The 288358-nt window shown below is 42.2% G+C and overlaps 4 protein-coding genes, 1 long non-coding RNA gene and 2 other non-coding genes across 11 annotated transcripts; 5 read left to right on the top strand and 2 right to left on the bottom strand.

Annotated features, from left to right (window-relative positions):
* The first annotated feature begins 111706 nt into the window (after window positions 1-111706).
* On the top strand, window positions 111707-166720 carry RAB3GAP2 (RAB3 GTPase activating non-catalytic protein subunit 2). Its single transcript, XM_066380355.1, has 35 exons — window positions 111707-111949; window positions 123435-123499; window positions 127909-128032; window positions 129562-129643; window positions 131924-131971; window positions 132049-132124; window positions 132434-132535; window positions 132802-132901; window positions 135958-136056; window positions 137790-137938; window positions 138776-138855; window positions 138935-139024; window positions 140544-140683; window positions 141713-141929; window positions 142420-142563; window positions 142777-142859; window positions 143180-143244; window positions 146201-146291; window positions 147892-148019; window positions 149842-150055; window positions 150437-150534; window positions 151072-151177; window positions 151778-151938; window positions 153299-153563; window positions 154358-154531; window positions 154629-154735; window positions 157186-157252; window positions 157895-157965; window positions 158652-158687; window positions 159798-159872; window positions 160339-160557; window positions 161431-161520; window positions 161748-161969; window positions 163016-163174; window positions 163663-166720. The coding sequence occupies exons 1-35, from the start codon at window positions 111835-111837 to the stop codon at window positions 163816-163818; spliced, it is 4218 nt and encodes a 1405-aa protein (XP_066236452.1). The 5' UTR covers window positions 111707-111834; the 3' UTR covers window positions 163819-166720.
* LOC136389810 (small nucleolar RNA SNORA36 family) lies at window positions 137047-137178 on the top strand. Its single transcript, XR_010748380.1, has one exon. It is a non-coding gene; the product is annotated as a small nucleolar RNA SNORA36 family (small nucleolar RNA).
* Window positions 166721-166949: 229 nt separating the features above from the next.
* Window positions 166950-210032, bottom strand: IARS2 (isoleucyl-tRNA synthetase 2, mitochondrial). The gene is made up of 23 exons (XM_066380367.1): window positions 209635-210032; window positions 207782-207904; window positions 198477-198636; window positions 197150-197298; window positions 197015-197064; window positions 196825-196934; window positions 196652-196742; window positions 196175-196290; window positions 194732-194901; window positions 193593-193683; window positions 191679-191830; window positions 188309-188469; window positions 179922-180024; window positions 179220-179313; window positions 176339-176447; window positions 174741-174843; window positions 173757-173882; window positions 172607-172738; window positions 171793-171899; window positions 170687-170832; window positions 169836-170026; window positions 168818-168962; window positions 166950-167479 (listed from the first exon to the last, which is right to left on the bottom strand). Exons 1-23 carry the CDS (start codon window positions 209899-209901, stop codon window positions 167337-167339), a joined length of 3039 nt encoding a protein of 1012 aa, XP_066236464.1. The 5' UTR covers window positions 209902-210032; the 3' UTR covers window positions 166950-167336.
* TRNAA-CGC (transfer RNA alanine (anticodon CGC)) lies at window positions 177164-177239 on the bottom strand. Its single transcript has one exon. It is a non-coding gene; the product is annotated as a tRNA-Ala (tRNA).
* On the top strand, window positions 184563-193738 carry LOC136402708 (uncharacterized). Of its 2 annotated transcripts, none has more exons than XR_010751027.1 (4): window positions 184563-184715; window positions 191131-191193; window positions 192112-192269; window positions 193615-193738. It is a non-coding gene; the product is annotated as an uncharacterized lncRNA (long non-coding RNA). The 2 variants fall into 2 exon arrangements; XR_010751028.1 differs by having other exon boundaries at window positions 191117-191193.
* A 4800-nt stretch (window positions 210033-214832) lies between the features above and the next one.
* BPNT1 (3'(2'), 5'-bisphosphate nucleotidase 1) lies at window positions 214833-236385 on the top strand. Of its 4 annotated transcripts, XM_066380311.1 has the most exons (11): window positions 214834-214984; window positions 215075-215172; window positions 218766-218893; window positions 220631-220735; window positions 222005-222112; window positions 223185-223233; window positions 225251-225342; window positions 227070-227114; window positions 231643-231840; window positions 233593-233698; window positions 235464-236385. In XM_066380311.1, exons 2-11 carry the CDS (start codon window positions 215148-215150, stop codon window positions 235610-235612), a joined length of 1005 nt encoding a protein of 334 aa, XP_066236408.1. In that variant the 5' UTR covers window positions 214834-214984; window positions 215075-215147; the 3' UTR covers window positions 235613-236385. The 4 variants fall into 4 exon arrangements, with proteins under 4 accessions (XP_066236437.1, XP_066236408.1, XP_066236418.1 ...); XM_066380321.1 differs by lacking the exon at window positions 215075-215172 and having other exon boundaries at window positions 214835-214984; XM_066380330.1 differs by lacking the exon at window positions 227070-227114 and having other exon boundaries at window positions 214835-214984.
* Window positions 236386-239206: 2821 nt separating this feature from the next.
* EPRS1 (glutamyl-prolyl-tRNA synthetase 1) lies at window positions 239207-287184 on the top strand. Its single transcript, XM_066380298.1, has 32 exons — window positions 239207-239379; window positions 242367-242451; window positions 243171-243270; window positions 244143-244299; window positions 245787-245926; window positions 246373-246467; window positions 249808-249934; window positions 250648-250840; window positions 252232-252403; window positions 254176-254409; window positions 255030-255114; window positions 255523-255582; window positions 259785-259895; window positions 262921-263057; window positions 264311-264518; window positions 265068-265180; window positions 267090-267207; window positions 269270-269629; window positions 271631-271864; window positions 272870-273132; window positions 274783-274834; window positions 275316-275525; window positions 275903-275975; window positions 278006-278085; window positions 278300-278401; window positions 279036-279191; window positions 279676-279873; window positions 280258-280431; window positions 280987-281147; window positions 282319-282397; window positions 286669-286733; window positions 286833-287184. Exons 1-32 carry the CDS (start codon window positions 239334-239336, stop codon window positions 286981-286983), a joined length of 4539 nt encoding a protein of 1512 aa, XP_066236395.1. The 5' UTR covers window positions 239207-239333; the 3' UTR covers window positions 286984-287184.
* Window positions 287185-288358: the final 1174 nt, after the last annotated feature.

The raw sequence follows: 288358 nt of genomic DNA, 5'->3' as shown, positions 1-288358 counted from the left end.
AAGGAATATTTTTCCATCTCTTTATGAATTTGACTCCAAAGGCAAGGGAAGTGAAGGCAAAGATAAATGAATGGGATTACATCAGAATAAAAAGTTTTTGCTCAGCAAGAGAAACTGACAACAAAATAAACAGACAGCCAACTAAATGGGAAATGACATTTTCAAACAACAGCTCAGATAAGGGCCTAATATCCAAAATATACAAAGAACTCATAAAACTCAACAACAAACAAACAAACAATCCAATAAAAAAATGGGAAGAGGACATGAACAGACACTTCTCCCAGGAAGAAATACAAATGGCCAACAGATATATGAAAAGATGCTCATCTTCATTAGTTATTAGAGATATGCAAATCAAAACTGCCATGAGATACCACCTCACACCTGTTAGATTAGCTATTATTAATAAGACAGGTAATAGCAAATGTTGGAGAGGCTGTGGAGAAAAAGGAACCCTCATTCACTGTTGGTGGGAATGTAAAGTAGTACAACCATTATGGAAGAAAATATGGTGGTTCCTCAAAAAACTGAAAATAGAACTAACTTATGACTCAGCAATCCCTCTACTGGGTATATACCCCCAAAACTCAGAAACATTGATACGTAAAGACACATGCAGCCCCATGTTCATTGCAGCATTGTTCACAGTGGCCAGGACATGGAAACAACCAAAAAGCCCTTCAATAGATGACTGGATAAAGAAGATGTGGCACATATACACTATGGAACACTACTCAGCCATAAGAAATTATGACATCGGATCATTTACAACAAAATGGATGGATCTTGATTACATTATACGGAGTGAAATAAGTAAATAAGAAAAAACCAAGAACTACATGATCCCATACATTGGTGGGACATAAAAATGAGACTAAGAGACATGGACAAGAGTGTGGTGGTTACCATGGGTGGGGGGAGGAAGGACGCGGGAGGGAAGGAGGGAGAGTGGAAGGGGGAGGGGGAGGGGCACTGTTGGGCAGATAAAGTATATTATGCTCACTTTGTTAAATATGACGCTGCCCATGAGGAGGCCGTTGCCCAGGTGATATTAATGTGTGTTGGGGGCAGGTGGTGGGCAGGCAGGATCCTTGTAGCCTGGGGCTTGGTTTTGGGATTAAGCCTTTCCCACCCTTTTTGATGTGGGGCGGTACAATCCAATCATGCCTCAGAGAAGTGACTTTGTAGTAGAGACTTCCCTGTTTTGTATACTGGATTAAAGGTTTGGATTTCTACACTATAAAATGGGGACAGAACGGGAGCTTGCGCTCTTGGTTCCTGGAATGATTAGCATGAGAGAGCAGAGGGAGCAGAGCAGAGAGCAGAAAGAGGCCATGTGGCCAGGAGAAGCAGCCAAGATGGCGGAGTGCTGAGTGAGATGCCAGTTTGTGTAGAAAGAAGGAAGGAGATGAGGAACTGAGGAGAATAAGGCTGGTGAGCTAGAAACCTTTGATTCTAGGAAACTCGGATAAGTCAGTGGCTTTGTGAGCACTGAATGTGAGTGGGTTTTGGAGCCCAGTGTGTATTTTTACTTGCCTGCCGGGTGCAAGCTAGAATTAAAGACTATGGCCCATCAGTTTTTGGCTCCATTGTTTCTTTACCGACTGTCCGAATCCAATGCGAACCTGCATGAGCTGGGCTGCTCTGATGGTGGCCCTGGCTGCTAGCTTTACAGGCACAAAGAAAACTAGATAGAAGGTGATGGAGGACAATCTGACTTTGGGGGATGGGTTTGCAACATAGTTGATTTACAAGATAACCTGGACATGTTTTCTTTGAACATGTGTTTCCTGATTTACTGATGTCACCCCATTAAAATTAATAAAAATTAAAAAAAAACAACACATCTAGAGATGGTAAACTATTGATATAAAGTACAAAAGAGCATCTATTTGACCTTGAAGCTAGGAATATTTTAATTAGCCCATGGATCTTATCACTAGACTCCCAGAAAGGTATGTAAGCCTAGTCTTCAGCATAGCATAGAACAATAATGTGAAGCATACATTGATTTTTTTAAAGTGGTTAACCCATTTTATTATTTTTCTTTAATTTATCTATTGATTTTAGAGACTGAAGAAGAGAGACAGAAACATTGATCTGTTCTGTATGTGCTCTGACTGGGGATTGAACTGGCAACTTCTGCTCATTGGGACAATCCTCTAACTGGGCTATCTGCCAAGGGCAAGCACATATATTGATTTATAACTTTTAGAGTCTACTACAGACTCAACACAGAAGACCTGGCTGTTGTTGCAGAACCAAAGTTAAAATTTTGACACAATGTAATAGTAGAAAGATTTGGCTAGAAGGCAAGATGGAATGAGGAGAGGAAAAAATAACAGAAAAGATACGAAAATATCTTCATTTTACGAAATGAAGAGTCAAGCGATTCTGCAAAAAGCTGACATAACAAGAAATAGATATTTTAGTACTGTATATAAAGGATCAACTCTGAAGGTAACCAACAGAAGAACTAAAAACAATCAAACATTGGTAGGAAGACAGGAAAGAAAATAGAGTAACGTTAGTGAGTTAAACAATCAGCTTCCAGATCGAGGAGTAAATGGAGATGTGTGGACAACTCAAGAAAAGAGTATAATCACAGAATTTAGATGTTTGGATGCACCCCGAAAAATAAAAAAGAAATAATTAAAAGCTTGCTTCTGGAAAACAGAAATGTGGGTGGGGAAAAGTAGAGAAAGAGATTATTACTTTTCACTAGAAATTGGTTTTTCGGATGTAAAACAGTAGTTCCGATCCAAAAGTGACTTTTCTTCTGAGGGCTTTGACCCCTTATCCCAGACATCTCTGGCTGCCCTGCTTCCCAAGAATTACCTGAGACCTTTAGTACTCCAAATTAGCTCACCTGTCCAATGCAGGCGAGAAATGCTACCCTTCACAGAGTCCACAAAAGGGAGGGATACATCCGTCTAAACAAAACACTGACCATCTCATCTCAAGAATCCAATTCCATTTCTTCCAAACCAACCCACACCCTGGCTTTTCTTTTGATTCAGGCTCTAACGCCATTCTTCTTGGTTTGGTATCTTTTAAAATGCTATTTTCCCAAGCATTGGATCCTGACCCATTTTCCTGGAAGTTGCCCCACCCAAATTACTTGGGTCCATGAACTTGGTCACCTAAGAGCAAACGATCCTGCTCACTCCCCTTCATCTTCAACAAATATACACATCAGCATCTTCCTCAATACCACTGAAAATGTCCCAAAATGTTTAGGTTTCTTTGTTAGGGTGTTTTACCTACAAATCCTCCTCCCTCCCCCTTGATGTCACTTTGCAGCTGGGTCATTTATCTATGAAGTTACCCTGCAACCTCCTGGTGCCTGCCAGCCTTTGCTGCACCTCCCGTACACCATGTGAGCTCTCTTACTCCCTGCTTCCTCCCATCGTCTGCATCCTAAGATGCAGCTGAGTACAACTCCAACTCGACTTTCACACAGGCAGATAGTCTGTCTCCTCATAATTAGCCTTTTCCTGCTCCCTTTTGCGCCTGGATCTCCCCTCCACTTTCTCCCATTGGCTGCCCGCCTGCTGGCCTCAAACCCTGCCTGGTTCTTAAGCATAAATGCAAATATGTAAACAGCATTCAGGCAGAGAGAAGATGTGGCAAAAGGCAAGACATGATTAATTGCCAGTTGTATTGTGCAGCCAGTAATCGCCATTGTTTAGAGGGAGCACCATGTTAGCACGCTAATGAATCCTTTCTTTTCCTCCTCAATAATTCCCTCGCTTGACAGTTGCCTCTTTAATCATTGCAGTGGTTCTCAAGACCAGTAGCATCAGCATCTCCTCATTGGAAATTGTTAGAAATGCAAATCCTTAGGTCCCACCCCAGACCTGCTGAAGTAGAAACTCTTGGAGAGGAGTCCAACAGTCTGTGGGTTTAACAAGCTCTCTGGGTGATTCTAGTAAGTGCTGAAGTTGGAAAACCACAGGCCTGAACTTGAAAAGTCCAAACTCTGATGGCAAAGAGGGATTTGAGTTAAAAAAAAAAAAAAAAAAGTAGCAATGATTTTCATGAACTAAAACAGGCAATAAATTATTTGCTACCTCACAGCTTTGGGATCTGTATTTTACAGCAACCACAAGCTTGTCTTATCACTCAAAACCTACCACTTCCCCAAGGCCCAAAGATATTCACTATTCTTCCTCTTGATACTTGCTACAAGGAATTCCTTTCCCCTAACTAAACGTTTGAGAACAAATTGAAACCCCATGTCAGACAGAGATCTTTATAAACATCAAGATAGAGTGTCTGTCTTGTTCGCTATTGTTTCCTCATTGTCCTGTAGGGTCCGTAGCTCATAACCAATGAGAAATAAATATCAGCTAAATGAATGAAATAAATGAGCCCCAAATTAATGAAAGCTTCCTGACATCAAACAGAGAGAGATGTGAGAAGCATTAAAAAAAAAAAAAGCTTTTCCTTGAATCAGACATTGTTTGAAGAACAATTCCTCTCTGGACCTGAATTTTACTCATACCTCTGTAAGCCCTAGTGAGACCTGGAGGAGTTAATGGGAAAAAAGTCCAAGTGGTTGGTTTTACATTGCTCTTTGCACAATGGAGACAAGAAACTTTCCTACTTTCCTACCCTCCTGTTCCTCTGTGACCAGTCAGGTGCCATGATCCACAACTGGCCTTCAATTCCAAAAAAAAATGCTGATCCCATGATCCCATCATAACATGCACAGCAATGCATTCTCCTACTGGAGAACTCTATCAGCTTTTGAGAGGTATTGCTAGATTGTTAGATTGACTAATTCCTCCTCCTGGGTCAAGTTACAACAATATTTGATAACCAATTAGTCTTCAAACCACAGGAAGCTGATTTCAAGAGCCCCATTGTTTAAAGAAGCTCATCTCAAAAATGCGGCACAAGAACCACTTGGGAAATCTGGTAAAAACCACAGACTTTTTGGACCTACCACCAGAGATTCAGTTAATCTGGGCTGAATCTGCATTTTTACCAAGTAGTCCCAAGAAATACTAATATAAGAGGTAAAAGGGACATGCGTGCAGGGACACACACACACACACACACACACACACCTGACTTCTTACATAAATGAGAACACTAGCTAACTTCTTTAAGAATCAACTTAATTCACAAAGAAAATGTTCCCCTATCTTGGGAAATCTGTTTTTACTACCTGATACTATATATATTTTTGTTAACATTGTTAACACCTATACCATTTTCATCTCAATAACTATTACTATTATGCAACACTGCTATTTACATATTATTTTGTTTGATCCACCCTTTACCCTTAATGAAGTAGGCACAGAGATGTAGATCCCTCTGAGGTTGATGAGATACTAAGACTTAAGAGAGATTAAGGTGGTCCCAGCCTGCTCAGCCAGTAAGTGGTGGAAGGTTGACAAATTATTTGAAAACACCACAAGTGTGTTTGTGTGGTCCCAAGAGTGAATATGAGTTAAACTCTGCTGCTTCCCTTTCACACTCAAGTGGGAGGTCATTTGTACGTTGTAGGTGCTACTGGTTCCTAGAGTCTTCAAAAGGAGAGTCTGGAACACAATCTTCCTGGAAGAATTTGTCAGAACCATTCCTCCGCCACACCAGTCTGGAGGTTGGCTCTACACTTTGCCTCTTTCATAGCTTCCATTGGATTTGATCAGAATTGTTCCCACCATTTTCTACCGCCTGTATTTACTCTTCAAGTTTTCAGTGGCTCCTGGGTCTGTGGGAGCTGTTGTAGGTACCCTGGTGTCATTCCTCGAACTTCACAAGACACTTGAGTTTTGTTATTCCAATTATCCAGAATTGCCTCTTAGGACTCTCACCCAGAATTCAGCTTTGCCCTTGGTTTGAAGGCCACCTTTGTCCCACACAGATGGAAGATAGTGCTCTCTAGAAACATTGAGAATTTTCTTTTTTTTTAAAATTTTTAAAAAAATTTTATTTATTCATTTTTTAGAGAGGAGACAGAGTGAGAGAGAGAGAGAGAGAGAAAGGGAGGAGGAGCAGGAAGCATCAACTCCCATATGTGCCTTGACCAGGCAAGCCCAGGGTTTTGAACCAGCAACCTCAGTGTTCCAGGTCAACGCTTTATCCACTGTGCCACCACAGGTCAGGCAAAAATTGAGAATTTTCTTAATGGGAAAGAGAATTTTTATTAGCAGCGAGCACAGCTGTCCTGTCTTTTGCTCTCATGTGTCAGGGCCCTTCTGGGTCAATTTCCCTGGGAAAGTCGTGTTTTATGCCTGGTTTCCCAGTATAATTATTAATAGCTCCCCCTTTCACTCTTGGAAGTGTCCTGGATTGGACAATAAATTAGATGGCCATCCTACTCATCTGACATCTCTCTGCAGGAATTCAGACTATATATTTTATAAAAACTGCTAGTATTTGGTGCTTCTCAGCATCGGTTGAAAAACATTATCCAGGGAGCTTGTAAAAATTGATTTACAGCCTCTCAACTCCCCCTCCCCACCCAAACCTACAGAAACAGCATTTTTGGACTACAGCTGAAGAAGCTGTATTTTAAGAAAGTTCCCAAGTGATTCTGATCATATTATTCTACAGAACCAAGTTTGGAGCTTGCCCCTCAATGGTATTTCTACTCTAGCCCTTGGTAGCTAGGGAGTCATCATGGCCTCTCCATTCAGTCCAGATGTGGCCCTTTTTAGTCTAGAGACCTGTGACTTTAAATTAAAAATACAACATATACTCCTCCCTCCCCAATACGCAGTGATAGCTTAGGGGGAGGAAGTTACCATATTCCCCATGTATAAGAAGACACACCCTTTTGTGAAAAATCTGGGGTCTAAAAACTGGATGCATCTTATACAGTGGCTATAGATTTTTTTACTTGCATTTCCTGCTTTTTTTTTTTTTGTGTGGCAGAGACAGAGAGAGTCAGAGAGGGACAGACAGACAGGAAGGGAAAGAGACGAGAAGCATCAATTATTCATTGTAGAACCTTAGTTATTCATTGATTGCTTTTTTTTTTTTTTTACAGAGACAGAGAGAGAGTCAGAGAGAGGGATAGATAGGGACAGACAGACAGGAACAGAGAGATGAGAAGCATCAGTAATCAGTTTTTCATTGCAACACCTTAGTTGTTCATTGATTGCTTTCTCGTATGTGCCTTGACCGTGGGACTACAGCAGACCGAGTAACCCCTTGCTCAAGCCAGCCATCTTGGGTCCAAGCTGGTGAGTTTTGCTCAAACCAGATGAGCCCACGCTCAAGCTGGTGACCTTAGGGTCTCAAACCTGGGTCCTCAGCATCCCAGTACGATGCTCTATCCACTGCGCCACTGCTTGGTCAGGCAAAATACGGTACATTTCAAAAGAAGTAGATAGAAGCGGCATCCATAGTGACATTTGCCCACAACTAGACAGGCACTAAGAAGGTTCCTTTCCCTGAGGCCTGACTCTGGGAAGCACGCCTTTGTCCCCCTTTCCCTGTGGCTGCTGACTCCACCTTTGGTGGTGTTTTCTCCCATCAATCATCCCTGTGTCCGTGTCTGATGGAAGCGCTGGGGTACATGTCTTCCTGAGAGGTTTCACAGGAGTCCACCACCTGTTGAAGCACGTTCGGAAGCCCAGAGATGGTTTCACATCTTGGAAAGGTGCACTGTAGAACTCAGGTCTATCAAGGCTGTTTCCAACTACTAAATCTCTTTTCTCAGACATGTTATGAGTCCTTACTACGAAGAAACATGTGACTGTTCTACAGAGTGCCTTTTCCCAGATTGCTGACCCTCACTAGTGTAAACGTCTACACAACCTGGCAATAGGACTCTTAAACATAGGTTATACACACTAAATAAAAACGTAATACATTAACGAAAGCTACAATGCTAGGAGCATCCAAAATCAAGGTCACGTGCACATTTTCCTCTCTCCACCCTCCCTTTCCTCCCCTGCAACACCTGCAAAAGAATCTGAACCACTTATTTAACATCTTCTTTCTTGCCTATAATCTCCATAGATTTGCAACATTGCCAATTCTACTTAATCACTACAAGGTTACTGTACTATAATAATATTTCTCTTAAATAACTGCCAAAAAGTGTATTATGGTCGTCTCTGTCAAAGGGGTGGGGATTGTGTTTCCAATCTGTTTCTAGCCATGCTTCATTTTGTCTGCCTTCCAGGCTCTAGGAACAAATCTTGAGAAATAAATAAACAAGCATCGGAGCACACTGGGAAGAAGTAATGAGGAAAATATGTTGACAAAAATGAGAATGCCCCTTAGACCTTGAAGCTATATTTAAATATAACTTGCTAACTAAGGTTTCAGGTTTTTTAAGGGTTTTTCCTGAGCAGTTTGGATGGACATCTACTGGTAACAGAGATGTGTCAAAAGGCCTCCCAAGTAAATACTGACTACGGTTGCCAAAGCCTGACATTCCCCCGACTTCCTGGACACTAGGAAGACACTTGCTTCATTGTACGTGTGTGAAGGTGGAGAGGTAAGCAGGCAGGAAGTTGGCGCAGGGCAGCATTTAGAAGAGACACACAGATTCCTGGTCAAGTCTAGACTCAGAAAGTTTAGGGAATGCCCAGGAATCTGTATATTTTCAGGAATCTGCATATTTTAAGTGTCCCTTCTCCCTCCATGATTTTGGTATACAAGCAAGTTTGAGAATTACATTTCTAAACGCTCCTAACTACTGGCTCAGCCCTCGTGTCAGCAGAGTTCCTGGGAGCCAAGATAGACTAAGATGTGAAGGACACAGTAACCTTGTGTTCTACAGGAGAGGTCCTTCAAGGTGAAGGTTGAAGCAGATGGTCACTGTATCCATTTCTTGCAGGAACAGCAGAATTTATCCTGCAGGCTGCCAACTTGGCCCCCATTTGAAACATTCAATTGATTTAGCAAAACAGAAAGGGAAACTTTTTAAAAAACACCATCTCAATTAGGGTAAACTCAGAATGCCCATAGTCTCTTTATTACAGACAGCTGCGGTTGTTCAAACGTAACAGCACACAACTACACCTTGTATTTTCAGAATGAGGGATCTAAAGGTTCTTTGGAAAATCAGCCAATTTGCTATACTTAGGAAGTGCCAACTATAGTTAGAGTAATAGGAAAACTACTGGAGTTGGTCAGACGTGGGTTTGAACACCGTTTCTACATCTTACTGGTTATGACCATGGACCAGCCACTTAGTCCTGGTTCCTCAGTGCCCTGCTCTATGCAATGGAGGGAACAATAGTACTTACAATATAAGGTTATCATGAAGTTATAATAAAATACAGGTAAAGCCTCTATGTTCTTGTCTAGCAGTCATAAGTGTCAGCTATTAGAGTTTGTGTTGTTATTATTGTTATTATTATCATTATTATTTCTGACATATAGCCAATATTCAACAGATGATGATCATGACTGTGATGGAGTCAACAGAGATTATTCCTCCAACCCACCATCTCTATCACCACCTCCAATTCTGAGGATTCCAATGAAAGTAATTAGACATGTGGCTCTCTGGTGTCAAGTTTATATAAGATGGGTTGTGAAATAACTCAGGGAAGGGATGAAGCCATCAATTCTCCCCAGCAAACTAAAGGTCATGAAAGTCTTTCGCAGAAAAGAGAGTCGAAGTTACATCAATGAGAAGAATAACAATTTTTCCTGCAGACCGAAGAAAAGAAAGTCAATCTTCGTGGTGGTGTGTGATTTTCAATACATTCAAGGCAACTAGCATAGACAGAAGAAGGAGCTTTGGGGGTGTCACCTCCCCATACGCGGCACAAGGTCCTGAGAGACAAGCGAATGCTGGGATTGTCCCCTACACCACAACCATCCCCACTATTGACATTGAATGATCAAGGCTGTGGAATTTACAAGACCCGAAAGAGAACTTAGAACTTGTTATTTTCCATAGGAGGGCAAGGTGAGGGTGCAGATTCAAACTCCAGTCCCTCTCCCCATCCCCAATGTCAGAGGATGGGACTGGAAGGTCCAACTCTTCGATCACAGGATTGGTTCTTCAAGCAACCAGCCCCAACTTTAGGTACAGTCCAACAGCCACCTTGTTAACATAACAAAAGACATAAGATTTCTTTATGGCTGTCACCACTTAGGAAATCCCAAGGGTTTTAGGAGTCTGTGCCAGCAAAGGAGACAAAGACCAAATATATATATATATATTTCTTATTAAACATCACTATATCACAATCCTTTCCCCAACTCTGTGCAACCCTAGAATGATCACCTAACATACTTCATTGAAAATATCTCGTCTTACTCAGACCAATGGAACAGAATAGAAAGTCCAGAAATAAAACCACATATATATAGTCAAGTAATTTTTGATAAAGGGGCCAACAACAAACAATGGAGAAAAGAAAGCCTCTTCAATAAATGGTGCTGGGAAAACTGGAAAGCCACATGCAAAAGAATGAAACTGGACTACAGTCTGTCCCCCTGTACTAAAATTAACTCAAAATGGATCAAAGATCTAAACATAAGACCTGAAACAATTAAGTACATAGAAGAAGACATAGGTACTCAACTCATGGACCTGGGTTTTAAAGAGCATTTTATGAATTTGACTCCAAAGGCAAGAGAAGTGAAGGCAAAAATTAATGAATGGGACTACATCAGAATAAAAAGTTTTTGCTCAGCAAGAGAAACTGACAACAAAATAAACAGACAGCCAACTAAATGGGAAATGATATTTTCAAACAACAGCTCAGATAAGGGCCTAATATCCAAAATATACAAAGAACTCATAAAACTCAACAACAAACAAACAAACAAATAATCCAATAAAAAATTGGGAAGAAGACATGAACAGACACTTCTCCCAGGAAGAAATACAAATGGCCAACAGATATATGAAAAGATGCTCATCTTCATTAGTTATTAGAGATATGCAAATCAAAACTGCCATGAGATACCACCTCACACCTATTAGATTAGCTATTATTAACAAGACAGGTAATAGCAAATGTTGGAGAGGCTGTGGAGAAAAAGGAACCCTCATTCACTGTTGGTGGGAATGTAAAGTAGTACAACCATTATGGAAGAAAGTATAGTCGTTCCTCAAAAAACTGCAAATAGAACTACCTTATGACCCAGCAATCCCTCTACTGGGTATATACCCCCAAAACTCAGAAACATTGATACGTAAAGACACATGCAGCCCCATGTTCATTGCAGCATTGTTCACAGTGGCCAGGACATGGAAACAACCAAAAAGCCCTTCAATAGATGACTGGATAAAGAAGATGTGGCACATATACACTATGGAATACTACTCAGCCATAAGAAATGATGACATCAGATCATTTACAACAAAATGGTGGGATCTTGATAACATTATACGGAGTGAAATAAGTAAATCAGAAAAAACCAGGAACTGCATTATTCCATACATAGGTGGGACATAAAAGTGAAACTAAGAGACATGGATAAGAGTGTGGTGGTTATGGGGGGAGGGGGGAGAGGGAGAGGGAAAGGGGGAGGGGGAGGGGCACAAAGAAAACTAAATGGAAGGTGACAGAGGACAATCTGACTTTGGGTGATGGGTATGCAACATAATTGAACGACAAGATAACCTGGACTTGTTATCTTTGAATATATGTATCCTGATTTATTGATGTCGCCCATTAAAAAAATAAAATTATTGAAAAAAAGAAAAGAATATATCTCGTCTTATTGAAGTCTAGTGTGGGGTTACTTCAGGGAAAGTCAAGAGGGATGATTTTATTTTGTTTTCGTCACTGTTCCAAGGGCACAACCCCCACTGTGGACCACAGGGCATCAAGAAGTAAGCATTTAGCCCTGGCTGGTTGGCTCAGTGGTAGAGCGTCGGCCTGGCGTACAGAAGTCCTGGGTTCGATTCCCAGCCAGGGCACACAGGAGAAGTGCCCATCTGCTTCTCCACCCCTCCCCCTCTCCTTCCTCTCTGTCTCTCTCTTCCCCTCCCACAGCGAGGCTCCATTGGAGCAAAGATGGCCTGGGCGCTGGGGATGGCTCCTTGGCCTCTGCCCCAGGCGCTAGAGTGGCTCTGGTCGCAACAGAGCTACGCCCCGGAGGGGCAGAGCATCGCACCCTGGTGGGCAGAGCATGACCTTGGTGGGCGTGCCGGGTGGATCCCGGTCGGGCGCATGTGGGAGTCTGTCTGACTGTCTCTCCCCATTTCCGGCTCCAGAAAAATACAAAAAAAAAAAAAAAAGTAAAAAAAAAAAAAGGAAGTAAGCATTTATCGCCATAATCCCTCACAGGCCTGACCTCTCAGAAAGGAAACCTGGAGGCACACCCTGTGGACAGAAAAGAGGGGTTTATTTATATCAGAAGTTCATTGCTAATTGTTTTATTTTTTTTATTTTTTTTTTATTTTTTATTTTATTTTTTTTTTTCATTTCTGAAGCTGGAAACGGGGAGAGACAGTCAGACAGACTCCCGCATGCGCCCGACCGGGATCCACCCGGCACGCCCAACAGGGGCGACGCTCTGCCCACCAGGGGGCGATACTCTGCCCATCCTGGGCATCGCCATATTGCGACCAGAACCACTCTAGCACCTGAGGCAGAGGCCAAGGAGCCATCCCCAGCGCCCGGGCCATCTTTGCTCCAATGGAGCCTTGGCTGCGGGAGGGGAAGAGAGAGACAGAGAGGAAAGCGCGGCGGAGGGGTGGAGAAGCAAATGGGCGCTTCTCCTGTGTGCCCTGGCCGGGAATCGAACCCGGGTCCTCCGCACGCTAGGCCGACGCTCTACCGCTGAGCCAACCGGCCAGGGCTCATTGCTAATTGTTTTAGAATATATGTTTATAGATATAGATATTCTATAGGACCTAAAGGCCACACAAACAATGTTATATATGAAGCATTTCCAAGATTCAAGTGAAAAACTAAATTCCATGGAGTACCTTTGAAGATCTAATTGGCTTTATTTAGGGATCCCTCTAGAATCTAGAAGAATGCTCACTCGTGAGGGTTGTACTGAGGGAGGTTTTTATAGGCAGAAGGAGGGTAGGGCAAAGAACAGGGAAGGATTGTTTCAGACAGGTCATCTTTGGGGGAAGGGGACACAGAAGGAAGGCAGGGGGTTTATTACTCAGCTTGCCTCACTATGGCTCATCAGGAAACTTCAGACTGCCTCTTTAGAAGATTACATTCCTGAGAAAAATGGAAGCTGTAATAAAGTCTTGGTTTACTGTCTTAGGGGCAAAGGACTCCATGTTGGGCTCGTCATTTCTTTTTTTGAACACTTTGAACATATGACCAAATCTGTTTGTAAGGATTTCATTTCCAGAAACATTTGCAACACATATGTTATTTCTCAGTGTAAAGCCAGAAGCCAGGGCCACTATCACAGCAGCCTCCTGGCCCATGCAGGTTCGCATTGGATTCGGACAGTCGGTAAAGAAACAACGGAGCCAAAAACTGGTGGGCCATCATTTTTTATTCTAGCTTGCACCCGGCGGGCAAGTAAAAACATACACTGAGCTCCAAAACCCACTCACATTCAGTGCTCACAAAGCCACTGACTTATCCGAGTTTCCTAGAATCAAAGGTTTCTAGCTCACCAGCCTTATTCTCCTCAGTTCCCCATCTCCTTCCTTATCCCAGATACAAACTCTGCACAAATTGGCATCTCACTCAGCACTCCGCCATCTTGGCTGCTTCCCCTGGCCACATGGCCTCTTTCTGCTCTCTGCTCTGCTCCCTCTGCTCTCTCATGCTAATCATCCCAGGAACCAAGAGAGCAAGCTCCCGTTCTGCCCCCATTTTATAGTGTAGAAATCCAAACCTTTAATCCAATATACAAAACAGGGAAGTCTCTAATACAAAGACACTTCTCTGAGGCATGATTGGATTGTACTGCCCTACATCAAAAAGGGTGGGAAAGGCTTAATCCCAAAACCAAGCCCCAGGCTACAAGGATCCTGCCTGCCCCCAACACACATTAATATCACCTGGGTACCTCCACGTGGGCAGCGTTATCTTTTAAAAAGTGAGCATAATACATTTTATCTGCCCAACACTCAGTGTCGACGTTAACCTTGACATAAGAAGCTATACCATTGACCCCTCAGATCGCCACAGGTTAAGTTCTTTGTGCTTACATTACCAGCAGCAAAAATAAATAAATAAGTAAGTAAGTAAAGGGAGTTACAAAATAGTTAGTAGATGAAGGAATTCAACTGGTATTTGAGTGGGGGAAAAATGTGTAAAAAATTATTTGTGTTTTGCGCGGTAAAGAAAATTTCTCTACCTTTCAACGTTCTTTCAGCTGGTCTAATAATTAAACCCTACATAAGACAGATTAACAAGAAAAAATAACCAAATTTAATTACATATGTACGTTTGGGAGCCCCACATACATGAGAGGTTTGGGACAGTGTAAAGCCAGGAGCCACGGACTGGGCCACTATCAAAGCAGCCGCCTGGCCCATGCAGGTTCGCATTGGATTCTGACAGTCGGTAAAGAAACAAAGGAGTCACAAACTGGTGGGCCATTTTCTTTAATTCTAGCTTGCACCCGGTGGGCAAGTAAAAACATACACTGGGCTCCAAAACCCAGTCACATTCAGTGCTCACAAAGCCACTGACTTATCCGAGTTTCCTAGAATCAAAGGTGTAAAGCCAGTATCCAGGGCCACTGTCACAGCAGCCCGGCCCATGCAGGTTCGCATTGGATTCGGACAGTCGGTAAAGAAACCATGGAGCCAAAAACTGGTGGGCCATAGCCTTTAATCCTACCTTGCACCCGGCGGGCAAGTAAAAATACACACTGGGCTCCAAAACCCAGTCACACTCAGTGCTCACAAAGCCACTGACTTATCCGAGTTTCCTAGAATCAAAGGTTTCTAGCTCACCAGACTTATTCTCCTCAGTTCCCCATCTCCTTCCTTATCCCAGATACAAACTCTACACAAACTGCCATCTCACTCAGCACTCCGCCATCTTGGCTGCTTCTCCTGGCCTCCTCCACGTGGCCTCCTTTAGCTGCTGGCTCTACTCTCTCCACTCTCTCATGCTAACCTCAGGAACCAAGAGCCAAACTCCCACTCCGTTCCCATTTTATAGTGTAGAAATCCAAACCCTTAATCCAATATACATAATAGGGAAGTCTCTTAATACAAAGTCACTTCTCTGAGGCATGATAGGATTGTACCACCTTACACCAAAAAGGGTAGGAAAGGCTTAATCCCAAAACCAAGCCCCAAGCTACAATGATCCTGCCTGCCTCCAACGCACATTAATATCACCTGGGCGACGGCATCTTTAACAAAGTGAGCATAATACATTTTATCCGCCCAACAAAAGGTTTCTAGCTCACCAGCCTTATTCTCCTCAGTTCCCCATCTCCTTCCTTATCCCAGATACAAACTCTGTACAAACTGGCATCTCACTCAGCACTCCGCCATCTTGGCTGCTTTTCCTGGCCTTCTCCACGTGGCCTCCTCCCGCTGCTGGCTCTATTCTCTCTGCTCTCTCATGCTAACCTCAGGAACCAAGAGAGACCAAACTCCCGTTTTGCCCCCACTTTATACTGTAGCTTCACAACCTCTAATCCAATATACAAAGTAGGGAAGTCTCTAATACAAACTCACTTCTCTGAGGCATGATTGGATTGTACCGCCCTACTTCAAAAAGGGTGGGAAAGGCTTAATCCCAAAACCAAGCCCCAGGCTACAAGGATTCTCAACACACATTAATATCACCTGGGCGATGGCCTCACGTGGGCAACGTCATCTTTAACAAAGTGAGCATAATATATTTTATCTGCCCAACAGACAGAAAGTTAAAATGAGGTATAGATGGCATTCTGAGCTAAGGATGAGTCAAGGTGCCTTGGGGCTTCTGAGGAAGGAGGGTCGTTGCTGGATGTTCAATAATTAGAAGTTTGCCCTGCCCTGTAGACAGATAGATATCAGTTTATCTCTGATAACCTAAGATGGGCAAGGCTCTTCATTTAAATTCTTCTAGGTTATAATTAAGTTTCCCTTGAGCCCTCAGGGTCTTGGTTACCTTTAGCTCAAAAACAATTCACATACCACAGAGGCACATCTCGTGGTGACTTGTTTTGAACCCTTCCAGTATGATAAGCTTAACTTTTATGTTTGAATTCAGACATGTTCAAACCACACAGACCAGTTGGCATCCTGCACTCCTTTCTTCCACAAGGATCTCGAGGAGATAAAGCAGCTTTTGGCCATGTCTGACTCCTCCCCAACAGAGGGTCCACATTGCAAAGTGAACGGGTATGAGATCAGGGTCAGGAGCTTTGGGTGTGAGACAAACTTCGTTTGTGACCTGGGTCAATTTACACTCTGTGAACCCCAAGTTTCTCTATTTGCTTGTGATGATGAGGTTTTGAGGATTATTAAATGAGATATTCATGTGAACTTACTTTGGACATTGTCACTTTTTATGTGGCTTTTACTTCTGTGCAGAGCACTGTGCTGAAAGCTGTGACACAGGCACAGGAAGCCCACTGCCCAGAATGGATGTTTGGCTTCTGAACAAGAGCATAAGGGTTAAGACTGTAAAATTTCCTTGCTCCTGGTCAGAGACAAAAGTGAGGTTGGACAAATAGGATTAGTCTGCATTATGGTTAAAGATGAAACTCAAGCTTTGATAGTCATGATAGCTTGAAAGGCAGAGAAGTGCTATATGGGTGTTGGGCAGATAAAATATATTATGCTCACTTTGTTAAAGATGACGTTGCCCACGTGAGGCCATCGCCCAGGTAATATTAATGTGTGTTGAGAATCCTTGTAGCCTGGGGCTTGGTTTTGGGATTAAGCCTTTCCCACCCTTTTTGATGTAGGGTGGTGCAATCCAATCATGCCTCAGAGAAGTGACTTTGTATTAGAGACTTCCCTACTTTGTATATTGGATTAAAGGTTGTGAAGCTACACTATAAAATGGGGGCAGACAAGAGCTTGCGCTCTTGGTTCCTGAGATTAACATTAGAGGAGAGAGCAAAGAGCAGAAAGAGGCCATGTGGCCAGGAGAAGCAGCCAAGATGGCGGAGTGCTGAGTGAGATTCCAGTTTGTGTAGAGTTTGTATCTGGGATAAGGAAGGAGATGGGGAACTGAGGAGAATAAAGCTGGTGAGCTAGAAACCTTTGATTCTAGGAAACTCGGATAAGTCAGTGGCTTTGTGAGCACTGAATGTGACTGGGTTTTGGAGCCCAGTGTGTGTTTTTACTTGCCCGCCGGGTGCAAGCTAGGATTAAAGATGACAGCCCATCAGTTTTTGGCTCCGTTGTTCCTTTTCCAACTGTCTGAATTGTTGGGCAGATAAAATGTATTATGCTCACTTTGCTAAAGATAACACGAGGAGGCCGTCGCCCAGGTGATATTAATGTGTGCTGGGGTGGGCTAAAGGCAGGCAGAATCCTTGTAGCCTGGGGCTTGGTTTTGGGATTAAGCCTTTCCTACCCTTTTTGATATGGGGTGGTACAATCCAATCATGCCTCAGAAAGTGACTTTGTATTAGAGACTTCCCTATTTTGTATATTGGATTAAGTGTTTGGATTTCTACACTATAAAATAGGGACAGAGCGGGAGTTTGGGCTCTTGGTTCCTGGGAGATTATCATTAGAAGAGAGAGCAGAGGAGAGCAGAGAAAGGCCACGTGGAGGAGGCCAGGAGAAGCAGCCAAGATGGTGGAGTGCTGAGTGAGATGCCAGTTTGTGTAGAGTTTGTATTTGGGATAAGGAAGGAGATGGGGAACTGAGGAGAATAAGTCTGGTGAGCTAGAAACCTTTGATTCTAGGAAACTCGGATAAGTCAGTGGCTTTGTGAGCACTGAATGTGACTGGGTTTTGGAGCCCAGTGTATATTTTTACTTGCCCGCCGGGTGCAAGCTAGAATTAAAGGCTATGGTCCACCAGTTTTTGGCTCCGTTGTTTCTTTACCGACTGTCCGAATCCGATGCGAACCTGCATGGGCTGGGCTGCTGTGATAGTGGCCCTGGCCGTGGCTTCTGGCTTTACACGAATCCAATACGAACCTGCATAGGCCAGGAGGCTGCTGTGCTAGTGGCCATGGCTTCTGGCCTTACAATGGGTCCCAAGTTGAAGACTAGACAGACCAGATTTGGTCAGCAAAGCAGGCATTAGCCACTGAGGAAGACTGAGCCCGTGTTGCTCTGACCTGCACATAAGACTCAAGCCAGTGGTTCCTGATCTACCTGGTTAAATGTCTTTTAACACAGGGCCTGTTCACTCAGCATCAAGCTGGGTTCGTTCTTCCCTTACTGGGGGTACTGCCATGTCCTACAGTGCATGTGTATGGTGAGGGTTAGGGGGGCGGAGGAAAAGAAAAGATGACTTTCCACTGGGAGCCCCAATCTCTGTAGTTCTTTCAACCCCAGAGCCTGAGAGCCACAGAGAGCCCTAAAGTTCAATCCTGGACCCCATGGTCCTCATGAATGTCTTGTGCACTTGGCAATGCTTATTCATTTAGTTTGTAACAAACAGAAATAAAAGAATTATGTAGGAGGCAAATGAGAAAGATTGGAAAGATAAAGTTTGGGCCAAATTTAGAGAATCCAGAACAGACAGAGCAAGGGAAGGTTTTGGGAAACATTGATTTGTTTTCTTTTTTCTTTTAGAAACACATTTTTCCCTTATAAACCAAAGATATATGTAGCTGACTACTTTTCAGCCAAAGATTTTGATAGCATTTAAACACTGTCTTTGTACATTTGCCACAATTTATGCAAAGAATGCATTCCCGAAGGTTGTGTTCAAGTCATATGTTGTAATTCAAATATTTTAAATGTACTCAGGGACCTTGCTATTTAAAGAGCCCTTTATAAGCATTTTATCTACTGAACACACAGACACACACACCTCTGTGTGTGGTGAGTATGTGAGTGTACATATATAGTAAATTTATTTTAACTTAGAAGGTGAATAAAACTGTGGTTTTACCCATCCACTAAATTTACCATTTATTAAACTCTTCATTTGCTGCCTTTTCCAAGGACTGAATGGCCTGAGAGAGTTAAAACTACTGCCCTAAGTATCTGCCTAATTTTCAGACACGAAGACACTAATTCATTGTCATTTACTTCATGCCCGAAATAAGCTCTGTGCGGCATAAGGGTATCTAATGAAAGCATGTTTTATTTTTAAGTGTATAAGAGGAGGAGAGAAAGAACTTCCTGGAATCTCCCCCAGATGTCTGTGTGGAATCTTGTTTGTCCATTTTGAAGGACTCGGTGAGCTGGTGAAATGGAGTGTGAGGGTGGGGTTGGGGACGCAACATAGGCTGTTGGAGGCAATGACCTGCTGGAGGGAGAAAGAGATTGCAACAACCCACCTGGAGAAACACCCCCCATCAAAGACCTGTTTTGCTGAAGTCCGGCTCCCAGACCTTTCTGAATTACAGTACTCAGCTCAGCCAGACAAAAAAAAAAGCCTGCTCTTTGGACTCACAGAGAGAGAAAATAGACTGACAGCTGTCAGAGGGGAGGGGACGGGGCAAGAACGGTGAAGGAATTAAACTAACAAGCAAACAAAAACAACTCATAGACAACAGCTTGGTGATTACAAGAGGGAAAGGGGGTCGGGGGAGGTAGAAGTGTGGTCGACAGACAGGCATGAGCCGAGCAAGGACAATGGGCCAGGTACAGAAGGTCACCAGAACAAGGACAATAGTCCAGCTCCAGGCTCAGAAAAGCAGCAAAACCAGACAAGTGACCGATAGCTGACATCAGGACTAGCTGCACTGATCAAGGACCGCCTGCCCTGGCGCCAACCAATCAGTAGAGACCATGACCCTGAAAGGACACACTGAAAAAGCTGATGAGTATTCTATTGGGATCCTCCCCTGGGGCCTCCGCTAAAATCTCCACCTTTAAAAGCCCTTAGGTTGGAGGACCCAGGGCGCTCCTCCTCCCAGGGGCACGCCTACATCTCTCCCTCCCCTGCCCCCTCTTTCATGCATATTACCTTTTCTCTCTCTTAAGCTCCAGGGCCCCTTCTTTTGTCTCTGTAAGTTATTTCCTAAAGCCCATTTCTTCTCCCTCTGTGACTCGAAATGAACTTTCTCTTGCAGTCTAAGTCTTGGCTCTGAATTCTTTCCTAGCAGAACTCAAGTACCAAAGTTACCAAACCAAGGTTCAGTCTGACCCCACCAGTCTAACCCCTGGTGCCATTTTCATTCCCGCCACCCCTAACAGAGGAGGGTAAAGGGGGAAGAAATGGTGATGGAAGGAGGCGTAACTTGGGGTGGTGAATGCACAGTATACACTGCTCACAAAAATTAGGGGATCCGGTACTTTCAGCCTTTTGTATGGTGCATTTTCACCAATGAAATAAAAGTTGGTTTTGCATCTCATTGGCATGATCAACTTTTCTTTGACTTGTCATTTGCTTTTCTGATGTCCTTGTTTAATTTTAAAAAATCAAATGCTTTTTTTGTATTGCTCCATATTCATTTTGAAATATCCCCTAATTTTTGTGAGCAGTATAATAGAGGCTGGATTATAGAATTGTACCCCTGAAACCTATATAATTTTATTAACCAATATCACCCCAATACATTGACTAAAAGTAAAAATAAAACGTATAAAAATGTTGAGCCTGTTGCTTGCTTCAGCCCGCTCATTGGCCCAGCTCCCCTCTTGGCTGGGCCAGCAGGAACCCCGCCCACACAGGTAGAAGCCGTGTTCTCATTTGCATGCAAGAGCCATCTGTTTCTTTTTCAGCGGGCACAGGCTGACTGGGACCTTCGCAGAATATGTTCCTGGTCGTCTTGAACTTGAACAAGCCCTTCTAGTGATCCATTCTCAAGGCTCTTTCTCACAAGACTTTCTGTTCTGGGATAACACGTCCCAGGGCAGAGATTAGCGCTGTACCAGGGAGATTAAAACATCACCAAGAGCAGAGGTGGGGCCAGCCAGGCACATCCCACCTTCCCAGACTTCGTGTTCACAAGCTCCAGCTGGGCCACACCGCGTCCCTCTCCATGCCATGATTGACGACAGGACGTGGGTCACTTAGCCAGTTATAGCTGTGCAACCAGAAAATGTTTGTCAACCCTGGAATAAATAAATGCCAAATCTGATGTTATATTGATGTGATGTCCAAATATGCGTTTAATTCAGCCCACTGACTAAAAAAACCCCACTAATTATCTAAAATTCTGTCTATGGCGGTTTGACTGCTTTTGTTTTTCAACAAAATTGGCTGGCTGGTTAGTTCTGAGTTGACACTGCCTATGAGTAGTTTTATCCTCTAAGGTAGGATTTTCCCCTCCTTTCCAAAGTTGGCATGCCCTTGGAAAGTTCAGAGAAACCAAGAAAAAAAACCTCAAGATCTATGAAAAGAGCAAATGGGGAGAGGGTGACTTAATGAATGATTTTTTTTTTTTTTTGTATTTTTCCAAAGTTAGAAGCAGGGAGACAGACAGACTCCGGCATGCACCCAAATTGGATCCACCCGGCATGCCCACCAGGGGGTGATGCTCTGCCTATCTGGGACGTTACTCCCCTGCTGCTGGAAGCCATTCTAACGCCTGAGGCAGAGGCCATGGAACTGTCCTCAGTGAAAGGTGGAGAAGCAGATGGGCATTTCTCCTGTGTGCCCTGACCAGGAATCGAACCTGAGACTTCCACACACCAGGCTGATGCTCTACCGCTGAGGCAACTGGCCAGGGCTGATTTATTTATTTTTATTTTTTGAAAACTTGTACTTAGAACCACCAAGTTTAAGAATAATGAAATATGGGAGTGGGACTCCATGCCCAAAGCAGGGATAAAAAGTAACCAAAATTTCCCATTTCCTTTAAAATATTTATTCATCATTGGCATTTAGTTCAATAGACCCCTCTATGAGATTTCCATGCTTAAAGCCCCACCTACCAATATTATATAAGAAAGAATGGGAGACTGACTTTTGAATAATCTCCATATGAGCTCATATAATTCATAATAACAATGGCTACCATTACTGAACACTTACCAAGTACCAGGTCTTGTATTAAGAACTTTGCAAATATTATCTTGTTTAATTAATTTTCAGAAGAGTCTTATGGGATCTGTACTTTTATTCTTGTTTTCCAGATAAGGTCATTGAAGCTTAATGTAGTAGACATGACCTGTTTTTACCTGCCCATCTCTCCTTCCTTTGAGGACCAGCCTGTCCTTTATTCTGTAGGCTACTAGAGTTTCAAATCCCATCAGTGGCCTTTACCGGGTAGCTGAGTTAGTTAGAGTGTTGACCTGATATGCCAAGGTTATGGGTTCGATCCCTGGTCAGGGCACATACAAGAATCAACTAATGGAGATGCCCAAGATGGCAGCGGAGTAGGTGGATGCACAGACGCCCAGTTCTCACCACCTAACTGGAATACAAATCAATTTAGGAAAAATTAGCATGAAAAACCAACTCTAAACTGCAAGAACAGCTCTCAGAAACCAAGGAGCAAAGAAGAAACCACAACAATCCTGGTAAGGAGTGCCTGAACCTCCTCTGCTTACTGGAATGGAGGGGGGGGGGGGTGAGGCTGAGAGCCCAGAGAGGATCTCAGAGGGAAAAGAGCAGAAACTACTGCTCACAGCCACTTGCCTGGCGAACAGGGAGCGAGGTGTGTTGAAAAGACCAGCTTATCTCCCAAGTGGAAAGGACAGGGAGAGGGACAGACTGTGAGGGGCTAAGGAATGCAGGAAACGAACTAAAAAAGCTGACTCATCCATGCTGGAGGCGGCCATAGCTGGGGGAGGGACTGAACCTTTCACAAAACAGAGCTGAAGTGCTTCCGGATCAGAGATCTCTGGACATCTATCCAGCTCCAATCAGTGCAACAAGACACAGCTGAAAACAAGAAGTGGGGAGGAGGGGCAGTAACTCAGGTCTCCATGGAGATCTGAGATATACCTCCCCCTACTGAAGCTGAGAAAACACCCTGCCCCCAGTGAGATTAGCTGGCTAAAGAGGCCTTCAGAGTCTCAGGTTACACCCATCGCATTCCTGGATACAGTTTCAAGGAAGCCCCCTGCTGAGATCAGAAAACAAGACTATCACCTGTTAAGAAAACAAACAAATCAAGACTTCAAAGCTGCCCAAATCCGAAAGTGGATTATAGATAACAGCTGATACCAACCCAAGAAGACCTAGAAATAACACAACTGAAAACTGGAGGCAGACAACACCAAACCTAGACTCAACCAACTCTACAAATAAAACACCATGATGAGAAGACAAAGAAGTGCAATCCAAATGAAACCACAAGAGACACCTTCAAGAGATGAACTGAGTGATATGGAAATAATCAAACTTCCAGATGCGGAGTTCAAAATAATGATTGTAAGGATGCTTAGGAATCTTAGAACAACAATGGATGGTCATTATGAAAACCTAAATAAAGAAATAGCAAGTATAAAAAAGAACCAGTCGGAGATGACAAATACAATATCAGAAATAAAGACCACAATGGAAGGAATTAAAAACAGGATAGATAGAGCAGAGGATAGAATCAGCAAGTTAGAGGACAACTGGAATGAAGGCATGAAAGCAGAGAAGAAAAGAGAAAAGAGACTCAAAAAGTCAGAGGAAACTCTTAGAGAGCTCTGTGACAACATGAAGAGAAATAACATCCGCATCATAGGGGTTCCTGAAGAAGAAGAAAAAGAACAAGGGATAGAGACTTTGTTCAATCATATCATAGCTGAAAACTTCCCTAAATTAATGCAAGAGAAACTCTCACAAATCCAAGAAACACAGAGGACTCCATTAAAGAGAAACCCAAAGAAACCTACACCAAGACACATCATAATTAAAATACCAAAGCTAAGCGATAAAGAGAAAATATTAAAAGCTGCAAGAGAAAAAAAGTTATCACCTACAAAGGAGCCCCCATAAGGATGACATCTGACTTCTCAACAGAAACACTTGAGGACAGAAGGGAATGGCAAGAAATATTCAAAGTAATGCAGAACAAGAACCTACAACCAAGACTACTTTATCCAGCAAGGCTATCGTTTAAAATCGAAGGAGAAATAAAAAGCTTCCCAGACAAAAAACAACTCAAGGAATTCATTACAACCAAACCAATGCTGCAAGAAATGTTAAGGGGCCTGTTGTAAACAGATCAAAGTGGGAAAAGAATATAGCAAAAAAAGGAATACACCTTTAAAGAAGAAAATGGCAATAAACAACTACATATCAATAATAACCTTAAATGTAAATGGATTAAATGATCCAATCAAAAGACATAGGGTAGCTGCGTGGATAAGAAAACAGGACCCATATATATGTTGTCTACAAGAGACACACCTTAGAACAAAAGACACACATAGATTGAAGGTAAAAGGATGGAAAAAAACGTTTCATGCAAACGGGAATGAAAAAAAAGCTGGGGTAGCAATACTTATATCAGACAAATTGGACTTTAAAACAAAGGATATAGTAAGAGATAAAGAAGGCCACTACATAATGATAAAGGGAGTAATCCAACAGGACAATATAACTATTATAAATATCTATGCACCTAATATAGGAGCACCCAACTATATAAAGCAGACTTTGATGGATTTAAAGGGCGAGATCAACAGCAATACTATAATAGTAGGGGATTTCAATACCCCACTAACATCACTAGATAGATCCTCAAGAAAGAAAATTAACAAAGAAACAGCAGGCTTATTGGACACACTAGATCAACTCGATTTAGTAGATATCTTCAGAACCTTTCACCCTAAAGCAGCAGAATATACATTCTTTTCAAGTGCTCATGGTACATTCTCTAGGATAGACCACATGTTAGGGCACAAAAATGGTCTCAACAAATTTAAGAAGGCTGAAATCATATCAAACACTTTCTCTGATCACAACGGCATGAAACTAGAAGTGAACCACAACAGAAAAGCTCAAAAATTCTCAAACACATGGAAACTAAATAGCAGGTTGTTAAATAATGAATGGATTAAGAATGAGATCAAAGAAGAAATAAAAAAATTCCTAGAAACGAATGATAATGAGCATACAACAACTCAAAATTTATGGGACACAGCGAAAGCAGTGCTGAGAGGGAAGTTCATAGCACTACAGGCACACTTTAAGAAGCTAGAAAAAGCTCAAATAAACAACTTAACCCTGCATCTAAAAGAATTAGAAAAAGAACAGCAAGTAAAGCCCAAATGTAGTAGAAGGAAGGAAATAATAAAGGTCAGAGCAGAAATAAATGACATAGAGGCTAAAGAAACAATACAGAGGATCAATGAAACTAGGAGCTGGTTCTTTGAAAAGGTAAACAAGATTGATGAACCTTTAACTAGACTCACCAAGAAAAAGAGAGAGAGGACTCAAATAAATAAAATTAGAAACGAGAGAGGAGAAATAACAACTGACACAACAGAAATACAAAATATTGTAAGAAAATACTATGAAGAACTGTATGCCAAAAAACTAGACAAACTAGATGAAATGGACAAATTCCTTGAAACATACAATCTTCCAAAAATCAATCTGGAAGAATCAGAAAACCTAAACAGACCGATTACACCAAATGAGATCGAAATAATTATCAAAAAACTCCCAACAAATAAAAGTCTGGGGCCAGATGGCTTCACAAGTGAATTCTACCAAATATTCAAAGAAGAACTAACTCCTATCCTTCTCAAACTATTTCAAAAAATTCAAGAGGAAGGAAGACTTCCAAGCTCCTTTAATGTGGCGAGCATAATTCTGATTCCAAAACCAGGCAAAGACAACACAAAGAAAAAAAATTATAGGCCAATATCTCTGATGAATATAGATGCTAAAATCCTCAACAAAATATTAGCAAACCGGATCCAACAATATATGGAAAAAATCATACACCATGATCAAGTGGGATTTATTCTGGGGAGGCAAGGCTGGTACAATATTTGTAAATCAATCAATGTGATTCATCACATAAACAAAAAGAAGGAGAAAAACCATATGATAATTTCAATAGATGCAGAAAAAGCATTTGATAAAATCCAGCACCCATTCATGATCAAAACTCTCAGCAAAGTGGGAATACAGGGAACATACCTCAACATGATAAAAGCCATCTATGACAAACCCACAGCCAACATCATACTCAATGGGCAAAAATTAAAAGCAATACCCTTAAGATCAGGAACAAGGCAGGGGTGCCCCCTTTCACCACTCTTATTTAACATAGTCCTGGAAGTCCTAGCCACAGCAATCAGACAAGAAGAAGAAATAAAAGGCATTCAAGTTGGAAAAGAAGAAGTAAAACTATCATTATTTGCAGATGATATGATATTGTATATAGAAAACCCTAAAGTCTCAGTCAAAAAGCTACGGGACCTGATAAATGAATTCAGCAAAGTGGCAAGATATAAAATCAATACTCAGAAATCAGAGGCATTTTTATACACCAACAATGAACAGTCAGAAAGAGAAATTAAGGAAACAATCCCCTTCACAATTACAAGCAAAAAATTTAAGTACCTAGGAGTAAACTTAACCAAGGAGACTAAAGACTTATACTTGGAAAATTACAAAGCATTGATAAAAGAAATCAAGGAAGATACAAACAAGTGGAAGCATATACCGTGCTCATGGTTAGGAAGAATAAACATCATTATAATGTCTATATTACCCAAAGCAATCTATAAATTCAATGCAATACCAATTAAAATACCAATGGCATACTTCAAAGATATAGAACACATATTCCAAAAATTTATATGGAACCAAAAGAGAACACGAATAGCCTCAGCAATCTTAAAAAAGAAGAATAAAGTGGGAGGTATCACACTTTTTGATATCAAGTTATACTACAAGGCCATTGTACTCAAAACAGCCTGGTACTGGCATAAGAACAGGCATATAGATCAATGGAACAGAACAGAGAACCCAGAAATAAACCCACAGTTCTATGGACAACTGATATTTGACAAAGAAGGTAAGGAAATACAATGGAGTAAAGACAGCCTCTTTAACAAATGGTGTTGGGAAAATTGGACAACTACCTGCAGAAAAATGAAACTAGATCACCAGCTTACACCACTCAGAAAAATAAACTCAAAATGGATAAAAGACTTAAATGTAGGCCGTGAAACCATAAGCATCTTAGAAGAAAACATAGGCAGTAAGCTCTCCGACTTCTCTCGCAGCAATATATTTGCTGATTCATCTCCATGGGGAAGTGAAATAAAAGACAGGATAAACAAATGGGACTATATCAAACTAAAAAGCTTTTGCACAGCTAAAGACAACAAGAACAGAATAAAAAGACAAACTACACAATGGGAGAACATATTTGACAATACGTCGGATAAGGGGTTAATAACCAAAATTTATAAAGAACTCGTAAATCTAAACACCAGGAAGACAAACAATCCAATCCAAAAATGGGCAAAAGAGATGAATAGACACTTCTCAAAAGAGGACATACAGATGGCCAATAGGCATATGAAAAAATGCTCAACATCACTAATCATTAGAGAAATGCAAATTAAAACCACAATGAGATATCACCTCACACCAGCCAGAATGATGCTCATCAACAAAACAACACAGAATAAGTGCTGGAGAGGATGTGGAGAAAAGGGAACCCTCCTGCACTGCTGGTGGGAATGCAGACTGGTGCAGCCTCTGTGGAAAACAGTATGGAGATTCCTCAAAAAACTGAAAATCAAACTGCCTTTTGACCCAGCTATCCCACTTTTAGGAATATACCCCAAGGACACCATAGAATGGCTCGAAAAGGAGAAATGCACCCCCATGTTTGTGGCAGCATTGTTCACAATAGCGAAGATCTGGAAACAGCCCAAGTGTCCGTCAGAGGACAAGTGGATTAAAAAGCTTTGGTACATATATACTATGGAATACTACTCAGCCATAAGAAATGATGACATCGGATCATTTACAGTAACATGGATGGACCTTGATAACATTATACAGAGTGAAATAAGTAAATCAGAAAAAAAACTAAGAACTATATGAATCCATACATAGAAGGGACATAAAAATGAGACTCAGAGACATGAACAAGATTGTGATGGCAACAGGGGTGGGGGGTAGGGGGAGGCGGGATGGGGTGAAGAAGGAGAGAGGGGTTGGGGAAGGGGAGGGGCACAAAGAGAACCAGATAGAAGGTGACAGAAGACAATTTAACTTTGGGGGAGTGGTATACAGCGCAATCAAATGTCAAAATAATCTAGAGATGTTTTCTCTCAACATATGTACCCTGATTTATCAATGTCACTGCATTAAATTTAATAAAAATAAATAAATAAATAATTAACTAATGAATGCTTAAATGAATGGAACAACAAATCAATGTTTTTATCTCTCTTTCTCTCCCCTTCTTGTCTCTCTCTAAAATCAATAAATTTTTAAAAAAATGTTTAAGCCCTGGCCGGTTGGCTCAGCGGTAGAGCATCAGCCTAGCGTGCGGAGGACCCGGGTTCGATTCCCGGCCAGGGCACACAGGAGAAGCGCCCATTTGCTTCTCCACCCCTCCGCCGCGCTTTCCTCTCTGTCTCTCTCTTCCCCTCCCGCAGCCAAGGCTCCATTGGAGCAAAGATGGCCCGGGCGCTGGGGATGGCTCCTTGGCCTCTGCCCCAGGCGCTAGAGTGGCTCTGGTCGCAATATGGCGACGCCCAGGATGGGCAGAGCATCGCCCCCTGGTGGGCAGAGCGCCACCCCATGGTGGGCGTGCCGGGTGGATCCCGGCCGGGTGCATGCGGGAGTCTGTCTGACTGTCTCTCCCTGTTTCCAGCTTAAGAAAAATGAAAAAAAAAAAAAAAAAATGTTTAAAATTCCAGCTCTGTCCAATCACAGAACAACAGAGATAGACACAGGACTGAGATAGACCACTTAGAATCTATTCTGGAAATGTGAATTCTGAGCAGCCAATTAGAATCTATCCTGAGAATGTAAATTCTGAGCAGACATAGCCAGAAATTAAAAGCTTTAAAGTAGAGTTGTCAGAAGTGAGGACCTTAAAGATCCAAGAAGTTTAACATCCTTGCCAAGATCCTTGTAACTGCCCTAGATCCTTCTCAAAGCCTGGGCTTTAGCTATTTCTTTGATTCTGAGAATGACCCATTTTTTTCCAAGAAATTCCTTTTAAGAGTGCTAATGTTAGCCAGAGTTAGTTTCTGTTCCTTGCAACCCAAGAACGGCAACAGATATACTTAAAAGGGGTTCAGCAATAGCTTCGATCACATAGATTATAAGTGGCAAAGTTGAGATTTTTAACCCAGGTTTGTATGACTACAAAATTCCACATGTAGCCATTAGTTATGCTGATTCATCTACCCTATTTTATTCAGCTCAGGGTTTTATAGCTCTTGTAGCAATAGGTTTTGTGACTTTTGCTCTTTTTCTTAAGATTTTGTCCAGTTTCTTATTGGTACAACACTTCAGTCAATATCAGGGGTGTTTTGTTTTGTTTTTGAATTTCTGCCATGTGATTAGGACATTACTAATCCTAATTTGAATCCTATAATTTTGGACAAGTTCCTTCACCTCTCTGGGTGTCTACCTCCTCATCTGTTTGTGACATAAAAGGGGGGAAATCACATAACTAAAGGTAGCTATTTTTAAGTGAGAGGAGGGGAGGTAGAGAGACAGATTCTCTCAGGCACACAACCAGGATCTACTTGGCAACCCCTGTCCAGGGCTCATGCTCTGCCCATCTGGGGCCAATGCTCACAATGGAGCTCTTTTTAGCACCTGAGTCAGAGGCTCCATGAAACTATCCTCAGTGCCCGAGGCCAACATGCTCAAATCAATGACCCATGGCTTCAGGAAAGGAAGAGAGAGAGAAGGAGGAGAGAAGGAGAAGCAGATGGTCACTTTTCCTGTGTGCCTTGACCAGAAATTGCACCCATGACCTCCATATGCTGAGTTGACTCTCTATCACTGAGCCAAATAGCCAGGGCCACAGGCAGCTTTCAAAGGTTGAAGGATGCAGGTAATTAGAGAGTCCTCTCTTAGCTGAGTAGAGGCAATGGAAGACAGTCACGGGAGCTTAGAGTGGCTAAGACAGAGCCAAACTGCCCCAAAGCCTGAGGAAGACACCCAGGGCCTTGGAGATGAGGGACAACTGAGCCTAAGAACTTTCAAGCTTGTTCATATTCTCATGTCAAAATTTTTTGAGCACACATGTCCTCCTCAATGTATACATTATTTTTGTAAATGATATACATTTACTACTAAACCACTTTATCATATTATAAAATAGAAGCAAATCTATTTTAAAGGGTACATTAAAAGATATAAACATAAGTTATAATATTTTATTTCTGCATCTGCATGATTATTTCCTGTATTGGTGATCCCAGGATTGAACTGGCGACCATGGAGTTTGGGATGACGATGCTGTATCCACTGTGCCACAGGCCAGGGCAAACTGTGACATTCTCAAAGGCAGGGGCTGTGTCATATATATCTTCCCATTCTCAGTGTGTAGCTCTAATGAAGCATGAGGCACAGAGTGGTGTCTAACAAACAGTTGTTTTATTTCACAGAGCCCTGCTCCCTCTGTGACCCTCTGTCCAGAGTCGCCAGGCCAGACATCCATGCTCCTAGATTGGTTAGTCAGTACTGGGCCACCACTATCGCTGAGGCCATCTGAGCAGTTGGCTAGGGTCCCAAACCCAGCAGCTCGGATGAACAGCAAATTATCAACACATTTTAAACACAGATACAAAACTATCAAGAACTTAGCCTTAGGCCTCCAAGATGGAAATCTATCAAAATAGCATTATCTTAAAAGCTATCTTTGTCTTTAGATACAATCTCTGTTGTAGGGATGGACAGTTTCCAATATGGACTTTCTGAGTTTACTGTGTATGTCTCCAAGTTCTGCCCCAGAGGTATTATGAAAGAACCCCGTGAGGCGTTAGGACCCCTCAGTGGTGAATTACATTTCTGTAGTTCTCTGGTCTGGAGGCACTTAGGTTTTGCAATCAAGGTCTTTAATTGTGCTCAGGTCAGGAAATCGTGCATATGTTTCTCGGTTTCTGTAATCCCTTGACTCTATATTATGAGAGTTTATGGAGGCGTAGGTTACATCTCGCATTTTTGTGAGATTGTGCAATTCTGTCTTCCTTGGCGTCCCAGAAGAAGCCTGGGAAAACTCAGTTTCAAGCTTTTCTTTTTCCCAGTGGAGAAAATGGAATTCCATTCCTCCATCCTGCTGTTTTGCCCCACAGAGGGACCGAGCTGTGTTGCAGTAAAGTACTGCATTCACACTCTCGGGGAGGGGAATCAGATTTCCAGGGCTGTCCAACTTCAGGGACTGTTCCCCTGCACCACCAATTTTCAAATGATGGAACAAAGGCCTATCAGACCATGCCCCCTGTCTGATGAACAAGGTGGAACCACCCACAGCAGGAAGGAAGAGAAAGACAAAGCAAACAGAGAGATTTGAGGAACTAAAAATGTCCATCCTGTCATCTACTGAGCAGGTCATCCAACCGGAAATAGGGGCTGTTTTCTTTTGAGACTTCGGTGCTAAATCCAGAAAGCTCTTGCATGAAGGTCAGAGCTGTATGAGGCTTGCCTCGGAGTCCTTGGACAAGGCAGACCCCACCCCACAATAGGTTCATTCGAGCCTTCTCTCCTCCAACATGAAAGTCGCCTCAGCTCTTGGCACTGGGCATTTTTTGAGGCCAAGGCAATGCAGGTCACTCCATGCTCATCTCAGTTCTAATCTCTCGCTCCCCCTTCCAGGAGAAGCAGCTGGAACACCAATACTACCCCGTGACAGGCAGTGTCCTGTCCCTGTGCCTACCACACTCTAAAAAAAAAAAAAAAAAAAAAAAGAAATCAAAAAAAAAGGAAAAAGTCCTGATAACGTTTCCCCCTCCAACAGAGCCAATTAGTCATGGGCTTTCTTGTGTTTCATTGCTATTCAGTGAAAACCAGCCACATGGAACCCTGAGCGCCCCCCTCGCTGTAGTTCTCTAAGAAGTTCACAATGGACAAACCAAGGGAGTGTCTTTCCTGGGCTGGGTGTTTCTCTCTGAATCTGTGGACGAAAATATTCCTGTAGCATTTGTCCTCCTGAGCCAGGAAGGGAGGGAAATGTTCACCCTAGAACGTTTTTGAAAGTCTCTCCTCAGGTGCTCATTGTGGCCAGATTTGCAATGTGGCATTGAGTGGTCTTTGGAGCTGTCAGTGAAAGAGGGTCACCCCTTTGTGGAGGGGTGACAGGCGCTACAAAGAGTACAGCCTATTTTATCTGCTCATGCTGGCTGCCAATGTTGTAAATAAATAAATAAATAAATAAATAAATAAATAAATAAATAACATTTAAGTGTTTGCCCACAGAATATATGCTAATTGAAGAAAATGCATGTAACACAAGAAGCCAAATAATTCCATCACTTAAAGGGAACCACTATTCACACTCAATGTGTTCATCTTACTTGTCTTTTTTCTATACATACATTTTCTTTTTAACCAAAAAAACAAGTTGACTATATTAAGTATTGCTTTCTTTACTAAATAAAATATACTGTGTATTTTTTATATCAGATATTCTGGAAATTCACTTAGAAAGGGTTTTATATATGTACATATGTGTGTGTACGTGTATATATATATTTTCCTTACCTTACGAGTACAATGTAATTTACTTAATCAATCTCCTAATGTGGGAGACACTTGAAATTTTTTCTATTAAAAAAGTTCTTCGGACAAAATCTGTACTTTGGACACATTTATGATCATTTACTAAACATCAATTACTAGCAGAAAAATTATGATCCTAAAGGTAAACAAATGATAAGTCTGTGGACACATCACCAAATGGCTTTCCAAAGATTATGTACCAATTATCCAGTTATATATAAAATTATTTTTTATCTCTGATATTTCGATAGGCACCCACCAAAATGTGCTCTGTTATTGTTTTAGTTTTCATTTATTTAAACAGATATTGCACTGAGTATCTTTTAAAAATGTGTTGCTCATGTGTAGTCTCTTTTGTGAATACTCTATTCATGATTTTTACCCAGTTCTCCTTTGTGGACTGAGTATTTTTCATATCGATGTATAAGAAATCTTGATATATTGCATGCTAGAAGGCAATCTTATCTATACAATGCAACTTTCTTTCCTCAGTTTGGTGTTTGACTTCAATATTATTTATTGTGTAGGGCACGTAATATAATTTTTTCCTTTCTGTCTATTTACTACAAATTTAAAAACTAAAGAGAAGCAATCAGATAAAAATATAATCACCTAAATATCACTAACCAGAGATAACCAAGACATGTAGGAAATTTTACTTTTAGTATCATTCAAACCATTTAAATATTTTCTTTTATGGTTTCTATCTTCCTTGTTACTCTTAGAAACAGCTTTCTTACTTGACAATCACCTGCATTTTCTTCTATTCTTTAATTAACATGTAAATCTTTCATTCATCTGGAATGCTTTTGGTCTAAGGTAAGGCTGTAACTTTACATCTTTCCAAATTCTCTTTCTTCTGCCCAGTAGATCTCTGTCTATAAAGAATAGAGATCCAAGCCCTCTCTTTCTGCATAAGCATGGAACCATGAACATTGAAAACTGGCAGTAAGTCCAATAGTTCTGGCAAAGCAAAGAATTATACCAATAACAATAAAAGCAATCGATGAGAGTGGTCACATACAATGGCCAAATCTAAAGGAGGTCCCACAACACGTGGTGATATGACAGGCTACCCACAGAGACAAGAGGTGTGCTGGCTGGTGACACTCAACTTCTAGCCTTCCGTTTTTTCCTCAACTACCACTTGCTGCCACCTCCTGGAAGCTAAAACACAAGGCTACTCATGAGGATGAGATAACATTAAGGCATAATGAAACACGTGGAAAATCAAGTGACCTGGACTTAACGGCCATGAGGTTAGGTAGTTGAGACGTGAAGGGGGTGTCAGACTTCACTCAGTGCCATTTCTAAAGGACAGTGAAAAACTACAGCTCTTCACATATGGTACATGGGAGATGCTTAGTGTCTTCAACATTAAGTAACTTGGCTACTACTAATGATAGGAGAGTCACACAGTGGTATCATTTAGTTTAGACTATGCTCCGCCCTTACTCATCTTAATTTTCTGTTACTGACAGTGAGATTTCCAAGGCAGTTAAAATAAAACTTTGAGTTTCTTTTCATTGCTACAGAAATTGACAATCTTTTTGTTTATTTGTTTCGTTCCCAAAATGCTTGGTGAACTCAAGTTTTTTCTCCTGAGTCTTTTGGCTGATTTTTTTGTTTTGTTTTGTTTCAAATGTGTTCATAATTGCTCATGGAAGCATTTTTATATTAGCTGCTTTAAAATCTTTGTCAGAAAATTCTAACATCTGTCAGCTCGCTGATGGCATCACCAATTGTTTTTTTTTTTAATTCCATTTTAGATCTTCCTCATTCTTGCTGTGACAACTGATTTTCGATTGAAAATTGGACATTTGGGGTACTGTGTTTCAAATCTCTGCCCCTTGATGTTTGGGGATTCCAGGTTCTTAAGACCTGAGTCTGGAAATCGTGAAGCAAAACAAAACTCATCCCGTGTCACTTCTCAGGTGCTGATGTCCTTAGCCAGTCAGCCACTTGCTCTCTCCTTTCCAGAATTATCTTATGTTGATATATATATACATTGTCCAGGGTTTTTCTTTGAGAGAGAAATACCAAAAACTATGCCTATTCCCTCTGTTTTGTTTCTTTCTTTAATCTTAAAAATAGGAATGAAAGCAGTAATATAGATCTATGAAAATACCTACATCTATATACATGAAACATATCTTTATAACACAAACACACACATATATATTGGGCCCTATCATGGGAACACCAAATCCCATGCTTCTTTGAGCCACCAATGAAATAAAAGTTGGTTTTGCATCTCATTTGCATAATCAAACAACATTCTTTGACTTGATGTTTGCTTTTCTGATGTTTTTGTTTAATAAAAAAAATAATCAAATGCTTTTTTATTGCTTCATATTCATTTTGAAATATCACCTCATTTTTGTGAGCAGTACATATAGTTTAACTTGTTTCACTATTTGAGTAAATAGGAATAGTTTATGTTCGGAAGGATTCTTGTCAAGAAGAGTCGGCATCAGCTAAATGTGGATCATCAGTCTCTTTCAGCATCTAATTAGACTTGTCAGTGTCAATCCTTTATTGGTTACAAGTCACCGGGAGTTCTTATAATTATGTCTCTGTAAGGAAAGGCGGGGCAGTTTCCCCTGACACCAGCAGTTCTGAGAAACAGAAAAGCAAGTCTAAGTTTCGTGTGGCATTGACAGGGAATATCCAAATGTGAGTGTGTGTGTGATACACATACACATCTATATCTATACATTCTTACTGATGGCAAGGGCTTAAAGTCATGGCAAGAAAACCTTGAGCACCATTTAAGAAAGAAGCATAATCGGTGTCTTTACGGAAACAGAATTGAGGAATAAAATTGGTGTTTCCCACTGAAACACTTTTGATCATCATAGCGCTCACCTAGAAAAGCAGAGTGAAGAGTGAAATAAGTACCCATTGGCGGTCAGGGGCCCGGATTTGCTGTTAGAAACATAGTTTAAGCAATCTGATTCAACCAGATGTCAGTCTGAGTTGCTTAGCTTTGTTCAGTATCCTTGGTCTGGCTTTTATGTCTCCCAGGACAGGGGGGCGGGCCAGGGTAGGCCAATACACAGTGACAGCTACAACACAGAAAATACAAGAAAAGACAAAGAACCTCAGAGACTGACACTGGGTCTCTCTAAGACTGAATCACCAGACCTGCTTTAGAAGAATTGTCTGCCTTCGACATGCAGAGGGCTTCTGCCCATCCACCCACATTCATCTGGGGACCCAGCTATAAGAGGGAGCGGGCAAGCAGTCAACACAAGTAGTTAAGAATTGGTGGGAAGCCCCTACAGGTAGACCAGCTGACCAAACAGACTAAAGGGTGAAGAAGTGGCAGCTGAGATCCCTTCTAAACTATTAGACTTGTCAGTGTCAATCCTTTATTGTCATAGCCAACGCTCCCTGAGTGCTGGTCGTGTGCCTGACGCTGTGCTAAGTGCTTCATGTGTTTTGGCTCACATAATTCTCATAACAGCCCATGGCAGTTTCTACACAATATTCTGCATTTCTGATGTCATATCTCCTGGCATTTTCTTGCCCTGGGTGTATGATTTTGAGCTTAAGTGATGCCTCATTTTTAAAATTAAGACAAATCATTTTGAATTTTTTCAGTATGGCCCTTAACAGTGTGGACTCTGATGAGGCCAGCATTGCATGCCTGGGTTTGAATCACGACTCTACTACTTTCTACTATACAACTTGAGGGTAATATAAATATTTATCAGGAAAGTTATTAGGAGATGAGGAAACTTAAGTAAGTTGCCCAAAGGTCGAGAACTAGTGATCAAGCTGGAACTTGAACCTTAGGGGCGTTGTCTTTACATCTGTTTTATAAAAGGATTATTGGTGTTGGCGTGGTCTTTGCAGTCAAGTCTATATCCAGCTGGAATTCCCTCCCTGGAAAACCTTTTTCCTCCTGATCTAATACCAAAGACACACAAGGCTTTTAGCAACCTGCCAGTGGAAGCCCTTCGTATTTCTATTGCATTGATTAAAATAGACTCAATAAATATTGACCAGAGAGACTCCAATATGCTGAGCACTATTCTAGGGACTGGGGATACCGAGATGAGTTAACACATAACCGCTTTCTGAAAGTCACTAGGAGTCTATTAAGGGAGACAAACAAATCAGCTAAATATAGAGAACGGAGTGAGCGGCAGTCTAACATTTCTGAGATTTTTAACTGATCTCTGCTTTGAACACTGTGTTTGCTCTCCTTTGCCTTATTCCTGCTCCAGCAGCGAGGCTAATCTGTACCCATTGCCATAGAGGAGGGTGTGACCCAGCAGAAATCAGAAACCACGGAGTCTTCCCAGCTTGAGTGTATTAAAGCCCAATCCTCCAGGAAATCAAGGCTTAACTCGAATATTTGAGAACCAAGGAGAGAGGCGGGAGACCTGTACCAAGCCATTGGCAGTATAATTGGGGACCTGTTCCTGATCTGTAGAAGTACTTGTTCATTTATTTGCTCACCATCTATCCACTTACTCATTTGAGCAACGCATGTTTATTAAGTATCGTATTCTTCTCGTGTATAAGATGCTCCCCATGTATAAAAAGCACCTTAATTTGGGGGCCCAAAATTTGAAAAAAATAATGTATTACATAAAGTTATTGAACTCAAGTTTTATACATTATAAAATTCATACAAGTCCTCATCACTGTCAAAACTCCCATCTACCGGGTTCGATTCCTGGCCAGGGCACACAGGAGAAGCGCCTATCTGTATCTTCACCCCTCCTCCTCTCCTTCCTCTCTCTCTCTTCCCCTCCCGCAGCCAGGGCTCCATTGGAGCAAAGTTTGCCCTGGGCGCTGAGGATGGCTCTGTGGCCTCTGCCTCAGCACTAGAATGGCTCTGGTTGCGGCAGAGCGACGCCCCAAGATGGGCAGAACATCGCCTCCTGGTGGGCATGCCGGGTGGATCCTGGTCGGGCGCATGCGGGAGTCTGTCTGACTGCCTCCCCGTTTCCAACTTCAGAAAAAACAACAACAACAACAAAAAAAACTCCCATCCATTAGCTTGTCCTCATCTGTGTCTGATGATGAATCACTTTCTTCAACAATGAGCGCAAAAACAAGCGCAAAAAAGCGGGAAACGCAAGTAAAACAATCTACAACCACTGTATGAGACACACCCAGTTTTCAGACCCCAAATTTTTCAAAAAAGGGTGTGTGTTATACATGGGGAAATGCAGTAAGTGCTCAGAGACAGGGACTATTTTTAGCCTAGGGTTGCAGCACTAAGCATAAAAAAGTACCTGGGCCTCAAGATGCTTATATTCTCATGTGCAAGAGACTGAAAATCAGAAGAGAGACAAACACATGAGATGTCAGATGGTAATAGGTGCTGTAGAGAAAAACAGAGCAGGGGAGGGGAGGAGAGGGGACGCAGCGCTGGAGGTAGCAAGGGGAGGAGGTTGCTGTGTGATACAGGAGAACCCAAGGACAGTTTCTCTGTCTCTGGTTCAGTAATTGAAAGGGGTAAGGAAACAAAACATGTGGTTGTCCAGGGAAGGAAGGAGCATCTCACACAGGGGAGATGGCAATTTAAAGGCCCTGAAGCATTGCTTCTCAGCCTTTTGGCTGAGAGCAAGTGCAAAGGCCCTGAGGTAGGAATGTACTTCATGTATCCAGTGTGGCTGGAGTGACTGAAGGGTGAGCGCAGATGAGGTCAGAGAGAAACTGAAGTCAAAGCACGTAAGACTTTAGAAGCCAGTCAAAGGAGTTTGGCTTTTCCAGCAAGTGAGACGGGAAGCCATTAGAGTGTTTTGTTTGGAGAAGTAAAGTGACCTGACTTTTGTTTAAAAGGACATTTTGGTTCCTGTATTGGGAATTGGGAGGATGGAAAGAGAGAAACAAGGGAAAGAGTTTGGAGACTGTTTCAAGAATCAAAGGATGAATGATGGTGGCTGGGACCAAGGCATGAGAAGTGATCAGGTTCAGGTCAAGATCACAGGCTGTGTTGATGGACCAGATGTAAGGTGGGTGAAAAAAACAGCTGTCAACCATGGCACCAAGATTTTTAGCCTGAGCAAATGGAAGCCAAGAACTTTAGCCTGGGCGAGACCTAAGCACTTATGCATTGGACCAACCCATTTACGGTTTTGTGAGCAAACTGAGAGGTGGGGTCTAAATGGCTGTCCTAGTGACATAGAAAGTAGAGACAAGAGTGCAGGTCTGGGCCCTGGCCAGTTGGCCAGTTGGCCAGTTGGCTCAGCAGTAGAGCATCGGCCCAGTGTGTGGAAGTCCCAGGTTTGATTCCTGGCCAAGGCACACAGGAGAAGTGCCTATCTGCTTCTCCACCCTTCCCCTTCTTCTTTCTCTCTGTCTCTCTCTTCCCCTCCCTCAGCCAAGGCTCCACTGGAGCAAAGTTGGCCCAGGCACTGAGGATGGCTCTGTGGCCTCTGCCTCAGGTGCTAAAATGGCTTCTGGCAGCAGCAGAGCAATGCCCCAGATGGGCAGAGCATCGCCCCTGGTGGGCATGCCGGGTGGATCCTGGTCGGGTACATGCAGGAGTCTGTCTGACTGTCTCCCTGCTTCTAACTTTGAAAAAAAATACAAAAAAAAAAAAAAAAAGAGTGCAGTTCTGGAGTCCTAGTCACTGCCTGAATCTGGTTTCATTTCTGTTTTACTCAGGTGACAATAGACTTTCACCTTTCTTGAGTTCATAAAGAGACACACACAGGGGAGAGAAATGGGCAGGCCATTTTCTAAATGGAGAGTCATTGAGGGATAAAATGGACTGCAAATAATCACCAGAAAGGAAGAGTGTTATATGACTATAACAGTTGAACACACACCACTCCACACACTGGATGGCCCTTAAACTCAGCTGACTCTCTTTCCTTCCCCTGTCTCCCTTCATTAGCTTGATGACCATCTCAGTGACGAATAAATGACTCTGCACTGCTCAGACGGAGGCTCAATAAAATCGTTTATTCAAACATTAAATGAAGCCAGATAGACATAAGGGGAGAAATACAGCTGTAAGCATCTGAACTTGAACTTTCTGGCAAATTCTGACTAGCAGACTGAGAACACTCTCAGTGAGAAGAAATTAGCTCATCACTTGTCTGTGGCGTTGGTCCAGGGCAATCATTCTTTCCAAGTTCCATCTGCAGCCCTGCCACCCCTGTGAAATCGGGTTGGCATGCTCCCAGAGATGGGGTTTCAAAGAAGGCTCTGTTTCTCACAACCTGGTACTCTGCTCTTTCCTCAAGGTGGACTCATTGAAAACCAAAGAGCTTTCTGCATCAGGGGTCAAAAACAGCTCTGGTGACTGAGCCAGCAAGTAGGTGACAGAGGTGTGCATGGGAAACACGTCCCGTCTAATAAAACCGAACACCACAGAGACAGGAGGAGAGAGGAGAAGCTGGGTCCCATGTCCACATGCAGGGCTGATACATGTCAAAGAGGAGAAGGACATCTTCCAGGACAGACAGAGAGTTTTGTTAGTTGCTGAAAAGATTGGACTAGCTTTTGGGGGCTGGCAGTTCATTCCATGCCGGACTGTCCATTCTGGCCTTTGGTGGCAGGTGGGGGGAGTTTACAGGAAGATGGGTGAGGAGGAGCTAGGAGAGGATTAGTCCAGACCTGCCTCTCCCAGTGACCTGAACCAATAGTTTTGACGAATGTCTGCAGAGTTAGCTCTCCACTCTCTTCTCTTCCCAACCTATGGGGCCATTCAAACTTTCTAGGTCAGTCTTTATTTCCAATACTTTTCCCCCAGGCCCCATAAACAATCAAAATTGCTGAAAATTCTAACTTGTTATCACCCATGCTACATCTCTTAGACTATTTCCTGCATCTAGAAAGGAATCACAAGCCATTGTCTGTATTTGCACCATATACCTCTGCTTGGAGGACCAAGCAATAGGAGGGAAGCACCTGAGGGAGATTCCCTCCCTAGGAATCAAGGAATCTACCATCTTGCTGAGCAGAGACCATTGGGTCATTGATGGAAGTGGGAGGTGGGATAAAAAAAGCAACTGTTAAACTCAAAATATTCTAGCGTTAGGGGGTCATCATTGCCTATAAAAAATTCAATAAAAAATATAAATCACAGGAAAAATTCTGGAATGACCTTTTCCCTGTCACTTGCCACACTCTAAATTGCTTGGCCACGATTCTTAGAAAAACTCCCAGGGGAAATTTTTGCTTAAACTCACCCCTCCTGTTCTCTTCCCTTAAGCCCAATACTTGGCACCATTCGTTTCATTAAATGGCACTTTCTAGGAGCTTGGCAGATATTTCTGTTCACTCACCCTAGGAAATCCATCTGCTAGGTGCGGTGGCCTGACCAACACAATATTTTATTAGAGAACTTGTCATTAGCATGGAAAACATAAGTTTAAGAGACAAAATAAATATCCGACAGGGCTACAGAATCCCCAGTTTCCTTTTTGGTCAGCAAAGGGGTTAATTCACCACTTCCTTTTCTCTCCTCTTTTGTGGAAAAGTTATCTAAATTCCTTAGCAGGTATTCAGTGCCGCCAGGACTGTCCCCTTCTGACATATCCAGCCTTTCCTACATCTCTCCCTAATGGCAAGAGCCGTGGCTAAGCTGGGTGACTCAGCCTTTTCTCAGCATGCTCACTACTTGCTCACCACGTGTCTCTGGAGGCAGTTTCCTCCGCCCATCAGAAATGTCTTCTACGCAAATCCCACCTGTTGAGACCCTACCTATCCCTCAAAATGCAACTCAACTAACTGCCACTCTATCCATGAAGTCTTCCCTCACCTACATTCCCCAACTCCCCCTAGTAAAATGAATCTCTTCCCCCGTTGCCATGTTAGGATGCATGATTATCAAGTTTTGCCTGAATGGTATCAACTCTTGATTACCACTAAGTATCTCCCTCATTCAAAACATACATTTTAAGGAACTCAACTTGAGTGTTTTTATAATGATCATGGTACCTAGAAAGTCACCTTACTTAAAATACCTAGCAAATGTATGTGATAAACTGACAGTAAGTAGGACTGGATCTCCAAATTTTATGAGCATTGAATGAGAAGGGATGAAAAATAATTTGCATAAAATAACTGCTTTTCTTTCAGACCAACTGATGTTGGCTCTAAAAATAGTAGTGATGTTGTACTTTTCTTGTGGTGGTCTTGTTGGGGGTCATAGGCTTAGAACACTCTCTGGTGTGCAGAATTGAAGGACTCTTCAAAAAAAAGAATATCTAACTTGCTTAATATTAGGTAAAGAGAACAATTCTGGGTCAGAGAATGAATTATCAGAAGGTAAGTTTTAGTCTGGCAGGAGGCAAAAACTTTCTCTTTCAGAACCGGAAGTAAGTAGGGCTCAGACTTGGAGACATGGCAATGTCCATAGCAACTCCAGATGTAGGGGTTGACCTCTCCAGATGTAGGGGTTGACCTCCCTATAGCCACACAGATATTAGCTGCCTGTGAGGCACACAGTAGGACCCCAGACATTCTGGCCTCATGCAATGTAGGTATTTCCTTTCCATTATCTCAAGCTTTGATAAATTCTTATTACCTGTAGCAATCTGCTATAACATGTCGAATCAGAGGGAAAGCCATTCTCACTCTTGAGATGAAGAAACAAGAGGGGAGACAATGCCTGGGTCTCTATAGTCAGAGGTATTGTCACAGTGGCAGGCACTCAGCATAGAGGTGATCCCACAGGAGACATGGGAGCTGGAGGTGGTGAAACAGTGCACATGGACAATCCGATACTGAAAAGAATGTGATATTAAATACTTTATGTGATTAATCACTTCTTTTTTTAAAATAAATTTTTATTAATTTTAATGGGATGACAATAAATCAGGGTACATATGTTCAAAGAAAACTTCTCCAGGTTAATAACTTCTTAATTAATAAGTGTGCTGGGCTTTTAATATCAGGTGTTCTCAAAATGGTTGATGAGTGTAATTTATTCAAGCCATTGAAAACATAAGTCAGAAGTCTGCACAAGTCACGGAGGTGCCATTAAACATAAGAGAAGTATCCAGGATGGTTACAGCATTTTTTATTAGGGAATATGCTACTTGAGATAAAGACATCTCAGAAGTCAGTAAAAAATTAGGTTAAAGATAATTAATTGCAGAGTATGGATAAAAGAACAACTCATATACTAATTCCTGAAAATTATATGCCAAAAGTTAATTTTTTTGGAAATAAAGTCCAGATTATTCCACAGTTTAGGCTCTATTAGTGCTGCCCTCAGCCTTGGGCCATCTTTAAGAGTATCTACAACATTCAATAATTTTGAGCAGGATTATTGAAACATTCCTTATTTTGAGGAACTCATAGTTTAGTGGAGAATCCAGACTCCTTAACAGATGATTGGAAAACAATTAGTGATTGCACTGGTTGAAATATGAAAGGGTATGGAAGTTCCTGAGGGAGGCTAGTTATTGAACACTTTTTTTTTTTTTTTCTTTCTGAAGCTGGAAACGGGGAGAGACAGTCAGACAGACCCCCGCATGCGCCCGACCGGGATCCACCCGGCACGCCCACCAGGGGCGATGCTCTGCCCACCAGGGGGCGATGCTCTGCCCCTCCGGGGTGTCGCTCTGCCACTACCAGAGCCACTTTAGCGCCTGGGGCAGAGGCCAAGGAGCCATCCCCAGCGCCCGGGCCATCCTTGCTCCAATGGAGCCTTGGCTGCGGGAGGGGAAGAGAGAGACAGAGAGGAAGGGGCGGGTGGAGAAGCAAATGGGCGCTTCTCCTATGTGCCCTGGCCGGGAATCGAACCCAGGTCCCCCGCACGCCAGGCCGACGCTCTACCACTGAACCAACCGGCCAGGGCTTGAACACTTTTTGATGACAAATCCACAAAACCTGTTTGCATATGTTTCATACTGAATCAATTTGTTTTTAAATTATGTGTATATATTTTTAATTGCTTGCAATTATTTCACTACCACCATTTCAACTAGTAACATACCTGGTTTTGTGGCTGAAATTTTTTTAAAATATAATTAATTATAGTTCCAAGGGTCACACAGAATTGCTGAGATAGCTGGGCACTTTCATAATGGTGAACTGAGGGGCTTGGCAAATCTCCCCTTAGAAATCACGAATAAAACCAGAAAATTTGTGTAGGGCAATGATTTCAGAACTCCAGAAATTAATCAAAGGCATATAACAAAGTGAAAAGCATTTATTCAAGAAATACAGCTGATCCTCAGTAAAAATCAGTGGGGTCTGTAGAATTTTAATTTGGAGTTGTTCCCCCGCAACCAGTCCATAGGTCAGTAATCATGAAGACCAGAGAGGAAGAAAGAGAGAATACATAACTAAATAAAGTTGAAAACTCAAATTTGATTTTAAAAATATTTATCTATACAGCCAAAAAGTTCAACAAATATCAAGTAGGATAAACTCAGAGATTCATACCTAGACACATCATGGTCAAACTGTCAAAAGACATAGAGAAAATGTTGAAAGCAGCAAGAGAAAAATTATTCATTACACACAAGGACAGAGCAATAAAATTAACAGCTGACTTCTCATGAGAAACATGGAGACCAAAAGTCAGTGGGATAACATTCAAAGTGCTACAAGAACAAACAACTGTCAACCAAGAATCTTATATCCAGCAAAACCATACTTCAAAAAATAAAGGCCAAATGAAGATGAGCAAATTCCCAGATGAGCAAAAGCTAAGAGAATTCCTTGATAGCAGGCTTGCCTTACAAGAAATACCAAGGGATGTTCTTTGGGTTAAAAAGAAACAGTAACTTGAATCCACATAAATTAGAAGCACCAGTAGAAGTTAATTATGTAGAACAATTTAAAGCAATATATTTTTATTGTTCTCTTAATTGTTTTAAAGCACAACAGCATGAAATAATAGACATAAAACTTAAAAAAGATGAGTCCAACACCTCTCTTTTCTAGTTCCCAGTGAATATCATGGCTTTGTGCTGAGACTGAGGCCTGTGAGGTGAGGTCATTCGAAGTAGCAGACAATAATGAGCAAAGAACCCTTGCTGTAGGATTAGAGCTTACCTACACTGCTCTCCACCTATGGTGTCCTCTCTAAGCCCATGGGACACACCTGCTTCACTTTCCCCAGCAGACTTCTTTGGTCTAAAGCACATAAATACTTTTCAGAATCTACCCTGTCAGACCCTACTAAGCAGCTGGACCCTGATCTTAGTCATTCTTGGTCACTTTGATGTCCCTGTCTTGATTTGGTAGGGATTATTTTAATTCCTAATTAACCAGTTAAAGAGAAAAAGTTAAGATACCCATAGAATTTTAATGAGAACCTGTCTGTTCTATTTTTCTCTGCATATCTGGCACATAAAGTTTGAATAAATATTGATTGAATAAATAAATAAAACTCAGACAGTAAAAAGATCATGGCGATCTACAGTTCAGGATTTCTCAAAGAGCTAAGTCATAAGCTTTAAGAGGCAGCACTAAATGGTAGTCTAAAAACCATCTTTTTTCCCATTATCTTTTCTTAAACATTATCTATTACCTTGCATATCTTTCTTCAGCCAGTCATCACTTAATGTCATTTAGATTTGTGGAGGTGACAAGAAAGAAAAAAGAAAGCAGGTTGAGAAGTTGACAATATTGGAGGAAGAAAATCCTGAAGATTGCTCTATAAAAAATAAAGTCAAGCCTGACCAGGCACTGGTGCAGTGTATAGAGCATTGGCCTGGGACACAGAGGACCCAGGTTCAAAATTCGAGGTTGCCAGCCTGAGCACGGGCTCACCAGCTTGAGCATGGGCTCGCTGACTTGAGCATGGGATCATAGACATGACCCCATGGTCGCTGGCTTGAACGCAAGGTCACTGGTTTGAGCAAGGGGTCACTTACTCTGCTGTAGCCCCCCAGTCAAGGCACATATGCCAAAGCAATCTATAAAAACTGATGTTCTCATCTCTCTCCCTTCCTGTCTTTCTGTTCCTATCTGCTTACCTATCCCTCTCTCTGTCTCTCTCATAAAAAAAAAAGTATCAAGGTAAAAGAATGAAAAAGTAAGCCATAGATTGGGAATAAATATTTGCAAACAACACAGCTGATGAAGTACTGTTATCTGAAATGTACAAAGAACTCTTAAAGTGCAACAATAATAAAATAAATAACTTGATTTTAAATCAGTCATAGTCCTTAAGAGACACCACACCAAAGAAGATGAACAGATGGCAAATAAGCATATGAAGCAATGCTCCACATCATAGGTGTTGAGGGAAATACAAATTAAAACAACAATGAGATACCACTACATATTTACGAGAATGGCCACACTCCAGAACACTGACAACACTGAATGCTGATGAGGATGTGGAGCAACAGGAACTCTCAGTCATTGCTGGTGGAATGCAAAATGGTGCAATCACTTGGGAAGACAGTTTGGTAGTTTCTTGCAAAACTAAACATACTCGTACCATACAATCCAGAAATTGTGCTTCTTGGTTTTTACCCAAAGGAGTTGAAAACTTATATCCATACAAAAAGCCTGCACATAGATGTTTATAGCAACCAAGTATTGCCTCACAGTGGGTAAATGGATAAATAAACAGTGGTACATTCAAACAATGGAATATATTTAGAGTTAAAAAAATGAATTATCAAGCCATCGAGACATGGAAGAGACTTAAGTGCATATTGGTAAGTGGAAGAAGCCAAGCTGAAAAGGCTACATTCTGAATGATTATAACTACATAGCATCTGGGAAAAGGCAAATATATGGAGACAACAAAAAGTTCAGTGGTCGCTAGGGATTCGTGAGGAGGTAGGGATGGACAGGCAGAGCGTAGAAGAGTTTAGGGGAGTGAATTACTCTGTATGATACTCCAATGGTGGGTTCAGGTCATTATACATTTGTCTAAACCCACAAAATGTACAACAAGAGTAAACCCTAATGTAAACTATGGGTTTACACTCAGGGTAATAATGATGTATCACTGGAGGTTCACCAAATGTAACACATGTACCACTCTAGTGGGGGTTGTTGATAATCAAAGAAAGGAAGGGAAGGAGGGAAAGGAAAAAGGAAGGAAGAAAGAAGGAAAGGCAGCCAGCCAGGAGCCCGGAGGGGGCCTGTGAGGGAGAGGGTGGGTGGCATTTATGAAGTCTTGAGCAATGCAGGCTGGGCTCTGTGTGCCTGCTGGTCTCTTTCACAACTGCTGACAAATGCCCTCTCTCAGTCCCATCCTGGAAATGTGATCCCTTTCCTTTGCACTCAGTGAGTGCACTAGATATGACCCCTTGATTGGAAGTGCCAATACCTCCGAAAACAACCTTGGGAGAGATGGATACCGCCGCCTGGGATAAAGCTGCTTTCTTGTGCTGGCCATCAGCTCAGCCTAAACCGATGCACTGGTGGAAGACTTGGCTCTCCTGCTCTAGAGAAAGCGCCTCCAGTCTTGCTCCCAGTTGCTGGGCCCAGTCCGAACATTTGGTTTGAATTACCCACACGTTGCACAGATCTGCCTGGGAGAATGACGACCTCTTTTTTAGGGTGGCCTCCCTGAGAAGGCAGAGGGAGTCAAGAGAGGAATTGCTATTTGAACTCAAAGGTGACATGACAGATAATACCTTAGGACCTGGTGATGAGGCCATCTTGGAGTGTGTGAACCAAGGAAGGCAATGCTGGGAACCTTCAGGCATGGATATCGAAAGTCAGACCCCCAGAGACACCCTGTGATCTCACCTCCACTGCTTTCCCTCCACACACACCCCCTTCTGGCATCTTTGAAGCCGCAAAGCTAGTTCCTGCCTCCAGGCCTTCACACCTGCCATTCCTTCCTTGTGCAATTCTCCTCCCCAGCCCTCAGCTTGTTTCACATTCTCACTGCCTTTAGGCCTTTGCTTACACATCACCTCCTCCTGGGATTCTTCTCTGATTGCTCCAAATAGCCACCAAGCCTTCACTACCAACCCCCTTCCCTGCTTGCGGATTTTGTCACTACCTGAGATTTCCAGTCCAATTCCAATCAGTTCATATGGGGATCGTCACTGCTGGGGGTCCTCCCAGGGTTGGGGCCCAGGGAAACTGAACCCCGACTTCAGCCCCATCCTGCTCTGGCTCAGCAGAGCTCTGTGTGGGGCGAGCTGCGTCCCTCCCATAAAGGGGGAAACCCAGATTCTTTGCCTTTGGCTTCTTTCCATCCATCCTATTGCCGTTCCACTGGGACAGAGGCACAGAATGGAAGCTCCTGTCTTGCTCACCACTGTTTTCCCGTAGCATAAACAGTGCAGAGTATGTACTCCGCAAATGTTTTTTCTGTAGCTAAATAAAAAAGCGATGGAAAATCCTCTAAGAGCAAGAGGGAGAAAATGATAAGAACAGCAGGGAGGAGCTGGGGGTCAGCCTTGCCCTCCAGAGGGGAACAACTCAGAGGTACCCCTCACTCTGTGACAACGGATCATGACTGACCCAACAGCCACTCACTAGGATATGTGGGGTCAGTGGGTCCCTTAAGGCGTGGCCTCTGCTGCCTCTGCTGGGATTCTTTAGTGATAATAAAACCCTGTGAAATTTATAAAATTAGAAGACATACCCTTGTTGCTCAGTATAATCTTAAAACCCTCTTTTCTTCTTTTTTTTAATTTAAAATTTTAATTTATTGTGTTGAATGGTTTCAAGTGTCCCACTCAATATAACTCCCTCTCACAGCACATCATGCCCCTCCCTGCTCTACGCAAAGTCTCTTTCCACCCCGTTTCACCTCTTTTGCCCCCTCCCCCTACTTCCACTCTGTTTCTTCATGGATTTTCTGTCTAGAGAATCTATCCATTGATGCTAGTGGGGTGTTAAAATCTCCTACTACTACTGTGTTGCTGTTAACTCTCCCTTTATGTCCACTAAAATCTGCTTTATATATTTAGCTGCTCCTATATAGAATGCGTAAATATTTACAATGGCTACATCGTCTTGTTAGATTGCTCCCTTTATCACATCTGTTTCCTGGTCCAGCTTTGCTCCTGGGGCTTAACTGCAGTTTCTCTCCTGGGTTCTTCCTTGTCCCCCACCAATGGGACCTGAAAATGTGCCCCCAAGACAAAGAGAACTCCCAGGGACCAAATCAACACTGTGTTGAAAATGAGGAAGAACTCCTGCAGATGTCAGTGATAATACAGGAGCAGACTGATCACGGTGCAACGACAGTTCGAAAGAAATACTTGCGAATCAAAGGGGAAGGCAAGGAAGGTAAACTCCAAAAGCTGTCCGTTACAACCCCTCAATCGATCAGTGAGCTTCTTTTTTCAAAGAGCCATTTAAAACAACATTCCATTAAAAACAGTGTGTGTAGACGGCTTCCTCTGAGAAAATAGGTGCTTCTCACGGCACCTTCGAGGAAGGGTAATGAAGCCAATGGAACAGTCAGCCTGACTGTTCAGGAAGAAGTTAGCAGAGAAGGGTGTCTAAACCCAAGTGGATTGAAAAATAGAGCCGGAAGAGCTGTAAAATGTTGCAGAGCAAAGAACTGCACTTCCCAGGCTGCCCCCACTGTCCTTGGATGTGAATGGAGTTCCTCAGTACCCAAGAGAGCCAAATAAAGGTCTGTCCTAGTCTATTAGGAGCCTGCGGTGTGTGTGCTAGGTCCAGAGGGACAACAGAGTCACTTGGTTCTGATCTGCCTTATGGGACCAAAGTCACTGGGCCTTAGAGTGGGACGGTGCCATGTGTCACCCTGCAGGCGCACGTGCAAGTACACGCAGGCACACACACACACACACACACACACACACTGCAACAAGCCAGTAATTCTTTCAAGGGAGAAGACTGTATTAAAATCTCAAGAGAGGAGATAGAATCTGGTTTTTAAAAGCATGTTCAATGTGCTTCGGGCTTGCTAACAGAAATTACAGGGAGTCGAGCACCACAGAAATCTTTGCATCACTTTGCATTAGCAGACAACTGAGTGAGGAGAAACGCTTTGCAGGGAGCTACTGGGCTTTAAATCGCCGAGAACCACAGCTTGAATTTGACCCTGTCGTTGGTAAGGACGGTGCTTCTCCATCAGCAAATAGCACATAAGCCTCTGTGTGTTGAGAGAAAAGAATAATCTGACCTCCAAGCAATTGAGGCCACAGGAAAATCTGCTTGCATTAACCAGCTGGGTGCTGGAAACGTTCGCCTCTGCCTCATAGAAATTATTGCATCAACAGATGTCTGATCTCTACCTGGAAGGATTACTGAGCAAAGAGCAGATTTGCCTCAAACAACAGCTTAGTGAGTCATCAGTGATGTCAGGCAAGGCACTAGCTGAAACATTTGGGGAAATGTAGGGTTTTTTGGCCGGGGGGGGGGGGGGGGGGGTCTGAGAATTCTGGGAATGTAGCACCTTGACGGGAAGACAAAGCACTGGAATCTATGCAATGGGGAGGTTAATACATTGAGATTTTCTGCAAGGATTTTAGAATGCCAAGGCTCATTAACTGCAAAACAGAGCATTGATTTCAGAGCCAAAGAGTTCTTCCACTTAAAAAATTAAGGCACCGTAATAGCCTGACAGTCTTTACTTGGTGGCAACATTAAGTTCTAAAATAAAGTTAAGCTCTCAGGATTGAAAGGGACCTCAGAGGTGATTCATTCATCTAATCAATCAAGAGGTCAAATTCTACATACAGCCCCCAAAGAACCTGAATTGAAATAAAAGAGGTTGGAGTGCTACTCTGTTTCAACATAAGGAAAAAGACATTCTGAACATATTCCAAGGCTTCCTAAAAGGTGTACATGTGTCTGTGTCTATATGCACACATACATGTGTGCTCGCACACTTTACACATACATACACGTACTTGGACTCTTTGAACGTTCTGTCTACAACAGCCTTGCTGTTTATTGGAATTATCCAGGGAGCTTCCAAAAATCTAACACTTAGTCCATACTCTGGACTAATTAAGATAAACATCTCTGAAGGTGGGACCCACATATTAATTAATACATTTTAAAACTCCTCCAAGTGTGACTCCAGTGTGCAACCGAAGTGTAGAACTGCTGCTCCAGAGAGAGTGGGTTCATCATTCATTCATTCAACAAATATTTATTGAACATTTACTATGTACCAGGCACTGTACTAGATTCTAGGGAGAAAATGGTGACTAAAAAAATTTATGATCTTTAATCTTATGGAATTTTCAATCTAATGACGAAAAACTAGCTAATAATGAATACGTCATTTAAAACTTACTAAATGTTCTGGAGGAAAGATTATAGTTCTCATGGAGTGCCTAATCTCCACAAGAAGTCAGGGAGTTCCTCCCTGATGATGTGGCATTTGTAACAAGAGCATAAGATGAAGTGGAGTTAACTGGCAGGGAATGGCAGAGCTCTTTTCCTAGTTCTAAAAAGAGAAGCAGCATGTGCAAAAGTCCTGTGGCAGGAGACAGAGACTAACACATTTGAGGAAATGGAAGGAAAAAGTCAATATGGAAGGTGTATATACAAAGCGATCAGCAAGAGGGATCTGGAATGCCACTGGAAAGGTCAGTGAGATCCACCTTACCACAGACTTGTAGGCCACTGTTAGGGTCTATACAGGAAAACAGAAACCACTATGGGCATTCAGAGAAAAACTAATGCAGAAATTGGTTTCATGGGTGAAGGAAGAGGATGACAGGTGACCCGAAAATTAGCAACGGTAGAAGCTACTCTGACCCCACTCTTGGGGGGTAACACAAGGCACTAACCGTTACAAGAATTAAGCCACTTCCATCTCTCCCCAACAGGCGGACCATAAAGTCCCATCAGTCTCCACATCCATCTCAGGGCTCCAGGCATATGAAGTCCCTGTCCCTCAGATCCTGCTGTGGCTCCCGCTGAGAGCAATGAATGAATGGGTGGTGAAAGAAGGAAGTCTTCCATGGCTGTGGTCCAGAGATGGGGGTGGGGAGAGAGAGAAAGAACCATCAACTTGTCCTACTTATTTGTCCCATTTACTTTTGCTTTCCTTCCTCGGTAGCTTCTTCCATGTGCCCTGACCCAGGCTGGAACCAGCACGCCCCACGGACCAGGTCCACGTTCTATCCACGAAGCCACCAACCAATCAAACAAGTCTTTTCCTTTTCTAAGCGTCTCCACGCTGCACACACTCCCACACGTAAGTCACGTGGTGGCCGTCTCCCTCATCAGACCGATTTACGCGGGACCGCAGTGCTTGTGCGCAAGTCACTCTTATTTTAATTACTAATGGCCCAGGAGCTCAATGCTGGCCGTCCAGATGTGCCCAGCAGAAGCCGTCAAAGGCTTCCTTGATGTGAGAAAACGAAAATTCTCAACTTAATAAGGCGTTTTATCATCTCCTATCATCACAACAAGAAGGGTGAGAACAGTACATAAGCTATTGAGAGAGGACATCCACATGACTTTTATTACAGTATATTATCATAACTGTTCGAATTTTTTTAATTTTTCATTTATTTTTATTTATTTATTCATTTTTTTAGAGAGGAGAGGGAGAGACAGAGAGAGAGAAGGGGGGAGGAGCTGGAAGCATCAACTCCCATATGTGCCTTGACCAGGCAAGCCCAGGGTTCCGAACTGGCGACCTCAGCATTTCCAGGTCAACGCTTTATCCACTGCGCCACCACAGGTCAGGCTGTTTGATTTTATTGTTATTGTACTTCATCTCTTACTGTGCCTAATTTCTAACTTAAACTTTATCGGTTATGTATGTATAAAAAAAAACATAGTAGAAATAAGGTCTGTTACTACCCACAATTTCAGGCATCCACTGAGCATCCTGTCTTGCCACACAAGCCCGTGGGGCAAGGGGGACTGTGTCCCTCTTTGCAAGTCACTATGTAAATTAACGTATGGCAGATCCCAAGAAGTCTTGGAGTAAGTGAACCATCTCCCTTAGCATTTTCCACATTGTTTACAGCCCAGCATACTGTCTCCACACACACTTATTAACAACTAGTGGCTTAGCGTTTTCCCTGGTTTGGGCAATGTGTTTTAGGTAAAACCTAAGTAAGTGTCTAAATTGTGATTGGCTAGGAGTTTGGGGAGAAACGGAGAGAAGGGAGGGCAAGTGGACAGGGTTGCAAAAAGAATAGTGTGTGGTGTGTAAATCAGATTGGTTGACCTAAGAGTCACCTAGATAAGCTTCATTGTAGTAAACAAAGTATTGATGTTAAAAGAATTGGATAAAGCTGAAATTTAGCAATAGTGAATATAACACCTTCTTCTTTAAACTCTGATCCTTTTATGTATTAAAAGTAACTCCAAATTCTGTTTTCTAGCTCTTTTAAGAACCAGGGTTTCAGACTACTTTCTGCTTGTTTTGAAAGATGATACTATAGCCTGCCCAAAATTGAGTATGAAATCGTTAAACAGTAAAACCCAGGATCTCTGCAGACACAGTTCTTTTTAATAGTGTCGTTCCTGGCATCCGTGAATTCTTCCCAATAGCCAAGGCCTTTTCCCTTCAGATTGGAACAACACACTTCTTCCCACTGAACATCCAGAGGCTATAAAACCAGTCTCCTTAACTCCCATCACTCAGCCTTCCCCTCTTCCCACTTGGCAGCCTGTGGGGGGGGGGGGGGGGAAAGAAAGAAAAACTTGCAGGCAGCAGCTGAAAAGCATTTTAGAAACAAAATGTTGGTGATGACACAAAGACAGAAAGAACCCCCTCTGAGTAATATGTAACTAGGAACAGGCACTTTTCAAATACACTGCTCACTAAAATTAGGGGATATTTCAAAATAAATATAAAGCAATAAAAAAAGAAGCATTTGATTTTCTTTTTTTATTAAACAAGAACATCAGAAAAGCAAACGACAAGTCAAAGGAAATTGTTCAACTATGCAAATGAGATGCAAAGCCGACTTTTATTTCATGGGTGAAAATACACCATACAAAAAGCTGAAAGTACTGGAGTATATGCACGTCCCCTGATCCCCTAATTTTTGTGAGCGGTGTATATTGGAAGACAGCAATTTCTCTAAACTGCAATTGATAAATGGTCAGTTCTTAAAATTCAAACTTTGAGGCACCACCGGTAACAGAGACTGAAAATTCTGTCTTCTAATATAAGGTCCTTCATATAAAAACAGTATAAGCTCCAAACAAGAGCATCTGGCTCAGAATGAGCTAACTTTATCAGAGCAAAGTCAAGACACACAAGGAGTTCGATCATTCTTACTATGAAGAAATTTTCATTTAATCATTTGAACCACAATAGATAGTAATACGGTTCATTGTAGATACTATGCTTGATTGAGTTTATTATAAGGCAAACTATACATAGCTAATGCATGTGTAAATTTGGTCATTCAGAATTAATGCTGTCTCCTGTGTTTATAAAATCTATAGTTACATAAGCTCTTTGATTACTTGTATTGACGCATATATCTATAGTAAATACACTTTTCCTGACAACTGCAGACAAAATTTTGGTTTTTAGAATGAAAAACCAGATAAGCAGCATGGTGTGCAAAAAGCCACCTTAGCTAGACTTACTCTTGTCTAATATGCCACGGCTTTCCTGCTACTTATTGGTGGTTTGGTTTTCTCCAAATTCCTCTGGTTGTATATTAGTTTTAGAAACTTCACAACTGAGTGTTGGTGTGCTTTGCTGAAATGGAACCCTAAAGTCAACATCATGGCTTTCTTAGATGCATTAATGGTCTGATTCAGAGAGCATTAAGACCTTACCATTTTCCTTCTGTTATCTGGAAGTTTATATTACATCACTCTGAAAAATGGCCTCATTTTGAATGCCCTCTCTCTCCTTCTTCCTCTCCTCTCCTCTCCTCTGCTCTCCTCTCCTCTCCTCTCCTCTCTCTCTGTCTCTCTCTCTCTCTGAAAAGTGCAGCTATTGATACAAAATAACTTTTCCACCTACCCCTCAGAGTTGACGGCAACATGAATAAAACAATCAGTATTTTTTAATACATGAAGTATTAAAAAATAATACTGTCCAAGGAGGAAACATGACTCAGGGGCCTCACAGGGCTGACGGCCACGGGATGCAGATTTCATTTAGGGAAGAAAGGTCAGAAATAATAAGGGAATTTGCCAGTGACACCAGACAATTCAGGAACATGGGTGGCAAGAAGAAAGCTCTCCCTTCCCCTCCCCTGTTCCTTCCCACCTCACTGTCTCACCCTTATGGCCAGACTTTCTCACATAGCAGTTTCTCCCCCCGCCCCCCACCTCCCGATATGAATGAATCGACCATTCATTCATATTGCTCAGTGAATTCATGGGAAATACATTCACCATCATTCGAAGCAGCATTTGTGAGGAGCGCGAGTGCCCATTCCTGCTCTCAATGGCTGCTACTCACTGAGGACAGAGAGGAAAAAAACCAAAAAACAAAAGGCTGACCTAGACCCACACAGTCTGAATGTCCTAAGCCGAATGGAGGGAAACTCCAGATAAGCTCTAGCTCTACTCTATAGATTCTTGGTTTCTTCCTTTCTGGCTACTGTGGGGGGGAGGGAGCACGTGCATTGCTGGCCAGCTCCCTTGAAAGTAATCTCTCCTTTAGCCTTTACATAGCAGTAATGCCTGAAGGAGGACCAGGTGTTAGATAGAAGGCTTGCTACCCTTGGGTACATCAGAAGCATCCAGCAAAGGAGGGTTTTTGTTTCTTTGTCTTATTTTTACTATAAGACTTTCCTCCAATGCTGGGAGAACTTGAATACCCTCGCGAGGGCTTAGTCATCCTTCTCCTTGGTCTACTCCCATTGAGGAGACACTCTTGCTGATGAGATTGCTCATATCCCCCGGTTGTGTTGAGTTGACAGAAACAGAACCAGAACCGCTGCTGTAGAGGCTCTTCACTCAACCTCCAATAAGCTAAACTTCTGCCAATGAAGAAAGCTAAAACGCTGCAGGGAGGCAGGGCTGCATCTAATAAAAAATCCGAGGACTCCCCAAGGTCAGGACCGTTTGGCCCAGACCATGGAGGAGTCTGAAGGATCACTCAGCATCCTTAAGATCATTTTACTTAAGGAAAGGAAAGTACACTCTCCTATCGTTTGCCTTTGGTCTTCTACCTGAAACAAGTGCAGAATGTGTCCTGTTAAGGGCCAATGTCAACATTTCCCTACGTTGGCGTTCAGCCCACATTTAGAGCACTCTGGTGTGTTGGAGTGGAAATTGAGTTTGTGTCCTCAGTCCCACATTAGCATCTTCCTGTGGGCCCAAGGCAAAAGGCTGAGGTGCCACGCCTCCTCTTCCTGTCCCCTAACCCTACAAAGCTCACACCTTACCTGTTCTGTGGCTTTGCGCTGACATAACTAGTAGCCAGACGGAATGCCTGCCTAACAAGCACCTCCAGACTTGTGAGACAGCTGCCACAAATGACAGGTGGCCAGAAGGTGGTTAGTTGTGATGCGTTTAAAGGATGGTAGGGTTCAAGAAGGCATGCTTTGGCTCATGTTTTACAATGTTGCCATTACAAGAACAACTGCAGTGTTATGCAATGTGTCTCGGTTTCAATTTATATTTCACTTTATATAGAAGGCAGACGTAAGACACAGAGCCTCTTGATGTCTTATCAGGTCTCTACATTTGGGCCCTTGCTTCTAGGATTCCATTCATATCTTTGAACATACTTTATCAAATGAACTAAGTCTAGATCTAAGTCTCTCTAACAGGAGAAAGTAAGATTTATTTAACTTTCAAATCCTCATGGGTCAAAGCTTTGGTCAGAGAAGACGGAGGAAAAAGTATGTAAGATTGGAGCAAGCAGGGTGGGGTGTTCCCATGAGATTTCTGCCATGTATCTTTGGCCTTTGTCTTGAGATGTAGCAATAAGCACCCTTAGTGTTCTTAATGACAACATTTATAAGTTAGTGAATTCCTACCAACATGAAGAAACCAGCCTTCTCACTTTCTTCTCTGAACAAAATGTGCTTCATCACATGCTCAAGATGTCATTTAAGTTCAGTGTTAACTATAATTTATTTACTATAAAGTAACTTGGGACATACAATTATTCCTTATTCTTACTATATCTGTTATCAAAATGAAATGCAGTAAGTGTACTATATCACCTCTCCACAGAAAGATGTCATTTATTTTCTACTGAGTTTATCAATTTTTCAAATAATTGAAAAAGGATAAAATGTGTACAAAAATTCTGTTGAATGGAAGCTGTCCTTTTTGATTATGTAAAACGTAGTTTAGAATTGTTGTTATAAATTTTCACTGAACTGGAGTTGAGTTAAAATGCCAGCTGAAAAGTGTTCTTGATTTCAAGTTGCTTTAATGCTACAAATTAGAATACAAGTTAAACCTCTAGAAATAAAATATATTAATTTGGTTTACAATGGCACCTAAGTTACCACCCCCACACAGACTCTCAAACACTTCTAAATGCCTTAAAAATATTTTAAAAAGACAAAATCTCACATCACCACCTAAAACTAAGATTCACGATCATGCTGTTGCAAAAGTCATAGAAGTATTTTCATTAATACTAAAGCTGATGAAATGAAACAGAAACAGTCAGGGGCCTATGTTTACTTTCCCACTAAAACCATAGCAAAAGTTATTCATCTAAAAGAAAGTAAGAAGATGTTTTATGATTTTTCTGACTGCCACCCCTAGTTTGAAATGGCATATTCTGGAATAATAAGAAAATGTGGCAGCAAAATCCAGGGGTAGAAGGAGGGAGTGTTGGTGAAGTCAGGATAGCTGCTGATTAGTTATAATCTACACAACAGTTACATAATATTCTTTACATACAGTCAAGATTTGTTAGCAGTCTCAAGATTTTTAGATTGAACATACTGAGGACAGGAATTTTGTTTCTTGTTCACTGTAACACCCCCAGCATTTAGGTACACAGAACATGCTCAAAAAATGCAAGGGAGGGAAGGAGGGGAAGAGGGGTATAGACCTGCTTACATCTAACAGTAAGATTCTAACACCTCTTGGGAAGACATTTGTCCTAAAAATTTTCTCACGATTAGAAATAACTTTGAAGTCAAACGTCATTCCTGGGAAATTATTTTGAGACAAGCCTCTATTATATTTACACAATGGCATATCTAGTCAGTGGTGTGATCCTAGGTACACACTCACACTACATATTATACTTGTCTATATTTGAAAAACATGCTGGGGTACTTTTTATGGCCCCTGTCCTATGCCATATTATCCTTCTGAGATTCTTGAATCTAATCAAAATAAAATCAGTAGGAAGGGTCATTCCAACCTGATTCTTCCAAACCTATCTCTTCTTTTCAAGGACAGTCTTATTAGGAATAAACTGAAACTTCCCTGTTCCTCCCCACCTCACTCCATCTGCAACACACAAAAAATTTTTTTGATTGATTTTTTATTTTTTTAGATAGAGAGGGGGGTGAAGGGGAGGTGGGAAGCATCAACTCGTAATATGTAGTTGCTTCCCATATCATATGTTCCTTGACCAGGCAAACTCATGGCCCCAAACCAGCAACTCAGCATTCCAGGTCAATGCTCTATCCACTGCACCACCACAGGTCAGGCTGCAACCCAATTTTAAGAGGAGAAATTTACGACTCCCGAGAGATACCATACAGAGCCTTGTACTCAAGAGAGACCAAACAGAGGCATTTACAGTTCCATGTGAGAGCTCTGTAATGAAAACAAGGTAAATGAACCAGGGCTGTTATTTCATAAGAGGTAGGGTGAAAATCACATTATGGAGGTCAGTAAAAAAGCAGATGTGTTTCTTTCCATGATGGGGTATGACTGCTCATGGGTCTGATCAGTAGGGATGGAAAATCATAATGGAAGTGAGGCTATAGAAGCTGAGCGTTTATTAGGGGTGGTTGGATAATTTATCTTGTGTCTGTGACTCTCTGAAATAATCTCATCTTTTAAAAATTTTTTTTTATACAGAGACAGAGAGAGAGTCAGAGAGAGGGATAGATAGGGACAGACAGACAGGTACAGAGAGAGATGAGAAGCATCAATCATTAGTTTTTCATTGTGACACCTTAGTTGTTCATTGATTGCTTTCTCATACGTGCCTTGACTGGGGGGCCTTCAGCAGACTGAGTAACCCCTTGCTTGAGCCAGCGACCTTGGGTCCAAGCTGGTGAGCTTTGCTCAAACCAGATGAGCCCGCGCTCAAGCTGGAAACCTTGGGGTCTCAAACCTGGGTCCTCCGCATCCCAGTCTGACGCTCTATACACTGCACCACTGACTGGTCAGGCAAATCTCATCCTCTTGCTGTGAGATGTTACCACAGATTTGCTACTCATTTGTCAAGCAAAGCAGTGTCAGAGAGCTATGCACAAAATAACTATTCATTGCTATTGGTAGCCAAGACTTGGAGAAAAATGAACTCTAGGACTCTCTGCCCCTTTTTGATTTTCAGATGGCTGAAACCTTTAGAAAAAGTCTGGGTTTATTTTTGGTTTTTAAGGTTCAGAGACTTCTCAGAAGGTCAGTTGATCTTGGGAAGCTTCGGATCCCATATTTAGATTGTTAAGGATATGTTTTAAATAAGAATATTTGGAACTGATCCAAAAATTTAACTTAAAAGATTAAAAAGGATTGTAAGATAAATAAGATTTCAACTGCCACCCCAACCACTTGTATTTCTTCATTTACAATGAGGCATCATCACAGATCCTCTCCCATTGAGGCAGCCATTGCTCAGATTCTAGATTTTTCCATTGTTCTCTCACAATTTGATTTTTTTTTTTCTCTTAGCCTTCACCTTGTGCTCATTCTTTGGACTTGATGACTGAATTTGGCTAACCCAATATATACATCAGGATTTCTGTAGTTGTAAGTAATACAAGTATTAAACCCAAACTGGCTTAAACCACACAAGTAATGTATTGGCTTATGTATTGAAAATGTCAGGAGTTCAGACACATCCTAGTGCAAGGGCTCCAGTGATAACTTCAGGATTCCTTTTTTCTGTGCTGTGACTCAATTTTGACTGTGTTAATTCCATTCTCAGATAGACCTTCCCCATCGGGCCCCCAGATGATTATCATCTGCTCTGAGAACAACTTCCTCTTAGGTTAAACTCTGATAGAAAAAAGTGGGTGTCTTTAACTCAGAATTCTAAAAAAAAAAATTAGTCCAGAGATTCACCCTGATTAGACCAGTCTAGATCTCATTTCTATCCTTGTTCCAAGAGAATATGGTATGTCACTTGACTTAGGTCTCAATTCAATTTCCAACCCCAGACCCACCAGGAATGAAATGGAGAAGGAATGGGTTTCAAAATAAGCAAGAAATATCTATTATATCCAGCTTTGACCATTAGCTCTTCCTAAGCTGAGATTATACTCAACACTCTGGCCATATGGAGCTCCCCACACCCCTGATTTGTCGTGTTGTATTTCTTCATGCCATCCTGCATGCTGCGCTACATGGAATGGAGTCTGGCCAGTCATCTGCTTATCACAAAAGAGAGTAAATGAACTTACTCCAGGATGTCGATACATAGGACTCCCTCCAATGAGGCACACTAGCAACACTGAGGTTGCCATGGAGCTATAAAAATGAGTGTTGTTGCTTCCTTGGTATATGGATCATATACACTAAAGCACATATAATTAAAAAACCTATCCCAATGTAGGAAGAATGATGATAAAATGTCTGCGTCAGACGTATAGTACCCAGAGACACTCAAGGTGGTGGCCAATAAAATTTGGGAATGTTTTCATTTCTGTTGTCTTAATAATACTTAAAGACTTATCCTCCAAGCAATTAATTCCTTTGAAATTACTAGGCACCTGATGTGACCATTCAATCTAGAGAGAAGAAGGCCAACTTCAACTATATGCAGAACTGGGAAGCTAAGTAGTAAAGGGAAAGAAGTAGACTTATTAGACTTATTTTGTGATTTCCTTTTTTGTTTTTGAGCATATGAATAGAGCTAAAAGGAGAAGTTCAAACAGATCCCATCCCATTCATCATACATTTATCAAGAACCTGCTAAGTGCCAGAGCTTGGCATATTACATTGAAATGAAATGAGTAAGACCCTCAAGTATAAATAGCTTAGCAGGAAATGGGTGTTTTGAACAATACACACATGAACACACACATTAACAGATGCCCCTAAAGGTGGCAGTAACCCTGACTAAACCATGGCACCCTTCCCACTTCCAGCCTTCCCACCTGGAGCAGAAGAGAGTGGCCTTGGACTTTCCAACATGCTCTGCCCTCCTTGGCATCTTCCACGTGATGTTTCCTCCTTCCCTTTTTTCCTTCCCGTTAAATCCCACTGTGTCAAGACCATCACGGCACTTCGCGCTGCTTTCCCAACTGTTATGAAAGGCCCGTGGACTGAAAGATGGCTCGCTGAATAATTTAAAGGCAGCTTCTCACTTCCAGAAGCAGTGCTCCAGTTACCTAAGATAGCCCTGGGCCACCGAGCCTTTCCGCTGATGCCCGAGACAGGTACACGCTGGTGGTGGCTTTGGTGAAAATAGCCGGTGAATCAACAGTGCCAAAAACTATCCCCGAATTCTCAAAAGTTACGGACTTCACCTAAAACTGAGGGGTGGTGGTGTTTGTGGAAGGAGAACTGGTTAGATTAGTTGGTCAGGAGAGTGAGTGAAGATGATCACCTGTGCTGTAACAACACATTCAGGATTATTTGTAATTTTTTAAAGCAAGCAAGGAAGTGTTATCTACTTCCTCCTTACTGTGGGCAGCCCTTCAGTTATTTCAATAAGCATCTTCGGCAAGGAATGCAGAGAGACACAAATCAATACGTTTGTGCCTAAATACAGACAACAGTGAGACTCTTCATGTGAGCAAAACGATGTACAGAAAGCTCTCGAACTCCCTGACAAGATTTGTTCATTCAAATCCCTGACATTTTGTTCGAACAATTCCTCCGAGGATCAGACTCGCTCGATTTCTAGGTATGACTACTCAACTAGGCTGATTTCATCAGGGCTGTGTAACGAATGCAAGCTAACAGAGGAAGAATGGAAACTAATCCAGGAAACAGGCTCCTCTTTATATCCACCATGTGAAGGTTGCATTTATTAGTTTAATTAAGCTCCTGGATTAATTTAGGTAAGCCCTCCTGATTCATTCCTTACTCAGCATGAGCCCAAGCTGGGTTCACTCTAGGACTCGGGCAAGTCAAGACACGTTGAAAGATGGAGAGTTGTGGGGGAGGGGGGACACTGTTCAACAGGAGTTTCCTTATGTAAGGGAAATAACAGGAGAAAATTGAATGATTGTTATAGTGTACTCAGTTCCTCCCTAAGGCTGATATACCCAGTACACATAACTTATTGATTTGTACTTTCCAGAAGCATCCTTTGGACATTTCACATGCACCAGGCACATAGAAGGAGAGGTCCCCCCCTTTAAGCAGTTCATAATTCTAGTTGGGTAGGCAGAGCTGGGTGAAGTAACCAGAATTCAATATGACTAATGATTTATTAACAACGTGAACTAGTTACTACAGCAACCTAGAGGAGGTGACAGTTAATTCTGCCTGTCAAGAGAGTTGGGAAAGTTTTAAAAAGCTGAGGACCAAAATAAAACAGCAGCTAAAGCCCCTGTCACCAATATGGAAAAGAAAGAAATGTTCAGGACATTGAACAAAAGTATCTTTCAGTTCTTCTTGAAGCCAGAAATTGGAACAGACCTCAGTTCAAAGGAACTGGTGATCCATTCATTCAATACTCATTGAAGAGGGGGGAACCTCGCCCTGGCCGGTTGGCTCAGCGGTAGAGCGTCGGCCTAGCGTGCGGAGGACCCGGGTTCGATTCCCGGCCAGGGCACACAGGAGAAGCGCACATTTGCTTCTCCACCCCTCCGCCGCGCTTTCCTCTCTGTCTCTCTCTTCCCCTCCCGTAGCCAAGGCTCCATTGGAGCAAAGATGGCCCGGGCGCTGGGGATGGCTCTGTGGCCTCTGCCCCAGGCACTAGAGTGGCTCTGGTGGCAACATGGCGACGCCCAGGATGGGCAGAGCATCGCCCCCTGGTGGGCAGAGCGTTGCCCCTGGTGGGCGTGCCGGGTGGATCCCGGTGGGGCGCATGCGGGAGTCTGTCTGACTGTCTCTCCCTGTTTCCAGCTTCAGAAAAATGAAGAGGGGGGACCTCTCTTTCTGTGTGCCTGGTGCATGTGAAATGTCCAAAAGATGCTTCTGGAAAGTACAAATCAATAAGTTATGTGTACTGGGTATATCAGCCTTAGGGAGGAATTGAGTACACTATAACAATCATTCCATTTTCTCCTGTTATTTCCCTTACATAAGGAAACTCCTGTTGAACAGTGCCCCCCTCCCCCACAACTCCCCATCTTTCAATGTGTCTTGACTTGCCCGAGTCCTAGAGTGAACCCAGCTGAAGGACTATGTATAAAGAACTACCCTGAGCCCCTTGTGGATGCAAGTATGACCAAAAAAAGGACCAAGACACCTGGAGCTCCATGTGCAAGGGAAACATTGACCTTCTCTGGCTGCTGTTATGGCAGAGACTGGCTAGGTGCTCACTGACCACTCAGAAGACTACATCTTCTAGACCCTTTGCAATAGCCAGAGGAACATGACCGAACATGATGCAACACCTTTCAGGTCTGGGTTCTAAAATCTCCATGATATCCTCTTCTTGATCTCTCCTTTTCTGCTGGTCAGCTAGTTAACATGCTATACAGAGGACTCCAAGAGGGCTATGGAGGACAGAACACCCTAAAAAATGGAAGGAGCCTGGATCCCTGAGTCATCACTTAGCGGTGAGCTGTCAGACCTGTTTTGAGTTGTGACGTGAACAAAGAATAAACATTTATTGTGTTAAACCACTAGATTTTAAGGCTGCTTTGCTAGTGCAGCTAATATTAATTACTCTGACTAATGCAACACAAAGAGATGTCTGAAGTCTGGTTGTTACACAGACAAGCTTCCCTCGAATCGTCAGAAATTCAGGTTACAGTAATATATATCAGAGAGAATTTGCAATCCACTAAGAGGCTAGAGAAAAAGTGAATAAATAGGGACCCAAAAATGAGTTTGTTTTTCTTATTGTAGCCCTTAGTGATGAGTCACAAAGCCACAAGGAAATGTTTAAGGAAGGATTGTTATAGGATCATTCCCTTTTCAGAAGTGCCAAGAGTTGGGAGCTTATTTGACCTTAGTGAAGTCTTTGAGAAGTTCCCTGTATGATCAGCTCATAGGTGTTTGTTTAAAACCTTCACTCATCATTGCCATGGCTTTCTCTTTTACTTCTGCATGGCAATTAAAAAAGAAAACAAATTTGCCCTAGCCGATTGGCTCAGCAGTAGAGTGTAGGCCCAGCGTGTGAAAGTCCCAGGCTTGATTCCCAGTCAGGGCACAAGAGAAGCACCCATCTGCTTTTCCACCCTTCTCCCTCTCTTTCCTCTCTATCTCTCTCTTCTCCTCCTGCAGCCAAAGCTCCTTTGGAACAAAGTTGGCCCAGGAGCTGAAGACGGCTCCATGGCCTCTGCGTCAGGTGCTAGAATGGCTCCGGCGACAACAGAGCAATGCCCCAGATGAGCAGAGCATTGCCCCTTAGTGGGCATGCCGGGTGGATTTTAGTTGGGCACATGCGAGAATCTGTCTGATTGCCTCCCTGCTTCTAATTTTGGAAAAATACAAAAAAAATTTTAAAGAGTGTTCAAAGTCCGTTTTTCCTCAACCAGGACTTTGCTAACAAATGCTCTTTAAGTAGATATAACTACAAAACAAAATATGACCAAAACTTTTTTTTTTTTTAACTAGTTGACCTGGAACCCTTGGAGGAAAAACTGCTCGTGTGGGATGTATAGACTTCATTTCTTTTCATCCTTTTTTCCCATTTCCTTGAGACTTGGTGAAGGCACAAAACCAGAGGTGTGCAATGGCAGCCCTTTCTCTCATGGACTACCAAGTAGAACTGGTGACAGGTAATATCTGGCCAGGGAAAGTGGGTCTATGACTTCCCTCCTTCTCTGTTTTTTTTTTCTTTTTATCCAAACTTAACTTATCATACATGCTACCACATGGATGTAGCTTGAGAACACTGAGCTAAGAGAAAGAAGCAAGACACAAAGGGCCACATGTTGTATGATTATTGCATTGATATGAACTATCCAGACTGGGCGGATCCATGAAGACAAAGAGAAGATGAATGGTTGCTGGAGGCGGGGAGACTGAAGGGGAAGGGTCTGCTGCCTAATGAGTACAGGGCTGCCTTTTGGGCCAATGAAAATGTCCCGGAACTAGATTATGATGATGATCACATCACATTCATAATGTGCAAATTCCCCTGGATTATACACATTAGAATGGTGACTTTTAAATGCATTCTACCTTGAGTTATAAATATCTTGGTTTTGGGGGTTTGTTTAGAGGTAACTTAATATTAGCTGTTGCCTCACATGTTCCTGCCCCGTCTCCCACTCATCCTTCCTGAAGTTCGGTATGAATAATGGGAGCATTAGGAGCAGTAGAAATTAAATGCTGCTCACAGTAGCCAGACTGGCAAAAAACACACAATTCAACTTTAGGGCAGAGACCAACTGCCAAATCAATAGAAAATCTGAAAGGGGAAGTCATGTGCTTTTTAGACAGGTCTCAGGGGAGACGGGGCTTCCATTGGAGCAGACACAGACCTCCAGGTTCCTGAATGAGAGATTAATAAACAAAGAGCAAAGAAACAGACCTGGTTCCTTCCTACTTGTATCCCTTCAACTCAGGTTGGTGTTACCTACAGATTTGATCAGTTTTTTTAATCATCTGACTCCCAGGACTAGCTTTTGTGGCAAGGCAGACTCCTACAGTGGAGAATAGAGTGCCTACAGGGCAGAAAGGGAGCTGGTGTTGGATCATGATTGGCACGCTGATCCCTGAATTGCCACCCTGTCCCTGTCCCGGATTCAGGGTGGGTAGAAAGGCACAAGTCTTGAAGAAAACAGACCGCAAGACACTTGACATTCTCCCTTCCTGTCTCAGGCATGCTTTCTCCCAGTGACAGGTTTCAGGGTCTCTGCCTGGGCCTGGAGACAAAGGGCTTTGTGGACAGGTGGGTGTGTCACCTCACCCAGAGGCTCAGACCCTTCACCAGAGGCCCCAGGCTCTTCAGTTACAGTTTCCAAGCACTTCAGGGTGTGAAGTCAGCAAGATGTCATCAGACTCTGCCTGGTCCAGCACGACAGAAAGCAAACACTTGGCGGTTTTGCCTATTGAGTCCTGTGTTCTAGCCCCACTTTGATGATATGAAGACCATCAAGCTAGCCGGCCGCAGCCCCTAAGGCCGAGGGGCACCAGAGTCTGCCTGGCTCACGAGCAATTATTAAATTTTCAGGCCCTGGCCGGTTGGCTCAGCGGTAGAGCGTCGGCCTAGCGTGTGGAGGACCCGGGTTTGATTCCCGGCCAGGGCACACAGGAGAAGCGCACATTTGCTTCTCCACCCCTCCGCCGCGCTTTCCTCTCTGTCTCTCTCTTCCCCTCCCGCAGCCAAGGCTCCATTGGAGCAAAGATGGCCCGGGCGCTGGGGATGGCTCTGTGTCCTCTGCCTCAGGCGCTAGAGTGGCTCTGGTCACAACATGGCGACACCCAGGATGGGCAGAGCATCGCCCCCTGGTGGGCAGAGCGTTGCCCCTGGTGGGCGTGCCAGGTGGATCCCGGTCGGGGGCATGCGGGAGTCTGTCTGACTGTCTCTCCCTGTTTCCAGCTTCAGAAAAATGAAGAAAAAAAAATTTTTTTCAGGAATCTTGCAAGCTGGTTCTTAAACAAAAGCAATATTTTAAAAAGTTATATTATAGTTGAAGTTAATGGTTATATAACCAACTCTTGAACAACATGGGTATGAATAGCAGGGATCCGCTTATGCACAAATTTTTAAAAAATAAATACAGTAAATGTATTTCCCTTATGACTTTCTTAATAACCTTTTTTACTAGCTTTATTGTAAGAATATAGTATATGAATCATATAACACAAAATATGTATTAATCATCTTCATGTTGTCAGTAAGGCTTCTGGTTAATGATAGCCTATTCATTTTTGGAGAGTCCAAAGTTGAAGGTGGATTTTCAAGTGTGCAGGGGTCAGTGCCTCTAACCCCTACATTGTTCAACAGTCAACTATAACTCTTATGAGAGCGATGGATAGTCAATACTGTAGGCTGCAGTTTGCACGACAGATGTCATTTACAGGGAAAAGATTTAGCATATTTGTCATATCATGGCTGAGCTGCAACAACAGGTTGGTTGACTGTGTGAATTCAGTGAAAAACAGCAAAAGCATTTTGTGAGGGTCAGTTGGTTATGTGGAAATTACAATAAAGTGTGTTGTAGATTTTATTATTTGCAAATTGCATCCCAAATTCCCCTTATGCCAATAAAATTCATAATAAACTCATAAATTCAGTTATTTTTTTCAGAGAGCTGGCTGTTAAACATTACCAGCACAGCACTGACTAAAGGTCGGTCACTCCTAGTAGGAGACCTGAGGTGAGTCATTTGTTCATTTTCCCACCTGTGCAATGAAAGAAAGAAAGAAGGAAGGAAGGAATGGAGGGAGGTGAAGAGGGAGAGGGAAGGAGGGAGGGAGGGAGGGAGGAGGGTTATTCTACATAATACTACTCCTTGCATTTCAAATCTAAAGCTGTGAAGAAAATGCTAGATAGGAAACATACAGAGCTCTCTCTTTGCGCAGGTAGAGCAGGTGACTCCTAACCAGGATGATTTGAGAGACCACCAAAGTGACAACCAGAATTATCCATTCCTCGGGCTTGCTCGAGCCTGCCACTACAGGAAATTCAAAAGACTCGAGCACCCTTCCTTTGGGTGAGCGTTGCCTCCTGTAGCATTCCCCTGCCTCCAGTATCACTCATTAGCACCTTAGCCCACAAGTGTGTATAAATAACTACATACGACCTTGAAAAGCACTGAACTTCTTCCCTTGGAAGTAAGACAGAATTAGAAGTTCTGGTGTGAGGAGGGAGCTCGGAAAGGCTCAGGCATTGGCCTTGGCCTCATGGTACAGCCCATGAATGAGGAACCTCAGACAGAGTTGGGCACAGGGACTGAAGGCCAGTTTAAGGGCTTTGCAAAGACAACTGGGAGACCTCTTGAGGCTGTGTCACCTGTGGGCCAGCCTGGTGTGGATACTGGCATTGAGCTTGACTATGAAACCCCACATGAGCCCTGGCCGGTTGGCTCAGTGGTAGAGCGTCGGCCTGGCGTGCAGAAGTCCCAGGTTCGATTCCCGGCCAGGGCACACAGGAGAGGCACCCATCTGCTTCTCCACCCCTCCCCCCCTCCTTCCTCTCTGTCTCTCTCTTCCCCTCCTGCAGCCGAGGCTCCATTGGAGCAAAGATGGCCGGGGCGCTGGGGATGGCTCTGTGGCCTCTGCCCCGGGCGCTAGAGCGGCTCTGGTCGCGGTAGAGCAATGCCCCGGAGGGGCAGAGCATCGCCCCCTGGTGGGCAGAGCGTCGCCCCTTAGTGGGCGTGCCGGGTGGATCCCGGTTGGGCACATGCGGGAGTCTGTCTGACTGTCTCCCCGTTTCTAGCTTCAGAAAAATACAAAAAAAAACAAACAAAAAACCCCACATGAAAAATAAGGTTAGAGTGAATCCTAATCAGAGGCAGACTTAATGGTGGGTGCACTGGGCACACGCCCTGGGCCCCAACTTCTGAAGGGCCCCGCAAAACCCCAACTTTACACTTTTTTTCTAATGACAAGAGGCCCAATATTTTCTTCTGTGCCCGGGGCATCAACCGACCTTAATCCACTTCTGATCCTAACGCAAACTATGGAGTCTGGGTGATGATGATGTTTCAACATAGGCTCATAGACTGTAACAAATGTCCCACTCTGGTGGGGCACGTTGATGGTGGGCAAGGCTCTGCACATATGGGAATAGGCGATGTCTGGAGACTGTACTTTCTGCTCAATGTTGCTGTGAACTACAAGTACTAAAATAATAATATTAATAAAGTCTATTTTTAAAAGAAGAGGGAGTTAAGATTCGAAGTGTTTATCTTGTTCAGCTATAAGCTGCTTCCCAGGGGTCCTCTTTCTCAGCTTCTCACGTTTTAACAACCCCCAAGAGTCTCAAACCATGATGGTAACACTTACAATCCTTAGAAAGATATTTATAACTTAATAAGTTAACAAGTGCAAATATGTGGCTTTACACATCCAAAGTGGTGGGAATGACGCTCCCCACATGATAAAATTATGATGACCAGTGCATTGTGGTCAGGGGCCTCTGGGAGTCTTCCTGGGAGCATCAACCCTCTAATCGCCAAATAGAGGCATTGCATGAGGCAGGGGGCTGTGTCTGGGCTGACCGGTTCTCCAGCACCTTTGGATCTGAAGGAAGGCGAGGAGGGAGGAGTCCATTGAAGGGATGGTGTGCTCTCTGGGGCTGGACTTGACCTTTGATGTGTAGAAGCCGTTTCTCAGTGCCAGCTCTTTCCAGGTTCTGCTGGAGAAGCTGTCTTCCTGGCAGCATTCAGAGAAGTCACAAGACATAGGCAGAACTCACCCTCAGCAAGAGTGTTAGAGGGCTGTGCTCACCAGTGGTCTTTGCTAAGTCAAGGCTTCTGGACTGTGGGAGAGTTTTATCGCAGAAGCTAAACCACAAGACAGGAAACTTAAGGCTGGAGGCGACTTCGTGGTCCCATTAGTGTCCATCACGCTCTCTTCCCTGAATCCTGCCTTCCCGGGAAAGACTCCAGACAGCTAAAAAAAAAATTTTTTTTTAAGCTGGCAGCTGCTGTTTGCCTCCGTAACTTCTATCTCTGTTCACTCAGAAAGGGGTACAATTAGCCAGGCTCTTGGACAGACAGAGGCCACCCCAGACCACCAGCCATCACTCCTGCTGGTGGCTCCTCCCAGCTGGAAAATTCACTGATGAAGGGCAGGAAGGGTTATCAGGCTTACTCTTGTCTTTAGTTCCAAGGCTTCTTGTCTTTGATCTTGTCTTCCTAACCTGAGCTCAGGACTTGTAGTCTGAAAATGGATTTGGGGGCTGCTTGCAGGGCCACAAGTCCATTGGGAGAACCATGATTTAGAAATACAGACGTTGGGATTTCTGGCACATCTTCAGGTAAAGCATAAGGGAATCACAGGGAAGAACAGGAGTTTGGGAGTCAAGTGGATGTCATTAAAAATTATATGTCCACTTCTTAAAAACGGGGTTAGTCTTGGGCAAGTCGTGACTCAGCTCTCTCTCCTATAAAGGGGAGTCGTAACACTTGTCTCAGAGAGCAGTTCAGACATTGGGATACTGTGCGTGTTAAAACGCCAAGATTGCTTTCTGTGGAATGGGACTCTTGAGCTTCCTCGTGGGTCTGCTACTTTTCTTAGTGAAGGATGAGAATTTTGACTTTCCGGGAATAGTCCAGGAGGGATTCCTGGGGAGTTGAATGACAACAGGGAAAGCAGAGAGGATTGCCGTGAGATGGTATGAGGCTGGGGAAGGAGGTCCTCAGCTCCCCCTTTAAGACCTGCTGGACCTGGGTTCAAATCCTGCCTCTACTGTGGAGCTTTGGGCAAGCTATCTGCCTTAGCTTAGTTCAGTTCTTGCATGTAGAAAATTGGGGCTACCATACTTCTCTCTCTGGGCTGTTGTCAGAACTAAATGAGATGTTTATTGTGAAGTGCCTAGCACCCAGTATCTGTTGTGAATCACAATGAGAACAGATGGTCTGATTTTCGTAATGAAGGACATCTTGTACGGCTTTGAGTTTCTAGGGAGCTTTATCACATGAAAACAGTAATGAGGTTTCTTCCTTGCTTCTCCCTTCTATAGGTCATGCTTGTTTGCTTGTTCTTCACCACTGTTACCACCATTAGCGTAATCCTAACACTCATAGGGATTTGCTTTAAATCAAAATAATTTTTTATAAAAATTTGAGTATACTGAATTCATCAGTAAGTAAAGACATGGGGAAAGATTTGTGGTCTAGGATGTTCAATGCAACATTATGTATAAAAAATGAAAATATTGGAAATAATCTAAATTTCTGGATATGTTATGGTTAAGTAGTAAATAAACTATAGTACTATGCATATTATGCCACTATTAACAATTATATTTTGAAATCATTTTAATGTCATGATAAAATGCTTATGATATAAGATTGAATAAATAACAGCATATATAAGAATATATAAAAATCTTTCAATTAAATATCTAAAAATATATACATATGTGCATTGGAAAAGAGAGTTAAAGGAAATATATCATATGATGGGATAAAGATTTTCCTACAATATGTAGTTATTATCTTTAGAATAAGAAAAACAGGTAGACAAGAAATCTAAATTTCTCTACCTTATTAATTAGTGTCTGGTGAAAAAGAACATAAATAGCTTTTTGTTCCTTGTTCTTTTCCTCCATTTAGGTTTGAGTACCTTGAGATTAAAAACTTTTTTGTTATTGTTTTTATTTCTTCCTTATAGTGCAGGGGATTTTTGCATACAGAGGCAGTCAACCAATAAATCTAAGAAGTAGCTCATGCCATCAGTTCAGTAGTCACTTCTAAGAAGACCCTATGGTCAGTCTGTTAACCAAAGCACTGTCAGATCATTGGGTGAAACTCTACAGCAATAGGAGATGCCAAAATTCCCAGTGTAGAACAGTAACAAAATTTAAAAAAAAAATAGGATCAAGCACACCTGAGTTCCAATCCCAACTTCACCCTCAATGGCTAAGTAAATTTGACAAACTTGCCTACTTCTGTGAATCTCATCATAAGAATCTTCCTCCTTGCTTCTTAATCATAAGAATTAAAAGAGCTACAGTGCCTGTCAAGTTGTTGGTATTTTCCCTTCCCCTTTTGAAGCATAAATCATCTTACTAAGGAAAGGATACTGTGAATAATTAAAATTATCATTTACTCCCACAGTTCATGACATACTTCCTTTTGAATAACACAAAGGATTTAAAATGAAATTTGAAATGGTATCTTTGTGGACAGAATTCACTCACATCTGGAAAACTTAAAGTTGAATCTTTGCTCCTGTTGCCAGCAATTAGACTTTTTCAGAATTTCCCTGAAATCCTTTTTCTGTTTCATTAGATCTCATAGGGGAGGAACACCCGCTTACCCAGGGTCTGGGGTTAAGCATTAGATATGAAAGTCACATAGAGACCAGGAGAGATGAATAGTATGTCTCAGCTCATTTATTTTCAAAAGCTTTATGAAGCAGGAGAAAAGGTGGATAGGAGGAAGTTTGAAAGACTAACCAGTTTTGAGGCAAAAGGATCTCATTTTTATAATTCAATATTGGGAAGCGGGATCTTTGATAAAAATAGTTTTCTTGGAACTGGAGTAGCTGTTATTTCCTTTGTGTTTCCCCCTTGTAGTACAAGAACATTATAATAAACATAATAATGTCATAAGAAAATGTATTTTTCGTTCTACCCTCTCTCTTCGCATCTCTCCTGGTGCTGTGACTAGTTTTCAGTAAATTCTTTTTCTTAGTTATCTACCATATTTTTTTTTCTGTATTATTATAAATGCTATATTCTTTCATTTTGACTTATGAAAAATAAATGAACCTTAAAGCTTTTTCTTCAAAGGTGGAGGCAATAATTAGTTGGCACTATTGTGCATTAAGCAGACAGGTCATTTTGGCAGATAAGAAAAATGGATAGTAATAATGATTGAATTTTAGTATGCATGACTTGACGTTATTTAATGTTAATCCACATATAGTTCCGGTTAGAACAATCCCACTCGCTGCCACACTTTGGGAAACACTGCTCTGTCATTGTATCATCCATGTTCCAGAATCCTTGATCCTTTTGCTACAAAATCCTTAACGTAGCCTTTTTTCATGGTCTCAAGATGGCTCCTCTATGTCCTTTTGATGTTATATCCATATTCCAGCTAGGAGGAAGGGGTGAGGACAACAGAGTGAGCATATCAGCTAGTCTTTCTGAGTTTTCCTTTTATCTTTTATTTTATTCAGTGAGAGGAGGGAGGCAGAGAAAGATTCCCACATGTGCCCCAACTGGGATCCATGCGGCAAGCCCACTAGGGGGTGATGCTCTGCCCATCTGGGGTGTTGTTCCATTGCTCAGCAACTGAGCTCTTCTTAGTGCCTGAGGTAGAGGCCATGGAGCCATCCTCAGTGCCTGGGGCCAACTCGTTCTAATCAAGCCATGGCTGCAGGAGGGGAAAAGAGAAAAAGAGAGAGAAAGAAGTGAGGGGGGAGGGGTGGAGCAGCAGATGGTGCTTCTCCTGTGTGCCCTGACTGGGACTTGAACCTGGGACATCCACACACCAGGCCAACGCTCTACCACTGAGCCAACAGGCCAGGGCCTAGTATTTGATTTTCAGTGGAAAGCAATAGTTTTAGCATTTTCACCAGAAAAAAAAATGCAGCTTGCTTCTCAGTTGCCAGAATTATGTTACATTTATCACTAATTGCAAAAGAAACCTGGGAAATCATCCTCATGAAATGATTTTCTAGTGTAGATGTATCACATCTTCTAGCAGATCCACTTGCATCCTTGGAGACACCCCTCCTGGTGTACCCTGTTGCCCTTATCCAATCTGAGCTGTAGATGCTTTAGGCCTTGTGCTCAGCTAGAAACCCCAGACACATCTATTTCTACCTTCCTGGGTATTTCCTTCCTCTTACTCCTGTGTTAGACTCTCTGTTTGTTGGATGCTTAATTCTTAGTTCACTCCCCTCTTTCTTTTCATGGTGCACATCCTTCAGTAGCTTTCTGAAAAGAAGAAATAAAATTTTGAGACCTTACCTTGTATCTATACTATTGATATTTATATGTAAACCTATAATTTTTATATTTAATTTATAAATGTATACATTTTAAAATATAATTATTTTGTAATATATATTCCTGGCTTTTGAAAGTATTGTGTCATTGTCATATAATTTCCAGTGTTGTAATTGAAATGTCTGATGTCATTCTTATTCCAGACCTTGTGATATATTCTATTTTTCTCTGTGGGAATTTTTGGTATGTTCTACTACTGGTGTCCTTAAAGTTGTCTTGGTTCTTTATTTTATTGGGCACTTATGGGCTCTATTAATCTGTAGTCATATGTTCTTCAAGTCTCAGAGAACTCATATCATTTCTTTGATCATGTCCTCTCCATTGTCTCTGTTCTCTTTTTCTGGAAAAACCATTAAATATCGTACTTCTTAGATTGCTCATTTTATTTTCTTCTTCCTGATTTGTCTCATTAAACATTGCTTTTAATATTTATTCTTTCTTATCATGTGTTTGCATGACATATCTTTTTTTCATCATTTTACTTTTAAACTGTGTCTATTTAAAGTATACCTCTTGTAAACAGATATAGTAAAATCTTATTTTTTATCCAGTCTGACAATTTTTGCCTTTTACTGGGTATAGTCCATTTACATTTAATGTAATTATTTTTTTTTTTTATAAATTTTTATTAATGTTAATGGGATGACATTAATAATTCAGGGTACATATATTCAAAGAAAACATGTCTAGGTTATCTTGTCATTAAATTATGTTGCATACCCCTCGCCCAGAGTCAGATTGTCCTCCGTCACCCTCTATCTAGTTTTCTCTGTGCCCCTCCCCCTCCCCCTAAATCTCTCCCTCCCTCCCTCCTGCATCCTCCCTCCCCCCACCCCTGGTAACCACCACACTCTTGTCCATGTCTCTTAGTCTCGTTTTTATGTTCCACCAATGTATGGAATCGTGTAGTTCTTGTTTTTTTCTGATTTACTTATTTCACTCCGTATACTGTTATCAAGATCCCACCATTTTGCTATAAATGATCTAATGTCATCATTTCTTATGGCTGAGTAGTATTCCATAGTGTATATGTGCCACATCTTCTTTATCCAATCTTCTATTGAAGGGCTTTTTGGTTGTTTCCATGTCTTGGCCACTGTGAACAGTGCTGCTATGAACATGGGGCTACATGTGTCTTTATGTATCAACGATTGTGAGGTTTTGGGGTATATACCCAGTAGAGGGATTGCTGGGTCATAAGGTAGTTCTATTTGCAGTTTTTTGAGGAACCACCATACTTTCCTCCATAGTGGTTGTACTACTTTACATTCCCACCAACAGTGTATGAGGGTTCCTTTTTCTCCACAGCCTCTCCAACATTTGTTATTACCCGTCTTGTTGATAATAGCTAATCTAACAGGGGTGAGGTGGTATCTCATTGTAGTTTTGATTTGCATTTCTCTAATAACTAATGAAGCTGAGCATCTTTTCATATATCTGTTGGCCATTTGTATTTCTTCCTGGGAGACGTGTCTGTTCATGTCCTCTTCCCATTTTTTTATTGGATTGTTTGTTTGTTGTTGAGTTTTATGAGTTCTTTGTAAATTTTGGATATTAGGCCCTTATCTGAGCTGTTGTTTGAAAATATCAGTTCCCATTTAGTTGGCTGTCTGTTTATTTTGATATCAGTTTCTCTTGCTGAGCAAAAACTTTTAATTCAGATGTAGTCCCATTCATTTATCTTTGCCTTCACTTCTCTTGCCATTGAAGTCAAGTTCATAAAATGTTCTTTAAAACCCAGATCCATGAGTTTAGTACCTATGTCTTCTTCTATGTACTTTATTGTTTCAGATCTTATATTTAGGTCTTTGATCCATTTTGAATTAATTTTAGTACACGGGGACAGGCTGTAGTCGAGTTTCATTCTTTTGCATGTGGCTTTCCAGTTTTCCCAACACCATTTGTTGAAGAGGCTTTCTTTTCTCCATTTTGTGTTGTTGGCCCCTTTATCAAAGATTATTTGACCATATATATGTGGTTTTATTTCTGGGCTTTCTATTCTGTTCCATTGGTCTGAGTGTCTATTTTTCGGCCAATACCATGCAGTTTTGATTATTGTGGCCCTATAATATAGTTTAAAGTCAGGTATTGTAATGCCCCCAGCTTCATTCTTTTTCCTTAGGATTGCTTTGGCTATTCGGGTTTTTTATAGTTCCATATAAATCTGATGATTTTTTGTTCCATTTCTTTAAAAAATGTCATAGGAATTTTGATGGGAATTGCATTAAATTTATATATTACTTTGGGTAATATGGCCATTTTAATTATATTTATTCTTCCTATCCAAGAACAAGGAATATTTTTCCATCTCATTGTGTCTTTTTCTATTTCTCTTAGCAATGCCTTGTAGTTTTCTTTATATAGGTCCTTTAAATTCTTTGTTATGTTTATTCCTAGGTATTTTATATTTTTTGTTGCAATCGTGAAGGGGATTATTTTTTTGAGGTCGTTTTCTAATGTTTCATTGTTGGCATATAGAAAGGCTATATGGACTTCTGTATGTTAATTTTGTATCCTGCGACCTTACTGTATTGGTTTATTGTTTCTAATAATCATTTTGTGGAGTCCTTCGGGTTTTCGATGTATAGGATCATATCATCAGCAAAAAGTGATACCTTTACTTCTTCTTTTCCGATATGGATGCCTTTTATTTCTTTGTCTTGTCTGATTGCTCTGGCCAGAACTTCTAGCACCACGTTAAATAAGAGTGGAGAGAGTGGACACCCCTGTCGTGTTCCTGATTTAAGGTGGAAAGTCCTCAGTTTTATGCCATTTAATATGATGTTGGCTGATGGTTTATCATATATGGCCTTTATTATGTTGAGATATTTTCCTTCTATACCCATTTTGTTGAGAGTCTTAAACATAAAATTGTGTTGTATTTTATCGAAAGCCTTTTCTGCATCTATTGATAAGATCATGTGGTTTTTGTTCTTTGTTTTGTTGATATAGTGTATTACGTTAACCGTTTTGCGTATGTTGAACCATCCTTGAGATTCTGGGATGAATCCCACTTGATCATGATGTATTATTTTTTTAATATGTTGTTGTATTCGATTTGCCAGTATTTTGTTTAGTATTTTAGCATCTGTATTCATTAGAGATATTGGTCTGTAGTTTTCTTTTTTTGTGCTATCCTTGCCAGGTTTTGGTATGAGGGTTATGTTGGCCTCATAAAATGTGTTTGTAAGTATTGCTTCTTCTTCAATTTTTTGGAAGACTTTGAGTAGAATAGGAACCAAGTCTTCTTTGAATTTTTGATAGAATTCACTAGTATAACCATCTGGACCTGGACTTTTATTTTTGGGGAGGTTTTTAATAGTTTTTTCTATTTCCTCCCTGCTGATTGGTCTGTTTAGGCTTTCTGCTTCTTCATGACTCAGTTTAGGAAGGTTGTATTGTTCTAGGAATTTATCCATTTCTTCTAGATTGTTGTATTTGGAGGCATATAGTTTTTCATAGTATTCTACAATAACTCTTTGTATATCTATGATGTCTGTGGTGATCTCTCCTCTTTCATTTTGGATTTTATTTATTTGAGTCCTGTGTCTTTTTTCCTTGGTGAGTCTTGCCAAGGGTTTGTCGATTTTGTTGATCTTTTCAAAGAACCAGCTCCTTGTTTTATTGATTTTTTTCTATAGTTTTTCTGTTCTCTATTTCATTTATTTCTGCTCTGATTTTTATTATCTCCTTTCTTCGGCTGGTTTTGGGTTGTCTTTGTTCTTCTTTTTCTAGTTCCTTAAGGTGTGAAGTTAATTGGTTTACTTCGGCTCTCTCTTGTTTGTTCATAAAGGCCTGAAGTGATATGAACTTTCCTCTTATTACTGCTTTTGCTGCATCCCAGAGATTCTGATATGTCGTATTTTCATTTTCATTTGTCTGTATATATCTTTTGATCTCTGCGCTTATTTCTTCTTTGACCCATTCATTTTTTAGAAGTATGTTGTTTAGTTTGCACAATTTTGTGGGTTTTTCCCCCTCTTTTTTACAGTTGAATTCTAGTTTCAAGGCTTTATGATCAGAGAATATGCTTAGCACAATTTCAATTTTTTTAAATTTGCTGATATTGTCTTTGTGGCCCAACATATGGTCAATTCTTGAGAATGTTCCATGTACACTAGAGAAAAATGTATACTCTGTCGCTTTGGGATGAAGTGTCCTGTAGATGTCTATCATATCCAGTTGTTCTAGTATTTCATTTAAGGCCACTATATCTTTATTGATTCTCCGTTTGGATGACCGATCTAGAGCCGTCAGCGGTGTATTGAGGTCTCCAAGTATGATTATATTTTTGTCAGTTTTTGTTTTAAGGTCAATAAGTAGCTGTCTTATATATTTTGGTGCTCCTTGGTTTGGTGCATATATATTAAGGATTGTTATGTCTTCTTGATTCAGTGTCCCCTTAATCATTATAAAATGACCATTTTTGTCTCTGAGTACTTTTTCTGTCTTGTAGTCAGCATTATTAGATATGAGTATTGCTACACCTGCTTTTTTTGGGGTGTTGTTTGCTTGGAGTATTGTTTTCCAGCCTTTCACTTTTAATTTGTTTTTATCCTTGTTGCTTAGATGAGTTTCTTGTAGGCAGCATATAGTTGGATTTTCTTTTTAAATCCATTCTGCTACTCTGTGTCTTTTTATTGGTAAGTTTAATCCATTTACATTTAGTGTAATTATTGACACTTGTGGGTTCCCTATTGCCATTTTATAAATTGCTTTCTGTTAGTTTTGTATCTTGTTTGATTCTTCTCTTTTGTTTTTCTATCGTTTGTTTTTGTTTGTTTGTATTCCATACTTCTTTCCTCTGTTGCTACCTTTTTTAAGTCAAGTGTTTTTGTGGTGGTTTTTTCAAGGGTGGTTACCATTAAGTAATGAAAAGGGTACCTACCATATTCATTGTAGTACCCTTTCTTGTGAGTATTTCTGCGCTTCATCATCCTTTGCTACTGTTAATCTTCATCCTTTCTCCCTTTTTTTTTTTCTTTTGTTGTCACAGTTTAAGTTTGGTTTTATTGTTTTCTTGGTGGAGCTGTTACTTGTGGTGTTGTTTTCTTTTGTTCTTTGAATCTGGTTGGAAAACCCCCTTTAGTATTTCCTGGAGTGGGGGCTTTCTGATGATAAATTCTCTCATCTTTTCTGTATTTGTGAATATTTTTATATCTCCTTTGTACTTGAAGGATAGCTTTGATGGGTATAGTATTCTTGGCTGAAAGTTCCTCTCTTTCAGGGCTTTAAATATTGGGGTCCACTCTCTTCTAGCTTGTAGAGTTTCTGCTGAGAAATCTGATGATAATCTAATAGGCCTTCCTTTATATGTTGTATTCTTCTTTTCCCTGGCTGCCTTGAGAATTTTTTCTTTGTCATTGGTTTGTGTCATCTTCATTATGATGTGCCTTGGAGTAGGTTTGTTGTGGTTGAGAAAACTCGGTGTTCTGTTTGCTTCTTGAATTTGAGGCTTTAATTCTTTCCACAGGCTTGGGAAGTTGTCGTCTATTATTTGTTTGAGTATATTCTCCATTCCATTTTCTTTCTCTTCTCCCTCTGATATACCTATTATTCTTATGTTATTCTTTCTGATGGAGTCAGACAATTCCTGTAAGGCTTTCTCATTTTTTATTATTTTTGAGTCTCTTTCTTCTTCTCTCTGTTGTGCCTCAAGTTGCTTGTCTTCTATTTCACTGATCCTGTCTTCTATCTGGGCTGTTCTATTAGCTAAGCTTGTTACCTCGTTTTTCAGCTCTTGAATTGAGTTTTTCATTTCTGTTTGATTTGTTTTTATAGTTTCAATTTCCTTGGTAATATATTCTTTGTGATCGTTGAGTTGTTTTCTGAGCTCCCTAAATTGCCTTTCTGTGTTTTCTTGTATATTTCTGAGTATTTTTAAGATTTCTATTTTAAATTCTCTGTCATTTGGCTCCAAGGCTTCCAATATGTTAAATCTTTTCTCTATAGATTTTTCCACATCTATTTGTGTTACCTCTCTGTCTTTTGTATCCATAATGTTCGATTTCCTTTTTCTTACTGGCATCTGAAGGTGGTCTTGATGATAGTGTTAATTAGAATTAATAAAAAATAAAAAGGAAAACACTCCACAAAAGAAAAGTAATAATTTATTATTTCCCCCTTTTTTCTTCTCTTCCACTCCTCTCACCTCCTTAGGGAAATATCGTGATGACCTGTGAATTATATTATGCTAAATGGAACAAAAACTGCCTATAATGGAGGGCCTGATTTGGGGTGAAGAGTTCAAGGGGCAAAAAAGGGAGTAGGGACCTACTAAATACAAAAAAAAGAAAAAAAGGGAGAAAATCTTAGACAAGCATAAAATGATTTGCTTGTAAGTGATGGTCGACTAAGAGATATAATGAGAGGGATGAGAGGGAAACAGAAAAAAGGAGAGAAAAAACAATAATTAAAGAAGAAAAAAATAAAAATAATAAGTAAAAATCTGTTGTATTAAGTGGAGCGAAGACTAAATAAAATGGAGACTTTGGGTTGGGAGGAATGCTAGTGAGTTAAAAATCAATGTAAAAAGTGCCCAAAATGCCACAAAAACAAACAAATAAAGGAAAACCAAGAACAAAAGCAGAAGAAAAAAAAGAACAACAACAACAAAAAACCCACAAAAACTTGAGTCCCAAATTAAATAATTTGTTCGTGATTGAGGCTTAAATGGGAGGAAAAGTAAAAGGAGAAAAGAAGAAATGAATAGAAAGCAAAAAATAAGAGTAAGAGAGAAACGAAGGAAGAAAAAAAGGAAAGGAAAAAAAAAACAAAAGGGGAGAGAGTGAGTTAAGGGTTTTGGAGTGTAACCCTAAAGGAGAGTTAGGATGAAGAAAAGAAATAAAATGTAACACTCATGGGTAGTGTAGTTCAAGAAAAGGGTAGCATAAGATGGGCAGAGAGTAAAAGGACCGAGGTGGAAGAAATAGAAATAATAATAAAGGCAATAAGATAGAAGAAAGAAACAACAACAACAAAGAATTAGTGGAACAAGTTATAAAGTCTGTGGATTTTTCTTGATTTTGAAAGGTTAACTTCTTCCTTTTTTCTTTTCTCTCCCTCTTCCTGGTTGGTGACTCTGTACCCCAGGTTCTGCCCCTGTGTCACTCTTAGGTAGGAATTTGCAGTTGATGGGATTCTATGGCAATGTCATATAATTGGCTTTAGTCTCGCTGGTAGTTAAGGCTTGTTGGCGTTTGCAGAGTCCAACAATGAGAGAGTTTGCTTTCCTGGAGTCTCTTTCCTAGTCTCCCCTTCCTGAATTAGCAGCCTGGTGATCCAGCTATGAGGCTGCCACTGCTTCTGTCTGGGGAGTAAGAGGCTCAAAGAGCTGGGAAACCCCCACTCTATCCTCACTCAGCGCAAGGCTCTGGGTAAGGCTCTGGCAGTCAGAGCCTCCAGCGTAATCAGGTGGGGCTGGGAGTCAATTGTTGTCAAGGTGACTGTTCAGCGCCTATCATTCAGTTGGACCACTCAACCCAGGCTTTCCACACTTGGTAGCCTGTTTTGGCTGGGAAGAAGAAGCACTAGTCGCTGTTTGCTTTATGGATCTTAATATCTGCCAAGTCCCTCTTGTTAGGTATATCCCTGAATATGGAGGCTCTGTCAATCAGAAGTTGCCCCCGCCCCTTTAGCGAAAGGCACTGAAAAATATCACGCCTCTTGTCTTGGATCGCTGAACTGGGAGAGATCTTATCAATTAGAGCCCTGTGGGTGCGTAGATTTCGTGGGTTAAGCTAATTTCCTTGATTGGATCCGCAGCTGTGCTCCAGAAAGTATTTCAGGCTGCCTGCGCGCCCCTCCCCCCAACGCTTGATTGTTAGCTTGAATGGCTGGGTGAGGTGCCCCGCCCACGGAATCTCCTGACTAGGAAAGACAGCCTTGGCGCCCCTCCCGGACCGCGGCGCGCGGTTTCTCGGCATGCCAGTGGCCGGGGACCGCGGCACGGGGCGCGCGCGGGGTTTCTCAGCACGCCAGTGGCCGGGGACCGTGGCACGGGGCGCGTGCGGTTTCTCAGCACGCCAGTGGATGGGGACCGCGGCACGGGGCGCGCGCGCACAGTTTCTCGTCACGCCAGTGGACGGGGACTCTCTGGACCGAGGCACCGGGCGCGCGCACGCAGTTTCTCGTCACGCCAGTGGTCGGACCGCGGCACAGGGGGGCGCCCGCGCAGTTTCTCAGGGTATGCTGGGGCGGCCGCCAGTGCCCAGGCGCCGTCCTGGAGTGTGGGCGGGCAGCTGCATGTGTGGGTTGACTCACCACAGGTGTACTCCTTCCTCGGCAACAGTCCTTTTGCTTTCAGTGTGTGTGTGGAACTCCGGAATGCTCTGAGGATAAATTTTTCTGTTTCTAGTTGATAAATTTGTTGAGATTTTGGGGAGATCTGTCGGACGCGCTGCTCACGGCGCCATTTCCGTGATGTCACTTAATGTAATTATTGATACCGTTGGGTGTAAGTCTTACTATTTGTGTCCTGTTACAGCATATTTTTTTATGTTAAAAACTCCACTCATGGAGGGAATCAAATGGAGGAGTAGAGACAGAAAGATTCAGAGCGGGGCACCTGGGAATTCTGCCTTTTTGTAGCCTTTGCTGAATTACAGACAAAACAGGTCAATGTCATTGAGTAACACCTGCTCTTCGGTGGTTGATACATACAGGTGTAAACAAAATGTATGTAAATCCTGGCCACTGTCCAGATTTGCCAGGACCAGATAAGTCATTTTATATGCTCAGTAGTTTCTTTTCCTCTCTGGTGAAGCTCAAGAGACAGACAGTATGTTTATAGAAGTAATAACATCTTATTTTTATACCAAGGAACAAAAGTATTAAGTTTATCTTTAAGTATGAGAGAACTAAACACAAGAACAAAGCTTGATTCTCAAGGAGAGACTCACTATAAGAAAGGATCAAGAAGGGGAAGAACATTTGGTTTAAAATTTTTGGATAATTTATCACAAGTGTTCAAAAAATTAGATAGCTAGATAGATAAATTCTTTTTCTCTTTAGGTAATGTGTGTGTGTGTGTTTATGTAAAGAGAGACAAAATAAAACATTGGAAAATGTTATGAAGTAAATATAGGTGAGGGATATATATGGCTATTTATTTCAGTATTCTGTAATTTTTTATATATTTCAAATTTTGTAATAAAAATATAATCACAATTAATAAAGACGAAGCTTTGTATTCTTAAAATACTATATTTAGTCCATCCAGGGAGTTTGTAGAAGCTTCATTACTGAGCCCCATATTCCTCTATGCCAGGGGTCCCCAAACTACGGCCCGCGGGCCACATGCGGCCCCGAGGCCGTTTATCCGGCCCCCACCGCCCTTCCGGAAGGGGCACCTCTTTCATTGGTGGTCAGTGAGAGGAGCATAGTTCCCATTGAAATACTGGTCGGTTTGTTGATTTAAATTTACTTGTTCTTTATTTTAAATATTGTATTTGTTCCCGTTTTGTTTTTTTACTTTAAAATAAGATATGTGCAGTGTGCATAGGGATTTGTTCATAGTTTTTTTTATAGTCCGGCCCTCCAACGGTCTGAGGGACAGTGAACTGGGCCCCTGTGTAAAAAGTTTGAGGACCCCTGCTCTATGCACTTAGCGTGCCCAAGATCTCTGCTTGGGGGGATGTGCTCAAATCCTCCCTGCTGACCTTTCCTCCTGGAAAACTAGCTCATCCAGCTGAGAGCCACTGTTCTAAAGGTAGTGACACTGGAGATGCTTACCAAAGCAGGTTATGCAGCATCATTCCCTTGGAGAGTTTTACATGCTTTGAAGTTTCAGGTATAATCTTCCTTCGAGGCAGATGGTTGAACCAGATAAGCCTCCCAAGGTGCTTTTTTTTTTTTTTCCTGTACTTTTCTGAAGCCGGAAACGGGGAGAGACAGACAGACTACCGCATGCACCCGACCGGGATCCACCCAGCACGCCCACCAGGGGGCGTCGCTCTGTTGCGACCAGAGCCACTCTAGCGCCTGGGGCAGAGGCTGAGGGGCCATCCCCAGCGCCCGGGCCATCTTTGCTCCAGTAGAGCCTCGGCTGCGGGAGGGGAAGAGAGAGACAGAGAGGAAGGAGAGGGGGAGGGGTGGAGAAGCAGATGGGCGCTTCTCCTGTGTGCCCTGGCCAGGAATCGAACCCGGGACTTCTGCACGCCAGGCCAACGCTCTACCACTGAGCCAACCGGCCAGGGCCAAGGTGCTTTTGATAATAAACGTGCTAGAATGCTGAGCCATGAGGGTTTTGAGTCTCTGGACTAAGCATTCCAACTCCCCTTCTTCTCCCTGGTGATTTGACTGCTGGGATTTTTGAAGCTGGCACATAGTTGTGGTTTGCTCTGCTTGGTTTGCTTTCCTGTCTCCTCGAAGGGCTGCGATCCCGTGTCTGCCCGGCAAAGTTGCTGGTGGCAGCATTCCCGGAAGCTCCCGCTTCTGGATGATGTCAGACCTCACGTGACCCAACCACCAACCGCTGGGAAACATCACTCCGGGATGTGATTTCTTCTAATGCAGAGCTCCCTGCCCCCACGCCGCTCTTGCTGCCGCCACCATGATGAGCAATATGCCTATCATAACCTCAGGCAAAGGTTACCTTGTAGAGGTCAACAGTCGGGGGAGGTAGACAGAAGACTCACCTGCAGGTTGTTTTTCCCCCTTCCCCCGCCAAATTACAGTGACTTCTGGGGCAGGCCACATAACCTTCAACATGCATAAAACATTCCCCAATTGAAGATAAAACATGAAAGGAAGTTGGCTTTTCCCTGGCGAGATGTAGTAGCACATGGTTCGTGTTTTGCTGAGTCAGGTATTTTGGTCTGCCCCATTCCGGTTATGTGGGCAGATGTCCGTGTCAGTTCTTACCATTGATTGGCCTAAGGAAACTCACTCTAAGACCATCACTCACACAAGGACGGCAGTGGGATAAGAAGCCTTTCAAGGGGCATTCAAAGAAGTCAGGACTTACTGGAAAGGCATTTGGAATCCATAATCACTTCTGAGCAATCAGCCTTCCACTTCTGTGCCATCGACAAGGCTCTCGGAACGCTGACCTCCTGTCATGCCTCATCGGGAGTCTCTGCCTCTGATCTATAAGCTCTTCACCAGCAAGCTTGCTCTTTTTCCTTCCCTAAGCCTCCCCCCCACTGTACTTTAACTCCATTTTAAAAACTAGATCAGGAGTCTCGGAAGTATTTGCTTTTCTACTTATTCAAGGGTTGGGTTCCTCCTCCTAGCTTCCCCAGTGAGCTCAGATCCACTGATCACCGCTGCTGCAGGCAACCACGGTCCTGTCTCCTAGCAACCCTCAGCTCCTCAGTTTGGGAGGTGGAGGTGTCCAAAGGAGCCAGGGTGGTAGAGGTAAGAACTGAGAAAATCTCTTTGCTCCCATCCCGTGAAGTCAAGAATTGCTGCTTCAAGACCATTAATGTTACAGAATGGATTCGCTTTCCCAGCCATATTTAGGAATCAGCCCTAAGGGGGAAAAAATCATTCTCCAAGGAGGGCAGGGCTGCACTTTGGGACTGAAAGCAGAGATTTCTATTTGAAATATGCTTAGTGACTCCTTACCCAGCTTGCCATAAGGACCGATCAAAAACAGTAGGGTTCGCTGTGATATCTTTGGTACAAAAACAGACTGACTCACCATTCATAGAGGATGTATCTATAATTCAGTTGTTCTTTGAGAGTAATGTTGTTTCAGTGCCAGACTTAGCTTAGGATCATGACACTCAAGGATCATATTTTTTGTAACCTGGTAAACGAAGGTCCAGAGAAGTTAAACTACTCACTCTGGCGTCCCAATGAGGAAAAGACGGAAGTACTCCTAGAACACTGGCCACTGTGGCCATTACCCATGCTCCCTTCCAGAGTCCATGTAGAGATGCTCTGGGCCACGCTGGTTCTCATCATGGGCAAGGTCACATGTTGCAAAACAGCTGTTATGTTTTTAAAGGTAGGTCTTGTTATAGACAGAGCAGGACTAATTGTAGCACTTGACCTGTGCTCTTGGCCTCACTAGCAACATGTTTTTCTTCTGGTTGAGGTAACAGGACAGACAACAGTGAGAATATTAAAACAACAACAACAACTAATCAATCATTATGCTCTGTGAATCTGAAATTGAAAGAGGGACACTTGGCTTGACCCTTAGTTTAGGGTCACAGGAAAGGTGATATTACCCTCACCGAGTTTAAACTATTTCTGTACTAGTCAAAATTCTTTATTGTAACAAAACTCTAATTCAAATTACTTTTAAACAAAACAAAGCAGAGGAGTTGATTGGCTCAAGTAGCTGGGAATAATAACTGGGCGACTCAAAGAACAGGAGAAGCTGTAGGAACAAAGGCTGAAGGACTGCAGTTGGGATTCCATCCTCCACCTGGCTTCTGTCTCTGGTTCTGTGCTTGACTCGTCTCTTCCCATAACATGTCTTCTCTGTTTGGTTAGAAAAATGACCACAGTCATATAACCTCATAGCCTCTGGCACCGTGAACCCTAAGACAAAACAGTTGTGCCTCCCATTTCCAACTCAGAAATTCCAGGGCAGGACTTTAACAGCCCCAGCTGGATTTCATACCTGAACCATCACTGTGCCTGGGGGAAGAACAGGAAGCTGTGATTAGTCAAACTGATGTTACTGGCCCATGCCTCTGTGCTGGGGAGGGGGAGGGAAGACAATCCCAGGAATAAAGGGTAATAGGAGAGCCTGTTGGTATCACCAGAAAACTGTTGCTAGCACCAGCGCCTTCCACTACATCTTGTTTTCTGTAAGTGCTGGAATTCTACACAATTGCCATTATGTCATGCTACTCCTCCCTCCAGCCCACATGCAGAGATAGGGACCACCGATAAATAAACTTGGATGATGACATTGGCAAGCATTTCTTGGCAAGGGAATAAGTCTTGTCAAAATTGATACATATCAGTGGCTTCTGCGAGTTTCCTCCTAAGACTGGCAGGCAGGAGACTGTGGGCTGACGTGAAGAGTTCTTGAAGAAAAAGCAAGAGATCTAGGCTTTGTCACAGACCAACTCTGTCACCGTAGTCAGGTCCCTTCATCTCTGAGTGTGTTTCTAAAAAGGGAGGAGTTGGCCCAGGAGATGACAGGGTCCTTCCAGTTCTAATAGCCTAGAGGTGCAGTGCAGGTGCAGCAACAGAGCACGTCACTGCCCCCTCTGGAGGTTAATTCAGGGGTCCCCAAACTATGGCCCGCGGTCCGCATGCGACCCCCTGAGGCCATTTATCCGCCCCCACCGCACTTCCAGAAGGGGCACCTCTTTCATTGGTGGTCAGTGAGAGGAGCATAGTTCCCATTGAAATACTGGTCGGTTTGTTGATTTAAATTTACTTGTTCTTTATTTTAAATATTGTATTTGTTCCTGTTTTGTTTTTTTACTTTAAAATAAGATATGTGCAGGGTGCATAGGGATTTGTTCATAGTTTTTTTTTATAGTCCAGCCCTCCAACGGTCTGAGGGACAGTGAACTGGCCCCGTGTAAAAAGTTTGGGGACCCCTGGGTTAATTTAAAGTAGGAACAGTGCTCAGGGTATCTCAATTTCAAAACAGAGGAACGACAGAGCTTGACAAACACATTCCTGTGGAACAAGGCTGAAAGGCAACATTTTAGGGGCAGAAGGACACCCCTTCTATGTTGTCAATCCAAGCCTGGTGAAGTGCAGAAATAGAGACCTCTCCAGCATGAATACGTCATAGCCACCCTGACATCGATTCATCAAGACACCATGTGTGCACCCAGTAGAAATAGGGAAACTAATAGAAAAAAAAAATCTCGCGTGGAAAAGTATTCAACAGCTCTGTGGAACAAAGAGGGGTAACACTAATTTGAAAGTGCACAGTAGTAACTCTAATTTGCATCATTTGTCAGTCTACAGAATACTGTTACCTGCTAAACATGATTTCATTTGAATCTTGAAGTAACCCTGCAAGAGAATTAAACAAGTTTCATTGTTTTCTATTTCAAAGGTGAAAAGGTAGGCTCAGGCCCTGGCTGGTTGGCTCAGAGGTAGAGCTTCGACCTGGTGTGTGGAAGTCCCAGGTTCGATTCCTGGTCAAGGCACACAGAAGCAGCAACCATATGCTTCTCCCCCCATCCCCCTCTCACTTCTCTCTCTCTCTTTCTCTTTCTCTCTCTTCCCCTCCTGCAGCCATGGTTCTATTAGAACAAGTTGGCCCTGGGTGCTGAGGATGGCTCCATGGCCTCTGCATCAGGCTCTAAGAGCTTGGTTGCTGAGCAACAGAGCAGTGCCCCAGATGGGCAGAGCATCACCACCTAGTGGGCTTGCCAGATGGATCCCAGGCGGGGCACATGCAGAGTCTGTCTCTCTGCCTCTCCTCTTCTCAATGAATATAAAAAAAAGAAAAAAAGAAAAAAAAAAAGAAAAGTCAGGCTCAGTGGATACATGACACATCCTGTGAGCAACAGAGAATAAGGGTAAGGGCAAAGCCTCAAACCCAAAAGGCAAAAATCCATTTTCTTCAACTGCATGATATGCCTCCCTTCACACTCAGAAGTACACACTACTTACTACAAAAAGCAGACCAAGGAGTCTGAGGCTCTTAAATACGTGTAGTGGTTTCATTTCATTCAGCTTTCCTTGCTCTGCTCTTCCATTATATTTTTCTTCACAGTGGAAAAAAAAAGCCTCAAAGCTTTGTTTCCGATAAAAGCCAAATTTAAAGGTCTTAGAAAGAATTTGAGAGGGTCCTGTTTCCAGCTGTAAGGAGGACAAACTTTCAGCCATAAGCACCTCGAAATGCTGGGTAAAATGTAACAAATATGCTTTTGAATCATAGCCAATGGCAGGAACACAGGGAACACCGTAAGTGCTAGTAATGAAAGGGAAACCGGAAAACAGAGAAGTAAACTTATAGAGCTAACACTGGCACCATGCAGGGACAGGGGGCAATGTCAATCTTGGTGACCAAGGCAGTTTCAGTACCCACACAAGGAATGATGATTATACTTTAGGCTTGTTTCAAACTGAGACTGTCTTTCTTAAACAAGGATTAGAAAGAGCAGGCCCCCAAGTGAAGGAGGAGAAATCAGCCCACCATTCAGTGTCCGATGTTTGTTTGTTTTTTAATTTTTTTATTTAATTAATTGTGTTTACATAGATTCTAGGGTCACCCCGAATGCATCCCCCTTCCCCCTATTCCCCTCAACATCTCCTTTGCCCTCCTCCCTACAGCACCCTCCCCCCTACCCTTCAGGTTTATCCCATCCTATCATCCCCTTTCCCTCTGTCCTCTTTTCCTTTGGTCCCTTTGATCCCTCCTCTGTCTCTATTCTGTTCCTCAGTTCTCATTATTCCTTGGATTCCTCAAATGAGTGAGGTCATATGATATTTTTCTGTCTCTGCCAGGCTTAGTTCACTCAACATAACAGTTTCCAGGTCCCTTCATATTGTTGCAAAAGGTAGTATTTCCTTCTTTTTCATAGCCCCATAGTATTCCATTGTATATATGTACCAAAGTTTTTTAAAGTATTTTTTATTTATTCATTTGAGAGAGAGATAGACAGACAGACAGACCGAAAGGAGGAGCAGGAAGCATCAACTCCCATATGTGCCTTGACAAGGCAAGCCCAGGGTTTCGAACTGGTGACTTCAGTGTTTCCAGGTCGACACTTTATCCATTGCGCCACCACAGGTCAGGCTGTACCATAGCTTTTTTTTTTTTTTTTTTTTTTTTTTTTTTTTTTCTGAAGCAGGAAACGGGGAGACAGTCAGACAGACTCCCGCATGCGCCCGACCAGGATCCACCCAGCACGCCCACCAGGGGGTGATGCTCTGCCCATCCAGGGCATCGCTCTGTCGCGACCAGAGCCACTCTAGCGCCTGGGGCAGAAGCCAAGGAGCCATCCCCAGCGCCCGGGCCATCTTTTGCTCCAGTGGAGCCTCGGCTGCGGGAGTGGAAGAGAGAGACAGAAAGGAAGGAGAGGGGGAGGGGTGGAGAAGCAGATGGGCACCTCTCCTGTGTGCCCTGGCCGGGAATCGAACCCAAGACTTTCGCACGCCAGGCCGACGCTCTACCACTGAGCCAACCAGCCAGGGCCTGTACCATAGCTTTTTAATTCATTCTTCCACTGACGGACACTTGGGCTGTTTCCAGATCTTCGCTATTGTGAACAATGCTGCCATAAACATGGGAGTGCATTTCTTTTTTTCAGTCGGTGATACAGTGTCCTTGGGATATATTCCTATAAGTGGGATGGCTGGGTCAAAGGGCAGTTCCATTTCTAATTTTTTGATGAATCTCCAAAATGTTTTCCACAGTGGCTGCACCAGTCTGCATTCCCACCAGCAGTGCAGGAGGGTTCCCCTTTCTCCACATCCTCGCCAGCACCTATCGTGTGTTCTTTTGTCAATGAGCGCCATTCTGATTGGTGTGAGGTGGTATCTTATTGTGGTTTTAATTTGCATTATTCTAATGATTAGTGATGTTGAACATTTTTTCATTTGTCTATTGGCCATCGGTAAGTCCTCTTTGGAGAAGTGTCTATTCATTTCTTGTGCCCATTTTTTTTATTGAATTGTTTGTCAGCCTGGTGTTGAGTTTTACAAGTTCTTTATAAATTTTGGTTATTAATCCCTTATCAGATGTATTGTCGAATATGTTCTCCCATTGTGTGGTTTGTCTTTTTATTCTGTTCGTATTATCTTTAGCTGTGCAAAAGCTTTTTAGTTTGATATAGTCCCATTTGTTTATCCTGTCTTTTATTTCATTTGCTTGTGGAGATAATTCCGCAAAGATTGCTGCGATAGATGTTGGTGAGCTTACTGCCTAAGTTTTCTTCTAGGATACTTATGGTTTCATGATGTACATTTAAGTCCTTTATCCATTTTGAGTTTATTTTTGTGAATGGTGTAAGTTGGTGGTCTAGTTTCATTTTTTTTGCAGGTAGCTGTCCAGTTTTCCCAACACCATTTATTAAAGAGGCTGTCTTTACTCCACTGTATGCCCTTACCTCCTTTGTCAAAGATCAATTGTCCATAAAGATGTGGGTTTATTTCTGGGTTCTCTGTTCTGTTTCATTGACCTATATGTCTGTTCTTATGCCAGTACCAAGCTGTTTTGAGTACAATGGCCTTGTAGTATAACTTGGTATCAGGAAGTGTGATACTTCCCACTTTATTCTTCTTTTTCAAGATTGCTGAGGCTGTTCGTGTTCTTTTTTGGTTCCATATAAATTTTTGGAATATGTGTTCTATATCTTTGAAGTATGTCATTGGTATTTTAAACGGTATTGCACTGAATTTATAAATTGCTTTGGGTAATATAGACATTTTAATTATGTTTATTCTTCCTAACCATGAGCATGGTATATGCTTCCACTTGTTTGTGTCTTTCTTGATTTCTTTTATCAGTATTTTATAATTTTCTGAGTACAAGTCTTTAACCTCCTTGGTTAAATTTACTCCTAGATACTTTATTTTTTTTTGTTGCAATACTGAAGGGGATTGATTCTTTAATTTCTTTTTCTGACAGTTCATTGTTTGTGTATAAAAATGGCTCTGATTTCTGTGTACTAATTTTATATCCTGCCACCTTGCTGAATTCGTTTATTAGGTCCAGTAGTTTTTTGACTGAGACTTTAGGGTTTTCTATATACAGTATCATATCATCTGCAAATAATGATAGTTTTACTTCTTCTTTTCCAATTTGGATGCCTTTTATTTCTTCTTCTTGTCTGATTGCTGTAGCTAGGACTTCCAGGACTATGTTGAATAAGAGTGGTGAAAGGGGGCACTCCTGCCTTATTCCTGATTTTAGGGGAATTGCTTTTAGTTTTTGTCCATTAATCATAATGTTGGCTGTGGGTTTGTCATAGATGGCATTTATCATGTTGAGGTATGTTCCCTGTATTCCCACTTTGCCAAGAGTTTTGATCATAAATGGGTGCTGGATTTTATCAAGTACTTTTTCTGCATCTATTGAAATTATCATGTGGCTTTTCTCCTTCCTTTTGTTTATGTGGTGAATCACATTCACTGATTTACGAATATTGTACCATCCTTACCTCCCCAGAATAAATCCCACTTGACAATAATGTATGATTTTTTTTCATGTATTGCTGGATCTGGTTTGCTAATATTTTGTTGAGGATTTTAGCATCTAAATTCATCAGGGATATTGGCCTATAATTTTCTTTCTTTGTGCTGTCTTTCCCTGGTTTTGGAATCAGAATTATGCTCGCCTCATAAAAGGAACTTGCAAGTGTTCCTTCCTCCTTAATTTTTTGAAATAGCTTGAGAAGGATAGAAGTTAGTTCTTCTTTGAATGTTTGGTAGAATTTACCAGTGAAGCCATCGGGCCCAGGAGTTTTGTTTTTTGGGAGCTTTTTGATAACTGTTTTGATCTCTTTTGTTGTAATCTATCTGTTGAGGTATTCTGATTCTTTTGGAAGATTATATGTTTCAAGGAATTTGTCCATTTCACCTAGGTTGTTTAATTTTTTGGCATACAGTTCTTCATAGTATTTTCTTACAATGTTTTGTATTTCTGTTGTGTCGGTGTTATTTCTCCACTCTCATTTCTAATTTTATTTATTTGAGTCCTCTCTCTTCTTGTCTTGGGGTGTCTGGTTAAAGGTTCATCGATCTTGTTTACCCTTTCAAAAAATCAGCTCTTGGTTTCATTGATCCTCCGTATTGTTTCTTTAGCTTCTATGTCATTTATTTCCACTGTGATCTTTATTATTTCCTTCCTTCTATGACCTCTGGGCCTTACTTGCTTTTTTTCTCTAGTTCTTTTAGATGAAGGGCTAGGTTGTTTATTTGAGCTTTTACAAGCTTCTTAAGGAATGCCTGTAGTGCTATGAACTTTCCTCTCAGGACTGCTTTTGCTGTGTCCCATAAATTTTGAGTTGTTGTTTGCTCATTATCATTTGTTTCTAGGAATTTTTTAACTTCTTCTTTGATTTCATTGTTAACCCATTCATTATTTAATAACATGCTATATAGTTTCCATGTGCTTGAGTATTTTTCAGTATTTCTATTGTGGTTGATTTCTAGTTTCATGCCATTGTGATCAGAGAAAATGCTGGATATGATTTCAATCTTCTTAAAGTTGTTGAGACTGCTTTTGTGTCCTAACATGTGATCTATCTTAGAGAATGTACCACGAGCACTGGAAAAGAATGTACAGTGTGTCCATAAAGTCATGGTGCACTTTTGACCGGTCACAGGAAAGCAACAAAAGACGATAGAAATGTAAAATCTGCACCAAATAAAAGGAAAACTCTCCCAGTTTCATACCTATTCAGTGCAGTTCGATGTGGACTCATACACAGTTTTTTTATGGCTCCTTAGTTAGCTATCCCATATAGCCTCTACAGACTTGTCACTGACTGATGGCCTACCAGAACAGGGTTTCTCCACCAAACTGCCGGTTTCCTTCAACTGATTATCCCACGGAGTAATGTTATTCCTATGTGGTGGCGCTTTGTTATAAACACGCCGATATTCACATTGCACTTTGGTCACGGATTCGAATTTAGTGAGCCACAGACCACACTGAACTTTCCTCTGTACTGTCCACATCTCGACTGGCATGGCTGTGGGCTGCTCCACTATATACACGGTGTTACATCATCATCTGTGCATGCACACGTGCTGCCGCATCATCCTACAGAAACTGGGAGGGTTTTCCTTTTATTTGGTGCAGATTTCTATCATCTTTTGTTGCTTTCCTGTGACCACTCAAAAGTGCACCATGACTTTACAGACACACTGTATATTCTACTGCCTTAGGTTGAAAGGTTCTAAAGATATCTATTAAATCAAGTTGATCTTGTGTGCCCTTTAAGTCTGCTGTTTCTTTGTTAATTTTCTTTCTTGAAGATCTATCTAGTGATGTTAGTGGAGTATTGAAATTTCCTACTATTATAGTATTGCCGTTGATCTCGCCCTTTATATCCATCAAAGTCTGCTTTATATATTTAGGTGCTCCTATATTAGGAGCATAGATATTTATGATGGTTATAACTTCCTGTTGGATTGCTTCCTTTGTCATTATGTAGTGACCTTTATTTCTTACTACAGTCTTTGTTTTAAAGTCCATTTTGTCTGATATAAGTATTGCTACCCCAACTTTTTTTTTCATTTCCATTTGCATGGAATATTTTTTTCTATCTTTTTGCCTTCAGTTTATGTGCATCTTTTGTTTTAAGGTGTGTCTCTTGTAGACAGCATATGTACGGGTCCTGTTTTCTTATCCAAGCAGCTACCCTATGTCTTTTGATTGGATCATTTAATCCTTTTACATTTAAGGTTATTATTGATATGTAGTTGTTTATTGCCATTTTATTCTTTAAAGCTGTATTCCTCTTTTGCTATATTCTTTTCCCACTTTGATCTGTTTACAACAGGCCCCTTAACATTTCCTGCAGCATTGGTTTAGTTGTAATGAATTCCTTGAGTATTTTTTGTCTGGGAAGCTTTTTATTTCTCCTTCAATTTTAAATGATAGCCTTGCTGGATAAAGTAGTGTTTGGTTGTAGGTTCTTGTTCTGCATTACCTTGAATATTTCTTGCCATTCCCTTCTGGCCTTAAGTGTTTCTGTTGAGAAGTCGGATGTGATCCTTATGGGGGCTCCTTTGTAGGTGATAGCCTTTTTTTCTCTAGCAGCTTTTAATATTTTCTCTTTATCACTTAGCTTTGGTATTTTAATTATGATGTGTCTTGGTGTAGGTTTCTTTGGGTTTCTCTTTAATGGAGCTCTCTGTGCTTCTTGAACTTGTGAGACCTTTCCCTGCATCAATTTAGGGAAGTTTTCAGCAATGATTTGAATGAATAAAGTCTCTATCCCTTGTTCTTTCTCTTCTTCTTCAGGAACCCCTATGATGTGGATGTTATTTCTCTTTATGTTTTCACAGAGCTCTCTCAGAGTTTCCTCAGACTTTTTGAGTCTCTTTCCTTTTTTCTTCTCTGCTTTTGTGCCTTTGTTCATCTTGTTCTCCATCTCGCTGACTCAATTCTCAGCTTCATCCATCCTGCTTTTAATTCTTTCCATTGTGGTCTTCATTTCTGATATTGTATTTGTCACCTCTGACTGATTCTTTTTTAATATTTCAGTGCCCTTTTTTATACTTACTATCTCTTTATTTAAGTGTTCGTAATAACCATCCATTGTTGTTCTAAGATCCCTAAGCATCCTTACAATCATTATTGTAAACTCTGCATCCAGCAGTTTGGTTATTTCCATATCAGTTCCTTTTCTGGAGATTTCTCTTGTGGTTTCATTTGGATTGCACTTCTCGGTCTTCTGATTATGTCTGTGTGTTTGAGTGTGTTGTTTGTAGGGTTGGTTGAGTCTAGGTTTGGTGTTGTCTGCCTCCAATTTTCAGTTGTGTTATTTCTAGGTCTTCTTGGGTTATCGTCAGCTGTTATTTGTAATTCACTTTTGGATTTGGGCTCCTTTGAAGTCTTGATTGTTTTGTTTTCTTCTCAGTTGTAGTCTTGTTTATTGTTCCCAGCAGGGGGCTTATTTGAAACTGTATCCAGGAATGCAGTGGGTGTAACCTGAGACTCTGAAGGCCTGATCTTCTAGTTACTCTCTCTGGGGATGGGGTGCTTTCTCCGCTTCAGTAGGGGGAGGTGTATCTCAGATCTCCATGGAGACCTGAGTTACTGCCCCTCCTCCCCACTTCTTGTTTTCAGCTGTGTCTTGTTGTGCTGATTGTAGCTGGAGAGATGTCTGGAGATGTATGATCCTGAAGCACTTTAGTCTTGTGTTATGTGGATGGATCAACCCTTCCCCCAGCTATGGCCGCCTCCAGTACTGAATGAGTCAGCTTCTCAGGTCCTCCTATGCATTCCTCTGCCAGTCATCGTCTGTCTCTCTCTCTTCCCCCTTTCCTTTTGGAAGATAAGCCAGCCCTTTCGACACACCTCGTTCCCAGGTCCCCAGGTAAGTGGCTGTGAGCAATATTTACTACTCTTTTCCTTGGAATGAGAGCTCTTCTGGGCTTTCAGCATCACACCCCCTTTGTTCCTGTAAGCAGGGGAGACTCATCGCTCCTCGGTGCTCCCTACCCGCTCAGTGTGGCTTCTTCTTTGCTCCTTGGCTTTTGAGAGCTGGTCTTGTAGTCCAGAGTTGGTTTTTCACGCTGATTGTTTCTAAATTAATTTGTAATCCAGTTTGGTGGTGTGAGCTGGGAGTCTGTGCATCTGCCTACTCTGCTGCCATCTTCCTGGATCCTCAGTGTCTGATGTTAACAAGAGAGCTTGTCTGAGTTGTCCTGGCTCTCTGCAGGAAAAATCCTCCCTCCGAACTGAACACCACACCCAAGTCAAAGATTTAACCTCAAAAAACAGCTCCAAGTTCCTGATACTCCTGGGACATCTGTGTTGAAGCTGAACCAAAACCTACTCCAGAGGATGCTTCCTTCAACTCAGGCTGCACAGGAGTCCTGTGCATGAGGTGACACCTCAAAATAACAAAACACTTGAAGAAACAATCTGCCCTGAGTGAGAGTCAGAATCAGACCCCTAGATATTTGCTTTCTGGGTAATCTAATGAATCAAATAGAACCATCTATCTATACACTATATAGCATGCATGTTTATACTGACCAGCATGCCTTGCTTAATAATTTTTCCAGGCAGTTCTAGTTCTAAAATGGTTCCATGATTCTGCCTCCATTTATTCAACTGTGCAAGGAGAGAAAGGGGACTAAATGGTCTCTAGGTTTCTCTCCTGCTCTAAACTTCTAAATCCCAATGATTTCAAGGAAGTACATAATTGCTTAGTGACCTTCTGTTAATAGTGGGTTTTCCAGCCAAAGAGATTGTAGTCAAGTTCTACATGTAGTGTGAAAAACTGTACAAAGCATTGCCCTGTATGTACCAACATCACTCTTCTCCAGTGCCTTCATGAGCCATGTACATACACACCTTTTCAGGAAAAAAAAACTCAAAACATTTGATAAAGTGAATGCTGCTTTAAAACTTTTTCATTATTTACAATTATTGAATTCTTAGAAATTGTGCCAAAGAATGAGTGCTTTTTATGTATAACTGGTATACTTTTTGGATTAGACAACCTTCTTATAGGCAAACCAACTATATGAAAATAGAATAAACTTGTGGTTAGGTGGTTTTTAATTAAAAAAAATAGTCTCATAAGGATTTATTTCAAATTATGAAGCTTTTAAATGCAATCTTTATAGAGGTGTGACAAAACATCTGTGTATAAGACCAGATTGAAATGTTCACTATACATATGTTTGTGTCTGTGTGTCTATGTGCACATATAACAAAGGACTTGTATCCAGCATATATAAAGAACTCATACAACTCAAACACAAAATTCCAGTTAGGAAATGGGCAAAAGCCTGAATAGGACACTTTACAAAGGAAGATACATGGCCAATCAGCACAGAAGAACATGCTCAATGTCATGAGTTATCAAAAAGTAAATTTAAACCATAATGAAAAACACTAGGGAACCATGAAAATAGCAAAATTTAAAATGACCAGCAGTACTAAGTGTTAATGAGAATGGGAGACAATGGGAACTCAGGCAGTATTGGAAAGATCTCCTGATAGAGCAATTCCAGCTCCAAGTACTTGCCCAAGAGAGATTTTTTTTAAAGGATCTCTATGTTTTTCATGCTTGCACATGAAAGTTCAAAACAATTTTGTTTGTAATAGCCAAGATATAAACAAATTTCTGATACACACAAAGGTATGGATAAATCTCAAGAGTTAGTTGAGTTATCTCATTTGTCATTCCATATACATGAAGTTCTAGAACAGCCAAAACCATCCTATTATGATGGAGGTCTGTACTTTTCTGGGTCAGAAGTTACGTTGATCTAGGCCAGGATGAACAGCAAAGCAGCAGGAAGGAACTTGGAAAGGTAATGGAAATGTTCCAAACTTTGACTGGAGTCAAGGTTACCTGGATGTGTATGTTAAAATTCATCAAACTCTATACTTAAAAATCTTTTCAGAGACCTGAAAATGGCAGTGGAGTAGGCAAAAATACAGACTCCCAGCTCACACCACTGAACTAGATTACAAACTAATTTATGAACAATCAGTGTGAAAAGCAAAATCTGGACTACAAGAACAGCTCTCAAAAACCAAGGAGCAAAGAAGAAGCCACAACAAACCTGGTAGAGAGTGCCTGAATCTTCCCTGCTTACAGGAATGGGGGGGGGGGTTGGTGAGGCTGAGAGCCCAGAAGGGATCTCATTCCATGGAAAAGAGCTGTAAATACTGCTCACAGCCACTTGCCTGGTGACCAGAGAATGAGGTGTGTTGAAAGGGCCAGCTTGTCCTCCAAAAAGAAAGGAGAAAGAGAGAGACAGATGGTGAGGGACAGAGAAATGCAGGGGATGACCTGAAAAGCTGACTCATTCAGTGCTGGAGGCGGCCATAGCTGGGGGAGGGGCTGATACTTCCACAAAACAAAAGTCAAAGTACTTCCAGGTCACAGATCTCCAGACATCTCTCCATGTCCAATCAGCATAACAAGGCACAGCTGAAAACAAGAAGTGAAGAGGAAGGGCAGTAACTCAAGTCTCTATGGAGTTCTGAGATACACCTCCCCCTACTGAAGCAGAGAAAGCAACTGGCCCCCAGAGAGATTAACTAGTAGAAGTGGACTTCAGAGTCTCATGTTACACACACGCATTCCTGGATACAGTTTCTTTTTTTTTTTTTTAATTCAAACAATCTTTTTTTTTAAGTGTTATTTATTCATTTTAGAGAGGAGAGAGAGAGACAGAAGGGGGAAGGAGCAGAAAGCATCAACTCCCATATGTGCCTTGACCAGGCAAGCCCAGGGTCTCAAACCGGCAACCTCAGTGTTCTAGGTTGACGCTTTATTCACTGCGCCACCACAGGCCAGGCTGGATACAGTTTCAATTAAGCCCCCTGCTGAGATCAGCAAACAAGACAATCACCTGTTAAGAAAACAAACAAATCAAGACTTCAAAGTGGCCCAAATCCGAAAGTAGATTACAAATAATAGCTGATGCCAACCCAAGAAGACCTAGAAATAACACAATTGAAAACTGGAGGCAGACAATACCAAGCCTAGAATCAACCAGCTCTACAAACAAAACACCTAAACACAGAGATATAATGAGAAGACAGAGAAGTGTAATCCAAATGAAACCACAAGAGAAATCTCCAGGAAATGAGCTGAGTGATATGGAAGTAACCAAACTTCTGGATGTGGAGTTCAAAATAATGATTATAAGGATGCTTAGGGATCTTAGAACAACAATGGATGGTCATTACAAACACCTAAATAAAGAAATAGCAAGTATAAAAAAGGATATTGAAATATAAAAAATAAATCAGTCAGAGATGACAAATACAATATCAGAAATGAAGACCACAATGGAAGGAATTAAAAACAGGATAGATAGAGCTGAGGATTGAATCAGTGAGTTGGCAGATAACTGGAATGAAGGCATGGATGCAGAGAAGAAAAAAGAAAAGAGACTCAAAAAGTCTGAGGAAACTCTGAGAGAGCTCTGTGAAAACATAAAGAGAAATAACATCCACATCATAGGGGTTCCTGAAGAAGAAGAGAAAGAACAAGGGATAGAGACTTTGTTCATATCATAGCTGAAAACTTCCCTAAATTAATGCAAGAGAAACTCTCACAAGTTCAAGAAGCACAGAGAGCTCCATTAAAGAGAAACCCAAAGAAACCTACACCAAGACACATCATAATTAAAATACCAAAGCTAAGTGATAAAGAGAAAATATTAAAAGCTGCTAGAGAAAAAAAGGCTATCACCTACAAAGGAGCCCCCATAAGGATCACATCCGACTTCTCAGCAAAAACACTTAAGGCCAGAAGGGAATGGCAAGAAATATTCAAGGTAATGCAGAAAAAGAACCTACAACCAAAGACTACTTTATAGAGCAAGGCTATCATTTAAAATTGAAGGAGAAATAAAAAGCTTCCCAGACAAAATAAACTCAAAGAGGCCCTGGCCAGTTGCTCAGTGGTAGAGCGTCGGCCTGGTGTGCAGAAGTCCCAGGTTCGATTCCCGGCCAGGGCACACAGAAGAAGCGCCCATCTGCTTCTCCACCCCTCCCACTCTCCTTTCTCTCTGTCTCTCTCTTCCACTCCCGCAGTGAGGCTCCATTGGAGCAAGGATGGCCCGGGCGCTGGGGATGGCTCCTTGGCCTCTGCCCCAGGCGCTAGAGTGGCTCTGGTCACAACAGAGCGACGCCCCGGAGAGGCAGAGCATTGCCCCCTGGTGGGCAGAGCGTCGCCCCCTGGTGGGCGTGCCGGGTGGATCCCGGTCGGGTGCATGCGGGAGTCTATCTGACTGTCTCTCCTCGTTTCCAGCTTAAGAAAAATACAATAAATAAATAAATAAATGAATGAACTCAAAGAATTCATTACAACTAAACCAATGCTGCAAGAAATGCTAAGGGGCCTGTTGTAAACAGATCAAAGTGGGAAAAGAATATAGCAAAAGAGGAATACAGCTTTAAAGAATAAAATGGCGCTTGACCTGTGGTGGCACAGTGGATAAAGCGTTGACCTGGAAATGCTGAGGTCACCGGTTCGAAACCCTGGGCTTGCTTGGTCAAGGCACATATGGGAGTTGATGCTTCCAGCTCCTCCCCCCTTCTCTCTCTTTGTCTCTCTCTCCTCTCTCTCTATCCTCTCTAAAATGAATAAATAAAAAAATTAAAAAAAAAGAATAAAATGGCAATAAACAACTACATATCAATAATAATCTTAAATGTAAAAGGATTAATTGATCCAATCAAAAGACATAGGGTAGCCCTGGCCGGTTGGCTCAGTTGTAGAGCATCAGCCTGGCGTGCAGGAGTCCCGGATTTGATTCCCGGCCAGGGCATGCCGGGGTCCAGCCCCGGGGGGGATCCAGGGGTCCCACAGGAGGAGACGGCGTCGGCGAAAATCGAGTGAGAGAGCCGAATTCTTTTCTTTCTCTTTATTCTCTAGTTAGCATTTACTGCCAGGCATCTCTCCTAAATGCTGGTCTAGCTTCCTTTTTATGCACACACACTAAGTTACAATCACATGGTATTTTGAATACATTATTGTTTTAGTTTCACTGTGGTTACATATTTCCAGATAACAGTTAATTCATATCTATAAACTACAAATCAGGTGGTAAGTTATTCAAAGTACAGTTATACAATAACTTGAATAGTAATAACAATATTGGTACAAACTTCTAAAAGATTAGTACTAATTAATAACTCTATTTTACTGTTGTTGTGAGTCGAGGGCGCAGAAAGAGATAGCAGACGAAATCATCAAGGGCTAGCAAAAGGACCACCGCTTGCTCAGGCAAATGGCCTTGAGTTCATGCAGTGTCCTAATTCTTTTCCCACGAGACTACAAAAGGCCTGCTATTTAAGAAACTGACATAGTATCAAGAGTAACTTTCACCCAAAGATACATAGAGCGCATCTGCAAGATAGCTAGCAGCAACACAATATCAGAAGGCATTAGTTGCTACTGCTGCTATGAATCCCACCACATTCCTCTCCTTATTCTTGGAAAATACAAAAATCTCATGAGAATGTTTTACTGAGAAAAGCCCAGCAACTGCCTTCAGTGACAAAACAAGTCTTTTAACAAAACATTCTTTTCTTGCCAGCTGCGCTCCCATCCAAGGCCATGCAACAGGCCACTCCACTACACTTTACCTAAGATTCTAATGTCTAGTTAAACTTTATTCATTTACCATATTCATACACTAGTTAAGTTCTAACTTTATTCTTTCTAACATGATTAATAAGAAGAAATTCTCCTACAAACTTAACCCTTTATGAGGGATATCATGGCCAGCCACTTATATTTATGAGCCCAGTTCAAGGGGCTTACAGGCTTTTCTGTGGAACTTACACCTTCTGTCTCATTTCCAAAGAAATTACTACAAATCTACAGGGAAAGCACGGTACTATTATCCCTGTGCCATAAATAATAGCACACACCCAGAAAAGGGGGGATATAAGGCCAGATTAATTCAAAAAGGTCAAAGGGGGAAGTATCGTTGTGCCTTTCCTTTGTGGTGACTTTGTCACCCCACAGCCATTGGTCTTCACTGCAGTGACTTTGTCGCCCCGCAGTCATTGTTCTTCTCTGCTGTGACTTTGTCAATCAGCAGTTTTTTATCTTCTTCTGCTGTGACCTTGTCAGCCAGCAGTTGTGGGTCTTCTCCTGCTGTGACCTTGTCAGCCAGCAGGCATTGATCCGCTCCCGACAAGGGCACACAGGAGAAGTGCCCATCTGCTTCTCCACCCCTCCCCCTCTCCTTCCTCTCTGTCTCTCTCTTCCCCTCCCGCAGCCGAGGCTCCATTGGCGCAAAGATGGCCCAGGTGCTGAGGATGGCTCTGTGGCCTCTGCCTCAGGCGCTAGAATGGCTCTGGATGCAACAGAGTGACGCCCCAGAGGGGCAGAGCATCGTCCCCTGGTGGGCATGCCAGGTGGATCCCGGTCGGGCGCATGCGGGAGTCTGTCTGACTGCCTCCCCGTTTCCAACTTCAGAAAAGTGAAAAAAAAAAAGACATAGGGTAGCTGCTTGGATAAGAAAACAGGACCCGTACATATGCTGTCTACAAGAGACACACCTTAAATCAAAAGATGCATATAGACTGAAGGTAAAAGGATGGAGAGAAACATTCCATGCAAATGGAAGTGAAAAAGCTGAGGTAGCAATACTTAGACAAAATGGACTTTAAAACAAAGAATATAGTAAGAGATAAAGAAGGCCACTATATAATGATAAAGGGAGCAATCCAACAGGAAGATATAACTATTATAAATATTTACGCACCTAATATAGGAGCACCTAAATATATAAAGCAGACTTTGATGGATATAAAGGGCAAGATCAACAGCAATACTATAATAGTAGAGGATTTTAATACCCCACTAACATTGCTAGATAGATCCTCAAGAAAGAAAATTAACAAAGAAACAGTAGACTTAAAGGACATAATAGATCAACTCGATTTAATAGATATCTTCAGAACCTTTCACCCTAAAGCAGCAGAATATACATTCTTTTCAAGTGCTCATGGTACATTCTCTAAGGTAGACCACATGTTAGGGCACAAAAGTGGTCTCAACAAATTTAAGAAGATTTAAATCATATCAAGCATTTTCTCTGATCACAATGGCATGAAACTAGAAATCAACCACAACAGAAAAGCTCAAAAATTCTCAAACACATAGAAACTAAATAGCAGGTTGTTAAATAACGAATGGATTAAGAATGAAATCAAAGAAGAAATTAAAAAATTCCTAGAAAGGAATGATAATGAGCATACAACAACTCAAAATTTATGGGACATAGCAAAAGCAGTACTGAGAGGGAAGTTCATAGCACTACAGGCACAATTTAAGAAGCTAGCAAAAGCTCAAATGAACAACTTAACCTTGCCTCTAAAAGAACTAGAAAAAGAACAGCAAGTAAAGCCCAGAGGTAGTAGAAGGAAGGAAATAATAAAGATCAGAGCAGAAATAAATGACATAGAGGATAAAGAAACAATACAAAGGATCAATGAAACCAGGAGCTAGTTTCAGTAGATGCAGAAAAAGCATTTGATAAAATCCAGCACCCATTCATGATCAAAACTCTCAACAAAGTGGGAATACAGGGAACATACCTCAACATGATAAAAGCCATCTATGACAAACCCACAGCCAACATCATACTCAATTGGCAAAAATTGAAAGCAATCCCCTTAAGATCAAGAACAAGGCAGGGGTGCCCCCTTTTACCACTCTTATTCAACATAGTCCTGGAAGTCCTAGCCACAGCAATCAGACAAGAAGAAGAAATAAAAGGTATTGAAGTTGGAAAAGAAGAAGTATAGAAAACCCTAAAGTCTCAGTCAAAAATCTACTGAGCCCTGGCTGGTTGGCTCAGTGGTAGAGCGTTGGCCTGGCGTGCAGAAGTCCCGGGTTCGATTCCCGGCCAGGGCACACAGGAGAAGCGCCCATCTGCTTCTCCACCCCTCCCCCTCTCCTTCCTCTCTGTCTCTCTCTTCCCCTCCCGCAGTCAAGGCTCCATTGGAGCAAAGATGGCCCGGGCGCTGGGGATGGCTCTGTGGCCTCTGCCTCAGGCACTAGAGTGGCTCTGGTCACGACATAGCGACACCCCGGATGAGCAGAGCATCGCCCCCTGGTGGGCGTGCCGGGTGGATCCCGGTTGGGCGCATGTGGGAGTCTGTCTGACTGTCTCTCCCCGTTTCCAGTTTCAGAAAAATGCAAAAAAAAAAAAAAATCTACTGAACTTGTTAAATGAATTCAGCAAAGTGGCAGGATATAAAATTAATTCTCAGAAATCAGAGGCATTTTTATACACAAGCAATGAACAGTAAAAAAGAGAAATTAAGGAAACAATCCCCTTCACTATTACAGCCAAAAAAATAAAGTACCTAGGAGTACATTTAACCAAGGAGGTTAAAGACTTGTACTCGGAAAATTATAAAACATTGATAAAAGGAATCAAGGAAGATACAGACAAGTGGAAGCAAATCCCGTGGTCATGGTTAGGAAGAATAAACATCATTATAATGTCTATATTACCCAGAGCAATTTATAAATTCAATGCAATACCAATGACATACTTTAAAGATATAGATCACATATTCCAAAAATTTATATGGAACCAAAGAAAACACAAATAGCCTCAGCAATCTTAAAAAAGAAGAATAAAGGGGGAGGTATCACACTTTCTGATATCAAGTTATTCTACAAGGCCATTGTACTCAAAACAGCCTGGTACTGGCATAAGAACAGGCATATAGATCAATGGAACAGAACAGAGAACCCAGATAAAAACCCACAGCTCTATGGACAACTGATATTTGACAAAGGAGGTAAGGGCATACAATGGAGTAAAGACAGCCTCTTTAACAAATGGTGTTGGGAAAACTGGACAGCTACCTGCAAAAAAATGAAACTAGATCAGCAACTTACACCATTCACAAAAATAAACTCAAAATGGATAAAAGACTTAAATGTAAGCCGTGAAACCATAAACATCTTAGAAGAAAACATAGGCAGTAATCTCTCCGACATCTCTCGCAGAGATATATTTGCTGATCTATCTCCACGGGCAAGTGAAATAAAAGACAGGATAAACAAATGGGACTATATAAACTAAAAAGCTTTTTCTCACCCAAAGACAATAAGAACAGAATAAAAAGACAAACTACACAATGGGAGAACATATTTGACAATACATCGGATAAGGGGTTAATAACCAAAATTTATAAAGAACTTGTAAATCTCAACACCAGGAAGACAAACAATCTAATCAAAAAATGGGCAAAAGATATGAATAGACACTTCTCCAAAGAGGACATACAGATGGCCAATAGACAGATGAAAAAATGCTCAACATCTCTAATCATTAGAGAAATGCAAATTAAAACCACAATGAGATATCACCTCACACCAGCCAGAATGGCGCTCATCAACAAAACAACACAGAAGAAGTGCTGGTAAAGATGTGGAGAAAAGGGAACCCTCCTGCACTGCTGGTGGGAATGCAGACTGGTGTAGCCACTGTGGAAAACAGTATGGAGATTACTCAAAAAATTGAAAATCAAACTGCCTTTTGACCCAGCTATCCCACTTTTAGGAATATACCCCAAGAACACCATAGAACGGTTCCAGAAGGAGAAATGCATTCCCATGTTTATGGCGGCATTGTTCACAATAGCGAAGATCTGGAAACAGCCCAAGTGTCCGTCAGAGGATGAGTTGATTAAAAAGCTTTGGTACAGCCTGAATGAGCGGTGGCGCAGTGGATAGAGCATTGGACTGGGATGCGGAAGACCCAGGTTCGAGACCCCAAGGTCACTAGCTTGAGCAAGGGCTCATCTGGTTTGAGCAAAAGCTCACCAGCTTGATCCCAAGGTCACTGGCTTGAGCAAGGGGTTACTCGGTCTGTTGAAGGCCTGCGGTCAAGGCACATATGAGAAGGCAATCAATCAACAATTAAGGTGTTGCAATGTGCAACGAAAAACTAATGACTGATGCTTCTCATCTCTCTGTTCCTGTCTGTCTGTTCCTGTCTTCCCTTTCTCTGACTCTCTGTCTCTGTAAAAAAAATAAAAATTTATTAAAAAAATAAATAAAAGCTTTGGTACATATATACTATGGAATACTACTCAGCCATAAGAAATGATGACATCGGCCTGACCTGTGGTGGCTCAATGGATAAAGCGTCAACCTGGAACACTGATGTCGCCGGTTCGAAACCCTGGGCTTGCCTGGTCAAGGCACATATGGGAGTTGATGCTTCCTGCTCCTCCCTCTTCTCTCTCTCGCTCTCTCTTCCTCTTTCCCTCTCTCTCTCTCTCTCTGAAAAATTAATAAAGTCCTTAAAAAAAAAGCTATAAAAAATGATGACATCGGATCATTTACAATACATGGATGGACCTTGATAACATTATATGGAGTGAAATAAGGAAATCAGAAAAAACTAAGAACTATATGAACCCATTCATAGATGGGACATAGAAATGAGACTCAGAGACATGAACAAGAATGTGATGATAACAGGGGATGGGGTGGGGGAGATGGGGCGAGGAAGGAAAGAGTGGGGGGGAAGGGAGAGGCACAAAGAAAAACAGATAGAAGGTGATGGAAGACAATTTGACTTTGGGTGAGGGGTATGCAACATAATCAAATGTCAGAACAGTCTGGAGATGTTTTCTCGGAACATATGTACCCTGATTTATCAATGTCACTGCATTAAACTTAATAAAAATAAGAAAAAAAATCTATTCAACTTAATGTATGTCAGTTATATTCAATAACATTGATTTTATAAGAATTATCACTCCAGATTACCAAACATTTTGTTTAGATAAAGGATTTTTGACACTTTGTATGACTCCTAAGTAAAAGTTCCCTCTAGAAAACGTGTTACGTAAAATCAGTGGTTCTTGTCAGAGGGTGGTTTTGTTCCCTGGGAGACATTTGCAGTGTTTGAAGATGTTTTTCGTTGTCTTAACTGGGGGGCAGAGACGGTTACTGTCATCTAGTGTATAAAAGTCAGAATACCGCTAACTAGCCTATAGTGTGCAGTCTAAGACAGCCCCCACACCAGAATGTCAAAAGCTGTATTTTTCTGTGCACACAAAGCTTGGTAAGATTATTAGATATACTCATTGAATATGAGTATCTATCTATACAATATCACTAATGTGCAGTGCAGTGACCAAAACAACAACAACAAAAAAAACAAAAAAAAACAGTTTTACAGTTGACATTGCTCATAAATTCTTCATCCTGTATGAAGATGTCAGACTTTTAAAACTGGACTTCTAATGGTTGAAATAGTAATAATAGCCTGACCAGGCAGTGGCGCAGTGGATAGAGCGTCGGACTGGGATGCATAGGACCCAAGATCGAGACCACGAGGTCTCCAGCTTGAGCAGGGGCTCATCTGGTTTGAGCAAAAGCTCACCAGCTTGGACCCAAGGTCGCTGGCTCAAGCAAGGGGTTACTCGGTCTGCTGAAGGCCCGTGGTCAGGGCACATATGAGAAAGCAATCAATGAACAACTAAGGTCTCGCAACGAAAAACTGATGATTGATCTCATCTCTCTCCGTTCCTTTCTGTCTGTCCCTGTCTATCCCTCTCACTGACTCTCTCTGTCCCTGTAAAAAAAAAAAAAGGTAGAAATAGTAATAATAAAATTTGAGTTTAAAGAATCCACCTTTAGATAATATTTCAGGGACAAATATTCAATATAAACAGAGACAACTAAGTTTAGTAAAATGACAAAGAGCCTCTTAATGTTTGTGTTCAGAATTCACCTTGGCAATCTATTTTAAGTGAGAAAAGTTCTAACAAGTACAGTGAAATCAAATTTAGGGTAAGATAAATATATATCTTTGCCTTTGAATGTCTTGTTCATTTATTAAAGTATCCTTAAAGTGCTCTTTTCATATTCATTACTGACTTTTGTTAAATATTTTATCTATAGATCCATGCTCAATAATGCTCAATAGTTGAAGTTGTAACATATATAACATTCAAAGAGGTTCACTTACTAAGATATTAACGTCCATTAACCAGAACTCCACTCTGCCCTGAAATATTTATTAATACATTAGTGAATTATTTATTCCCTTGTTTTATCCATTGCTTAACATCTCAGCACTTTTGAACTTTAATTTCTATAGGAAAAATAATCTCAAAACGGATTTCGCTGGGTTTATAGAGCTTAATATGATACCTTACAAAAATATTTGTCCTCCAAAAGGTACCTGTTTTTAGGGAATCTGAATGAGCTAGAAAGGCTTTACTAAGTCTGCACACAGAGAATATACAATTAGGATGTAGCAATGAGGGGAGAGGAACAGAACAGACACATGAAAATAGACTACAGATGGATGGCTAAGGAGTAATAGTATGTGCCTCCATTTGTTAATAAAACGTAAGATAAGATTACACATATTTTTTTTTTTAAAATAAATGTGGGTAGCTGATTTTCACACAAACTCCATATTGATTTCATACCAATGATAGTAATTTTTTAAATTGACAGTTATAAATACCGCACAGAGTTCATTTTCTGATTAAATAAAGGCTGGCAAATCATTTCTTTTATCTCAAAGGTTAAGGGTCTCCTCTGGGGTTTTGAGCTGCCTCCTCTATATCTGAGCACACTGCCCTCTCTGCTCCCTCCTCCATCTGGTTTATATCCAGCTAGCACCTACTCAATCCTTCTGGTCACATCTTAGATGATGCCTGCTCCAGGGAGACCTCCTTGTCCTCCAAAGTGAGGTGCCCTTCTCATGTGTTCCTTTGTACTGTTGGTAACATTGCCCTTTCAAAATAGAATTATAATTGCCTATTCATCTCCATGTGTCTTTGGAGTCCATTATCTGTTACTACAGATATGTATTTCTTTTGTGCATTGGGTACGAGTCATATATATGTTTAGCTCCTGGTACCTAGCAGGCTTTTAAGAAAATGAATTAAATGAATGAATAAATGGATGAATGGATGTCACCAAGGTAAACAGGTCACAATCCCTGCCCTTGAGGACATCACCATCTAGTGGGGGAGACAAATGTAGATTAACCATAATCAAGGTGCTAAGTTTTAGAATACATACATAGTAAAAAGCTAGGGGGTCCAAAATGACTAATTTTGCCTGGGGAAATCATGTCCTTCACCAAGGAAGTGATATCTGAACTGAGTTTTGAAGAATTTCAAAGGCTCCTGGGTAGAGAAGAGGCACCCAGCAGATGCGCAGTAATGAAGTACCTTAGAGGGGTTCTGCCTTTCCACTGTCATTACTGCTCATTTAGAATATCTTGTGTCTCTCTGCCTTCTGTCGTGCCACATACTGCTTCCCCATTGTGCCCCAACTCTTCTAAAAAAAAGTCTTCAATTGGCTGCCCCTTGCACACAGAATAATATTCAGATGTTAGTATTTGGAGGTTCTTTATAGTCTGGAACTAATCTGTTTATCTCTTTTCATAACTCTTTCCCAACGAGTCCTTTTCTACAAGACAAGGTGAACGATCAAAATGAACCTCTCCCTTATTTGCCCCCTAGCCCTTTAGTGGAATCAAAAGTCAGCCAGGGCACTCATCACACCCAGCTGTTGTCAGAGTTCTTTTGGTCCTCTGTTTCCTGGTGAGGTGGTGAGTGTCTGCTGGGCTAGTCCTTATCACCTTGCTGTTCTCACCACAGCACCTTTTCTGTAATAAGACAAATGTTATCTATCCTCCGTGGATGTCTGTCAAATAAAACTAGTTGTTTCTAGACCTTGCTTCAACGATTTCAGCTCAGACTTCAACAAAGACCCGCTGCACAGTGATGATGGGAGGTTTCCGTGTCCCTTGGCTCTCTTTTGCTTTTTCATTTAGAGATGCTCGGTGCCCTGATGTGCTCTCCTGCCCACCCAGGCTTCATACAGGGGTGCCAACAGAGACCACTCTTTTTGAGCAACTCCAACTCCCAGACCTTTTCCTTCCCAGTTTCTTACCAAAACCTATGCATTCCTGGGAAGGACTTCAGAGGCCAGTTTATTCATTTTCTAGATAAGACACTAAGGTCCAGGAAGGTGACATGAATCGCCCAAGTTCCCATGAGTATAGCAGCCTAGTCTGAGACAGACTGTAGGTCTCCTGACCCCAAATTCATTGCTCTTTCTTTCGCATTCTGCTGTCCATCTCAGATCTCAACCTTCAGCCTCAGGCTGCTGTTGGTTTATAGCAAAGTGACGAGGACCTGATGCTGGTCATGCTCAGTAAGCACCTTCCTCTTAACAGTGACCAGTGCTCTACTCACAATGACGGGCACTGGAGAGCATTCATTAGTACCCTCCTGCAATTGTGTTGCTTTTCCTAGCTCCAAAACTTGCACTTCAGAGAGAGACACTGTCTATGCAGGCCTATGTACTATAAAGCCTTTACATTTTCTGCAATATGCTTTCTTAGGACCGCACCCTCAGTGATACTCGCTGTCTAAGACAAACCTCCCACACTCCACAGAAACCATGGCAGCAGGACTCCAGAGGCATCCTGTGCAGCTTTACAACTTCCTGGGGGAAGAGTTCAGTTCCTGAATGTGTTGTAATTTCTGTGAAGGGCATCTGAAGTTATTAAAAACATTCATGAAAGAGCCTTTTCAGCACCACTTGGACAGAAGTCAGGAACTTCACCATTGAAAGTGAGCAGTAATGAAATTCAATGGCCGACACACAAGAGATATATGAATACCTCGGGGTAGAACAAAGGCCAGCTGACTGAGCCAAGAGCAGTTACTTCCACAAAATGCATTTACCTGAATAGGAACCTGAATGGTTTTCAAGCAGTGACACTGTTTGCTTCCCAAAAAAGTGTCATGTGTTCTGTAGTCATCCTGCAGAGCAAAGAGTCTAAATTTAAATTTTATTTTATTTTGGTATTGAGGTCATATTTTGGGGTTTAATCATCAGGACTGGATGATCTGAGGGAGCATTGCATTTTTGTTTTTCAAATGGAAAATGGGAACACTGGAAGTTTGCCTTTTCTGCAAGCTTAAATACAGAATGGCAGGTCTCTGATGCTTAGGGAATGTTATAACACATCTAATCTGGTGAAGAACTGATCCCTGTTAACCTGGGAACATAGGAATTATTGATCCTATTTTGTGAAATTCATCCTCCTCTAGAGACAGGAGTTAGTGGAGTAGGAACCACAGCACTAAATTGTATTGTAGTTATGTTATTACGACAAAGTGTGCACACAGCCTGAAAGAAATAAATGCTCTGGATTTCACCTATGGGCTTTCAATTTATTTCCATCCTATTTTCCGCTATAGAAAGTGGATGGCCACTTTAGGTTTCTTTGGGGAAGTGTCTACAGTGCTTTGTGTTAACATTAAAATAATTCCTTCTTTGGTTTTACGTTATTTAGAAAATTAATTCAAGTGAACTTCAAGAATCTTCTCAAAGGTATTTTAAAACTAGGATAAGACACTTTCTAGATGACATTGAGACTAACCAATCAGACCATGTATAGGGAAGCACTTTAAAACTATATGAAGTGCTTTGCAAATCTTCACATTTCATTCCATTTATTCCATCAGCAAATATTTATAAAGCATTATGTGCGGGGTCCTATGCTAGATACTGTGGACATAAAGTGGCATTAAATGAGATTCCAACTTCCAGGGGTTTACAACGAAGTCTGCACCTAATCCTGGCAACCGTCCACCCCCAATAAAACAAAACAAAAAAAACTAGGCCAGGTTCCCTGTCATTGTCTGTCACAGCACTTTGTTACTTCTTAACTTAGCATGGTGAGTTAAGTAGTTTTATTCATTTCAGTGAAATAGTTGAGTAATTAATTAATTGCCTACTACCTGTGCCGGCCACAGGAACAAGTATTTAATCTCTTTTGTTCTCTGCTTTCTACTCCATGCTTCGCGTATCTGGGATAGAAACGAAGAGCGACAAATGCTTGTTGAATGGGTGGATGAATGAATGAATGGAAAATCAAATGCACGTGGGCAGCGTGAGCGTGTCACACAGTGTAACACACACTGTACTGGGCGTGCAAAGCCCTACAGGAATTTGGAGGAGCATTTCAAGCTCGCCTTGACGAAAGAACAATTCACCTTTGCAAACTCGGATACTTGCAGGACACTGTCCCCCACTGGCCTGCCGCTGGTTTAACAGGGATTATTCTCTGTGAAATACCAGGATCGTGCCAATAGCAAAGCATCAAGCCGACTGGTCAAATGACAAAGACCGACACGGACAACATCTAATGAGATTATCTCTGGCTAAAAGTCATAAGGAATAAAAGGGCCGGTTACCAGGTGGAGGCGGAGAACGGGGACTGAAGTTTGCCCCGGGCCTCCATGTCGTCGTCCGACCAGCAACCTGCCGCCCCGGCAGCCGCTGGTCACGTGACTCGGACCTCCTCCGGGGCGGGCCTGCGCGTGCGCTGAGGCCGAGGACTCGCGTGCGCTGACAACTTCCGGTTCTCCCCGCCACTGCGTGGCTGAAGCTGTGCGGGCTGGTCGGTGGCGGCCGCAGGGCGGCGGGGGCGGGGGCAGGGCGTGGTCAGGTGAGGCGAGAGCACCAGCAGGGATCCCCGGGCCATGGCTTGCTCCATTGTCCAGTTCTGCTCCTTCCAAGACCTGCAGGCCGCCCGGGACTTCTTGTTCCCTCACCTGCGCGAAGAGACCCCCGTCGGCGCCCTGCGGAGGGACCCCAGTAAGTGCGTCCCGCTCCGCCGCTCTCTCCCTGGGCGGGTTCCGGGCGCCGCCTGGCTCCGACGCCTCTGCCGTGGGGGCTCTCCGTCGCCCCCGTGCCTGCCCGCTTCTTCCTGCAGTGACCCTCTTGCCCTCCTCGTCCTGAAGTCCCCTCCGCCCTGGCAGCGCCTGTGTCGCCTTCCTCTCGCCCCCGCTTTCTCCGCAGCACCTCGCTCCCCGGCCAGAAACTGCGTCCGGCTGCCTTTCGTCTCGGTCAGCCCCACTCCCTGCTCGCCACCTCCCTCTCCTTCCCATCCGGTGTTTCCTATTCCGTGATGGGCTCCCCCTTGTTCCTCTCTCCCCAGCTGTCGGCGCTCCGCCGGTTCTGCCTTAACCCGGCTCCTTCATCCCTGGGTCTGTGGCCTCCTGCCCCTCCCCCTCCGAATGTGTTGATTGTCGCCCCTGTGATCTCTTCCCTCATCCCCTTCCACGCGTTCAGTTTTAGAGAATAAATGGCTGATTGACAAGTGAGGGACACCTCAGGTGGTGAGTAAGGGTCTCTCTTAAATAAGGGTAATGACCTGTCAGGAAGGGAGAGAGGAGCATCTACCATCTACATGTAACTGCCATGTACCTGTAAATGACAGTAACGAGGCCAGGAAAAGTTTCTTTGCTTCATTCACTGAGGCGGGACGCCTGCCACCTATTATTATCATCAAAGAGGGTGAAGCTTTTGCCCACGTAGAACAAAATCCTCGGTCTGGTTTATTAGATGCTGCAGGGTCCCTCAGAATTTCCTGCATGTCGCCTAGAGAAAGGGTGTGTGTTTCTGTGTTTGGGTCCTTTCTGTTTCCAGTCTGAAGCACATTGGGCTTTGTTGCAGGGCGCTGTCACTTTGTGGTCTGCTGGCAGGGTGATAAAAGGCCTACTCAGTAAGCTCCTCCCTGGTTTTAAATTTAGAAGGTATCACATCAAAAGTATCTGTGAACATTTACTCTTAGGGCTACCGATCAAATAAAGTTGGTGGTCTCTGCCCTCTCGGAGCTTATAATTCACTGGGACAAATAAACTAGCAGCTACCATGCAGTGTGATTGAGACATGTACATATGTAAATATATACATATTATATGTGTACATATAAATCTATATTTAGATGAGACACTTCCCTGAAGTGGTAAGCCTCCGTGTTATGTGAATAAGGGAGAGGTAATAACAGGTGTGGAGGAAGGGAGGCCTGAGATGGCATGGCATTTAGGGAACTAAGAAAACCGGAAGGAGGAGAACGTGAGGGACAGAGTGGGTGGAAGAGGCTGTGAAGGCAGCAGGGAGCTGGACCATGGGAAGCTGTGTGGAAGTGGTGAGATGCCTCTGAAAAGCCTGATACAGAGAAATGACGTGGGTGGTCAGATTTGAACGTAATGTAGCCAGCCAAGTTTCTGAATCTCGGTTATGTGCTTTGGCAGCCACATGCAGGACATAAGAAGCAAGTGTATAGGTTGGGAGACTATTCTAATAATTCATGCAAGAAGTGATGTGAGCTTGAACTAAAATAAAATATAGCCTGAGCAGGACTGGAGAGGAAGGGCTAGCTTCTGCAGGAGCTAGTGGAGACCTGGTGATGGGGCTTACAGCTGATGAATGAGAGGGAGTTAAGGATGCCTTTGGGCTTTTGAAAAGTTCAACAAGGGTATAGCATAAAGAATGAAGGAGATAGGTTTTGGACCTTTTGCATTTTAAATGTATGTCCAAGTGAGGGGTGCAGTTGAATGCCAGATACAGAGATCTAAACCTTAGTAAGGATTTCTGGGCCAGAGATGTTAATTTGATGTTTTCAGCAAAAAGTGTCAGATCAGCTTCAGGATTATGTATACAATCATGCCGTTAGGTGATTGCGTTGTACGGACAGCATAGAATGCACTTACACAAACCTGGATAGTATACCTTAGTACAGTGGGTCCTTGGGTTACGACACAGTTCTGTCCCTACTACAGTGACGTTACCCAAGTTTTGGTGTAAGTCGAACACACCCTAGCAGCCTAAGTCACTTACCTGTCCTAACACAGTTGTAAAATCATAATCTAACATAAAAACAACTAAGCCACAGGAAAAGGAAAAGGACATATATATACTGTAGTAACACAAAAAATTAGTGTAAAAAAAAATTCCTTCCCTTTATTCCTATGGTTGGCTTGAACACTGAAGGGTCATTGCAAGGTGGGAGAGAGTGACCTATTGGGAGGAGGAAGCTGGAGAGGCAGGAGAACCTGCAGAAAGTGCTGGAGATACTGGGTCAGGAGAATCAGGATTGCCGCCCTAAGGAACATGCAGGAGACGCTGGAGATGATTCTACCTGCACTACAGGTGTTTCATCTCAAGAAGCAGCTGATGTAGAGGGTACAGGATCTGTTGCAGGCCTCTCTGCCTTCTTAAAGAATTGTTCCAGGCGAGTCTGGAAGGTTGATGACTTCTCTTCCAAAATCTGCCTATAGCATTGCAAGGCATCCATAACAGCCAAAACACTCACATCTCAATATTTTTATGTTTTTATGGGAGTGAGCATTTTAAATTCAAAACGTTGTATGTTGAGACTTTTGTAACCAAGGACCCCCTGTACTGTAATTGTGTGCCATACTTTTATACGACGGGCAGCACAGTAGGTTGGTTTACACCAGCATCACCACACATACAGGAGTAATGCATTTTGCTGTGATGTTAAGACTGCCGCAGAGTCACTAGGCAATGGGAACTTTTCAACTCTGTTATAATCTTATATGGCCACCATTGTATACGCGGTTCGTCATTGATGGAAACACAATGGTTTTGTGTTTCGTGACTACATAGTGATGTGAACTGAGTACTGAAGTTTAAGGGGCAGAGGGTGTTTGGAAGGAGACTGAGAAAGGGTAACAGAGAGGAAAACCAGGTGAGCATCATCCCACAGCAGCTGAGGGAGAAGGGCATTTGATGAAAGACAAGCGTGGTCAGCTGCTGCACATGCAGCAGAGGTCAGCTAAGATCTGGATAGAACCATCAGCTTGAATTCTTAAAGACATGGTTTATCAGTGGTAGTCAACCTGGTCCCTACTGCTGCCCACTAGTGGGCGTTCCAGCTTTCATGGTGGGCCGTAGCGGAGCAACCCAAGTATAAATAAAAAGATAGATTTAACTATAGTAAGTTGTTTTATAAAGATTTATTCTGCCAAACTTAGCGAAAATCCGACATAAAGTACTTGGTAAGTAATTATTATGTTTTAACTTGCTGTAACTTGGCTTTATAAATTTTGTAAAGTAAAGTTACTTCCTTTATAAATCACCATTACTGTGGAACCGGTGGGCGTTTAGAAAATTTTACTACTAACATAGATACAAAAGTGGGCAGTAGGGACCCTGGCCCGTCGGCCTGGCGTGCGGGGGACCTGGGTTCGATTCCCGGCCAGGGCACATAGGAGAAGCGCCCATTTGCTTCTCCACCCCCCCCCTTCCTCTGTCTCTCTCTTCCCCTCCCGCAGCCAAGGTTCCATTGGAGCAAAGATGGCCTGGGCGCTGGGGATGGCTCCTTGGCCTCTGCCCCAGGCGCTAGAGTGGCGCTGGTCGCAGCAGAGCGACGCCCCAGAGGGGCAGAGCATCGCCCCCTGGTGGGCAGAGCGTCGCCCCTGGTGGGCGTGCTGGGTGGATCCCGGTCGGGCGCATGTTGGAGTCTGTCTGACTGTCTCTCCCCGTTTCCAGCTTCAGAAAAATACAAAAAAAAAAAAAAAAAGTGGGCGGTAGGTATAAAAAGGTTGACTACCCCTGGTTTAGATCATAACACTATCCTCTTTATAACTCTGTATGCTTACAGTTGTTCTTAATATAAAATTCAAAATTCTTGCATGGCTTGCAAGACCCTCGAGGCCCTGCCTCCTGCCACTTCCTGTACCTGGTGCTTCTCTCCCTTATTTCTTCTGCTTCAGACACATTTTGTCTTGTTAAAGCAGCCAAGCTCATTTGTGCCAGAGGCCTTTGCCCTCACCTGTGCTGTGGATGCTTGTGCGGATCTTGGTATGCTAGCTGCGTCTTGTCACGCAAGTCTCAACTCTCATGTCAGCCTCTTGGGGAGGCCCTTTCGATCATCCAAGTAGCCACTCCTGCCCCCTTGGTCTCATTTGTGCCTCTCAATCATACCTGCTTGTTTATTTTCTTCACTGTGTCTGTATTGTCCCATATGGTTGTCTCTGGCCACATCGGGTTCAATGTTGAGCAGTTCAAATATGGCAAATTCTACTAAGGAACTGAATTTTTAATTTTGCTTAATTTAAAGAGCTTACTTTAAATTAAATAAATGTGGCTAATGGCTACCACAATATACGGCACAGTTAGAGATGCTAATATTTAGGCACGTACAGGTTGAATAGTTGTCCAAGGTCACGCAGCAGAGCGTAGCCCCTGGATATGGGCTTAGTCTAGGCAGTTGGGGATATAGTCATACCCCACACATCTAGGTTAATTTGCAATATGCCTATGAATTTGCAAATATTTAATTTATTATCTTTTTAAGTCAAATTCCGAGGTTTGTGTTTACTGGTGTTATTGTGGCTACCATCAATTCAGGTAGAAAATAAATGGAAAAAGAACCTCTTAACCAGTGAGCCCCTTTGCCAGGCCAATGTTTTACAGTGAAAATGGTGTTTAATTTATAAATAAAAGTTGGAACAATAGCTCTTGCCCTACTGTAGACAGTTTACTTGGAATTCTGGGAATGACTAGGGCCATGAATTTCAGTACAGTAATCATTCCAAGCCATTTTTTATGAAACGTCAGGAGTTGTAAAGAGTTCTTTATTAAAAAAAAATACCTGAACTGGAACTTTGGTAAGGGTGAAATTTATAGAGTAAAAATGTGGTTAGTTGAGCAGGGTCAATAGGTTCTCCCTTAAATTACAGATGGTGTTTGATTTTGCTTTTCTTCATTTTATTGGGAAGCAGAAATGATGCGATCATTTTATTTTCCTACCTTATATGATTTTAATTTCTTATCCCAGCTCAGGTCTAGGGGATATATAAAAAAAGAAAAGAAAAGAAACCTTAATTACTTGTCATGAATTATTTGCCCTAGCTAAGTGATAATTTTGAAGGCTTATTGGTTGGTTTAATACTTCTATTATTTTAGTGTGGGCAGCTGCCACAGACACAGCGATATCTGATATCTGGCACCTTGGCACCCAGGACTAAATGCTGCTCTCTTCTACATTTGAGTCATCAGAAAATGATGACTAACAGCATGGCTTCATGACTTTTCAACTTTATTATAAAATGAAGCTGTTTTCTGTTGCTTTGAAGGAGATTTTGAACCCTACTGTTTCCCAGCCTCTACATTAGTGATAACTAATAGTCATCATTGTTTCTATTCAGTCAAAATTTAGTATCTACTAATCAGACATTAACTTTTGAAATTTCTGAGATGAGTAGTAGTATAGGTCCTCATGTACAGAGGGGGAGAATCAGAATATTTGGAGGTAATTGGGGTATTCTAATATTTTGGATCTCTTAACTTACCTAATAATAGAATACTTTTTTGGTGACGTACTAAAAAGGTAGAGCAGCTTCCCTTTTTGCCTCTTTTACCAGAAAGATAGCAGATAAAGCATGTAGGGGATAACTTGAGTTGTCAATTATAAAGCCACGTTTTTATACAATAGCTGAGACAAACTGAAATCATGGAATCTCTTTGCATTATGGGATATTATGAAGGGTATAAAATACCCATTTTTTTTAAATGCATACTGAGGTATTTTCCCTGGAGATCATACTGGAGAGAAAGAGATGTAATCTGAAAGTAGCATATTTTATAGGCACTTCTGAAAATTTATAGACTTACTGCTTAAAGATATTTTCAGTTCTGTTACTTTGTGAATTGGCTATCAGAACATATGTTTTTATGTGATATAGGAGGTCACTTATTTGACAACATAGTTATTAGCAGTCTAGAACTGAAAAGGACCTTAAAGATCTAGTCTCATTAAATCATGGGGATTTGAATGAACTAAACCCTTGCTATTGAAAATGGGACGGCCTCCACATTTTAGATTGCTGCCTATCTTTTTTTCTTTTCCAAGTTTGAGGAAAGGAGATAGAGAGACAGCCTCCCACATGTGCCCTGACTGGGATCCACCGGCAACCCCCGTCTAGGGCCAGTGCTCTACCCATCTGAGGCCATGCTTGCAACAGAGCTATTTTTAGCACCTTAGGTGGATGCTCCACTGAGCCTTCCTCAGTGCTCCCGGCCAATGCACTTGAACCAATCAAACCTTGGCTGCAGAAGGGGGAGAGAGAGAGAGCGAGAGAAAGAGAAGAGGAGGGGAAGGTGTGGAGAAGCAGATGGTTGTTTCTCCTGTGTGCCCTGACCAGGAATTGAACCCAGGACATCCACATGTCGGGTCACACTCTACCACTGAGCCAACTGGCTGGGGCCAGATTGCTGCATATTTTAATGGGCTGAAGGAATATGCTAATGTGAGATTTTTTTTCCCCATTTCCATTTCCCTAGAAAAAGAAAAAGATTAATAATTCTGAGGCATAAGACATTAACAAGCAGATTCTCTATTATTTAGTCTTTTTTTTTCTTTTTTTGAGAGAGAGACAGAGAGAGAGAGAAAGGGAGTGGGTAGCTGGAAGCATCAACTTGTAGTAGTTGCTTCTCATATGTGCCTTGTTGGGCAAGCCCGGGGTTTTGAACTGGCAACCTCAGCATTGCAGGTCGATGATTTATCCACTGCACCACCACAGGTCAGGTCATGTTTTTGTTTGTTTGTTTTTACCTTTGTATTGCTATGTGCTGCTTTCCTTGCCTTGGTCAAGAAGACCCAACTAAATTTTGTTGGACCCCTCTGAATTGTTTACAAATCATAACTTCTAGCGGTTCTTCCTCTTGATAGAAACAAGTACATTATCTCTTTTTTCTTGCCTCGGAAGAATGGAAATGAATTTGCTTCTGTGCTAGTAAGATCCTTTTATTAGTCTGTGGAGATTAAATTAAGTTTTCCTTTTCCTAACGTTTAATGATTTCAGTTTCTCATTTAGTTCTTGATCTTGACACACTCATATTGGTAAACACAAATACTGTCAAATTAATTGCCCACTTCTAGAATTCAATTTCCTTTCCAGCTTCAGGTTCTTGTTAAATGAAGACATACACTCAGTTTATGAGGACAGACTGTTCAGAAGCAAATCAGAATAATGTATTTTTGGAATTACATAGAGCTGTGGGAAGCAGAAATTTAATCTCGTATTTACGCTTTTGTTGGTAGAATAACTCATTCATTGGAAATAACCCTTAAAAAGTCATCTGCAATTATTTTGATGGTTGAATTTAAATGGGTTTTCTCAATATTTTGAAGATTTCAATGACTATAGCATTTATCAAGTGGTGGACTGGACCAGTTTTGGTTATTTTTTATACTAGAATAATTAATTTTTTGAGGGGAAAAATTTTCTACAGAAGGAGTTGTAGTTACAGTTTATATTTTGAAGTCATTGGTTTCATTCATTCAGGCAAAAACATTGAACTGGATCAGGGTAAGAACAAGGGTTTATGCTTATGTTCCCAATTATTCTAGCAGTTCAAACTAGTCTTTTGCAGTGATAGGTCAATAAAAAAGTTAAGGCATGAGCAGTCAGTTACTAGTCAGTGAGGAGGCAGTTGCTTTTTTTTAAGTTGGTTGGAAACCAGCTTATGGATTTTATTTGTAGAGAGCAAATGTGATTCAAGATGTGGATTCAAATCACAGAGAGAAGGGTGATTTCAGCAGAGGATTTGAACTAGCAAAATATTTTAAGTAGACAGTCGTCTTGAATGACTCTAATTGAATCTTCATTGCAGTCCTTGATTTTCTTTGAATTTTAAGGAAAGATGAAAGACTCAGAACTAAGCAGAAATGTGCTATATGCTTGGTTTTCCATTATTGATGCAGGATCTTTTGTTAATAATGACATTAGTGTTGTTTTTGGAAAGTTGAAGTATACCTTGTGTGTGTGTAGGTGTGTTAGTGTGTAATATAAAGATCTGTTAATCCATATCATGAACTATATTTCTAGAGGATCTTCTTACCTAATCAGATTCTGCCACTTGGACTTGAATTAGAATACTTCACGTTACTTCTTAATCAAAACTAAAGCGAGGGGTTGGTGCTTTTCAACTATTTTTGTCTCAGTAATTAAAATGGAATGAAATAAAATAATCAATACTATAATCTCACATAGAAAAGTTATTTGAAAAGGATGGTTTTTATCTGAGATATAAAGTCTGTATGTATAAGGTTTATGAAAAATAAAATTTTATTGTTTTTCTGGAAAAAGGGAATCAGCAGAAGAGACTACCACTGATTTTATAAAGGCAGTGAATGTGAATGTCATTTTCTTAATTTTCTGCTCAATTCTGTTCACTTGGACTTCCGCAAAATAAAGGACACAGGCAATTGATGATCGTTTTATTTCAAGAATTGCTTTTTGGAGATTGGGTTGTTGCTACTTATTTAATAAATGAGAAAAAAAAACCACTTAACATTGCCCCATAATTTAGAGCCTAGCTTTTGAAATGAGTATCACTTAGCTCACTGGGTAAACTGGATAAATGCCAGTGGTTTGTGATTTGGTGGTTTGTGGGTGTTTGGAATTTTCCATCTGGACCCCAATCACCCTAAAGTGGTTGTCTGTCCTGATGTTCTTATTCTGTAATACACTTTGTTGAACTGACTTACTCTTAAGTTATACCAGAGCTTGGAACTTTTAAATTACCCTGGCCTATAGGAGACTTTTTATCTATTAATTCTAAGACACCATCACAGTGAACTGTTTTTAGCTTTTCTTTAGAGTAATTGATAATAAAAAGTAAATCACTTATTTCTTCATGAATACATAAAATTTATAGACCTTAACGTCTTATAGTAATGTTTCATACTGACATTAAACAATCCCCAGTTCTCAGATATACTGTATGTTAAACTCATTGCTTTGGTTGTCCACAATCTTGGTCAATGATCAGTTAAAAACATCAATAGTGATATTAATTGAAGAATACCATCCTTCATAGAAAAATCACCAATAGGAAAGACTGCCTGAATAAATTTCTTTACATGAGTAACAACTTGATTAGACATTAACTATTATTAGCTATTAGACATTATTAGCTATTTTTCTATATAAATCATCTTTTCTTTTTCTTAAAGAACATGCTTGACTTGCTTACGCAATTTGAAGATATAAGAAATAACCTTGGGGCCCTGGCCGGTTGGCTCAGCGGTAGAGCGTCGGCCTGGCGTGCGGGGGACCCGGGTTCGATTCCCGGCCAGGGCACATAGGAGAAGCGCCCATTTGCTTCTCCACCCTCCCCCTCCTTCTTCTCTGTCTCTCTCTTCCCCTCCCGCAGCCAAGGCTCCATTGGAGCAAAGATGGCCCGGGCACTGGGGTTGGCTCCTTGGCCTCTGCCCCAGGCGCTAGAGTGGCTCTGGTCGTGGCAGAGCGACGCCCCAGAGGGGCAGAGCATCGCCCCCTGGTGGGCAGAGAGTCGCCCCTGGTGGGCGTGCCAGGTGGATCCCGGTCGGGCGCATGCGGGAGTCTGTCTGACTGTCTCTCCCCGTTTCCAGCTTTGGAAAAAAGAAAAAGAAAAAAAAGAAAAGAAAAGAAATAACCTTGGTAAAGTGCTGAGATTCCAACCTTTTTAACAGCCGACAATCCACATCAGCAGCCAGCAGAGTGGTGTCAGATGATTTTCAAACAGAAGTCAGGAGGCTGCAGAAATTATATGACAGGCACCATGTAGAAATAGCCACAGTAGAGCACAATTTGCAGGGTTTTTTTTTCTTTAGTGTTTCCCATTGTTAAGATGACTAGAATTTTGAATGCATTTTTGTGTATATTATAAAGAGCCTTGTGATTCTAGACCAGCTTCAAAAATATCTTTACCCGAGTAATAGTTTTGTCTCACCTTCCTTTAACCTCTGTTTGCATCATGGCTTCTTGGGAAAGTGTCTTCCTGTCAAAATGGGAAATGCCTCATTAAATTCTTGCCCTTTTAGTAAAAACTCCACAGTTAGGGACAATGAGAAATGGCTAAGCTGTCACATGCACAAATATCTTAAATAAAGTATTTTTTCAAGGTCTTCCTCTTTCTGGATGTTTTGAATTGGGCCATAAAGACAGATTGAGTCTGCAGGGGCAAGAAGCCCAAATTGCTGCTGTCCTGCTTGATTGTCTGAGTCACTTGTGAATTGTCAGACATTTTTTGTACCATCATGGAGAAGAAATGTTTCCCATGATTTTAGCTTGTACAGCGTTCAACATGGGTTGTGGGCACAAACTAAGCTCTTTGAAGGCTTTTGTAGCTCCAACACTTGGCACAGTACCCAAGACAGAAAAAAATGCTGTTTCTTGAATGAATGAATGAATGAATGAATGACTAGCTGACCTTCATAAAGTGCTATAAATTCCACATGATTTTCAGAGTGTGATAATTTGATAAATACATTATTCTTACAGTAATTTAAAAATTGAATCGTGGATTTCAGAGTGATGAACTTGCCTCATTACTTTGCTTTCTGGTACAAAAGGCAGTGCGTTTTCTCAGTCTGTGTAAATGGAACGGCCTACTTGCCATCAGCCCCACAATAAGACAGTTGTTTTGGTGCAGTGGAAAAATTAGCAGAATAAAGAGATTGCCTAACTGAATTAGACTGCTGAAGAACAAACTGTTAATTTTCCAAGTTACCCCCCCCCAATTCCAAATCTCAGTATCAAGGAAATGTTTCATTTTAAAATAATAAGCATTCTTAATAATAAGCAGCCCCACTGTTTCTTCATTGTATCCTTCAGAAGCCATAGGAGGAGGGAATACAGCAGAATTCTTGCAAGCATGGGTGTCGGAGCTCAGGCAACCTGAACCCAAACCGCACTCTGCCACTTACTCCGCTGTGATCTTTGTCAAGCTGTGTAAACCAAGTGCTCTGTTTTTCTCATTGTAAGAAGGGATGATAAAGGATCCTTGTCATGCTTCAGCGATCTAATGTCTGTAAAGCATGTAGAAATGCTACATACATGTTCGTTGTTATGTGATAACCCCTATATGTGCATTGCATCTTTAAAAAATGTGTCACTGTGTATATTTAAGTTGTCTAATGTCTAAGCTACAAATAATGGTCATTTTGAGATTCTTTTTAATGCCACCTTTGTAGTTTGATTTAAATGTGGATGAATTTAATATCCAACATCTTAAGATTAAATAATTTGCAGTTTTTACTATGACATAGATTTGTTTAACCTATGTTAAGGTTATTATTACATAAGCAATAGCCTGATGTAGCATAGTTTACTGTTATTTTCTTCCTTAACATCAGCATTATATTTACATAAGATATATTTGTGTACTACTTATATAATGTTTGTTATATATCACAGATTGGCTTGATTATATTTAGAGAAAATATTTTAAAATATTTTAAGCTCCTGATTTTAAGTACTTTTCATCTTTCTTAAATCAGATAAATCAACTAACTGGGAAGATGACGGTTGGGGAGCGTGGGAAGAAACAGAGCCCCAAGAACCTGTAAGTCTGTAAATGTATGCATGCTTTTTGATAGTGGCATTTTCCTTCTGAAGTGATGGGGACATATTTCAGTGTTAGGCTGACATTTTAAAATCTTTGTCAAGAACATTTTTGTGCTTACATAATAGTACTAAATAAATTCCTGTTCGTTCTACTACTGTCTATGGTTGTGAACAACCCTAAGGCATAGCCAGCTCCAGAGACATAACAAGAATTGGAGTAGATTCTGGCAGGTATATGAAACGCACAAGTACATGCTGTAGTCAAGGTAACAGATGTTTCCACCTAGTCAGAATAGAAACAGACAGCAAACTACACCTGCCTTCCCTGCGAGTCGTGCTGGCAAGTCTTTCCCACGTGAAAGATGAGACCAGTCTTGGAAGTTGATTTCTGTGAAGGTTAGCACCATGACGGTAACAATATAAATTGCAAATGATGGATTTATTTTTATACTAAAGTTGAAAACTTCTAAAAACTCTTCTGGCTACTTCAGTGGCCATCTAGTCACTGCAGTGGCTGACCTACCACAAACGACCTGCTGCTGTTTACACAGTGGCAGTTGACCAGCCTCGATAGTGCCCAGCTGTAATTGAAAAGCTTGTGAAATTACTGCAATTTTACCATCTGCTGTATTGTGAAAAAATAATTACTTGGCAAATTTGTGGGCTTAAAATCAAAGAAAGAATTTTTAAAAAATATATCTTACAGACCTAGTTATTTAGAAAGCATTCCTGTTCATAATCTACATTTCATAATCTGTATTTGTGCACATTAAGAAGTTTTATTGCTCTCAATTCAAAGAAAAAAATTCTTGATGTTTAGGCCACATTTAAATAAAATTATACATTCTACCCACCCGAGCCCCAACAGGAGTTATGTTTATAGCTAGTGGATGCATGTAATGTGACTTAACTAGGTAGGTGCTAGTTTTTGTGGAAAGCCAAGGTAGGTCCTAGTGGCACTGTTTTCTTTTTTTTGAATTTCATGCTTCTCTTGGGAAATTACCTTGTCAAATGATGGTGTTATTTTAGAATCAGTACCTTCTGGGAGCCATAGTGGTGACTGTGGGCTCCGATACTGTGGGGAAGTTTTCAGAAAACCTCACTGGTCGACAGACGCCCTCATGGCACAAAACAGGGATACGCTTGCGTCTTGTCGGCTGCCCCGGGTGTGCGCGTGCTCCTGGAGCCGTCTCCTTAGGTCTTCCTAGCCCTCCTTCCAGCCGGAGCTTTTGCAATGAGTTGGAAATCCAGCTTTGTTGTAAAACCCCACACCCATTCACTGTGATCCAGCCTGGAGAGGGTATTCCTTCATCTCTGCTGTTCCAGCACTTTGGTGGTGGTGGTGGACTCGAGGGTCCCCTGAAACAGGTGGCGTGGGACAGACTTACACTCTTTATTCTTGGTCTGTACTGCTGTGACTCCGCCCCTGCCCCCCAGGTGCATTGAGCTGGACCCTTGGGAACTCTGTCCTCTCTCATCCCGGTCTAAGTAAGGGTTCACTGGCCCATCCTGGACTTGCCTAGAGCAGGAGTTCTCCACCAGGAGCAGTTGGCCCCCCAGGGCTCATTTGGCAATTTCTGGAGATGTTGGTTGTCATACAGGGAGTACCCTGGCATCTGGTTGGTGCGGGCTGGGGACTGCTGAAGAACCTGCAGTGCACAGGACAGCCCCCCGCGGGGATCATATTCTGCCCCAAATGTCCCTAGTGCTAGGGTGGAGAAACCCTCACTTAGAGCAGTGTGTTTCAAACTGCGTGTCCTGACTTGTGAAATCAACTTGCTGTGTTTTGTCCAGTCCCCTTGTTTTAAAGGTAAGGAACCAGAGTTGCTAGTGTCCAAGGACTAGATGAGCGGATGTTACTTGAAATGTGCTCATTCACTTATTCTTTCCAGGCCCTGGTATCCTGAGTGAGGAGTTTGAATGAAATTATCTCCATGGTTCCTTCATTTCTTTATGAGGTTATATAATCCCTTCAGTGGTCTGAGAGCAGTTTTGACATAGTGTGTGGGGAGGGGGAAGGGTCCTTGATCACACTGTTGCATCTAATACTCCAGTTTCAGAGTGAGTTAACTTGTCGATTGAAAGCAAATTTTACAATATGTTTATTAATTCAGCTGAACTGGTGGTTCTCAATTGGGGCATTTTGCTCTGCAGAGGACACTTGGCCATGTCTAGAGATGTTTGTGGCTGTCCCAGCTGGGAGAGCGCTGCCAGTGGTTGGTGGGTGGAGGCGAGGAATGACATAATCTGCCACGAAGCACAGGACAGAGAGCTCAGGGTACAGGCTCTTCCAGCCACGCGTGTCAGGGTGCCCAGTCTGAGAAGCCCGGAGCGAACTATTGAACTACCAGGCAAGCTTGAGCTTGTGTTTCTTAGCGTTCACGACCTTTTCAATTTGAGGAGTGCTTCGTATATGTCAATCAGTTACTCACTGTTTAATTATGTTTAAAGAGAGGGGCTATTTCACGCCGATCTTTACAGAGAGACTAAACAAAAATCTTAAATACATAATGACCCTTTGTAGAACCAGTTACTATAGCCACTCATGTGGCTGAATTCGATTAGGTTAGACTTTACATGCTCTGTGCCACTTACTTATTTTTTCCATGGCACTTCATTGCTTTTTAATCACTGAGCGGTGCTAGTCTTTTAGTATAGAGGTAGAGTAGAGCTTCTCATCACCACCTTAATGCAGAATGCACAACAGCAGGCCTGCTCCCTAGTCACCCCAAGTCACAGCAGCAAGGAGAGAGGCAGAGCAGCTGAGATTTATAGGCGCTGTGGGACAGCTTCCCACGGCAGTACAGTGCAGGAAGCCACACAGGGCTGGCCATGCAGTTGAACCCCAGGCCTGAGTTCATATCTCTGGTCCATCTGTGTAACCTGGGGAAGTTATCTTGATCAGTCTCTTTCTCCGTCTCAATATGAGGAGTCATGGCACCTGTAATCCTCACAGAGTTACTGCAAGAATTAAGATTTATGTGTAAATCAAATAACACAGTGTCTGGCACATAGAAGTGTTTGGCAGCTGCAAGGCCAGTTTTCCATACCTGTAAAGAGTTCTTACAGTCAGTTAGAAACAAACAGCACAGCCCGCTAGGAAGTCTGCAAAGGAAAGGGACACACTGTTTATGGAAAAGCCTCCTTAAGCATATGAGAGAGTGCCTCTTATACTGAGATTGCACTTTTCATGTTGGATTGACCAACACCTGGAGTTAAAGCATTTTTTGAAACATTTCTGGGGAAGCAAGCACTTTCAAAACTTGCCGGTTGGATTGCAAAATAACACATCTGTTGAGCACAATTTGGGACTAACAAACTTACTAATACACATTCCCTTGATCCAGCAATGTCACTTCTAGGAATTTATCCTGCTGATACATTCCCACACCAGCTGACAGATGCATAAGATTATTCACTGTCACATCGTTTGTAGCAGCAAGAGAGCACACGCATCGCAGATGTCCGTCAGTAGGGGCTGGGTAAATAAACTGTAGTGTGTCAGTACAATGGAATCCCATGCAGCCACTAAAAAGTAAAGAAACTCCACATGGAATGAAATCTAAGGTATATGTTAACAGAGAAAACTAAAGTAGAAGTATGTACAGGGATGGGCAGAAGTAGGTTCACCATTGTGAACTGAAACAGGGTTTATTCTTGTATTATTGTTTATTAATTATTGTTTTGTCATCTTCTGCAAACCTACTTTTGTCAATCCCTATATATTGTGTGCTACCATTTGTGTTAGGAAAAGGGGGAAGGGTAGTGTGAATGCATTCACTTGTATGTGCAGACGTGTCCACGGAAGTACACAGCAGAGTTGGTGACACGGGCTCTCTCTTGAGTGGACAGCAGGGCAGGTGCAGTACAGAAGTGTGAGAGAGACTCTACACAGGAGACCTCTCTAGATCTGTTGGTTTTTTAACCATGGGAATTTACTTATGTAATGACTAAATTTTCCATTGGAAAAAATGAAAACACCTTTCAGGTCAAATAAAAAGAAAGAAGTATCAGATTTACCAAATAGTTCACAGATCCTACGCCCATAATCAGCAGATAGTTTTCTTTGCTCTCTAGTTTCTGTGTAGCTGCATGCAACCTAGCTGTATCTCTGGAGTAGGATTATTACCAAATTTTCTAATATTGAGTCATTTCTGGAGTGATCCCCACGCAATACTTCTTTTAATGTCTTGCTACTTTATATTTGTTTACATTTTAATATTTTTGTATTACTATTCAAAGCTGAGGTTTGTTTGTCGTTTATAAAGTCTCAATAAGTTGAAACTTTATAAAGGAATAGGGAAGACGTCTTTTCCTTTTTCTTCCCCGTCACCCTTGAAGGCAGACAAGCTGAGTTGAAACACCTTCAGTATCTCTGCATGTACAGTCATTGTATTCTACCCACAGGAGGAAGAAGAAAATACTTGCAAAACACAGAAAACTTCCTGGCTTCAAGATTGTGTCTTATCCTTATCGCCGACCAATGATCTCATGGTTATAGCTCGGGAGCAAAAGGCTGTGTTTCTAGTGCGTGAGTATCTATCCTTTTCCCTTGGTCTTCATTTTAATGCAAGACTAGAAGAGAAAATGAATTAGAAAGAAAAAAATGCCATTTCTACTGTAGATATTATATGGTGTCATTCAATAGTTTATTTTATATATTGTATAAAAAACTTTTTTTTGTATTTTTCTTCTCCCCCCCCCCCCCCCCCGGTTTTTCTTTCTTGGCTACAGATACTTCAGCCATCTCTTAGTGGCACTTCAGAGACATGGCTGCCACTGCCTGGTCCTAAGGGGCAGTCGGAGCTAAGAAGGCCGCTGATCCCTTAGTAATAATGAGAGGGAGGAGATTTCCAGCTATGATTTGAAAGCCACAATCCTGCAGTTTCCCATTTGGGGCATAAGTTTTCAGCTCATAATGTTTGTCAAAGATTAAAATTAAGGTTTGAGTGTCCAGTGAAAGCCTCACTGATCAAAATGAGATCATGCACTAAATGACTGCAGAATGGTGTCGTAAATTAGGGTGCTCTCCAGGAGCATAAATCTAACGGGAAGTTATTTTTACTCTCGGACAGTAAAAGTAGTTTTATAAATTAAAAGTGGGAGAGGGAGGTACATAAGAATTAATAACATTATAATATGGATTTAGCCTGACCAGGTAGTGGCTCAGTGGATAGAGCGTTGGACTGGGATGCGGAAGGATCCAGGTTCGAGACCCTGAGATTGCCAGCTTGAGCGTGGGCTCATCTGGTTTGAGCAGAGCTCACCAGCTTGGAAGGTCGCTGGCTTGAGCAAGGGGTTACTTGGTCTACTTAAGACCCACAGTCAAGGCACATATGAGAAAGCAATCAGTGAACAAGTAAGGTGTCGCAGTATGCAACGAAAAACTAATGATTGATGCTTCTCATCTCTCTCCGTCCCTGTCTGTCTGTCCCTGTCTATCCCTCTCTCTGACTCTCTCTCTGTCTCTGTAAAAAAATAAAAATAAAATAAAATAAATATGGATTTAATTGCAAGAAAGAGAGACTAAAGGTAGAGTTTTATAAAAGTCTTATAAAAAATGTAAATATTAAGTCCTGGGTTCAATTCCCGGCCAGGGCACACAGGAGAAGTGCCTATCTGCTTCTCCACACCTCCCCCTCTCCTTCCTCTCTATCTCTCTTCCCCTCCCGCAGCCAAGGTTCCATGAGAACAAAGTTGACCCTGGGGGCTGAGGATGGCTCCATGGCCTCCACATCAGGCGCTAGAATGGCTCTGATTGCATTGGAGCAACGCCCCAGATGGGCTGAGCATCGCCCCCTGGTGGGCATTCCGGGTGGATCCCGGTTGGGCACATGCAGGAGTCTGTCTCTCTGACCCCCCCAACCACTTCTCACTTTGGAAAAATACAAAAAAAAAGTAATAATAATAAATAAATTTAAATATTATCTTATATTTAAGACCCAAATCTGTTAGTACAGAACTGTTAAATTTTTCTAAAGGGAAAGAGTAAAATTTATAAATTAAACTGTTTTCATATACCACAATTAAATTCATTTTATATGATAACAATGTTTTCAGCAAAATGGAAATACAGTGACAAAAGAAAGGAAGAAATGCAATTTGCTGTTGCTTGGAGTGGCTCTTTAAATGTTGAAGAAGGGTAGGTACCAGTTAATCTTTTTTGTCTCTGTGTTAAGTGTGTATGTAAAATTGTTTGACTTGTAAGTGAATCTGTTAAGTTTCATCTTTATTCCAACTTTGAGGTTGTAGAGCATGATTTCAGTTAGCAAATTTTAATTTTACTCATCAGGTGATTACTTTAAGAAAAAAACTGAAGAGGATTTAAAGAAGAGTTCAGAAAGAATCTTATAAGATATTTTCTACATTTTGTTTTTCTTTCTGCTTTTTTAGTTCTGATTTTATTCAGCCAGAAAGTCAAGGGTAGCGATTGTCTTCTTTGCTTTGCTAGCATTGAGCTTGTAATCAAAGGGGGCAGTGCTGTATTCATTCTTTTTTAAAAATTATTTTATTATTTATTGAATTTATTGGGGTGACATTGGTTAATAAAATTATATAGGTTTTAGGTGTACAATTCTGTAATACACTGCTCACAAAAACAAGGGGATATTTCAAAATGAATATGAAGTGATAAAAGAAGCATTAGATTGTTGTGTGTTTGTATGTGTGTGTGTGTATGTGTTTCTGAAGTGAGAAGCAGGGAAGCAAAGAGACAGACTCTTGCATGTACCCGACTGGAATCCACGTGGCATGCCCACTACGGGGCAATGCTCTGCCCATCTGGGGCATTGCTCCCCTGCAACTGGAGACATTCTAGCCCCTGAGGCAGAGGCCATGGAGCCATCCTCAGCACCCAGGCCAACTTTGCTCCAATGGAGCCATGGCTGCAGGAGGGGAAGAGAGAAAGGAGATGGGGAAGGGTGGAGAAGCAGATGGGTGCGTCTCCTCTGTGCCCTGGCTGGGAATCGAACATGGGACTTCCACTTGCCAGGCCAACGCTCTACTGCTGAGCTAACTGGCCAGGGCTGATTTTTTTTTATTAAACGATAACATCAGAAAAGGAAACGACAAGTCAAAGAAAATTGTGCAAATGAGATGCAAAACCAACTTTTATTTCATTGGTGAAAATGCACTATACAAAAGGCTGAAAGTACTGGAGTATCTCCACGTTCCCTGATCCCCTAATTTTTGTGAGCAGTGTTATATCATCTGTATATTGTATTGTGTGTGCACCACCTGAAGGCTACATTAATTCTTAAAATTCGTAAGTACTTCAGCAGCAACGAAGTTGGTAATTCAGGTTTCCTGCGGTCCCAGGAAGGGTTCTAAACCCAGATCTCCAGCGTGGCTACATGATGGAGCTGCTGGCCTGGAACCTGGAGCCAAAAACTGTTCTGAATTAAATTTTTATGACTTAAAGTTCTGTGATAAGGATAAGTAAGATTTTTCAGACTTTGAATTCAGATCAAAGACAACTGAGGGGAGGCCCATGGTACATGCCTGGCATGTTATAGATTCTCAGGGAAATGTCTTATCAAAAAATGAAAATATTTCTCTTTAAGTCACTTAGTCCAAAGCATTTTAAAGACATTTCATTTCTGTTACAAATGCAAAGCCAATGTAATGGGTGAATTACTTTAAAAACAACAAACAAAACATTGGTTTTGTTCAGTTATCACCTACCATGATGGGCAGGGCAAGAGTGATTATGGTTTCTCAAATAAGGTGCTGTTGGCCTGAGGTTTGGCTGCTTAACTAATAGTCAGTCAAGGAGTTATTTTAATTTTGAGACTTAGTCTCAGAGCTCCTGACAGATTTTTCAAGTCTATATGTCAGAAGAAAAAAAAATCTTAAAGGGAACATGCAGCTTTGCATATGCTTAGAAGTACTGTAGGCTATTGGGGCAGTTTCCGCAGAATATGCAAAAGGAAGCCCACCAGCTGAGTACCATATGTCCCTAAGTAGTGTGCTCTGCAGAGCCGCAGTACAGGGACCAGCAGTCCCTCCTGCCCTCTGCCCAGTCCTCACTGGGGGGGGGGGGGGGGGGGGAGGGGGACGGGGCGGGGCGGGGACACGTTGGGAAATGAGGGCAGCCTGGTGCGCAGTGATGTTCTCTCAGTCCCGTGCCTGTGATCAGTGTGTGCAGTCCAGTCTGCTTTCTTCCCTGTCCTGCTTTTCATGGCAATACAGAATAAAAAATACTCTTTTTTTAATTAACTTCAAGTAAATGTGACGTTGCCTTTCCTGGGAGTGGGTTTTTTGATCCTACTTAACGGTGGAGGTTACTGTCGTTGTACTCAGGCAATGAATGCCACTGTCCGCAGAGCTCCCCTTCCACGTGCCACCCTTGAGCATTGTGTCGGCGAGAAATAAAGCCATGGACATTCAATAGATAAGCACATGGTTTTGTTTTTGTTTTTAGGGAGTGTGTGACCAGTGCCCTGTGTATCCCACTAGCCAGCCAGAAGAGGTAAGGCTGGATGGGGTTGTGTGTCTGCTTTGCTCTGCTCTGTGAGCTGTCACAGCCATGACTTTCGTTTGTGACAGGAGTTCCACTGGGCGTCCTGACTGGACCTGCATCGTTCTGGGCTTCACCTCTGGTTCCGTGCGCTTCTACACGGAGGTGAGCTCAGTGGTCAGTGATCAGTGGTTAGACAACACCGGTGGACTGGAGCACGTAATTATGTGGCCCCACTGCCTGCCCATTGGGAATGTTTGGTTGATATTTCTGGGGGTGGAGGCTGGACAGGGGAGGGGCAGTGGTAGAAAGTTCTGGTAAAAGTTATGCAGAAGAGAAAAGTTATGCCTTCTTCTGAAAAGAGAGGCCCTGGGGTCCATGGAAAATTTGTTAGGGAAATGGTACTCTCCCTGGCCATACCTGTTGAGGTATATTGGCGAGAAAATAGCAGGATCTTCCTGTGCTTCCTCCTAGAATGGGGTGCTCCTGCTTGCACAGCTTTTGAATGAGGACCCCGTGCTGCAGCTGAAATGTAGGACCTACGAGATCCCACGACACCCCGGTGTGACGGAGCAGGTGTGCCGCATTCGTGTGGAGTGCTTGTTCACCCTGTGCATAGTTATTTGACAAGATTCTGAAGTCTGTTGCCAAAGGCATTCTGAAATTAATTTTCCATTTATTTTTTACTTTCCTCTGCCTGATACTAAGTGTTGGTGGTTGACAGTTGTAATCATAGTATTTTTTATTTTACATTAATTATGACATTCAGTTCTAATAGAGATACGGATATGCTTATTAGGTGATGCTAACGATTTATTATTTTCTTCTTATTTCTTTGGTAGAATGAAGAGCTGAGTATTTTGTATCCAGCTGCCATTGTGACTATTGATGGATTTAGCCTTTTTCAGTCTCTTCGTGCTTGTCGAAATCAGGTGGCAAAAGGTAATTTTTTGGCAAGAAATAGCTAACTTGATCATGTTATTTAATTTAACTTGCTTAGAGAATTAAATATGTCTTCTAAATTAGAAAGGCCTTCCCTACTTGGTTTAAGGTTAAAAACCTGCTACTGTAGGAATGGGAGTCCATGGTTGGGTAGAATGTTTTGTAAGGCACAAGCAAGGAGTGAAGCATCAGCGTTGTCCACATTGTCCACATGTTCCAGTGGAGAGTGTGACCAGCCCGGGAACAACAGCTTTGTTCACCGAGTCAGCACTGTATTTTGGTGAATTAAGAGAGAGATTTGCAACTGTATTCAGAGTCAGCTTTGGAGTCAGGAACTTAGTTGCATCTATCTGAGCAACCAAATTTCTCACTAGACCAGCAGCTGTTGGGTCAGTCTGTTAAAGTCATGTGATTCTGCATTGCTTCCATCCTTGCCGAGGGTAAAGACGCCACTCTGCGCAGGGGGAGTTTCCCCCAGGGTAGCCAAGACCAACAGGAGTCGACATCAGCTCCTTTTTGCTAACCTGGGACATTTGTGAATGGAGAAAAGTTAGAGACCTAAAGATACAGGTATCTACATTGTCTCCAGACTCAGGGATGAAAAGGATACAAATACGGAAGAATTATTATTATTATTATTATTATTATTGAAAGGCAGGAAGGCAGAGAGATAGACTCCTACATGTGCCTTGACCAAGATCCAGCTGGCAAGCCCTCTATGCTCTACCCATCTGGGGCTTTTGCTCTGTTGCTTGGCAACCAAGCTATTTCAGTGCCTGAGACGAGGCCCTGGTGCCATCCTCAGTACCTGGGGCAACTTGCTCAAATGAGCCATGAAGTAGAAGGAAGGGGGGGGGAGGGGTAGAGAGCAGATGGATGCTTCTTCTGTGTGCCCTGACTGGGAATTGAGCCCAGCAATTCCACATGCTGGGCTGACGCTCTACCACTGAACCAACTGGCCAGGGCTGAAAGATTTCTTACTTATATGCCCCTCAGTTTACATTTCGTTGCCGTCATAATACACTGCTCACAAAAATGGGATATTTTATAGCTTCAGATTCATTTTGAAAATATCCGCTAATTTTTGTGAGCAGTGTATTTTGAGAAGATATTGTATATCACCAGATGCAAGGTGCCATTGATTATAAGATGCATTTGTTATTTCGTGTCGCTAAGAAGCAAAAACGCTGCCTGTGAAAGACGTACCATCAAAGTTAAATCCCATTTTTAAAGATGTTTAAACAGGGGACAAAAGCCTTAAAAAGTAAGTGAAAATACCAATATACATGCCGACTTTCTCTTTTTCCTCTGAGTTTGGGTGAGAGGGACCTTAGTGGCCCTAAACCAAAGTTTTAACTCTTACATGCTTTAGACAGCTCCCTGCAAATACTGGTTAATTAGGATGGGCTTGCTGACTTCTAAAGGCTGTTTATAAATCTTGAATTAAACTGTAGGATGCAAAATAAATAATTTCTCCTAGGGGAAGAACACAGCCTCTTCTATGACAATAGAATGTTTTTCATGGTCTTTGTAGCAGGTGGATGTGATTGGTACAATTCTGAAGTCTTGGTCATGTGGTTCTCTTAATACAGGCTTTTTCTATTAAGTCGGAATTTGTTTGAATTTTCATAATTTAAAAAATTATTTAAATTTAACCCATTATAAACTTACTGTTTTAAGGATGGTTAAAATAGTCACTATATTATATATACCCAGAGAGACTGGCAGTTTTCTGTAGGTAAGGATTCTGTCAACAAAATGAACTAGAAATGGACAGTTATTACATAATCTGTACTCTCAGCCATTTTTACTGATATTTTTGAATTCCTGTTTATTTTGTTATTTATAAGACCATAGAGCCATTTTGTTTCCTAGAAATAAGTACATAAGCCATTTAGTGTCCTCTCATTATAAATTGCTCTAAAAAGAATTCTGATTACTTAGCCACAAATTGTTGTGACTTTTATTTTACAATATAGGAAAATTCTCTCTTCTTGGCCTTACCTGTCAAATTGGAATGTGTAGTGGACTGTATTTTTCCTTCTTTAAAATACTTCACTTTCCAGAATAAACAGCGAGCATCCTGCCATATTCTAATGTCTAGCTTGAGAATTTACTGATAAGTAGACCTTGTGCATGAGCCTGCGGCAGAATGTGTGACTGTCACTTTTCGTAGGATAATGGTTGGGATTTCATTCCTTTTTCCTGGTGGTACTACCACTGTTAACACGTTTCTAGCAGTAGAGACCTTGCAGTAAGGACTCCATCCAGCACATTATCGGGGCTTTAGATTTTCAGAGGGAGATCCTGGTTGTTGTCCCCAGGATGTTATCCACTTTCTCAAGGGAAAAAATTGCTTACTTAGCTCCAATTGCAGTTTGCATTGACCCTGATTATTAGTCACAGAGTTTGTTTGTTTTTTGTGGGGGTTTTTGTATTTTTCTGAAGTGAGAAGCAGGGAGACAGACTCCCACATGTGCCTGACCGGGATCCACCTGGCATGCCCACTAGGGAGCCATGCTTTGCCCATCTTGGGCATTGCTCCATTGCAACCAGAGCCATTCTAGCGCCTGAGGCAGAGGCCATGGAGCCGTCCTCAATGCCTGGGCCAGCTTTGCTCCAGTGGAGCCTTGGCTGTGGGAGGGGAAGAGAGAGAGAGAGAGAAAGGAGAGGGGGAGGGGAGAAGCAGATGGGCACTTCTCCTGTGTGCCCTGGCCAGGAATTGAACCTGGGACTTCGGCACACCGGGCCAGTGCTCTACCACTGAGCCAAACATCCAGGGCCTAGTCACAGAGTTTTTAATAGTCTTCTCTAATTACTGGAGTGTTCCCAAATCTCTTGTGACAGCCAGTGTGCCCTTTTAACATGTGTGTTTTATATGCATTATCTCAGTGTGAATAAATCTCCGTCTGCTTTGTTTACATTATTATGTCTCATTACTGTTAGTTGAAATTTTAGAAAAATAAGTTGTTAACATTTTTTTGATTTTGTTCTTATAAAACTTTATTCTGTCCATTAGAGTTAAGCTTGATTTGTCTAATTTTTATCTTTGACAGCGGCAGCATCAGGCAATGAGAACATACAACCACCACCATTAGCTTACAAGAAGTGGGGTCTACAAGACATTGACACTATTATTGATCATGCTAGTATTGGTAAGTATTATAGTTCAGCTTTTTTGGAATTTATTTTTTATACTTTGGGTATAAAATTTACTTTTTGGTTGAAGTATCATTGATTATATGAAAAGAAAATGCCTTGTTTTTAGTGAGGCACTTGGAAGTTAGTATGGATTATCATAGGTTTATTTCTTGAACAGTTTTGATAATCGTGTGCTCAGCAGCAGTCTGCACAGTGTTGTCACGTACTGATTTCATTTTTTTGCAGACAAGTTTAATCCATATAATTACCATATGGATTAGTCTTTAAAAGTGTAACCTTTAAAGCAGCAGAATATAGCTAAAAGCAGATTTCTCCTTGTTACCAGGTTGCTGTGCTAGGCATCAGGAACACAGAGGAGAAGGCATGGTCCCCGCTGTCAGAAGCACGGGTGTAGTTGGAAGAAGCGTGGAGAATGGTTACAGGGCCACAGCCTTGCTGTTGTTATAGTAGATGTGGGCCGGCTGCAGTGGGGGCCAATAGAGGTTCCAGCACTGAGGTCCTCTGAGCATAGAAGGAGAAGGACATGACCAGGAGAACAGCACAGAGGAGGCATTCTTGCCATGTAGGCATGGGGATAGGAACGTGTTATCTCCTGGAGAAACAGCGGGTGCCAAGCAGAACAAGAGTGAAGCCATAGACAGAAATAGAAATCAGATAGTGACGGGCCCAGGGTCCTGTGGAGAGGCATTCTGAGCTTTCTCATGGCCACACTGGGAGCCATGGAAGAATTCAGAGCAGGAGAAGGATACTAGCTCAGCCTGTTAGAAAAATCACTTTGGAGAAAGTCCGCATGGTCTGCACATTGGCCCCTGGGCACGAGCAGGGAGGAAGGGCAGGAGTGTGGTTTAGAGGCCAGACAGGAGATAACAACATGCAGAGCATTTATTGTAATAGTATTGTATACAGTCCTCTGTGCCAAACACCTGATTGGTACACATTCCCTGTGTCTTCACTTTTTTTGCTGACATAAAAATGCTACAGAATTCCAAAGTGTTGAGTTCATTTCAGGGTAGCATCCCTGTTCTGTTAATTAAACTTTGGAACATTGAAACGGGCTAGGAACAATGAGTGGATGGAAAACATGACTCTCTCCATTTACTTCCCAGCCTACAAAATGGGGGGGGGGGGGGGAAATGCGTGAACTTATGTAAGGATCTGATTGGCTCATTCAACAAATAAATGAACGAGTACCTAGGATGTCCCAGGAGCTAATAATATCAGTTCTAGAAATACAAAGCAGACAGGACCCTGCCCTGATGAAGCTTACATTCTGGTGCTAAGGGAACCAACAGTAACCAGACCAAATGTATAATATGGCAGAATGTTAGTACACATCATGAAAAAAATCAGCAGAATTATGTTAAAGGAAAGAGGTGCTTCAGGTAGGCCTGTGAGGAAAGTCCTCTCCAGGGAGGTGACATTCAGACTGGGACATGAGGGTGAGAAGGAGCCGGCCACAGAAGGGGGTGTAGGAGGAACTGTCTCAGCAGAGGAAGCAGCAAATGTCAGGTGTAATACAGTGTGGCATAGAGGAATTGTAGATGGCAACTTTAATATTACCAAAATGTTATGATACTAATTTTGTAGCTTTTAAAAATGACTTTTACCTGTTAAATAAAATTGAGCAGCTAGTCTCTTAGAATGGAATGGAAGTAAACATTCAGTGACCAATAATAGCAGTGTCATTTCAGTGCATTGGAATCATGTGTTGTCGCTTTATTATTAGGTATTATGACGCTTTCCCCTTTTGATCAAATGAAGACTGCCTCCAACATAGGCGGATTTAACGCAGCCATTAAAAACAGTCCACCAGCCATGTCGCAGTACATCACCGTAGGCTCCAATCCATTCACTGGCTTCTTCTATGCATTAGAGGTAAGAGTTTCATCCCTGGCCAAGAGTAAGGCCACAGGCTGGTTTTTCAGCTCGTCCACAAAATGGAGATGGTGCCTTTAGAAAGATGAAGCAGTTTCCATTTCTCCATTTCAGTTTAAGCTCAAGTGAATCTCCGCTCATTTTCTTCTGAATTCTTTAAATTAATTGAAAAGGTACTAACATCAGTGTATAACAAACTTCTTTGTTTCTGATGCCCCAAGTTCTCGGACACTTGAGTTGCCCTTAGATACTGGGGTAGGGGTCAGAGCTCAGGGGTGTGGATGTCAGCCACCAGGAACTGACGTTAACAAGGAATTATCTGGCCAGAACCAGCTGCCGACCATTGCTAAGTGGTAAAAATGGCTTCTTAAAGCGGGGAGGGTCAGGTGTTAGACTTGGCAGCTCTTCTCACTTAGAAAGCTGCCTTCTCGGAACTGCCCAACGTATCTTTTTACTTTCATAAAAAATATTATTATTTTTAAAAGAGGGAAAAGAGCCAGTGGTGAGTAGCTGGGAAATCCAGCCCTCCTACAGGAATGCCATCTTATGTCCTGGTTTAAAATGGTAAATCCTGTGGCCACTTAAAGAGGGAAGTCCTAAACATAAAACAGACTTTTACATTGTGATTTTTACATTGACACCATGTACGTAAAACTTCTGATGCTATTGCTACCTCCTGAAATAAAGTTTTTCCTGTGCCTTCGGAGAGAAGCCACATACATACCCTTGCTAGTCCAGGCTTGACAGCCGTTTCTAGCTTTTTAAAGCAGGCCTGGTTTAGAAAGTATGTCTTGTTCCTTTGCCACCTGTTACGTTTTCCACGTGTTTTTTCCCCAGGGAAGCACGCAGCCTTTGCTATCTCACGTGGCCCTGGCCGTTGCCAGCAAACTTACTTCTGCTCTGTTTAACGCCGCCAGGTAATTTGGCTTCTAATCTGATAGTCTGCCCTTGGGGACCCTGGAAGCCTGGTTTTAACCTCCTGCTTGCTCTTTTCAGTGGTTGGCTTGGTTGGAAAAGTAAGCACGAGGAGGAAGCCGTCCAGAAGCAGAAGCCAAAGGTCGAACCGGCCACTCCCTTAGCTGTGAGGCAAGTCCACCGCGCACCTTTCACATCTGAGTGTCTTTATTTTATTTTATTAATTTTATTTGTATTTTTTCGAAGTTAGAAGCAGGGAGGCGGTCAGACAGACCCCCGCATGTGCCCGACTGGGATCTACCCAGCATGCCCATCAGGGGGCGATGCTCTGCCCATCTGGGACACTACTGTATTGCAGCAGGAGACATTCTAGTGCCTGAGGCAGAGGCCATGGAGCCATCCTCAGCCCCCGGGCCAGTTTTGCTCCAGTAGAGCCCTGACTGCGGGAGGAGAAGAGACAGAGAGGAAGGAGAGGGGGAAGGGTGGAGAAGCAGATGGGCGCTTCTCCTGAGTGCCCTGGCCGGTAATCAAACCTGGGACTTCACATGCCGAGCTGATGCTCTACCACTGAGCCAACTGGCCAGGGCCACGTTTGAGTATTTTTAAATGGACTGAGATCTGTGGCCTTTCAGTATGCTTAGCTGCTGCTTTAATCTCCCAAGTTCCTGGGGCCTCTGAAAGTCATCGGTGTGATTTTCCCAGTAGAGTGTGAATTCCATGGGGACAACGGTCCTTGCCTGGTTCATTCGTCACCGTCTCCCGGTTCTGTCGCAGGTGCTCAGTATGTATACCTGAGAGTGCTTTTTTGCAAACACCTATCGATGATGATTTTCTTTTTAAAAAGAGTTTGTCAGTAAGCTGTAAAAAATTACAAAGTACTTAAAGATTTCTTTAGAAAAAATAAAATCAGGAATCGCTTGCATTCAGGCTCTCCTCAGAATGCTGGCTTTGCATCCTCGCTGTCTTCATCGGAGCTGTAGGAGGTTCAGAGTATTGGTCAGGTTTGGGAAGAGAGCGTGTGATTTGTGCTAGACTTTGTTTTAAAATTATTTTTTACTACCTAGTATAAAGTACCACCAAATGGCCCTAAGAGATATAGCAAATTTAAACACTTTGGTCAAAGTGAGCTCTGTGGTCCTTTCTCTGTACTTCTTTAGTTTTATTTAAAGTTCTAATACTGATGATAGCTGAAGCACAGGTAGAGATAACTATTTAGGAGAAAGGAAGTTCTCACTTCAGACTGATAACCCTGGTATCAGCAAGATACGATGTCCAGCAAAACTTGAACAAATTAAGAATGAGACCATAAAATAGACAAAAGATGCCCATGTAGCAGCAAGTTTTCCAAAATTCAGTTGTTTGTGAGGGTATTGTGTTTTTTTGTGACAATAGTGCTTAATCGAGGAAAGATAGTTGTAGTAGACTTGATGTTCTCTAAAAATATAAGGCTGTGGGTATTTATATAGAAAACCTGCAAAGTGAAACATAGATGTTTTTATTTTATAATGGAAGAAATAACTATGTATTTTATAGTGCAAAATGTCAGGTGTAAACAGTTCATTATTAATCCATGCAAGGTTCATGTTTCTCTGTATAAAAAACAGATTCAGCCTATTGCGTTTATGCTTTATTTTGGTGTATATTTCTAGATTGGAATGTGATTTGAGATTTGTTGTTTTTTAAATACTAGATTTGGGCTTCCAGACTCTAGGCGCCATGGTGAGAGCATCTGTCTGTCTCCCTGTAACACACTAGCTGCAGTAACAGACGACTTTGGCAGAGTCATTCTATTGGATGTGGCTCGAGGAATTGCAATACGCATGTGGAAAGGTACTGCTTTAGAAAAATTCAGAAAGAAAGGTTAATTTGTCTTTTACCCCCATAGTTGAGCAATATCCCTCATGCACTGTGACCGGAATCCACCCAGCAAGCCCACTAGGGGGTGACCACACTCTGCCCATCTGGGGCGTTGCTCCCTTGCTCAGCAACTGAGCTCTTCTTAACACTTGAGGCAGAGGCCATGGAGCCATCCTCAGTACCTGGGGCCAACTCATTCCAATCAAACCGTGGCTGCAGGAGGGGAGGAGAGAGAGAAAGAGAGAGTGAGAGTGGGAGGGGTGGAGAAGTAGATGGGCACTTCTCCTATGTGCCCTGACCAGTAATCAAACCTGGGACTTCCACACGCTGGGCCGATGCTCTACCACTGAGCCACCAGCCAGGGCTATGCTTTCTTTTTTTAATGTGAACTTGGGTCAGCAATACTTGATCCAATCAAGTCATCCAACTGGCCTATCTTTAAGTCTAATGAGCTCAGAGGTACTTCTGACCTCTTTTTTCTGTACTTTTCAATTCTCACTGTTATTGCCAATTTCTAAATTCAGTTTTCTGCCTCTGCTACATTCAGTTCACTTCACCAGGGTTGGTTCACTTAGTTTTTTAGTAATTATATCAGTGGGGAGTTGCATTTAGCTGCTAATAACAGAGCCAACTACAGGATTGATATGAAATCACCATGATATCCTCAGGAAGCCAGTCTCCTTCCATGTAGCATCCCCATTCATGGTTATCTCATGGTGCAATTGGCTGCTGGAACTCCAGCCTTCTCATCTGTGTCCCAAGAAGGAGGAAGGTATGAGGCTTTAACGATACATTTTGCTTTTTACTATTAAGACGTCATGATTGAGTCCATGTTGATTATAATTATTAATATCTTGTTCAAGATATTTCATAATTTAAAAATAACCAAGTTTTACAACTTTTCTTAAATTCCCCCCTCCCCACATTCCATCCTACTTCTGCAGGCTACTATTAAACTTAGATTAATTAACTAATTAGTATCCCTTTTCTTCTGTCTCTAAGGGTATCGGGGTGCCCAGACTGGCTGGATCCAAATTATTGAGGACCTCCATGAGAGAGTCCCAGAGAAGGCAGATTCCTCCCCCTTTGGAAACACGCAGGGTCCCAGCCGAGTGGCTCAGTTCCTTGTGATCTACGCGCCACGCAGGGGGATTTTAGAGGTGTGGAGCACGCAGCAGGGGCCCAGAGTGGGGGCCTTCAACGTGGGCAAGCACTGCAGGTAGGCCGCAAGCTGGCGTCTCCCTGGGGGCTGCGAGCAGTGCTTTAGCTGAGGAAAGCTTAGACTGAATCTGCTGATGCGTTTGCACATTGTTAGAGACATGAAACGTTCTTTATTATGGTTTTTCCTGCATGTATCTGATAGCAAAGGAGTCTTCTTGAAAAGGCCATGGTGTATACTGAATGGAGTTTGCTTTGCTGCTGCCATTCATCCCCTCACTTAGGCTGCGGGAGCTCCAAAGGGAAGAGTCTTCTGAAGTGAGATGTGAAGGCTTTGTTTGCCATTGCAACTCAGGCCTGTGCTCACTTAACTTAAAAGCGTGTTTTAATAGGTGGAACTCTGCTCATCACGGTCTGCTTGACTTCTGTTTTGGGGATCAGTTTGTATTTATTTGCTTTACTGATGTCCTGGCTTGCTGATAATGTAGGGTTCCCTAGCTATAAAGAGCGCCATTTCTCTGATATGTTCCATGTTGGTCTGCCTTCTTTAGGCTTCTGTATCCTGGCTATAAAATAATGGGCTTAAATAACGTCACAAGTCAGAGTTGGCAGCCACAGACGTACCAGATCTGCCTTCTTGATCCTGTGTCCGCAAGTGTGAAAACAGTGACCGTTCCTTTCCATCTGGCGCTGAGGTAAGATGTCCTGTCTGCTCACTGATATCCGTCTGCTAACTTTTCCGAGTCCCATGTTTTGCTCTTATTTTGTAGTGATTGTTTTTTTTTTCTTATTAGACTGATACTTTTAAAGTTAAGTAGGAAGAACATAAATGACCAAAAAAAGCTGGAGTGTCAGAATTAGAAGGCAAAGTACGTCACATTCTTGAGCGCGTGTATGTCTTGTTTCAGTGACAAGAAGAGCGAGCGCGCCAAGGACCTGCACCTGGTGAAGAAACTGTCCGCCTTGCTGAAAACGAAGTCTCCCAACCTTGGTAGGTGTGCTTGAACAGAATAAAGCACACACCGTCACTTTTTAAAGTCATAAGATGTTCTAAAAGGAGCAGTCAAAAGACTCGACAGCCATTAGGAGCGATGGCAGGTCCCCTTCAGAAGGAAGTGGGGTGCAGGTCATCCCGTGTGCTCTGCAGTGAATTGCTCCATCAGGATAGGTTAATGTTTACAGCAATAACGTGAGGGGACCCAGACATCCTTTAAACTGACTGCTTATATAAATACATGCATGTTTCCTTCAGAATAAAGTTTACCTGCAATAAAAGTGGAAGTTTCACTGTGGTCAACTTTCTCTTTCCAGATTTAGTTGAGACAGAAATAAAGGAATTGATCCTTGACATTAAGTACCCTGCAACCAAAAAACAAGTAAGTGTGTACACTGCTGCCCCGCCAAGTGGCTGTTCCGTGTCCCTCTAAGGACATTCTTTACCTTCTTATTTTTCTCCAGATGTGACGGGCTGTTTTCTTGCCATGTTTTTACTCGTGTTCATTCTTTTTGTTATTCCCACATGCAAGGCCCTGCTATCTCTTTGTTTCTTTTTTTAAAAAGTTAGGACTCTTACTACACATGCGAGTGCATGTGTTTTATACACATACACCCCTGTACATAATATATGTTTAGGTTAAAAAAAAGAAAAGTAAACCCACGGGGTGTCCACCCAGCTTAGGATAAAGTCGGATGTCATCCCTCATCCCTCAGCCGCCTCCCTTCCCCCATCCCTACGGCAACCAGTGTCCAGAATCTTGTTTCTCTGTTGCTTTTCTCAGCGTTATGTCATTTTTATGTTTCCTTTAATCATGTGGGTTTATTTTCTGACTTTTAAACTGTATAGTAAAGGGCTCATGCTCCATGTCCCCTGACGTCCCTCCTCCCATGCTCCTGGGTCTCTCCCATGAGGACACATTTGGCTGCGTGATTCATGGACAGTGCTCCAAGTCCCGTGACCACAGCTCAGCCACTCTGCCGTCCATGCACGTTCAGTGGCTGGCAGGGTCTTGCTGCTCTAAACCATGATGCTATGATTACCCTTCTATGTGTCTCCTGGTGCCCACGCGCAGGAGTTTCTCCCAGCCATTGAGATCTTGCTCCTCGGCATCTGTCATCAGTGTGGCGCAAATAAACTCTTAAAAACATTCTCTGTAAAAAATAAAAGTTCTTCATTTATACCTAAGAGGGGAATTGCTAAGGCTCTGAGCTTCTTCATCTGATTGGCTGATGATAAATCGCTTCTGAAAATCTCATCCTAACACACGTTCCCACTCATCCTGTGGAAGGACCCTTTTGCTCCCCTGCCTCAACTCCAGGTCTAGGATGTAACTCGGGACTTCCTTCCCTCCTGCTCCTACCCAGTCCCCTTGGGATGCTGCTCGGGTCCTAATGCTGCAACCTTGCAGGACACTTCCATCCCCGTGGATACAGTGAACTCCTTGGCTCTGCATCAGGACCAGAGAGCCAATGACTACTCAGTTTCTAGTTATTTCATTAGTCACAGCTCTCCAACTTCTTCGTCTTTCCCTCTTTAAGCTCCTTCAAGTAGGAGCCTTACTGCATGTGTCTTTTTTATAATCCACAGTAGCAAAAGTAATGCTGGATACGTGGGAGAATTCAGTGACTACTCATCACTTTTTGTCCCTTTTATCTTCTTTAAAACCCTTTGTGTTATCTTATGTAGCATAGGCAAGTCCCTGTGACGTTCAGTCAAGTTTTCCATTCCACTGATGGTGCTGGTGAGCTGTCCTTTCTTTGGGGGCACAGTCTCAGGTGTTACGGGTCACTCATTTATGAGTGATGTCTAGAGTGACAAGTGGGCGTCTAGAGCGGCCACTTAGGGAACTGCAGCAGAAATGGGCCACAACCCAAATAGTCTTCTCACCTTGACCCCATGTTTCTTCTCTTACTTCATGGAACAGCACAATTGGGAAACTTTAACATAGTACAAACTGTCACCTTGATATTTTTTTCTTTATACTACCAAATTGTGTAAAAGCTATAGATTTTACAAGACATGCTAGAAAATCTATTACTGAAAGTTGTGTGTTGTTTTTGACACTAATGGGAGAAAAACCAGTTTTGACTTTGGAAGACTGGGTAGTAGGTAAGAAAGTAAGCCAGCTGGTAGCTTGTGTCTTAGTGGACAGAACAGGTGCAGGTGGGGTTTTCCAGGGTATTTGACCCTTTTGGTCACTTTTTTTATGTCCTCCAGGTAGTGGAGTCATCCTAGGCCTGACCAGCCTCTCGAGCACCCACTAAGAACCATTTCTCCCTCACAGACTCACAAATGTTGTGTTTTTTTATTTTATTTTAACAGAGACAGAGAGTCAGAGAGAGGGATAGATAGGGACAGACAGATAGGAACGGAGAGATGAGAAGCATCAATCATCAGTTTTTCGTTGCAACACCTTAGTTGTTCATTGATTGCTTTCTCATATGTGCCTTGACCACGGGCCTTCAGCAGACCGAGTAACCCCTTGCTCAAGCCAGCGACCTTGAGTCCAAGCTGGTGAGCTTTGTTCAAACTAGGTGAGCCCGCACTCAAGCTGGCGACCTCGGGGTCTCGAACCTGGGTCCTCTTATCCCAGTCCGAAGCTCTACCCACTGCACCACCACCTGGTCAGGCAAATGTTGTGTTTAGATCTGTGTTTGTCTTATGCCATAGTCTCAGCTTAACCTTTTACACTAATATCACCAATAATAGTCCTTAATTTAATGTGCTAATCTGAAATGATAGGTACAGTCTTGACCTGCTGTGTCTAACCCATAGTTGGTTCTGATGGTTGCTTCTTTAGGCATGAAGAGAGATTTTGGAACTGGTGATAAAGGCTCTTAAGTTCTACCAGGGGAAGGCAGGGGCAGCTGGGGGGAGTAGGGAGTATATATTTCTAGACTGGCCTAGAGATTCAGCCAGCTGCACCCATGAGCAGTAATTAAGCAGCAATTAAGTTGTTGTCAGGTTTTTTTATACTGGCCTGACAATAACAGTGTCTACTTTTCATTTATGCATATGTAGTATAGACTTACTCAAACTTGTCTTCCTAGTGAGTATCTCTGTCTCGGTTTCTGTTTCATCCTGGCTATCCTATTAAACATCAGTCTCTCTTGCTTGTTTTATTCTCAGTCTGGACTTTTTGTCGTTCTATTTGGCATGCCATGAAATTGATTACATATTAAGAAGTGACTTTAGTTCACAGGTATGTACACCGAAGCATCATAAAAATGGTGCTTCCCTTTGACACTTGGGGCAATGAAAGTGTAGGCGTAAAATGTCAAATGTGAACCAAAATCATTGCCTTCTAATTGCTGGAATTACTCCCTCTCTTCTAGGCTTTGGAGAGCATTTTGGCGAGTGAGCGTTTATCGTTTTCCTGCGTTAGGAACATCACTCACACACTCACAGATGCTTTAAAAAACCAAGGTAATAGGTTTATACTGATTGGGCATATGGTCTCACTTCAAATTTTATAACTGACTGTAGAAAGCTATTTATGGCTTATGATACTATCCTGTTTCTTTAATGTGGAAATAATATATATATATAAGAAAAATTTATTTCGTATCTTCTAGATTTAGGGGACTTTTTTATTCCCTATTTATTGTATGAGTTACTCTTTATCAGAGCTTTCTCTGAATATGTGGACTCTGCTTCTTACTGTACATACTTGTTTTTGATCTTTCCACTGTGAGGAAAGATACCAGAATAGAATGAAGTGATTGATTATTCTGATATGGTTGTTGGACATTTGACAGTCATTGGCATGACAGGGAAAGTTTGCTGCATTGTTTTTTATTTAACTTATGGGATGAGAGGGATTTTTGAGATGGGACATTCTTTCATGTCTTTTTGACCAAGATAATGGTAAAGTTGATTTGATTAATATTCTGTTAGTGTATGCAGTCCACATTTTCTCATCCCCTCTCTCATCAACAAAGTTAGGACTTCCAAAATCACAGACTCTGATTAAGTAATTAGTTCTGGGTTTTCCGGTTTACTGTTCAGAAAGTATTTGTCTGAAAAGAATTTCCTCTGTAACTGTAGGGTCTTAACCATACTCTCTCCAGCTGAGCTAGTAAAAATTAACTTATTCTGATTTTCTAATATCAATTACATTGTAGCATGTAGGGTACTGACTTTTTGCTTGTGATGTTAATTATGAAAAGCTAGCTTTATATTATATTTAAGCCAACTTAAAGTGACCTAATAAACAAATCATAATATACCCTTTCAGGACTTGAAGCATCCTAATTTTGAAGTTAGTTTTCAACATCTGTGTAAAGCTGACTTTTGGTAATCAGTGGACTCGTTTACTGAATAGAACTTGTTAGAAACACCTTTTAAAAAGCACAGTATACTCATAAAGCCCCTGCCCCTGTTCCACAGTGCTTTAACAACATATCAAAATGTATTAAATCAAAAATTATCTGGCCCTGGGCTGGGAGGAAACTAAATGCCATTGTTGGAGTTTTATAAAATCATCACTCTTTTCAACTTACCCATATATGAGAGTCCTAAAAATCTAGTATTTAGAATTCTATGTTTTATTATGGCTATAACAACTTACACAATATTCCAGATTACTATACCCTAAATAATAGTTCCTGGGGGTTTTCAGTGTCTACCTTTCTAAAGACTAAATATTTCTTTTATATGTAAATATTTGCCTTACCATACAGGAATGTATTACATAGTGAGTTTTTTCTTCCAGTATTAATCTTGGGGGGGGAAAACCCAAGCTGATTGATAGTATTAAGTGGAATTCTTCTTTTGGTCCCTTTACCAGCCTTTCCTGAGACTGTGTGTGACCCAGCCCACAGTTTCTGGGTGAGCTATGAACTCTGACCCCCCAGCATGACCAGGAGGCCGGGCAGCCCTCATCCTGTCTGGCTTCAGTGGGTGGGCCTCGCAGGCAGCATATGGGGGACGGGGGGAGAGAACACGAGGAATCTAACAGAGAAAAGCTTTTTCTGAATCTGTCAAATACATCTCTTCCATGTATTTCTTTCCTTCTTCCTTTCAGAGCTCGAGTCTGTGGACGAAGGGTTGCTGCAGTTTTGTGCCAGTAAACTGAAATTGCTCCACCTTTACGAATCCGTCTGTCAGTTAAATTCCTGTGATTTTCGTTCAGATGCATCATTTTCTGATAACGTGAGTAGTCCCATTACTCACTATACAAAATAATCTCTCTATTCTCCATTTTTAAGACTGGCAGTAAAGAAGTAGAAAATTAAGAATCTTTATAAAGCATAAAGTTGTATTTTCCTTATAAGACTCGCTGCTGGCTCTTTGGGCCTCACTGCTAAATGTATGTTGTTTGTGCTAGAAAATTAAGTTTTACTGTTAATCCGTTTGCACTACCGTAGAACCGTCTAGTTTTCTCAGGTCACTTTTTAAGGTTACTTCTTATAACACAACTTATGGACAGCATTTGCCAGTTAAAATATGGTCAGTTTACAGAAGTAGCCAAGCTCTAATTTCCTTTAAAGGAACAAAAATAATGATTCTGCCAACAGATAAGACCACTTTTTCTGTGTTGTTAGAAAACTAAGTCAGCTCATTTATCATGTCCTACATAATGAAATTCTTTTAAAGATTTCATCTGACATCCAAGTGGTTAAAAAGATAATTATAGGACATGTTCTATGTTTTTATTCTATAAAACTTAAAGTGATAGAACCTTGTAATCTTTATTACAGTGCAGCATTGCTCATTTCTGGGGAGTATATGTAAAATTCTTCCCATGCAGGGAAAGTTTCTTAAATGGGGAAGAGAGAGAAATGTGTCCTCTCTTCCCCTCAATGACTGTGTGACTGACCAGTTTCCTAAAGGAAAGCTATTATTAAAGTGATTTTTGTGATGTGACGTTACTGATGGTGCTTTTAAGAAAGTTATCTGAAAGTTAGTGAAAGCCTTTTATTTTAAATATACATATAGCAATAAAAATGTCTTAAACATAAAAATTAGAAAAGATTTTCTCTCTCTAATGGAAATTTGCTATGGAAAATTTATGGTCTTTAAAGTGTGTGTGTGTATGTGTGTGTGTGTACTTTTCCCTAATTTAGGAAAATAATAGCATCAGGAGATGTTTTGCACATATTTTTGTAAAATAATTCGAAAGGCTGGCAGGTTGTATCTGGGACTTTTCACTTTCTATGTCTGAGAGCCACGTTGAGGATTTGCATGTAGATACAGGAAGGCTTGTTCTCCAGTGTCTGTATTCTACAGTGTTAATGCTGCTTAATAAATGTGGATTCAGTTTCAAGGCCCTGGCCGGTTGGCTCAGTGTTAGAGCGTCGGCCTGGCATGCAGGAGTCCCGGGTTCGATTCCCGGCAAGGGCACACAGGAGAAGCGCCCATCTGCTTCTCCATCCCTCCCCCTCTCCTTTCTCTCTGTGTCTCTCTTCCCCTCCCGCAGCCAAGGCTCCATTGGAGCAAAGTTGGCCCGGGCGCTGAGGATGGCTCCATGGCCTCTACCTCAGGCGCTATAATGGCTCTGGTTGCAAGAGAGCGGTGCTCCAGATGCGCAGAGCGTCACCCCCTGGTGGGCATGCCAGGTGGATCCCGGTCGGGCGCATGCGGGAGTCTGTTTGTCTGGCTGCCTCCCTGTTTCCAGCTTCAGAAAAATACAAAAAAAAAATGTGGATTCAATTTCTTACTGAGTAACACTTTAGTTTTCTCAGAATCACAAGGATGGCAGTGACACTCTGTTATTTTTCTGATTATACAGTAGCACATTTATTAAAATTCAAGAAACTTTCCAAAAATGGTACACTTAATTGACTTTATATAAAAGCTTCCTACTCATGAATGTGAGAGTCAGGTTTTAAGCAGAGTACATGGTAGTGGTCACATTCATTGAAATCCCATCTTTGGCTTAATGTATTGCCTTTCATTTCAGATGATAGGGTTGGCACGTGGCACTTCACAGAGCGAGACATGGTTTATTCAGATTCTTTTTTCTATTTTTAAGGACTTGGCTGCATTACTACGCCTCGATGAAAAAGAACTTCTAAAGCTGCAGGCATTATTAGAGAAGTACAAACAGGAGAACAGCAGGACCACCGTCCAGTTTTCTGATGTGAAGGATGGTGTGTTGCCTGTGAAAATGTTCCTGGAGTATTTAGAGTATGAGAAAGACGTGATCAGCGTCAAGAAGATTAGTGAAGAGGAGTACGTGACCTTAGGTAGGTAGAATAATAAACCGCTGCTGGAATCCCTCCTCTTCTAGAAGAAAGTCTGGGAGGAGCTTATAGCATCCCGGAGATTCAGTTTATTTTGAAACAGAATTGGCCAAAAGATGTAATGAAAATTTTTCAGTCAGCTAAAGCTACTCTGATTATATAGGCACTATATTGTAAAAGTTGTGTCGTGTTAATAAGTATACTTAAGAGACAAGGTTAGACATGTAACGATGTGCTCTATGCTTTAACAAGTCAGGTACATTGAACCAACCACTTCTCTCCTTTAGTGTTGTGCTGCCCTTCAGGGGGTTAGGCTGTACAGCTCAGGAAGCTTGTCCAGGTGGTGAGTAGCCCCTGGTTAATGCATTCTGTCCTGTTCACTAGGCAGTTTCTTCTTTTGGAAATGTCTGCATGGAGAAAGCTCCACGGAGGACATGTGTCACACCCTGGAGTTGGCTGGACTGAGCCCGCAGCTGCTGTTGGTAAAGCTGTTTATGGTGGACGCCATTCCGCTTTGCTCACGTCACCGGAGTTTATTGGAGTGACACTGGTTATAAAATTATACAGGTTTCAGATGTACACTTCTGTAATACATCATCTGTATATTGTTTTGTGTGTTCACCACCCAAAAAGAATTGAACTCTTATTTATATGTTAGCCTGTGGTAGAATTGGTTGTTACACGTCATTTTGCTTAATGTCACAAACTGTACTGAGGATGTTACATGAGGACTTGGTGTAATGTGCTCCTTAATAGAGGCTCCCACTGGACGGTAGGGCTTACCCACGGAAGAGGTGGGCACGGTGGAATTTAGGGCCCTGGAAGGTGAGAAAGGGTCTCTTAGGTAGACAGGGCACCCTGTTCTGCCCCTCACGTCACGTGATGTCACAGCCAGCCACTTAATTCCCCACCCGAAATCCGGAGTCACTCATACACACATCTGTGCTCTCTAGGGAAGTGCAAGAGTTTGTGTATGTTAGATGTTTTTCTAGACTGAAAGGATTTAACTTTGATTTCAGTCTCTGCTCCTGAGTGTGTGGCTCTCGAAGGAAAAGGCTGTTCTGGAGAAGCCGCAGTCCGTCTGCTGTCTCCACACGACGCTGTCCCTCCTGAGTAGGATGACAGGTGAGTACGGGGGACCCTGGACTCGCGGCCTCCTTGGAAACGGTGGCTGCTGCTCTCAGAAGCAAAGTTTAGTGTTCACAGCACCACAGGAATCACCTCTCCCAGCGAAGGACACCACAGTCCACCAGGTAGTTCACAGGAGAGAGTCCTTGCTTATTCAGAGAACACTCCTGATGCCTCTCAGTTATGCTTGCTGGAAACTGTACTTGTGCTATCATCAAAAAGAATGTAGAATGTAATGTGAAACCGTGCATTTGCTTAACTCTGAGGTAAATGAAATGGTCTTGATGGAAGCTATTATTTTTCGTTTTTGTTCTGATGAGAACAATAACCTGTTATATTGTAATATTTGATAGTTGTTTTCACAATGATGATATATTCAAAGCAGGGATTTAAAGTTGGTTCCAAAGTGAGACGGAATAACACAACGTCAGTCAAGGGAGTGCACGTGTTCTGACTTAAATGGATTGCACATTCATTTTCCAGTTCATTCAGAAATAGACAAGTACATCCCTGGGGAATTTAATTGTAATACTGTATTTAATTTGAAAGATTAACACAAACTGAGAACTAAGAGTTCCTTTTGAATTTTGCCTGCAGTGGCCATCGATGACACATGGGACTCCCAGCCAGTATCCCCTTGGTGGCAGCAGATGCGTGCGGCCTGCATTCAGTCCGAGAACAACGGGGCCGCCCTGCTGTCTGCACATGTGGGGCACTCAGTGGCCGCACGGATTTCCAACAGTGCAACCGAGAAGAAGGTACGTGGTGGCAGTGCAGCTTCTGTCTGTCCGTCCAGCCTGCCAAGGGGCTGCTCTCCCTTCTTGGGGCCACGTGGTCCTCGTGTTGTGCATCATTGGGAATCTGAAACGTGTGCCTGCAGGTTCTCTTTGGTCTGGTTTAGGGTCAGGAAGGGAGTGATGGTTACTTCCCCTAGTCTGTTTATTCAGCTGACATGCACTTGAACCTGGCGGTTACCATGTGGTATAAGAGGGAACATACTGAACTTGGCTCTGGCTCTCTGCCCGTGGCTAGTGGTTGGTGCTGAGTCCCTTAAAATGAGTCTTGTGGCCTCAGTTGTCTCGTGTGAGATCAGGGTTCGGCTGCATTATTGCTCAGGTCCGTTCTAGCCCCTCCTCTATAAACAGGATGTTTGGGGCACGCAGTGTTGAACGACTCTGATCAAGGTTTTCCATTTACCCTTTCTTTGTATTTTTTCCTCATCTCTTGGAGACTCTTAAAAAAAGAAAAAAGGGGCCCTGGCCGGTTGGCTCAGTGGTAGAGCGTCAGCCTGGTGTGCAGGAGTCCTAGGTTCGATTCCGGCCAGGGTACACAGGAGAAACGCCCATCTGCTTCTCCACCCCTCCCCCTCTTCTTCCTCTCTGTCTCTCTCTTCCCCTCCCGCAGCCAAGGCTCCATTGGAGCAAAGTTGGCTCGGGCGCTGAGGATGGCTCTGTGGCCTCTGCCTCAGGCGCTAGAATGGCTCTGGTTGCAACAGAGCGACGCCCCAAGATGGGCAGAGCTTCACCCCCTGGTGGGCATTCCAGGTGGATCCCAGTTGGGCGCATGCGGGAGTCTGTCTGACTGCTTCCCTGTTTCCAACTTCAGAAAAATACAAAAAAAAAAAGACATCCTTCATAGTTGGTGACAGTTCAAATACTTTTCCTGGAAGGATGTTGCATTAAACCAGATGAGACACTGCAGTAGGTCTGTGCAGTCATTTAACACCATCATTTCAGTTTAATACACTCGCCTAACATGCTCATAATAATGGAGAGGAACGTGAGACACGTGTGTTACGTCGGTAGATGCATTCTAGAGGGCGGTCAGCGTCCTGCCACTGACAGAAGGGCTGTGGCCCTTGTCAGGGACGGCCCTGATGACATGAGTTGGTGACTACAGTCTCTGTAAATGTCCCCCTCTGTCCTTGTTGCCCCTGAGTCTCCTGCCCTGCCCTGACCCCGCGTTTCACCCAGCCAAGCAGGAGCGTTTGCAAAGAAGCATCTCTGTGTTCTGTGTGATGCTTCCTGACTCTCTCTCCATCTGCCTTCACTTTAAAAGCTCAAAGTGTCTGGTGACTCAAGATTTCTGCCCAATTACCAGCACGGCATTTTGTCTTAGTTTCCCCAGACAGCGTCAGGGGCTGGAGCCGGGGCCGAGTCAGAGGCCCTCACAGACTCCTGGGAGGCCCTCTCTCTGGACACTGAGTACTGGAGGCTCCTGCTCAAGCAGCTGGAGGACTGCCTGCTGCTGCAAACGCTGCTGCACAGCCGGCCGAGTGCACGGCCCTGCTCTCGACCCTGCACGCGGCCCTGCCAGCCGGCCCCGCTGCCACCCGAGCCGCTCCCGAGGCTCTCAGTCCGGAAGCTCCTGGAAGGCGGCAAAGGTGAGCCAGCGGCCATCTGTCAGAGCGCTGTCTGTATAGCCAGCTGTTTGTGGTGGAAGCTTCTGTCCATCTTATAGAAATGACTGCAAGAATAAGGAAGGAGGGATACACTCAGGTTTTTCAAATCTGTGAAAAACTCACCACAGGCTTCTTTCTCAGATGATCTTTTCAAAGTCTGGTCACGTGGGTTCCCTGCTCAGGACCTCCACCCGCATCCCCTGACCTTACAAAACATGCAGCAGTATAAGGAGCAGGCAGGCCTCAGGAGTCCCCCTTAGCCGGCCTTATGTCTGTGAGAGGCCTGGTGTCCCCATGCCCTTCGCCCGACACAGCAGAGCCTGGTGGACAAACTCCAGACCCAGCGACGTGGGGCAGGTGTGCACAGGGTAGCACCGCTTCTTACTAAGCAACTTGTCGGTTAATTGCTCTGCACTAAGTCAAGCAGTACCTAAGACGTAAACTCTGTACGTTAAATGAAACAAAGTCCTACGGGTCCTTGGTAGATACTTCTAATACCTAGTGAACTTGACCTTTCACCAAGTATCCTTCTATAATATTAAAATCCTAAGAGCTTTAATCATTCATTTCAGTGGGAATGTTGGCAGACAGACCCTTGTCTATACTAAAAAGAAACCTATTTTGTTCGTTTGGATGAGCCTAATTTTCTAGTTCCTGAAAATGAGGGTCTCTTTGGGTAACAGAATCTACAACTTGATACAGTTCCACTGAGGCTAAAGGGCTCCCTCCTGCAGACTCTGCAAATTTTCACTTTCTTTCTTGTCTCTAAACTGTAGGTGGCATTGCAGACAGTGTAGCCAAGTGGGTATTTAAACAGGACTTGAGCCCCGCGGTGCTAAAGCTGGCTAATCAAGAAAGGGATGCAGAAAACCCAAACGAACCCAAAGATATTGTGAACAGAGGTTTAATTGAGTTGTCAGAGGTGGACATGGACTTGGGGACCATACCAGGTAATGCATGAATGCAGAGAAATATGGGCCCCAGCAACAGGGTTGCCCATCTCCTGTCCATGCCCGGAGAACACAGATCCCTGTCTCTGCCTTGCAGACCTGCTGCGTGCCGCCTACGAGCAGTTCCCGTGCAGCCTGGAGCCGGACGTGCTGCACACGCACTGCTGCTGGGAGTACGTGGTCCAGTGGAACAAGGACCCGGAGGTGAGGCCGTAGCACCCTTCATGGGGACTGTCCTTGTGCTCACATTACATACTGGGGACCGCTCAATGCAATTCTTTTTTTTTTTTTTTTTTGCATTTTTCTGAAGTTGGAAATGGGGAGGCAGTCAGACTCCCGCATGCGCCCAACTGAGATCCACCTGGCATGCCCACCAGGGGGCAGTGCTCTGCCCATCTGGGGTGTTGCTCTGTTGCAACCAGAGCCATTCTAGCGCCTGAGGCAGAGGCCATGGAGCCATCCTCAGTGCCCGGGCCAACTTAGCTCCAATGGAGCCTTGGCTGCGGGAGGGGAAGAGAGAGACAGAGGAGAGAGTGGGGGAGGGGTGAAAAAGCAGATGGGCGCTTCTCCTGTGTGCTCTGGCCAGGAATTAAACCCGGGACTCCTGCACGCCAGGCTGATGCTCTACCACTGAGTCAACCGGCCAGGGCTCAATGCAATTCTTAATGTAGTCATCCTGGTAAAAGCCAGAGCAAGGAGACTGGTGCAGCTGAGGGCCTGATTGTGCACACGTGTCTGTCTCTGTTCATCATGTCTGTACTTGTGTCAGAAGGGAACTCAGAAAGGCCACAGTGTGTGCAGGGCTGACCCCAGTCCAGGTGGCCCTGTGGTCCTCTCAACTCTGCTCAGGTCACTTCCTCCCACTTGAGGTGCCCACCTCTCTGCCGGCATCATTGTCACTGTCAGGAGGTGGTGCAGGGAGATGGCCCAAGCCTGGAACAGGAGACCTGCAGTTGGAAATTTGACTAGGGCCTGGGTTGGGGAGTCACTGACTCTGGGCCTGTTTGTTCTCCCCCTGCCCTTTCAATGACGGTGCCAGTCCATGAGGATTGACGCCAGGGTACAATCAGATGTGAAAACACTCCATTTGTCCCTCCTTGCTGGCATAGCCCTTCACGTAGGCCTCCCTCACGGGGCCTGCTCCATTCCCCCCTCAGACCAGAATGCCCTCCTTCATGCCTTCCATTGGGTGGCATTTCCGAGGAAAAGTCTCACTGAGGACCTGACTCGCGCAAATATATCAGTGGTGGTGGCACTCTTCCTCAAAACATCCCTAATGTGTAATCACTGACATAGTCACGGAAGACATTGAAAAAGGAAGTACTTTAAACAGAGATGTGGGGTGATGAGTTACAGTTTGTCCAAAAAGTGATTTGGGGACAGGGCACCTTCCAGATGTCCTTCGAATCACCCTCTTCCGTTGACACCTCTACAGCCTGAATGGTAATCGTATTTTGGCTCACTACTTAAATGGAATACTTCTCCTACCTGAGAAAAGAATGGTAGGGCTAACCCAAGGACATCAGAATTTGAAAAATCTGAATGAGCCAGTTCTAGATTCCAGTCTAAGAAAGTGATGTTGAAGAGAAATGCTCTTTTTACAAGCTCTACTTACAAACCAAAGGCAGCGGGCGTGGTGGCCACAGAGCTGAGTTCAAGCCCCATCACAACGAGTTAGCAGCTTTGGGACCTTTGGGAACGTTTTTGAACCCTTTGTTCTCAGTTTTCTCCTTAAATTTGATGAGGATGTAACAGGAGCTGTCTTGAAGGGTTATAGCAGTTTATAGAGAAGACGCTTGCATAGGGCCTAACATTTTGACTAGTGTTACTGTTTCTATTATTAGAAGTGTTTACTTTTGAAATTATCAGCCACTTATTTGCTTGGGTTTTTCCTGTTAAATATTTATATACTTGCCCCATCAAGCCCCATCCCAGTTCCATCTATACACGCACAGCTTTGTTAGGCTCGGAATTCTTGGAATTACCAATGGTGGTTTGTCTGTTTAATCTTGGTACAGGCCACGAAAGCAAAATCTGGGTAATTTCTGGGGAAAGATCTGTGTGTAAGCTACCTCGATTAGAAAGAGTTGAACTTCAAGCATCCCCTCTGATATTTCCAATTTCCCTTCACTGCTTTGATGTTTCCTGATTGGCATTTATCACTAGCATGCTCTGTGATTTACTTTATTACCTAGCCCCTCAAGAATGTCACCTCAATGAAGGCAAGGATCTGGGTGTGTTTAGTTCACTGCAGTATTGCTGGTGCCTCACACAGCCTGGGGCATAGTAGTTGCTCAATAAATATTTGTTGATTAAGGATATTTACAAAGAAGTAAATCCATTGTTTTCCACACCTGTGTGAAATGTAAGTATTTAATGGAGAGAATGCTGCTATAATGTACAAATCACATTAAGTTTTGAATGTAGGTGTCAGCATTATGACTAGGGGTTTCTAGGAATCAGTCATTATAGAAGTGATGTGAATTTAAGAGACCATGACATTATCTTATGAAAAATTCTTACCTAATACTTCCATGTTATTGGAACATTTTTATGTAGCCTTATGCAGCAATTTACATACGAAGTCTCCATTTGTATTTGAAACACCTATTAAATGATATTTTCTTTTCTCTTTTTTTCTCCCTTTATGTAAGGAAGCACGTTTTTTTGTTAGATCCATAGAACACTTGAAGCACATTGTTAATGCACATGTTCAGAATGGTAAGTCAACAGGTGTTAAAAACATAACCTATAACTGATTCAAAAGAGGCAAGAATCTTTCAGTTCTCATCCTGTTAAATTTTTATTTGGTGGCCCTGTCACCTGATACATTACTGTCTCTTGCTATATACAGGGTACTGGTTCTCTTAACTGCTTGTAAAAATACTTCCCAGAAAGGGAAGGGGGTGGGCAGTCATTGTCACCCTGCGTCCCCGGCCATCATTTCCCGAGCTGAGTTAGAGTATTATGCATGCCCGTTTTCCAAGTGGTTTCACCAGTCTACTATCCCATCAGCAGGGCATGAGCATTTTTTCCACTTTCTTCCACACCCTCACCAACACTTGGCATTCTCTTTTTTTTTTTAAGTGTAGCCTTTTGGTTGGCTGTGTAATATCTCTGTCATTTTAATCTACTTTTCATAACTAATGTGAATCTTTCCTTGTGGTTATTGGCCATTTGGATATCCTCTTATGCAGCCCAGTTCTGATAAAAGTTTTTATTAAAGATTAGAGGTTTTTATTAATTTTATGAATGTTACATGAACTATAAGCCATGATGGTTAGGGAGCTAGCCCATGTAGTTTTATAAGCGTCAGGAAGACTGTGCTGTTACTGTTGACAACCTCTCTTCCGCTTGCTGCAGGCATCGCGCTGATGATGTGGAACACGTTCTTGGTGAAAAGGTTTTCTGCTGCTACGTACCTGATGGACAAGGTGACTTGAAACTTCATGTCTGACTTCCTGTGTGTATCTGGTTCTCTTAATTAATATATGTTAAAGCATTTACATTGGCCTCGTTAGACTGTTATTGAATGCTACACTTGACTCTTGCTCAGTCACTGTCTCCTGTGAACTCCCTGTCATGTCACATTCCTGAGGGGCAGGACTTTTACCTGCCACTTCTTATCCTGTATAATAATGTATAATAGTCTTATTATTTACTGAATCAAAGAAATTGACTGATTTTCTGAGCTAGAAGTCTAACTTCTCTCTGCTTTAGATGGTCCCTTTCTGACCTTTTAAAGTCATGGTGTATATTTATCCACAGGCAGAATTCTTAGCTGCTCTTTGTTTGTAGCCTTGAGTTGGGTTCTGGGTTTTAGGGCAACTCAATTATTTGGTTATATAAAGTAAGAAACCGATTTTTAGAGTTCTTATTTAGTAATTCAAAAATATCTGTTTTTGAAAAGGATTATTTGTGAACCCAGGGCAATATTTTCTTTCGTAGTATATTTTTACAATCTACCACAAAATTAATTGCATTATGCTATGGTTGCCACATTTATTTATAGGTGTGTTTGTATTTGTAGAATTTGGTTACTTTTTACTTCCTGTGTCACAGTGATGCCTTTTCATCTCATGAGTAAGTAAATACAGCACTTTGTGTCCTTCTGTCTCAGGTTGGGAAAGCCCCAAAGGAGAGGCTATGCCGAAGGGTGAGTGAATCTCCCATAACCAGAAGTATAACTGGTAGTTGCGCACTTTAAATAGGACCTCATTAACTGTAGGGTGAACTTTGCCCTTGACCATTTTGATGACATATTATGAGATAAGAAAAATGCAAAGAATAGGGAAACTGCTCATGAACTGTGGCCCATTTTAATCTACCTTTGTAGATTGTCAGATAGCACACTTCAGCGAGGTTTTCTCAAGCTGTCTTTAGATCTGGACTGTGGACAGGAGGGTGACATGTTGCCACCTGTTTCGCTGTCCTTCAGACGAGAAGTTTATAAGGAACAGCCGACATCAAATTGAAGTAGATTCCCGAGTAGTGAATTTAATAACTGTTGTCTTAACATTCCTGTCCATGGAAACTGGCTTTTGCTCAAAACTTTGAAATATTCTTACTGCAAATATCTTAAATATTGGGACATACAAACCCAACTGTTATAGACCCTTAGTCCCGAAAAATCACCATGGTTGAAGAATTCTGGTATGTGTGCAAGTATGTCTCTAGTCCATGCATGTGTATATCACATACACTCTGAATTACTTAGGGATGGGAGGGATTTACTGGTTGTTGGTTTAAAAAAGATTGTATATGAATGCAGTGGTCCCTTGGACGGGCCTTAGGGAGTCAAATGGAAGGAACTGTTGCCCATAGTACCGTCTGGTATTTAGTTCACAGGCTTGAGATTCAACTTTTGTTCAGAGGGTTTAGTTCAATTCCTAAAAGATGCTCTGAAACCAGACCAGTCTATTTTCTTAGAACTTTCCATGTTGGACCATAATTATCTGGCTGTCGAATGCCAGTCCCCTGTGAATTCTTGGACCGTCCGCTTGAGTGCCACAGTCTAAGGTGAATGACAACATTGTGCCTTTAAAATACAACGAGGACCCTAATTTTTAAAAGCTAATGGTAGTACTATCATTTTTAAAGCTTAATTTTAAAGTCAGTTAAATCTAGAGAAAGGAATTAAAATATGCTAATGGATTGACTTCTGAAATCCTTGCCTGTCTACTCAGTGTGGGAGGTCAGGTTTATTCTTCTGATAGTAACTAGAGCGGATTTGCTGCAGGAACTAATTATGTTCCTTTGAAAACAGGACGTAGGGATGAGTGACAGCGCAATGACCTCCTTCCTCGGCTCCTGCTTGGATCTCCTTCAGACGTTAATGGAGGTAAGAGGGCTGTATTCCTCCTAAACTGCCGGAGCTGTTAAATATTTTGAAAATCATTGGACTTTTTTTTTTAAGATTTATTGATTTTAGAAAGAGAGAAGAAGAGAGAAAGGGCAGGGAGGAGCAGGAAGCATCAACTCATAGTAGTTGCTTCCTGTATGTGCCTTGACCAGGCAAGCCCAGGGTTTCAAACTGGTGACCTCAGCGTTCCAGGTCGACGCTTTATCCACTGCGCCACCACAGGCTAGGCAAAAAGTCATTGGACTTAAGAAAAGACTACCGAAATATTTTCATTTATTCATTTCAAATTTTGATTTTATTAGAATTCGAGTTTAAGTTTTTTAAATTATAATTTGGGGTGTGGGCTGACTTAGAGGTTTGCACTTTGCTGCTGGTGAGCCCATTGAATAAGATATTGGCAAGCTCCGAAGTCTCCAGGTCTGAACGGCCCTCCACCCTAAAACAGGCGGACGTCAGCCGAGAGGAGATGCAGGCGCCCGTCCTGGACACGGAGGACGCCTGGCTCACTGTCGAGGGCCCTGTCTCCATTGTGGAGCTGGCCCTTGAGCAGAAGCACATCCACTACCCACTGGTGGAGCACCACTCCGTCCTCTGCTCCGTCCTGTACGCTGTCATGAGGTTCGCTCTGAAGACAGTGAAGCCACTGTCACTTTTTGACAGTAAGGTGAGTGCCTCACAATTTCAAAGCCGTCATGGCGCTGCGGGGTTCACAGGACCAGTCATTGTGGGGTTCTCTGCTCCTGTCAGACTTGCTGGATGGAAGGGGCGCACCTGTGCCTACAGCCTGTGGCGTCTAGTTCAGAAGTCGCGGCTCTCTGCTCTGTTACATTTACTTATGCCCCGCTTTGAAATTCTGCTCTTCAGACACGCATCTGTTCTAAACAAGGTGTTTTTAAACAGATGTACTCTAAATCCTTTTAAAACCACTTACTGAACTATGTCTTAATATAGTTCTTAATATGTCTTAATAATAGTTCCTATTATTGCATAACAAGTTATCCCAAAACTGTGTGGCTGAAAACCAGAGTTAATTACCATTTTTGTGGGTCAGGAGTTTGGGCGTCTCTGGCCGAGTCTCTCCTGAGTGTACAGTTCAGGTGGCAGCCATGGCAGTGGTGTCACCCAGGGCTCAGTGGAGGGGGGCGGGGTGTCTCCGCTCCAGGCTGATAGGACCACTGGCAGGGTTCAGCTCCACAGGGCAGCTCACTTCCTCGGGCAAGTGAGGGCAGCTGGGCACACAGGGCAGGGCCCCAGCCCTGCTGTAAACTAGTTTTGAAAGCAACACACTGTCACCTCTGCCTGTTTGCCTGCAGTGAGTCACCGGCCCACACACAGAGGATGGGATGACACAAGCATGAACCAGGAGGAGGGATCACAGGCAACCTCCTTACAGGCTGCCTACCAGATACACATTAAATACAATTCTAAATGCTACTGTTGAGGGAGGAAAAAAGTCAACCATGAGATATTAAGTGATTTTTAATCTCCCCCATAATAATCCTCACTAAAGTTTTCTTGATCTCTTCTTTCTCTTTAGGGGAAAAATGCATTTTTCAAAGATCTAACTTCAATTCAGTTACTACCTAGTGGAGAAATGGATCCAAATTTTATTTCTGTGCGACAGCAGGTGAATCTGTCATTGGATTTTGTTTCTGTTTCTTGGGGGAAAAAATAGGAAAGCAAAAATCTCACTGGCCTCTGAGGGATGACCACTTCCTTCTTGAGAGCCAATTCACCTTTGTTAGGTGTTCTTTTTTGATAATTAAACAATGTTAATGGAAAAGCCAACAATCTAGATCGTTTTTCCGGGAACACGCTAACAAGATGTTGCTGTCTCTCTCCCCCCCGTTCAAGTTCCTGCTGAAAGTTGTGAGTGCAGCTGTGCAGGCCCAGCACCTGACCACTAGGGTCAAAGAAGCCGCAGAGGAGGCCCCAGCCACGCCTTTCGGGAAAGACCAGGACTGGCCAGTGCTGGCTGTGGACCTGGCCCATCACCTTCAAGTTAGTGAAGACGTCATCAGAAGGCATTACGTGGGGGAACTCTACAACCATGGAGTCGACCACTTGGGAGAGGAGGTAAGGATCGTCCTGGGAATGCTAACTGGGCTCGGGTCATAAAACTGATGTTTGGGCCTGACCAGGCGGTGGCACAGTGGATAGAGTGTCGGACTGGGATGTGTAAGACCCAGGTTCAAGTCCGCAAGGCTCACCAGCTTGAGCCCAAGGTCGCTGGCTCGAGCAAGGAGTCGCTCGCTCTGCTGTAGCCCCCCGGTCAAGGCACATATGAGATAACAATCAATGAACAACTGAGGTGCCGCAACGAAGAATTGATGCTTCTCATCTCTCTCCCTTCCTAGCTGTCTGTCCCTATCTGTCCCTCTGTCTGACTCTTGTCTTACACAAAAAACAAAAGAAAACAAAAAATAAACGGATGTTTGGAGTAAAGAACCAGTCAAGTCTACACTAATAACACTTTTTGCTTCTCTTTTTGTTAGAACAGAATATTAGGATATAAAAATTCCTGTTTTTATAGTGATGTGTAGTAAACTCCTGTGGTGCCAGGCCCGTTCCCTGCAGTGGGTCCTAGCAGTAACCAAAACAGACAAAAGCTTGAGAATGGTGCGTACAGTCATACTGGAGTGAGAAATTTGGTGACGGCAGAAATTTGGGTTTAAGTGTCAAGTTTGGTCTGGGTGATCATTTATTTTGGTTGTATAGTTGACCCTTGAATAACATGGGGGTTAGAAGACTTAACCCACTGCAGTTGAAAATATGTAACTTTTGCCTCCCAGAAACTTGACTACAGATAGCCCCCATTGACTGGGAGTCTTACCAATAACAGTTGATTAATTAACACATTTTGTATGTTAAATGTACTGTTATTGTGCTCTTATAGCACGTAAGCTAGAGCAGGTTATTAAAACCCTAGGAGAAAGTGCACTTACGTATTTATTAAAAGAAACCCATGTATAAGTAGAGCCACACTGTTCAATCCCACGTTGTCACCGGTCAACTGTATACATGGCCACAGGTCAAAGCTGAGCTAGACCCTTGGCTAGCAGCGCCATTCACAGGGTGACCAGTCCGCAAGCTCTCACTGTGCTGTCCATTCACCTCTGCAGGCCACTCTCCAGGTGCAGGACAAAGAGGTCCTGGCCTCCCAGCTGCTGGTGCTGACTGGGCAGCGGCTGGCGCATGCGCTCCTCCACACACAGACGAGGGATGGCATGGAGCTGCTGGCCCGGCTGTCCCCCACGCTCTGTACTTGGCTGAAGGCGATGGTGAGTACAGTGGCGTGAGCTGCCCCAGAAGGTCACTGCACGGTTTCTTTTTTTTTTCTGAAGTGAGAAGCAGGAAGGCAAAGAGACAAGACTCCCCGCATGCGTCCAACTGGGATCCACCAGGCAAGCCCACTAGGGGGCGATGCTCCGTTGCTCAGCAACTGAGCTCTTTTAGCGCCTGAGGCAAGGCCATGGAGCCATCCTCAGTGCCCTGGCCAACTTTGCTCCATTGGAGCCATGGCTGTGGGAGGGGAAGAGAGAGAGAAAGGAGAGGGGGAAGGGTGGAGAAGCAGATGGGCGCTTCTCCTGTGTGTCCTGGCCAGGAATCGAACCCGGGACTTCCACAGGCCAATGCTCTCCCACTGAGCCAGCCAGCCAAGGGCTGTTTTTTAAATTCATATTTAATAACAGGGAGAAAAGCCTTTTGTATGTAACAGTTATCATTTAGGTGCATATAACTGACGTGTTATTTTTGTGCTCCATTGTAGGACCCCCAGGATCTTCAAAACACAGAAGTGCCAATTGCAACAACGGCTAAGCTAGTCCACAAAGTGATTGAGCTCTTGCCGGAGAACCATGGGCAGTACAGCTTAGCCTTACACCTCCTCGACGCAGTGGAGGCCATTGCCGTTCCTCCTCTATGACCCTGTCTGCTGACAGCAGCCCCACTCTGTGACGACGATGCAAATTAGTGCATGGTTATCTCACATAGTATGAGCTGGAATTTTATGGAGAGGATATGTCTTTTCTTTCTTTTGTAAAATAAATTTAAATATATATATATATATATATTACTTTTAAAAAGGATGGTCCTGGCTGAATTCCACTCCTTTGGTTAATGCCAGAGGTAACTACAAATGAGTATTAATTATACTATTAACTACTCATGCAGATGTTTTACTGTTTATTTCTAATTCAGGCATTTAAGTAGCTTTTGTTAAATTTTGCTATTTAAAACCGGTTATAATTTACAGATTATGTTCTTATTATAAGATTCTATATTTCATACTCAAATGTTGATTTAAGTAGATTCCAACATGGTCCTGTAACTCAAGTCCCATCAGTACAATTAGAGACACCTCCCACTCTTCTGTCACAACTGTTAGGAAAATGCTTTGTTACCACTCCTCACCCTGTCCCGGACTGCCCCTGGCGCTCTGGAAGCTGACAGGTTCCTTTCCCAGTGGCACGCAGTGGCCATCAGAGGACGACGCCCTAACAGTGCTTTCACGATCATTGTGTTCATCAGAAGGGACATTAAATAGAACTCCTGTTCTAGTACCAACGGACCCGCCTGCACTTGCCAAACTGAGACTCTGAGATGAAAGGCAGCACACCACCATTAATTATCACACAAGGTAAGACTGCGTTCTGCCAAGATTGCAAGTTGTAGCCATATCAGGTAATTGTAAAAATGTATTATCTTGTACAACTTGTGTTTAAAAAAAGGGGGCAAAGATGCTGAAAATTTAAGTCTATCTTTATTTTTTGAATGACATGTCTGCTTCTGGGAGTTGTTACCTGTTCTTGGGAACAGTAAGAAATGCTTAGTGATATTGCAGCTTTAGCAAACCTACCTCACAGCTGACTTGATAGGCTAAAATACGACTAATTTTGTACCCTTATAGTGCCTACAGCAGTCCAAATGCTGAATAATAATTATTTGATAAAAACCAAATTAACCAAAACTTTAAGAAGGTCTTTGAGCTCTATAAATACCAAGTGTTTATTATGGTCTATCTTTGGAATGTTAGCCATTGAGTGCAATTATCACACCTGCCATGGATCACAGTTGTTATTCATAGTAACTCGTTGTGATGCAGAAGTTTGTTTCCTCACTTCTTGAGAGAAGCCAACTCTGGCAACTCTACCAAGTTAAGGAGTATGTCCTTCAAGGACACAAAGAAAAGAATGTCTGAGGATGTCCCAGCGTAAATTTTTAACTAAAAGACCACATCCAACTAAGAGCTTCCCTGTGTAAAACTTAACAATTACTGTTTAATTTAAAACCCACGTTTAGGAAGACTTGAGTATATGGGGTGAGGGCTGCCAGGCTGACCAAGGCGCAGACTGGGCACCAAGGAGGACCCTAAGGGAGTCCAGCCCCTGCTCCACTCTCCGCCGCCCTGCCCAGACATGGTCACTTCCTTTCTCATGACCATATCTGGCCTCATATAGTCACCTGTTCTGTATAGTCTAAAAGATTGGTTCTGCCTGTGATTTTTCTAAATATTCTGAAAGTAGTTTTAAATTTTGGGGGCTGGTTTGAAAAAACTTGGAATTGAGGCATTTTTAAAGATGAACTCGTCACTTTGGTTCTATATCTCTTTGGGGGTGGGAAGGGCAGAGGTACCTAATCAGCAGCTTAGCTAATAAATCTGGTAAGCTTATTGTGGTAGCAAACAATCAAATCTGGGCTCTGCTGAGGACAGGAATGAGCTGAAACATAGCACATAAATTCTAGTTAGATGAGTAATCCTAAAATGTACCACTCGAAATTTTAAAATTGAATTCTGAGTTGTACAGTTAAGAAAAACAGTTAAATATTTCACAATTGCATATAGGGCTTTAAAAAAAATCTGATAGAAGAAAGGGAAATGAGTAGCTAAGACAAGCAGACCTCCAGGACTGGACTGCACGTCCATCAGACGCGGAGTGTTTACAGACTGAAGACCAGACCTTCAGCAAAACGCGCACCACTGGCTTTAGTGTGCTGCTCGCTTTCCTGCCGGGGTTGGCCTGTGCCCGTTCTAGAGCAAAGAGGGGCCACGGGTAGAGGAATCAGGTTAGATGTGGAATGGCTCATTCTGAAACAGGGTTATTACACTTACTGCAGTTACTGCTGGGAAGCCAGTAGTTTTCCTAGAGACACTGTCCTACACGCCTCATCATTCAGTCAATAGGCATGGCGTACCCTGCTAAATTCCACTGTATAATCCCGGGAGGAAACAAGTGCACAAATAGTCATAACCCCTACTTTACAGGTGTGTTTAGATGTAGACTCCCAAGAGCCAGGAGAAATGTAGACAAAGAGAGACAGCATCAGGTTCCTAGATGCTTCCTACCTTTGCAAAAAGAAAAATGGAGAAAAGACTGTTTCACCTGTGTTATAAGAATTCATTTTAGGTCAAAGTAAATGCCATTACATTTAAATTGCTTTCTTTAAAATAAAAAAATTGCATTTTAAAATCACAGAAATTTCAGGTTTAATAATATTAAGTTTACATGAAATACATCATTCAGTTAGAAGTTGCTGTGATTCATTTCACTTTTAAGAGACAAATGCTTTTAAATGATGCTTAGCAATAGGGCAAGCCCTGTCTCACCCTGACGGGAATGGACTGGTTGGACTTACCCAAGTTAGATTTCTGCTGAGTACAACTAGCCATCCCTGGGAAGATTTTAACGCAATACCGATTGTTTATAAAACTCTCTACTATCTAGTGTAGTGTAAGATAGTGAAATTCTGTGTCCACTGCTGTTTTCTGTGTCTGTTCATTGTGAATTTATGTACATTAGAGAAATAAATTTTCAGCTTTCACATCATTTCTTAACATTCATAAATGTAAACAAACATCATTCAGGTTTCTTCCCCTCTTTTATGAGCATGACAGATTTAGTGACGTTTTCATTCTAATTCAACCACACCAGCTATTCTGAAAAGGCAGGTGTTCACGCGCATGGCAGAACGCAGTTCCTTCCCCTTTCATCTCTGGTCTGCCTTTCCCTTTCACAACCAGTTTTTTGATCTTCACAACTTCTGTACAAACAGCAGTGGTTTCCAGAGTGTCTTTATTTTTAGACATTGTAGAACCTTTGGAACTTAAATACTGAGTCAGAGAGTTACAACATAGAAAACGTTTCCTGCTCAGCCCTATTGAAGGTAAACACGTCGAGGATCTGTTCTGAATGAGTCCGTGATGGGTGTATCAGTATCCATCTGCGTGTACATACTTCTACCTGGATATATACACATTATTTCTTATCTAGTTCTAGGAAAATCTTAGAATTCTTACGTTGCCTCTGGTCCTCCACCACTGCTTCTCCCACCACTCATTATCTGAGTTGTACAGACTTAAATCCCCACGTGGTCAACAGTCCACCCCACGCAGTCACTGTTGGGGTTCTCATTCGGGAGCAGCTGTCCCACCAGAGCGAGGCACTACTTTCCACCTACAACCTCTGCACATCGGGGACAGAGCGCATCTGAAGACTCAGCTGTGTACTTCCAGCAACGAGGGCACTTTTCTTTGGTCGTTGGCATTACGATTACTTTATAGGAAGACTCTTCACGGATATCGCCACCTGTGAGGGAAAGACACATACGTATCCGCTGGTTTTGCAGGGGCTTCTTTCCCCAGCTCTCCTTCCTGCCCTGGGAGGTCTGTTGCAATACCTGTGTCCCAGCCGTGACACGGAACCACACAGCCAAAGACAGCCGAGAAGTGAGACCCCGAGAGAGGAACTGATGAACTGATGTTTTCCCAATGCTGTTTGTATCTAACTCAGGCAGAGGGGCCCTTAGTTCATAATCATGTGCAGTTCTGGTTACTATGTCCCTGGAAAGGCAGTGTCATCTCAGAATCTTAAACAGAGACAAATTATAGTGATGACTGCAGCATCCCCACTTAAAACTTCTCGCATTGTTTCCTCGTACCATCTCCACTATCAGTCCTCTTAGACCTCAGTAAATTATTTTGTAGTCATTGCACAAAGACGGTACATTAACATTTTGAAATGTCAAGCAAACCAGAATCGTTACTACGTGGTCAATGCTGCCAGGCCTCAGATTTACATTGCTGCCTATAAATTAGCCCCCCACCTCCTGCTGGGACCTAAAAGCTGTTATGAAAGACACAGGCAGCATCATGTTTCCCCAAATATGTTCTCTGTGAATGTTAGTTACTCTTTCTCCATGCCCATCAATGAGAATAAATTAGATCGACAGACATAACCTACAAAATGCTTGCTTATGAGAGAGATGCCAATGTGGCAATCAGTTCCATAAAATGTCTTCCTTAACTTCTCATTAAGAATGGCTAGCCTGACCAGGCGGTGGTGCAGTGGACAGAGTATCGGACTGGGATGCTGAGGTTGCCAGCTTGAGCGCGGGCTCATCTGGGCTGGCTCGAGCAAGGGGTTACTCGGTCTGCTGAAGGCCCGCGGTCAAGGCACATATGAGAAAGCAATCAATGAACAACTAAGGTGTCGCAATGAAAAACCACTTCTCGTCTCTCTCCGTTCCTGTCTGTCCCTGTCTATCCCTCTCTCTGACTCTGTCTCTAAAAAAAAAAAAAAAAAAAAAAAGCTAAATATTTTAATTTGGGCTCTATACAAGACCCCACAATCTCTTGTGCATGGAGGGTGGGCTGGACAATACCAGGATACTAGGTATCGCAGTGAGGGCAGCTGACTTCACATACAGTGACAGCCGCTTCTTCACACGACAGGAAAGAAACTCCTCTCCCTAGCACTGTGTGCCCAAGATGATCAGGGAGGACACTTTGGAGAGCTACTTAGAAACCTGCAGTTTCCATAGAAATGCGCCTTTAGAGCACAGGCAGCCCACGGGGAAGGTGGCGATGATCCATTGTCGTCATCCAGTTCTCCAGGGAATGCTTGTTCCCCTCACATCCTTCTCACCTTCTAGATTGATCAGGAATGTCCCTTGATGCACAGTGACATCGGCAGGCATAGTTGGCGGCTCCTGGGGGAGTAATGTCGTCTGGGAAGCCATCATCAGCTCGTTCAGCTGAGAGGCGCTGGAAGTCTCCTCTGCCTGGAGCATCTGGGAGCAAGAGTGAATATTAAATTCCCATCGTAAACTGAGGCTGCACATGCCCAAGTCTGTGTCGATAACTACACTAACGCTTTTGTAAATCTCAGAGGTTTTACAAGCCGCACCCTTCTCAGCTGATTCAGCTGATGAAGTGAAGGGTGCATGACATGGAGGGGAAGCCCGGGACTGGACTGGGAGCACAGCTTCCACGGCCCCTGTCTCCTTATAAAATGAAGTCGGAACTTCCCATAAATTTTGAAATGTGAATATATTATTGAAATTCTCTTACATGATCAACAATCTCATATCTACTGGCTATTTCAAGCCTCAAATCTTGATCACAATTAAAATTTTAAATTGATCTTACCAACCAAATGAGACAGTCATTTTTAAAAATATACCAGTAAAAAAAAACATTGCCAATTCTCTTCTAAGCATTAAAACTAGAGAAAAATCTTGACTCAGTATATTGAGCTCTAAGCCAGTCTGTCCAATTAACCCCCAAGAATCCCGAGAAGAAAATTTTGGTGGTACTATGGAAATAAAAATACAGTGTAAGCTTTAAGGTCACATGATAATCTGCAGCAAGTGAATTTTTTCCAGAACTCAAGACAAAAATGGAAATCTTTTGGATTTGTTCTGAATTTGGTCCAATCCAGATGGGCAAAATTCTGAGAAACTACACCATTAGTATTGTACAAAACTCCCAACTTTTGTGTATTCTAACGCTACAACCGTGGGTTTAGATGTCATCTGTCATCTAAACAGCCCTGAGGGCTTGCATTTCAGATAGAACTTTATTATTATACACAGATTCTTAAAACAGATTTTTAGCCAAACCATGATACTAGCACCATTAAAAACGTACAAATGATTGCTTACCTCTATTATCTCAAAGAGTAGCCCGGGCTCAATGACAATGGTGACCTCGTACTCGGCTGCGTTTTTGCCGGGGATGCTCCTGAGAAACGCATCCCTCATGGCACATGCGCTCTCCACCGCCTCCTCCAGCCCGGGCTTCTTCCAGATGGAGCTTGTGTTAATCCACCCAGTGCGGAAGACACTCTTGGGTTCTTAAAAAATAATAATTTACATATATCCTAAACTATATATAAAGAAAGCTCTGACCATTAAATATTTACTATTCATGGGATATAAAAATTGTTACTTCAGGTAATCATGGGATGAAATAGGATGGAGCCATCCTAAATGCTTCACCAAACATTTATATGAGCATTTGGAAATAATGACCCTAAATTTAAACAAAGGATACAATATATAGTAAGATCTCAAAGGGAAAAAGATACCTGGACGAAAGGGGAAATATCCCAATATTAACAGTTGTTTGGAGTAGTAAGATTATGTGACTTTTCCTCCTCTATTTAAACTTATGTAGTTTCTAATTTTCTATAAGTTTAATATAATCAGAAGGAAAGAAACTTCTCAAAATACTGAAAAGCACTATACTTGAATAAAACTGAATGCATTTCTGACAAATATTTAAGAAAAAGTGACTTCTCAATGTAGTCAAGCTGCTAACATTTCGGAAAGCACTTTCAGGCCCCTCAGAAATCCATCCTACTCCCCCTACAGACAGGTGCAGAAGGGACCAAGCCATGTCCCGCCATAACTCGGTCACTGTAGAGCAAGTGCTCCCTGCATGAAGGGCTACAGTTAGAAGTTGCACCCTCATCATCACCTTTCTCATCGAGAGAACAAGTTAACATCCTTACCTTTAATATAAGGCACGTGCTGGAATACCTCTTCCGCCAAGTGAGGAAGAATAGGTGCAAAAGAACGAACTAGGACGTCCAGGATCTCGGCCAGTGCCGTCTGACAAGAGCGCCGTCTAGGGTCATGTGCACTTTCACAATAAAGCCTGAACAAGAACAGTCTACTCAGCGCTTGACAGTGCTGGATGTACCGATCACCAAAACAGGACCTGCCTCGGGTCGAGCTTGTTCTTACAGTGGCTAATTCAGTGGGTCTAGTCATCTCTGAATTAAATAAGATATTCTGTCATATAGTTTTTTTTATAGCGCCCACCATTGTACATTCCCCTTTCAGCTGTGCCCCCCGCCTCAAACATCTCAGCAGCTAGGCTGCATTTCATTCCATTTTCCAGATGACAGAGTCCAGACTTCTGTGTTAAAGGACCACTAATAAGTAAGCGATCTTTGGAGGTGACTTGCACCCCTACAAGGCAGCCTCCCCCTCTGGCTTTACAGATTCCCGAAAACCAGTGCTGTGCTTACTCCCTCCTGTAGTATTAGCAGCCCCAACTTCTGCAGCACTTTCTCAGGCACAGCACTGAGCACAGTACTGATACGCTGTTTCATCCCTCGTAACCACACTGAAATGGTATCAGCATAACCCGTTAAATAAAGAAACAGCAGAGGATAGTCTGCTCCAAGTCACCAAGCTAGGAAGCAGCAGGCAGAATTCACCATCAGCCTTCACCCCAGGACCCAGCTGAACTGACAGCTGCCCACCTGGCTCACATCTGGAGGCCCAGCATTTGCCAAGCAGAACAGATACTCAGAACTGACAGCTGTGGGGAGGTGGAATAGTGGGGGGCTGGGTGGAAAAGGTGAAGGGATCAAGCAAAGAAAAACCTCAGACACAGACAGCAGTGTGGGGATTGTAGGAGGGAAGAGGGGATAGATGGTGATGGAAAGAGACTTGACTTGGGGTGGCGAACACAATGCAACATACAGATGATGTATTATAGAACTGTACACCTGTATAATTTTATTAACCAGTGTCACCCCAATAAATTTTTTTTTTAAATTTTTTTCAAAAGAAATACTTAAGTATTATATTATTCAATCATACATACCTATCTTTGATTATGCTGAAATAAAAGTTAGAAAGTTCTCTGGTGTAAAAGGCCTGCAATAGCCGAACAACTTTTCCAAAATCGTACTGTTTATATGAGTCGGTAATCTAGGGAACAAAGCCAAAAACGTTTGGAAGCTGAGGTAAGCAAATGGAAATGCAGGTCATCAGCAAAATGCATTCCTATGGCAGACAGATCCAAAGCAGGCCATGTGTGCGAGCACTGGGGTCTCCCAAACAGCTCTTCTGGTTCTAATTCGACTGCCTTCAGCAAAGGAACAGACAGGTTTTAAGTGATGAAACCACACCATTTAAAACAGCAGAGTGCAGGTTACCAGGGTTGCCTCATTTACGCCTGGAAAGTAAAATTGGGCAAAACCTGCATGTAGCCTCTTAGGCAGCCACTTTTCCTATTTATGAGTAAACACGATTTATCTGTGTTGATATATAAGTGATAAAATATCAAACAAGACACACATAAATACTCATTTCAGTTATTTCTAGCTTTGAGGGGTGAAGCTATAGATAAAGGACAACCTTTCTCTCATCTAGTCAGACACATAACACAGAGCAAATGTGGTCCGAGGAGAAGTCTGAGCCTGTGGTTCCCACGAGGCACTTCTCCAGTCCTCTGACAGACCACAGGACGTCAGACCTAAGGTCAACCTTGGACCATGTGGAATTGATCAAGTGTAACTTCCCAGTGCTGTGGTTAAAATTTCTAGCAAGGTTTGTTCCGCTTGTGCGCAGCTCAACTTTCAACATGTAACAGTTCTGGTTTTGCATCTCCCGAAAGCTTACTAATTCACACGCACCTTGCTCGCGAAGTCCTGCAGCAAGTGGAGCATGTACTGGTCGATGACGTACATGTCGTTCACAGGGATGGAATCTGTCTCTGGGTTGAAGCCGGCCACATTGCCCAAAAGAAAGCGGAGTGTATTCCTAAGCTATTGAAAAAAAACAGTACACAGTCAAAAATGTGTGAGGCCTTAAGTCCTTCCTGAAGTGTTACTTCTCTACAATTAGGTTTTATCCAATTCATGTTACTTTCTTAATGGGATGCTTTTAAAGTAATATTCCTAAGGAAGACCACAAATGCAAAACAACAAACTCATTTTAATGGCCCCAGTACAGAAACAACCTCTGGACTTTACACATGAACACTGAATTTTCATTTCATTTCCTTCCAACCTTTGGACAGAGTACCTTTCAGTGGCCTAGTCTGTTCATCTGTGTAGGTGCAAATGAAGATAAATGTGAAAAGTCATGGAGCACATAAAATATATATTAGTATGACTTCACTTATTATATGCTTAATTATGCAGTCTTCCCCTTTCTAGTCCTCACAGATACAGGAAAACTAAAGTGAACTTTTCTTTTTTTAAAAAATTAAATCTTCAGTCTGCAGAAGACATCCCTTATTTGTTTTATTTATAATTACCAATTTATGTAACATTAATATTGTATCAGCCCTGGCCAGTTGGCTCAGCAGTAGAGTGTCGGCCTGGTGTGTAGAAGTCCCAGGTTCAATTACACAAGAGAAACAACCATCTGCTTCTCCACCCCTCCCCTTCCCCATCTTTCTTCCTCCCTCTCTCCCTCCCCCCCCTCTTTCTTCCCCTCCCACAGCCATGGCTCAGAGCAAGTTGGCCCCGGGCACTGAGGAGGGCTCCATGGCCTCACCTCAGGTGCTGAAATAGCTCAGTTGCTGAACAACGGAGCAGCAACCCCAGACGGGCAGAGTATCGGTCCCAGATCGGGGCTGCCAGGTGCCAGGTGGATCGTAGTTGGGGCACATGTGGGAGTCCATCTCTCTACCTCCCTGCCTCTCATTTGATTAAAAATTTTTTTAAAAAATAAACTCATTTTCATTCCGTTTTGCAGTGCCACACAGAATGTGCCTCTTTTCTAAAATAATGATGTCGTACACTTTCACTCAGACACGGGAAGAACACTGGCTCTGACCTTGCTAATGTCGTCTCTGGCAGCATTAAGCGCAGATGGGCTGATTGTCACCTCAGTGAAGATGTTGGACTCGGCAACCCACCAGCGAAGGACATCAGCACCATAAGGGGGCTCTTTGTTTTGATCCTTTTCATGTGGAAAGAAACATATATAAACATGAAAATGGCTTTCAGTTAAAATTAGGTGAACAAATCTTTCAGGTGTTCCTACTCAAAAATGTCTGAGCACAATGTGAGCATAACAAATAGCTGCGTTGTAATGACATGAGGGCTCCAATCTCAGAAATCAGGCTGCACCTAAAAACAACACTGAAAGATGGGAGAGGGCGCCCTGCTGTACTGTTCAATGTGTTCAGCTCCAGCCTCGTCCTAGTCACGTTTGTGTACAGCTCTGTCACAGCGGGAGCTGAGACACAGCAGTGACCTGATGTCCCTGTGGTGGGCGTGGGGGAAGGGCTGCCCTCCCTTTCAACATTCCCTAGCAACTCTGTACATACACATGACTGGACATCAGGAGGGCAGCAAAAGCCAAAGGAATAACACACAAGTGGCTGCCTTGCTGAAAACAACTTCAAAACAAACCAAATTATCAGCAACCCCAGATTGGATGATCATTAGTGGCGTGTAACTTAAAGTGTGTAATTTCCAACAATAATGAAAGTGCAATCTCACTTTTTTCTTATACTGTTTCCTTTTAAATGTAAAATTACAGTTTAAAAGCTCAGTTAAAAAGGGAGGCATGGTCCAGGAACTACCTAGAGATTCAGACCTGGAATGAGTCAAAAGGGCCACAATCCCAGCCCTTCCCCTTTTTCATTAAAATCACGTATTATTTGTCTAAATATAAGACATGGTAAAGCATCTGCTATTCATATCAAAGATGGTTTTGTTTTGTCTTTAACATTGAAGTAACTACATTAAGAGTTTTGGCTGCCAACCTAAGAGCCTTAAAACCAAAATCACATGAATTTAGAGTACTACCTACCTGCCCTCCATTGATGACAACATCAGGATCAATGACATTCCCAAGAGACTTGGACATCTTTTCTCCCTTTTCTCCAAGGGTAAATCCGTGAACCACCACTGTCCTAAGAAGGCAAATCAGCTATTATAATAATAATAATCAACACAATTATAATGATATTTTTGAAGATGACTTGCAGCTTAAAAGCAATATCTTCCTTTGACAGAAAAATAGGATTTGAAAGCTTTTCTTGAAAGTCTAATTTCTGCAGCTTACCATGATTATTAAACAGTAAGCTCTCTGCTTATACACAGAAAAATTTTTGATGTTTAAATTATCTTCAAAAAGATAATTCAGGAGACAAATATCTGCTGTTCTACTGGCTTATAAAAGCATGTTATACAACAGGGGTCCCCAAACTTTTTACACAGGGGGCCAGTTCACTGTCCCTCAGACCGTTGGAGGGCCAGACTATAAAAAAACTATGAACAAATTCCTATGCACACTGCACATACCTTATTTTAAAGTAAAAAAACAAAACGGGAACAAATACAATATTTAAAATAAAGAACAAGTAAATTTAAATCAACAAACTGACCAATATTTCAATGGGAACTATGCTCCTCTCACTGACCACCAATGAAAGAGGTGCCCTTCCAGAAGTGCGCCGGGGGCCGGATAAATGGCCTCAGGGGGCCGCATGTGGCCCGCAGGCCGTAGTTTGGGGACCCCTGTTATACAAGAAACAAACATTTAGCCTGACCAGGCGGTGGCGCAGTGGATAGAGCATCGGACTGGGATGTGGAAGACCCAGGTTCCAGACCCCAAGGTCACCAGCTTGAGCATGGGCTCATCTGGTTTGAGCAAAAATTCACCAGCTTGGACCCAAGGTCGCTGGCTCAAGCAAGGGGTTACTCAGTCTGCTGAAGGCCCATGGTCAAGTCACATATGAGAAAGCAATCAATGAACAACTAAGGTATCTCAATACGCAACGAAAAACTAATAATTGATGCTTCTCATCTCTCCGTTCCTGTCTGTCTGTCCTTGTCTATCCCTCACTCTGACTCTCTCTCTGTCTCTGTAAAAAAATAAAAAAAACATTTAAATTGCTCTGGAATGTGTTTTCATTGTAAGATGGCAAAAATCTTAAGCTCTCTGAAGAATCTTTCTGATGAGAACCTCTATCCACACATTTGCATAAACACAATTATCTATAAGACTCCCTAATTTAATAAAATTCACTAAAGGATGTTTCAGTCTGTTAGCCACGTCTTGATATAATGAGTACAAGGACATGTGGTCCAGGCTGTCCTCAGTCAGCCTTGAATGCCCTCGTCTGTGTCCCTGCAAGGCAGGTCTCCCTACACCTGGAGATGTAGCTCTCCGCGGGCTTCCTGACCACTTCACTCAGTGCCGAGACTCCCTCTCTAGCAGTTATGACTGTATTCTTACCTCCTTTTTCTTTTTCCTCTCTCTTTTTCTTCAAACTTGAGACTGGAGACCATATGCGAATTAAAGGTGGTGTTGGACCATACATATATATGGCTTCCCCCATTAGCAAGTACCCAGCAGAAGTACCCAGGGTGTGCTGACTTGTTTAGCACTGGAATAGTACTTACTTAAACGGGGCTTTTTTCCTCGCTGCCACACTGGTTAATAAGGAAGACTGGAACCAGCAGCCAAGCTGGTCTTTTCCTTCCAAGTATAAATCTGCCCTTTGGTCCGTACCTCAAAAATAAGTAGGAACAAACATAGAAAGTTAATTAAAATAGGAAAACTAAAATGAATGTGTATCAAGGTACTGAGAGGCTAAAAAATTATGTTATTTCACATGTCACGCTACGCCCAGTGGCTTAGGTTGCGTTCTCTGGAGCTGATACCCTCACTGCCAATTTATTAATTAAGACAAAAATAAACCTTGCAGAATGACCTTCCAAACCATAAGTAATTAAAAATACTATCTAAATTAGAAATGGATTCATAATTACCAGTATCAATACTGCCAGTTAAATATTTTATGAAAACAACTTTGTTTTTATTAATTTAACAAATGTTTGCTGAGGATCTAATAACTTTATATGTTAATTCATTTGGCATAATCACTCTAGAAGGTAGGTATTAACATCATCCCCATTTTACAGATGCGGAAGGTGAGACCATGAGGAGGGTTTTTTTTGTTTTGTTTTGATTTTTCCGAAGTGAGAAGTGAGGAGGGAGACAGCAGACTCCCACATGCGAATGACCAGGATCCACCTAGCACGCCCACCAGGGGGCGATGCTCTGCCCATCTGGGGCATTGCTCTGTTGCGACCAGAGCCATAGCACCTGAGGCAGAGGCCATGGAGCCGTCCTCAGCGCCCAGGCCAACTTTGCTCCAGTGGAGCCTTGGCTGTGGAAGGGGAAGAGAGAGGGGGAAGGGTGGAGAAGCAGGCACTTCTCCTGCGTGCCCTGGCCGGGAATTGAACCCGGGACTTCCACATGCGGGGCTGATGCTCTACCACTGAGCAAACCAGCCAGGGCCCCATGAGAGGTTTTATTACTGGTCGAAGGTTATGCAGATAAGAAGCAAAAGAAGATATGGGTTCTGAACCTATAGAACCTGGACTGCATGTGCTTAACCAAGAAATCAGAAGAAAAAAAAAGGAATGTCTTTATAAAAGGCAAGTTATTAACTTCTAATATAGCAATGGTCTAGTCAAAAGATGGGCAAACTATAAAAAAGCCATTATGAGCCAGGAAAATAGAATAACATGTAAGCCAATTGATCTAATTCTTCTTGATTGATCTCATAAGCTTATTTTATTTACTTATTTAATTTTTTGAGGAGAAATACGAGATTTGAGTGAAAAGCAGAAATGACAGTTTAAAATCCGGCTTATGTGTTACCAGTAAAGGTAGTTCAGGTTTAGGCAGCCTCCTTTGCATACAACATATGTCTTTAAATAATAAAAGACCTAAATGTGACAGGGAAGGAAAAAATGGTTTGCTAATCAGGTACCTTTTTACCACTAATTTCATTTAATAAAGCATTTCTGCCACAAACCTGATTAAGAACATCACAAACTAGAAACGATGACTAAACGCCATCAGTACATGGACAGTGGCAAGGAGAACTGAAGGGTGGTTTCCGTGGTCTTTGACCCAATGGATGGCGACAAGTGCAACTTGCACGTGCTGCACTCAGAAATTAAAGAGCAACAGTACCAGTAGCAGCCATCCTCACCAAGGCCGATGCAGTTCACGAACCCTGCAATACACTACATACGTACTGTTTTCATGTACAGCATACTCTTGAAATTCAGGATGCTCCCCAAATGTGGTAGGAGGTAACTCTACTTCCTGTTTATAACACTACTGTACCTATCTTATGTACTGTTATTTGCCTACATATACATTGTAATTTAGGAAAACAAAGTACTTAGTAACTTGCAATATTTTCTCTGAAATACAGTAGGAAAAACTTATGAAATAATTCTGAAAATTATGACAATACAAATTGTAAAAATTTTATTAATATGCAACTTACACTTGGACATTATTATGTATAGTTTAGCTATACCACAGAGTAAACATGAGTTTACATGCGTTTTTCTTTTCAAATTTCCTAAGCTGAAAGGCAGGCCCAAATGAAGAAATCTGTTTACCCAGTAGGAACCATACCACTGTCCTCTCCATAGTGAGGTGTAAACCAGAATTATTTATGCCTCAGGGAGAACTTGAGGACAGTCTCCCCCACATTCCCTTGCTCCAGAAAGCAAACAGGGCCTCTTGGGCCCTGGTCGGCCCTTAGTGGCAGGGCGAGGGCTTGTCTGAGCCACCATGGCTTCTCTAACACCCATCTCCATCTCCTCACAGGCGACGAGGCTGACACTTCAGTTTATCTCTATCTTTCCACTTAGCATCCTCAAGAATACTTCTAAACACATCCTGTAACAGGTGCCTTCTGCTTCTAGTTCCTGCCCAATCATTCCTTTCCCTTTAGCCAGTGAGACAAAGACGTGGCATAACTATGAGTAGGTGTACGATTAGCCACTTGTTTGTATGGGGCAGTGGAAAGATGATGTAGTTCAGGAGAGAACTGAAAGTCAGGGTACTTGAGTCCTAGAGTCTGACTCCAGGGTATGTGACCATCACCTAACTTGCCTCTAATTCAACCTCATTCTCTCTTCTGAAAAATGATAGGGTCAGAGCATTTCAGTGACGTCCAAACTTTGTTTTCTAGATCTGGGTGCCTTGGGGTCACTGGGTGGGCAAAGGAGATTGAAAGGCAGGAGAAAAGTCCCTGTTTTACCCATCTTACGTGTGTGGTTCCATATAAAATTTCATTCGGAAAAAAAAAATTTCGACATCTTTAGGTGAAATGATCTCCAATGGCCCTTTCAGATCTAAAACTGCAGATCTTCAAAATAAAGCAAAGAGAGTTCCCAGTTACAGATTTCTTCTCAGTAACATTTCTATATCTTCAGAACTGCCTGACGGTGCATAAACTGTTACACTCACCTGGAAGAACACAGGACCAGGAAGTCCCGCTGTCAAACCAGATGTCTAAGATGTCCTGCCCTGGCGTGTATTCCAGGGCCCCAGGACCACCAAGCTGGTGAGAGAGTGAAAAGCATTTTAGTTATACCAAAAACATGTACAATCAATGCCCCCAAAAGTCAAAAGAAAACGAAATACCTATAACCATTAAACTCACATCATACAATAAGATCTGAAACACATAAGAATAGTTCACAATTATATACAACTGACAGATTTGCTTATAAAAATAACCATGACCACTTAAATTTACACACTTATTCATGTACATATGAACGGTTTTTATTTTTTGCTTGTGTGTTGATTTTCTTGAAATCATCTTCCAATTTGCATTTTTGGTGTACAATGCAATCAGTTACTTCAAATTCAAATTTAAAGTCCTGATGTAGCAATGTTAGGCACTGTTCTCAAAATTATATCTACATACTTAACCAGATCCATTAAAACTTTGGCCCTCCATGACTCTCTAAGGCTATATTAAATACCAAGCTTCCCTAACTAAAGAAAATTGTTAACTCTGCCTGCGTTCTAATTTATAGGTAATAGGCTCATTCACTCTACATGATAATGTACCTATTTTTTTAACTCCCAAGAATACCTTCCGAAAGTCATGCAAGTCATGCAGCACACACAAAGGCCATTAAAAAACAATTGGAAGCGAACCTGAGCTAAGACATCTTCAGGAAGGAGCTGCTCAGGGGGGAGAGTCCACCAGACGTCACTGCCGTGCTGTTCCACCAGCTTAGTAATGTGCTCAATGGTCTGGCTGATTTAGGGGGACAAGACAGAACTGTTCAATTAACTATTGTGATTAATAACAAACATTTTAAAATTAAACACAGGAATTGTTTTCCCTATCTGCAGGATATTTCCCTATCTTCTCCCCTAAACTGTAGTGGCATTCTCTTTAATTGCTTGATTACTTGGCTGCTTTTGTCATCTCAAAGACAATTTATAAATAATATCAATATATCTCAAAAATAAAATTAAATCCCATACATCCCTTACAAGAAGAAAAAGGCCTTTTCCTGATATCCCTATTTCAGTTACTCATTTCCCTATTTTCTATCTGTTTTCTATTCATGTGGCTATATTCAAAACCTCCAAATTATCCCCACCCCAATGTCTGCCCCAAATAAAGCAACACATTCTGACAGTTTTACCTTGGAAATGTTACTCAAACGAGAGGCCTAACATAACACACTAGAGCAGATGGATTTAAATGATCTCTCTCAAGTTTTTTATCCCAAAACAACAGAATATGCGTTCTTTTCAGGGGCCCATGATAGACTGCCTGTTCGGACACAACAAGTCTCATTAAATTTAAGAATACTGAAATCATAGCAAGCATTTTCTCTGACCATATTGATATAAAACTAGAAATCAGTCACACACAAAAATTAAAAACACACAAAGACAGGGAGGCTAAAAGAACATGTTACTAAACAAGGAATGGGTTAATGAGATAAAGAAATCAGAAGATATCGTGAAACAAGTGCAAATGGGAACACAACAACCCAAAGTCTACGGGACACAGCATACACAAGCCCAAATGAGTTGATCCGTGCACACTCCGCACTGCCTAACATGCAACAGAAAGCGAATGAATGCATAGCAAGTGAATACTGAAATTGACCATATCTTTGGTAAGATACAGCATCATAAAGTACTTGAAAATTAAACTCGGGAAAATTTATGCTAAATTTTCTCACAGGAACTACACCCTTTTGTTATCCCAGCTTTACTGACTCTAGTTGCTTTCCATGGAGTCACAGTATATACATTGGTCAGGAGCAAGGACACTGGACCTCTGCAGACAGCTGTGGCTTAACTCCTGGCTCTGTCACTTTCTAGTTATGTGACACTGGGCAAAGCACTTAACATTTCTGGACCTCAGTTTGTAAAATAGCAAAGAACAGTATTGTTAAACAAGCTATTACAGAGATTAATCAGCTTGTATATAAAATGCCTAGAATGATGTCTGGAACCCATCAGTAAAAATTATATAAACATTATCTAGCTAGTCTTCCAACTGATTCTCTGAAGTCAGGTAAATTTAGACAGTTAATTTTGTTAACCAATTACCAAAACACATACTATATTCATATTTAAACTAAGTAAAACTTATATACTAAAGGCAACTTTTCTATTAGCTGTCTTTCTATCACAGTTCATTAATGCAAGGAACTGAGCATTAACTGCAGGTCCACGAGAGCCAATGAAAGTGGGTAGAACAATGCTTCAAGTTCTTCATCTCAATTGGCTGCTTATTCACTATGACTGTGTAGGGCAAATCATTTAACCTCTCTGGGTCTGATAATGCGCAGGTAAATGAAGTGTTTATTTACAATAGTGGGAAGCAAAAATCAAATGGGTAGTAAAAACTAAATAGGCTCTCCACACTGACATGTAAAATACCTTACAATAGCAAAAGAACAATAGGAAGCAAGAGGTCCTATGAAAGATCGAGAAGAATAATGGTACCAGCATCAGTTTTGAAAAGATTATCAATAACCAGCATGTTAACATGGGCACAAGTCCACAGAGCTAACAGTCACCCATTTTAGATGGACTTGACCAGTAAAGATAAACTTTGTGACAAGACCATAAAAACTTTGTGCAATAACAATCCAATGATATGACAACATTTAGTTACTTATTACTATTTTATGCAGTTTGCACAGGACTATTTTATCAGTTAAGAAAATATGGATATGCTGTAATAAAAATCTGAATAAACCTCAAAAAAGAGATACTAGCAAAGTACATTTATACATACACAAGTACAGTAAATATACTGTAAAAGTGCACTGTGATTTTAGGTCAACAGTACAACAAAATAGAAAACTGGTCTAAAATGTGTTAGAAACGCACAGACCAAAAAAAGACTTCAGACGTAAAAGCAAATGGCTCAAATTTCATATTCATTTAGAAAATAAGGTAGAAATGTTGGGATCAACATTATTGTTAATTAAAATAAACATTTATATGTGTACACCACACATTATACTTTTCAAGTCACCTTTTAAGCACTCTCTAACTGGATTCCCAGGGGAATGTTTACTAGCTCTGTCCCCTGCCTCCGGATTCCCAGTCCCGATAGGGACACGGCTAAAGCCAGGCCTTGCAATCGCGTCGCCTAAAGCACAGCTCAGTGTTTTTACTTCTCCATTCTGCTGCTCTAAGTCATCTGGGAAGACAACCTCTGTCATGTAAACTCCGACTCCTAGTCTCTGAGGATTGTTAAGCAAAGGCAGAAAGACTCTCGCTAGCCGACCAGGAACCTGAGATGAAGGCGGAGCACCAGGGAGTCTCAGGAGGTCAGTGTTGGCAGAACAAGCACCAAGTCCAAAGACCAAATTCTACCTGCCACTTATTAGATACCGACAGGAACACATCATACTTTCTGAGCTTCAGTTTCTAGGGACACGGTGAAAAGCCAAGAGAGAAAAGGCTATGTGAAAACTTTTATCTTAAAAAAAAAAGAAAAAGATAAGTCCTAATATTTTAGTAACTTACAACTATAGATGATACTTACATACCATTTTAGAATCTCAAAGTAAACTCTAATGAGACTTTTGTTTTTTTATATCCTTAAATAGCAGCTAATTCAATGGAGATTTAATACTACATTTTAAGTATGATTGAACTATACTCCAGTATCTTATTACTAAGTCTATAAATAAAAATACCAAAGAAAGATTCCAATTTTGCAGCCGGCATGTTATATCAAGGACTCTAAACGTGTCCACGTGTAGTTACACTAAAATTCATGTTTGTTTGTTTGTTTGTTTTTTTCTTTTTTTTTTTTTTTCATTTTTCCGAAGCTGGAAACGGGGAGGCAGTCAGACAGACTCCCGCATGCCAGGATCCACCCGGCATGCCCACCAGGGGGCGATGCTCTGCCCCTCTGGGGCGTTGCTCTGTTGCAACCAGAGCCATTCTAGCACCTGAGGTGGAGGCCATAGAGCCATCCTCAGTGCCCGGGCCATCTTTGCTCCAATGGAGCCTCGTCTGTGGAAGAGGAAGAGAGAGACAGAGAGGAAGGAGAGGGGGAGGGGTGGAGAAGCAGATGGACACTTCTCCTGTGTGCCCTGGCCGGGAATCGAACCCGGGACTCCTGCACACCAGGCCGATGCTCTACCGCTGAGCCAACTGGCCAGGGCAAAATTCATGTTTTAATTGCTACATTTTCACAGTTCTATTTTGAGGTCTTAGACTACTATATTACTTACATTTTAAAAATGAAAACAAAGGCAATTCTGGAGGTAGAGGATAAAAACAAAACATTTCTGATTTATAAGAATACAGATTTCAAAGACAAAAACATCCTGACAGTCTAAACAAATCAGAATTATGCACAGAATTGGTATCACAAAGTGAAAACTTTTTCTTGTACTCTGGTGGTCTGAATGATCCTGAAAGAATTCTAGCAGAGAGCTTTAAAAACAAAGCTTGCAATAAAAATAAATGCATGCATACAATCTGCAAACTTGAGGTTTTCTGGATTGTAAAATCAAAATGTAATGGTCACACAAAATCGAAAAAGGTAATTTGGAAAAAAATACAAAAAGCTACACAAGTGCTCAAAATATACTCACTATAACTCTGCGGCAAAAACCTAGAAACAACCACATGGTGGACAGGCTAAATTTATTTGGTTTTCATACACAGGACACTAGGCAACCACCAAGAGTTGGTCTCCCACTTTGAATGACTGCGAATTCATTCCTCTGAAATTGACTTAAGTTATCTCTCTTTTATAATCATTATGTTCCCTTATAAACAACTATATTAGACCTCCTTGCATATATATCTTTGTACACAATATCAGTCCTCTTTTGTCCCTAGGATAATACTTGGAAGTGTAATTTTTTTATAACAAAACTGAGACCATGCTTTGATTCTTTTAAACAATTTTATAGGCATTTCTTAGTGACAGTAAATATTCTTCACACACAAAAATAATACAAGGAAGAAGTCCAAATTTATCTTTGGAAATTTAAGAATTTTCCCATTTTGTTAACGTAGTTGACTTATAACCTAAAGGTTGGTGCAAATTACTGTTGGCGAGAGTGGGTGAAGCCACTTATCAGTACATAATCTATATGCTCCCATTTTAATGCTGTATCTCATAAAGCAATGAGTCTATAAAACTTTGTACTTTACCCAAGAGCCTTATCTAAACACATGTGCTACGTGTCCCTTCTTAGGTTTCAATCAGCGAAAATCCACTCGGTAGTATGAGCAACTATAACACCAACCAATCACCCCAGACTTTGATATCAACTAAGCTGAAAGCTTATTTAGCCTGTTATTGGAAATTAGGCAGTATTAGCTTTACCAGGTACTGAAGAAACTGCTGCTGTCGTCCACTGTTTCCTGAGTTTTGTCTTCATAGAAGCAAAAGTACTAAGGACTGTAAGAATTTCTTCTTTTATAAGTTACCAGAATAAGGTAAGAGGCTACCTGTTTCATATATTTACTAAATTTAATTCTAGAACACATTGAAAGTTGAGAAGGAAACTATTTTAAATTTAATGCTATATGTTTGATAGTTAATACGAAACAATTTTGTAGAAATTTCTCTTTCTTTAATAAACATTGTAATGTTTTTTTGCACCAAAAGATCATGAACATGAGGCAAAAACCTGAGGTAGCTAAAGCTTACACTCAAACTAGAAATTCCTTGCCTATTTCTAGGAAATTTCTTCCAATTTTCAGAAATAAGGAACTAAGTCTCTTAAATGCATATGTTAACTATTGCATTAATATTGTTAAACTATAATTATCTGAAATGGTCAAAGAAATTTAACAACTTCCTTTCCTTCCTAGGTAGCAAGTGGTTCTATATTTTATCTTTTTTATGCTTAAAAGTATTTATTTTGTCTTTATTAACTAGAAATAGAATTCTACCTAAATTATAATGGCATTACATTACAGATTCAGAAAATGACTGATGTTAAAGACAGAAATGGATTTGAGAAAATACAAACATGAATATAAAGTACAGGTAAGAACAAAATTCCAATCAAAATTGAACACCCGAGTTTCCAATATGCCATCTGCTAAACTTATGTACAATATGAATTCATGAAGATTTTCTTCTATGAAAGAAATCCATTTAAGAGATTATTTATAGATTTTCATCAAGAAAAGCCTAAGGACTCCTTTGATAGGTGTCAACGGAGTCATCAAGTGTAACAGCAACTCCATGTGGACTGTGTACCAATTTCCAGTGGAGATGTTGTTACTTTTGATGGCTACCGACTCGCTACAATATAAAGGCACACCGGAGGAAGACAGAAGACAGAAAATAGAAAACAGAAAACGTCACTGTGACTCATCTACATTAAGTTCCTTTGCTCACTGAGTCCGCCACCTACCGAGCTGAAGTGGGCTGCCTCTTCCGGCGGTTTCTCCCACCCTCTGGGTCTGGGGCCAAGTTGTGCGCTAACAAATGGTGTACAGGAAAATGACCTATGAATTGACAGACAGTGTGGCTACGTTTGTCTGTCATTTCTGTAGGCCAATATTCTGTATGCCTCTACTATGGGAAAATCAGAAAACAAGACCATGCAAGCAATACAACAAAACAATCTGTCACCACCATGTAAACATAAATGTACTGACTATAAATAAAGCATGAATGGCAGTAATGAATACTTGCTTGTGTTTTTCTGACAAAGCTCACATTTACTTCACCCAGCCTACTGACCCATCAACCTATGCACTATCTTACTGTCATGATCAAATAATGATTAAATAAACCAGTCTGCTCTGCTTATTAATGTATACATATGGTGTAACTCAATCAGCACAAGGAAATTCCCTTCAAAACTTGTTCTGTAAATGCTGTAAAGAATGAGAAACAATGACAGTGGCTTATACACATTCCTTCGAGGTAACTCTCCAGTGTGGAATTCTAAACAACCCTTGTGTACATTTATCTCAACTTCAATCCTTAATACAAGTAATAAGATATTAGCAGTTTATATCTGATCAAGCTCTCAGTTTAAAAAAAACATAAGCAACAATATTTAGGCCAAAGAGCCTTAGCTTCAAATTTTAACAAAATTATAATTGTAATAAAAGGCCTTATAATGACTTCCTGGTCTCTAGAATCTAGTTTCTTTTCCTAAAACATATTCTTACTTCTCGTGCCAACTTAAAAGTTTAAATTCTTTAACCTAGTATTCAAGTCTCCTTACAATTTGCCCCAACCGTCTTTCTTAGTGTTAATCTGTCTGGAATCCCCCTCACTAACATTACCATCCACTTTGGTTCCTACACGTGATATGCTTCCTCCTCCAGCTCCTCAGTTCCTGCCTACCCCAATACGTCCCTGGATTCCCCACCAAATCCGTCCCCTGATTCCCCACCAAATCCTCAAGGCCCTACTCAAAGGCCGCAGCCTCTGTGCATGAAGCAAATGAGCCCTCTTTATCCGCAGCCTCTGTGCATGAAGCAAATGAGCCCTCTTTATCTTTCAATATTGACCCCAGGGTTGGCCTCTAGTCCCGCCCTGGGCCATACTGCCACCAGGTGGCAGTTAAACCCCTAACACTGTAGTAACACAATGTATACTTCAAATTGAAAAAAAAAAAGCCTCTCATACCTAATATGTTGCTTTAACTGATTAAAACCAGACATCCCTTTAATCAATATTTTACAAAGCTCTAAAACAAGTTTTCATAAAAGCACGACCTAAAGAAATGCTGTTAATGTTGACAATGGAAAGGAGAAACGCTTCACAAAACGATGCTGAACCCCAATGTAGAGACATTCAACACTGGGTTGATGGTCTCTTGAACTGCCCGTTACCTGACGGCCTCCATGCCCTCAAAAACCTCACTGGGTCCTCTCCACTGAAATGTGAAAACACCAAAATGTACTCCAACTTCCTGCTCATCCCATAGAATCATTTAGTACAAATTCCATTAAGCAAATGAAAACCAGATTGCTCAAAAAAAGTAAAAGACCAACTCCGAAAAGGAGTGGTTACTATTCCCCTTTCCACACCTGTGGATAACAGCCACGGCCCTGAGAGCTTCCCAAACGTACTGGAAGGTAGGTACACTGGCAGTCCGCCATGTCCTCACAAGCAGGGTCCATGGCTGTCTTGTTTGCTGCCTCAAAGGCTCTACAGTCTGGATTGGGAAAGACTTTTCCTTTCATCATATCAGCTTTTCTGCTCTGAATTGTTTAGTATTATCTTAGCAAATTAAAAGAAAAGTTAAGAAATAGAACAAAAAAAGGACAAAAAACAAACCTCATGGACACAGACAACATTGTGGTGATTGCCGATAGGAGGAGCAGAGGAAAGAGGTAGGGAAGGGTATGGGGGGAAATTGAGGATGAACAAAGACTTACTTGTGCATTTAACTACATTAAATTAAGTTTCTTAAATATTAAAGCAGGCCATGGCCAGTTTGCTCAGTGGTAAAGCATCGGCCCGCTATGTGTATGTCCCAGGTTCAATTCCCAGTCAGGGCACACAGGAGAGGCACCTATCTGCTTCTCTACCGACCTTGCTTCTCTCTTTCTCTCTTCCCCTCCTGCAGCCATGGCTCAATTGGAGCAAGTTGGCTTTGGGCACTAAGGATGGCTCCATGGCCTCTGCCTCAGGTGCTAAGAATAGCTTGGTTGCTGAGCAACGGAGCAATGCCCCAGATGGGAAAAGCATCACCCCCCAGTGGGCTTGCTTGGTAGATCCTGGTCAGGGTGCACCAGGAAGTCTGTCTCTCTGCCTCCCCTCCTCTTACTGAATAAAAATATAATAAAAATAAAAATAAAAAACATTTTAAAGCATATAACCAATTTTCCTCTGAAAGGGAGGAGAGACTCAGGGAGAATGACTAATTCATAGAGAAAAATTACACCGTGGGAGCCCCCACTCACACTGCCCACTCTTAAATCCCCGTTAGCTCATTCTAGCAAAATGCCTCTCATACACAATCAATCAATTTGCATAGGAAAAAAAAATTGGGGCCTTTGCTTCAGAAAATACAATTCAGTTTAAAATGCTGAAAATTTTTATAAAGTTCTACCTGTTGATCAAGAATTCATCTTTCGTCTTGTGATGGAACACAGGAATTGGAACGCCCCAAACTCTTTGCCTTGATATACACCAATATGGCCGCCTGTCCATCATGTCCACCATGGCATTCAGCACTGATCCAGGAATAAATTTCACTTTTTTTAACAATTCCTGCAATTGATTCACAAATCAAGTCTAGTGAGAGAAAGCAGAACAAATCTAGAACTGTTATTATTTGTCCTAATATAGCTTTTTTCTTTATATACTTATACTCATTCACATGTACCTCCATTTCCCCCACTCTCCCCAAAAAACTAAACTAAAACACAGATTTCAGAGCAAATGAGGCAAAGTTAAAACAGGACCACAGAGGACCCAGGAAATATCATCAAGAGCAGATATCACCTTTGAAGGGTGCGAGAAAAGATTTTATACCAATTTCCAAGCATCCTAGATCAAAACTAGTAATAACACAGAGGCTGTACCAGTCTGCATTCCCACCAGCAATGCAGGAGGGTTCCCTTTTCTCCACATCCTCGCCAGCACTTATTCTGTGTTGTTTTGTTGATGAGCGCCATTCTAACCGGTGTGAGGTGATATCTCATTGTGGTTTTAATTTGCATTTCTAATGATTAATGATGTTGAGCATTTTTTCATATGCCTATTGGCCATCTGTATATCCTCTTTGGAGAAGTGTCTATTCATTTCTTTTGCCCATTTTTTGATTGGATTGTTTGTCTTTCTGGTGTTGAGATTTACAAGTTCTTTATAAATTTTGGTTATTAACCCCTTATCAGACAGTATGGAGATTCCTCAAAAAATTGAAAATCGAACTGCCTTTTGACCCAGCCATCCCACTTTTAGGAATATACCCCAAGGACACCATAGAAGGGTTCCAGAAGGAGAAATGCACCCCCATGTTTATAGCAGCATTGTTCACAATAGCGAAGATCTGGAAACAGCCCAAGTGTCCATCAGAGGATGAGTGGATTAAAAAGCTTTGGTACATATATACTATGGAATACTACTCAGCCATAAGAAATGATGACATCGGATCATTTACAATAACATGGATGGACCTTGATAACATTATACGGAGTGAAATAAGTAAATTAGAAAAAAACTAAGAACTATATGAACCAATGCATAGATGGGACATAAAAATGAGACTTAGAGACATGGACAAGAATGTGATGGTAACAGGGCGTGGGGTGGAGGGGTGGGGAAGGGGTGAGGAAGGAGAGGTAGGGAGTGGGGGGAGGGTAAGGGCACAAAGAAAACCAGATAGAAGGTGACGAAGGACGATTTGACTTTGAGTGAGGGGTATGCAGCATAATCAAAGGTCAAAATAATCTGAAGATGTTTTCTCGGAACATATGTACCCTGATTTATCAATGTCACTGCATTAAAATTAATAAAAATAAGATTTAAAAAAAACCAAAAAACTAGTAATAACAGGTGTAGTAGAAGTATTAAACTTCATTAAACTACAGTTTAAATCAATTCAAACTTGAATTCAACCATTTTTTTTTCCTGAAGTTGGAAATGGGAAGGCAGTCAGACAGACTCCCGCATGCGCCCGACCGGAATCTACCCAGCATGCGCACCAGGGGGCGATGCTCTGTTGCAACCAGAGCCATTCTAGCGCCTGAGGCAGAAGCCATAGAGCCATCCCCAGTGCCCGGGCCAACTTTGCTCCAATGGAGCCTTGGCTGCTGGAGGGGAAGAGAGAGACAGAGAGGAAGGAGAGGGGGAAGGGTGGAGAAGCAGATAGGCGCTTCTCCTGTGTGCCCTGGCTGGGAATCGAACCCAGACTCCTGCACGCCAGGCCGATGTTCTACCACTGAGCAAACCGGCCAGGTCTGAATTCAACTATTTTTTAAGTGCTTAAAAAAAACTACTATCATAGGCCAACAAGGATTGCAATATAACCTAATTTACATACAGTACAGTTTAGAACATAAAAGCACTTTCTCAGAGTAACAGTTATTTACTCTTTACTTACTATCTCTTAAGAACCCTCTTTCCTTCCACAAGAACCCTCCCTCTTTCCACAAGAGCTGCAAATTGCAAGCATTTGATTTCATTCACCAATTGCCAAGATAAATTATATAGCAAAAGTGACTGGCAATAAGCTCAAAAGAGGCCAAATATGTTAACTCCATGTTGCCAATCTCTCCATCCATGAATAAAAGCATTTTTATATTTAGTTTCATGTTAAATAGTTCCCTCACTGACCTGACACCCCCTCCCCCCAAAGCCATTTGTAGCACCACCAACTGGTGGAATGGCAACATCTGCTATTCAACTCGACTAGTTAATACCCAATTTAGATACTTGATTTTGCCAAGGAATAACTATTATTTTTTTTTTTTTTTTAATTTTTTCTTCTTAAGCTGGAAACGGGGAGAGACAGTCAGACAGACTCCCGCATGCGCCCGACCGGGATCCACCCAGCACGCCCACCAGGGGCGACGCTCTGCCCACCAGGGGGTGATGCTCTGCCCCTCCGGGGCGTCGCTCTGCGGCGACCAGAGCCACTCTAGCGCCTGGGGCAGAGGCCAAGGAGCCATCCCCAGCGCCCGGGCCATCTTTGCTCCAATGGAGCCTTGGCTGCGGGAGGGGAAGAGAGAGACAGAAAGGAAGGAGGGGAGGGGGTGGAGAAGCAAATGGGCGCTTCTCCTATGTGCCCTGGCCGGGAATCGAACCTGGGTCCCCCGCACGCCAGGCCAACGCTCTACCGCTGAGCCAACCGGCCAGGGCCAACTATTATTTTTTTAAGGTGCTGATAACAGCATTGCAATTATGTTTTCAATAGTCTTTATCTTTCAGACACACATGATGAATACTTATGGAATAAAGAATGCCCGAAATATGCTTCAAACAATCCAACAGGTAAGGAGTAAAAAGTGAGAAGGGTGTAGGTAAAAACGAAAGTGGTCGTACATTGATTATTGTTGAACTTGGGTGATAGAAACATGGCAGTATATCACTCTGCTCTATTTCTGCAAAAAAGCAACTGAGAATTGTACATAAAGACATCAAAAAAATTGAGCTTCCACATAGGGCATCAGACTGAGATGTTCTGCAACCAATAAGATCTGTGCAGAACCGGACGTTAAAAATTTTAACATTCACAAGTAAGGGCTTCATAGGAATGTAAAAACAAAACAAAACAAAATAGTCCATGTCACAATCGTCCACTCAATACAAATACAGAATATGTAAATTGTTATGCTATAATTCTACAATTTTATGAAATCAAATCGTAACAGCAACAGCCTCTTCTACTCTCAAAACCCTCCCTTGGCCTCCCACGCAGCCCTTTCTTGCTGTGCACGGAAAACCCAGCCGGACAAAGGCAAGCTGCTTCTCTATACCTTGGCTGTAGTCTTGAGGTCCATGATATTCACAAACCACTGCTTGCTGGCACGGATTACCACTGGTTTCTTAGTCCTCCAGTCATAGGGATAGCTGTGTACCAATTTCTCCTCTACCAACAGATTCTTTGAAGCCTGAAGCATCTTTATGACTTAAAAAAAAAGTCAGTAACAATTTGTATTAGACATCATTTAAAAGTGCGATGAGGCCTGACCTGTGGTGGCGCAGTGGGATAAAGCGTCGACCTGGAACATTGAGGTCGCCGGTTCGAAACCTTGGGCTTGCCTGGTCAAGGCATATATGGGAGTTGATGCTTCCTGCTCCTCCCCCTTCTCTCTCTCTCTCTGTCTCTCTCTCTCTAAAAAATCAATAAATAAAATATTTTTTTAAAAAAAGTGCGATGAGGATCCTAATCACTCTGTAAACTCCCAGGGAGTTCTGAATCTGGACCAACAGGTGCTGCCAGCGAGAGGGGCCACCTACCAGGTATCAGAGGCATAAAGCGGGGAACCATCTGGCAAAAAAAAAGGGACTGGAACACCTAATCAGAATCCAAGTTATGCCGTCAACTTCAGGGGAAAGATAAACAAGTACGTTTAAAATTCTACATTTGAAATTCAGAGTCATAATCTTTCATACTTAGGTTCTCAAAATGATGTCCACATATTCCATTAGAAATCAGAAATAGTTGAATTTTGTCCCTCTAAAAAATATGCTCAAGTCCTAACTCCTAGTATATGTGAAAGTGATCTTATTTGAAAACAGAGTCTTTGTAGCTGTAATTAAGTTAAGACGAAGCCACCTGGGTTAGGGCAGTGGTCCCCAACCTTTTTTGGACCACGGACCGGTATAATGTCAGAAAATATTTTCACAGACCGGCCTTTAGGGTGGGACGGATAAATGTATCACGTGACCGAGACAAGCGTCAAGAGTGAGTCTTAGACGGATGTAACAGAGGGAATCTGGTCATTTTTTAAAAATAAAACATCGTTCAGATTTAAATATAAATAAAACGAAAAAAATGTAAATTATTTATTCTTTCTCTGCGGACAGGTACCAAATGGCCCACGGACCAGTACCGGTCCGCAGCCCGGGGATTGGGGACCACTGGGTTAGGGTGTGCCCTAAATCCAATGATGCAGAGAGACATACAAGAGCAGAGAAGGACATGTGACAACAGAGGCCGAGACTGCCGTAACATAGCTATTAACCAAGGAATGGTTTAAACATGGGATCACAGAAGCCACCAGAAACTAGGAAGAGGCAAGGAAGGATCCTTTCTGAGAGCCTTCAGAGGGAGCACACCCTACTCACACACCTGGGTTCAGAATTCTAGCCTCCATAACAGTCAGAGAATAAACCTGCTGTTTAAAGCCACTAAATTCATGGTAATTTGTTACAGTAGCACTGGAAAACTAATACATCAGGCGTGATTTGACTTTGTCTTTACTGTGGGCAAAAAACGGCCTCCATAGTACTTGATCCCTGGACCATAATTCCAGGAAGGCAGAAGGACCATTTAAGACTAGAGGACCGCCAAGATCAGAATACATAAACCACGCTGGATGGTCAGTGGTTTACAAGGGTGACAGAAGGAATGGGGGTATCTGATTCACAGTCATCATCTAGCCCCGAGCTTGACATTAGCCATGCACAAAACTAATACTCCTGATGATTACCTCCATAGTCCTAAAAAGCATCACTCCCTGTGAACTGCCCTGATTGGCTTAAACAGAGCAACTTCCAGGCAGGAGGTAAAAACTTCCAAACTCCATTTAAACCATGTGACTAAACAAGACAGAATCCGAGCTTTTGTTTTTGTTCCAAGTATAAGATGAGAGAATAAATCAAGGTTACTGCTGGCAACTTTTCAGAAAATACAGATGTATGACATCAACACACCCAATACTCACCCACATCTGTTCCCTCTTCAAGGACAGACTTATTTTGAAGTTCAGGACCCGCAGCAGCTGTGAAGATTCCATCTTCATCCACTAAACAATCCTACAAGGTGTTATTTTGGACAATTAAAGTATCAAGATAGCTTGACCAGGCGGTGGCGCAGTGGATAGAGCGTCGGACTGGGATGCCGAGGACCCAGGTTCGAGACCGAGGTCGCCAGCTTGAGCGCAGGATCATCTGGTTTGAGCAAAAGCTCACCAGCTTGCACCCAAGGTCGCTGGCTTGAGCAAGGGGTTACTCGGTCTGCTGAAGGCCCACGGTCAAGGCACATATGAGAAAGCAATCAATGAACAACTAAGGTCTCGCAACGAAAAACTGATGATTGATGCTTCTCATCTCTCTCTGTTCCTATCTATCTGTCCCTGTCTATCCCTCTCTCTGACTCTTTCTCTGTCCCTGTAAAAAAATAAAATAAAATAAGAAAAAAGAAAAAGTATCAAGACATTTTATTTTATAATAATACCTGGCAAGACAATATATATAGAACATTTCAGTCTAGACTTTCCCTACACTAAGTATGTGGGGGCTTACTTAGTTACTAGAAAATATAATTTATACATCTGCATCACCAAAGGCAAAATTAAAGCAGCGACATAAGTTTAGTAACAAAAACTAATATAACTAAATGTCATTTTTAATTTGGTCTCAATTTATGACTCCATGGCAACGTACACACACGGTCATGACTGAGACTCACCTATACATGGAAAAACTTGCAAAGTAATCAACGTGTGTAAAATAAATTTACAGAGGACTATCGAGCCTTAAAATCAATAATTCTTTACAACTAGTAAAACCCACATGCCATTTTTCAGGAATGGAAAGTAATGAGTCTATGTGACTTCATACTTGAAAGAAAAAATGGCCCCCATTTAATACTATTCTTCAGTCTTAACTTTGCACTGATTTTGTGTTAAGTCTTGAAAAATCTTTCTCAATTAGTGTGTATTAAAGAGTTAATGAATTGCACACCTCTGAGCATTTCACAGTTATGACAAAAACAATTATTATTAAAAATATATGAAGATGTTAGCTGATCACTTTAATTCTATAAAAACAGTCAATGCAATGGAGAAAAGAGGACGAATACCGTGGGCAGGTTGTGCTGGGATGCGACGCTGTAATCTTCCATACCGTGAGCCGGGGCTGTGTGCACCAGTCCCGTGCCTTTGGCCATGGTCACATGGTTTGCAGGCAAAAGAGGAGAGACTTTATCAGGAATTAAAGGGTGACTACAAGTACCATCTTCCAAATCGACCCCTGCGGGCAAAGAAAGCCACTAGTAAGAATCATTGTAGTTGGCTTTTCTTCTATCAGCCTAAGAGCAGCAACAGATTGGGGAGAAGAGCAGACTCAGCATCACGATGGGTCACCCCAAACCTCACCCTTCACTTGCTCTGTGAGCTCTACATGATGAATGAGAGGCAGTGAGTTATTGTCTGCGCAGAAAACAAACGCCGTACAAACAATTCCACTTCAGCTGTTCAACCTTCCTCCCAACTTAACAAGCTATAAGCGAGTGGTCACCTGCTCATTTAGCCAGGGATGAGAAGGACACACACACCTCTGAGAGGTGGGGGCTTGGGGCGGCACCCCAATTACTCTATGCACAGGAATTATTTGAAACAATTAGGCAATCTAGAAAAAGGATCTTCAGTTTAACCTGAATACTTTCAAACACCTTGTGAGAAGGCCACACAGCTTCCGTGACATCTCACTTGTTGAGAACACAGTCTGCACTTAAAAGGGGGGTAGGGGTGTTGGGGGAGGGGCAGGCGAGGAGTAAGGAATATACTGGATCCTCCTATTGCACCCATAAGGACCAAATGCTATAAAATGTTAAACATCCTGTAGCTTCTTTCCCGCATTTGCCAGGAAATCCTTTTTGTTAAGCCTGTTCAACTTCTGATTGGCATATATCTCAACCAATGCATTTAGGGGGCTTCCCTATGAGTTAGGCAATCTTTCCATTTTGAGGTATCTCAGTCATATAAAAAAATATTTTTTTGTAAGAACCTCAAAGATCTATCAACCCTAAGGATCAGAGGTCATTTTAAACTTCCCTCGGTTTCCAGAGTTATATTTCAAAGCCAGTCCCAAATTGTCTTTGAACTCATTTTCAGAATGTGTTCAATTTCCTTAGTAAAATCATATACAAAAATACACATATTTACTTCCTTCCTCGTTCTTTTGATTACATCAGATAAAGAATATTTAGCGATTTAATTTTGGATAACAAGTGCCCAGGATATTTGCACATTCCACATCTTGTACGAAGGACGTTTGTCTAATTTTACATCAGATATTTGCCAGAGACATTTTTTTTATCTGTTGTGCCTTAGTCACTGTGCAAATATTTCTATAGTCTTATCATATTTAATATATATTCTCCTTCAGTGAAATCACTGTAAGATATATTCTAGAAAGGCAGAAACCATATCGATTGTTTTGACTCAGAATGAGCAATGGTCAGTAGAGTACTTAACCCCATATTTTTAGGACTACAACAGTCAGACTATCTCTAAATCTTCACCTGAAAATGTCGAAATAACCTCCAATGTTGTTTTCAGAGTGGAAGCCACAGGTGTGACTTTATCAGCGGCCAACACGTACTGGTCTCCAGACTGGGAACATTTCACCACAGCATACCTAAAATCACATGGCAGGATTGAAATTACCAACAATAAAAAAAAAGCCACAGGTAACATGTAAAATGTGTTACATCAGTTTCTTGACCAATGTCACCCTAATACATTCAATAAGAAATGTTTTAAAAGTTTGATAATAAAAAGTTTTACATTTTAGAAAACTAACTTCAAAATCAGAAAGTACTATTTTCAATAGACTTCATCCCTTACATTTCTGTTTTGTTCTCCAAAAAAGCTGGAAATAGGATTTTACAATCTATATGGATAAATACTTCAACTATTAAGAGGAGAATAAGGATAAAATGAATTCAAAATAATTCTAATAATGGAACTAATCCTATTTGGGGTGAAATGATACATACTTTGCGTCTGGCATGTAACAAACAGCCTGATTGGCTGGAATTGTCCAAGGCTGTGTGGTCCAGACTAAAAAACTAATAGGAGATGAACCATCTGTGGAAATAAAATTTCAAACATGTTACTAAGTGTTCCAGTTCCATAACTGTAATAAACACAAGCAATGACTAAATCGTACCTATAAGAGATGCCAACTTAGGACCAGGTTTCAAGAGAGGGAATTTTACATATATTGAGCGACTGACGTGCTCAAGATTGTATTCAAGTTCCGCTTCTGCCAATGCAGTCCTTAGGATTGAAAATATTAGACATAAATATTTGGAAGTCTCACAAAGTCTGTCCTTTAATGAGCAAAAACACATAAATACCTTGAAGAGGGAGACCAAAACACCGGTTTGTAAGATCGATAAATCAGGCCCTGTAAGAGACAAATATATTATATCAAGCTGGGATTTTGTAACAAAATCTAACACACTTGGGAAAAAAAAAAAGTACTTTATTACCTTGTCAAACATTTCGTAGAAAATTCTCAACTGTTTGGCCTCATAACTTCCATCAAATGTATAGTAGCAATTATTCCAATCTGCCATTATTCCCCAACGAATAAATGCCAACCTCTGTTTCTCAATTGCTGCTTTAGCAAATAATCTAGCTAAACAAAAAGACAAGAAAAAGCTTTTAAATAACAGTACATCAAATTCATAAACATAGTTTAGCATGTATGTCTCTAAATGCAAGTATTGTACACAGTTTAGACCAGTGGTTTTCAACCTTTTTATATTTGGGGATCAGTGGAAATAGGAGTTATTTTGGAGATTACTAAGGCAGAAATCACCCTGAGCATAAGAGAATTTGACTAAGATCATTGGGTCTATAGTTTTCATACAACATCAGTGCTTAACTCTCTCACAGACTAGCACAAAATTTCTGGAGAACTGGTTTGCACACTTGTGGTGAAAAGGCACTGGTTTAGCCTAACCAGGCGGTGGCACAGTGAATAGAGCATCCGACTGGGATGCAGAGGACCCGGGTTCAAGACCCTGAGGTTGCCAGCTTGAGCGTGGGCTCATCTGGTTTGAGGAAAGCTCACCAGCTTGGACCCAAAGTCGCTGGCTCGAGCAAGGGGTTACTCTGTCTGCTAAAGGCCCATGGTCAAGACACATATGAGAAAGCAATCAATGAATAACTAAGGTGTCGCAATGAAAAACTGATGATTGATGCTTCTCATCTCTCTCCGTTCCTGTCTGTCCCTATCTATCCCTCTCTCTGTCTCTGTAAAAAAAAAAAAAAAAAAGAAAGAAAGAAAAGGACTGGTTTAGACTACAAAGTTACATAGGAAAGTCATTTGGAAAGTTAAAGGTGTTTGAACTCTAAAATAACTAGAATTTAAAAAGTTAAAATTTTGTTACCATGGTCTCTATTTTCCAGACTTCATACAATGACCTTACATTTAGGAAAAAATACACTGGAAAAAGTATTCTTCAAATTTCTTAATTTAAGAAAAGATCAGAGAATATATTCCATTATACAGAAAACAATCAGTATATCTAGTCAAATCCAAGAAGTTTCAAAAGGAAGTAAAAAATCTTCACAACCATATCCAAATATACAGTATATTAACATATACGAATATGATTCCTTGCTGAGCCAATCCACTGAAGAATCAAATAAGACAAAAAAATCTGAATTTTCTGTGACACAAGTGATTTCCAACAGATGCCATGAAACAAAATACAAAATACAATGGGTCTCTTTGATAAAGTCCAGACCTTAGCAGGGCTAAGGTAAACCAGTGTTTACAAATATCTCTTTAAAACAGAGATCACTTACCTTTCTTTCTAATTTCCACCGCTGAAAGATTCTGAGCTTTTGCACCAAGTTCTGATAATACTTTTATTTCAATGGGTAACCCATGACAATCCCAGCCTGGCACAAAATGTACTTTGGAACCCCTCATCATTTGGTAGCGATTGGCTATATCTTTCAAAATCTGCAGAGAAAATACGAAATCACCATTCAAACATGAAGCTTGTATCCAACAATTTATATTATTTTCATAATATTTTAAAACACCGAGAAAGCCCAATTTTAAAAAGATCTATATAAAGTAACCTATTAAATTTCCTATTCCAAGTTCAACATAAATACGATAACTTATTAAAAGTTTTAAAATGCCTTAACCACCTCAAGAAAAATCAAAGAATAAAGAATTTTCAAAGAAAAACATTATGCCCCAAATTACCAATTTGTTTGTAAAGCTGAAATATGCAAATAGGCAGCCTATACCACCTGTTTAAGAAATCATTTTAATTGTCTAACCACCATGCTAGACACCTATAACTAATACAAAATGTTGGATGCAAACTGTAATTTAAAAATTTTTTATTAAAAATAATAATTTTAACCTTCCAAGGGCCTCTCTGCCTCTCATGTACTAGTCCCCCCTTCTGTCACTTTCCGCCAAGAACACTAGCCTCATCAAACACTCAAGGAGGAAAACAAGATGGCGATGGAGTAGGCAGACGTACCAACTTCCACCTCCCAGAACCAAACTGGATTACAAACTAATTTTAAGAACCATCATCTGGAAAAACCAACTTTGGACTAAACTAAGAGGACACTTCAACCAAGGAACACTGAAGAAGCCACACTGAGACTGGTAGGAAAAGCGGAAACGCAGAGAGGGCTGCCCAGCTCCCCGGAGCGAACGGCAGCCAGGAGAGACTCGCCCGGTGGGAAGTGAGTTTACAGAGAGAGGAGGGTCCTAAGTCCCAGGAACAAAGCCCCAGCCTGCAGCCCCAGAGCCTAGAAGAGGCATATGGACAGTATTTAGCTAGAAACAAGACAGGATACTGTTTGTGAGAAAGAGACTGATTTCTCAGACTCAGGATTCTTTTTAAAGGGACCGCGCAGAAAACCTCTCTCACAACCACTCACCCGGAGCTCCAGGGGACGGAGAGAGAGGAGAGGACTGGAGTAGCAGGAAGAGAGTATAATCTAGGAGGCACAGGGAGAAACATTTTGAGAGACAGCCACCCTAACCTCTGGGACGAGTCACTCCCCAAATCTGAAGTGAGTATTTCCCGTGGAAACAGCAATACCAGCAAAGGGAAGCAGGACACCAGCCAAACAAGCTCTCCCACAGCACTCAGAGCAGAGTCGCTTAGAAGGAGGGAGCTTTCAGGACTACAGTAGTGAGTATTAGGGTCTGAGCTGCAGCGCCCCCAACAACACGGCTGTGGGCTTGCCGGAGGGCAGGTGGCCGCAGGTGGAAGCGCGATTCTGTCGGCAAGAACAGAAGCCCGGCTGGCCACCGCTGAGGCCCAGGTGTGAGTTCAGTCTTGCCCGGCTGGGGAGGAGGAGACGTGGGAAAGTGGTCAAGCCCAGCTATGAGCCACCTGCAATCCAGCCTGCGGGAGAAGGACGGGAACCCCGGAAGAGGTGGAGACCAGCCCTTGAGCAAGGGTGCAGGAGCACAGCCTTGCCCCGCCCACAGAACTGATGCTTGTGGCGTGACTTGAGAGCTGGCTCCTCCCGCAGGGGTGGAGCCAAAAGCCCAGAACAGGCAGAGTCCCGCCACTGAGCGTGGGCATGCAGTCCCACCTGACCTGTGGAGCCAAGGCTTGCAGCTGTCCCACGAGCAGGCTCCTCCGCCAGGAATCAGGCGAAGATCTGCAGCTGAGCAAAGGTGCTCACCCCTGCCCTCAGGGCTAAGCATAACACCACCTGCGGGGGCAGGGCAATGGTCAAGGCCACGGAGGCTTGTACACCCAAGCATGTGATCACAGGCACTCCCCAGAAGGAGAAGCGGAAACCACAGCAACAGCCCCACTCGGCAGGCACTGGCAGCACTCATACCTGAACTCCCTAGGCAGCAACAGCAGAGCGGGTGGCAGGCCTGCAGACAGACCACACCTAGGGAACACAGAGGCCACACCCAGTGGACTCCAGTGGCCAAAACCTTCTTTTACACACACAAAATGAGCAGGCAGAAAAATGCAACACAAATGAATCAAGAGAAATCCCCAGAGAAAAACCTGAATGAGTCAGATATAACCAAATTGCCAGATGCAGAGTTTAAAATAACGATTGTTAGGATGCTCAAAGATATTAGAACAATAGACGGTCATTATGAACACCTAAATAAAGAGATAGCAAATATAAAACAGGACACTGAAATAATAAAAAAGAATCAGTCAGAAATGACAAATACAATATCAGAAATGAAGAACACAATGGAAGGAATTAAAAGCAGGATGGATGCAGCTGAGAATCGAATCAGCGAGTTAGAGGACAAGATAAATAAAGGCACAGAAGCAGAGCAGAAAAAAGTAAAGAGACTCAATAAATCTGAGGAAACTTTAAGAGAGCTCTGTGACAACATAAAGAGAAATAACATCCTCATCATAGGGGTTTCTGAAGAAGAAGAGAAAGAACAAGAGATAGAGACTTTGTTCAAACATATCATAGCTGAAAAATTCCCTCAAGGCAGAAAAACATCTCACAAATTCAAGAAGCACAGAGAACTCCATTAAAGAGAAACCCAAAGAAATCTACACCAAGACACATCATAATTAAAATACCAAAGCTAAGTGATAAAATATTAAAAGCTGCTAGAGAAAAAAAGACTATCACCTACAAAGGAGCCCCCATAAGGATGACTTCCGACTTCTCAACAGAAACACTTGAGGCCAGAAGGGAATGGCAAGAAAATATTCAAAGTAATGCAGAACAAGAGCCTACAACCAAGACTACTTTATCCAGCAAGGCTATCGTTTAAAATTGAAGGAGAAATAAAAAGCTTTACAGACAAAAAAGAACTCAAGGAATTCACTACAACCAAACCAATGCTGCAAGAAATGCTAAGGGGCCTGTTTTAAACAGATCAAAGGAGAAAAAATATATAGCAAAAGAGGAATACAGTTTTCAAGAATAAAATGGCAATAAACAATTACATATCAATAATAACCTTAAATGTAAATGGATTAAATGATCCGATCAAAAGACATAGGGTAGCTGCGTGGATAAGAAAACAGGACCCATACATATGCTGTCTACAAGAGACAAACCTTAAAACAAAAGATGCACACAGACTGAAGATAAAAGGATGGAAAAAAACATTTCACGCAAATGGAAATGAAAAAAAAGCTGGGGTAGCAATACTTATATCAGACAAAATGGACTTTAAAACAAAGAATATAGTAAGAGATAAAGAAGGCCACTACATAATGATAAAGGGAGCAATCCAACAGGAACATATAACTATTATAAATATCTTCACACCTAATATAGGAACACCTAAATATTAATATATAAAGCAGACTTTGATGGATTTAAAGGGCGAGATCAACAGCAATACTATAATAGTAGGGGATTTCAATACCCCACTAACATCACTAGATAGATCCTCAAGAAAGAAAATTAACAAAGAAACAGCAGACTTAAAGAACACAGTAGATCAACTTGATTTAATAGATATCTTCGGCCCTGGCCGGTTGGCTCAGTGGTAGAGCATCGGCTGGCATACAGGGGTCCCGGGTTCGATTCTCGGCCAGGGCACACAGGAGAAGCGCCCATCTGCTTCTCCACCCCTCCCCCTCTCCTTCCTCTCTGTCTCTCTCTTCCCCTCCCGCAGCGAGGCTCCATTGGAGCAAAGATGGCCCGGGCGCTGGGGATGGCTCCTTGGCCTCTGCCCCGGGCGTTAGAGTGGCTCTGGTCGCGACAGAGCGACGCCCCGGAGGGGCAGAGCATTGCCCCCTGGTGAGCGTGCCAGGTGGATCCCGGTCGGGCGCATGCGGGAGTCTGTCTGACTGTCTCTTCCCATTTCCAGCTTCAGAAAAATATGGGGGAAAAAAAAAAAATTGATATCTTCAGAACCTTTCACCCTAAAGCAGCAGAATATACATTCTTTTCAAGTGCTCATGGTACATTCTCTAGGATAGACCACATGTTAAGGCACAAAAGCAGTCTCAACAAATTTAAGAAGATTGAAATCATATCGAGCACTCTCTCTGATCACAATGGCATGAAAATAGAAATCAACCACAACAGAAAAACTGAAAAATACTCAAACACTTGGAAACTAAATAGCATGTTATTAAATAATGAATGGGTTCACAATGAGATCAAAGAAGAAATAAAAAAATTCCTAGAAACGAATGATAACGAGCATACATCAACTCAAAATATACGGGACACAGCAAAAGCAGTCCCGAGAGAGAAGTTCATACATAGCATTACAGGCATACCTCAAGAAGCTAGAAAAAGCTCAAAGAAACAACTTGACCCTGCATCTAAAAGAACTAGAAAAAGAACATCAAGTAAAGCCCAGAGCCAGTAGAAGGAAGGAAATAATAAAGATCAGAGCAGAAATAAATGACATAGAGGCTAAAAAAACAATACAGAGAATCAATGAAACCAGGAGCTGGTTCTTTGAAAAGGTAAACAAGATCGACGAACTTTTAACCAGACTCACCGAGAAAAAAAGAGAGAGGACTCAAATAAAATTAGAAATGAGAGTGGAGAAATAACAACTGACACAACAGAAATACAAAATATTGTAAGACAATACTATGAAGAACTCTACACCAAAAAACTAGACAACCTAGATGAAATGGACAAATTCCTTGAAATATATAATCTTCCAAAAATTAATCTGGAAGAATCAGAAAACCTAAACAGACCAATTACAACAAATGAGATTGAAAGAGTTATCAAAAAACTCCCAAAAAAAGAGAAGTCCTGGGCCTGATGGCTTCACAAGTGAATTCTACTAAATATTCAAAGAAGAACTAACTCCTATCCTTCTCAAGCTATTTCAAAAAAATCAAGAGGAAGGAAGACTTACAAGCTCCTTTTATGAGGCAAGTATAATTCTGATTCCAAAATCAGGCAAAGATAACACAAAGAAAGAAAATTATAGGCCAATATCCCTGATGAATTTAGATGCTAAAATCCTCAACAAAATATTAGCAAACCGGATCCAGCAATATATGAAAAAAATCATACATCATGATCAAGTGGGATTATTCTTGGGAGGCAAGGCTGGTACAATATTCGCAAATCAATCAATGTGATTCATCACATAAACAAAAGGAAGGAGAAAAACCACATGATAATTTTAATAGATGCAGAAAAAGCATTTGATAAAATCCAGCACCCATTCATGATCAAAACTCTCAGCAAAGTGGGAATACAGGGAACATACCTCAACATGATAAAGGCCATCTATGACAACCCACAGCCAACATCATACTCAATGGGCAAAAATTAAAAGCAAATCCTCTTAAGATCAGGAACAAGGCAGGGGTGCCCCCTTTCGCCACTCTTATTCAACATAGTTCTGGAAGTCCTAGCCACAGCAATCAGACAAGAAAAAGAAATAAAAGGCATCCAAATTGGAAAAGAAGAAGTAAAACTATCATTATTTGCAGATGATATATTGTATATAGAAAACCCTAAAGTCTCAGTAAAAAAACTACTAGACCTGATAAATTCAGCAAGGTAGCAGGATATAAAATTAATACTCAGAAATCAGAGGCATTTTTATACACTAACAATGAACTGTCAGAAAGAGAAATTAAGGAAGCAATCCCCTTTACCATTGCAACCAAAAAAATAAAGTACCTAGGAATAAATTTAACCAGGGAGATTAAAGATTTGTACTCGAAAGATTATAAAACATTGATAAAAGAAATCAGGGAAGATACAAACAAGTGGAAGCATATACTGTGCTCATGGTTAGGAAGAATAAATATCATTAAAATGTCTATATTACCCAAAGCAATTTATAAATTCAATGCAATACTGATTAAAATACCAATGACTTACTTCAAAGATATAGAACACATATTCCAAAAATTAATATGGAACCAAAAGAGAACACGAATAACCTCAGTAATCTTGAAAAGGAAGAATAAAGTGAGAGGTATCACACATCACACTTCCGGATATCAAGTTATACTATAAGGCCATTGTACTCAAAACAGCCTGGTACTGGCATAAGAACAGGCACATAGATCAATGGAACAGAACAGAGAACCCAGAAATAAACCCATAGCTCTATGGACAACTGATATTTGACAAAGGAGGTAAGGAAATACAATGGAGTAAAGACAGCCTCTTCAACAAATGGTGTTGGGAAAACTGGACAGCAACCTGCAAAAAAATGAAACTAGACCACCAACTTACACCATTCACAAAAATAAACTCAAAATGGATAAAAGACTTAAATGTAAGGCATGACACCATAAGCATCTTAGAAGAAAACATAGGCAGTAAGCTCTCTGACATCTCTCGCAGTGATATATTTGCTGATTTATCTCCACGGGTAAGGGAAATAAATGACAGGATAAAGAAATGGGACTATATCAAACTAAAAAGCTTCTGCACAGCTAAAGATAATAAGAACAGAATAAAAAGACAAACTACACAATGGGAGAATATATTTGACAACACGTCTGATAAGGGGTTAATAACCAAAATTTATAAATAACTTGTAAAACTCAATACCAGGAAGACAAACAACCCAATAAAAAAATGGGCAAAACTGGGCCCTGGCCAGTTGGCTCAGCGATAGAGTGTCGGCCTAGCGTGAGGAGGACCCGGGTTCGATTCCCGGCCAGGGCACACAGGAGAAGCGCCCATTTGCTTCTCCACCCCTCCGCCGCGCTTTACTCTCTGTCTCTCTCTTCCCCTCCCACAGCCGAGGCTCCACTGGAGCAAAAATGGCCTGGGCGCTGGGGATGGCTCTGTGGCCTCTGCCTCAGGCGCTAGAGTGGCTCTGGTCGCAACATGGTGACGCCCAGGATGGGCAGAGCATCGCCCCCTGGTGGGCAGAGCGTCGCCCCTGGTGGGCATGCCGGGTGGATCCCGGTCGGGCGCATGCGGGAGTCTGTCTGACTGTCTCTCCCTGTTTCCAGCTTCAGAAAAATGAAAAAAAAAAAAAAAAAAGGGGCAAAACTGGCCGGTTGGCTCAGTGGTAGAGCGTCGGCCTGGCGTGCGGGGGACCCGGGTTCGATTTCCGGCCAGGCACATAGGAGAAGCGCCCATTTGCTTCTCCACCCCCGCCCCCTCCTTCCTCTCTGTCTCTCTCTTTCCCTCCAGCAGCCAAGGCTCCACTGGAGCAAAGATGGCCCGGGCACTGGGGATGGCTCCTTGGCCTCTGCCCCAGGCGCTAGAGTGACTCTGGTCGTGGCAGAACGACGCCCCGGAGGGGCAGAGCATCGCCCCCTGGTGGGCAGAGCATCTGCCCCTGGTGGGCGTGCCGGGTGGATCCTGGTCGGGCGCATGAGGGAGTCTGTCTGACTGTCTCTCCCCCATTTCCAGCTTAAGAAAAAAAAAAAAAAAAAAGGGCAAAAGAAATGAATAGATACTTCTCCAAAGAGGACATACAGATGGCCAATAGGCATATGAAAAAATGCTCAATGTCACTAATCATTAGAGAAATGCAAATTAAAACCACAATGAGATATCACCTCACACCAGCCAGAATGGCGCTCATCAACAAAACAACACAGAATAAGTGCTGGGGAGGATGTGGAGAAAAGGGAACCCTCCTGCACTGCTGGTGGGAATGCAGACTGGTGCGGCCACTGTGGAAAACAGTATGGAGATTCCTCAAGAAATTAAAAATCGAACTGCCTTTTGACCCAGCTATCCCACTTTTAGGAATAATCTCCAAGAACACCATAGCACTGTTTAAAAAGAAGAAATGCACCCCATGTTTATGGCAGCATTGTTCACAATAGCGAAGATCTGGAAATAGCCCAAGTGTCCGTCAGTGGACGAGTGTTTTAAAAAGCTTTGGTACATATATACTATGGAATACTACTCAGCCATAAGAAATGATGACATCTGATCATTCACAACAACATGGATGGACCTTGATAACATACTGAGCGAAATAAGTAAATCAGAAAAAACTAAGAACTATATGATTCCATACATAGGTGGGATATAAAAATGAGACTCAGAGACATGGACAAGAGTGTGGGGGTTACGGGGTCAGGGGGAGGAGAGGGAGGGGGTCGGGGGAGGGGAGGGGCACAAAGAAAACCAGTTAGAAGGTGACAGAAGACAATTGGACTTTGGGTGATGGGAATGCAGCATAATCAAATATCAAAATAACCTAGAGATGTTTTCTCTGAACATATGTACCCTGATTTATCAATGTCACCCCATTAAAATAAAAAAAAAATAAAAATAATCTAAAAAAAAATACCACGCAAGGAAAGCTCTGACCTCCACGTCTTTGCTCTTGGCCACTCTGACCCCAACGAGCCTCTAGAGCTCGCTCCCTTACTTGAGGACTTCACACAAACGCCACCTGTTCAGTGAGAGAGGCATCTTCCCAAGACCAAGTTCATAAAATTGCAGTTTGCTCACCTGACCCCGCCCCCCACTGTTCTTCTCTATTTTTATTTCAGTCCATTGCACCTATCACTATTGGGTACCAGTTTGGGCTGCTATAACATGATGGCATAATCTGGGTGGCTTACACAACAGAAACTGATTTCAGTTCCAAAGTCAGGAAAGGCCACGGTCAAGGCGCTGGCAGAGCAGGCATCTCGGGAGGCCTGTGCCCAGGTTCCCTGACCACTCTCTTCCTGCTGTGACCCTCACACAGCAGAAGGGGACAAGGGAGCTCTCCGGGGTCTCTTTTATTAAGGGCACTGATCCCATTGATGGCCTAATCACCTCCCAAAGGCCCCATGTCCATATACCATCCCATTAGGGGTTAGGTTTCAACATATGAATTAGAGAGATGAAGCAAATAGCAACTCTAACATATTTTATTTATCTTATTGATTATGTCTTCCCTGACTAAGCATAAGCTCCAAAAGCAGAGAACTTATCTTTATTTTTTTCACTGATATTCTGGGTCTAGAACAATGCCTGGCACACAGTTCGTGCTCAATGATTTACAGAACAAAATGAAGTTTACTAATGCAAAACAACACGCTCAAAGCAAAGAGTGATTTGTCACACAGTACTGAAATGGTTCATTGCTGCTTTCTATCAAGACATTGATTTTATGTGTCAATGACATAATTGTCAAAGTATTAGAATACTCTTTTGTAAAGTATTGAAATACAGGTTCCCCCCCCAAATCTTATATACTTAATTAGAATTACCTTATTTAAAGCATGTCCAACATGAGGATCACCATTTGCATAAGGAGGTCCATCATGAAGACAAAATTCTGTCTTCACTTTTCTTTCTCTTTGCCATGAATAAAGTTCTGAAAATCCACATTTCTGTTTAAAAAGAGCGATAGTGTCTGAACGTTATATAAACACACACTCCTGCATCTTAGCATCAGTAACAGCCAGCACTTCTTATCTCATTCCAATATATTCAGTTCTAAAACAGACACAGTGAGTTTCTGAAATGTAGTACACATCTGAGTACTCGTCTTCCAATTTTTATTGAATTTACTGGGTGACATGCTTAGTAAAATTTTATAGATTTCAGTAGTATAATTCTATAATACATCACCTCTATATTGTATTGTGTGTTCACTACCAAAAGTCGAGTCCCCTTCCATTCCATTTATCCCCCTTTACCCTCTTCTACCTCCCCCAACAACACCCTTTCTCTCTGCTAATCATCACACTGTTGTCTGTGTCTGTTTTTTCTTCTTAATTCCTTTACCTTTTTCACCCAGCCCCCTCAACCCCCTGTCCTCTGAGAACTGAGTACTCTTCTTTTAAAACCTTTCTATTGAAAATGTCCCGCATAGACTTCTGAGCTCCTTAAATAGCATACAGGATGTACAGTCTGTACATTAAATTCTTGGAAGTCTTTCAGCACTCCCCACCCTCCACTCTTCAGTCCTGCCAGCTGAAGGACCTGTCCATCACCTGCCCTCGACCCACTCATATCTAATTCTGGCAACCTTCTGATCTAAGCACTTGCTACTCTCTATATCTGCAAAAACACTCAATGCAATCTCTTGTGTGATCTTGGACAAGTCTCTTTTCCTAATGGGCCCGTTTCTTTGTTTGAAAAAAATGTTAATGCCCATTTAATGCAAAGATGAAACTAGAGAACATCTGAAACTGTCCCATTTTCTGGCATCCAGAAGGTACTGGATAAAACACTTTTAAAAATGACATAGCCATCTGCCTCAGGCGCTAGAATGGCTCTGGTTGCAACAGAGCAACGCCCAGGATGAGCAGAGCATCGCCCCCTGATGGGTATGCTGGGTGGATCCCGGTTGGGCGCATGCGGGAGTCTGTCTGACTGCCTCACCGTTTCCAACTTCAGAAAAATACCAAAAAAATAATAAATAGATTAGATAGATAGATTAGATAGATAGATAGATTAGATAGATAGATAGATGGCCAAAACAGCTTGATAAGTCTAGAACTGACAACCGTCAGATGTAAGCTAAGCATTTCTACTTAACTAAGTGCCAGGGACTTGAAAAACTTCTAGAATTACCGAAACTAACATGTGAATCTCTGCCCTTAGAAAATTCAGTCTAATAGGGAGGCAGACGCCTAGTTTAGGAGAGGGAGTCAGAGGAGGTAAGTACCCCTACTTTTTCCTGCAAACAAGTTGTAATTCCACTTGACTTCGTTACCAAATATTTATATGCATACATGCTCACTTTACTTACTGCAAGCCACTGGAAAAGTATCCCCATTCGACCTGCTTTGCAGCTAAAAATGCGACTTAACTGTAACAGGTGCTGCTCTCTGAGCACCACTAGTTACCCTTTCATATTCCGCTCGGGGACCTGCCTACCACTTAGGGACTAACCTCTAAATTTCTTCACTTTTAAGTTTCCAGGCAGTAAAGCCTGTGGGAAACGGATGGTTTCCATCAATCTGGTCACAACACACACACACCCCTCCCTCCGAGCCCGCAGCCCGGCCCCCACCCCACCCGGGGTGGCTCCCGGGACAGCCCGCCTCCCTGCGTCGGGCGGGGTCGGGCCTCCCTCCCGGGTCCCCGCTCCGCGCGTACATGCGGGCCGCACCTGCTGGATCTCCAGCTCCGTGTCGGGCTGCTGGCGGCCCAGCAGTTTCATGGGGAAGCTGGTCTGGGGCAGCAGCACGGTATCTCGGTACTTGCCATTACTCGAGTTCTGAGGCTGGTTACTGGCCCCGGTGACTGATCGCTCCAAAAGCCCTCTGGCGGTCCCTCGCCACCCCGGGCCACGGAGAACGCGGGGCGGCCCCCACAGACTCCGGGCGGCCGCCAGGGCTGCTGGCCCCGGCTGGGGAGGGCACAGCCCCCAACGCATGGCGGGCCAACCCCAGCCTCCCCAGGATCGCGGGGTCCTTGGCTCCCTCCCTGGCTCGGAGAAGGAGGGACCCAGGAAACCTTCGCAAGCTGAGTGGAATGGTGGAATGCGCACGCGCGCAGGGTACGGAAGGGAAGGACGGAACGCGGGCTCCCGGAGTCCGCGAGGTTATATCCAGCTCCGGGTCTTGGCTGCAGCCGCGGGGTTTAGCCTGGCTCCAAGGGGTGGGGCCGGCCTCGAGGGGCGGGGCAGGTGAACCACGCTGGGACTCCTGTTTCAATCACAGTGTGCTGCCTTTAAAACATATTTTATTATTTAATATAATATATCCATGATAGTATCACTTCATGTAATTCATATAAAATTGTAAGTAAGATATTTCACATTCTTTCTCTTTATACTACATCTTTGAAATTTGTTATTTTATACATACAGTCTATTCTCAGTTTGGGCTAGTAACTTGTCCAGTGGTCAACAACCACACGGGGCTAAATGGCAACCTTAATGGGTAGCAATGCTTTAGCGAGTACAAAGTTCATACCACTATTGTAAACCAACCCAATTATTTTCAAGATTCCCTCTGTCCCTGCCCTAGTTCACCCCTATTTGCCTCCATGTGGTTGTCCAGGTCATCGTAGTGCACGACTGTTACCTCTTGGGCACGGCCTTCCTAATCATAAAACCCAATATCCCAAAGAGTTGGTATACATAAATTAAAAGACGGGCGGATTTTCTACAAAAATGAAATTGTTACACGGAAAAAGACACCCCAAAGTGAGAAGCCAGGTGGCAAATCGTTAACATTCCATCAGTGTCAACCTTTCACCAGGCACTGTCCCCAGCTCTTTACTTGTATTAACTCATGTAATCTTTAATCCCAGGGCAGACAGCATGCCAGAACAAGTCTGTGAGGTGAGGTGGGGACTGTGGGTACTCCTATTTTCCAGGTGAGGAGGCTGAAGCACAGGGCGTTAAGTAATTTTCTCCAAGATCACCCAACCAAGAAGGAGCAGAGCTGGCATTCAGTCCAGGCAGCTGGCCTCTGGTGCCTGTTTGCATAATCCTTGTGGTACATTGCCTCCTCTACCACCCCCCACCCACCCCCCACATACCGTGGAAATATTGTGGTTCGGTTCCAGACCACGGTAATAAAGCAAGTTTTGCAATTAAGTGAATTGTAATCTTTTTACAAATGGACCGTCTTACCTTCCATTTGTTAAAAAACAAAACAAAAAGGTAACACCTGTGAAGGGCAATAAATCTAAGCTTGGTAAAATGAGGTGTGCTAGCGGGAGAAAATATCTACAACACATTTTTTAAAATTTATATCCAAAATGCAAAAAGAACTGCTACAAATTAAAAAATATATGAACAACCCAACAGACAAAGGACGAAAACAAGCAATTCATAGGCCAAAATGGAAATAGCCAATAAACATAAAAAGATATTCAACTTCAGGAGTCATTAAGGAGAGGTAGTTAAAACAAGAGAGCAGTTTTTTTTCCAATAGATTAGAACATAAATTAAGACGTTTGACAACAGGGCATAGGCTGGACAGTGAAAGTGGACTCTCTCACACTGCTGGTAGTAATGTAAAATCTGTACTGCTCTTTTGAATGGCCATTTGGTAAATATTCACCACTATTTAAAATGCCTTTCACTTTTTTTTTTTTTTTTTTTACCTTTTTTTTTTTTTTTTTTTTCATTTTTCTGAAGCTGGAAACAGGGAGAGATAGTCAGACAGACTCCCGCATGCGCCCGACCGGGATCCACCCGGCACGCCCACCATGGGGCGATGCTCTGCCCATCCTGGGCGTCGCCATATTGCGACCAGAGCCACTCTAGCGCCTGAGGCAGAGGCCACAGAGCCATCCCCAGCGCCTGGGCCATCTTTGCTCCAATGGAGCCTTGGCTGCGGGAGGGGAAGAGAGAGACAGAGAGGAAAGCGCGGCGGAGGGGTGGAGAAGCAAATGGGCGCTTCTCCTGTGTGCCCTGGCCGGGAATCGAACCCGGGTCCTCCGCACGCTAGGCCGACGCTCTACCACTGAGCCAACCGGCCAGGGCTGCCTTTCACTTTTTACTCGCAGCTGCACAGCGGGGCACCCATTCCCTAGCTACAGTCTCACGGAAACTGAGATGTAATCCCAGGAGCTCTCCCAACCAACCTTTATTTACATAAAATCTTGCTGAATTTCACAGTGCTCCGTTTCCGCATAAAACCTGTGCTGAGTGTCCACTGAGCCCTTCAAGCAGAAGGCTACTTTCTGGAGCACCTGCCTACAGGCATACCTGGGAGATATTTCAGATTCGGTCCCAGACCACAGTCATAAAGCCAGTGGTAATCGTTTTGCTGGTGGAAGGTCTTGCCTTCAGATTGTAAAAAAATGCAACACCCATGACACACAATTAAACAGAGCACAGTAATGTAGGACTAGCCTTTCTCTTCCCATCAGCTATTCTATAGTTAGTGTGTTTAATCTTAAACTAATTCATGCTAATTGTACTTGCTATGTAATTATATAATTTCTACAAATTGATGTGTCATTAATGTGGTAGATTTGCACCCTGGCCAGATGGTTCAGTTAGAGCATCGTCCCAAAGCACAGAGGTTGTGGGTTCAATCTCCAGTCAAAGCACATACAGGGACAGCTCAATGTTTCTGTCTTCCTCTCACTAAAATCAATCAATAAAAAAAATTTTAAATGGTAGGTTTTCTTACATTTTTTGGCATAATAAAATTAATGGTTTTACTTAACTCACTGAGTTATTATGAAAATCAGATGAGGTTGTGCAGGCTAAAGCCTTCTCAAACTAGAACTCCATGTAATGGTAGCCATTTATTGATATTGCTCTGGTGAATTTTTTAAAGTATAGAAAGTATTTCTAATTACAAGTGTTTGGGAGTTACAGAAAAGCAGACACAAAAAGCATTCACTAACTACTCTCTCCCCTCCCAAACCAATGTTTTTTTAATGCAAAGATAAGTGCTTTTAGGAAAAGTTGAAAGCTCTGTATCTAAAAAAACAAAAAGTACTGTTGAATTAGGTGGAGCCAAAACAAGTGTAAAATGGTGGGGGAAACATGACATGTAAAGATGTATAAAGGTTCTGCGCTTAGAGTTCTCATAAGTGTCTAAACTCCAAAACTAGATGGTAGTTACGTTCTGCACTATTCAACGAGATCAAATCAAACTCCAATCTAAGGACCCATGCTTTAAGAAAAGACCTGGGATATTTCACTGTTCCTATTTTATTTGTAACAATGAAAATGTAGTCATGAGCTACTTAATTTTAAAATGTTTTTTTTAATGTTTAAAAATAAAGTAGTATTTTTAAAAATTTTCTATTTATTTTTTACAGAGACAGAGTGAGCCAGAGAGAGGGATAGACAGGAACGGAGAGAGATGAGAAGCATCAATTATTAGTTTTTCATTGGGCGTTGCAACACTTTAGTTGTTCATTGATTGCTTTCTCATATGTGCCTTGACCGCAGTCCTTCAGCAGACCCAGTAACCCCTTTGCTGAAGCCAGCGACCTTGTGTTCAAGCTGGTGGGCTTTTCCTCAAACCAGATGAGCCCGCACTCAAGCTGGCGAGCTCAGGCCTCAAACCCTGGTCCTCTGCATCCCAGTCCGACGCTCTATCCACTGCGCCACCGCCTGGTCAGGCTAAAGTAGTATTTTGTAGTACCTCTTTTACGTTGACAAAAGCTTGCTGCCACCAATCCAATACCAACAACCGTCCCCAGTCTGGGGTGTTGTAAGAGGAGAGACTTTATTCGGATGATCTGAATGCCAACGTGAGAAACGTAGACTCCTGATGAAACTCAAAGTGAGCGAGCCTGAGGCAAAGTGGAGGCCCAATTTTATAGAGAAAGTCCCCGCGCTGGTCCTGGATTAGTCCAATGTTATGCAAATTGAGGAACCCAAATGTGCAGTTTGATTTTGCCTTCAATTTATAAAAATCGCAACACCCGTGAAGCGCAATAAAGTAAGGTGCGTATTATGAGGTATATCTGCGGGGAATTTGGTTTTCTAATCAATTGCAGAACTGTGTTCAAATAGAGAAATTTAAGAAATTTACATTTACTTTTATAACCCCTATGTTTGCTATTAACTCTGCCATCTTACTTAACACTACCGGTTGTATTCTAATTACAATGCCCTACTTTTTAATATTGAAAAAAAAAAAGCCGTCAGCTATGCGCTTTGCTGTTTGTTCTCCTGCATGTCTGATTCCCCCCCCCCCCCCAAACGCACTCATAACAGGACAATTTTTGTTTATCCTGTTTTTTTTATTTTCCGCAGTACATCAAGGAAAAAAAAGCGGCCATTGCCCAGGATTTATCAGCAGGCAAATGTAAAAGATTTCAGAGCTGTTTAAGAATATGATGAGACCCTGGCCGGGTTGTTCAGTGGATAAAAGCATCATCTGGGGCGCTGAGGTCTGGGGTTCCACTAATCAGAACAAATTCGCTCTCATTCCCTTTCCTCCCTCCTCTCACTCTCCCTTAAATCAATGCGGAAGAAGTTTTTAAAAATATGATTTTAAAAAAAAAGAAAAAAAATATGATTGAATGCTTTCTTTTTTCTGTTTTAAAGTAAGCACTAGAAACACAATTCTGCATCAAGTTATTCTGTTGTTGGAAGCGTAGGTGGAGGCGCGGTTATCCCTCTGATGTTACTTAATTGCCCCGCCGCCGGGGGATACCTCTAACCCCGTGAACAAAGTAAGAGTGTATAGCTTGTACAAAGTAGGCTGGAAGACTTGGGAAATCAGGATGAATCTTGCACACTTCTCACTTTGCAGGCTACTAGCGCCCACCGAAAGCTTAAAGAAAACACGAAGAAGTGGAATTTCGGCGGGTCGGGAGTCGGACTGGGACGTGGCGACGCAGCTGCTCTGCGCCTGCGCCGAGTGGGCCGCATGCGCAGTAGCTGAGGTAGGGCTGTCTTAAATCCGCAGAAGTCCTATTGACAGGGAGAGAGAGGTAGTGGACGCCACCAGGAACCTGTTGCCTAATAACGTTTTTGGAACGTTATTCCTGAAGTGTCTTTCGCTTAATTTTGTTCCAGACGTGTCACCGTAAGTTTTTCCCCTGCGGGCCGGGGCAAGGGCAGAGCATAGGCAGATCCGGGTGGTTCATGGGTCTCCTAACTCCACCCCTTTGCACAGATATGCGGAGATTGAAGGGATTTATGTTTTAAAAAAGAAAACTCGATTACTGTGAGTCTGATCGCGTCTCCAGATGTTCCTATTTCTCACCTACATTCGTGAGTGTCAACGTTTAATTGTGTAGCTGTGATTTTATTTTCGCGCTCTGGGGTCTTCATGGCACCTAGACTGTGGGTTTGTGCATCCAAATTTAGAGACTGTTTTCCACCTGAAATTCCATTTATTTTTAATAGGCGTTCTTTCTACTGTCTTTCCTACGTATTTGTAGACTTGCTTGGTTTGTTTATGTTTCCCTGAAAATATGCATATTTGATAATTCAAAACGTGTACATTTTGCTTTTAATACGATTTTTAACCCTTCCTAGAGGTTCCATCACTTTAACATGCTCAGAACGATGTGTGTCCTCACACTCCAGCCAAATCTAGGCAAACTCTCTTGTCTCTGCCAATCTCACAAATGAATGATTTCGCCTGACCAGGTGGTGGCTCGGTGCATAGAATGTTCACCTGGGACACTGAGGACCCAGGTTAGAACCCCTGAGATCCCCAGCTTGAGCGTGGGATCATAGACATGATCCTATGGTCCCTGTCTTGAGGTTAAAGTTTGCTGGCTTGAGCCCAAGGTCGCTGGCCTGAGCAAAGGGCCACTGGCTCCGCTGGAGCCCCCCCCCCCCCTTCCCCCGTCAAGGCACTTATGAGAAAGCAATGAACAACTAAGGTGCTGCCATGAGTTGATGCTTCTCATCTCTCTCTCTCTTCCTGTCTGTCTCTATCTCTAAAAAAACCCCAAACATCGTTTTTTGTCTTTAGTTTGCATTCCTTTCTTAATTAGTGAAATTGAGCATTTCTTTTATTTACCAGTTAAGCAAAGGCTAGTGTTTTAGGACCCAGAAGTGTAAAAATGGTAGAGAAGGAAATACAGTTTAATCTGAACTGCTGTAAGGTAGTTAACTTGCAGGGAGCTTTTGGGCCTTGTTCTGTATCCACCTGTATTAGCAACAGATAATTCTCATTTGGGCTCTGGGAAGGGTCACAAAAAGGCTAAAGAAAACTCTTTTACAGATTTTTGCATTGTGATAATATGATTAGCTACATTTTTTTTATGCGAAGAGCCAAACTTGTATTCATTTGTTTAAAAAAATTTGTAAGAAGATGATTGGGAGTTGGGGGCAGTAATGTTTCCTTATTAACTCAGTACCAAAGAAATACTTTAGAGAAAATCATGGAAATATTTTTCTATTTGCCAACTAAAAGTGATTTACAGGATCTCTTTATAAATAATTGTTGCTTTGTACCAAACCTATTTTTTTTGCATTCGCTTAAAACTGATGTTAGCTTTAAATGGTGGTTCATAAATATAGTAGACGTTTTATGAAGAATGTAGTAGAAGGACAAAGCCTAAAATGTTTTCTTTGGAAGAAAATACTGGGGACTTGGCAAACCTGAAGTGAAGTAGGTTAGTCATATATGAAACATGAGAAGGCTGTAATGATTGCTCATGTAGCTCAAAGGTTAATGATACCCGTGATTAGTTAGGGACACTGGTTTGCCTTTCACACATGCCATCTTGTCTAAGGTAGGAACTGAATGTGTATACCAACACATTAAAATATCCTCAGTGGTTAAGACATCTGGATAGTACAGATTAATTGCTTGGCTACCTTTTCCAGTATAGGATATGTCAGATATATGGCTGGTCATGGATATAAGGGAGTAGAGATAAGACCAGCAAAATGTTTGCAAAGTTATTTCTCCTGTTTGAGGTGTTTCTGAAATCCTAATTATAACTATTTTTCCTCGGGTAACCCCTTGGTATGCCAGGAAAATGAATATAGCCTGATGATGATGTAATAAGATAAATAGGACTTAACTACATCGAAATGAACTTTATTTTTGTCTGAATTCCAGACAGCATTGGGCACAGTATGTAATTTAGCGTGCATTCAATTTAAATTCTGACTTTCTTCTGAAGGGTTTCCTTTGTTTATTGTTTTATAATGTTCATAACCCCTCTGAATAGAATGTGGATGATAGAAAAAAGATGTAAAGAGGCTAAAAGGCACATCACATCAAATAAATAGTCAGAAATTGGTGGGCGAATGGTGAATATTGCTGAACTGATGTCTATAATGTCTATATCGTGTTCCCTTCTTGCACTGAAATAACATTAACTTCATTTGAGTGAGTGGTGAGACTTTCTGCAATGGGTTGGTTCCCATAAGTACTCTGGGACAGAGATAAAGTACTGGAGGTTTATTGGGGAGTGTTCATGGGATGATTCATGAAAGGGAAGGGAAAGAGGTAAGAATGTGCAGGGGGACTGGAAAACCTTGGGCCGTGATGCTGTCAGCTGACCACACTGGGCATTCGGAAGTGAGGATGACCCATCAGCGTTGGGGCAGTGGCCCAGTTGGAGTGGAGAGAGGCCTTTGCATCCCTGTGTTGACCAGCTGCAGGTGAAGTGACTATTCTCAGCAGATACATTCCCAAACAAAGGCCACTTACTGGGAACACTCAGCAGCTAAAAAAAAAAAAAAGTCCTTCAGTCCTGAAAGGGCTCTGGGTGGTGCATCCCAGCTTCAGGACTGTCCCTAAAATTGCAAGACTTGAATTTGTATTTTCAAAGATGAATATATTTGATCCTACAGGCTGTTTTCTCTGCATTTTTTCACTGGGGCCAGGACCTACTCTGACACACTGCTTTTGTAAATGGTCGGTCTTCACACCCGTTAGTTAGGCTGCTGCTTGTGCTCTCTGTGTGGCTACTGATGAGGATGGAAGCAAAGAATCATCAGATTAAATTTTATTTCATCTCTCCAGGAACATTCATTGACTTTTCAGAAACTGATTGTAACAACGTGCAGGCCCTCCCCTTTTTAATTACTCTACACATCTACCACGTCCCTTATGTTATACCTCTCTTAGCATATACCCGTTTTATGTTGTAGAAATTTTGGGTTTTGATGGTTTACTCCAAACCTACCAAAATATTAGCACTTCAAGGCAGATGTTATATTTTTTCAGCCCCTGAAACACCTTCCATCGTCTTTGCATGTTACACACGTCATACGTAAAACTTTTCCACGTGTTTGTAGGCCTGAGCCGTTTCCCTCATGCTTCAACATACCCCATCTGTGGGGGGAATAAAACTATAGGATTGACTGAGCGCTAATACTGAAATGGAGCCTGACCAGGCGGTTGCACAGTAGATAGAGTGTCAGACTGGGATGCGGAGGACCCAGGTTCGAGACCCTGAGGTCGCCAGCTTGAGTGTGGGCTCATCTGATTTAAGCAAAGCTCACCAGCTTGGACCCAAGGTCGCCGGCTCGAGCAAGGGGTTACTCCGTCTGCTGTAGCCTCACCATCAAGACACATATGAGAAATCAATCGACGAACAACTAAGGTGTCGTAACAAAAAACTAATGATTAGTGCTTCTCATCTCTCTCCGTTCCTGTCTGTCTGTCCCTATCCCTCTCTCTGACTCTCTGTCTCTGTAAAAAAAAATTTTTAAAAAAATCGACCAATACTTTGAAATGGAGGTTTTTCCAAGCCTCTTTTAAGAATCTGTGCAGTTAATGGGGGCAGTTCCAGGCGAGCGCGCCATAAATATGTGCTGCGTTGAATTCAAGTAAATGAAACCAGTAGCTGGCTTCGAAAGTAACCAGACTCATCTCCCCGTTTCCCCCTTAGAGCTTACCATGGCTTCTGGTCCCACTGTGTTAATGCGGTTGGTAGCCTCAGCGTATTCTGTTGCTCAAAAGGCAGGAGCAATAGTCAGACGCGTTATCGCTGAAGGAGACCTGGGTGTCGTGGAGAAGGTACTGAAAAGTTTCACTGTATTTCATACCAACCTTATCTTTGTTCCCTGAAGTTTTAGTTTAAGGACATAATAATCTGGATAGACTTTAATAGTAGAAATCATCAATGGCCCCCTTCAGAGAGGGCGGAATGCTGAGGGATGGTGCCGGGTTCGTAGAAGGAGCAGGAAGTACTTATCCTAGAGATGAAAAGAGTTGGGATAGCCTTCCTCAGATAGTTAAATGGCATGGTCTCTAAACTTGATCGATATATATAAGTCATCTTCAAATTCAGTAATTCTTTTCAGATGTTTTATTCAACAGGTGTTTATAGAGTGTCTGCTGTGTGCCCGACATACTTCTTTAGGAAATAAAACAAAAATCTGTGCCTGTGTGACACTATGTTCTTGCAGAATAGTACTTTGCATGAGACAATCAGGAAACATCTGTGTGATTTTCACAATCATCCCTTAGCTCATTACATAGCATTGTAAAAATTCCGCTATTCACGTTAATACAGTGTGTCCGTAAAGTCATGGTGCACTTTTGACCGGTCACAGGAAAGCAACAAAAGACGATAGAAATGTGAAATCTGCACCAAATAAAAGGAAAACTCTCCCAGTTTCATACCTATTCAGTGCAGTGCGATGTGGGCTCATGCACAGATTTTTTAGGGCTCCTTAGGTAGCTATCCCGTATAGCCTCTATAGCCTCGTCACTGACTGATGGCCTATCAGAACGGGGTTTCTCCACCAAACTACTGGTTTCCTTCAACTGTTTATCCCACTGAGAATGTTATTCCTATGTGGTGGCGCTTCATTATAAACGCACTGATATTCACGTTGCACTTTGGTCACGGATTCGAATTTAGCGAGCCACAGAACACACTGAACTTTCCTCTGTACCGTCCACATCTCGACTAGCATGGCCGTGGGCTGCTCTGCTATATACACGGTGTTACATCATCATCTGCGCATGTGCACATACTGCCACACCATCCTACAGAAACTGGGAGGGTTTTCCTTTTATTTGGTGCAGATTTCACATTTCTATTGTCTTTGGTTGCTTTCCTGTGACCGGTCAAAAGTGCACCATGACTTTACGGACACACTGTATAATCTGTAAATTCACCTAACCAGGCATATATAGGTTACAGCGTGGTGTAATTCTCTGAAAACATTAACAAAGGAGATTATCCTGTCAATTCAGAGTTTTCACTATTTCTCACTCGCATGATAGCCTGATATGTGGGTTGAGTGAGTGTCATAGGCGAGCTGTGTGTTAAATATTATAGTTGTTCATTTTTACATTTCCGAATTAGGCATTTTTTTCTGTACACCAAGGAATTGTCCTAAGGACCCCTGGAATTACTGGGATTAGGACTAGTGAGTGAAAGTTATAGAAGAATCCATATAAGGGATACCTTTCAAATAACAAATGATACAGTGTTTCAGCTTCAACCACCTATAATAAATTAGTTATGAATTTCCTGTTTCTCGATCAAAAGATTGATCGAGAGATCTTGCTAAAGGAATTTCTGAACTGGGAAGATGTCCTGATAGTTGAAAAGTCCTTTTCCAAACTATAACCCCTGTAATTCCCATGGGAAAACCACACCGAGAAACGTGTTGGCTCATTTGGCGTTAAGTTCTACAAACCTAAGAACAGTGGACTTAAATGCTCTTGACTCTCATGCCTTAGGAACCAGAGGACAATGTTGCGTATTAGCCTTGCTAAAATTTGCACTCTTGCTTGCAGACCTGTGCGACAGACCTACAGACCAAAGCCGACAGGCTGGCACAGATGAGCATATGCTCCTCGCTGGCACGGAAGTTCCCCAAACTGACAATTATAGGGGAGGAGGTAAGACTTGTCAGTGATAGGGTATCTTTAAATGCCTGTTTACCATGTGGATTTATGACTGCCACTTTAATGATCTATGGACCACTATTACGATTTAAAATGTTTTATCTACTATTTTAACACAAAAATGGTTATATTCCTTGGACTTGAAGGAAATGTCTGATTATGAAATATTTTGGTCCATTTCAAAGCCAAATGTCTCAGTTCTTGACCATCAGAGATATGGTTCCCATGATATTATTCAGCATACAAACTATATGATGAGTAGAGTTCTAGAACTTGAGAATAAAATGGATTTTGTTCCTGTTTTTTTTTTTTTAATTAAGCTTATTTACATACTTTATCCAAAGGTTCTAACACTGTGAAAGGTACAGGATTGACATTCTGTGTTCTGAAAGAGAAAAATCTGATATCAGAACCACTTATTTTTAAAAGCATATAATACTTTAAAAATTCATTTCTGACCTGTGGTGGCGCAGTGGATAAAGTGTCAACTTGAAATGCTGAGGTTGCAGGTTCAAAACCCCAGGCCTGCTGGGTCAAGGCACCTATGGGAGTTGATGCTTCCTGCTACTCCCCCTGCTCTCTCCTCTCTCTCTCTTCTCTCTAAAATGAATAAATAAATTTTAAAAATTAATTTAAAAAAAAGTTTCAAAAAAATTTTTTTAATCTTTAAAAAAAATTTATTTCTTTCTAAACTGTTCAAAATAATGAAGTTGGGACTCTCTGTAATCAACTTTGAAGGGGCATATCTGGTTGTGTTTGCAGTTTTTGTTTTGCTTTGCTTTTTTAGGTGAGAGGTGGGGTGATAGTGAGGCAGACTCCTGCATGTGCCCCAACCGGGCTCCACCCAGCAACTGCTAGGGCCAATATTCAAGTACAGAGTTATTTTTAGGACTTGAGGCTGTTGTACTTGGACCAACTGAGCTATCCTTAGCATCCAGGGCCACGCTTGAACAAATCAAGCCACTGGTTGTGGGAGGGAAGGAGAGAGAGAAGGGGGAGAGAGAGGGAGAGAGAAGCAGATGGTCACTTCTCTTTTGTACCCTGACCAGGAATCAAACCTGGGACTTCCATACACTGGGGTGATGCTCTATCCATTAAGCCACCAGCCAGGGCTGATTTGCAGTTTTACTCGGTTTGCTTTAAAGCTGCAAACACAAATGGTGGGACTAGTGAAAGCAGTGATGCTGCGTTTCTTCTGTGATGGACACAGAGGTCCTCTGTGGGTACTCAGCAGTATCAGTCATCAGTGTTTTTCTGCTGCAGGACCTGCCTTCTGAGGAAGTGGACCAGGAGCTGATTGAAGATGGTCAATGGGAAGAAATACTCAGGCAACCGTGCCCGTCGCAGTACAGTGCTATTGAAGAGGAAGATGTACGAGCCTTGTTATTACTTCACTCTCTATTCATCTTTGTGGGCTTGTTTCTTGCTGGCCATAGTAAAGGAAATAACATTGGCCTATAATGATGATAAGTTGGTAGTTATAAAATAGAGGCATCAAGGACTGGAAAACTTTCAGAGCCAACCTAAAGTATCAGGCCACCCTAGAGTTCAGTTTCTCATGCTGTTGGCTTCTTCTCTACTCTAAAATGGTGATTAAAAATATTCTTAGAGAGAAAATATATATAATTTGTCACATAGATTTGGTAAGAAAACATCTCACAGGCACTGACGATCACACAAATAGCCGCCTTGTATTTTAGAAGGCCACAGAAATCACTTGGCTCTTTATATCTGCTTAATAAATCTGTGACTTCAGATAACTACCAAAGTCCTTTCATTTTCTAATTTTAATTTGTTGAACACCCATTCATTGAATACTTACTGTGAGCTAGGCACTTTGCTCTGGGATGTGAAGGATTCAAAGAAAACGAGATATGGTGTCTTTCATCAGAAATAGCTGACAAGTTCACTGTCTGATGTTAAAATTCTAGGGTTCATGGCTGCCTATTCTGAATTGTGTTGAAAGTCTACATAATAGGGACGTCCTTTGTAGTCCACTGTTAGTTATAGAAACAGTTTATTTTTATTTGCCATATAGAAACAGGGACCTTCAGTTAATCATTTATTAAATCGGCATTTACTTATGAAAATGAGTAGCAACCACACATTGTTCAACACACTTTGGTGCCACTTAATGTTTTCCTTCATTGCCCTCTAGAGTTCAGTGTGTTTAGTGTTCAGCCAACAGTAAGCTTGTATCAGTTAGGCACTTCATTCTTAAAATTATTAAATCAGACTTCTCCAATTTAATTGGCCTTTTTCTATAGTTACAAAACAATAAGTGTTCTTTGTTTTTACTGTCACAAAACTGATGACATTGCCTTAAGCCAGTCGTAAAATAACTTCAAAAATGAAAAAAAAACCATAGTCTTCGTTAGTCTATTTAAATCTATTTTTTATATTTTGTGTGCTTCACTTGGATATTTATTTTTATTTTTTCTAGCTTGTGGTCTGGGTTGACCCTCTGGATGGCACCAAGGAATATACTGAAGGTTGGTATGTCTTTAATACTTGAAGCAGTGAGGACTAGTCTATGATGTTGAGTGGTAAACATTTCGCATTTCATGTGTTGAGTGGGAAGCCAGTGTTATGTTTTATGTCTGGGCCCTTAAGCTGTGTTTGTGCCCATCCTGGCTGGCAGTGATTGTGTACATCAGTTAAGTGTCAAGACAGAGAGGCAGAAAGTTCACCTCCTTCCAGTACCTTCCCATACACAGTCCACCAGCCCCACAATGCTAAGGTCCTTTATGTGAGAATAGCATCAAACCGGTGTTACCAGACTGAAGCCCAGCTCTGTTGAGATAGGACCCCGATGAGGACAGCAGTCCTGACACCCCCACTTCTGGCCCCTCCCACTCACTGTCCCCGCACCTGTGACTCGCTCTTTCTCTTTTCAGCCTCACCTTCAGAGACGGGTTTGGAAACACAGAGCAATATTTCTCTCTCCTAAAACTCTCGGAGATGAGAAAAACAATAAAGCAGCAAATTAAAACAAAATGGGCAATGCTAAAGTGAGGAAGACCAGGCTCAGAGCCAGAGGTTTAGGTGTTTGAAGCATAGCGTCAGCTTTGAGTTTTAGCTCTGAAATCAAGATCGACATAGGTATTTATGCTGGTTTTCAGCTCCATGGCTTGAGAAAAGAAAATGTCTCATAATTACTAGGAAACTCTTTAAAAAAAAATCTTTCTCTGTCCTTGGATGAGACATATCTTTAATGAGTGAGTCATGCATAGTGTGTGTGCCCTGAACACAAGGAGAAGAGGGAAGCTCCACCAAGCGTCAATGTTCATAGGGTGCTTCACCTACACAGCTTGTCCAGGTCTCTGCCTCCCCTCTCCTCCAGATAGTTTGATTCTTTGACTCTGGGAAGGAACCTGAGAACCTGTGTTGTAAAAATGATGGCAGTTGCCTGACCAGGTGGTGGCGTAGTGGATAGAGCGTCAGCCTGGGATGCTGAGGACCTAGGTTTGAAATCCCAAGGTCGCTGGCTTGAGCGCAGAGTTGCCAGCTTGAGCGTGGGATCATAGACATGACCCCGTGGTTGCTGGCTTGAAGCCCAAGGTCGCTGGCTTGAGCAAGGGGTCACTGGCTCAGCTAGAGCTCCCTGGTCAAAGTACATATGAGAAAGTAATCAATGAACAACTAAAGTGTTGCAATGATTAACTGATGCTCCTTATCCCTCTCCCTTCCTGTCTCTCTCTCTAAAAAAGAAAGAAAAAAAAAGATGTTAGTTAATTCTAATGGGGTTCGATGGTCCCTGAAAGCCACTTTGTGAAACCTTCCTTTAGAGCAGGGGTCCCCAAACTATGGCCCATGGGCTGCATGCGGCTCCCTGAGGCCATTTATCTGTCCCCCACCGCACTTCTGGAAGGGGCACCTCTTTCATTGGTGGTCAGTGAGAGGAGCATAATTCCCATTGAAATACTGGTCAGTTTGTTGATTTAAATTTACTTGTTATTTATTTTAAATATTGTATTTGTTCCCGTTTTGTTTTTTTACTTTAAAATAAGATATGTGCAGTGTGCATAGGGATTTGTTCATAGTTTATTTTCTAGTCCGGCCCTCCAACGGTCTGAGGGACAGTGAACTGGCCCCCTGTGTAAAAAGTTTGGGGACTCCTGCTTTAGAGGCTTACTATGCAAGTCTAGAGAGTGGTCCTGGCCCAGAGAGTGAGCCAGCAGGCAGGCGTGAGTTAGATGGTGGCGGAGGGGGTACAGAGGGATCTAATAAGAATGGCTGTGGAGGTATGCCTGGTTTATTTAATTAGTTTTCAGAATACTGATGAGACTGTGTGTATCAATTCAGTTAGTGGCCACAGACCCTACTTTTGTCTCTAGCCAGCTCTCTCTCATAATTTGTGCATTTTGCCAAAGGTTGGATCGATCATGGATGAATCATTACAAATTCCTTCCCGTTACTGCAAAAATAACTTGGAGCAAATCATGTCTTGATAATGAGTCATAACATGAGGAAGTTATATAATAACTGATACTCATTTCTTCTTTACAGGTCTTCTTGACAATGTAACAGTTCTTATTGGAATTGCTTATGAAGGAAAGGCCATTGCAGGAGTTATTAACCAGCCGTATTACAACTACCAGGTATTACTACAATTGACACAATGTGGTTTATTTTTAATACAGTAAGGAAAGAGTTTATTTAAGGAGGCAGCCAGATGAGGAGACAGGGAGAAAACCCAAGCCCACTTCCCTGAGACAGAAAGGATGATGGTGTTTAAGGAGTTTGAAAGGGAGCTTGACATGCACACGGAGAGGAACTAAACAATTCTAAAGATCCGGTAAAGGGGTTAGTGATGGGGCGTGGAGCTCAGTATTTGCAGGACTCTTGTGCCAATTCTTCTGTGTTGCCATGGTGCCAGAGGAGTCATCTGTTCATGTAGACTTCCTGGAGTCTGCCAGGTTTCCTCCGCATTACCTTGAGATTCAGTCTCCCAATCCTGATGTTGCAACAGATGAGCCACGTTCCAGCATCTTTGACCCTCAGTGGCTCCTGCTCACATTTCTTTCCATGTTGAATTGCTTCTTCTTTGGGAAACCAGATGCCAGGAAATGAAGCCACTCAGGCAGGCTATGGAGGGGTCCAGGTGCCAAGGAATGGAGGTATCTAGCTAACAACCAGTGAGGACGGAGGCTTCACCATCTACCTGGCTGTGCTTTCTTGCTTGTAAATGGGGAGCTTGTAAGTAGATGTTGCCTACAAATGGCAGCCCCCATCGGCAGGGAGGTGGCGCAGGGGGTAGCACAGAAATATTTTATTAGATAAATAATTATAGTGTTACATGATTCCTGATATTATTTGATCTAGTGGTTTCTAGCACATGCATTCATGTTTCAAAATACAGCCCCCACGCCACACCCCAGACCTATTGAATCAGACCTCCTGGGAGTATCAATACCAGGGCTGTGAAGGTTATACACTGTGTGTATTACATCTACTTTTTTATGTATGCCTTGTGACTCAAATGTAGAAGTTTGAGAATTACCGATGTGGTTCTTGATTAGCCTGGTCATTAAGACACCTGATTTACAGGTGTTTCTTCAAGCACATTGAAGAAATGAACCATTTCAGCCAAGAAAGATGCTAGCCATGCCATTTCCCAGGTAACACGTAGTGCCTGAATTACAGTCAGCAACAATAACAGAGCTAACTATGCTCTCTCACTCTTTCTTCTTACTTTCCTCTCTCATCTACCTTGACTTCCTACTGTACTCCCAAGAAATTGTCTTCCTGAGAAGCAGGAAGAGATTAGTGTGATTCCAAAGCAGGAACAGATCATTAAATGTTAGGGGAAATTGTTGAGATATATACTTCAGGTATTCACATTCGTGTGGCCTTGATAGCACCTTAGAGAAACAGAATAGCCAGATTGGGGACTGTTACTTCTGAATTTCCAATTTGAGTTTAATAGGAGGATTAATCTCTATTTCAAAAATAAATTTGTTTTATTCTGCCATTTGTATGATAATTTTTTATTTATAATCATAGATTATAAATCCTATGCTTTTTAGGATTATTTAGCAAAACTAGTTATGCATTACTAGGAAAGTTTCTCTTAATAAGTAATCCATTCATTCTTTTCAAGTGACTTTAATGTTTATATACTGTAGTATTATATGCAGACACAAGTTTGCAGCTATTGTGTAAACTTCAAAATAAGTTAATACTGTTACTTAAAAGAGAGACATTGAATCCATAGATAACATTGTAATGCCTGGCACCTTGCATCAAAAAGGGGTCTGAGTGCTTAGAAGTTGTTAATAATTTCCATCACTTCTGAGCTTAGAAAAATTGTATTCATTTTCCACAGAACAATGGGAAGCGGACGTTAAGGGAACACGGGAGTGAAGCAAAGGTGAGACAAATAGCTAGAGTTTTGGCTCCACTAGTTGGTAGCAAAGAGGAAGGAAACCTGTGGTACCCATCTAGTCATTGTTGAGCCACATACCAGCTCATCTCCTGTTCCGTTTCTTCCCTCCGTTACCTGTCCCTTCAGCACATTCCCTTCTGGATATTGTCTTTATCCTCTTCCTTCCTTCTCTCTTGCTTGTGCCTTAAAATATGCTGCAACAAGTACAAAGTTGCTCAGCTCTGTTGGTAGTGTTCAAGGCTGAATATTCAATTTTCAGGCATTATCATCATCACTATAACAGCAAAAATGTATCAAGAGCTTACTGTACGCTGCCACACTCTGGGGTTCACAAGCATTATCTCATTTAATACGCCCCACCATCATCCTTCAAGGAAACCTTTCCCCTGTTTTAAAGAAAGGGAAACCAAAGCAAGTAACTTATGCCAGGTCACCCAGTTTGTCAGTGGCAGGTCTGGGATTCAGCCCAATAACACGCTCCTTCCCAAGGCAGCCCGTTTGCAATGACTGATTATTACAGGGGTGTGAAGGCCTGGAATTTTTTTCCAATTCAGTACAACAGAAGGGCCATGCTCACTTCAGGGCTCTTGGTCGGCTCTGCTGAAGCTTAGTTGAGTCTTTGTCACAGCTCAGTTTCTCCCTCTGTCTACTCATGCTGCCTCCCCTCCCCTGCCCTCCCCTGCCCTCCCCTCCCCTCCCTTGCCCTCCCATGGGCTCCCCTCCCTTCCCCTCCTTTCCCCTCCCCTCCCCCAGTGTTGATCCCAAGGGCATGTCTCCATATACATCCCATAGTGTCAGAATCTGCCTCCCCAGGAATGCAGCCTACAGGGCTAGCCTGTGCGCTGTAACAACGCTCAGGGTACTGCTCTAGGACAATGAATGAGATAATGGTTTTGAAAGCATTTCACAAGTAAACTGAGGCAGTCTAGTCTAATGATGAGTCATATTGGCTTTGAACACAGATGAGCCTAAGTTTGGTTATGATCTTCCTGGTGTCCTTGGTCAGGTTACTTAATGATTCCAATCTCTTTTTTCTCATCTGTAAAAAGATGATTATAGCTGCTTTATGGGTTGTTTTGGAGATAAATGAGATAATACATGTAAGGTAGTGGTCCCCAACCCCCGGGCCGTGGACCGGTACCAGTCCGTGGGCCATTTGGTACCTGTCCGCAGAGAAAGAATAAATAACTTACATTATTTCTGTTTTATTTATATTTAAGTCTGAACAATGTTTTATTTTAAAAAAATGACCAGATTCCCTCTGTTACATCCATCTAAGACTCACTCTTGATGCTTGTCTCGGTCACGTGATACATTTATCCATCCCACCCTAAAGGCCGGTCCGTGAAAATATTTTCTGACATTAAACCGGTCCGTGGCCCAAAAAAGGTTGGGGACCACTGATGAAAAGCACTTAGGGCCTGACCTGTGGTGGTGCAGTGGATAAAGCGTCGACCTGGAAATGCTGAGGTCGCTGGTTCGAAACCCTGGGCTTGCCTGGTCAAGGCACATATGGGAGTTGATGCTTCCAGCTCCTCCCCTCCTTCTCTCTCTGTCTCTCCTCTCTCTCTCTCTCTCTCTCTCTCTCTGACTCTCTCTCTCCTCTCTAAAATGAATAAATAAATAAATAAATAATTAAAAAAAAAGAAAAAAAAAAAGAAGAAGAGACACAAGAGAGTTTAAAAAAACAAAAAAACAAAAAACAAAAAAAAAAGCACTTAGTACGATGCCTGGTATGTGTTAAGTATTCAGTAAAATATATGTCTGTATGTCTATTACGATAAATAATGGTGTTTTGATGACTTTGTGTTAATCATTTTATGCATCAATCTTATTTTCTATGAAAAACAGGTTATGCCTTTCTATATGACAGGGGTTGGGAACCTATGACTTGTGAGCCAGATGTGGCTCTTTTGATGGCTGCATCTGGCTTGCAGACAAATCTTTAATAAAAAAAAATAATGTTAAAAATATAAAACATTTTCATGTATTACAATCGATTCATTTCCTACTGCTCATGTTCATGGTTGCGGGTGGCTGGAGCCAATCACAGCTGTCCTCCGGGACAACACCAAATTTTTATTGAATAATGTATAACGTACACAGGTTGTTGTATGGCTCTCATGGAATTACATCTTAAAATATGTGGCGTTTATGGCTCTCTCAGCCAAAAAGTTTCCTGACCCCTGCTATATGAAATGCATAGTTATAAAAAATGTGATTGAAAATTCTTTAAACTCTACAAAGGAAATAGATTTTAAGATTGCTTTATCATTGTCACTTTACCACCACGACTGCCAGTAAAATCTTTGACCTTGACCCCCATTACCCATGATACTCTTCAGCATCAGCATTCAGTAGTTCTGTCTCTATAGCAGCAAAATGCATTAACAGCATGACCTATTTGCATGGTAACATGATCCTTATTGTTTCTTGGGTATTGAAAAGTAGCAATTGGTCCTGGCCAGTGGCTCAGTGGATAGAGCATCAGCCCAGTGTATGGACGTCCTGGGTTTGGCTCCTGGTCAGGGCACACAGGAGAAGTGACCACCTGATTCTCCACCCCAGCTCTCCCCCTTCTCGCCCTCTTCCTGTCCTGCAGCCAATGGTTCAGTTGGTTCTGTTAATCCAAATTCGGAGGGACCCGAATTATGGAAGACAGAAGCAAGGTCCGTCGTTTACACATTAAAGCTTTATTGTCTAGCTTGGCCAAGCGGCGGGAACTCCGACAGAAATCTGACGGAGAGCGCGCCGGCCCTTTGTTCTACTTAGTTTTTATAGTTTTGTAAGTGGGAAGTACAGAAGCAAAAATTGCAATTAGGAGCCCCTTACCGCTATTGGTTATAGTCATATGTCCTTTAACATGATAGGACCACGTTCAATTTGCAAACCATACATCATTTTGGAGAAAACAAAATTTACAAGTCAACACAATGGTAGAAAGATATCTCTTTACATATTAAAAGGCCTTCCTATATTTTCTAGTGTTCATCCGCCATCTCTCTGTCCAGAGTCAGATGTATTAACCACATGCATTTACATAAGAGAGGTAGTTTCCGTGGGGACAAATGCCCGCAAATGGCTCATTGCTATAAGAAAAGGTTTATTTTGGCTTTTCCCTTCCTGCACCTGGCTAGCCATTCACTCCTTTCCCCACAGGAGTGGTGGAATGTCAGGGAATCTATGCTTCCTTCCCTTTTCATTTACAATACAATGGCAAGAGCCATCCTAGTTATGCTAATCACACAGCACAGAGACTATTCTCACAATTTCTCTTAACCCAAATTAATAAAATGTTCTCCAAGCCTCCTAAAATATTAATATTAATTATGTAGCCTTTGGTACTTTACAACACCTGTGGGTGAAATGGCTCAGTGGCTCCTCAGTTCAAGTGTGGCCCCAAGCACTGAGGATAGCTCAGTTGGAATGCATCAGCCTAAGGCACTAAAAACAGCTCAGTACTTGGGCATTGGTGTTGTGGTTTAGCCATGACGAGTCTATTACAGGGTCCTCGAACGGGAAAGGGTATGGAATTTAATAAATGATAGATAGAGAATTAAAGATATATACATAAAGATGGGTTCGTGAGGACCACACGGTGAACAGTCACTACTGTTCCTAAGCCGATGCAATGGCGGCCCCCAGAAGTGCATTTGTCTTTATTCAGGGAAAAAAACGTGGTCCATTAGCAATTCAGTTGTTTCTAAGACAACTCAAAGACAACCCCCACCATACCATTTAGATCTAACTTTAACACTAATAAGAAATTAGCTTCCAGCCTCCTCCGGAGAACATGGGTGGGACAAGCAATAATCAGGTATAGCTTTTTGTTAAATGGGCAGGAGAGATGAGTGGTTAGGCCCAGCACTTCTGTCCCCTGGATATAAAAACACCTGTTTATATTTTGGTCCCCAACACATTGGCCCAACGTGGGGTTGCCAGGTGGATCCAGTTAGGGTGCATGCAGGAGTCTGCCTCACTATCTCCTCTCCTCTCATCTAAAAAGAAGAAAGAAGAAAGAAGGAAGGAAGGAGGGGAGGGAAGGGAGAGGGAGGGAAAGAAAGAAAGAAAAGGAAGGAAGGAAGGAAGGAAGGAAGGAAGGGAGGGAGGGAGGGAGGGAGGGAGGGAGGGAGGGAGGGAGGGTGTTTCATTTCCTGGGGACTTCAGTACCTTTTGCAAAAAACTATTTCAAATACAATAATGAGGTTATTCTATGATTCAGAGAGCAACAGGAATTAGCCTATGATATTTCCTTTCCTGAGTACTCCAAGGAATAACCACAGTTCCCTTCAGTACCTTTGAAACCCAATTATTAACCAAAAACAACGAGAATAACCTGTTGATCTATAGGGAAACTTTCTTTGTTGACAGTATTGTTTTTGTATTCTATAATGTTATCCTATTTGTACATTCTAAAAATTATGGTGCTAATATAACCAAATGCTCTATTAATGGCTAACATTTTTTCTCCCAGTAATTAAAAGCTCTGCTGTTGTCTCACCCGTTTACATAGGCAGGACCAGATACTCAGCTGGGAAGGACAATCTGGGGAGTTTTAGGTTTAGGTGCCTTTGGGTTTCAGCTGAAAGAAGCGCCTGCTGGGAAACACATTATCACAACCACCCGTTCCCACAGCAACAAGCTGGTTACTGACTGTGTTACTGCCATGAACCCTGATGAAGTGCTGCGAGTGGGTGGAGCAGGAAATAAGGTAGGAAACCAGCTTCCAGCTCCTGGAAAATGCACCTGAATCACTGGGAGAGATACTGAGCTTTTAACAAACGTGAAATAAGAGTTTGGGAGAAGAGATGAAAGGTCGTAATTTGCCACTCAAAGCACATTTCAGCAACATCTGAATTTTTCAAAAACGTCAAGGTTCAAGTCTCTTTTATTGAAGATAGTTCAGTCATTAGGATAAGATTCTGTCCCTCTTGCCAGCTCTTATTTTCTCAAGAGCCCCCTTGGGTTACTTCCTAGACCTTTCTAATACATATTCTAAAGATGGGCCTGCCGCCCCTTCCTGCTTCCCCCACAGTTCTATCTAGGCTTCCATCCTCCTGAGAAAACTGTGACTTGGAACACAATGTGACCTGAATCCCTAACCTTGATCTTTTCTCATCTGACTGCCCCTGGATACCACCATGCTGACCTCCTTCAGACTCTCAGATTCAGCCTGCCCAATGGGAGCGCGTCATCCTTTTGCCTGCCCCCAGCTGTGTCCCTCTCCCTATTTCCTTTCCTGTTAATGGCCACAAAGCCCATTACCTCTTTTATTCCCAAGGGGCACCATTCTTCTTAGTCCCCATCCTTCACACACATACACCATCTTTTCTTGTGAAAAGATTTTGTTGTGCATTTATTAACTTTTTTATGTCAATGATCTCTTTGAGAATCTAATGCCCTGGCCGTTAGCTCAGTTGATTAGATCACCCCATCCTGATTCCCCTAGGTTGCTTGTTCAATCCTAGTCAGGGCACATAGAGTAATCAACCAATGAATGCATAAATAAGTGGAACAAATTGATGTTTCTCTCTTTCTCTCTCTCTCTCTCTCGCCCCCTCTCTAAGTATCTCCCTCTCTCCCCCCCATCTTCCTCCCTCTCCCCTATCCTACTTCCCTCTCCATCTTTCACCCTTCTTCCTCCCCTTTCTCTTTCTAAAATCAATTTTAAGAAAAGCCAACAGCAAGGTTTAATAATCATGAAGGTGTTCTTGAATAGCACTGAAAGGAATCATCGGTAACATTCTGTTCACTGACATTTCCCTCATTCTCCCAGTCTGGATATTTGAAATCTGAGCTTTACAGCACTAATTATTTGACAGTATAACCAAAAGAAGAATCAAGTAATGAATCAAAGCTTGATATAGCAAGTTACTGTTTTTAGTCATGCAATTTTCACCAGTGACCTCAGTTTTATTGAGTATGATGAGAATTATTAAGATGACCGCTTCAAAGTTTTTATTTTGATAGTGCACATAGTAACGGATATGATTCCAAAGACCAGTAACTCACTACTTATTGACTAGTCGGCACCACACATCTGTTAGGACTTTTTTACACTTTATACACTTTTATACTATTGATATTTCCCTATCCTTTATACAGTAACGGTCAGCTGTTGACAAGATGAAACAACTTTATTTTTTTCTATAGTCAGTATAATTTGTTTTTACAGTAAGAAAAATAACATAAAAAAGAAAACTATGTTATCTAACTTGGAATATGGAGATTATTCAGATATCTTTGGAGCTTATTGACCACTTTTCTCCCCCCAGATATTATTATGCGTGTATTTTGTATGTTTCTTCATAATACTCTTGACATTTAAACCTGCTAATGGCTTTAACCTAAGTGGAGCCTAACAGAGAAATTGAAATATATTTGATAGAAACCAACTATTTTCTTTTACTTATACTGCATTCATTTCATGGTCGAGGGATAATTATTATCTTTAACTTTACAGATTATTCAGCTGATTGAAGGCAAAGCATCTGCTTACATATTTGCGAGCCCCGGATGTAAGAAGTGGGATACTTGTGCTCCGGAAGTTATTTTACATGCTGTAGGAGGTCAGTCCATGTCATTTGAGGGGGTTAGAGTCTCTATGCAGTTTTTATTATGTTAAGACACAGTATTTCAGTAATACTACTTTACCAAGACTCTTAGGATAGAAAAGCTAGAAGGAAAGTTAGGTTATCCAGCCCAGCCCCCACATTTCATAGACTAGATGGTAGATTTTTAGCCAATTAATTTTTTTTACTTATAGTTTCTCTTTTTGGACCTTGATCTTTATACAGTTAATTTAATTAAATCCTTATTTATAGCTTTAATGCTTTTAGGTTGTTTTTTTTTTTAAGTAAAATATCCTTATCATACCACCTGATTTCCTTTAAGCCTGTGTTGGTAAATATCTCTGTACTAGTGCTAAGGGTCATAGACTTAGAATTTTTAAAATCTGAGTGAAAATATATTACAAATATGTATATAGTAAGGCGACTTTTAAATTTTGAAAAGACATTAGGTCACACCTTGATTTTTTTTTTTTTTTCTTGAAGTTGGAAATGGGGAGGCAGTCAGATAGACTCCTGCATGCATCCGACCAGGATCCACCCGGCATGCCCACCAGGGGGCGATGCTCTGCCCATCTGGGGCGCTGCTCTGTTGCAACCAGAGCCATTCTAGTGCCTGAGGCAGAAGCCATGGAGCCATCCTCATCCCGGGCCAACTTTGCTCCAATGGAGCCCTGGCTGCGGGAGGGGAAGAGAGAGACAGAGAGGAAGGAGAGGGGGAGGGGTGGAGAAGCAGATGGGCGCTTCTCTTGTGTGCCCTGGCCAGGAATCGAACCTGGGACTCCTGCACGCCAGGCCTACGCTCTACCACTGAGCCAACCGGTCACGGCCCACACCTTGATATTTTTAACCTATCTTTTTTTCCTAATACATTATTGTATCAGTGTTCATTAACATATTATATGACAAGGAAGTTAAATTCATCACAACCTATTCTCACTAGAATGTTAAATGAAACTGTAATATAATGGTTATTTTTTATGAACATACTTCACTTAAATTCTTACCAAATAAAGTGTTAAAGAAAACACTTTTGAAAATGTGAATAGTGCCTGACCAGGCAGTGGCACAGTGGATAGAGAGTTGGACTGGGACACAGAGGACCCAGGTTCGAAACCCTGAGGTAGTCGGCTTGAGCGTGGGCTCACCAGCTTGAGTGTGGGCTCGCCAGTTTGAGCGCAAGGTTGCTGGCTTGAGCATGGGATCATAAACATGATCTCATGGTCACTGGCTTGAGCCCAAAGGTTGCTGGCTTGAAGCCCAAGGTCACTGGCTTGAGCAAGGGGGTCACTTGCTCTGCTGTAGCCCCCAATCAAGGCACATATGAGAAAGCAATCACTGAACAACTAAGGAGCGCAACAAAGAATTGATGCTTCTCATCTCTCTCCCTTCCTCTCTGTCTGTCCCTGTCTGTCCCTCTGTCTCTGTCAAAAAAAGAAAAAAGAGAATGTGAATCGTGGTGATGAAGTATAACCAATAGGAAAAGTAATCAACTCAGGAAAAGAGAAATGAATTGATACCAATAAATATAATTTGAAAATGCTAAATGAAATTATTTTAATCAGAAGAAAAAATGTTTTATTATTTAGTTAAAACTGTTCTGTAGTCTTAAATTTTAATTGAATTAACACTTAAACCATTATCTTCCTTATTTTATCCAGAATGAATTGGATATTACTGCCTCGGGAAGCAAGAGGCACTTACAAATAATGAAGTATCATGGTAGAAGCAGCCATTGACGTTGTATTGGTGTTTTTTCCCATAGGCAAGTTAACTGATGTCCATGGCAACACCCTTCAGTACAACAAGGAAGTGAAGCACATGAACTCCGCTGGGGTCCTGGCCGCACTGAGGAATCATGACTACTATGCCAGGCGAGTTCCCGAATCTGTCAAAAAGGCACTTGTTCCTTAAAGGAACAGCTCACTCACTTAGCTAGGAGGACAGCTGCAGGAAAAGAGAGAGGTAGAAGAACTGTGTTCCTGAGGTCCCAGCCCTGGGTCAGAAGATCACTGAAATTGATCCTGACACTAAGGACATGTGAAGCTCTTGGACTTTGGCACTCTGTCCAAGCTGCAGGTTACCCAGCCTACAGTTGGGATGACGTTCAAAGCACTACCTGGAGCCATTTGACTCTTTCTGCTGTGCTGTAATATTACCAATAAACCATGGACACCCTAAAAAATGTACTCATTCTTTGAAGGAACATCTCATTTACCTACCTAGCTAGGGGAAGGACTTGGTTCTCAAAATAATAAAGTTAAAAACAATTGGATGGAATTAGAACTCCACCTTTATTCTATGTTGGTCAGTGATTTAGGAGTAGAAAATAGATTTTTTAAAATTTTATTATTAATTATTCAACCAGATCGATTTTGACATCTGTAGAAAATGTAAAGTCTTTTTCAACTTTCAGTTTCTTTTCCTGTTTAAATTTGGAGAAATGAAAGAAAGGTTTAGTTCCAACTGACTGACCTGATCAGTTGTTTAATCAACATTCCTATTGCATAAACCAGATTTCTTTAGGGCACAGAAGCACAAATTGCTACCTGAATCCCATTCTTGTTTTCACAGTAATCTAAAAAATTTCTCCAGTTATGAATACACTAAAATGTCATTATGTATGTTGATGAAATAGATTTATGGAAAAAGCTTCTCTTTAATAAATTATTTCATTCTAGCTGGTCTCTGTCCTGTGCTTTTATTTATATTATTTTCTGTTTTGTTAATTTTTTAAAAAATGTTAAATTACTGTTGAAATACAATTTTCTATTAGTTTCAGGTGTACAACATAGTGTGATTAGACATTTCTATAACTTTATGAAGTGATCACCATTATAATTCTCATACCCATCTAATGTCCAGTGCTTTTAAATAAATTTCTGTAACTGAATTCAACTAGTGGCAGAACTTCATCATTCCTTAATCCAGCTGCTTCTCAGAATCACCTAGGAAGCTTTTCAAAAATAGTCGTCACAGGCTCCATCCCAGCAATTCTGATTTATATATTTAAATAGACTACTCCAGGGATCTGAGAATCACTGAAGTTCAGAACTTCCTGGATAAGATGGTGTAGTATAATCTTACAGGGAGCATCTGAAATCGAGCCTGTGAATTGAAGCAGTTTTCCTTGATAATGAATATCTATAAGAAATCAGCACTATACACGATCCTTGAGAGTGAAACAGCAACATTCCCACTAAAGTCAAGAATTAGACAAAAAGTGCTCTTGTTGAACATGATCATTTCTCCTATTCAACATTATACTAAATCCCTAGACAATAAAAGACAAACCATATAAGCAATATAAATGTTGGATAGAAAGAAAAATGATCTATCTAGCCTAACTAAAAAAACTCTTGGAACTAGGTAATTAACAAAAGCATCCAACAAGACAGTGACAATAGGACTCTTTTTGCTATGTCTTGCTTTCCAGAAATTAAGTTTCTATTTGTGTACCACAGCTCTGCACTCATTACAAGTCATTTTTATTGATGACTTCCATTTTCTTGATCCCATGCTCTCAGAATCAACAATGAAAGATGACTGGAACGCACTGAGTGATAGCGATGGAACTCAATGATCTCAAACATTCAACTTTAGCAATGCTATTTAAAATGAGAAAAATAGCTCTACTGAATCCTGTATGGATCAAGACAAGCGTAAATTAAGCATGCAATTTCTTACATTAGATAGCTGGAAAATGGGGAGCTCTGGGGATTTTAGTTGTTTATAATCTTAACATGAGTCAAGAGTTGACTGTGGCTATAAAGAGCTAATGTGCATTAATAGCACTGTAATGGGCAACATAAGAGTGCTTCTGTCTTCACTCTGCCCTGATCACACCACACCTAGAACATTTTGTCCAGCACTGAGTATCACATTTCAAAAGGCACGCTAACAGAAGTGTATTTGGAAAATGAAATATTTGGCTATTTCATTTGTTGAATAAATGATTCCAGGATTCTCTGTATCCCTAGAGCATTATATGCTTGAAGACATTCAATATCGTGTCTAAGACAAAGTTTTTCAGCAAACAAGAATCTTAAGAACTAGCAGAGTGTGCAGAATAGGAATCAGTTACAACAAAGGGAGGTAGAAAGGCAGAGTTTGGTGTGCACAGAATCAACTGGAGATGATAGATCCCATCCCTAGAGATTCTCATAGGAAGGTGAGGGTGGGGAAGAAGTCTTGCTGTGATGCAGGTGATTTAGCCACTTGAGGCTGACTATAACGAGGTAGTCACTTTTGATGGTAGGTTGGGAGAAACAGAGATTAACTCCTTTATAGCTGCATAAAGTAGCACGTTTAAGCAGCACTCTAGTAAAAATAGGGATGTGTTTAGGTTAAGAGAAAGTGGGGGTGGTGGTGAGGTTGAGATGATTTTTGCAATCAATTCTTGGCCCCTTGAGTATGACTAACAATTCTTGGAATATGCCTGCAGCACAGGTGCGGCAGACATCCCCTCCCTCAATCCCCCCCCAGGTGCCCCACCCTCCATTGAAGACTTAAGAACAGGAATCAGATGACCCTGTGAGAGGTAAGCTCAGGAAGTCCGGGCAAACAATGCCAAGACAAATTGAGGTAGGGGCTTTTAATGGTAATGCCTTTTATCAATAAATCCTTTTACAGCCTGACCTGTGGTGGCGCAGTGGATAAAGCATCAACCTGGAAATGCTGAGGTCGCCGGTTCGAAACCCTGGGCTTGCCTGGTCAAGGCACGTGTGGGAGTTGATGCTTCTGGCTCCTCCCCCCTTCTCTCTCTCTGTCTCTCTCTCTCTCTTTGTCTCTCTCCTCTTTAAAAATGAATAAATAAATAAAAAAAAAAAGTTGTTTAAAAAAAAATCCTTTTACATTATTTTTATTTTTAAATTTTTTTCAATTATAGGTTACGTTTAATATTATTTTGTCTTAGTTTCATGCGTAATGCACAGTGGTTAGTCACATACTTGACAAAGTGTTCCCACTGACATTTACAGTACCCACCTGGCACCATACGTTATTACAATACTATTGACTATATTTCCTATGCTGCACTTAAAAATCTTCGTGACTCTTGTAATTACCAATCTGTATTTCTCAATCCCTTCACTCAGTCCAATAAATCCTTTTAACCATTATTTTCAAGTTGGAAAAGAACGCTTTTGAAAATACATTCTCCTTTGGGGGGGAAAAAAAAGAGGAAACATGAGAAAAGCTTCCACATCCCCAGTGTGACCAGGGCTGTTGTTTTCGTGTGTATTTCCACGATTTGTTCTGCGTTTACAAATCCACAAGGCTCACGGATAATACCGTTTGGGTATTTCGTTTGGCATTTCACCTGAACTTGGTCTTAACCACCTGCTTTCCTCGCTTTACGAAGTGTCGTAAAACTCGTCCGCTTCAGCGTCTTTCCCATGACGACGAGGGACGCCACGTATCCCTAGATGCGAAGGGGTGGTTCGACGGACGCAGCGGCGCGGAAAGATGACGTAAGTGGTGTGCGCGAAGACGCGGCGGCTACGGCGCAGGGGCGGGGCGAAAGCTGCGGCAAGCGTCAGGCAAGCGCACACGTTCCTGTCTCCTCTCGGCGTGTCTCAGGTGCTTCGGGCAACCGAGCAGGCGCACTAACAGGTTGACCCGCAGACCCGTGGAGATGGCGACGTTGTGTTTGACGGTGAATTCGGGAGATCCTCCACTGGGTAAGGGGCCGAAGTCGCTGACCGGCGTGGGTTGCATCAGCCGGGAAGGGTGCGGGGCGGGAAGGTCGCCCTGCCCCGGCTTTGCGTAGTGGTGGTCATGGTCGCGGAGACTCGGGCCTGCCCCTCTCCCGGCCTGTGCTCGGGGTGGGTTCCGCACCCCTCGCTTTCGGTCCCCTGGTAGGAGGCTCTGCTCCCAAACAGTTATCTCGGGCGTGGAGGGAGGCGCGGTGCGAGCCGCGACCGCAGGACTCCCCTGGGACCTTCCCTCGCAGGGATGACTTCCAGCCCACTCTCCTCTCCCTCTCTGGAATGATGTCCCCGGAGATCGAGAGACGCTCGTAGAAATCACATTTTAAGGTTTAAAATCCATTATCTTCCTTTGTCATCTTTTAGGTCCCTCCCTTTAGCCTATTTATCATTTTTCCTTTCAGAAAAGAGCAATTCAGTTCTTGACTTTACTTTTCACTGGGTTCAAAGGGACCAAGGCAGACGATTATAGTTGAAGCGTCAACCGAAGTTGCATTTTTTTTTTTAATTGAAGATGGCAGGGTAATTGCGGGAACATCCAAGCCCGCTGCGGACTGATGGGGTTGCTTTACTGTGCTCCCTATAGATGTAGTCAGTGTCAGCGAAACGTCAGAACTGTCATCTACCGAATACTCTTTAAGTTCAATTTAGAATTGCATTTTCAAGGTGGCCAAGGGTATTGTGGATAGATGGCTTAGAATTTGTGCTTTTTTATTACTTAGAGAAAGTTACAGGAAATAATTTAGTTGATTGAAACGTGGATACATTTCTTTTCTTTCCTTTTTTTTTTTTCTCCTGTGTGCCCTGGCCGGGAATCGAACCCGGGACTCCTGCACACCAGGCCGATGCTCTACCACTGAGCCAACCAGCTAGGGCTTTCTTTTCTTTTTAAAAAAATATTTTTCTGAAGCGAGAAGCGGGGAGACAGATAGACTCCTGCATGTGCCCAACCAGGATCCACCCATAATGCCCACCAGGGGGCGATGCTCTGCCCATCTGGGGCGTTGCTCCGTTGCAATGGAGCCATTCTAGCGCCTGAGGCGGAGGTCAGGGATCTGTCCTCAGCTTCTGGGCCAACTTTGTTACCATGGAGCTTTGGCTGCAGTAGGGGAAGAGAGAGGCAGAGAGGAAGGAGAGGGGAAGGGTGGAGAAGCAGATGGGCGCTTCTCCTGTGTGCCCTGGCCAGGAATGGAACCTGGTTCTTCCACACGCCAGGCCGAGGCTCTACTGCTGAGCGAACCGGCCAGGGCCTATTTCTAATGTTCAAGAATCCCAGGTCTTTAGATAGAATTGGCCACACAGGGCTGACGAATTACGTTTTATATTTTCAACTTTGGTGTTGTTCTTAGTGTATTGAATAACAACAAAGACCCACAATTTAATAGCTACTCTAAACATTTAAAAAATGCTAATTTTTAGCATACTAGGTCCAGTAATTATGGGCTAACCTCATACAATCCCCCGCCCCCCGCCCCCATGGGTTGAATTCTTGGGCTGAAAAGCACTAGACAGTGGTCTCATGGTTAAGAGCAAAGACATTGGCTTCTGCAGACCTGAAGTTACTATTGTGGGACCAGGCAAGTCCCTTGTCTGGCTTCTCCTGAGGTTTCCTTAAGAAAGGAGGAATGATATCTTCCACATAGGATTGATTGCTAGAATGAAGGCACACAGGATTAGTGAAGCAGTTTAGTAAACTTCTAAAGTTGAGAAGTAGATTCTGCATATTGTAGATTTGGAATTCTGGACGACCACAGAACTGCATTCAAGTCCTGACTACCACATATTTAGTGAAGAACTTCGGGCTAGGACCCTCCCAGCCTCAGTTTTCTCTCCTGGAAAATAGAGATAAAGGTTTCTACTTTTTATTTTCTGAAGTGAGAAGTGGGGAGGCGGAAAGACAGTCCCCCACATGTGCCTGACTGGGATCCACCCGGCATGCCCACTAGGAGGCAATGCTTGGCCCATCTTAGGTGTTGCTCCATTGCAACCGAAGCCATTCTAGCACCTGAAGTAGAGGCTATGGAGCCATCCTCAGCACCTGGGGCAACTTTGCTGCATTGGAGCCCCTGCTGTGGGAGGGGAAGACAGAGATAGAGAGGGGTGAGGGTGGAGAAGCAGATAGGCATTTCTCCTGTGTGCCCTGACTGGGAATTGAACCAGGATTTCCACACGCTGGGCCAATGCTCTACTACTGAGCCAGCAGCCAGGGGAAGTGTCTACTTCTTAAAGTTCCTACACAGATTAAGAATTACAATGAGCCTGACCAGGCGATGGCACAGTGGATAGAGTGTCGGACTGGGATGCGAAGGACCCAGGTTCAAGACCCCGAGGTCACCAGCTTGAGCATGGGCTCATCTGGTTTGAGCAAAAGCTCACCAGCTTGGACCCAGTGTCGCTGGCTCGAGCAAGGGATTATTCGGTCTGCTGAAGGCCCACGGTCAAGGCACATAAGAGAAAGCAATCAATGAACAACTAAGGTGTCACAATGAAAAACTAATGATTGATGCTTCTCATCTCTCTCTGTTCCTGTCTGTCTGTCCCTATCTATCCCTCTCTCTGTCTCTGTTAAAAAAAAAAAAAAGAATTATGACTGTAAAGCATTATTAGCTCTTACTACATAAAACTTGCTCCAATGCTATTAACAATAGCTTTTCTACAAGGCACTATTCTGATTTCTGACTGTCGGCTGAGGGAGGAAAAGATTAATTTCAGACTCCCTAATGGAAGGAAGGTGAGCAGCTTCAAAAACAGTTGGATTGTGCCAGTAAATGGTTTCTGATTTGTTACTTCTCCAACATCAGAAAACTCTAGTGCTTTCTGTTTACAGACTACCAGGGAAAAAAGCTTACCTTCTGCAGGACTTCCTGTTGGTTTGTTAAGTCATCCTTATTGCTGTATGATTCAAGTTTTAAATACAACAGTATTTATAAAGAGAAATCATTTCATCTTATTATTTTTAGGTGCTTTGCTGGCAGTAGAACATGTGAAAGACAATGTCAGCATTTCTGTTGAAGAAGGGAAAGAGAATATTCTTCGTGTGTCTGAGTAGGTGCTTTTTATATCTCTGTGTTCAGTACAGGACAGCACTTAAAAATATTCAGGATTAAATATGGTATGCTTGTTTCACTTGCTAATTGGTAGATATTCCCTAGAAAGAAGTATGCTTTTCTTCATTCTAAAGGAACTGTATTCAAAATTATATTTGTAATCTATTTAGAAAAAACTAAAAATGTACAGAAAGATGTATATATAAGGATTTTAAGTTCTGTTGTAATTCTGGTTGAAAATTGAAGTATTTGAAATAAGAAATAATTACTAATAAGATATAAACTTGGTAAGCATTATTTTATTGTTGTCTCTTCTCCTTAGCCTCTTCTTTATAGTTTTACAATTTTTCTTTTATAATTTTTACAAAACAGTTTAGGTGGGGTATGATGTCTTTACCTGGACATTGATAAAACTAGCTTCTCTATGACAGTATATCCTTGGTTTTGTTGCTTTGATTTATCTTACACCAGTTATTTCCAATATCCCAGTTATATTTTCATATTTTCACCACCAAGTAGACGTGTAGAAACTAGTAGAAGGATGATACATCGTATAGATAATCTCTGAAATCAATTACTGGATTTAGTTGAACATTTCAGACTAAATTGGAATCTGATAGAAGTAGAAGATTTTTATTTGATCTTTCTTCCCAAGTCTCATGACTCTTACTGATTGGCTGGAGCAACAGTAATATTTTGTCTCTGCTTTTATTCTAGAAATGTGGTCTTCACGGACATAAATTCCATACTTCGCTACTTGGCGAGAGTTGCAGCCGCTGCTGGACTCTATGGCTGTAACCTGATGGAACATACTGAGGTATGGAATGAACATTTTCTTGGGTGTGGTTTGTTTTGATTTATACTTCTGCTCTTTTGAGAACTTCATTTTATTGTTGGCTTATGTACTATGATTCTACTTAAAGATATTAACAGCGTGTTAGTTCTATATCAGGTTAGGGAATCCTCATTTTGTTTTTATTTTGAGAAAAGAACTCTTAGCTCCTGACTTTGAACTTTAAATCACATACTAGCTGTCCTGTTTGTTGTGTTACTGATTACTGCTTTCCTCTTCCTGGATTCCTAGAATTTTGTAGCTGGATGTGATCGTATTGATCATCTTATGCAATTCCCTCACTTTACAGATGAGGCAACAGGCCTAGAAAAGTTACAGTGAAGAAGTTTGCCCAGGGTTACACACATAGATTGGGCCCCATTTTCTTTTCTAAGTGTGTGTGTATATAGCTTATTAATTACAGCAATAGCAGGTTAACTTTCAATACATGTTAGGTGCCTTTTTCTTTTTTCCCTGTTTATATTTAGCTCTAACTTTCCTAATTCTTACAAAATTCAGAATACAAAGATTAGATTCCAAGTCTTTACTTTTACATTCTGCAAGTGGATAGATCTGTTTTATCTAGGTACCACCTGTTGGGTTCAGTCATATCTGCTGCCAGTTCTCATATCTTTTTCTTTCTTTTCCCTGTAAGTGCCCCTGCAAACAAAAGAAACAGAAAAATAACAACAAATAGATTTATGTTAGTGCCAATTTAGATTCCAGGCAATTAGAATTAAATCCACATAATGGTAAATTCTCTCATTGTTACTGCATGGTTCTAACTGAGGTTGTTTGTTTGTTTTTATTTAACTCTGAACTCTGGGATGCATTCCTTTTCTCTTTTGTGTTCACAGATTGATCACTGGTTGGAGTTTAGCGCTACCAAATTGTCTTCGTGTGATTTGTTGGCTTCTGCAATCAATGAGCTCAATCATTGCCTGTCACTGAGAACGTACTTAGTTGGAAACTCCTTGAGCTTAGCAGATTTATGTGTCTGGGCTACTCTGAAAGGTACCGGGAATTCTTGAAAAATATTCTGTTTTAGTTATTTAATCTTTTACTGGTTAAGAAGTACACATGCTTCTGTGTATGTGAATGAACGTCCACTTACCTATCTGTTTATGGACAGTCACTTACGACTTTGTTACAAAGAAATGACCACCCCAGTCGTTTTATTCATATCAGTCACAGGAGTTCAATGTTGTCTTCCGTCCCTGGAAGTCATCTCTGTCTCACTACCTCAGATTTTCCTCTTGCCTTTGGAGTAGGCCTTGTTCCTGCTGAAGAAGCCTTCATCCTATTTACATTAGCCCTCTTCTATCTCCGCATTGCTTACTTCAGGCCCTGTTGTCTGATTGCTCAGTAGGGGTGGGGGGGATGAGCTAGAATTGTTCTTATAGGAGATCACTTTTTCCATCTTCTGTGACTAGATTGCAACAAGTTGGGATATAGGATTGAGAAGAGGTACAAAGAGAACTTGGTTTTGTTTATTTTCTGTAAAAACAAAGCTAAAGGAAGTATGCCATAACGTTTCATTATTATTATTATTTTTTTTTATGGTTTCTAAATTTTTTTTATTTTTTTAAATTTTTTTTTCTCTGAAGCTGGAAACGGGGAGAGACAGACAGACTCCCGCATGCGCCCGACCGGGATCCACCCGGCACGCCCACCAAGGGGCGACGCTCTGCCTACCAGGGGGCGATGCTCTGCTCCTCCGGGGCGTCGCTCTGTTGCAACCAGAGCCACTCTAGCGCCTGGGGCAGAGGCCGAGGAGCCATCCCCAGCGCCCGGGCCATCTTTGCTCCAATGGAGCCTCGGCTGCGGGAAGGGAAGAGAGAGACAGAGAGGAAGGAGAGGGAGAAGGTGGAGAAGCAGATGGGCGCTTCTCCTGTGTGCCCTGGCAGGGAATCGAACCTGGGACTTCTGCACGCCAGGCCGACGCTCTACCACTGAGCCAACCGGCCAGGGCCTTCATTATTCTTTAAATCTGGGTGATGTGAGATTTAAAAAATATTTTCTATATTTTTTTATGGCTTAAACTTTTCTCCAAATTAAATTAAATTGTTGTAATAATTGCCAACATAAATCAAAGGCCTTGTCTAGTTGGACATTTTCATCTGTAGGTTTGTTGTGACATTTTTGTCTATTTGGATTTTTGACTTATGTTCATGAAGGAAAGAATATTTCAAGGATGTAGCTTTGTGATTTTCCTTCAATACTTGTTTTTGCCATTACATCTGAAGAAATGAACTGCTTATTTATCTTGACTTTTATTTTGTTCTCCATTTGATCTACTTAGAGCTGTTTCTTAATTATGAATGCAGCCTTGGCCTCACAGTGGGCGTGTGCCATGGTGGGGGCAAGATTTAGTGAATTGGACTGAAAAGATATTTTTATTAACTTCTGTGATGCTCTACCCTGAGCCAACCGGCCAGGGCGGAACTTTGCTTTTGAAGTTGCAGACTGACTGAAAGGTTTTACATTCTGTTTGCTGACAGGGAGTGAAGCGTGGCAGGAGAAGTTGAACGAGAACAAAGCTCCAGTTCACCTAAAGCGCTGGTTTGGTTTTCTGGAATCCCAGCAGGCCTTCCGGGCAGTAGGTACCAAGTGGAATGTTTCAACAGCCAAAGCCAAAGGGGTAAGCCTTTCTGACTGTAATGCTGACCTCTTTGTCTGTCTGAGACCCCAGATCTGAAAAGAAAATTCTTCCTTCTCATAGTTAGTTTTCTTTTCATGAATAGAAAAGGAATCTTTCTGGTTGAATCTACCCTTGTAAGTCTTGGCTTGCCTTTGCAGCTGTCTAACTACATAAAGCTTTAATCTACATAATTACATGCCTACCAGGTTATGATCCTCTGGTGTGTGTTCCTTAGGAAAGTCAAACTCCAAGTAACTAAAATCTCATTTTTTTAGCTGTACCGTCCTTTCTTCCTCTGAAATCTCCTATGCTTTGGTTTGGAACCACTGACCATTGAATGCTAGGCTTCTCCAGAGCCTTTTGGTCAATTCGATGGGAGTATTTGTTGAATTATCATATTCTTAAACATTTAAATATATAACTATTTTGTTGTTGTTTATTTTTAGGCACCTCAGAAAAGGCCAGATGTTGGGAAATTTGTTGAGCTTCCGGGTGCTGAGATGGGAAAGGTTATTGTTAGATTTCCTCCAGAGGCCAGTGGGTAAGAAAAGAAAATATACAATTACAATTTAATATATTTGGTGGGAGGTCTTCAGATTGTTATAAAATATTTTTAATATTAATACATTAATGTAAGAAAAGATAAGACTTGAATTGTGAGAGTTAAAATTTTAAATATTCCTTTCTTAATTATTGATAGTTAATCTATTAAATTTGTAGTTTGAGTTTATTAACTTTATGAAAGTGATAGCATTTGTATTTTACCCCAGGCAGAATTTTAATTATAATAGAAAAGTATCCATAAACAGAAAGGCTTAAATTTTATTTTATGTTTTGAGAGTTTGGGGCTTTCATTTAATAAGGATTTATATTTGTACTCTGAGCAGTTTTTTCATTAGCAGAGGTTATGGTAGAATTATTGAGTTATTTTTCCCCAGTAAAGGAAGAGGAGTCCTGACAAATCTGAGCAGGTTTCCCTCCCCCTTTCACTCTTGGCACCCTTAGGAAATGGTAAGAGTCTAATTGCTCATCAGGACAAGGATGGTTTTGGCTGGACACCCGCGGCCTGGGCAGGTTCAAGCCTTGCCCAGCATCCCCATGGCTGAGGGAGTCTCTGCCTTTGCACACCTGTCAGTCTTTTAGAAGCCGACGAGGCAAGCTTTGTTGTAGAGCCCTTCCCATGACAGTGCTGTAATAAAGTGCCTCTTACTAAAGCAGGTAGCCACAGGGACTTAGTCATTAGGAAGGTACTCTACCAGATTTTGTAAATGAGATGATTTTTTTCCCCAAAATTTTATTTAATTTCAGATTCTGTATTGCATAGCCAAATTCTTACCCATCTGTGGCAAATGAGATGTGTAGACAGTGGAAAGTGGCAGATGAACAGCTTTAAGTGTTCTTAATAGATCTTCACAGACTATTTCATAAGCACCACTAACGGCGAAGTCAGTTTCTGAATTCCTCATTTTCCCTCTGCTTTTCCAAGTTTGCTAATGGAAGTCGTGAGCTAATAGATGGGTACAGGAGATGAAAGAGAAATAATGCACTAAGTCATCAAGTGAACGATTGGTAGTTGAGTAGAACCAGACATAAATAAAACATCTTATTACATGGTTTAATTCCCACACTCTTCTGCTCCTGTGTATTTGGTGTGAGAGGTCATGGTTGTCCTGTTAGGTAGTGTCTTCATGGTTTGATAAAAGCCACTTTCTTAGCAGTGGGTGCCATTTGACACCCACTTTATAGCGATGCCATTTGACAGTTTTATTTTTCCTTGACTCTTTATGTTTTCTGTCACTTGGAATAGTGAAATCATTATTTATTCTAAATTATGTCAATTTCAGAGACCATGCTCTTGGCTGACTATAGTTTTGAGATTTGTAATATAAATCAATGTTTAGCTTTTTTATATTTTTTTATCATACTTCCTTATATTGCTGAAGAATTCTTTAATTATTTTTTAGTCATTTTTTTCTGTCTTGCATGAAAAGCCAGAAGGCTTGACACTTGCCTTTTCTTCTCAGCTAACACGCATACGTACCTATTTTGTGCGAATATTACCACGCGCTTTACAGATAGTAACTTACCTGATCCTAACAGTCCTATGAAGAAGGCACTGCTATTATCTCCATTTTACAAGTGGTTTCGGAAACTGATTCATATGTTTTTTTAACTCGCCAATGCAGACCTACAATGTGGTGCTAGGTTCCATATGATTTATCACTGTATGCCTGTCTGTTACCTGCGACAAAGCTCAGGTCAGCAGCAATACTAACTTACTAACAGCATGATCTTACTGTCTTAGGTATCCTAATATAGGTTGTCTCTTGTGCGGATTGTTTTAGCTGTCTTGTGAATGAATGTCTTATAGTCCTGTTAGCTTTCTTGAGGATTTGAATTGTTGGAACTGTACAAATTATATCAGATTCAGAAATACTATCTTTAAATATAATTTCTGTTTGTAAAACCTAGCATTAACTGTCATATAGTAGGTAGTCAGTGATTATTAGTCTCTTTTTTAACAATGAGGGTAGCATGTTACGGGTTTAACACTTTCAGTGAAAACTGCACACAGTATTTCTGGTTTTTTTCTTTTATTGTTAATAAACTTTATACTTTAGAATTGTTTTAAATTTACAGCAGCATTGCAAAAATAGTACAAAAAGTTCCCATACACTGTGCACCCAGTTTTCCCTGATACTGGTGTCTTATATTACTATGGTCACAACTAATGAACCAATATTGATATATTGTTATGATCATCTAAACTCCATGTCTTGGATTTTATTAGCTTTTCCTAATGTCCTTTTTCTGTTCTAGACTCTCATCTGGGATCCCACTTACAGCCCTTTATTAGAAAGTTTTGAATAACCCCAAATGCATCGCATCTTACTTGTTTGCATTAACCTGTGCATATATAATATACCCTTCTTAAAATGGAATAATTGATCTAGAATGCTGTATGAATTTCTTTAAAAAGGATTGATTTTAAAAATGATACAAGGACATGTAAAGTGTTAGATCCCTCCCCCATTGCTGTCAGCCTAGCTCAGAAGCTGTGTGTGTGTGTGTGTGTGTGTGTGTGTGGCACTGGGGACTCTAGAACTGTGTGGCTACAGCTGCCGTTTTCCATTGAAACTAACACAAGTGAGAGCCATTAAATTTGCATGCTTCATGCCTCGTTTGCTGCTGGATATGTTGTATTTTCAACAGCAGTAGTATGGGGTATCTCTTTTTACCCATGTCAGTGATAGCAGAGGCTGTTTGTATGTGTAGTATGGGAACAGAGTAATGTTTCCTTAGATTGTGGGTCATGGGGTAAGTGAGACCCTGGTACTGGCTGCCCTTCAAGGTCATGTAGTTAAAATTCTTTTAATTAGGCTTCATAGAAAATGAAAGCAGCTTTTCTGTGGTTTCCTGATTCCCATGCTCTTTCATTTAGTTGCCACAGCGACATTGGCAGTCTCAGAGGTGCATTATGGGTGCTCTGTCCTTGGTATTATCAGGTCTTATTGAAGATACACTACCATGTAGCTTTGAAACAGTTATGGGACTAGTTTAACTAAACGACCATTGATTCCTCTGTAAAAAAAAAAGAGAGAAAAATAAGATTCTCCATAGTGTGGTAATGTTTGTAAATAAGTTGTCTCTGTGTGAGATTTTACACATGCAGGTATTTCTTAAGATTATTTTATAAATGTAATCTTTCTTCTTGTCAGGATCATGTTTTCTGTCACAGTACTTTCTATTAGAAAATAAAATATAACTGGCGTACCAACTAGAAGGAGTTTTGTGTATAGTTCTCATCTCCTCAGGAAGGTTAAGTTGAAGTCTAGTTAAAACCTGTTAATGAGTTTCTTTGTGAAATGTTTTTGTTTTAGTTACTTACACATTGGGCATGCGAAAGCTGCTCTTCTGAACCAGCACTACCAGGTTAACTTTAAAGGGAAACTGATCATGAGATTTGATGACACAAATCCTGAAAAAGAAAAGGAAGATTTTGAGAAGGTAATTAAAGGTGTAGTGATGACCCTTTGTCAGAAAAGCCATTTAAAATTAGAAGTGACCCGATACCTTCATGGTATGTGAATTGAATGAAAACTTAATTCATGAAAATAGATTAAGTTTGTTCTCATAGATGCTTTTTCCCTTCATCATTGTATCCTGTGTCTGAGACCTAAGCCAAACAATACTGAGCTCCCATAGCAAAAAACTCCGAATTGCTGTTTTTTTTTCTTCCTTGATTATTGTAGAATTTACCTAACTGCTCCATTTTCCTGTAAGTACCATTTTCTTAAATGAATTGGTAACTAGAGGCAGTTTTCCTTTTTGTCACGTAATTCTAAGTTTATGAAACCGACACTAACTAGGTATTGGAAAATGTAATGGTTTCCTAGCCTCTTATTTCATCTTGATTCAGAAGCACTGCATTGTATTCAGAGGGCAAATAATTGTCAGTTTGGCCAATATTAACCAGCTTGTCCAGAGTAAATGGTAAGCCCCGTCATGAGATCAGCTTTCTCAGCTGAGCATTTGGAGGCTAGTATAATGAATTTCTCTTTTCTTTTTCTGATCTAATACCATATGACTTGCACAACCATTTTCAGGCTAAATAAGACTGATGGTGTATTATTATATTTGCCCAAATGCAGTATCAAGGATTGAAAACACACAGGGCAACGGTGGAAGGTACTGATGATGGTTTTGGGCTTTTACTGCAGGTGATCCTGGAAGACGTCGCAATGTTGCATATCAAACCCGATCAGTTCACTTACACCTCAGACCACTTCGAAACGATAATGAAATATGCCGAGAAGCTCATTCGGGATGGGAAGGCGTATGTGGATGACACTCCTGCTGAGCAGATGAAGGCCGAACGTGAGCAGAGGATAGAGTCCAAACACAGAGAAAACTGTAAGGCACATTTAGTGTTTGATATTCTAATCGGTGTTCTTGTATTCTGTGCTTTTAGTACAATGGGTTGTCTCTTCTGTGAAAGATGATGGTTTGAAACACATTCAGGAATACGATGCATACATTAGTTTATCTCTTAGAGACCTTTTTCCTTTCTCTGTCCTCTGTTACTTGTTAGTGTCACAACTGCACGTGAGGTTGTGAAGCCAACATCTCACTTGCGATAGTGTAGGCTTTTGCGTTTCATTCGTTCTGTGTGAGTGATTCCTCCTGCAGGATTTCTGTGTCTTTCTCAGTTTAAATGCTTTGCCTTTCTCAGATGTTTGGTGATAATATTATTCTCACCTAAGTCTTCCTTTCAGCATGTGAGTAATGTGAATCAAGTACATAAGCTTGCTGTTACTCTGTATCTCTGGAATACACTTGACAACATATTGGTCACTTGTCCCCGAGCTTCAGAATTGGGCTGTTTTCATTCTGTAATTATGTTGCTAGAACCTCCACACTATTATATCAAAGTCTTGAGTGTTACATTTGGGAAGTATAGTAAGTTCAAATTGTTACAGAAGTCTTTTTTTTTTTTTTTTTTTTTTAGTTTTTTCGTTTTTTCCTATTTCTCAGTTACCAGCTGGACTTTTAGCCCTAATTTGATCCTTTGAGAGAAGGTGAAGTGTCCATTGTCTCTTCGGCGGTGTCCACAGAGAACCCTCATTTGACAGGTGTCTTATCGGTGTGGGGCAGGCTTTGGTATTTTGAAGTAGTTAGGGCTGTCGTCCCTTGTGATGTAGCATTCCTTGTCTGGCTCTCTGTTTTCTACCATCTCTCATTTTCTCGGATCCAAGAGTGTCCTGCTTCCCACTGGAATGACAGACGGGGCTTTCAGGGAGCCCCCGGGCTGAGGCTCTCAGCCCGAGCCGTGTTCTCCAGATGGGCACGGGCTGTAGCGCCGATGCCTGTGGTCTGTCCCCTGGGCGCGAGGCGGCAAAGGAAGAAGGCTTCTGCTGCAAAGGCACAGTTTGAGGGGCCAGCCAGTTAGTTGGGCTGTGATGGCAGCTGGGGACACCAGATGAGGGAAACCTTGAGACCTCATAGCACTTCTCTTAGCTTTCGTTAGTACTACATATGGGATGTATTAACTTTCCTTCCAAAACACATTTACAGGGAGCATTTCCTAAGTGTTCTGGGAGACTTCTGCATAAAAGGCAATGTGTTTGCTCTTGGTACTAGATATTGGAACTGTTACAGCACTTTTAAACTAGTGGGGTGTGCTTCTAACATAAAACCAGAACATGAACATGTATATCTATCAAGTGACAGCACTATTAAAATAATTTGCGCCCAACCCAATTTAGGAATGCGTTAGATAAACTAACATCACTATCATTTTATAGCTGTTGAGAAGAATCTGCAAATGTGGGAAGAAATGAAAGAAGGGAGCCAGTTTGGTCAGTCCTGCTGCTTGCGAGCAAAAATTGACATGAGCAGTAACAATGGGTGCATGAGGGACCCGGCGCTGTACCGCTGCAAAATCCAGCCACACCCCCGGACAGGGAGCAAATACAAGTAAGGCTCTGTCTTCATGTGCTCTGCTCCATGCCGTCTGTGCGCTCGGAGTGTGCTGTTCCGGGTGCTGCTCTAGACTCTCCTCTGGGCTCTCCTCTAGGGTCCCCTCTGGGCTCTCCTCCGAGCTGTCTGTGCACTGCTCCGGACTGTGCTGCTTTGTCATACATCACACATGAGGAGATGTTTGGGAGAGCAGGAGGCCTCTCAGGCAGTTACCTATTGATTCAGGTTAAGGTCACCTGTATCTATAAGAGTCCTTGAGGCTGCCTACCATGGCTTTTTAATGTGTTGAGTAGGTACACTGTGGTGTGTATCTGTAGATGAAGGTTCTTCCTATTATAAACGTTGATTCTGCTAGGCATAAATTAATTCATAAATGTGATAGAATGAAGATTTATAAAAGTAGAAACAGTAAAAGAATCATTTGGGGTTTTTTTTTCTACTTTCAGTTAGTTTTCTTTTTGGGTTCTCAGGTTGATAGGTTTTTTCTTTAAATGGTCCCTCCTTCATTAAATTACTTTTTTGTATTTTTCTGAAGCCGGAAACGGGGAGAGACAGTCAGAGAGACTCCCGCATGCGCCCAACTGGGATCCACCCGGCACGCCCACCAGGGGCGATGCTCTGCCCACCAGGGGGCGATACTCTGCTGCGACCAGAGCCACTCCAGCGCCTGGGGCAGAGGCCAAGGAGCCATCCCCAACGCCTGGGCCATCTTTTGCTCCAATGGAGCCTTGGCTGCGGGAAGGGAAGAGAGAGACAGAGAGGAAGGGGGGGGGGGTGGAGAAGCAAATGGGCGCTTCTCCTAAGTGCCCTGGCCGGGAATCGAACCCGGGTCCCCCGCACGCCAGGCTGATGCTCTACCGCTGAGCCAACCGGCCAGGGCCCATTAAATTACTTTATAAAGTAACTGTAGAATATGTTTTTTATACTTTGAAGCAGTCTTACATACACATACTGAATTATAACTTCTGAAGAATTTGGTGACTATAATGATTACCTGGTTAGCTAATGTGACTTTCTTTAAACTCTGGGATGCTGGTATGTGTGTCTATAGACAGATACTTATGGGTGTGGTTGTGTTCTGTGTGTCCTTCATTTTAACAGGTGATTTCTCCTGTTTTAAGTAAACACTTGGAAAACATTTAGAAAAGTGAATTAGCATCCACATTTTCAGTATCAAATAATTGCAAAGCCTAATGCAATTGTAGCTTAAAAATTAGAGGTCATAATGCAATAATATATGTTTTCTAAATTTAAATTAAAACTTATGTGTTATGTACATTTTTTAGGCAGAAATTTCTTAGGGGTATCCTATCTTATGGAATTCTAATTTACTACCTAATAATTTTTCTTCTCTTGTTCTTGAAAGCAGTTAATTAAAAAAGTAATTCAGTATACCTGAGTGTGGGATTAAGATATTGTAAAGCTAAATCTCCTCAAAATTGTTATGTATATTGATTGCTTCCGACAATGGCATACATTGGTCATTGTGGAAACTTATAGAGATTGTGGCACCAATACCCAAGTGTCTTTCAAATTGCAGATTTGCTTTACTGTTTGAATATTGAGTGGGAAACTGATTCCTGGTTCTCAAAGTCTGATAATGTTTTGATATATTTTGATTATTATGAGTCCTATGTTGGTTTTAAGAAATTCCTAACTTGTAAAGAATTATATTTAAATTAACATTGCTGCTTATAATGCCTAATCTAAAATGGGAAGTGTCAAATGCTTCATGTTGACTTTTAAAAAAGACTTCCTTTTCTTCCTAGTGTTTACCCGACCTACGATTTTGCCTGCCCCATCGTGGACAGCATTGAAGGCGTTACGCACGCCCTGAGAACCACGGAGTACCATGACAGAGATGAGCAGTTTTACTGGATTATTGAAGCTTTGGGTATAAGAAAGCCATATATTTGGGAATATAGTCGGCTAAATCTCAACAACACAGTGCTGTCCAAAAGGAAACTCACCTGGTTTGTGAATGAAGGACTGGTGGATGGATGGTATGTTCGCTGTGGCCTGGAATTGAGAGGCAGTGAGGGTGTGGTGTGTCATGACTTCCACTGTCTGAGGGGTGGGGAGGGTGGGGTGTTGGCCTCTAGGGGTGCTGGTCCCTGTCTTTGTTTGTTCCCGTGCATTGTTTCAGTGCTGCAAACACAGAGTAGGGTGTGGACTATGGCACGTACAAATAAACAGGTGGTGCGTCCCTTGCAGACCTCAGTGTTCAGTAGGAAAGGGCTTGTGAGTCTAGTCCTTCACAGCTGGTCTTGTGGGCATATATAGAATAGGGACCTCAAATGTTCTTAAATAAAAATCAACTGATGTTTTAGTGCCTGGATTTTCTGTATTTGAAGATGTTACCTTTGTGTCTCTCCTCAAATGTTCCTTTACAGTTTCCGGTAGTGCATTTATTTCACTGAGCAGTATTTGCCTAGTCAGCAGTTTTCTTCTTCCATGCTCTTGGGCTCTCTGGTGTTGGGACCTACCTAATTATTCCAGCCAGCTCTTCCTCCAGATATTTAACAAGCTGAATGTAATATTATTCATTAACGTATTTTGTACTCTCTGCATCTACACATTAAAAAAGACCTCCTTGGCACTTACAAATGTCCCTGTTTCCCAGGGACGACCCAAGATTTCCCACGGTCCGCGGTGTGCTGAGAAGAGGGATGACAGTTGAAGGACTGAAACAGTTTATTGCTGCACAGGTGCGTAGTGCTTTCCAGGGTCTCTGTCTAAATTTTCGGGTGTTTCCTTACAGCCCTTGGGTCTTTATTGTTTTTTTTTTTCTGTTCCTGATTTGTTCCTTACAATGCAGGGGCAGAATAATGTTTAAAAAGAGTATGTTTAGCACTGTTGATAATGGAACTGAGACTCTCCTAAACTCCCAAGTTAGGGTTGGACAGAGGCAGCGGTGGTGTTTTTACCCAGTGCAGTAGGTTGCTGTTGACTCTGTGGAAGTACCAAATTAGCTTGTACATAAGTTTATATTCTAGCAGAAATGAACTTACAAGGAACTATTGGGCTTATTCTTTTCTAAGAGGCATAGCTTAAGTTAAAGAAAATATTCTAATGAACACTTCTGTTCTTTAAATCATTTTATTATTGTTTTCTAGGGCTCTTCACGTTCAGTTGTGAACATGGAATGGGACAAAATTTGGGCATTTAACAAAAAGGTACATGTTTTGGCTCTTAACCCTGTTTTCTCGTGCCTAACTCCGACATATAGATTTCATTAGTGTGCTCATAGTAGAGAAAATTTTGTTAAAAATTATTTTGCAGTCTTTCAGGAAAATGGAATGTTTTCCTCTTTTAAATACATAGAGAGCGTTAATACTATAAACTAGACCAAATGAGTAACAGTGATTCAAACAAGTTTACTTGGAGTTGTGGGAACAGTAAGAGCTTTTTCCAGAAATCTTTTATGAACACTCTGCATTTCATTTTTCTGCTTCCAAGCTGCGAGCTCTCTGTAAGAAGGTATTACTTGATGCTTTTGTTTGTCTTACTTAGCACATAGCTTCTGGCATATTCCATGTTATAACCTGAGCTGTTGAATAGCTCAGGAGCACAATCACATTTATATGGAAGACTTGCTCATACAAACCCATTGAGAATGCACTATTCCTGGTTTCAAAAACCACAGTCTCGTTTTCTTAGTGGCAAAGGAAAGATTTGGCTGACTCTGTTCTCCTGTCACCTATGTGCAGAGAGAACAGGGTTTGAAAGTCACGGCTTCCACTGAGTCACTTTGAAGGTTCATAACCACGATTCCTGTGTCTCACTGAGTCTGGCTTTTTGAAAAGTGTTTCTTAAATGAACATCAAATGAGGAATACTGCATATTGACACGGTTGATATTACTAATTGGAAGCAGGTGCTCAGACACTATAATAAGGCAAATCCCTCCCGTGCCGTGTTGTACACTGTTTCTGTTCTGTGATTGTGTGCTGTAAATTCTTTGTTTGTGTTGCTGCTTGAATGTGCTGATGCCTTGCCTCGAGTATGCTCGTCTCGCATGTGTCTCGAATTTATTTTATTGTCTTTTGTGTTTAGTTTTTCGATACATAAAGGAATTATTAATTGGTTCTTTCTGTTGCTGCAGTTACTAATAATAAATACAAGCAGAATTTACAGGCAAAGTGAACATTACTGTACTTTTTATTAACCACCCAAAATTGAATGGTTTTAAGTTTTGATAAGGGTACAGACGTACGCTTAGTTGAGATTTATGAAGCACGTTTCCCTATAGTCCAGCCGTCTGTAGAGTCTGTTAAGATGGACAGCATACCCCGTTTTCCTTCCTCTCTTCCTTCCATCTTCTCTCCCTAGAGAAATCACTTTCAGCTCCATTAGGTAATTCTTTTGGAATTCATTGCCCATTTATTTAAATAACATATGATGCTACTTCTTGATTTTTAAATTTTAGACATTATCAGTTGACTTCTCACAATGGGAGATGAGTTCTCTAACTTTTCTCATAAGTTGTTGGCTTTCTTGTAGTTGATTGATTTGGTCCCCCTCCCCCCCATTTGTTCAGTTTTCTGTCTCAGACTGCACAAATTGTCTAACCTTTTCTCCCAAAATGTCCACATGCCTCAGATCCTCTTTCAGTTTCCCCTTGGAGACGTGTCTGCCGCAGCCTTGTTGCTGCCGGGACCTGGCCGAGACCAGTGGCCGGTCTGCTTCCGAGCACAGCTGTCTCCGCAGTCAGCCTCCCTCGTCTCCCAGAGTTCCCTTTGCTTTGCTTTGGGGCGGTTCGTCTGCTTTGTGGTCTTCCTTCTCTTTTCATCGTCTCTCGCTGTGCTCTGCTGCACCCTCGGCAGCTCCCTGAGAAGGGGCCTGGGAGGAAGAAGAGTTTTGAGACTCGTTTATGACCTGTTTTTTCACTTTGAAATTTCATGACGTCGTGCCGTGGGGTGGGTCTGTTTTTATTCATAGCCATTGGAAGAACGTGGCTTGCATTCTGTAAACATTCCTGCAGTTCTTGGAAGGTTTCTTGAAATTTTTTTCTTGTGTGTTTTATTTACTTTGTTTTCTTCCTTCTCTTTGTAACTCTTCCTGAGCAAGTGTTGGCCCTCCTGGACTGGTCCTCAAACTTCATTTTCTGTCTTCGACTACTTTCTGGTAGACCTGCCCTGTGACCCCCTGGTAGACGTGCCCTGTGACCCTTCTGTTAACTTGTTCATTTATGCTCTCGGGTTTCCAAGATTTCTCTTTTATTTCCTGAATTTTCAAAATAACTTCCTCTTCCTGTTTCATGGTTATAATACTAATAGTATTTCCTCCAGGTTGTTTATTTGGGTTTTTATTTGCTATCAAAGGCATTTTTTCAGATGTCTGGTTAGCCTGGTTGTCTGCTCATGTTTAACACGGGGGACTAACAGTAATTGGAGGCCTGAGGGAAGGATGAGGATATGTCAGCCGAGCCTCAAGGGGGGTGGGGGGGAGCTGGCTGGGCCAGTTAGCTGAAGAGTCCCCTTGTCAGTGACTTCATGTCTTATTTCTTAGTTTAGGAAGAGTTTCCGGGATTGTGTCTTTGACTTACCTGCCTGAGTGTTCAGATCGGGCTGCCAGGGATCTGGGACCAGACGGGGCCCATGGAGGGCACCCTTAGCTCGGTCATCCCTGCTCCCCTCCGCCAGCTGCATGTGGTGTCAGCCAGGATCTAGACACTCTCAGGATCTAGACACCCTCTTTCTCACAGACTGAGCGGCCCTTCTGCTAATGTGGGGGAGAGCCAGCTGCCTGGGTGGATGGAGCAGAGAAGTGACGTGTCCATATGTCTCAGTTTCCAGGAGTCGATGCTCTTATCTCTTCTGTGCTACTGATACGTGTGTGCACTGGTGTCTTTAAACAAAACCAGGCCCTCCTGTCTTCCCAGTGGCAGTGTGGGAGGGAAAGCAGATGAGGATTTTTCCATCTGCTTTTTTATCCTTCCTGAGTCTGGGATCTTTAATCGCTAAGCACCATCTTATAAACGTATTACAGTTTTACTGGTGCTGTAAAGTACTGCACAGGGAATCAAGTCAATAATATGGTAATGACTATGCGTGGTGTCACGTGGGTATTTAGAGGTGGGATTGCTTCGTAAATTATATAAATGTCAAATCACTGCTGTGCACCTGAAACTAATATAAAATAATATTGGATCTCATCTATAATTGGAAACTTTTTAAAAAGCACAGTTCAGTATAAGATTGTGATGGTCATCAGAATGAAGTCATTCTGCTCAGGTACTTGTGTTTTGTTCCTGCTGCTGCCTTCGTGACTCCTTTCTACATTCCTTTACTTTTCCCTTCCCTGTGGCCTCTGGGGCACATCTCTTATTTAGAGTTCATATCACATTCAGTCTCTAATTACTGCTTTGAGATTTTATAGCTGGCTCTGTCTTTCCTTCCAAGCTCTGCAAATAAAACGTAAGGGAAGTGTCCATGAACTAAGTTTCATGCCATTGCGTTGTGAAGTAAGTGCTAAGCATCAATCCTTGGACATTTGCCTGCTCTTAGTAACTCGGTGTTTTCTGAAGCATCATCTGCTAAAGCACAAGGGCATTAGCTTCAGCTTATTTGCAGCGCTTCACACATGGCTTTGGGGAAAGAGCTTTATTCACAAAGTGTATTCTCCGTGGAAGAGAAGAGAAGGGAGAAATGAATGAAGGACACAGCAAGATAGGGGTGGTTCATAATCTCAGCATCCCTCTGAAAACGCTGTTAATTTTTGTTTTCTTAGCCTGACTTTTCATCTTGCCAGGAAACTAGTAGTTAATCTGCAAGTATTTAATGATTACCTATATGTGCCAGACCCTCACTAGGTACTGGGAATACAGTGGTCTCTGTATATACAGCATGCAGACAAGTAGAAGTGCTTGTTTCTATTTTTAATCTATACAATTGCCTTATTATAGTGACCTAATGCTATTCTGCTTTTGATGGTGATGCATTGCCTAAAACTGATTTTGGAAAATTATGCTAAAACACGTCTGTATTCCTTCAAAATGGACTTTTCCAACAATACAAAATTGAATATCATATTCACATGTAGGATTAATGTATTACCTCACAGGATAAGTTTTCCATATCTTCTAATCCCAGAGTTAGAGATTATTTTCAAAATACTCTGTTATGCTTTAACCAGTCAGTTTCTCTTCCCCTGTTGGCGCCCATTCTTGGAAAAGACCTCCCAGTTCTTCACGTGGTCTTCATTATGATCATTCCTCTCTGTTCTACCTGACAGTTAAAATGCTAGAAAAGAGTTAGAAGATAAAAAAATTAGTAAATGCAGTAACAGAGAAAGCCAGGTAGTATTCCTGTGCTGCTATTATTTATGAGACGTAAAGAATATCTGAATGCTGTAACACGAGGATGCACTCATTGCAGGTTATTGACCCGGTGGCGCCACGATACGTTGCGTTACTGAAGAAGGAGGTGGTTCCAGTGAACATCCCAGAAGCTCGGGAAGAGATGAAAGAAGTCGCCAAACACCCAAAGGTGACTGCAGATTCACCACCTTGTTCTCTCATCGAAGGGGCAGGATAGATAAAAGCAGGGAGGGACAGTGTGCTCTGGTGGCATACGGTGGTCTGGAAATCATTTTGTCAGGATTTGATGCTAACTGGAGTAAATATATTTGTGGCCTTCTTGCTGGAGAAATTTATTCTAGTAAAACCTACAAAGGTCCCCTGTGGGCAGTGCATTGGCCCCAGATGGCCGTTGCCGGGTTGATCCTAATTGGGGCACATGAGGGAGTCTGTTTCACTATCTCCCCTCTGCTCACTTAAAAAAAGTAAGTATGTAAAATAAAATCTACAGAGCATCACACAGAACTGTTATTCTCGGTTGGTGTCTGTTTTTTATTCTGTGGAGGTAACATTATTGTGTAGTAAGAATCCATCTCTTCTGGGACTCTTGAGAGATGAGGCATTCCGGTTCACACTCTGACCTTTATGTGGAAATTGAGGCACATTCTCCATTAACCAGGTCATTCACTAACTCATGCCTTTGTCTTTAAGCCAGAACGTTGGATCTAGTAATGCTAACTCACGACTTGTATCCAGTTTGTCACAGTGTTCTTTGCTAAATTTGTACTAAATTCCGAATGTAAATCTCAGATATGGGCAGGAGGAAGTTCTTAGATCAGCCATAGTTATTGTCTTGGGTAGTCTTGACTTTCTTGGGTGCTTTGAGGCAAAAGGAGATCCTTTTCTTCCAGTTTTGTGAGTTGTCTATAAATATCTTTATTATATAATAAAGATTGTGTCCATAGACTCACTCATACACTAACAGACTGATACATCAGAGTTATGTTATATTCATAGACTAACTTATATTAGGTGATGTGCGTCATGAAGAGCTATCCTGTCCTAAGTGATTGTCTATGTTTGACATTACATATTTTTTAATTTGAAAGATTTGAGTTATTTTAAGGGGAACCCTAATAAGATTTGGGAGAGAGAGGAAAAGAGACAGAGAGAGAGAGAGAGAGAGTGAGTGTGTGTGTGTGTGTGTGTGTGTGTGTGTGTGTGTGTGTGTGTGTAAGACATTAGTTGATCTGATTAGGTGAATAATGATGTCTGATGTATGTATCAGCCACTACAGTTAGCTTAAATGTGCAGTTTACTGACATTTTTTTTTTTTTTTGTATTTTTCTGAAGCTGGAAATGGGGAGAGACAGTCAGACAGACTCCCGCATGCGCCCGACCGGGATCCACCTAGCACGCCCAGGGGCGATGCTCTGCCCACCAGGGGGCGATGCTCTGCCCTCCGGGGCGTCGCTCTGTTGCGACCAGAGCCACTCTAGTGCCTGGGGCAGAGGCCAAGGAGCCATCCCCAGCTCCCGGGCCATCTTTGCTCCAATGGAGCCTTGGCTGCGGGAGGAGAAGAGAGAGACAGAGAGGAAGGAGGGGGGGGTGGAGAAGCAAATGGGCGCTTCTCCTATGTGCCATGGCCAGGAATCGAACCCGGGTCCCCCGAACGCCAGGCCGACGCTCTACCGCTGAGCCAACCGGCCAGGGTGACATTTTTAAAATGTAAATGGTGAGAATAAAACTCCTTAAGGGTGCTTATTTGTTAAAATGATTGTTACAGTCAAATAGCATAAATGAAATTACTGCTCATCATTAAACTGGAATTAATTGATAAGGAAATGCACTTTAAATGATGACTGGATTACTCAGTTTGATCTCTGGAATTTCCATTACATATTACCGTTTCCCATACTTAGCCTGTCAGTCAGTATTCTGTTCTGAGCCTAGCACAAAATACTGCTTCTTCTCAAATGCATTGGTTTAATTATTGAAATTATTAAATACATGCTGTCTAACATTTGTTTCAGAGGATCTTTGTACATTTTTTCTTTTGAATCCTCTCTAAAACTGAAATTTAACAAGTCTAATATTCTTTTAATTCCCCAGAAATATATCTTCTTCGTGTAATCTATACTGAAAAGGCAGAAACTTTGTTACATATATACTGTATTTCCCCATGTATAAGATGCACCCTTTCCCGAAAAATTTGGGGTCTAAAAACTGTGTGTGTCTCATACAGTGGTTGTAGAAGTTGTGGACATATGCCATAAGTGGAACTGAGGATGAGGCAATATATGAAGGCAGTGATTCGTCATCAGACACAGATGAGGACCAGCTAATGGATGGAAATTTTGACAGTGATGAGGAGTTGTATGAATTTTATGATGAATAAAACTTGAGTTCAATAACTTTATGTAGTACATTTTTTTTTCAAATTTCAGGCCCCAAAATTAAGATGTGTCTTACTTCGGGGGAAATACTGTAGTTCTACCTTTAAAATTTGTCTTCCAAAATACGAAAGGTTCACAGTTTCCTGCCAGGGTGTGATATTTGTTGTGCTATCATCTGCGGCTGCTGGTCAGGAGTGACTTTATTTTCTTCTTTGCTGCAAAATCAAAGCAGTGGGATTCTGAGGACAGCAGAGCAGATTCTGGTTGGAGGGTCAGGAAATACTGTCACATCTCAGAGCAGAATGAATTGGGTTGGGAGTTGTCTCACGGACAGGCCGCCTTGTCTAGATTTATTGGCATTACTGGTCAGTTGAGTAGCCAGTGTCACAGAGCTGGGATTCCAACTAACACAGATAACACTTTTTGGTAAAGGCTAAAATGGAGGAATATGGAAATTTCCACCCAAGATTCAGTAAGTTGTTTTTTGTTTTTGTGACAGAGAGAGACAGATAGGGACAGACAGGAAGGGAGAGAGATGAGAAGCATCAATTCTTCATTGTGGCACCTTAGATTGCTTTCTCATATGTGCCTTGATGGGTTGGGAGCTTCAGCAGACCTAGTGACCCCTTGGTCAAGCCAGTGACTTTGGGCTCAAGCTGGTGAGCCTTGCTCAAACCAGATGAGCCTGCGCTCAAGCTGGCGACCTCAGGGTTTTGAACTTGGGTCCTCCACATCCCAGTCTGACCCTCTATCTACTGCGCCGCTGCCTGGTCAGGGAGTAAGTTATTTTAACCAGCACTCCCCCTTTTTATCAATCAGAATCCTGACGTGGGCTTAAAGCCCATGTGGTACAGCCCCAGAGTCTTCATTGAAGGTGCCGATGCAGAGACGTTCTCAGAGGGGGAGATGGTGACGTTCATAAATTGGGGCAACATCAACGTTACTAAAATACACAAGTAAGAACTTTTGATTTCAAATAAATATAGAGGGAAGGTATTTTATGTCTGTTCGCTTATTAAAAATTGACTAGTTCCGCAACATTCACGTGGCTGACTGTACACCTGCCCAGGCACACATGCTGCAAATTCCGATGGTGCTGTTCTCTCCATGTAGGTTCCAGTTGACTAATAATAGGCTGTCGGGGTAGCTTTTGCCTGTGATGCTAAAAATTATTTCATCTAGACATAAATAGTTCTAATGTTTTAGGGTCCCATTTTACCATCTAATTTGCGTTACACAGGTGCCTGATGGAAGAATTCTTTTTTTTTTTTTTTTTTTTTTTTTTTTTACTTTTCTGAAGCTGGAACTGGGGAGAGACAGTCTGACAGACTCCCGCATGTGCCCGACTGGGATTCACCCAGCACGCCCACCAGGGGCTATGCTCTGCCCACCAGGGGGCGATGCTCTGCCCCTCCGGGGCGTCGCTCTGGCGCGACCAGAGCCACTCCAGCGCCTGGGGCAGAGGCCAAGGAGCCATCCCCAGCGACCGGGCCATCTTTGCTCCAATGGAGCCTTGACTACCGGAGGGGAAGAGAGAGAGAGGAAGGAGGGGGTGGGAGTGGAGAAGCAAATGGGCGCTTCTCCTATGTGCCCTGGCCAGGAATCGAACCCGGGTCCCCCACACGCCAGGCCGACGCTCTACTGCTGAGCCAACCAGCCAGGGCCTGATGGAAGAATTCTTTGAAAAATTTATATATATTTTTTATATCCTAAAATATGCTTTAAAATTAAGTGTTTAATGATGACCGTGAACTTTCCAGTGACTATGGTGTGTTCTACTTACTAAATAGATTTTAAGATGACATAAATGGAACATAGTATGCTAAGATAAATTTATGTAAACTCTGGCATCTTAATTGTCTAGTAGTTTCATATGATTTTAAGTAATTGCTAAAGTTTTAAAATATATTATTTTAGATTTTTTGATGTTTCGTGCAGGTGACTTTGAATTTTGTAACTGTATTCATGCTCTTCATCAGATGTGTGTGGCTCTGTTGTCCAGGAGATTATTAGTATCTTGATAGCAGGGATTATATTTTATTTATCTCTTAACCAGTATATGTCTGAAAAATGCAAATAAATGTGTGATTTGATATTTTTACAAATATTCATTATTTGTTACAGAAAATCCCCTGTCCTTTGTTACAGATGCTGTTACAGCAGTTAGGGTTTCTTTTTTTAAAAAAAAACTTTTCAATTTTATACCTAGAAATGCGAATGGAAAAATTGTATCTCTTGATGCAAAGCTGAATTTGGAGAACAAAGACTACAAGAAAACCACTAAGATCACCTGGCTTGCGGAGACGGCCCGGGCTCTGCCCATCCCAGCGGTTTGTGTCACCTATGAGCACCTGATCACGAAGCCCGTGCTGGGGAAAGATGAGGACTTCAAGCAGTATGTCAACAAGAACAGTAAGGTAACCTGGAAACGGTGCTTCAGCTTCCCTGCTCTGGACACTTCTCTAGAAGTTTTAGAATTAGTGTTAGGTATTTGGTTCCTCAAATAAAATGGAAAGGATTTTTATTAAAATAAAAAGATGTAAAAGAGTCATGTTCCCATTTTACAGATGGTAGAGAGTGAGGCATAGTGAGGGTCATAGTGAGTTGCCCGAGGACAGACAGGCATGGGGGAGCTGGAATCCAAACCCAGGCATCCTGGCTCGAGGGCTCCCATGCTTAACGGGCTTCGTTAGTGGGCCTTTTCGGTCCATGTGCTTCATAGTCATGGTGGGACAACGAGCAAGTTAGTGTAAAGGTTTCCTGAAGCCAGTTTATAAAATGACAATAAATATAGTTATTTATTTTAATACTTCTCTGTTTTATTGTATGTCTTAAGTAGTAAAGTTCTTAACATATATGTTTAAAACAGGAATGTTTCAGCTTCTGGAAAAACTGTTGCATAGTAGAGTTTTTAGTGCTCTGATTTTGAAAAAGTATATTTTCTTTCATCTATGTCATCTTTACAGCACGAGGAACTCATGCTGGGGGATCCCTGCCTTAAGGATTTGAAGAAAGGAGACATTATACAGCTCCAGAGAAGGGGATTCTTCATATGTGATCAGCCATATGAGCCTGTCAGGTAAATGAATGTCACTGAACAGCTGAATGAAAAGGTGGGAAGTGCTTCTAGTAAATCATGTTTTTGAATTGAACTTCCACTAAAATACTGTACCTAGCAATCCTCTGTCCAGTTTGATTTGTTCTTCTGTATTTAGTATTGCAGACTTGACTTTAATCAGTGGTATTTTAGAAACAGCATAATATTAACAAATTTACTTCTAAAACTAAACCATCTCATAATTCATCTTCATGTAGTCCAATTATAAAGAAAAAATTTCTCCAGAGCAGATATGCAAAAGGTCAGCACACACATGGAAAGCTGCTTGTCATCAGTAGTTACTAGGGAGGTGCAAGTCAAGGTCACCGTGACATGGCACTCCTTACCCACTAGGGTGACTGTAATCAGAGATGATAACAAGTGTTAGAGATGTGAAGAGATTGGAACCTTCATAATTACTGGTGGAAATGTAAAGTGATACCATCACTTTGGAAAGCAGTGTGGCAGTTCTTCAAGAAGTTTAAATCACAGAGTCACTGTTTTACCCAGCAATTCCACTTCTCAGTATGTACTTACAAATAATGATGTGTTCATAGGAAAACTTGTACACAAAGGCTCATAGCAGCATTATTCATTATAGCTTAAAGTACAAACAACCCAGATGTTCATCAGCTGATAAATAAGCAAAATGGTTCATCAATAAAGGAATATTACTGTATTTAGCCATGAAAAAGAATGAGTACTGATTATGCTACAACATGCACGACCCTTATAAACATGTGCTGAATAAAAGAAGCCAGTCTAAATATCAAGTGTACAGAATAGAGAAATCCATAGAAACAAAGTAGGTTAGTGATTGCCATGGTCTGGAGGAATGGGGGACTGGAAAGAGTGAAGGTAAAGGGTTGAGAGTTTCTCTTTGGGATGATAGAAATGTCTAAAATTAGATAGTGGTGGTAGTTGCACACTTTATATAATCACTGAATTGTGTTCTTTCAAAGGGTTTTTTGATTTATACATTTTATCTCAATAAAACTGTTGATAAAAATATTGACGAGGCCCTGGCCGGTTGGCTCAGTGGTAGAACGTCAGCCTGGCATATGGAAGTCCTGGGTTCGATTTCTGGTCAGGGCACACAGGAGAAGCGCCTGTCTGCTTCTCCACCCCTCCCCCTCTCCTTCCTCTCTGTCTCTCTCTTCCCCTCCCGCAGCCAAGGCTCCATTGTAGCAAAGTTAGCCCGGGCACTGAGGATGGCTCTGTGGCCTCTGCCTCAGGCGCTAAAATGGCTCTGGCTGCAACTGAGTGACACCCCAAATGGGCAGAGCATTGCCCCCTGGTGGGCATGCCAGATGGATCCCGGTTGGGCGCATGCCGGGAGTCTGACTGCCTCCTTGCTTTTAACTTCGGAACAATACAAAAAAAAAAGAAAAAATATTGACAAGATGTGGAGATCCTATTGTTACTACATTCTTTATGTTTATGTTGGGTTTTACTATAAAATTTGAGGAAAATCTTTGCTTGTGAATGGTCTTAGGGCAGTAGATTTTGCTAATTACCCTTTAGAATTGAGAAATTCTTATTAAATAAATGTTCTGCAGGAGTTACTCTGCTTATATGTAATGAATTGCTGTCTAAGTCAAGAGTGAGACTGTCATCGTCACTGGTGCCTCTGGTGCCTCATGGGTTAGCATGTTCACAGCTCTGCACATTCATAAATTGGGTGTTTATAATTAGCATGGTCAGTTTTTATTAATATATACATTGTTTTTAAACTACTCTGAAGAACCTCTGATTCAGATAAGAGAATGCACTGTTCATATTTTGAAGAGCATGAACACAATGCCATTGAATGAATCGAGGACTTGGTTTTAATTGCTGTTCAAGTAACTTGTTTCAAGTAAACTCTTCTGGCCCCTCATGTTCCTTGTAGCCCGCATAGCTGCAGAGAAGCCCCTTGTGTTTTAATATACATTCCTGATGGGCATACAAAGGAAATGCCGACATCTGGGTCAAAGGAAAAGACCAAAATAGAAACAATAAAAAATGAGGTAGGTGTTGCCTTTTACCGACATGTCTCTAATCATTGATCTTTCTTATTCTTGGGTTTAGAATCTTAGTTTTTTTGTGTTTGTGTGTGTGTGTGTGTTTTGTGACAGAGACAGAGGGACAGATAGGGACAGACAGACAGGAAGGGAGAGAAATGGGAAGCATCAACTCTTCATTGTGGCTTCTTAGTTGTTCATTGATTGCTTTCTCATGTGTGCCTTGACTAGGGGGCCACAGCAGAGTGAGTGACCCCTTGCTCAAGCCAGCAACCTTTGGGCTCAAGCCAGTGACCCTGTGCTCAAGCCAGTGAGCCCACGCTCAAGCTGGATGAGCCCATGCTCAAGCCGTTGACCTCAGGGTTTCAAACCTGGGTCCTCTGTGTCCCAGTCCATGCTCTATTCACTGCGCCACTGCCTGGTCAAGCTATACTCTTTTACAAATGGTTGCCTTTCTCGCTGTGGAGACTGAAGAAGACAATAGCTCTTACTTTTGGGGGTTTTGTTTTGTTGTGTAAGAGTTTAAAATAACCTTACAAATCAAGATTTTTAAAATTTCCAATGTTATGTGAAAAAGTCAGCGACTAGATTAAAAGAATACTTCTAGCAGGTTTTCTTCCCTAGTCCAGCTGGAGCAGACCCTCTCCTTTCTGACAGCCAGTGTGCTTGTCTGAGCTTTGCTTGGCTGGGGTTTCTCCAGGGCCTCTGCACCAGCTGCTCGCCTTGTGCGTGAGCTGGACGAGAAGCCTAGCCCAGGACTCTTTAACAGTTGCTAGTGGTGTCAGGACAGCGATGGTCTTCTGTTTCCCGTCTGCACCTTCCACAGTCCAGAGTGTCCTGGGGAAGAGCCCCGGCAGTCAGTGCTACTGGAGGGGAAGGACGGGAAGGGATGTGTGGTTGCTGGGAGTGTAGGACCGGGCCTGCCTCCCTCTCCTCACTTCATCCTGGAGCTCACGCTTTGTCTGTCTGCGCAGCAGTGACTCAGCAGTCTGCCTGGGGTCCCGTGCCTGGTGCAGACAGCTCCGTCCCCATCGTGTGGGACATGGTGACATGTCTGCAGAAGCTGAGTCTGTTGAGAAGGCCAGGGGTCCTCACGCTCTCTCAGGTCACAGCACCCTTGGTGCTCAGCTCTTCATGGCCCCTCGAGGCCTAATGAAATTCCTAGCAGGTCCCTCTGTTCATTAAGTAGCCAAGTCCAAACAACTAGATACACACTTATAGCCCAAGTAACTTAGCCATTTGAAAAAATAATGTGTATAAGTTGAAACAAAAAACCTTAAATTTCATTTAAAAAATATTTTGCTGTTAAATATATTTCATCTTATTTTTATTTTACTTTTTAAATGATAACAAATTGAAAGAAAAACAATAATTTCATTTTCTCCTTCAACCTTGGGCTCTAATTGAACACACCCCTTCCTGTCCCACAGTGATTTTCCATGGTATCTGATTTTTAACACAGCAGCTGTGGGACACCCAGCTTTGCAAAGACACAGCATTGTGGGAAGTAGTGTAGCACACTCTGATGTTACCACTGCTTGTGGTGCACATGGTGTTTGACAGATGTTGGGGATGTTGCTCGGTTTACCTCAGCTATTTCTACTGTCCCCAGCATCTGAGCTCCCGGGGCACCTGAGCGCTGCGGGGCACAGTAGGGACTGATAGATGTCGGCAATTGGGTGGTCACTGAAGATGAGCATCAGTGAAGAGACAGGTAAGGCGGTGTAGGTGGTCAGAGGTTGAGCCCATGGAGGATGCAGAGCGGGACACACACGAATCAGGACGTAGAATTGGTGAGACAGTGACCTCCAGTTCTGCTTTGGGTGACTTAGTCAATAAATGGTGATGGGGGGAAGCAGGAGCTCTTAGTTCACGAGGAAATACGAGTCTGAAACTTTCCAGTGGGAGTGTCACACCTTGAGCTTTTGATTTACACATGTGAAAAACTGGTCTCTGATTTTAAAGCTTTGTTTTAATTTGAAGCATTATAAAACTATCAGTTTGATTTAATTTTGTGGGGAGACCATTGACATGAATTAATCTTACTTTTGGTTTTCTGCCCCCGTAGACAACCACTCCTGCTAAGGAGGGACCAGCGCCGCCTCTGACTGACACATGCGCGCCCTCGGAGGACGCCTTGCTCCTTTACAATAAAGTAGCTGCTCAGGGGGATGTGGTTCGGGAGTTAAAGGCCAAGAAAGCAGCCAAGGAAGATGTCGATGCGGCGGTGAAGCAGCTTTTGGCTCAGAAAGCTGACTACAAGGAGAAAACGGGCCAGGAGTACAAGCCCGGCAGCCCCCCAGCCATGGTGGGGCAGAAGTCTGCTCCCAAGCCCCCAGTGAGCACTGCGGGGACTAAAGCTCTGTATGATGAAGTTGCTGCCCAAGGAGAGCTGGTCCGCAAACTGAAAGCTGAGAAGGCCCCTAAGGTTAGTGGGCTGGAAGGGGCCCCATGAGGTTGTGGGGAAGCCTGTGACCTCCAGTTGCTGGGAGAGCATGCTGTTTGTGCACTGTCTGCTCTCCAGCATTTTGATGTAACACTCAGCATTTACTGAGACCTGCTGATAGGCCTATTAACACCTGGAAGTACTAACTAATAAGCAGCAGCTCGCCATCTAGTGGCAGGGGGAGGGGCTGGGGAAGAAACATGCATGCTGACATAATCCTGCATCACGTGATGATTGTATAACTCTCTGAGAATTGTTTGTGGCGCTTAGTGGCAGGGATGGAGGTAACATTTCTTGAAGTCAGGCCCAGTGGTTCCTAATTCTGTGTTCAGAGACATGCTCTAGTTTCAGAATTTTATTCTATGTTTATGGTTCCTGGAATGTTTTATTCAGTGATGAGCTGGTTTGTCCACCTTAGTTTTAATCTTGCCAAGCAAAGGTGCGGTTTTGTGTGTGTGTGCAAAACGTGTGCCATCTGACTTGAAACTCAAGGGAACACTTAACAGTGCGAATTAGAACCTCTTTCAAATAGACCTGTTTGGTAGAAACGGTTGCAGAAAAGCCCCTCAACTTTTTCCCCATTTTCTTTAAACTGATGGAAGTGTCTGTTTTTCTTGGTTTTTTTTTTTTTTTTTACAGTCAGGGACAGACAAGGACAGACAGACAGGAAGGAAGATGAGAAGCATCAGTTCGTTGCAGCTCCTTAGTCTCATTAATTGTTCATTGATTGCTTTCTCATATTTGCCTTGACTGGGGGGCTACAGCAGAACAAGTGACCCCTTGCTTAAGCCAGCAACCTTGGGCTTCAAGCCAGCGACCTTTGGACTCAAGCTCATGACCCTGAGGGGTCATGTCTATGATCCCACGCTCAAGCCAGTGATCCCACACTCAAGCTGGTGAGCCCATGCTCAAGTCAGTGACCTCGGGGTTTTGAACCTGGGTACTCGGCATCTCAGTCTGACACTCTATCCACTGTGCCACTGCCTGATCAGGCTCTTGATTCTTGTATGTCTGATTACATATGTCATTTTTCTTAGGATCAGGTAGATTTTGCTGTGAAATGCTCTTAATTATAAATAATTCTAAGAATTAAGAAACAAGAGGAAGGAGTACAAGTCGAACAGCCCAGCCTCTTCCCTGTGGCTCCTGCCTCCCCCGCGGTTCCCCTCCTGCACCCCTTACTTGCTCTGTGTGCTGCCTACTGGGCAGTCTCCCCTTCTGCACCGCAGAGCTCTGCATCACAGACTAGCTGCACAGGGAGGCATGACTGCTATCTGTGGGTGCCAGGTCTCTGTAGATGTGCCAGAGCTTCCTGTGGTCCTCTGCCCCCATGTTAGCATCCTGGCTTCTGAGGGGGCTCTCGGCTCTCTGGGGCCCTGCTCTAATAATGTGCCATTAGAACGTGGATAGGGTGATTTGCAGTACTTTGTTTTATTGATGCCTTGGCTTCCCGGTGGTGTGCTAGTCTGTGGTTAGAAGGTACTATTCTGTAAGGCCTCTGGCCTGAGTCCTTGGCCTGCATTGCCGGCCTCCTCTGCCGGAGTCACAGGTGTCTCAGTGGGGCTTTCCCATTCTTGTTCACTATGCTATGTTGAAGTAGCAGAGGATGAGATATACAGGTGAGTGTCTAAAATTTCATCATACCTTCTCATTCATTATAATTTTTTAAAAGAGGGATGTGACTGTTCTTTAGTTGGGCCCAGACTGTGTTTTTTCAGTGTTCCAGCTCCTGTCCTTTTAGAAATTAAGATAATAAGGCTTGTATCGGCAAAGCCGTTACAGTGATCTGTGCTCAGACCCCTCTCCTCACAGACCCCGGGCTTGGCGCAGGCTCTCTGCTGAGGTGTTCTTCTGTTCCTTGTCTGTCTCCCTGTGTGAGATGGGAGGTGACAGTATTACGAGTACATGTGTGTACATTTGTTTTGATGACTTGTATATAGGATTGACATTTTCATAGTTTTCTCTTTTCCCCTTTGCTGTCAGGCGAAGGTAACTGAGGCTGTGGAGTGCTTGCTTGCCCTGAAGGCGCAGTATAAGGAGAGCACCGGGAAGGAGTACGTTCCTGGTCAGCCCCCGCTGCCTCCAGCTCCAGATCCAAGTCCCACCAGAAGCTCCGGGCCTGGTGGCCCCGAGACTCCAGAAGCCAAAGTACTTTTTGACAAAGTAGCTGCTCAGGGAGAAATCGTTCGAAAACTTAAAGCTGAAAAAGCCTCTAAGGTTAGTGTGGTGTTTTGTGTGTAGTTTTGTTTTTCACATTACCTGCTATTTTCTTTGCCTGGATCACTTTCTGCCCCATGAGATCTGGCTGACTTCAGTTCTCAGCTCATTTATCTTGTCTTCTAGAGAAGTCTTCATTGATCCTCCCACCCCACCCCCTGCTGGATTTGACTGGATGTTCTCATAGGACACTGCCTTTCTCTGACATAATAATTAAATACATTGTGTTTTAATTGCCAGTTTCTTTCTAGTCTGTAAGATCCTTGAGAACAGGGACCTAGACCCTGGCAGTGCCTGGCTTATTAGAGACCCCTGGTACAGACCAGACTCCTTGTTTGACTCATTCCCCTAAAGCTCTTCCTTGGGAAGCGACAGATTTTATCTTGAACCTCGGTGTGGTTTGTGCCGATTGTATTATCTTTATGTAAATAGGACTTTTGGGACAGATTCATTTGAGTGGAAAACAACAATTGATTATAGGTTTTGGAATTGAACTAGCAATATAGAAACATGACTATTGTCATCTTTATAATGGTGAAATGTCCAACTTGTGTGATTTAATGATTTTTTAAATTGCAGTAGAGTACATGTTAGATACTAGTGCTTGCTCATAGAACATTTTGTGAGATGGAAATGGTCTGTGACAGTTCTGTCCAGTACAGTCACAGGGCCATTGTGACTGAGGAACTGAATTTATAACTTTCTTGGCTTTAGATGAATTTAAATCTGAATAGCCACATGGGGCTTATGACTACTTTTTGGACAGTACAGTTATATAGTGCTGTTTTTTAGTCACTGTTTTGCACAAGTCTGTCCCTGTTTATCATATCCTTTTATTCATTTTCAGAAGTTAGTTAGTATACATGACATTTTCCAACCCTACCACCTACACGCCCCCCCTCCCTGCCTCCAGTGGCATTCTCAGATCTGCTTAGAAAGCTCCGAAGGCGGTGCCTAGGCAGGGGTGGTGATTCGCCATGCCCTACTCTCTCTTGTTGTCTGCAGGATCAGGTGGACTCAGCTGTCCAGAACCTGCTTCAGCTGAAGGCGCAGTACAAGTCTCTGACTGGCATCGACTACAAGCCAGTCTCTGCCACTGGCGCTGAGGACAAAGACAAGAAAAAGAAAGAAAAAGAAAATAAATCTGAAAAGCAGAATAAGTCACAAAAACAAAATGATGGCTCAAAGAAGGACCCCCTTAGAAACCCAGGTGGGGGGCTGGCCCCCAGCGGGGCAGGAGAGGGGCAGGGACCCCGCAAGCAGACCAGGTAACAAGCTTGGAAATCCCCTGGACTAGAAGCGGCATTTGAATGTGTCAACTCTTACATTGAAAGAACATTGGGGGAGGGGTTAGTTTGACTGTCACACTAAGTCAGAGAATGCTGAAGGTGTAGTGTCAGCACAGAGCTTTTGTTACTTTTCTGTTTGTTAATTTAAACAGGTAGCACACACACTGGCTTGATTCACGAGTCTCAGAATGTAGAAGTTCAGTGAAGTCTCAATCCTATGCTAGTTGTCTGCCTTCCCGGGTTCTCCTCCCCACTCAGTGAATTGGAAACCACTGTCAGTAGTTTTTTCTGTGTCCATTGAGTGATTCTCATCGGATTACATAAGTAAAAACAACATACATAAGTGTCTGTCTTCTCCTTTCAGCGCAGTTGGTACCTAACCCAACATGTTTTATACCTTGAACAGATATTTCAAACAATATTCTTTTGTTGGGCCTCAATGAGAACTTCATTTTCAATAGGATTTTGCAGTAGGTTTGGCTAGATACAGAACAAAGCAGTGGTGGGCGAGATGGTGTTTCAGTACCTTCCAACCTTTGTAAATAATGTGATTATTCTATAGCCCCATCCCAAAATCAGAGTGAACCTTGCTCTTGGCTCTTTTAATGGCTTAATCAGAAGAAAAAGCTGTTACCAGCAGCTTCCATTTTGAGATACTGTGATTTAGATCTGTTTAGTTAAAATTCAGATTCTGCTTCTCATTCATCACTCCCGTCATATACAGTCTCTCCTTAAAAAAGAGAACACAGCAGCTATTTTCTTGCCCATTGATGGCGTGATCAGATGCACAGACAGTGGCAGAGGGACTAGAACTTCCCACCCTTACCATCTGACTGTGGGCAAGGGCCAGAGTCAATATAGCCACTTTTTGAAATATGTCGAAGTAAAACAATGGAGAATTCAAGTATAAATACTTCAAGATTTTAAATCAAGAGATCCTTATTTACAAACTTGAAAAAGATGTACTTTTTATAAACTATAACTCATGGGTAGAGTTTTCTGTATGGATCATGAGACCACAGTTCCTGAATAATTGTTGGTGTTTCCAGAAAAGGATTATTGTCTAGAATAGTTTTTTATTGCAGATCTAATGTATTTTAGAAGCACCTATTTCTAGAACTTTTACTTACTACACCTAAAAATATATTTATGGACTATTTAGGAAATACATACCTATATGTGCACACGTGTGTACACATCGAGCTATTGTTTTTATTTTTACATGTTACTCTCAGACACTGATCTTACTAACTATAATTTTGCCTGGATTCAGGTTGGCAAGACATTTTTCTTATTTTTTAGTAGGAGAATGCCACGTGACTAGGAAATAGACAAATATATAATATATCCTTGTTAAGACTTGGATGAGATAACGGGATGTCTGCAATAAACTCATAGCTTAGGATTGGCTTCCCTCGTATTTTTTGGACAGTATCTCACAAAATGAGATGACTGACTGCTTTCTAGGTTTAAAAGATCATCTCAGGAATGAATATAGACGAGATTTAAATACAGAAATTACTCATACAGAAGAAAAAGGAATCTCTTGAACTTTAGAGGTTTATTTCCATTCACCCTAGAAGCAATTGCTAAGCAATGGGATTTAAATTTTACTTTGCACATCTGCAGGTTGGGGCTTGAGGCAAAAAAAGAAGAAAATCTTGCAGACTGGTATTCTCAAGTAAGTGTGCATTCAGTTGACTTTTATGTGTTAAATTTCTCAAAAGCAACTTTAGGTTTTGAAGTCCGCTGCAAAGTAGTAAGGTAGCATGCCTTTAATAGTACATAGCATAGTCATTTAGCATGTCCCCGTTCTTAGAGCATGTTCACCTGAAGTGTTGGATCAAGAGGTAGCCCTATGGTGATAGTCATTACTTGGTTTCTTTCTTTTTTCTTTTTCTTTTTTTTATGGTGAGATAAAAGGATTAGTCCAGCATCACAAAGATAGGAATAGCAGGAGCAGGTAGTAGATAGAGTTCAGGTCTTCCTGGGAGTGCAGCACCCTGGTGTTTCTGAGTATAGAAACGTCCATGTTACACGCACATGAAAGGGGTGGACTGGGGTGGGGGTGCCTCCGGATTGGAAGCTCGGCTGTCACACTCGTGGCACCTGTTCTATAATTTTGGTTCATTGTGGGCCCTAAAGACTATTGTTTTGAAAAGGTCATCACCAAGTCGGAAATGATTGAGTACTACGATGTAAGTGGCTGCTACATCCTCCGTCCCTGGGCATACTCCATTTGGGAGGCCATCCAGGGCTTCTTCGACGCCGAGATCAAGAAGCTGGGTGTGGAGAACTGCTACTTCCCCATGTTTGTGTCTCAAGGTGCTCTGGAGAAGGAGAAGACCCACGTTGCTGACTTCGCCCCCGAGGTGGGTGCGCTCTGGTTATTTGGCCACTTTTCCTCATAAACTCAACAGTGTATTTTCATTTTGCCCGAGAATAGTAATTCAGAAGGCAAGTTACAGTCACACATTTAGAGAAGCCTTAAAAAATTTAAGGCCATTTTAAAAATCTACTTTCAGGGCAAGTTATGATTCTGTTTGTTGCATTAAGTAATTAACTGGCTTTTTCTTTTCTCTTGATATTTGTAAGGACAGTAAGTATGTACCCTTTGTCACAGTGAACAGCAGCAATGATCTTAAGTTGCCTAAATTGATAGAGCAAAAATTGAATTAGCGATTTGCGAGCTTTTATGCTGTTTCTCTCAGTGCTGGTAAAAATGTGTGAACATGACTTCCCTCACTAGGTTGCTTGGGTGACACGGTCTGGCAAAACGGAGTTGGCAGAGCCCATTGCTGTCCGTCCTACCAGTGAGACAGGTGAGGACAGGATCGGAGCGGGAAAGGGCGCAGGACGGCGTTAGAGGCAGTCCAGGGTGGGGTCTCGGCATTCATTTGGGATGTTTGTCGCCCTTGTTCACGATGTAGAAAGGTTACTGAACGCTTATGTAAAGGTGAGTGCGAACTGAGGTTCTGTAGAATTTATTCTCAGTACAGAGTTCTTTAGCAATAGGATAAGGATTTTCTTTTTATTTATTTATTTATTATTATTTTTTTTTTGTATTTTTCTGAAGCTGGAAACGGGGAGAGACAGTCAGACAGACTCCCGCATGCGCCCGACCGGGATCCACCTGGCACGCCCACCAGAGGGCGAAGCTGTGCCCACCAGGGGGTGATGCTCTGCCCCTCCGGGGCATAGCTCTGTTGCGACCAGAGCCACTCTAGCGCCTGAGGCAGAGGCCACAGAGCCATCCCCAGCGCCCAGGCCATCTTTGCTCCAATGGAGCCTTGGCTGCGGGAGGGGAAGAGAGTGACAGAGAGGAAGGAGAGGGGGAGGGGTAGAGAAGCAGATGGGCGCTTCCCCTGTGTGCCCTGGCCGGGAATCGAACCCAGGACTTCTGCATGCCAGGCCGATGCTCTACCACTGAGCCAACCGGCCAGGGCCAGGATTTTCTTTTTAAATAATTTCATCCTTTTGTTTTCCTGGTATGATTTTTTAGAACTACCCAAGGAATCATATTCTTAGAATAACTTTTATTCTTGGAATTAGTTATAGAATTGCTAACAGTAGTGTTTTATGTCATGTTTATTTTTTATTTTTTTGTGACAGAGACTGAGAGAGTCAGAAAGACAGACAGATAGGGACAGATAGACAGGAAGGGAGAGAAATGAGAAGCATCAATTCTTTGTTGTGGCACCATAGTTGTTCATTGATTGCTTTATCATATGTGCCTTGACTGGGGGCTACAGCAGACTGACCCCTTGCTCAAGCCAGCAACCTTGGGCTCAAGCTGGTGAGCCTTGCTCAAACCATATGAGCCCGTGCTCAAGTTGGTGACCTCAGGGTCTCGAACCTGGGTCCTCGGTGTCCCAGTCTGATGCTCTAGTCACTGCACCACCGCCTGGTCAGGCTATAGATTTTCTCATTTTAATATTACACTTAGATTCTTAGAGGCTTTCTATGGGTTACTAAGTGATTTTATTTACATCTTGTATTTTTCTTAGAACATTGTAGTGAGGAAGGATAAGGCAGCTCTTATGTCCATTTTGCAGGTAATAGAAGGTCTCTGAAGGGCTAGGTGACTTTCCTAAGATGGCACACAGGCAGAGGAAGGGCCACATGGGAAGTTTAGGCTTTGGGAGAATCAGTGCCTTTCCAGGTGGTGATCCGTCTTTAGTTAGGGATGGTATGTGCCTTGGTGCTTGTAGTGATACTCTTATATAGTAGCGTAGTGATGCATTGTTGAAATCATGACACCAACTTTTTTTCACATACCAGATGGGCAGAGTTTCGTTTTACTAATTCTGGGTAGTCATGCGGAGGCCTGGATAAGACAGGTACCTCCCCTTCAATGATCATTTCGTGGCAAGGGCTTCCTACTCTGCGCAGATCCAGCAGACAGACAGATTTAACCTGAGTTCGGGTTCTGATGCAATAACTGTGCTGGGGTCAGGAAGTTCTTCAAGGTCTGCAACTTAGGGCTCCACATCCTCAGTGCTGAGACTGTAATGGCTCTCTGTGGGTGCCTGTGAGAACTGGATGGGACAGTGAATGCGAAGAACTTAACACTCAGAGTGGGTGTATAACACCTTCACTTAGTGGTGTTAAAACCAGTACAGCAGAAAAGCAAATTAGCTCTTGAAGGTAAATCTCATTGCTAAGAACGCAGAATATGGCCAGGTTTAGAGTTATTTTCTTGACTAATTTGTTGTATGAAATGCATAATCATTCCACTGACCGTTGCAAATTTGGAAACACGTTTACACAGACACAACACTCCAATTCCTTTTAATTACATTAGCTCTTATAAGCCATCAGGGACTAACTGTGCTTTCCGGTGTCTCTCCAGTCATGTACCCCACATATGCCAAGTGGGTGCAGTCCCACAGAGACCTGCCCATCAAGCTGAACCAGTGGTGCAACGTGGTGGTAGGTGCATGCCCCTCCTGCCCTCTGTCCTTCTCACCCACCCATCTACAGAAAGCACGCTGGGTCTTCCCTCATTTGTGTATTGAATGGATTGGGAAGATGGAAGCATTTTTGAAGTACTTGGGATCACAATTATGATTACTTACACAAAAAATTGTTCATTAAGAATTGAAAAGCCCTCTCTAATGACCCACCGTCTTCCTGCCTCCTGCAGCGCTGGGAGTTCAAGCACCCGCAGCCTTTCCTGCGCACCCGCGAGTTCCTGTGGCAGGAGGGGCACAGTGCATTCGCCACATTTGAGGAGGCGGCAGAGGAGGTAGGGGCAGCACGCCCTCGCACAATTCTGTGTGTCTTTCTCTGTTCCTTTTCCAGCATAAGGAAGGCGGTCCTGTCTCCACGTTGACACTGATCTGATCACAAATAACATACTGTCTCCACGTTGACATTGATCTGATCACAAAGTAACATTAAAAGAATTTCTGGGTATAAATTACTTTGTTACTTAAAATTGTATTACCTTAATGTTAGAAAAATAACTAATGAATGTAGATGTGTGTGGACTTGAAAATGCTTATTAAAATTTTCTTAGAAATGCTGTTTCAAATTTTCAGGTGAAAGTATATTTAGACTTTAGTGTATAGCATAAGTTATAATGCCCTGGGTAAAATATTAGTCTTCAGTGCCTAGTTACTGTGTATCTTTCAAAAGCATTGATTTTCTCTTATATTCAAAATTTACGTAGTAGGTTTTAAAAAGTTGTTCAACTTCTTTTCATACTGCTTTGTTGGAATGTCTTCCTTAATAATTCACACTGGCTGCTTTAACCTTTTCATAAAAAGTTTTTATTGCTTATAGTGCTTTTCCCAAATAGTACAGGTTTATAGATCTATTATACATAAGTATACCATATACAATATTTGACCCCTTCTGCGTTTAAAATGTCATTCCAGGTCTTGCAGATACTTGACTTGTATGCTCGGGTGTATGAAGAGCTGCTGGCCATTCCTGTCGTAAAAGGAAGGAAGACTGAGAAGGAGAAGTTTGCCGGTGGAGACTACACGACAACCGTGGAGGCGTTTATATCAGCCAGCGGGAGAGCCATCCAGGTACCACCAGCTGGTCGCCTGGGGGTCCGCCTCCTGGGGGCCATAGGGTGCTTTTGGCAGTGGAGCTGGAGGGCAGAGCCTGCAGGTCTCTCCTGTCGCCAGAGAAGTTGACTTAAGACATCGGTAGTTCCTGTGCTTTCTAGACCACATTCTAATTGCAGGCAGGCCTGTCTCATTTCTGAGTCTCCAGGTTGGTTAAGTGAAGGCTTGAGTCCAGAATTAGCAAAGTGGGGAGTCCTGTTTAACCTTGTCACTGACGTTACTCCTGTGAAAGGGGCTACCCACAGCAGTGCACATCATAGTATTTTTTTACTATATCTAGTCTCTTTGATGCACCGGCTACGCTTGAAAATTGATTTAATATTAAAAAGTCAAGGAAGATAAAATAGGTCTAGTTCTATTTTAACGTGTGTGGTCCTAAAATAATTTTCGAAGGCATAACAGGTTGTTAAAATTAAAGCTTACATTTTTCCCTTTATTTCAGGGAGCAACGTCACACCATTTAGGGCAGAATTTTTCCAAAATGTTTGAGATTATTTTTGAAGATCCAAAGACACCAGGAGAGAAGCAATTCGCCTATCAGAACTCCTGGGGCCTGACAACGCGGACCATTGGTGTTATGACCATGGTCCACGGGGACAACATGGGTTTAGTGTTACCTCCCCGCGTCGCCTGTGTTCAGGTGAGGAAGATGTTCCTGGTTAGCACGGCTTTTATAAAATTCAAGCCATATCTACAAACAGGAATTTGAAAAGGTGATTTTTTGAATATCATCCAAGTAGTTCCCACTGATACAGAAACAACATAGTAGACCTTAGTACTGTGTAACTATGTTTATCTCTTGTGTTCTTGTGTTTTACTCTTAATTTTTAGCCACTTGATATGAACTTTTTTGAAATGCTTTCTAATAGGTTAAATGAAATGTAGGTCTAATGAAAATGCATGTAGTGTGGACAAGTAATGTGCAGCTAATTGGTGGATGTTATCGATTAGAAATCACCAACAAGTTAGTCCCTTCAGTCTGCCGTGGCTTTGCACGAATGTCCGCTGCTGTGCTGTGTTGCAGGTGGTGGTCATCCCTTGCGGCATCACTAACGCCCTTTCTGAAGAAGACAGAGATGCTCTGATTGCCAAGTGCAACAACTACCGGAGGCGCTTGCTTGATGTCAACATCCGGGTCCGCGCCGACCTGCGTGACAACTACTCGCCGGGCTGGAAGTTCAATCACTGGGAGCTCAAGGTGTGTCCTGCTGTCCTGGCTGTCACTCTGCTTTGAATGTAGTAGATTGTCTTCATGTGTGTTTTTATAAAATGTCTTTTTCATTACTCTTCTCTGATTTGATAGTTGTGAGTTCTTCAATGAAACTAAGTGTTGAGCACATTTGCTAAATGTGAAAGTGTATCTGAGAGAGCTGATTTTATGTTAGAATAGAAAATGATCTTGAACCTCAGGTGGTACAGTTTTTTCTTAGGTTTACACCTTATTGGAGTAGGTTTCTATACTATCTCAGGAATATCCTATTTTTCCTTCCTATGCGTGTATGCCTTTGTTATTGGTTTTTTGTTTTGTATTTTTTTTTGGATTTTTATGATTAATTGGCAATAAAGCCATGAAGTAAGTCTGTATATGGGGTGGGCAAAGATAGGTTCACAATTGTGCTACAGAGAAATACGCCAAATAATAACACAAGAATCAACTCTGTGTTGTGCGTGCTGACGATTGTAAGCCCACTTCCGCCCGCCCTGTGCTCAGTGGAGACGTGCACGTGTCATCTTAGCTGTTCCTGCGTCCTAGGGTGTTCCGATCCGCCTGGAGGTTGGACCCCGTGACATGAAGAGTGGCCAGTTTGTGGTTGTCCGACGAGACACGGGAGAAAAGCTGACGGTTGAGGAAAGTGAGGCCGAGACCAGACTGCGGGCCATTCTGGAGGACATCCACGTCAGCCTGTTCAGAAAGTCAGTTCCTAGCATGGCTCTCCTCTCCTTCCGGCCCCTCACACCCCTGAGGTCATCTTCCCAATGGGAAGTCGTCTTTCCTCTGAACTCCCGTGGCTCTTAATTCACCTTCTGTCTGTGTTTTGACTCGTTTCATGATTATTTTTCTAAGTACTCTCTGCTCCCTAGTTGGTCTGCAGCAGTGGGCTGTCTGTCCCATGGACTAAGTTGGGTTCATTTTAGATCCAGGCTTTTATGACAGAAATTTGAGGAATTAAGGTATTGATTCTTACCTACTAGAGATACATTAGCAGCACCTGGGAAGCTTTACAAACCAGTGCCTGGCCCCTCCCCAGAGATGCTGATGTGCTTGGTCCAGAGCGGAAAACTCCACACGTGGTTATGCTGTGCAGCTGCAGCTGAGAACCTCCTGTGGGGATTGGGGCTGAGGGGAGGGCTCAGGGATGCCCTGGCCTATGGAGGGGCCCTCTTACAATCACAGACCTCCAGGCAGTGGCACTAGAGGGTTGGTGGCCTATGTGTGGCACCTTATTTTCTTTTCTACCTGCCTAAAGCAGAGGGGCTGCCCACTGCCACTGGGGATGAGGCTCCGTGTGGGGGAACGCCTGCCTTGTATTCATTCATCGGTCTGCTGATACCTTGTGCCTGCCTCATGTTAGGCCTCCACATATCTTGCGTTTAAAGAGTGAACTAATTTTGTTTGATTCTCACAATAATCCTCCATGGCAGTTAGACTTCCTTGAGTATTTTCCCAGTTTTGTAGAAACCTAGAAAAGTAAGACCAGAGAGGTTTAGACTAGAACCCAGATTCTCATAGGTAGTCAGGGGTATGGGCAGGAATAGAGAGTCACTAAATGGCAGTAACAAAAGTAACGATTGCCTGTTGTGTGCTTGGCAAACCCCTCATTTATTTAATTTAATGTGCACAAGAGCACAATAATGAACTGACCGAGGTTTACTGACTGTCACTGCTGGTGACAAAGTTGAGGGTCAGTTTGAATTCCTTTATTGTCCAGATTATTGTGCTTATGTAAAAATAGCATCATATTATACTGCTCACAAAAATTAGGGGATATTTCAAAATGAATATGAAGTGATAAAATGTCCCCTAATTTTTGTGAGCAGTGTAATAAGAAAAATTACGTATTCTTTTCTACTTATTTTTTGATAGGGCTTCCGAAGACCTTAAGACTCACATGGTGGTGGCTAACTCAATGGAAGACTTCCAAAAGGCACTGGACTCTGGAAAGGTGAGGGCCTTCTGAAATTTGGCGATAAAACTATTTCAGTAAATGCTAGGTTAAGACTCATCGAATGTAAGCATGATATCAATCCCTTTTTTAAGGTCAGTCACACAGAAAGGTCATATCCTGCTCTGCGTCATCCACTTTGCACTGGCCTCCCCTCCCTGGAGCTTTGGGGCCCTGTGTCCTTTGCGGGAGCTCTGTGTGAACCGATGGTATAAATGCTTTTCTTGCACCTGCCGTGCTGGCGTGGCAGCCGTCATGCTGTGTGACCCTGATGTTTTCATCATTGGAAGTCTGTTTTGTGTTTCAGCTTGATGTCCGCTCCTAATGCAAGCCTTGTTCTAGCTTTAGAGATGTCATGTGCAGGTTCCTGAAAGGTTAAAGGTCTGCTTCTCTCAACTCTGACTGCATATTTACCCAGATATTAATTGATTGAACTTCCTGAGTAATGAGGAAACACTGTTTCTCATTACTTCTGGCTCCTTAAAGCTACACAAGATTTCTAACTAGGCAGTAACTGTCCCTTTAAGATTTTATCAGCTGTATGTGTTGTGCGTATATACATGTTCCTACTGATTTTCATAGTGAAGAGGTATGATTTGCGAAAGTATTAATTACTGGGATGAATCACTTATGAACTTTAGTATTCTGGTGCACATTTGGTTATGCAACCAGGCCTATGTCCCCATGTTACAAATGAGAAAACCCCAGGCCAGAGGCTAGATGAATCACCCCAAGCTGTGCAGAAGCAGACCTGCTGCTAGAGTTTAGATTCCTCTCATGACTTGATTTAATGCACTGCCCTCTGCATCTCTCTCTCTTTTTAAATTCATGCTGACAATATTAAGGCAGTTTATTTGGTTATGATCAAAACCTCTTACTTACCTCTTACTGCATGAGCTGGGGAAATGTCACTCTCTCTGGCTCTCAGTTTACTAACTTGTAAAATGAGTACAAAATACAGCAAATCAATATGCCCTTCAGGTCCATAATTCTTCAGGGTTCAGTGTTCGCTTATTCATGGAGCCTTGCCTTTGGAATCTGCCCCTTTCTGGTGTCCATAACTTGTTAATGACTCGGACTCCGTGCTTGTAGGAGAGGGCTGGGGAAGGGACAGCCACTGATACCGTGTCTCTTTGTCCTTTCACTGTGACTTCTGGCTATTTTAATTTTGAATTTTATTCTTGAATTTTGAATTCCATTTCTGGGCTTTAAAATTCCCTGTATTATAGAAATACAGGTGGTTACTGCTGCAATAGTCTATGAAGACATTGTGTAAGAGTTAATAAATCAATACCATAAACACCAGTTAATTAATCGGTTGTTTTCACAGATGTGAATCTCAGCGGATATTAGTGGAGTCACAGATTCAATATCTGTTCTAAAGCAGAATGTAGTTATTTTAGTTGTGTGTCTGCAGAGCACATAGAGACCAAAGCAAATTTTATTTCTTGAATTCAGTAGCCAGTTCCATCGCCCATCTCACCTTGTGTCGGTCCAGTATAGCTGTGTGGACTGACCACCAGGTGACCTTTGAAGTTACTGTAAATAATACTGTATTTATTAGGAGGGGAGATGGTGGGAGGGACCTTTGGAACTTGAATATAGGTGAAAGTTTGATTTTCCTCTTTCCCTGTTGGTATAAATGAAAAAATTTTTATGCCTGGGACTTGATTTTAGTAATTTTCTAAGGGGATGGTCTTACCTAAATGAAAGTTAAAGATTATTTATATATAGTTACATATAATATATATTTCTTGTTGACATGCATTACTAATCTATCGATAATTTTTGAGAATTGTTATTTTTGTCATTAATGTGGGGTTTTTTTGTTTTTTTTTTGTTTGTTTTTTGTATTTTTCTGAAGCTGGAAACGGGGAGAGACAGTCAGACAGACTCCCGCATGCGCCCGACCGGGATCCACCTGGCACGCCCACCAGGGGCGACGCTCTGCCCACCAAGGGGCGATGCTCTGCCCTTCCGGGGCGTCGCTCTGCCGCGACCAGAGCCACTCTAGCGCCTGGGGCAGAGGCCAAGGAGCCATCCCCAGCGCCCGGGCCATCTTTGCTCCAGTGGAGCCTTGGCTGCGGGAGGGGAAAAGAGAGACAGAGAGGAAGGAGGGGGGGGGGGTGGAGAAGCAAATGGGCGCTTCTCCTATGTGCCCTGGCCGGGAATCGAACCCGGGTCCCCCACACGCCAGGCCGACGCTCTACCGCTGAGTCAACCGGCCAGGGCCATGTCATTAATGTTATCAGCTATAGAAGACAAGATACTATATATTGCAAAGGATTGTATCTTTTTAAAACATAGATACAGAAATTATAAAAAACAAAAATGAAGAACCTTTTCATGACTGAATAGATAGCCTAAAAATGTATACTGTCCTTTCATATTAATGCTTTATATGCATAAATAGAAAACTTAGGTCTTTATCATCTATACTTTACATTGAAGCTACAAAGAATTGAAACATGGCTTTTTGCAAAATTATTATTTATGAGTCCAAATACGTCTAATAACAACTGCAGTTGAAACTTCTCCCCATCCTACATCATTTTAAATTTTAAAAATTATTATAAAGACTTAGTGATTTTTTTCTTAAGAGAAAAAGAAAATAAGGCAATTACTATAAAATTTGTTAAAGTTATAAAAAAAATAGCTGTTGTGAGTTAAGGTAAGATTTTCTAAAGAAAAGCCTTTTGGAACTTGTTTTAACCAAGTCCCAAGTGCAAGGAAGGGCTTTCAGAGGACTAGTGTGAGCATGCATGGCCTGATAGTCGGTCAGAAGCTGATGGGGAAGCTGGGAAACAGTCCAGCTGCTTCTGAACTTCACACCAGCGTTTGGGGATTATCCCCACCTGCTCGCCCCGCTGCCGCGCATCTGTCCAGAGACACTTTATAGGACTACTGCATCAGCGTTATTGCAGACGAACCCCCTTTTGAAGTAGGCATGCTATGAAAAATCAAGGATTCACAGCTGAGGGAAATCTTCATTCTTCATTCTTATCTAGCTCAATATCTACATTTTAAGAAAGAAAACTCGGGGCTAGAGATTTTCAAATAGGCAGTGAATTTCAAAATTAGGATAAAATCCCAGTACTCTTGATTCTGCTTATTATTTTGTATGGTCTATGAAAAAGAAATATTTTGAAAGCCCCCCCCCTACAAAATGAATTAGCTTTCAAATATCCTTGGACTTTATTTTATTTTTTTAAAGATTTTAGTTTTTGGCCCTGGCCGGTTGGCTCAGTGGTAGAGCATCGGCCTGGCATGTGGGGGACCCAGGTTCAATTCCCAGCCAGGGCACATAGGAGAAGCGCCCATTTGCTTCTCCACCCCCCCCTCCTTCCTCTCTGTCTCCCTCTTCCCCTCCCGCAGCCAAGGCTCCATTGGAGCAAAGATGGCCCGGGTGCTGGGGATGGCTCCTTGGCCTCTGCCCCAGGCGCTAGAGTGGCTCTAGTCTCGGCAGAGCGACGCCCCTGGTGGGTGTGCTGGGTGGATCCCGGTCGGGCACATGCGGGAGTCTGTCTGACTGTCTCTCCCCATTTCCAGCTTCAGAAACATACAAAAAAAAAAAAAAAGATTTTAGTTTTTGATTTTACAGAGGGAAGAGAGAGAGTCAGGGGAGCGAGAAGTATCAATTCATAGCTGCCTCACTTTAGTTGTTTATTGATTGCTGTCATATGTGCCTTGAACAGGCAAGCCCAGGGGTTCGAACCAGCGACTTCAGCATTCTGAGTCGACGCTTTATCCACTGCGCCACCACAGGCCAAGCCAAATATCTCTGAACTTTAAAAATAATTCACCTATGACTTGTTGAAACTGTGGCATAAAGTGAGGTTTACCTGATGGTTGGTTGTTGCTGTTAACACCACTTTAAAATCAGGTCACTACTTGTTATGGCCCCACTGTCCCCCTGATCACCATTCAGGCTGAGCAGGCATTGGTCCGGATGTGACGTGAGGGAGGTACAGCTGCGTTCTGGACACAGGTGTCCTCACACTTGGTCCCTTCTCTCAGGCGCTATGCTGTAGCCACTTTACTTGAGCATTTAAGTGTTCTGATGCCTTATGCTGTGTGGGTTTTAGATGTGAAAAATTCTTTTGTATTTTAACATTTCTGAGCTACGTTTCTAGAGGTTTGCCGAGGAGGGTACCATGGCCCGGAAAGGGCTGGGAGACCTAGCTTTTACACTTGTATGTGTAATAGAGAACCTGCACGTTCCTTACAGCATAGGAGTTACAAACACAGAATATTGTCCCCTTTCTTAATAGATTGCTCAGATCCCCTTTTGCGGGGAAATTGACTGTGAAGACTGGATCAAGAAGACCACGGCGAGGTAAGTGTCTTTGGCAGGTGGGACGCGTGGGATGCGGCTGTGAGCCGGACAAGAAACGCACAGCTTCAGTGAACAGAACTTTCATTTGTTTGATTTCAGGGATCAGGATCTTGAACCCGGTGCCCCCTCCATGGGAGCCAAGAGCCTCTGCATCCCCTTCCAGCCGCTGTGTGGCCTGCCGCCTGGGGCCCACTGCATCTGTGGCCGCAGCCCCGCCAAGTACTACACCCTGTTTGGTCGCAGCTACTGAGATCGGACCGCGCCTGTCTCCAGACCACCTCGCTTTTGGAAAAAATGGATACACATACCATCCCAGATAAAGTTTTATGATTTTTAAAAAAATAAAAGTCCAAAAAGGAAGTCCCATGAAATCACCTGTTCTTATGCCTAAAGTACCAGTGGAAAAGAGACTTTTCTGTAAACAGCCCCGTAATAAATATTATGAACTTAACTGTTTTATGGGTTGTTTTGTTTCTGAAATACTGGAATTATGTGCTCCAAGGAAATTTCTATGGAGAGATAAAAATAACTGAAAATAACCTCTTCATAGGAATTTCCTGAAGCTTCCAATGAGGAGAACTGATTGCAGGAAAGCTCGAAGTGGGCTGTTTAAAGAGAGCCGTGACCGAAGGGAGCTCTGCAGGAAGTATGTTAAGGAAGGAGGCTCTCACTCCACATCTACACATGATAGACTTTGCTCCTAATTGAGATTCAGCTAAAATATCAAAAACCTTTTCAAGCATCTTAAAGTGGCTTTTCAACAGGGTGTGTTCACCTGAGTCCAAGCGGCACCCTTTAAGAAATGATGGCCAATTTACCCGCAGATGAGAGCTGTTAACTAGATCCATGGCCGACAGAAGTGAGTGTTGCTAGACAGTAACAGCAAATTCTTGTAGGGGTGACAGCAAGTAAGTCCTAAAACCTATTGATGAATTGTAGACTGAGTAAGGCAGATGGCCCTCCCTAGCGTGGGTGGGCCAGGTTTGATCAGTTGAAGGGCTGAGCAGACCTCTGGTTCCTCCTGCCGACTGCCTTCTCTAGTGGAGAGTTGTTGAGTGTTGACATCAGCAGCAGAAAACACTCCACAAAGCAAGTGACGAGAAGGCATTTGGACCAAACAGTCTGGGCATATCACCCTACCTCTATCTGATCCTATTTAATAATATTGGTCATCTGTCACGTACTGTGGTGCTTGGGGTTTGTCAGTAGCATGAGAACTATGGGGAGGCAGCTACCTCTGCCCTGTTGTCTTTAAACACATCCTTGGCCCTTCACTTGACACTTTCACTGTGTCTAGGAAACTCTGGCCCTTTATTTAATGAATTTGAGTGCCTGCTCTGGACAAAGTACCAGAGAAGGAATAAAACCAAGTATGATTTTTCCCTCTTCTTGGCCTTCTCCATGAAGTAGTCCTACTGTAGATGCAGAAGCAGGTGGTCAAGTGGACAAGGAGATGGGGTGGTGAACCGGGCTGAGCATTGTGAGTAGTAGGAGGCTGCTGCTCCAGTGACCTCTCTCAGACGTGATCACGTCATCCCCTCCAATAACAGCATGCTGAGAGCTGTCTTGCCCTTGAGATGATACCTGGGAGATTAAATCCACAGTCTTCTGTCACATTATTTGAC

Source organism: Saccopteryx leptura, chromosome 1, assembly GCF_036850995.1.
Source record: "Saccopteryx leptura isolate mSacLep1 chromosome 1, mSacLep1_pri_phased_curated, whole genome shotgun sequence".
NCBI lineage: Eukaryota > Metazoa > Chordata > Mammalia > Chiroptera > Emballonuridae > Saccopteryx > Saccopteryx leptura.
The sequence above is the reverse complement of the archived record's forward strand: the minus strand, read 5'-3'. Positions and strand labels throughout refer to the sequence as shown.

What these genes read in the sequence shown, in the direction of transcription:
- RAB3GAP2 (XM_066380355.1), top strand. Translation starts at nt 111,835, where the DNA reads ATGGCTTGCTCCATTGTCCAGTTCTGCTCCTTCCAAGACCTGCAGGCC. An exon ending in GCCACTCCCTTAGCTGTGAG is followed by an intron (nt 139,025 to 140,543) that starts GCAAGTCCACCG and finishes TTTAAATACTAG; the next exon opens with ATTTGGGCTTCCAGACTCTA. An exon ending in AACGTGGGCAAGCACTGCAG is followed by an intron (nt 141,930 to 142,419) that starts GTAGGCCGCAAG and finishes TGCCTTCTTTAG; the next exon opens with GCTTCTGTATCCTGGCTATA.
- BPNT1 (XM_066380311.1), top strand. Translation starts at nt 215,148, where the DNA reads ATGTTCCTATTTCTCACCTACATTC. An exon ending in ACCTGGGTGTCGTGGAGAAG is followed by an intron (nt 218,894 to 220,630) that starts GTACTGAAAAGT and finishes TCTTGCTTGCAG; the next exon opens with ACCTGTGCGACAGACCTACA. An exon ending in AGCCGTATTACAACTACCAG is followed by an intron (nt 225,343 to 227,069) that starts GTATTACTACAA and finishes CATTTTCCACAG; the next exon opens with AACAATGGGAAGCGGACGTT.
- IARS2 (XM_066380367.1), bottom strand. Translation starts at nt 209,901, where the DNA reads ATGCGTTGGGGGCTGTGCCCTCCCCAGCCGGGGCCAGCAGCCCTGGCG. An exon ending in CCCAGCACAACCTGCCCACG is followed by an intron (nt 193,684 to 194,731) that starts GTATTCGTCCTC and finishes AACACCTTGTAG; the next exon opens with GATTGTTTAGTGGATGAAGA. An exon ending in GATGAATTCTTGATCAACAG is followed by an intron (nt 180,025 to 188,308) that starts GTAGAACTTTAT and finishes CCCCTAAATCAG; the next exon opens with CCAGACCATTGAGCACATTA.
- EPRS1 (XM_066380298.1), top strand. Translation starts at nt 239,334, where the DNA reads ATGGCGACGTTGTGTTTGACGGTGAATTCGGGAGATCCTCCACTGG. An exon ending in CGGACAGGGAGCAAATACAA is followed by an intron (nt 252,404 to 254,175) that starts GTAAGGCTCTGT and finishes TTTTCTTCCTAG; the next exon opens with TGTTTACCCGACCTACGATT. An exon ending in AAGTCGCCAAACACCCAAAG is followed by an intron (nt 259,896 to 262,920) that starts GTGACTGCAGAT and finishes TTTATCAATCAG; the next exon opens with AATCCTGACGTGGGCTTAAA.